Source organism: Mustela nivalis (genome assembly GCF_964662115.1).
Source record: "Mustela nivalis genome assembly, chromosome: 3".
NCBI lineage: Eukaryota > Metazoa > Chordata > Mammalia > Carnivora > Mustelidae > Mustela > Mustela nivalis.
In genome coordinates, this window is record NC_139022.1 from 107358332 (window position 1) to 107646689 (window position 288358).

Consider the following 288358-nt stretch of genomic DNA (forward strand, 5'->3'; position numbering starts at 1 on the left):
CTCTTGGCTGAATAGACTCAAAGGAGAGTACCTCTAAACAGCTCAGTACTCACAGTACCGGGGAGAACATATACAAATAGGCCATGACCCCATAATCCCCAGGATTATGGGGCAAAACATGGCAGGAGGTCTTATCTTCATGAAAGAGGTAGTTAGAGAGAGCTGCATGGGGTATGTAACTTAAGCTGAGGAGCAGTTTGGCAGGTGAAGGAAAAGATAAAGAAATGCGAAGCAAATAAAATGGCATATTCCAAGGCCCAGGGGGAGAGAAGCAGACTGGGTTTGGGAAACTAAAAAATATATAATCTGTGAGATTCTGAGATTGGTGGGCATTCAATAAAATCTTAGTTCATGGATTAAGAAAATTTATTTCCCCCCAATACCTATATACACTAAAGTTGTTTATGCTACAATGAGATGGAGTCTGTCTTTTTCAGAATGAAGGGATCATCTTGTAAACCTGTAGCTCAAAGCTGGGAAAGCAGTGACGAGCATCCAATAGCTGCTGGGGTTTGTGGGAAACAGAGACCCATTGGGCTGGGCTGGGCTGGGCTGGGCAGCTGGACTGCCATCACCATGCATTCACCACTCAATGAGAATGACTCCTGCAGGAAAAAGACAACACCCCCATTGATAAAGCCACCAAGAGACTCCATAGTGGATCGTCTGAGTAGAGGTGCAACTGAATTTCCACTGGGCATTCACTTAAATTCTCAAGTTCATGATAGCCAAAGGCAAGAATGCAAGCTACTATTAGTGGTCAGGTTTTGTTCATTCAGCCTAGGGTGTCAGTTTGCCTGGGACTTGGGTCCTCTGGAACATCGGGTTTTCCATGCTAAGTCCAGGAAAGTACCAGATGAACCAAGACAAACTGGTCACCCTAATTTAGCCCATTACAAGTATACTGACTGGATGTATACTGTGCTGGATGCCAGGTTAAGTGCTGAGGATATGGAAATAGATAAAACACAGTCTCAAGAACATTACAACACAATTATTGGAAAAGACAAACATGTAACCAGAATAAGTCCCAAGACCCCCACATACTCGGTCTTGATTAAGTAGTGAATTCAAAGAAATAAGTACAACTAAAAGTAATTAAATTGCACTTCTATGTTCTGTCTTTCAAAGAATATCAAAGGAAATCCAGTTCATCACCCACATTCTTCTTCTTTTTAATCCCCCCTCTCCCCTCTCATCTCCCAGTTTCTCTGAAGCTCAATGTACCTGAACCTCTGGGATCATTCTTGCACTCAGCTCCCTCCCAAGCCTTCCCCAGCACCCTACTTACAAGCAACTTTCTTCCCTCTCTCTTCCCTCAACATGCAACATTACTTCCCTACTGGAAATGGCTGCTATGACAAAGCCTCCTCCGGGCTGTCCCAGGAAGGCTGGAGACCCAGTGACTCCATATCCCCAGTTTTCTTCTCTACTCAGAAAGGAGAAGAACAGTTGTTTTCTCATGTGATTGTTTTTCTTGCAATAAATTCTCCACCTCAGTTCACTCAGATAAGCGTATCACTTCCAACTTCCCTGGTAAGTGCTGTGATGAGAATAATATGTATACATGGAGCTGTGTAGCCACAGAGGTGGGTACTTAGCTCAAAAACAAAGCAGACACTTGGTTGCTGGAACCAAAGCAGATTTTGTCCCATAGATTTGGGGTTTCTCACTATTCCAGACCCAAAGGAACTCTAATTATGGAGGAAGAGAAGCCCTTTAAAGCTGTATCTATCCGACCCACAAGCAAATCAGTTTGAACGCAAAGTGGAATGTACAAAGCAAGCCCATTGTGTTCTATTTACTGAATCACTTAAGAAAAATAGTACTTTTGGAGGGGGTGGGGCAAAGGAGAGAGAGATCTTGAAGCAGACTCCACACTCAAAGTGGAGTCTGACATGGGGCTCAATTTCACAACCTGCGATTATGACCTGAGCCAAGGTCAAGAGTCAGAAAATCAACCAACTAAGCCACCCAGGCACCCAAGAATAACTTCTTAAAGGGGTGACAGGGATAGAGACAGCCAGGTCTTCAGGAAATCATTTGGTCACTAGAAATGTGGATTTTTAAAAAAGTATTATTATTTATTTAAATTCAATTAGCCAACATATAGTACATCATTAGTTTCTGATATAGCGTTCGGTGATTCCTCAGTTGCAGATTATACCCAGTGCTCATCATATCACACCCAGTCACCCCATTCCCCCAACAACATCCCCTCCGGCAACCCTCAGTTTGTTTCCCAGAGTTAAGAGTCTCTCATGGTTTGCCTCCCTCTCTGATTTCTTCCCATTCAGTGTTTCCTCCGTTCCCCTATGTTCATCTGCACTATTCCTTGTGTTCCACATATGAGAGAAATCATATGATAATTGTCTTTCTCTGACTGACCCTTAGCATTATTCCCTCCAGTTCCATCCATGTTGATGTAAATGGTATTTTTTATTATGTTATATTGGTTACCATATAATATATCATTAGTTTTTGATGTAGTGTGCCATGACTCATTCTTTGTGTATAACACCCAGTGCTCCATGCAATATCTGCCCTCCTTAATACCTATCATGGGGCTCACTCATTCCCCAACCCCTCCTCTCTAAAACCCTCAGTTTGTTCCCCAGAAATGTGGATGAATTTTGTCCCTAAAGAAACACAGATCCTCACTACACTAAGTATTAGCAACATACTGGTTGGGGTGGAGGCATCTCCTGCATTCTAGTTCATATTTACATCTTCTTGGCCCTTCACCTTTATCCCCTGTGAATCATTATTAAAATTGTGAGGCTGTACAGACTGACACTGAGCCAGACTGCCATGGTCAGAACCAAGTGACTACCTGCATGACCTTGAACATTATTTCACCTCTCTGTGCCTCAGTCTCCACCTCTGGAAAACAAAGACAATCACATTATCTCCCACATAAAGTTGCTAAGAATGTTAAAGAAGAAAATCTCTCTGAAGTATTTAGAAAAGTGGTAGATAGAAAGTTATCACATAAGTATTTGTTAAATGACTCATTTTTAGCACCATTTAATTTGTACTTAATTTGTGCCAAGCACTATTCTCACAACAATTCCAAAAGACAGGTAGTTTTAAATTACCTCTGGTATATAGCCAGAGAAATCGAGGCTTAAGAAGTAACTTACCCACTTGGCATCAAGGAAATACAAATCAAAACCACAATGAGATATCACCTCATACTGGTCAGAATGGCTAAAATTAATAACTTAGGAAACAATAGATGTTGGTGAGGATATGGAAAAAGGGGAACACTCTTACACTGTTGGTGGGAAAGCAGACTGGTATAGCCACTCAAGAAAATAGGATGGAGGTTCCTCAAAAAGTTAAAAATAGAGCTACCCTATGACCCAGCAATTGCACTACTAGGTATTTATGCTGATTCAAAGGGGCACACACAGCCCAATATTTATAGCAGCAATGTCCACAACTGCCAAAATATGGGAAGAGTCCAGATGTCCATCAACAGATGAATGGATAAATAAGATGTGGTATATATATACAATGGAATATTATTCAACCATCAAAAGAATGAAACCTTGCCATTTGCAACAAAGTGGACAGAACTAGGGGTTATTATACTAAGCAAAATAAGCCAGAAAAAGACAAATAAAGGATTCCACTCAATGTAGAATTTATGAAACAAATCAGATGAATATAAGGATTCCACTCATATGTAGAAATAAAGCATTCCATTCATATGTAGAATTTATGAACCAAAACAGATGAATATAAGGAAGGGAAGAAAAAATTAAATAAGAGGAAAACATAGAGGGAGGCAAACCATAAAAGACTCTTAACTAGAGGAAATTAACTAGATGCAACTGATGAATCACTGAATTCTATCACTGAAACTAATACTATAGTATATGTTAATTAAATTGAATTTAAATTAAAAAATTGTTTAAAAAGAAGTAAACCACATGATTGATAAATGGCAAAGTCAGAAGCTAAATCCAGGTCTGTCTGGCAACAAAACCCATGCTCTGGGTTCTTTTGTCATCCTGACTCCCTAAATCAAGTTTTGGAGAACATTCCCTCCAAAAGTTTGTTGAAAACCTCCCTCCCCACCCAATTCCCTCAAAAATCCAGGGCTAGTCTTAGAAGAACCTCTGGGATCTGCAGTTTTAACAAGGAGAGACCTAGCCATGGGGTCAGCCAGCCTCTACCTGGTCCCTGGCAGGTGGAGTCTCAGGCCGGTCTCCATTACATGAGGATCAGCATACACCCTTATGCCCTTGCGGAAGCCACACCATCATTTCTACCCAAAAAACCTGTTCCTTTCCCCGCCTCCTGCTAGTTACACTCAGGAGAGTGCCTCTTTGAGAATGCACTCCCATTTTCATTGCCAAGGGACCCAAAGGAAATCTAAGGTCCCAGGAGCCTGTTCCCCTCCCTCCAGCCCTCCGTCCCCAGGGGAGGAGTGCACTTTTGACTCTGGAGGCAACTCGGGGGAGAAGCTCAGGCAGGGCAAAGGTCAAATGAATTCTCCCAACCTAATGCCACAGCTGTGTTTGCAGATCAGCAGTAAGAACAGTAGTGAAAACAACGATTATGGAAATAGGAGCTAACGTGAGTTGAAGGAGGAGTTGTGCGCAAGGAGCTATCCTGAGCAACTTATACTCCCCTTCCTATCTTCCTCACAACCACCTATGGAGGTATTAATGACCCAGACTTCAAATATAAGATGAGACCCAGAAATGGAAAGTTTACTTGACCAAGACCCCACAGCCAGCAAGCAGCAGAACAGGGCAGAGGGCGCAGGTCACCTGATTTCACAGAACATAAGTCTCTTTCTTCTGCTTGAGGAGACATGGGCTGAGGTCCCCATAAGGCCATTTCCCTCATGGTTCTGGTGCTCCATCTTCCAAGCAATAGGTTTTGTTTCTCTGCCCCACCCAGGCACCTGTCTGCTGCTTTACTGGCCAAGCTGCAACTGCCCAAGAATTCCCCAGAGCACATCTGACCAAGCCAAATAATGTTTCAGAGATAATCTACATATATAATGGAGTCTGTTCCAAGGTGAGAGACTGTACCAAAGCTTTCCCTGGGGAACATCAGGCTGGCTTTGCAAGCTTGGCAATCAGGCAGGATCCCGCCACTCCGTGCACTGCCTGCCTCCCTTGCTAAGCGATTTTGGCTATCACCCAAATGGGCCTCACCAGGGCATGTGTACCTTTCCATGGACCTCGGCTGAGAGAGCGTGCAGCTTCTGCTTTCTCCCACACAGCCTCAGCCTGGGCTGTAGATTCCCCTGCTCTTCCACCAGTGGCTCTACGCTGAGAGGTTTTTGCCCAGGGCTTTCCTGAGCATTCATGATAACTGCCCCCTATGCCTGTTTTTGTTGTTGTTTTGTTTTTCGGATTGGACAGTCCGGCTCAGTACCACAATCCATCCTCTGGGTGATGGCCACGAATAGCGGCCTGTGACAGGCCAGATCATCCCTCCAACAAAAGGAGGAATCCACTTGGGCATGGAAACAAACCTTCACAAATAGCTTCTCAGCTGATAGAACCATGCCAGGGCTGAGGCTTAGCTTCCTCCTCTCCCTGGAGCTGCTATCCCAGCTCTCTGGCTAACCCTCCAGGCTGGGTGGGGTTTATGGTTAAGAACAAGTTCTGATTCCGGTGAGGCTATGTGCTGGTTGTGGGACCTCAAACAAGTTGCTTAGCTTCTCTTAACCTTGGTTTCTTCACCCGAAAAACAGAAACGGTAGTAACGCCTACCTCTGAGAGTTAATGATTAAGTGATTTAATGCACACAAAATAATTGCCGCAAGGCAAAATGGAATTAGCATTCAGAAACTGGTAACTGGCCATTCCATGCTGGTTGGGTAACTGCTCAGGGCACTAACCCCCTCATGCAGGCGGGGGACCCCCGGGTCTGTATTTCCATTATTCACTGCCTCATGGGCCTCTACGTATGGAGTGTACAGATACTTCTGTCTCAATAAATCCACAAAAGAAACCTCCTCCTCTTCTCAAATTAGCCTTAATGCATAAGAACTTCACAACCTAGCCCACTCCCTTCTTAGACATACATAGCTTTAAGTCTCACTCCACAGGACTAGCTACACATTTCCAAAAAGAAAATGGTATATTTCATGCCTCTATATCTTTGCATGGCTTCTTCCTTTGTCTGGTATATCCTTGCCTACCTTCTCGGGCTAGCCCGCTCCTGTTTCTTTCCATCCAACCATCACCTTCTCTGAAAGCCTCCCCTGACATCCCCTCCCACACAAGCTGTCAGGTGACCACTCAGGAGTTTTCATAGGTCCTTGTCCTTCTCCCACCAATGCCAGTATCACACTGAATCAGAATGGCCAGTGTAGCAATTACAAGTATCTCAGCCTACAATCTAAAGTGTGCACAAAGAATACCTTCCCTTTGTTTCTCAAAAACTGAACTTAATTTCCATTGGAGCTTCCAAATCATAATCTCAGTCACTTCAGATAACATTAATGACCTTAAGACAGTACCAGCCAAACTGGCTACACCTTCAACACCCACATCTTCCCCAGTGTGACTATGGTCTCTGAGAGCCTCATTCAGTATTGAGGCATGGGTGGGGTGGGGACAGAGATGGATGGGGCACTGCTCTTCAGCTGCTGTCATTAATTCATGCTGGCATCTGCTGAGATGCAGCCCATGCCCATCACGTCCTCTGTTATTGATCTACAGAGGACTTAGCTCTGCTCCATGATCTGCCTCTCCAAGTCCAGCACTGTGTGCTTACTTCTGCATCTCTCTGGGCACATGCAAATCATGTTCCTATTCTCCATGCAACGCTGAGCTCTAAGAAGCCCTCTTGAGGCCACTATCCCTGCACACTCCACATGCTCCTCTCTACTGCCCATAGGTGTTTGAATAAATGAAGAACAACTCAGGAAGTCTTGCCACCCTTCTAGGCTCCCCTAAGAAAGTTAAGTGTAGATATCCTCCCTCCAGGTTGTCCCCAAAACTGCTGGATATACTGTCAATTGCTTCACCCAGCCTCCCTAAGAACTCATCCCTGAGAGTCATGGGACCCTTTTAAGGGAACAGCACCAATGCAAACTTCTTTTTTTCCCCAATGTACATTTCTGTTGCATTCCCTCCAATTCTCCTCCTTTAGCCTAGATAAGCTTTACCTTTTATGGAGCAGGGGAAAAAAATCCCAAACTCTGATTAGTCCTCTATTCTGTAGACCTTGAGTCTCTTCAAGGCAATGATTTTTGGAGCCTCAAATCCCTAAGCTTTAGAAGTCACAAGTCTTCCCTTTCAAACAATCATCTGTGTCTTGAGTTTTCAAACATATCTTGAAACTCCACCCCAAGATTTGACTCCTTCAGGCTCATAGCTTTCTCATACCTTTCTGTTCTGCTGTAAAAATTCTTCCCAAGGCAAAGAATGCCTTAAAGTGTGGTTTGACTAGGCAATGTACCACAGGACTCTCCCCAAAATGCTAATAACCAAATACAATAGTATATACATCAAAATAGTATCTCACTGCCTCTTAACTTGTCTCATTCTCCACCAGACTGAGCTAACTAAAAGCAATTATTTCATGTCTTTGACTAATACCATGTGCTCCATAAATTTCAATTGAATAAATAAATAAAACATTGATTTCTGTGCATAGTATTTAAGATTTTAAGCAATAAACTATATACTGGACTATTAATCAGGGTATAGATTAGCTCTACAAAGAAAGTAAAGTTCCTTGTATTAGAATGGTAGAGCCGGGCACCTGCATGGCTCAGTTGGTTGAGCCTTCAGCTCAGGTCATGATCCTGGGACTCCAGGATCAAGTCCTGCATCAGGCTCCCAGCTCCATGGGGAGTCTGCCTCTCTCTGACTTTCTCCTTGCTCATGCTCTCTCCCATTGTCTCTCTCTCAAATAGGTAAATATTTAAAAAAAAAAAAAAAAAAAGAATGGTAGAGCCAACAGAATGGCTAATCTTGATTCTTCCACTCAATATTTACTAAGTTGTTTTATGAGTCAGACACTTGTTTCATACACAATCTCCCTTAATTTCATCGTAGAAATGAGAATGTGCATCTTTTAGAGAATGAGACTCCAAGTTCTTGGGGCCCATTTTTTTCACAGAAAATGGGAAGGCTCTCTGTCCCCACAGAAGAGCCACCAAGTCCAAGCAGAGTGAGATGGAGAACACAGGAAGTTACAGAAAATGAGCATCTTTTGGGGCACTTATGGCTCTGACCTCATTAGATCTGCAAGTGAAAACCCAGGGAACATATTTATCATTTCATTTCATGTTTTATATTATCAGCTCTTGCACTGAGATAAATTCATGGAAGTTAATATGGGGAAACTGGTAATAAGCTCAGGAAGGCTCTTGGAAACCTCATATTGTATTTGCCCTGAGGCTCATAATTTGACTTTCAATCAACACAGCTGAAATACGTGGCATGAAAATTTTATCGCGAAAGGATACTGTGTGCCAGAAGGTAACCTCCTTTCTAAGCTAATTATTTACTGTTAAAGGGAAAATATTGTAATGTAAATCACAGGTGCATTGTTCCTTGGATTCTGGCTGGAGTATGAAGATGACTATTCTCTCTAAAATCCGATGGAGTCACTGACTCAGGTTCATCCCAAAGTGACTGCTGCCCAGCTATATTACCAAACTGGAAACCAGGAAGGAGGCAATTTAGTATAAGGGAATAACCATTAGACTTAGACAAAAGACTTGAAATCAAGCCTTCCTCCCTTGCTAAGTCACCAATGACCCTAACCCTGTTTTCTCATCTCTTTGCAGGGGATAATAATATGGACCCTCCAGATAGCACATGGTTGCTGGGAAGACCCAATCAGTTACTACATGTGAAAGAGATCTGTGCACTATAAAATGTTCTGCCCTGTGAAAGGACAGAGGCAACCTGGCTAACAGGCTAATGCTTCCTGTCCTTGTAGGAACTCAACAATAACAGCCCACACTCTCAGAGTGCTCACTTTGTACAAGCACCTTTCTAAGTGATTACAAATATTAACTCACGTAATCCTCAAACAACCCACTGTGGTAGGTTCTACTGTTACTCCTATTTATACATAAGGAGATGGAGTCAAGGAGAGGCTAAGTCACTTGCCACATGGCTCCAGAATCCCTGCTCTTCATACCCTGGGTAAGGATGTCTTCCTATCTCCCAGCCTCCCCTCAGACATCTTTATCTTTGATCCTACTGTAAAGCCCTCCTTCTTGGGCCATAAAATAGCTAAAAGAATCTAAATACGTCTCTCCAGAACACAGTCTGCATTGGGATCTGGTGTTCCTTCCCCACTTAGTACTATTTTTTATATATCCTGTAGAGATGTAACCTCTGCTTACTTGTCACCCTCTGGCCTTTGAGGTCAAACAGAGCAGTGAGCCACTTTTAAAGACTAAACATCTCAGCCTCTTCAACTCTTTATCCCATCAGACATTCCTAGGCCATTTCCAGATGCTCACTACCCAATTCTGTGTCCCTCTGATTTTGTCTCCTAGAAATGGGCTGTCCATGATTGGACATATAACCACAAGGGTGGTCTGTCCTGGACAAGGCCAGGATTACACAACCACACACTCAACACAGCTAAAAATCATGCTCAAAAGTCCCATACTGCCATATCCATCTGAGCTCAGTTTCCCTCCTGCCTGGAGTTTGAAGGCCCTAAGGTATAGAAGCTCTTTCCGATAGAGAACAATCTTCCTGACTGAGGAAGGCTCAGCCAACCCCATCATCCAGATACCAAAAACAATGATGTGTTTAGATTATCCTGTCCCCGCTCTTGCCACAATCTCCTGGATTTTTCTTCTCATTCTCCTTCCTTCAGGCCCCCTTTTTTTTTTTCAGCTTCTCTAACCATTTATTAATTAATTCATTTCAACAAATATGTATGAACACACCACAAAATAACTGGTACTCCAGAACCTGGCATCAAAAAATATTAGAGCTGTTCTGAAGAGGCTGGAGATTAAGTATATTTTTTGAAGTCTTCTGGGAATGTTCACTGATCTTTTTCAGACACTCTCTGCTTACCCAGGTATGGTTCTAGTTTTACGTACAGTAGGTGTTCAATAGTGCTTGCTGAATTTCATTACAAGCACATATCTGCATGATGTGCCTACGTATGATGATCTATGACGTCTCCAAGTGCCTGCTGCAAAGAAGGCAACTAAGAGATGTAGCCACCTTCCTCTGTGGGTTCTAATATCTCTTTTATCTTGCCACTGCATTAAAAGTAACAGGTCAGGGAATTTTCAAGGAAAAGTCCAAATAAAGAAAATCATTTGCTGATTTTGCCAAGGACATCCTTTATTCTGGCTTAGCCATTAACACTGGGGAGATGTTGGGCACCAAATGGTATTTCTTTTTTAAGATTTTATGTATTTATTCGAGAGACAGAAAGTGAGAGACAGAGCACAAGTGGAAGGGGAGGGGCAGAGGGAGAAGCAGGCTCCCTGCTGAGCAGAGAGCTCAATGCAGAGCTTGATCCCAGGACCCAGGATCATGATGAGCCAAAGGCAGACGCTTAACTGACTGCGCTACCTAGGCGCCCAAGGTTGAGCTCTTTAAACTGAGTGAATGGAAGAAGAAGGGTTGTTCCTTGGGAAGTGTCCTCACAACTGCTGCTAAGTCCAAAGGTCTGTGGGTTTTGCTATGAGGGTCCAGTGAGAATGCCCTTGCCTTCGAGGGGCTCATGTGTACAGTGACCAGAGAGCTCACTGCCCAGGCCTTAAGTGGGGGGGTCCAGCCCCGGTCAGTAACTTCACTGATGAGAAGCAGGAGATGGAGGGTGGACTCCAGAAAGAAGGGACAGGATGGAGGACATGAACATGCTCTCAGCAAGAACACGGTTAGTGTGTGAGAGAGCCTCACCTGGCAAATGGGACAGCTTTGCCAAAGATTCACCAAGTGACTGGGGTAAAAAGTCTCCTAAGCCCATAGAATAAGATCCTATTTCCCAAGCCTATAGTCAAGACACTCCACAATTTGGTTTCAACTTACTTTACCAGCACTATCTCCCAAAGCAGAATTACATGGAGTGGGTAACTAAAGAGCACATTCTTCACAGAGTAAGACGGTTAATACACATGTGACTCACAAATTAAAATACGTGGGGCAAACGCGACGATTGTTTTTCCCACCATGTACAGTACGACAGTTGTGCACTGCACAAAGTTGTTCAGTCTCTCCAAGCCATGTTCCCATGAGGTATGTCTGCCTGAGGGGGGCTACCTTCTCACTGCCCAAAACTCCTGCACAGGCTAGCAGAATCCTGATTGCTTCATAAGATTCTGCGAGAATTCACTTAGATTATGATTACTATGTGTTTAGCCCTATGTATGAAAAGAATTACGTGTTCAATAAATGTTCATTGCCATTGCTCTATCGTTCTTGTTGATGTATGATCTCCACTCAAAAGAATTTTTTTTCCTTCTCTGTCCAGTCAGTTTGCCCACTGCCTGTGCATTGCCCTCCAAGTTTCTCATCGGCCTGTTCAGTGTGCCTACCGATGGTTAAAGCCTTTCCATGCTCCAAGCCCCTCTTCAGTCCCCACATTCTCTGTAAATCATTCCGACAATTCTTGCCTTCCTCTTTTGAACCCCCAGAGCATCGACTGTCGGCATAATTCACTTGGCAATTAATCATTCCGTGCCTTGTCACAGCTCCCTATTGTAGTTAAGCCAATTATGCTGAACCGTCTTTGTACCTTCCTCAATGCCTGTGTCCTCACCCCATCCTCCCAACTTCTGGATGTCCTTAAAACACCCAACCCAGTACCGCACCCAGGAGGAACTAGGTGTATTCATCGGCAAAATCTCAGGAGACACGGTAGTGACTTGAAGAGTTAAGAGCAAAGTGCTTTATGAAGGTTTTTAGATGATTAAAAAGAAGACCACAAACAGGAAAATTAATCAGCACATCGATTTATCAAAATGTCCACTTTGGGATGTCTGCATGGACAGAGTCTGTGCAGGTGGTTCATGCCATGTGCTGCCCATTTTCCAGGCTCCTCCCAAATGAAACCCAGAGTTCCAATGAAACCCTGTAAATTCACAGTGAAATTCTGACAAACTGTTTATTAACCAAGAGAACATGGAAGCCTTGGGCATGACTTAATGTTCCTTTTGAAATTGGGAAGAGAGAACCTCTTGCTTCATATGCTATTACCCCTATACCTCACCTGGTGTCCTATTTAGTGAGTAAGCAGGTCCTGAGCATTGAGCAAACTACAGAAGAGAACATGAGACCAAGATAATTTACACATACCCCCACCCCATTCCTATCTCTTTCACCAACAACCCCTTCCCCACCTCTAAGACTCATTCCAGGCCTAACTACTTCCAGAGATTTTCCTGGATTCTGCAGCCACAGGAATCACTCTCCCGTTAGGATCCGTCAACCCTGCAAATTCCAAACCATCTCACCAAACATTCCACCTTGTGCTATCAAAATCCCACCAAGGTTTTGGTCTACTTTCATAAGATGCTGACGTGCATGTGAGCACAAAAGTACCACCATAATGTCCAATTTGAAATATTTCTGTTCATCAGAGCAGTTACATTGACTGACTATAGAAATGCATAAATGAATCATAAAACACAAAATCAATCTTTATTAATAAAAAGCTTTAACTGTTTTAAAATGTGTGAAATCTTGTTTGAAAATAGGTCCCACTGCAGACAACAAAACAAAACAAAACAAAAGCTTGAAAAAGACTGCTTCCCATGATGCATCTGGTAATTAATCCTTGATGTCCTAAAGATTCCCTGGCATTGTTACCATTTTCAGTATTTTCAGTATTTAAAGACCATGTATTAATTATTAATCATAGTGAACTTTTTAAATGTTCTGTAAACTGGGGTGTTCCAAGAGCAGCAGGGAGCCGAAGCTGGGGGTGGCATCATTCTGACAGAGAAGTTCGGGCTCACCTTGCCTCTCTCCAATTTAAGGAACTGGACCTGTTCACTTCAGAACATGCACAGAAGATGGGAAAGGTGTTGACATTATTTTTGAAGCTTTTACCGAGATAACACCATCTGCTGTGCTCCCCTAATCCATCCTAACAGTGATAAAATCAGTAATCCCAGAGGGGTCACCAATGTTTCACCTCCTCTGATGGAGCTAATTCTTCTTAATCAAACTGGTGTTCCAGACCTCCTTCTCCTAAGGAGCCTGCAGTCTGTTTCTGGGTTTGCAGACTCTCGTTTGAAGACTACTGGGGGCTGTGGGCTAGCCAGAGTTCTTTCCATGGCAGAGATCAAGCAGCACAGGCTGCCATGACATTTAACCAGGTATGTTCCAGATCATTTAACACCAGAAATACTTCAAATAAGAGTTAAAATACTGGAAGGCAATTTAGCATGGACAATACAAGCACATCTTAGAATCAGACTGATTTTTCATCCCTGGTTTCTTCACTGACTGGCTGTATGACCTTGGGAATGACTCTAACCTCTCTGAGCTTCAGTTCCCTCATTTTTTAAACAAAACAAAAAATAGTAATAATAATACCTGCCTCTCATACCTTTTGAGGATTACCTAGAACAATACATGGAAAGTGCTCGGAGAGCATCTGGCACTCAACAACTGTTAGCTATTATTTTTAATGAGTGAAGTTTATGAATTATGTGCTTTTCTGAAGCTAAATGCACGAGGCATCACTTTCATTGACCCACATTCTGAAACACTTTCTCGAATGACCAGGAAAGGCTGGAGGCGCAGTTAGGCTGTGGGAAATGGCTCACCATCTCAGGAATACCAAATAGAGCGCCTTGCACACATGAACACATCATTTGTCGCGACCTTGGGTGGGGAGGCTCAGACATGCCCCTCGGGGTACAGCCAGAGCATTTCTTTGCAAGTGGAATTCTCAAGGCTCGGTGGTGATTTGTCTTTCTTTTTAAAGTGTGAGAACTCGCAGATCATGTCTAAAACCCAAAGATATCCAGATGCTCAGCAGTAAGAAGACATAGCTTGAGGGACAGAGATACAGGTTCTGAGTCTAGCTTAAGCACAAATTGTGTGACCGTGGACAAGCTACTTAAATTCTATCAGTCTCATTTTTCTTTTTTGTAAAATGTAACAGGTAAAACATATCTTTGTGGACTGTTATAAAGATTAAGTCAAAATACATAAAGCGCCTAAGCTGGATTTTTTTTCCCTGTGTGACATTAAGCAAGATAACCCCTGAACATCAATCTCCTTACAGATATGAGGACGAAAATAATCTCTCGGGGTTGTTTGTTTTACACTATTATTGCATCGTAACTGACATGATAAACTGTCTATTTCAAGTGCACAATCTCATAAATTTTGACATATGTGTACACCGACAAAACCACTACCACAATCAAGTTAATGAACATACATCCATCAGCCGCAAATGCTGCCTCATATGTCTCCTGGACCCTTCCCAATACATCCCAACCTATGAATTCAGGCGACCAACAGTTGTCAAGTACAGTATGTGCTCTATTTCTGTATAATATGTTTTGCTCAGCATAATTATTTTGAGAGTAATAATAGTGTCTATCCACCATTCATTATTTTTATTGTCAGTAACATTCCTTTGTATGGATAGGACACAGTATGTTTGTCTTTTTGCTACTGATAGGCATTTGGGTTGTTTCTGGCTTGAGACCACTCCCAGTAAAGCCATGTTGAATATCTATATACAAGTCTCTGATACTTTTCAGGTAAATCCCACTCCTAAGAGCAACATGGCTGAGTCATAGGGTATACACAATGTCTGACTTTTGAAGAAACTAAAAAACTGTTTTCCAGAGTGCTTGTGCCATCTGCCATGTCTATCACCCATGCATGAGATTTCCAGTTTCTCTACATCCTCACCAGCATCTGATGTGACATTCCATTTAACATTAGCTGTTAGAATCAGTGTGTAGTAGTATCTCAGTGATCTTCATTTGCATTCTCTAATGATTAATTAAACTGATCAATTCTTTAAAGGCCCATTTGCTGTATTCTTCACTGGAGTGCATAATTAAATCTTTTGCCCATGTTTTTACTGGGCTGTTTTCCTCTTTTTGAGTTTTCAGAATTATCTTTATATTTTGTATACAAGCCCTTCATCAGATACAGGTTTTGCAAATAAATGTTTTCATATTCTAGGCTGTCCTTTCATTATCCTACGGTGCTTTTCAAAGAGCAAAGTTTTCATTTTGATGAAGTCCAACTTATCAATTTTTTGTCTTTTATGGATTACACTTTTGGTGGCATTCGTGAGACAGGTTGGCTTAGTTCAAGTTTACAAATGTTTCCTTCTATGTTCTCCTAGAAACTCTACAGCTTTAGGTTTTACTTTTAAGTTTATGGTCCATTTTGAATTAATCTCTGAATATATGTGACATAGGATCAAAACACTTTTGTTTGCTTGATTGGTATGTTCTGTTTTGCATATGGATGTCCAATTGTTCCAGCATCATTTAAAAAAAAAAGTACTATTTCTCCACTTGCTTATCTTTGTGCTTTTGTCAAAGATCAGTTCTCTGTATATGTCTTGGTCTACTTTTAGAGTCCCTATCACATTCCGTTTTGCTATATGTCCATCTTTGCTGTGATTTCATACGGTATTAAATATAGCAGTTTTGTAAGAAGTCTTAAAATTTAGTAATGTTAAGGGCACCTGGGTGGCTCAGTGGGTTAAAGCCTCTGCTGTCAGCAGAGGATCCCAGGATCCCAGGATCCTGGGATCGAGCCACACATTGAGCTCTCTGCTTGGCAGGGAGCCTGCTTCTCCCTCTCTCTCTCTGCCTGCCTCTCTGCCTACTTATGACCTCTCTCTCTGTCAAATAAATAAAATCTTCACCAAAAAAAAATTAGTAATGTTAGTTCACCAATTTCATTCTCTTTCAAAGTTGTTTTGGTTGTTGTATGTTCTCTGATTTTCCTTTAGGATCTTAGATTCAGTTTGTCAAAATCTTTAAGAAAAAAAGAAAGCCTCCCAGGATTTTCACTGGGATTGAACCTATGAAATAATTTGGGAGACCTGTGTTTCATCAACAATATCTGATGACCAGTAGTATTATCTTAACAGTGTTGAGTTGTCTAACCCATAAATAGAGTTTCTCTTTCCACTTTCTTAAATCTTCTTTAATTTTTCTTGGTGTATAGACCTACTTCTTCTGTCAGACTTCACCCTAAGTAATTTACATTTTTGGTGTCATTGTAAGTTGTATTTTTTATTTAAATTTCCAATTGTTTTCTGACAATACAGAAATATAATTTATTTTTATACTGTATATACTGTTTATACTGTATATATTTATAAAAATATAATTAAAAACAGCTTTTTGTCTTTGTTTCCAATATGGATGCCTTTTATTTCTTTTTCTTGCTCTTTGCCCTGGCTAAAACATCCAGGTTGAAAAGACTTGATAACAGCAGACATTCTTGTCTTGTTCCTATTATCAAAGGGAAAGCTTTCAGTCTATCACTGTTAAGTATTTATCTTCCATAGGGTTTTGTACATATCTTTTCAGTCAAAGAGGTTGTATTCTGTCGCTGCTTTGATGAAAGTTCTTATCAGGATTGGACTTTGAATCTTGTCAAATGCTTTTGCTCATATATTGAGGTGATCATATGGCTTTTTTGTTTTAATTGTTAATATGATGAATTACATTGACTGACTTTTTAGCATTAAACCAACTTTAAATTCTTAGGATGAAGACAACGTGGTCTCTTTGACAAACTGAATATAACTTGCTAAAATTCCGCTTAAGATGCTTATATGCATATTCACAAAGGATACTCATCTGTAGTTTTCCTTTTTTTTTAATTTAGTTTTTATTTATTTTCAGCATAACAGTATTCATTGTTTTTGCACCACACCCAGTGCTCCATGCAATCCATGCCCTCTATAATACCCACCACCTGGTACCCCAACCTCCCACCCCCCGCCCCTTCAAAAACCTCACTGTTGTTTTTTTTTTTTAAGATTTTATTTATTTGACAGACAGAGATCACAAGTAGACAGAGAGGCAGGAAGAGAGAGAGGGAAGCAGGCTTCCTGCTGAGCAGAGAGCCTGATGCGGGACTCGATCCCAGGACCCTGGAATCATGACCTGAGCCAAAGGCAGCGGCTTAACCCACTGAGCCACACAGGCACCCCAAACCTCTCATGGTTCACCTCCCCTTCCAATTTCCCTCAACTCCCTTCTCCTCTCTAACTCCCCATGTCCTCCATGCTATTTGTTATGCTCCACAAATAAGTGAAACCATATGATAATTGACTCTCTCTGCTTGACTTATTTCACTCAGCATAATCTCTTCCAGTCTCGTCAATGTTGCTACAAAAGTTGGGTATTCATCCTTTCTGATGGAGGCATAATACTCCATAGTGTATATGGACCATATCTTCTTTATCCATTTGTCCACTGAAGGGCATCTTGGTTCTTTCCACAGTCTGGTGACCGTGGCCATTGCTGCTATAAACACTAGGGTACAGATGGCCCTTCTTTTCACTACATCTGTATCTTTGGGGTAAATACCCAGTTGTGCAATTGCAGGGTCATAGGGAAGCTCTATTTTTAATTTCTTGAGGAATCTCCACACTGTTCTCCAAAGAGGCTGCACCAACTTGCATTCCCACCAACAGTGGAAGAGGGTTCCCCTTTCTCCACATCCCCTCCAACACATGTTGTTTCCTGTCTTGCTAATTTTGGCCATTCTAACTGGTGTGAGGTGGTATCTCAATGTGGTTTTAATTTGAATCTTCCTGAGGGCTAGTGATGATGAACATTTTTTCATGTGTCTGATAGCCATTTGTATGTCTTCATTGGAGAAGTGTCTGTTCATATCTTCTGCCCATTTTTTTTTAACTTTTTATTTTTTATAAACATATATTTTTATCCCCAGGGGCACAGGTCTGTGATTCACCAGGTTTACACACTTCACAGCACTCACCAAAGCACATACCCTCCCCAATGTCCATAATCCCACCCCCTTCTCCCAAACCCCCTCCCCCCAGCAACCCTCAGTTTGTTTTGTGAGATTAAGAGTCACTTATGGTTTGTCTCCCTCCCAATCCCATCTTGTTTCATTTATTCTTCTCCTACCCACTTAAGCCCCCATGTTGCATCACCACTTCCTCATATCAGGGAGATCATATGATAGTTGTCTTTCTCTGCATGATTATCTGTTTTGTGTGTGTTGAGTTTGAGGAGTTCTTTATAGATCCTGTATATCAACCTTTTGTCTGTACTGTCATTTGCAAATATTTAGTGCCATTCTGTGAGTTGCCTCTTTGTTTTATTGACTGTTTCCTTTGCTGTGCAAGGATGGTTCAACATTCGCAAATCAATCAATGTGATAGAACAAATCAATAAGAGAAGAGAGAAGAACCACATGGTCCTCTCAATTGATGCACAAAAAGTATTTAACAAAATCCAGCATCCATTCCTGATTAAAATGCTTCAAAGTATAGGGATAGAGGGAACATTCTTGAACTTCATAAATTCTATCTATGAAAGACCCACAGCAAATATCATCCTCAATGGGGAAAAGCTTGCAGCCTTCCGTTGAGATCAGGAACACGACAAGGATGCCCACTCTCACCACTTTTGTTCAACATAGTATTAGAAGTCCTAGCAACATAAATCAGACAACAAAGAGAAATAAAACGTATCCAAATTGACAATGAAGAAGTCAAATTCTCTCTTTGCAGATGACATGATTCTTTTTACGGAAAACCCAAAAGAATCCACCCCCAAACTATCAGAACTCATACAGCAATTCAGTAACATGGCAGGATACAAAGTCAATGTACAGAAATCAGTGGCTTTCTTATACACTAACAATAAAAATACAAAATGGGAAATTAGAGAATCGATTCCATTTACTATAGCACCAAGAACCATAAGATACCTGGGAATAAACCTAACCAAAGAGGTAAAGGAACTGTACTCGAGGAACTACAGAACACTCATGAGAAATTGAAGAAGACACAAAAAGATGGAAGACCATTCCATGCTCTTGGATTGGAAGAATAAACATTGTTAAAATGTCTACACTGCCTAGAGAAATCTATACTTTTAATGACATTCCAATCAAAATTCCACTGGTATTTTTCAAAGTACTGGAGCAAATAATCCAAAAATTTGTATGGAATCAGAAGAGACCCCAAATTGCTAAGGAAATGTTGAAAAACAAAAATAAAACTGGGGGCATCACGTTACTTGATTTTGAGCTTTACTACAAAGCTGTGATCACCAAGACAGCATGGTACTGGCATAAAAACTGACATATAGACCAGTGAAACAGAGTAGAGAGCCCAGATATGTACCCTCAACTCTATGAGCAAATAATCTTCGACAAAACAGGAAAAAATATAGAGTGGAAAAAAGACAGTCTCTTCAATAAATGGTGCTGGGAAAACTGGACAGCTATATGTAGAAGAATGAAACTCCATTCTCTTACACCATACACAAAGATAAACTCGAAAAGGATAAAAGACCTTAACATGAGACAGGAATCCATCAGAATCCTAGAGGAGAACAGAGGCAGTAACCTCTTCGATATCAGCCACAGCAACTTCTTTCAAGATATGTCTCCAAAGGCAAAAGAAACAAAAGCAAAAATGAACTTTTGGCCCTTCTTTTACTTTTGACCTGTGTGTTTTCATATTTCTTGTAAGGAGTATATTACTGGGTCTAGCTTTTTTATCCAATATCACAATCTCTGCTTTTTTAAAAAAACAAATTTTATTTGAGAGACACAACAGGAGCAGTGGGGAGGAGAGAAGGGAGGCAAAATCCATATCAGATTCCATGCTGAGGGCAGAGCCTGACACAGGGCTCGATCCCAGGACCCTGGGATCATGATCTGAACCAAAGGCAGACACTTAACTGACTAAGCCACTCAGGCACTCCACGATCTCTGCTTTCTAATTTGAGAAGTTATAGGTAATACGATAATTAATATATTAGGTTTAAGTCTTTCATCTTGCTATTTGTTTCCTATTTTTCTCCTTTATTTCTTGTTCCATTTTTCTTCTTTTTCTGCATTTATTTGCATTGGGTATTTTTTTTATGATTTCCTGTGTTGGTTTATAGCTTGCTTTGTTGTTTTTGTGGTTTCTTTACAGTTTACAGTATACACCTTCAACTTATCACAGTTTTTCTTTAAGTGAGTTTATATCACTTCATACAAAGTTTAAGAACCTAACGACAGCATTCTTCCATTTGTCACCTCTAGGTTTTATATTATTATTGTAAATTTGCATATGTATGTAAATATTATAAACTCCAAACACATTATTGTTATTTTTCTTTAAACGGTCAATTATCTTTTAAAAAGATTTAAATAATTTAAAAAATATTATATATTTACCTATGTAATTACAATTTCTTCCTGAGTATAGATTCTTATTTCCTTCTAGTATCATTGTCCTTCTGTCTGAAGGACTCCTCTCAATATTTCTTATAAAGTAGATAAGATGGTAATAAATTCTTTCAGCTTCTGAATGCTTGAAAATGTCTTTATTTTTTCTTCATTTTTGAATATTTTTACATAGACCAGTGGAACAAAGTGGAGAGCCCACAACTTTATAGTCAAATAATCTTCAACAAAGCAGGAAAGAATATACAGTGGAAAAAAGACAGTCTCTTCAATAAATGGTGCTGGGAAAATTGAACAGCTATGTATAGAAGAATGAAGCTTGACCATTCTCTTACACCATACACAAAGACAAACTCAAAATGGATAAAAGACCTCAACATGAGGCAGGAATCTATCAAAACCATACAGGAGAACATAGGCAGTAACCTCTTTGACATCGGCCACAGCAACTTCTTTCAAGACATGTCTCCAAAGGCAAGGGAAACAAAAGCAAAAATGAACTTTTGGGACTTCATCAAGATCAAAAATTTCTGCACAGCAAAGGAAACACTCAAGAAAACAAAGAGGCAACCCATGGAATGGGAGAAGATATTCGCAAATGACACTACAGACGAAGGGCTGATCTCCAAGATCTATAAAGAACTCCTCAAACTCAACACTCAAAAAACAGAAAATCACCTCAAAAAATGGGCAGAAGACATGAACAGACTTTTCTCCAAAGTAGACATACAAATGGCTATCAGACACATGAAAAAATGTTCATCATCACTAGCCATCAGGGAGATTCAAATTAAAACCATATGGAGAGGGGATGCCTGGGTGGCCCAGTGGGTTAAAGCCTCTGCCTTCGGCTCAGATCATGATCACAGGGTCCTGAGACCAAGCCCCGCATCGGGTTCTCTGCTCAGCAGGCAGCCTGCTTCTCCCTCTTTCTCTGTCTCCCTGCCTCTCTACCTACTTGTGATCTCTGTCAAATAAATATAATCTTAAAAAAAAAACAACACATGGAGATACCACCTTACACAAGTTAGAATGGCCAAAATTAACAAGACAGTAAACAAGATGTGTTGGAGAGGATGTGGAGAAAGGGGGACCTTCTTACACTGTTGGTGGGAATGCAAGTTGGTGCAGCCATGTTAGAAAACAGTATGGCGATTACTTAAGAAACTAAAAATAGAGATACCCTATGACCTGGCAATTGTACTCCTGGGTATTTACCCCAAAGATACAGATGCAGTGAAAAGACGGGCCATCTGTACCTCAATGTTCATAGCAGCAATGGCCACAGTCGCCAAACTATGGAAAGAGCCAAGAAGCCCTTCAACAGATGAATGGATAAAGAAGATATGGTCCATATATACTATGGGGTATTATGCCTCCATCAGAAGGATAAATACCCAACTTTTGTATCAACATGGACGGGACTGTAGGAGATTATACTGAGTGAAATAAGTCAAGCAGAGAGAGTCAATTATTATATGGTTTCACTTACTTGTGGAACATAAAGAACAACACAGAGGACACTGGGAGATGGAGAGGAGAAGTGAGCTAAGGGAAATTGGAGGGGGAAACAAACCATGAAAAACTGCTGACTCTGAGAAACAAACTGAGGGTTTGGGAGAGGAGGGTGGTGCGGGTTGGGTGAGCCTGGTGGTGGGCATTGCGGAGGGCATGTATTGCATGGAGCACTGGGTATGGTGCATAAATAGTGGATCTTGGAACACTGAAAAAATAAAATAAAATTTAAAAAAAAAAAGATATTTTTACAGAGTATAGAATTCTATGCTGACAAGATTTTTCTTTGAGTCCTTTAAAGATACTGTTCCATTCTCTTCTCACTTGCTTTGCTCCTGATGAGAAATTCTCCTGCATCTTTCTCTATACACAATGTTTCGTTTTCCTCCTTTTAAGTTTTTCTTTTTATTACTTATTTTGGGAAATGTGATTATGTACCTTACAGTAATTTTATACTTCTCATGCCTGCAGTTCATTTAGGTTCTTAGATTTGTGATTATCAGATGAGGAATACCTCCTCTGGAGGTTCAAATAACATAATTTTGCACAATCCAGAGGTACTAAATATAAGGTAATTTATAATTTTCCAACAGCCAATCTGAAAATTTTTCCTTTTTAGCTCTCTTGGATCAAAGGCTAGAATCAGGGATGGTACCAGGCCTCACAGAGAAAGTGTCTCAAACCTTTTCTGGGGATCATTCAAGTACCATAAGCATTTCTAAAAATGGGAGACATTTCAGGCAGATTCTTGTGTTCAAAAAAAAAAAAAAAAAACAGGTTGCAGAAAAAAACGAGAGACTAGGCATAGTGAGATGAGGGAGTTTTGGCAATTTGACAAACATCAAATGGAACTTACCCCATTGAAGAAGTCTCAAAATGCTTCCTTGGACTGGCTAACTTCACATACTTTTAAGGTACAGGTGTCTGTGGTCTAGCTGTTTCTAAAAATTTTAGAGTATACTATTAAATCCTAATGCAAAAAGGAAAAGGGGAGGAAAGGGTGAGAGGCGGGAAAGGCAAATATTTGCTCAAGCTTATGACTGCATTCTAAAATCTTGGTTTTGGGGGTGCCTGGGTGGCTCAGTGGGTTAAGCCTCTGCCTTTGGCTCAGGTCATGATCTTAGGGTCCTGGGATCGGGTCCCACATCTGGCTCTCTGCTCAGCAGGAAGCCAGCTTCCTCCTCTCTCTATCTGCCTGCCTCTCTGCCTACCTGTGATCTCTGTCTGTCAAATAAATAAATAAAATCTTTAAAAAATAAATAAATAAAATAAAATAAAATGCCTTTTTTCCTGGTAAATGATCACACAGACTGGTGTGGAAATTACAGAGCTAGGTCTAAAAGGGAGGGAAAATAATTATGTTTCCAAACTGTTGACTTCCTATCTTCTCAGTAAGAAAAACAAACTTATAAATAGGAGAACTCCACAAAGAGTTCATGAAGAACACATGTATTACTGTCTGCTAGCATGGACAAAAGCTGGACTTGGGCAAAGTAACATGTGAATCCTGGAGCAGGCAAAATCAATACAGATGTGAGGCACTGGCTGCTGACACTGCTGATGTGGAGAGGCCTATTTCTGCTGTAAACTCAGAGAAAAACTTGATAAAACATTCTTCACAAAACGTAAAAATCAAAGTTCATGTGAAAGAGGGAAAGAGAGAGGAAGGAAGGGAGGAAAGCAGAGAGGAAGGAAGGAGGGGTGGAAGGCGGGCAGGCAAAACGGAGGGAAAGCCCCATAGGTCAGAAATGAACAGGAAAGCAGCAAGGGGAAGCACTGCTGTGTGGAGTATGGACCAGAGATAGGCTTCAGGGCTTGGGAGCTTGGGCTTAAGATCACTCAGGAAGCCAGGATCACATGGGACACAGATCTATTGGATAAAGATTGGGTATCCCATGGCACATGGCTCTCACAGAGGCACAGAATCCCTGATGTCTAGTACTCCACTGTATAATTATACCAGAATTTATTTGTCCATTCTCCAATGGAAAGACATTTGGGCGATCTCTGGTCTTTATGAATACAGACACTGTTGCTATGAAGAGTCTTATAAAAGTCTCCTGGTACACAAAAACAAAAATTTCTTTAGGGCATATGCCTAGGAGTAATGCTGCTGAAACAGCAGGTATTATAAGTTGTTTACAAAATATGATATTTGCAAATGTTTTAGTTTTTACTAACTGGTGTGTATAAAATGGAATTTCATTGTACTTTTTAAATTGCAATTTTTGATTATTAATGGGATTGATCATCAGTTATATGTTTACTGGCAACTTAAGTTTCTTCTTCTGTAGCAGACCAGTTTATCTTTTGTCCATTTTTCTATTGTGTTTTTGAGAAATTATTTGTAAGCTCTAGGAATTAATTCTTTGTCAAGTACATGTGTTATAAATATCTCTCTCATTTTTCACTCTGTTCATGGCAAAATATTCAACTGTCATCAAATGTAACTATCTTTCCTTTGTAGTTTAGAATTTTTGCCACTATTTTATATCATTTCCTACTCCAAAGTAATACTATATTCTCCAATATTGTTCCCTAAAGTTTTATGATTTGAATTTCACCCTAATTTTTGTGGTATTTCAAGAAGGAATCCCATCACATATATTTAATATTTAAACAAACACAGTACCATTTATTAAAAAGCTCATCCCTTCCCCCACTGATTTGCAATTCTAATTTTGTCTGAAATCAAGTTTTCCATGTATGTGAAGTCTATTTCTGGATTTTTCTATATAGATTCACTGGTCTATTTCTCTATCCATATACTAATACCTCACTGAATTAGTTTTATAGTTTTAAAATGAATCTTGATATCAGTTAGACCAATCCCCTCCACCATATTTTTCTCCTTTGGGTAGTTTGTTTGTTTGTTTGTTTGTTTTTGTCAGAGAGAGTGAGCACAGGCAGACAGAGGGGCAGGCAGAGGCAGAAGGAGAAGCAGGCTTCCTGCTGAGCAAGGAGCCCAATGTGGGACTCGATCCCAGGACGCTGGGATCATGACCTGAGCCGAAGGCAGCCGCTTAACCAACTGAGCCACGCAGGAGTCCCCCCTTTGGGTAGTTTGACTATCATTACCCTTTTGCTATTCTGCATAAGCAAAACACCACCATCTCTCTCTCTCTCTCTCTCTCACAAACACACACACACACATACAGTAACAAACCTCTTTTTACACTATTTTTTAAAGTTTAGTAAAGAAAGATAAAGGAAAAAATATTAACAGAAAGGTAATATGATATTATCAAATTATACTAAGCAAAATGATCTTTAGGGATAAAATAGGGTCTTACTTAATGATGAAAAAAATTCATCAGAAAGGTACAAAAATATCAATCTGGTATAAATACAACCAGACAGTCTCACAATGTTATCCAAAAAAAAAAAAAAAGTAGACTTGAGAAGGGAAACTGATCTAAACTGATCTATCACCATGGGATATTTTAGCACATTTCTCTACAAAACTGTCACATCAAGCAGGCAAAATAAATAAATAAAATAAGAAAAGTTTGAACAAAAAAATAAACAGTATTGATCCTGGAGAATCCTACAAATAGAGTAAACACGTTCTTTTCAAGCACACATGCATAATTCACAAGAATTGACAAAGTTCTGCACCATAAAAGAAGTTTCCACCAAGGAATCAATACCAAACATTGAATTCTCTAAGTACAGGAAAATAGCATTTGAAATCCATAGCAAAATGGCAACCTTTCAAAGTCCCTATGTCCAACTCTCACAGGGATTTTCATAAATTGCCAACCTCTTAGAAAGGGACACAGCGAAGGGCCTCTTCCTTGTGAGTAAAGAAAAAGGACTTTAAAAGGTAGCCTGGGGAGTCAAGCAGAGTCCAGTGGGGATTCTCACTCATTATTTAATAGCCATGTGACCTTAAGGAAGTGACACAACCTTTGTGTGTCACAGTTTCCTCGAAGTCAGAATGGAAAGTGTCTTTTTCCCAAGGCTATGTGAGAATTAAATGAGATGATACACAGCACTTGGCATTAAGCAAGACCACATAGCTATAGCTAATGTTTGGGGTTTTTTTAGGTTTTCTTTACATTTGTTTCATTGTTGGTATTCTTATTATACTAAATCTGCTCTTCAACATAACAAATTGAATTCCTCTTAGGCTTTCCACCCAGTCATAAGGCACCCTTTTTCAAATCTGTACCATGGGTTTCAGGTTCAAACAGAGCATCACAGCAGAGGAGGCCAAGCAAAGCAACTAGCTTCTAATTTCTCATTCTTGGTTTCTCCAGGTGTTCACTGCTCCCAAGGAAGCTCCTTTTCCAGTTCCCTAGTTAAAACATCCAAAGGGGTCATTTTGATTTGACTATTTTTTACCAAACGTGTGGACTTCTTTCCCTTCTCTTTTCCTCTTTGAAATCCTTTAAACTCTGTGGATGAGTGTGGAGCTGTGGATACGTGAAAGGCTGATGAACTAGCAACAAAGTGACTTGGATTAGAAAACCTGCCCTGTCGGACTCTTAGCTCTAGGAAACAAACTGAGGGTTGCTGAAGCCAACCTATGGAGAGTCATGAATGCCAAGGTTAAATGCTGGAGTTGCCTGTAGTTCAGTTTCCCCACAGGGCCATGGACTCATGGTGGAGAAAGACTGTGCACAATTTGTCATTTTGTTCAAATACTTGGAATCTAGGCTTGCAGGTAATATCTGTCTAAGAGAAAGAAAGAATGGCTATTCTTTGGATTGAATGGATGTTCAATAAGGTTCATAAGAAAAAGTTTAATGAGAAGGTGCAAACAATACATGAGACAAGCTCAAAGAGTGGGATGTGACCAAAGTGCACTTTACTTTTTTCTCCCACTGTCCCTCTAACTTTTTCTTCCTTACTGAAGTATAATTGACATATCATTAACCACAAATATTTAATTGAACTATGTTACAATTTTGACACAGACACATCCCCCTTTAACCATCTGCAAAACCAACAACATGAACATCTCCATTGCTCCCAGAAGTTTCCTCCTCGTGCCTCTTTAATGGGCTCTGAAACAGAGGTCTGTATGCAGGCCTGGCCAGAGCGCTGTCAGCAATAGTACCCGTGTAGGAGTGAGGGCAGTAGGACTGAAGGCAAGAAGGGCTGGGGTTGAAATGTAATGAAGAGAGAACAGAGGCCCAGCCTGGCTGAGCCCATGTGGAGACAAGGCACCCCACACTGAGATAAGGGAGCCTATCCTGTGTACCCCATTTCTACCAGTCACTATATGTGTACTTCCCTGTAGGGGGAAGCCTAACCTTGGCAGCTCCCTTTGGCCCAAGGCAACTCCTGGGGAGAGACTCAGCTGCTAGCTTAGGGGGTAACATTCCCAGCAGAGGCAGGAATCAGGAACCCATATCCTGGAGGGGAAACTGTGGGGGGTGGGGGTACCCCAACATACACCTTCAATGGGGCAGGTAGGGGATATAAAGGTAGATGGCCTAGTCCCTGCCCTCAGTGGTCTCTACTTTATATGAAATCAATGAGGAAATAAGTGGTTTCTACTTTATATGAAAGAATCCACTTTAATGAACCCACAGTTTCTACATGCATTGTGCCACGCACGGCTCTGAGGGACGTTTATTACTGCATTACCACAAGCACCACTCTGATCCGGGACAGTAGAGCAGGTGCCTGAAGCACAGAGAGGCCAAGTAATCTCCCAGCGTGAATCACATGATTAGTAAGCTCAGAGCTAACAATCAAAACTCCAGGCTGTCTGGTCGACTCTACATTTCGAACTCCTACAATCTGCTGCCTCTCTGAACTAACACTTTTACTCATATTTTTTTTATTATATTTTATACTGCATATCTTATCTTGTAAAAGTAGCTGTTACCTATTATCCTCAAAACATGAAAAGTAGCAGTTTTGCACACACTGACTACATAAGTCATTCAAAGCCTGGATTAGAAATTACCAAAGTAACAACTGCAAAGTTATGTGATATTCTGTCACCACATTAGGAAAGGCTATCATTAGAACTTGTAATCGCTGATGGAGTCAAAACACCACCCTAGAATTAGTCTGATTCAAAGGAATTAGAAATAGGAAATACACACACACACACACACGAGAGAGAGAGAGAGAAGGCCCAGGCTTGAAGACCCAGGCACAGAGCCTTCTTTCTCACTCCCCAGGAAATGGTTATTTTTTACTGGAATTTTCCTAGTAACTAAGAGATATCAAGCTTGAGCTAAGCAGCTCTCTGATGAAACTCAGTACGGATTGTATCTGACAAGGCTCAATCACAAAAACTAAATCGCGAAGACAAATAAGATGCAGTAAAAGATGAATCATATATGCATTTGACTTTATACAATCAGCGGAGCAGGTTAAGGAGTCTCTGTGAAACTATTCCACCTGCTTCTGGTACTGGAGCCTGAATTTGCAGACAAGGGCATCAGGAAGAGCAGACAGATGGGCAATGGCAGAAGCAAGGAGAAACTGGAAACTATCAGAACTCATAGAAAGAACTAGTAGCCACTGCAGGCTCTTGCTGCCTCCAAGCTCCTGCTATGTTGATGGCGGTATCCTGCAGGGGAAGCTGGCACCCTTCATCACAGAACTAAACACAGGTCTGATCCAAGAATCAGAGAAACTTGGAGACAGAAAAGCAGCAGAAAGCTGGAGGTGAGCCAGCAGATCATCTAACACATGTGACAACCTGTAGGGGGCTGCAGCAACACCTCCGGCCCCTATGCTGACCTCCTGGGCATAGAGAATATGGCTGCTGCTTCAATTCTACCTGCCATGTCCCCTGCAAAAAAGGCCTTGTATGGTCTAAATGAATTCCCAGAAAGGAATTCTGGGAAATGTAGTTTTACCTAAGTTGACACAACATAAATTTACAACACCCATTTGTGAGGGCAGATCTAACACAAAAAGAAAGTACTCACATGCTCTACCTGAGAAAATGTTGCCTTAAATCTTCTCAAAGCAGCTCTTGATGTTAAATATGGCAAAACTTTGCATTTGTTTTTCTCCCCACAGAAAAAGTGATTAGTCACTAAATACTCGACACTGGATTTACAGCCAATACCGTAGTTAACGCTTATGGTTAGCACTATATTAATTACCTCTAGTTTGCAAACAAATGCACTGAAGCTTAGAGAAGTTAACAGACTTTTTCAAAGCTACACAGCAAATTGCAAATCTGGGACCACATTGCTCTGATTCCATAATTCCTGCCCATCAGCAATTCACTCTGTTACTCTTATGGCACTAGAGAAATCTTTCCAATCATCACCTCTTAAGAAATTCTGAAAAGAGCCAGACTCTTTAGTGCAGTGGTACAGTCCTACTTACTTCTTCCTGGGTGCACAATGAGAGAGACCCACAGAGAATCAGAACTGGAAGGGATCGAATAGATGTTTTCTCCCTAGAAACAAAGGAGAAGGGGGAAAGGAGGACTACAAATTCTGGAAGAAAGTGAGAGAGGGGAATCATGGATCTGTAAAGGGAACACTCAGCAGAACTAAGGTGAGGAGAAGAAAAGTATATGAGCAGAGGAGGGAAAGTACTCCTGTTTTCCAAAGGAAAAGAAGGATTTGTCTATAGTCATGAGCAGTTTAAGATCAAGTCAGGACTGAGGGCTGTCGTGGGACACCTAAGTTGCTTATCTCTCAGTAAGACCTCGGTAATCAACATCATAAACAAAATAGCCCTATCATTACCCTAACTTGACTAAATGTTAGACGTGCTTGCCTTTTCTGAGAGCATTTATTTTAGAAAACTTGTCACTGTAAATCCTTTCTCTCTGCTTCTGTGAGATGTAAATCTGTTAAAAAGCTTCTTACTCGTTTTATAATTCTGTAATGTCTTTCTCCTTGAGAAAGACATCCCTTTGAAATGTAATTATCAAGGTAGATAGCATCCCTATCTCCTAGTTTCTGTGGGAAGAGAAGAGACTAACATCCCAAAGACACCCTCCTCCATGTTGTAAAACTAGCTCCTGCCACAAGAATACAGAAAGTTTACTTTTCCTTTAGAGAAGACTAATTAGCAAATACACACACCCTATGATCCTCCTCACCCACCATCCTGGCTGCTAAAAATGTTCCAGCCTTACGTGTCACTAGAGTAGAACCGGATCAGGTTCCAGCCTCTCCTCTTACTGTAGTAGTCTGGAATAAAGACTTTGCTACCTGTTCAACTTCAGAACTTCATTCAGTGCAATTTTTGTTTGACTGTCATAAGCCTAATACAGAATGGGCAGAAGGGCAGAATTTAACTCTGGTCTACCTATGGAGAAAACATTTACTATGCAAAGGAAAATAAAATCACCAACCCCCCCCCCCAGAAAAAAGGAGGAATTCAAGCACCTGGGTAGCCAAACTGTAAGAAATAGAGGTTTAGAACACAGGCTGTAGAACTGATCACTGCCCTCCATCCACCTCTTACTGCTCTTACAACCCTTGCAACACCAGCAACATTATTTAACCTTACTTTTTTCCCATGGTAATAATAGTGCTGGCTGTATTAAGAATTAAATCAATGTGCCTGATGCTTCTATGATTCCTAGGGTCTAACTAGGAATCAAGAAAATTATCCTAATTATCTATCCAGAGGGAGCGTTTTTTTTTTTCTCCCAATTTGCTATTTTGAGATATTCCAAACCCAGAGAAATGCTAAAGAATAGAAAAATATCCCCATTCCATTTACCTAAATTCACCAGTTGTTCTCACTTTGCACCTCTCTCTCTCTCTGTCTCTTTCTGTCCGTCTCTCTGCCATTTGAAAATAAGTTGCAGACATCATCCCTAAATACTTCAACACTAAAAATACTTCAGCATCCATTTCCTGAAAATGACATTCTCTTACATAAGTGAGAGGCATTAACCACACCCGAAAATACTCAATAAAATGAGGTTATTCCATTCATATTTACATTTCTTCAAGTGTTCCCCAAATGTCTTTTATTGTTTTTGTTTTTTTTATTTCCTGATCCAAGATCCTTTCAAGGCTCACAAGCTTCTCTGTTCTGTTTCTGCCTCTTTAGGCAAAGTTGCACTAACATAACATAATAAAAATAAGTAAGTAAAATCTTTCTAATTCCATCCCTATATTCTTAATTTCCTCAGTTCTGCTTCATGCCACACACATACATAATAAATTTCTCACTGATCTAGATTATTTTCAAGAGAGATGATTGAGCTATAAGAAGATTGTGTTACAGTCTATATTTAAATCCATGTATACCTTTTAAAATTTACTTAGAGGAATTTGGCTACTGGAGTATTAATAAGTTACATGTTATCTTCTAGAAATTCATTGTAATGAAAAGATAAAGGATTTTTCTTAATTTTTGTAGAGGACTGAGTTGCCCCCTTTGTCCTCAGAGGAACTCTTTTTTTCTTTTTTCCAAGATTTCATTTATTTACATATTTGAGAAAGAAAGAAAGAGAGAGTGCATGGGAAGAACAGAGGGAGAGGGAGAAGCAGACTGCACTGAGCACGGAGACATACACAGGGCTTGATCTCAAAACCCTGAGATCATGACTTGAGCCAAAATCAAGAGTTGGATGCTCAACCACCTGAGCCACCTAGGAGCACCTATTCCCAGAGCAATTGTTGCTCCCTTCTATCTCTGTTCTATTCTGCAAGACAGTTATGCTCTATAGGGTGCCTGTCCCAGGCGCCCCAGTAATTGACTTTCATCTGGATTTGGCCGATAGGAACCATTGGTGGGAGACTGGAGGTCAGGAAGAAAGGAAGCATTTTTCTACCTCTTTCTATACTTAGGCAGCAAGTGCAGCTCCTAGAGGGCTTCAGATCTTATTGGACAGGACAGCCATGATTGCTGCATTTGCTGATGGCCCTAAACACTGGGCTTGAGGAACATTCCCTTCTCTCTTAGATATTTTAGCCCAGGGTTGATGGTGGTTTCCTGCGGTTGTCTGTCTCTGAGATTGTTTGTCTTCTCAGTCATCCACTACTCACAAAATGAATTCTGTGCCGCCCCCTGTTTTGGAAAATAAGGAGCTTTAAAAATAAATGGTTTGGGGACAACTGGATAGTCATTTGAGAAAAAAATTAGTTTCATATCTCATAAAAATTGCCAGATCAAATTCCAAGTGGATCAGAGATCTAAATGTAAAAAATGAACATGGCTGATTTATCTCTTGACCTGAGCATGAAGAAAGTTAGAGACTATAATCCAAAATCCAGAAACAATGAAAGAAAAGGTCTATAATATCAATCATATAAAAATAAAGTATTTTTTATATGGCAGAACACCATATGCAAAGTCAAAAGACCAGTAAAAAAATCAGGAGACTTATATAATGGTCAAAAGGCTAACATCTATAACAAATAAAGAATTTTTAAAAATAAAGAAAAAATTGCAAAATATTATATATAATGAAAAAAACTCTCAAACAGTTCACTAAAAAATATAAAAATGGCCTTTAAATACAAGAAAACATATTCAACTTTATCCGTAATAAGATGTCACTGAGAACATTATTGAGAGACCATTTCTCATCTATCAGATTGGTAGAAAGTCCAAAATCTAAATAACATTTTTGTCAAGGCTGTGAAAATTCAGTTATTTTTTATAAGTTTCTGCTAGAAATGCAAAATGATAACAATCCCTCTGGAGGGAATTTGATAATATTTATCAAAATTATATATGCATTTACTTTTTGAACTGAAAACTCCACTTCTAGAAATCTGCCCCAAGACACACCTCCACAAATACCAAAGAGCATAGGTACAAGGTTTTCATTCAGAAATAAGTAATAATAACAAAACTCTGCAGTCATTCTAAACAATGGCTCAAAGGAGAGTGGTTGACTTAAACAGACTGCTCCATAGGATGGTCTACATTGTAAACCGTCTACAATGTAGCTAAAAAGGAAAAATAAAGAGGTTCTCCATGAGTCCAGGATACAATGGTGTGCATATTTACCGATTATGTGAAAAAGAAGGGGAAATTGCTTTTCTTTGCAAAATGGAACAGGATATATCAATCAGAAATTAATGAAAATATTTACTACCAGGTATGTAGGGATAGTGTGGAAGGTATACTGAGGAAAGTGAGATTTCTTTTAGTGGACTATTTTTACGTACTTTTCATTTTGAACCATGTAAATATCTTAAATGTTAAAAAATATAATAAAAACACAAAAATACAGACATTAAATTTAAACGCAAACAGAAAAAAATAACCCAGCTGCATGCCAAATTGATAACAATCACACAGAGAAAAAAAAATTCAAGTAACTTTTGAGTACAGGGCTTTGACTATACACCCTAAAGAGAATATATTATAAGGGGAAAAAAAAGTGGCAAAGAACTATTAACATTTGCTTAGCAGCTTTGTTCTTGGTGGAGGTATGGGTGGTACAATTATGCAACTGTTTTGTGTGAATAATAGGATAAAACAAATGAGTAAATATGTTGATGTTTTCGGGAAGTAGGGTTTTTACATTCCTAGGTGAGGACAAAGGATATTAGGGTTGGATTTCAATGAGAGGTATCAATACAAGTTCATTATGTATGCATACATATTGATAGATACCATGAACACACATACACACTTCCTAGCTCTGTTCCCTGAAAGACCTTAAAGCAAATCCACTTCAATAGCGCTGAGTATATCTGTGCCCATATCTGGTTTCTAAACACTGATCACGACTAAAGTGCTTCCTAGAAAAATGGTTATTTCTAGGCCCGGGGCAGGGAATTTAAAAGGTAAGCCTGAAAAATCTCACGTCAAAAAGCTAGTAGGTGCACAAAGACTAATGGGTTCATTAAAAAGAAAAGTACAAAAGCTGGCTTGGTACAAGTGACACATTAAAAAGAATGATGATAATTGATTACAACATGTTGAATAAAAACTGAATTCATAAGTTCACAGTGATGAGATTGGTTGGGGGGGATAGGCATCAAGAGAGATCAAGACAGAGAAGAAAGCTCTTTTTATTAAAAGAATGGTGGCCAAAAAATGTAGACGCGGTAACACAATTAGAAAATCTGCATTTTACCTCATATAATCAGTTAAGTATCAATTATTTTTGTAAAGATTTATTCATGGGAGAGGGAGAGAGAGAAAGCACTTGCAAGTGAGAAGCAGGGCAGAGAGACAGAATCCTCAAGCAGACTCTTTGCTGAGAATGGAGCCTGATGTAGGGCTCGATCCCATGGCTCGAAGATCATGACCTGAGCTGAAATGCAAAGTCAGCCACTTATCGACGGAGCCACCCAGGTGCCCTATGTATCAATTATTAATTATCAATTTTCCCAGCTAGGATGATCAATGACGGCTAAAACCACTGGGTTAAAGATTATTGGGGGACAGGATACCTGCACAGTATCACCCCAGAAATTAGTGGAGGTAAAAGGAATATGTGTTTTTATAATGGACATGTCCGATGTTCTACACTTTAACCAGGAATCAAACCTGGCGTATCTCAGAGTGGGGTAATCTTATATCATGTGCCTCCTGGAGGAATGCAGTAGAAGTACAAAACATCATCTAGGTAGTATATTTGCCAAAAATATTCAGTGTAAATGTTAGGTCAGTTTTGGTAAGTTTTGTTTCTTGAGGCATTTGTCCATTTCATCTAAGTGGTCAAATCTGTTGGTGTAAACTCTTTATAATACTCCCTAATTATCCTTCTAATATCAGTAGCTATTTTTAGAAATGTCACCTCTTTTATTCATAATATTGGTAACTTGTATCCTCACTTATTTTTTTCTCATTATTGGTGTTTATCAATTCAATTATTACTTAGGGACATTTTCTCTCTTGCTTTTCTGGTTTCAGTTTTATTAATCTCTATGTTTATTATGTCCTTTCTGTTTACTCTGGGTTTGACTTGTACCTTAAGTCACTTACACTCTAATATAAGTATTCAGAGTTATAAAGTTGTCTAGATACAAAAACAAAACCTGAAGAGACAACTTTGCAAATATCTTCTCCCATTCCATGGGTTGCCTCTTTGTTTTGTTGACTGCTTCCTTTGCTGTGCAGAAGCCTTTTATATTAATAAAATCCCAAAAGTTCACTTTTGCTTTTGTTTCCCTTGCCTTTGGAGATGTGTCTTGAAAGAAGTTGCTGTGGCCGATGTCGAAGAGTTTACTGCTTATGTTGTTCTCTAAGATTTTGATGGATTCCTGTCTCACATTAAGGTCTTTCATCCATTATGAGTTTATCTTAGTGTATGGTGTAAGAGAATGGCCAAGTTTCATTCTTCCATATATAGCTGTTCAATTTTCCCAGCACCATTTATTGAAGATACTTTTTTCCATTGGATCCTTTTTTCTGCTTTTTCTAAGACTTGTCGACCATAGAGTTGAGGGTCCATATCTGGGCTCTCTATTTTGTTCCACTGGTCTATGTGTCTGTTTTTGTGCCAGTAACATGCTGTCTTGTTGATCACAGCTCTAAAATACAGCTTGAAATCAGGCAATGTGATGCTTCCAACTTTGTTTTTCTTTTTCAATATTTCCTTTTCAGGGCCTTTTCTGGTTCCATACAAATATTAGGATTATTTGTTCCAGAACTTTGAGAAATGCTATTGGTATTTTGGTCAGAATGGCAATGAAAGTATAGATTGCTTTGGACAGCACAAACATTTTAACAATGTTTATTCTTCTGATCCATAAGCATGAATGGTTTTCATCTTTTTGTGTCTTGTTCAATTTCTTTCATAAGTGTTCTGTAGTTTCTAGAATATAGATCCTTCACCTCTTTGGTTAGGTTTATTCCAAGGTATCTTGTGATTTTTGATGCTGTTATAAATGGACTCATTAACCATCAGGGAAATTCAAATCAAAACCACATTGAGATACCATCTTACACCAGGTAGAATGGTAAAAATTGACAAGCAAGAACAACAAATGTTAAAGAAGATGTGGAGAAAGGGGAACCCTCTTTACACTGTTGGTGGGAATGCAGTTGGTGCAGCCACTTTGGAGAACAGTGTGGAGTTTCCACAGAAAATTTAAAATAGAGCTACCCTATGACCTGGCAATTGCCCTATGGTATATTCCAAAGATACATATGTAGTGAAAAGAAGGGCCATGTGCACCTCAATGTTCATAGCAGTAATGTCCACAATAGCCAAACTGTGGAAAGATCCCAGATGCCCTTCAACAGACAAATGGATAAAGAAGATGTGGTCCATATATGCAATGGAATATTACTTAGGCATCAGAAGGGAAGAACAACCAACTTTTGCATCAACATGGATGGGACTGGAGGAGATTATGCTAAGTGAAGTAAGTCAAGCAGAGAAAGTCAGTTATCATATGGTTTCACTTCACTTATGGAACATAAGGAATAACATGGAGTACATTAGAAGAAGGAAGGGGAAAATGAAGGGGGGAATTCGGAGAGAGAGATGAACCATGAAAGACTATGGACTCCGGGAAACAAACAGGGTTTTGGGGGTGGGGGGGGCAGGCGTTAGCCCGGTGATGGGTACTAAGGAGGGCATGTATTGCATGGAGCACTGGGTGCTATATGCAAACAATGAATCACGGAACACTGCATCAAAAACTAATGATGTACTGTATGGAGACTAACATAATAATAAAAACAGAACAAATAATGCTTTAAAATTCAAACACTTGGATCCAAGGCATAAAGTTTATATTCAATAATCCTTTCACTTGAGGTGCTACATTTTAATGTAATGTTTTTAGAAATATGAACTTTAATAAATATAAAACTCCATTTTATACCTTAAGAAATCCATTACAATTATTATTTATATATCCTAATCTAGCAAAATCCAAATATAACCCTAGTTTTAAAGATTCAATATTTCCCATAAAACCAATGTTTTGATTTTTTTAAAGAAATAATTTATTTTCTGAATTAGTCAAATGAAACAAGATCATTTTCCCATACGTAAACCAATAATGCATCTCTCTTTCAGTTTCCTAGAAAATCAAGGGCTCAAAAATCAGACAACTTGGCTGACTTGTGATTCAGGTACTCAAGAAAAAATTATCCAGCCAGAAGACTCTCTAGGCCCTTCCTGTTCCACTTATTTCTTCTCCTTCTTCCCCCTTCTTTCTTCCCTTTAGCCTACTTGCCAGTGTCCTCTTCTGCACTGGGTAGCATCACCATTTGGGGGAAGAATCAAAAGGAAAAATAAATCAGCTCAAGCAAATATCCTGGTGCACAAGAGGATGAAATAAACAACAATAATGACCATTAGTCGTTGTGGTTCTGCATACTCCATCTCCAATTAAACCACCTTAACCAAACACCCTTGGATAATTGATCCAATGACTAATACATGCCCACTGATCCAGAGCCAGTGGATTGTGGATGACAAACAATAAACCTGCTTAGGAGAATGTGATTGATTGTAATTCCATTTGAAATAAATGTAACAAATGGCATTGTGCCATCCAGTTAACCAAGCAGCACAACTGTAATTGTTAAGGTTGTTCATTTCATTACACAGTGTCCTTTCTCAGAAAAAAAAAAAAAAAAAAATTCTCTGCTCTTAGGATGAGGAATTTTTGTCCTTCTCCTAAACACATGGTTTCTACTAGTTATTAGGCTTGTTTTTTACTTTACTCTGGCTTCTAGAAAATCTGGAGCTTCTCCAGGTCCTGCAGATAGAACTCAAAAGAAATACCTGCATAGTAGCTTAATTTAAGTAGTTTATGTCCCTATCTTTATTATTGTCCTATTATTTTTTGCCTATCTCTAAATCTGTTTTGTATTACATTCCTGTAAGTCACTGCCACAGGCTGACTTCCCCCAGAAACAGATCAGAGATAGAGTTTGGGTGGTGTAATACATTTATATGTCATCAACATTTTTGAAGGAAAGGAAGTAGGACTGGACAGAGGGAAAATGCAGGCCTGATCAAACCTCTGCCAACCTAGCAGGGTGCTCTGAAGTGAGCACGGTCCTCTGGCAACCCATACTGGCTGGTTTATTCACCTCCTCAATTAGTCACCAGACAAAAGCTTCTCCAACAAGGATGTGAGCTCAGGTAAAATTGTTCTCTAGAACTGATGTAGCCTCTGAAGAAGTTGAAATATGTCTGCTGATGGGAATACCCTCAGCTGGGCAAAAATTCCTTCCTTGATGGGAAGTTGAGTGGCCTATCCATCTCTTTTTCTACTTCAATCTCCTTCTCCATACTGGATGAGAAGCTCCTCCGGATGTCTGGTATACTTCTCTTCATGAAAGAAGCTTGGAAGAGAGATGTTAGTGAGATAACCACAGTGCCTAAAATGGAAGTGGGTTTGAGAGTCCCAACTCATACTCATTATTTTCTTCTTCCACTCTTCTTTTTAGATTCCATTAACCATTAGCTAGCACTACTGCTGGCCTGGCTACTTACTTGTTAGTGTTACCAGCCCAAGAGGATTTGAGCCTGGTGTCACCGTGCCTTTTGGCCAGTCACAAGCCCATTTACAGTCACAATTGTGTGAGAGAGTATTAAGATAGGCCCAAATGAATCAACTGAGTTCTACTACATTGCTTCCTTCCTCCATTAAGTCCTCCAAATGATCAACTACCTCACTGAGATAGTGACTCATCTTATTTTTGATTCCCAAACACAACAAGGTTGACAACTGAAGTGAAAATTGGCAAATGAAGCTTATAATTCATTGGGACTTTTCTGTGTCCCCTTGAGCCAATGTACCCCCATGGGGAGCAGGACCTATAACCCAGCGGAACCCATAAGTATGGGGAAAGGAAACACATAACTCCCAATGAGTCACTGAGAGTGATGGTAAGTAGAGTCATTACTATTTCCACCCCTTGATCCCTGTGTCTGTGTATTCTTCTTACTGAGGAAGGTCAATGATTCAGTGCATATAGAGTATTCTAGAAGATAGCATCCCATCTGTGTAGACCATTGCCTCTGAGCTTCCAATGATCTATCATGCTGGCAGTTTTTGAGTGGAATAGAATGTGATATGGTCAGTGAACCTCACCGTAGATTCACTCATGAACCTCTTTTGCAATGAAGTGGGTGCCCTGGTCTGATATAATGTTACACAGCTTTCTATGCCAATGAATCAAATGTACTATAAGCTCTTGGACAGTCCTGTTGGCAAAGACCATATGGACAAGAAAGGCAAACTCACCCAGAATACATGTCCATTCCTGTAAGACACAAGAAAATATAACCCTTCTGGGATGAAATGAGCCCAATGTAGTCCACCTGCCACCTACAGGCTATTTGGTCTTCTTGAGTAATGGTGTCATATTAACACTGTTCTCTGTTGCGGGCATATTGGATATTCAGTGGTGAGCATAGATAAATAAGTCTTCATAATGGGAGTCCAGTCTCTTGGGGTCTTGTATATCTTTAATCTTTGCCAACATCATCCATGTGCCTCCTGTGCCAGCACTATGTGGATGATGACAGAGACTGGCTGATATCAGCTGGAAAGTAATTTTGTTTACCTGGTTGTTAAGTATCAGTTTTATGGTGGATGCTACCTTGTGAACATAAACACATGGTAAAATTATCTTCACCATTCACATCACTCCCATATGTCCAGCCACGTCTCTAACCCAGACTTTCTTGTCAATAATCTTCCATTCTTTCTTTTTCCAGGCTCCTGATCAACTGGCCACAGCATTCATCATTGCCCATGAGTTTATATATATTTAACCCAGGTTAGTTCTCCTTCCATGCAAAAGGGAGAGCAAGGCCCACCAATCCTCTGAGTACTAACAGGAATTACCTTATCTTTCAAAGCCATCTTTTTTTTAAGATTTTATTTATTTATGTGAGAGAGAAAGACAGAATACATGAAGGAGTCAGGGGGAAGGAGCAGAGGGAAAAGCAGACTACCCAATGAGCAGGGAGCCCAATGTGTGGCTCAATCCCAAAACCCCGAGATCATGACCTAAGCCAAAGGCAGACTCTTAACTTCAATTTGAATGGTAAGATTTCATCCTTTCTAATGGCTGAGTAATATTCTATTACATATAATGGAATACTCTCTCTCTCTCTCTCTCTCTATATATATATATATATATATATACACACACACACCCCACAACATCTTTATCCATTCATCTGTCAATGGACATCTGGGTTCCTTCCATAGTTTGGCTATTGTGTATATTGCTATATAAACACTGGAATACAGGTGCCCAGTCAGATCACAATGTGTGCCTCCTTTGGGTAAAAACCTAGAATGCAATTTCTGGGTTGTAGGGTATTTTTAACCTCTTGAAAAACCTCCATACTGTTCTCCAGAGTGGCTGTACCAGCTTGTATTCCCACCAACAGTATAGGAGGGTTTCCCTTTCTCTTCATCCTTGCCCACATGTGCTGTTTACTAAATTATTAATTTTAGCCATTCTGACAGGTGTGAGGTGGTATCTCATTGTGGTTTTGATTTGTATTACCCTGATGCCAAGTGATATTGAACATTTTTTCATATGTCTGTTGGACATTTGTATGTCTTCTCTGGAGAAATGTCTGTTTATATTTTCTGCCAATTTCTTGACTGGATTCTTCGGGGGGGGGGGTTTAGGTATTGAGTTTGACAAGTTCTTTATAGAGCTTGGAAACTAATCCTTTATCTGATAAGACATTTGAATATCTTCTCCCATTCTGTAGGTTGTCTTTTGGTTTTGTCACCTGTTTCCTTCGCTGTGCAAAAAGTGTTGGTCTTAATGGGGTCCCAATAGTTCATTTTTGTCTCCCTTGTCTTTAGAGGCATGTTTAGCAAAAAGCTGCTATGGCCAAGGTCAAAGAGGTTGCTACCTGTATTATTCTCTAGGATTTTGATGGATTCCTGTCTCACATATAGGTCTGTCATCCATTTTGAGTTTATCTCTGTGTATGGTGTAAGAACATGGTTCAGTTTCATTCTTCTACATGTCACTGTCCAATTTTCTCAACATTGTTTGTTGAAGAGAGTGTGTCTTTTTTCCACTGGATAGTCTTCCCTGCTTTGTCAAAGATTAGCTGATTATACCCAAAGACACCTCCAGACTGAAAGTGAGGAGGTAGAGAGCCATTTATGAGGCTGATAGACATCAAAAGAAAGATGGGATAGCAATCCTTATATCAGACAAATTAGATTTTAAACCAAAGACTGTAATACAGGATGAAGAGGATACTATATCATATTTAAGGGTCTAATCAACAAGAATATCTAACAATTGTAAATATTTATGCCCCTAACTTAGGAGCAGCCAATTATGTAAACCAATTAATAACAAAATTAAAGAAACACATTGATAATAATACAATAATATTAGGGGACTGTAACACCCTACTCACAGCAATGGACAGATCATCTAAGCAGATCAACAATGAAACAAGGACTCTGAATAACACACTGGACCAGATGGACTTCACAGCTATTCAGAGTATTCCATCCTGAAGTAATAGAAGTAAAAGAATACACATTCTTCTCAAGTGCACATGGAACATTCCCAGAATAGATCACATACTGGGTCACTAATCAGCTCTCAACCAGTACCAAAAGTTGTTATCGAAAGGTATATAATTCTCCTCAGCAAATGGTTTAAGACCATACTCCAGAAAGCCAAAGGCCCACATTATGATGCTTTCACTGAGGCTTAACACAAATTATACATGACATCTTTTCCCACCAATGATAACCCCTAATACTCTTTGGTCTGCCAGACTGTGTGTCCCAAAAACAGGTCCACTTGCACTACAGATTGATCCCAGTGTAGACTTTTTTCCTCCTCGGGCTCCACTCAAAGCTGTCAAATTCCATACTTCCTGTAATACAGGTTAGAGCAGAACCCTTAGCTGTAGAATTTGCTGACTCCGGAACCATAACACATTTGTTTTCTGTTTTTTTTAATTTGTTTTTCTTTTCCATTTAAAATGCCCAATTTCCTTTTTAAACTAGATTGTGAAGTGCCACTGAAATAGGCAGTGCTGGCAAAACAGTGTCTGTTACAATAAAATACATCATATATTTAAGTAAACAACCTTAAAAACTACACAGGGGAACATGAACCCAGTTGACTGAATCTGGAACACTGTTTTCTGTGCAAGTGAGAACAGGCATACCTCTTGTTAAGACCGATGTAAAAAGATCCATAGGAACACTACAGGAGAAGTAGCTGGGCTGGGGGTGGAGGTGAGAGTGAATGAGAGCGGAAGGAATGAGGGGAACGGCAAATGAAAAAGTACAGACTAAGGCAGCTGTACCCCGCTCAGTGCAGAAAAACTGGCTAATGCATAAAAATTAGGCTATGATCTCAGATCAAATCCAGATGCAGAAGACACAAACTATACAAGACATCTTTTTACTTAGTTTTAGAAATAACACACACCTTTCTCGGGATAGGAGACTGCAAGACACAATTACTGGTCTTTCACTTAGGTGATGGACAAGCATGTTCTTAATTCCTGGGTGCCTAAAAAATTTGACAGCTATAAAAAAAAAGCATAAATCCTCACAGGTTTCATCTCATCTCATTCTGGAGTATATGTGTCTTACCAGAACCTCCAGTATGCTGACTACCTCATGACCACCATTGGGTCCAATCATCATAACATCATAATATCATCAACAACAACTTACATAAATTAATATGATGTTCTACAGTATGCTCAGGCAGTTCAGATCTCTTTATTCTATATTATTACAATAAGTAGGACAGTTAACATAAGTTTTTAAGCAAAACTATCTATTCCATGTGAATATCTGATCCTCATTTAATTTGCCATAGAAAATAACATATTCTCTAAAATAATTACAACATACCTGAGGCCTATTAATCTACTCCAAAAAGTACAGTGCCTGTGACTGGGGCTAATATTTGCTTCAACTTGCAGGAGTCTACACTTACCACCCTGCGGACACTGGCTTCTGCAAGCATAAACTGACCAATTAAAGAGAGATACCTAGAGACTATAACTTCTGTATCCTTTAAATCCTAAAGTGTACCATTAATCTTCACTATTTTCCTTCTCCAGGATGTCATACTGTTTTTTTACTTTACTTCCTTAATTGTGTAGGGAGTGTGGGGGAAAGTTTCAAAAGCCTTCCACTTTGTTTACCTTGCTATTATAGTTTTTACCCCAAATGACTGTGACCCAATGTGGAGTCTGTACCAACTGCCAAGTATGCCAAAGTCACTTAATATCCCAGGACCAGGGAAATGGCCATGAGATGGGTTCATGGACCCAGTGGACTTCCTGCAAGCTCAGTGTTGGCCAGCATTCCATTTATTGCCCAGTCATTCTATGCCACCACTCTAACAAGGGAACCATGATGAAGCACTGAGTCCCTGGATATTAATATCATCTCAGACCCTGACTCCAACAGACCTCAAAATGCCTGAGCATTCCCTTTTCCCTAGTGAAAAGTTATTTAAGTAAATGACTGCAGGATCCTTTGGAGAAGGGCTAGAGGAACCATTAACACATAAAGAACCTAGATATTCTTTCTCCTAGGAATTTGCCCACCACTTCAATAATGGCTTCCAGAGCTGAAAACTGGATCAGATCCCAAAACTGGACTAGGGATCATGACTTGTCTTATGAAGACTCTATTTTTAAAAGCAGTTTTAGGTTAACAGCAAGACCAAGCAGAAAGTACAGAGAGTTCCCATATATCCCCTGCCCCTACATATGCGCAGCCTTCCCTACTCTCAGCATCCTCCACCAGAATGGGATATTTGTCACAAATGATGAACCCACACTGACACATTATCACTCAAAGTCCACAGCTTATATAAGGGCTCACTCTTGGTGTTGTACATTCTATGGATTTTGACAAATTTATAATGACATGTATCCACCATTATAATATCATTAAGAAGAGCTTCACTGCCCTAAAAATCTTCTGTGCTCTGCCTATTCATCTCTCCCTCTCTGCCAACCCTTGGCAATCACTGACCCTTTTATTGTCTTCATAGTTTTGTCTTTTCAAAACTGTCATATAGTTAGAATCATACAGTATGCAGCCTTTTCAGAAAGCCTTCTTGGACTAAGTAATAAGCATTTAGGATCATGACTTTTTATTGAAGTACAACATCACAGACTGCTAGTTATCCTTTCTTGATTTTTCTATAGCCACAAACTGAATAATACCTTGGTCAGTTACCCATCTACTTCTTCCTTTGAGATGATATTTTTTTTCTTTTTTTTTTTTTTAAAGATTTCATCCACTTATCTGACAGATAGAGAGATCACAAGTAGGCAGAGAGGCAGAGACAGAGAGAGGAGGGAAGCAGGCTCCACACTGAACAGAGAGCCCAATGCGGGGCTTGATCCCAGGACCCCGAGATCATGACCCAAACCAAAGGCAGAGGCTTAACACACTGAGCCACTCAGGCACCCCTGAGATGATATTTTCTAATAACCATTTCCATTACTCTATAGGTTAGAGACTGCCCCATCATTCTTGCTGGTCATGACAATGCTACAACAGACTGGTTTAGGATGTTTAAGTACCACCAGCTGGCCTCCATCATTTCAGGGTTCTATTATATGCCCACTGCAGTCTAAACCAAGCCCTGTAACAGACTGTGCTACTGCCAACCCTGGCCTACAAAAAAGACCTACATTGTAAACTGTGGTAATGCTGGTGTTCTTCTAACCAGTGTATTTCTTATGCCTTTGCTAAAAGGTGTGTCCTCTAGGTCCCATGAACCTAATTGGCTCATGGGCCTTCCAGCCAAAAATATTCATTCCAGCATCCCCACATCTGCAAGCTATTTTTTTAAAATTTTATTTAAATTCAATTTAATTAACATATACTGTATTATTAGTTTTGGAGGTAGAATTCAATGATTCATCAGTTGCATACAACACCCAGTGCTCATTACTTCAAGTGCCCTCCTTAATGTCCATCACCCAGTTACCCCATCCCCACACCCATGACCCCTTCAGCAACCTTCAGGTTGTTTCCTAGAGCTCATAGTCAATAAATTCTTCAATATGCAAATTTTATTTCGGGCCTCCTTGTTCAAGCATTCTTAGAATTCAGGTCCACACTTATTCCCCTGACTCCTTCCAGCAAATATTGGCTGTTTCTTGTAGCTCCTTTGGAGCACTGTCCCTTTCTTACTCAGAACATCCTCTGCTCTATTACGGGTCTCAGATATTAATGTCCGTTCACAGCCCACGTACAACCTAACTTAGTTATAGGCCTTTGGCAGTAGGAAGGTAGTATGGGTCCTGAGACAGACACACAATTCTACATGGAAGAGAGGTCTTTATAAAGACTTCCAGTGTGAGATGGGTAGTATTAACTCTTGATAGAGATAAATGGACCATGTCTGCAGGTTCAAAGGTTCAAAGGTATATGGTAAGTCAAAATCTTGAGAGACATCCATGTAGATGTCCTCATCCCATCAGAACCTTGGACTTTCCCAACCAAAGTACTTGGCATAATAGACTTACTTTGGTTGGGCATTTAGTCATCGCTGAATTCAATCCTCTGAATATTAATTCCTAGGTTTAGACCTTGACCTTCTCTATCTTCCCCCTAGACTTTATAAGAGCTTCTTTATATGCAACCAAGAGGTCCTCTGGCTTTTACACCTGGAACCTTAGCTACTCATTATCTTTCTTTGGGTATCAGTGGCATTAAATAATAGCAATTCAATACCACTATGTTTAACATTATTATTTCTCCTCAAAGTTTCAAATGAATGATATATCACACCTGCTAATGTATTCTATCCATCAGTATAAATTCCCAGTTCAATACAGGTAAAAGTTTAGGAACTTGACCATCATCTTGTTTCAAGAGCTGTCTATGCTCCACATATGACCAATGATGTGATCTGCACTGCCATCTAGATAGTGATCCAGCATTAAACCCCATATTATCACCTACTTTCTCAAACCACAACTATACCAATTAATGAAGATTGAATTTCCTGGAAGCAGAAACTAAGACAGAATTTGAGGTTAAAGATACTTACTATCAACATTTATTAAAGGAAGAGAGAGGAAGCAGGATTGTACAGAGGAAGAAATCAAACTTTGATAACTGGACCAATGTGTCAATGAGCTCTGCAGTAAGTTTTCCTTATAAGAATGTCCCTAAAAATGGCTAAATTGTTCCCACCTGGCTCAGCCACCAGATAAAGGATGCCCAAGAAATGGTGTGATGTCAGCTAAGATGGCTCTCTGCAGCTGAGGCAAACCCCAAAGGATATGAAATCTGGAGTCTGTCAGGGACTGTCACCTCTGTGCAAGACCTTCCCTGAAAGGGAATCACCATGTATAAGTAATTATCTATGTCATTACTTCCTGCTTGCTTTTTAAAGAAAAATTTAATAGGTTACTAGCCAATTATAGTGGATTTAAGTGCTTTAAGGGCACAACCACTGAAATCTACAAGTTTACTGCCCAAAAAAGAAGATCAAAATTTTTCCATAAAATGAACAGCATTAAATTAGCTTTATTCTTATCATCACTTTAAGACACAATGCCATGTCAAGTCACTCCTCACCTGCTGAATTAAGACACAATTTTTCATGACCTGAGAACAGTGTAGAGTACAAGATTTTTATCAGATCTGTGTTCACTCTGGAGAAGTTTTGCAGTGACACCTCCGTCAACCAAGATGAGGTAGATCACCTATTCTTTTTGAGTATGAGTTTAACATGGTGGCTTCTGGCAATTTCAACTGGATTTCTTTTTCCTATGGGACTTATTTATATCACTTTTTTTTTACATCACTTTCTTAAATCACTATGTCTGAAACTAATAATACACTATATATTGGATAATTGAATTTAAATTAAAGAAAAGTATACGAAGAAGTCAGACTACTATACTGCTACTTCTATCTAGGAGAAAAAGCCAGGTCTGTCCAATAACCAAAGTAGCATGGGGTTCAGTCACTTGAAGTAGACTTTCACACTCATGGCTGCAGTTTCCAAAACAAATTACTCTTCCAATAGACAAGAACAGTGTTTCCTCACCCGTGTGATTTATGAATTTCCTGCAACAGAATAACCACAAGTTCTTTTTTAAAAAGTGCAAATTCCCCAGGGAAGAGCAAAAAATTGTATTTTTATATTTTCATATTTTATATTTTTTCATATATCAATTTTATATATTTTCATATATTTTTATATTTTATATTTTCAACAGGCTGATTAGGTGACAATAGAGCACACAAAGTCTGAGAACCACAGATCAATAGTGTGTTCACTGCTAAGTCACAGAGTGAGCTGTTAAGCACTAATGGAAATTGATGTATACTGAGCTCTATGTGCCTGGCATTGCTGTTAGCACTTCATGTGAGTTGTCTCATTTTATCCTCACTGTAACTCCACACATGAGAGATTGTTATTACTTACATTTTACAGGTGATAAAACTGAGGGACTGGAAGATTTGAACTTAAAATATAAGAAGTTTGACCAGAATGGTATGAACTCTACTGTGAGCCAAGGAGAAAACAAAGCTCAAGACCTTACACAGGAACCTTAGGCATCTATAGTCTTCTGAAATTTCACCATTGATAGGACCTATTATTTCTGTATTTTACATAATGAAAATATTTTGACATGTATGTAAATTTTTTAGATTATAAGTGTTAACCCATTGAATGAAAGTTGTATACAATATCTTCTAGAAGTTATAAAGCTCTCAAATAATGTGGATAATGAAGGATGGATTCCTCACAAATGTTGTCTTAACCAGTCACTTTTGAAGAGCTATCTAGCCCAATTCTGACCTGTTTCAGTTAATATAGCTATAAAATAATTAGCTCATTTCCTCTATATATGTAACTATTGCACTGTCATTGTCACACTTTTTAAAATATGACTTGTTTTCTAATGAGCTCATGATGAGTGGAAACAAGAACACAGTTCATGTCAGAATTTCATGAAAATATCCTTTTTGTTATTTATTAAAAACAATATAATAAGACTTCATCTCTAGGGGTGCCTGGGTGGCTCAGTGGGTTAAACCTCTGCCTTCTGCTCAGGTCATGATCTCAGGGTCCTGGGATTGTGCCCCACATCTGATCTCTGCCCAGCAGGGAGTCTTCTTCCCTCTCCCCCTCTGCCTGCCTCTCTGCCTACTTGTGATCTCTCTCTCTCTCTGTGTCAAATAAATAAATAAAATCTTAAAAAAAAAAAAAGACTTCACCTCTAGCATTATACTAACAGCCACAACTCAGTATCCTTAAGAAAGTATTTTATAATTAAGAATCTCTTATTCTATAAAACTTCACTAATCATGATGATGAGGATTCCAATCAAAAGAATATTTCCAGTGTCACAGCTAACCTGCTAACTTTGTGGCTGTGTAAGACACTTTTGTTGGCTTCACATATTCAGCTCTACACTTCAATGTGATATTAATGTGATAAATAGCTCTTAATTCATTAATATTCTATTCAAATGAGTTCAATGCATTCACTCCTGATTCTGATTAAAAATAAAATTCCCTTGTTCTTCAAGACTTAAATTTTTAAAAGAAAAAGTCTTAATTTTAAGACAATTTCATTTTAAAAAGGTATTTTATCCAATAAAGCACAATCATTTACATTGGAAATCTTATGAAGAGGCTTACAGGAATAAAATTAGTTTGTTGTCAAGCATTTTAGAGAGTTGAAACTAGAGAATTTAACTTCTCTGAGTAAAGAAAGGAAGAAAACACAAACGTTATGAACCCCTTATATGCTAACTGACTCTTCTGGGAGCTTTTTATATGTTATTTCAGCTAATTATCACCATGCATTTGGAAAAAGGCATTATTGGCCCCCATAATATTACCCACCATTTACATATAAGGAGACAGAGGTTCAATGAGGTTCAGTATTATGCCCCAAATCACACAGTCAATAAATGAATCAAAATTCCAGGGTCTTCCCCCCCACATACCATGTCACTTCCAGAGAAAAATGGTAGTGGCAGATTAATAAACTAATGCAATCTGATTTGCATATAAACACAGAATGGCATTGTGAAAAGTACATTATATTATAAACCAATTCTTTAAACCTAAGTATTCTAAGTCTTACATTTATACACAGACACAGTCTCTACAGACTGTGAGTTGTTAATCCATGAGTTGGTTTCAAAGAATAAGCATTCTGATTTATTGTTCAGTGACAAAGGTAGATCCTGGGAGTAATCCTGGTTTTTTGCACACAGGCAATATTTCAATTAAGAAGGTTTCTCTCTCATGAGGCCATCAAAATACTTTAGTGTGTAAGAATCACAGGCCATTTGTTAACAAGGCAATTGGTGAGAGTGGGGATTGTGGGGGAAATGGATTTCTGCATTAGGAATTACCTTACAAAAAATGGAAAGTTAGAAATAAAAGCTAATTCTTTTAAAGTCCTCTTATTAACATCAGACTTGATCTATACCACTGACTTTTTCCTGATCTTAGACAATGTTAAAAGGTCATGAAACAAAAGGGCAAAGTTAGAGGAGATGCATCATTCATAGATGACAAAGTGGGGTGTGACCTTAAAGCTTATTAAAAACAAAAACAAAAACAAAACTACTTCTGACATTCTTGAGGTTCTTCTGGTTTTAGTTTTCTTTTCAACTCCTTCCCTGTGTAACCACTCACAGACACAACAGGTAGGAGATCAATTCATTCCTCATTTTTCATTTATTTAAACAGATGAATATTCTGCCTCAGGAGCCAGAACCTGCTCCCTTACATAACTGAGGTGTGTGCATGCCTGTGTGTGTGTGTGTGGGTGTGTGTGTGTGTGTGGTGCACTGCTCTGGTATGTGAGAGGGGGCAGGTAGAAATCCTGAGGCTCTATGGTGGAAGGCAGAGTCGACACCTCCCTTTCAAAGCTACTGTCTGGGAGAAGGGGTGGGAACTATACCAACCCATCAGCACGCCACATGTCAGTCTCACACACAGATCCTTCTCCGTCATGTTCCCTGGGAAATTTCCCCCAGATTAGGAAAAGAACCATAAGGCAAGTCTGCCTCGGAAGGCGAGTTTTTACCATTGCAGCACAAAGGACAGAGAAGCGCGCTTTCACATCTTCGCAACTCCACTCACTTGACCAGCTCTACACTTCAGCACCACGGAGAGCAGCATCTCCTCAGCTACCACCCATGGGGAGCCAGATTCCCGGGACTCAACACCGGATTCCGGTCATCTAGAGAGGAGGGACCAGCCTGCTTATTTCTCCCTCAATGTAAGCAACTATGATGATTCTTTCATACTGATTTTTCCAACAGACGCTGTTTTCTTGCTGAAATAGGGAATTAAACTTTTATTTATTAGCTCTTTTCCTCCTGTGCATTGCTTGGATTTTTAGATGTAAATCTGGATCTGAAATCTTTCTTATTTGTTGGGTTGGCAGAGAAATTTTTTTTTCACTTTTCCTTGGAAGTCTAAGTTTAAAAATCCATTTAAAATAGACAACTCATCCTGGTAACCCAGTCTCTTTTTGTACTAGAGTGCAGTTTTTTCTTTTATTCCTGGAAGAGAGTATTTATGTGTTGTCTGTTCTCCTCCTACTTCACTACTGACAGCTTTTTAATTTGACATTTTTGTGACTATTTATCTTAACATAAATATGGGGATAGGAAGAGGAAGGCTGTTTTCTGATAAGTAGCCACCATGAAAGAACTACAGGTGGGAAGAAAGATGCTGTTGCTTTTTCTTTCCTTTTACTTGTGGAAAATATGTCCTTTAGAAGTCCATTTTGACATAATGAATATGCTCTTAATAAAAAAGATGTAATCTGGGCAGGGCTTTGACACAAGCTTTGAAACTCTTAACACAGAATCTCCTATACATGTGAAGTTGTAAATTCACTTAAGTGTGATTGAATAGACTTAATCAAGATGCTGTTGCCATTAATTGTAATTTAAAGGCTTAATGAATTCAGGGTAGATTTGAAAGAGGCAATAATGATTGACCCTGTCTGGTGGCACTCAGTGAATTTTTGCCTCAGAATGCCACCTGCTGGTGGGTCCTGTTTCTGAACCACTGGATACACATCAGATTTATGAATGAATACACATTAAATCCAGAATATCCATTATGAATATGATACAAATTCACTCTCTAAGATTTTTTAAACAATGGCATTGGCTTAATTATTTAACAACTTACCAAGATTCTACGTCACAATTACATTTCATAAAAATTTCCAAAAACACTTGCTCCTAAGCTTAGGGGCATACAGATTAGCTAACTCCTTCTGGCAGTAATTAACCCAGAAAAAATGAGAACTATGTGGAACCTCACTGAGGCTAATTTCAAATACATGTGGTATCCTGGATGAGAACTGCCAGGATTTCTTGCTCAAGGAAAGGCAATCAACATTTCTCCCCAGATAAATATTCAGCATGTTACTTTATTCAGTACTGTCATTTCACAATTTAAGAGCCTCTCTTATTTTCGCAGTAGTGGATGATCATTTCAGGCTTTCCTATTACAAAAGTTAATTTAACAGTTAAAAGGTTACACATATATATTTTACACCAAGACAAATCTTTGGGGAAAAAATATATAACAGTAAGAACTTGTCATTTCAGCTCTATCTGGAGATATACATAGTGAGATACAGACATTCAGGTTCATAACTCCTCAGTTCCAAATAAGACAAATAAGGATTAAAAAGAAAGAATAAATAAAAGAAGCACATACAAAGCACTAGTTATATTTGTATGGCTAATATATAATGTATTTTGAAAATATAGAGAATAACCTCTAAATGATATCATTTGTTGAAAAGTAAGTTGTTGATAAAATCATTTATTAGCATTCAGGAATCTAGATAATATTTTCAGTCCAAGATGTAATGGAAAAAATATAACACATTATTGTATTTGGAAAGCAGATCTCAAGCAGAATTGTTTGGAAAGTATATCTCAATATAATGTATTATAATGAGTAGCAAAAGGATATTTTTGCTATTCTCATAGGACCTGAATGGTAAGGTATATGAACTCATGTATATTCACGGGATAACCACGTGGATACTTTCCTTTTATTCGAGATGCATGTGTTGTACAAGCAAATCACTGCCACTAACTTAGGTAAGAATTTGAATGCTATAGATCCATAATTATTATGATTATATTAAACTAAGAGAGTTAATAGAATCCAATGTTACTAGCACACTTACTAGGCACTGTAACTCATAGGTACTATCTCACCTCAGCTTCAACAGAATAAGGAAGATGATACTTAAAAATTAACTGGATGCCTCTAGAAAATTTTTCAGAAGTATCCTGAAGAAGTGGAAATGCCCCAGTCACCCAAGGGACTTAATATACCCTCTGATATTAATGGTCTCCTTTAGCAACTTATAGACCATTATTTATAGTGAAGCTGGAAAATAATTTGGCCTTGGAACTTATACCTTATTTTAAAAGTTATCAGCACAAACAGGAAATAATAATTACAGGTTCATATGGCTCCAATATTTGTAAACATTAACACCTCCCGCTTTATTGACCTTCTTTAATGACCAACCCAAATAAGTATTTAAGAATTGATTACATTATTTGACCATGCACCAAGAGTATGGGGCGCCAGATACATATGCCATATAAACAAGTAATTCCCCTGCCCTCAAGGATCCTGCACTCTAATGAAAAAAATTTACAGTCTAAAGAAATTTAGAAAAAATGGAGGAAGAAGAGGATGGCATTGGCATATCAGCCCAAAGCATTGGCTTTGAAACCAAACAGATGAGACCCCTAATAGTGGATCTACCACTAACAAGTTATGTAGCTTTAACAAAAGTGGTTAATTTCTCTCAGCCTCATTTCATCACCTGTTAAATGGGAATGACAACAGCACCAGCAACATGTAGTAGTTTATGAGAATTTAAAATATTAATATATGTAAAGTATTCAGCATAGTGTCTGCAATGTGCTTAATGTGTACTAAATGTTAATCATTACGATTAGTCACTGAGGAAAACTGATAAGCTTATCCTATGATTTGTGTGAATTAAAACAATAATTCATATAAAGCACTTATCAGAGTGTCTGGCACATGGCAAATGTGTAATATTTGTTAGTTATTACTATTATACAGTCATTTAGAAAAATAGCTAAGCTGACTGTATCAGTGGAGAGTAAAACATAAGCCAATTTATAGTCATTTACTTAAGTGTACTAGTATATAAGATTTCGATTGTTACTGTCATGGACATTTGCATAATGCTCACAGTATCCAGGACATGTCATATACATGCATTTTCACTGTGACTGAAATGCAGGGAGGATGGATTTTACTATTCTCTTATTTTGGTAAGAGAACTGAGATTTAGTCTCCTAAATCTATATTACTTGAGTATTTATCACTGTTGCTCTGGACTAAAACTCAGACTGTGTACACTTGGGATAGAATGCACAGACCAGAGCTGGGTCTTTGTAGGTAACTAGACTAACTCCTGGATTTTGTTCAGTTCAACGTTCAGTTGTGGAATGTTACAGACTGAATTAGTTTCAGGCTTGGGTGATTTCCACAGAGACCTATGGTGCATGGAGCAATTTTATGAAAAAGACAACAAATGTCTCCAAAAAGACATTTTGATTAAGTGTCCTTTTCTTCATCAGTAATCAATCACAATCCCTGTCTCCAAAATGCTTAATGGTCATGCTTATTTGCAGCTGGATATAGGGTGCAGAATTTATACTTTTCATGGAACACTGACATCTGGCTTTCTTCAGACTGGCTGATGCATCTGTAAAAGCAGTTTGATAAAAATAGCAACCAAGGGATCAAGAGGGAGTTTAATAATCAGTCCTCCTCTCAAATATGGTTTTGTTTCCACTGAAACCCTTCTTCTCAATGACATCAAATGTCAATGTATGCATTTATGAAAGATGAAAAACACAGTACCTTAATGGAGATGTTTGATGAGTCTGATCACTCATTATCTCAATAATATATGCAAATAAAAAGGCATTTGCATTCAAAGTTCATTTTTAAGAAAAATATTAGAGTAAGGGCAATCAAATACTAATTGGATTTTAAGGAGACTCATTTTGCTTGTTATTGGTCCTTAAACTGGGACAATATCCCCACACTCCAGCAGAGCAACACAGCTGATTCATGAGTGTGAGTTGTGGCCATCAGCTATTGTGAGCCAAATGACTTTATCTTTTTGACATATCACCTTTTGTGGATTTTTCCCAACCCATCTGAAATGTATGGCTAAAGCCTGACTCTTCATAATGTCAAGATTATTAGTAAGGCTAAATATATTTGCAAGGATAAAAATGCTGAAATTAGGCAGCCAGGGAAAGGTTGGTAAAAGAGTACAAATTTTTAGCCATAAGATGAAGATCTAGTGTACAACACAGTGACTATAATGATTGACAATACTGTATTACATAAACAAAATTTTCTAAGAGAGAACTTAATGTTCTCACCAAATACATACATGTGAGGCGATGAATGTGTTAATTAACTAGATGGTGGGATCCCTTCCATGATGCGTGCTTACATCAAAACACCGCAATGCATATTTTAAATATTTCAGAATTTTGTCAATCTTACCTCTACAAAGCTGAAAAAATAAATGCTTAAAAAGCATAATTAGAGGGGCATCAGGATAAGAGGGGGGTCAGAGCAAATAAGAAGCCCCCAGTAAGGTAAAAGGCCCAAGCCAATGTCTGAAGGAACTCACGTGGCTCCACGGTCTGCTGTAAAGTGCTTTTTATGATGAAAGTGACCTCACAGCACAGGATGCCCCAGTATACCCTAGGATGTATACATGACTTGAGGGCCCAGAAGTTTTCATTAAGGCCAAATTCTCCTAGGGAAAGAGCAGAACTGACAATTCTGTAAGCATCCAAATGTATCTCAAAGCTGAGATTTTAAAAGCTGGGAGAAAATGGCTTGTTTGTTTCTTACTACATCTAGGTGTCTGCTTTCAAGGTCATTCAGAAAAATGCATGTCAAATGGGGAGGACATTTGACAAATCCTGACAAATACTAGGCATACACATGTACTTTTTCCTAAATAAAACATAATTATTATAGAAACATCAAGATTTATATGATACTCCACTCTTGTGCAGAAATTATTTGCCCTAAGGTTTAGTGTTTCTGTTTCGCTTAAAAAATAAGAATGCTAACCCCTTGCTTTCATGTTTGTTCATTGTCTAATGAGGGAAATTATCAAACAATGTTTTAACATCCCTTAAGGTTTTAAGCTACGATGTGTATGATATTCATACAGATTCTGAATTTAGATTGGGTACTTGCATGTTCCTGGTGAAATGTTCTCTGCTCTGACTTGGTTCAGTAGTTACTATATTTCCTTTGAATTAATATCTCCATGGATGGTTGCTATGTATTAGTTGTATGCCCTTGACCTTGGAGTTTGACCTATTCTCCCTCTTGAGCACACCTCTAATGGAAAAGTGACATGGAAACAAGCTGAAGCCCTGGCTCCTTCTAGGACAGCTGCCATCTCATTTCTGACACACCACTCAGGTACTCCTGAGTGGAAACCATCTTTTCTCAGGTTGAGTCGTAATGGCTAAATCCAGAGAGGTGCTCCAGAGAGGGGTGTCAGCCTCATCATAGGACACACTAAGTAATCCTATCAGAAAGACGATAAGTCTTCTATGGGCTCAATTCGCCCTCTGCGTGTGTGTGTACCCAGATGACAGACCTTGAAACTGACATCATAACATCCTCTGAAACAAGGCTCTTTGGGGATACAAATGAGGTGACTGCTTAGCTTTCAACTCAGTCTCTTTCTTCCCTCTGAAAAACCTGTAATAAAATGCCTGCACCCTATCTGTTGAGTCCCTCTCCTATAGAGGTCTCTAGTGGATTCCCAATCTACAGTCTGCTTTGGCATCAATAAGCAGCCTCTCTCCCTGGGAAGACAGCATTGTTGAGAGAAATGGGCTCAGAGAAGCTCATGGACTTGAATCCTGAGAACCTCTTCCCCAGAAATCGTTTATCCAAACGCACTTTAGAAAAGTGGATGGCAGTTTGGATCTCTTCCTAAAGGAGCGCAGAGCTCTCTGCTAGAATTTATCACCCACGGTTACATTTTGACAGAGTTATCCATAATTATTCCTTCTAATTTTCTGCAGATGAAGAAGTCATTCTGTTGAAGAGTTCAGCAGCTTCCCCCCAAAAGTGTGGGCCTCAGCCCTAGGCAAGATTAGAGCATAAGCTCTGAGCTCCAAGTCTTTTGGCTTATGCCAGACAGGGACCCCTAAAGGAGCTAAAACTATAAAGGTTTGAGCAGGTCAAAGGGTAAAACAAGCAGAAAAACCAAATAGAGCCCAGAATTTTAAAGATCACAAGATTGCCACTTTTTTTGAAATCTCAAAACAATAGATTTAGTTTAAAGTCCTTCTTCTGGGATTACTTTTATTTTTTTATAAATGGCTTAAGCAAAATAAGTATTTTTAATGCATGGAGATATAACCAATTAAAAAAAAGACTACTGGAAACCCAGAAAATAGTTCAAAATAAATCCCCAATGGGCGCCTGGGTGGCTCAGTGGGTTAAGCCGCTGCCTTCAGCTCAGGTCATGATCTCAGAGTCCTGGGATCGAGTCCCGCATCGGGCTCTCTGCTGAGAGCCTGCTTCCCTCTCTCTCTGCCTGCCTCTCCATCTACTTGTGATTTCTCTCTGTCAAATAAATAAATAAAATCTTTAAAAAAAAATAATAAATCCCCAAGTACTTACTCTTTAGAATATATACTGTCTTTAAAAAAAAAAAAAGAATATATACTGTCTTATCGAAACGTATGCCATTCTAATTTAATGCGAGTAGGGGTAGACTAGAAAGAAAAAAAAAGAATAGAAAATATGGGTAGGGCCACTGGAGAATCAGCTGTTCAAGTCTGTAGAGATTTAGGAAACAAGTGGTCAGAACTCTATATTATAATGAAAGCATCCCTGAGCCAGGGATCCATTCAAAGTCTCACTGCTAGCTGGAGATGGGGTGCCTGACTCAGTCCCAAATGACACAATACCTTTTATTTTCTCTAGTCTGACCTTTTTAAAACCCTGGCAAACTAAAGACTAGGTTACTTACCCAAAGTTACCAAGGTGGCCAAAGGTGGAAGAGGGACTCCTCCTCTAAGCCGTCCAACTTCAAAGCCTGTCTCTCAGTCCTACTTGTGTCAGCAATATAACCTGTAATAGGATCGATGCCAGAATTGCACAAGTAATATAGGTGAAATTATTAACTTCTCAGTATTGTGCCTGGCAGAGAATAGGTGCTTAATAGATGTTTAACCATTATTACCAAATATTAGTATTAACCTCTACCTGCCACAATAGCAAAGAACAAGTGAAAAATAAACCCAGCTTCTAAACTAACTTGCTCTTCCACCCATACAAAAATCCAGGTTTGATCTGAGGAAGCTAGGGCTGAATTTCCTCAGTGGTCATCAGTAAGTGGCACTGTGTCCAGGCCCACTTACTGCCACACCTTGCCCTTTCAGTGTTGCTCAGCCTTCAACAGGAACAAGAAAGCAAGCACGGTCCCCAAACAGGTTCCCCATACAGCACAGCCACCGGGGACAGGACCAGATGTGGAAACAGAGGCGTGTGGCCACACCTGTGTGTTGTGGGAGGGCTGTCACAGTGAGGGAGCTCAAGGGGACAATGCACCCGAAGCAGAGAGAGCGGTATCTGCAGTGGCCAGGTCTGCAGCAGAGCTCTGGGGGAACTGGGTGTGCCAACAGGCAGGAGAATACCAACATGCCTTTCTAATACATGTCACCTCACTTAACCCTCTGATGGACCCTATGACTAAAAATTACCCACATTGTACAGGTAAATTCACAGAGAAGCAAGGTATCAAAGCCCAGAGAAATTAAGTGAGGTGCTGAACTTGGCACACACTGAGAGAAAACTCATAGTCACTGGCCTGTTTGGACTGCATTCCTACCCCCACACACTCCCTATCTCCCATTACCCTCCACCTGAAGCCACATTTCAGTCTGTCACCATTCCTCCACCTGAGACGCACAGATGCTGGATAGCCTAATCAATATCCCTCTATATGAATAGGAATAGTTCAGGTTCACTAACCAGTCTTCATCTCAGCAAGCGGAGAATGGTTTCTAATAAGATTTCATAATTTCTCCTACGATCTTGCTTGTGAGATTCTTTTTCACCTTGACAACCTGGGTCTGCTCTGCCCCTGGACACCCTGCAGGCCCCTGGGAGAGTAACCAAGCATCTCTGCCTTGTACTCCCATAGGCTGGGGAGCGGCACCTTCAAAAACATGCAGCGCCGGCACACGACACTGAGGGAAAAGGGCCGCCGCCAGGCCATCCGGGGTCCCGCATACATGTTCAACGAGAAGGGCACCAGCCTGACGCCCGAGGAGGAGCGCTTCCTGGACTCGGCGGAGTATGGCAACATCCCTGTTGTCAGGAAGATGCTGGAGGAGTCTAAGACCCTCAACTTCAACTGCGTGGACTACATGGGGCAAAACGCACTGCAGCTGGCTGTGGGCAACGAGCACCTGGAGGTCACGGAGCTGCTGCTCAAAAAGGAGAACCTGGCGCGGGTGGGGGACGCGCTGCTGCTGGCCATCAGCAAGGGCTATGTGCGCATCGTGGAGGCCATCCTCAACCACCCGGCCTTCGCACAGGGCCAGCGACTGACCCTCAGCCCACTGGAGCAAGAGCTGCGCGACGACGACTTCTACGCCTACGACGAGGATGGCACACGCTTCTCCCACGACATCACACCCATCATCCTGGCAGCGCACTGCCAGGAGTATGAGATCGTGCACATCCTCCTGCTCAAGGGCGCCCGCATTGAGCGGCCACACGATTACTTCTGCAAGTGCAATGAGTGCACCGAGAAGCAGCGGAAGGACTCGTTCAGCCACTCGCGCTCCCGCATGAATGCCTACAAGGGACTGGCCAGCGCTGCCTACTTGTCTCTGTCCAGTGAAGACCCTGTCCTCACCGCGCTGGAGCTAAGCAACGAATTGGCCAGACTAGCCAACATTGAGACTGAATTCAAGGTAACTCTCCCACTCACCACTCTGCAGACAGAGGGCTCTTCCAGGTGTGTCCATTAGTCAAATGGGTTGTCTTCTGGTCTAACCCAAGGTGAGGGCCTTGGGGTCTCACCGGCCCATGGGAGGAAGGGGAGTTCCTCAACCTTGCCAGACGCAGGCCTGAAGGAAAAGCAGTCCATTAGATGAAATATTTGAAACCACCTAAATGTGAACAAGAGGTGACCTAAGCACAAATCTACACAGTAATAGACAAGCAGCACATAGGCAGGATAGTGTTGTGGTTTGGAGGTAAGCGCCTCACTGGGCTCTGCCCCACGGAGCTCAGTAGTGTCTAGGACACCTGTGAATTTTTCCTAGCCCAGGTCTGGGATTTCTTGATTGTCTCACCTGAATGGTTTTGATATATCTTATCCAGCTCTCTATCCTGTCCTGGACTGTGTTGCTCCTAGATCCAGTCTCCTACCCAATGCAAGAAAGGCTTGCTGGCAGCCTTTCTCGGTTTAGCAAGCTATTACTATTGTTCTGCCAGGGGAATAAGGGAAAGGTAAATGAAAATGAAACAAAATTGTTCTTGTGTCATTGGGCTTCTTAACTCTGCAGATGGGCCCAGGGCAAAAACCCTGTAATTCCACCCTCTGAGAACACCCAGACGACCAGACTAGCCTGGGGAATGGAGACCCATCTCCAAAGTCCACCATTCAATAATGGAGTGATCCTGTGCTTTTACTATCAACTGACACTATTTAAAGGAGGAGGTGTTTAGGAGGCCAGTGCCTTATCCATTAGGCCACTGGGGCTAAAGGAGGAGGTGTTTAAAAACAACCATTAATATGGGTACCATTATTATCCTCCTTTTCGATGAGGGCACAGAGGTAAAGAGATATCATATAGCTAAGAAGTAGCGAAATCATTAGGCACTCAGAGCCCAGAGCCAGCTCTTAGCCATTCTGGGAGAACTGTTCATGCACTGGGCTTCTCAGGTTCATTGGTCTTTATCTGAATGATGAAAGTATGGAATACCCCCATTGCAGAAGGTGCACCTGGAAGGGCAGAAACTACAACCAGCCTCAGCATTTCTCATCCTGCTATTCAACCAGAGCCTAGGATTCCTGGGAGCATTCAAAAATGTGTCACATGCAAGGCTGACAACAGAGCTGGGAAAAGATGTTAACTACAGGAGAGAAGTTCATTGTCCTAATAAGATGTTAGGGACAAAATTAGGTGGCCAAGGATGGTTACTGATTCAGCCGAAGGAGGTCCCATGAACCATGGTGTTCAGGGAGATCTCAAAAGAGGAAACAGAATGGGGCTGGGTCTTGCTGAGGCAGAGGAATTGGATCAGTGGGAAGAGAGAGGTGGGCATTTGGAGGAGGCAAATGAAGGTAAGGTCCGGAATGGCCCAGAGCAGGCAAGGGACAGCCAAGAAGCTGCATGGGACTAGAACAAAAGCTTCCTGTAGGGGCACACAGGAGGAATGCTGCAGAGACGGTTCAGGGGCAGATCTCAGGGGGCTCTGTGTATCAGGCTGAGCACTGTGGAAGCTATCCTGTAGGACATGAAGAGCCACTGAGATAGTGATTAGATTTGTGATTTGTGATTGTGATGAAAATGATAAAAGCTAGAGTGTTAGAAATTTACTTCACTGGTAGGTCAGCTGAATTAGAGGATTTGGCGTGTGAGGCACTGGGACACAAGGAGAGACAATTTAGATATGCATGCATGAGACCATGGAAGCCTCTCCAAAGGAAGGGATCGCCCATAGCCACAGACAGAAGGGACAAGCACACCAAAAGCTGTGTGGCACTACAGATGTGAATAGATGAAGAATCCTGGAATTAACTAATATTATTCCATCTGTTCCCCTTATCTTGGACCCATCTACTGAATTGGAACAACTTCCCCAATCCTGCATTGTTCATAGCCTCATCTAAAAAAAATTGGTGGATGTAGATGAGATTACCCAAAGAGGCCCCCAAAGAATGTAGCTATTGCCTGTTCTTTCATTGTCTCTGTATAATAAACTCCATCAACCAGCAATCAGGTCAGTGAAGCCCCAAGGAATGTTGGTAGAATTTTGTTTGTTCCCTCAGCTTCAGACTGAATCTTCACAGGCCATGTAAAAGTGGCTAATCCAGTATACTTAGCAATTTCTGGCCCAAGAGGGAGGGAAAAATTCCAGAAACTGGATTCAGTTTTCTGGATAATTGCCCAATTGCCCAATTCTCTACAATCTGTGAACAGTCCAGCCTTCCTGAAAAAACGATGCTTGACTAACATGTGGAATAATATCTGAGCCATTTGTTTCCTTTACTAAAACCAAATATCTGGCATATTTTAGTATATATAATATCTAAAACTGGAAGTTTGTGGAAAGCATGATATTTTGATTTAAAAAGTAAATTATGGCAATTAGAGACAATTAAGAGCACTCCTAACATGATGACAAATGTGTTCTACAAGGTACTGCCTTACTCAGAATAAGAGCTAGCATAAATACATTTGCTGGCTATTAACATCTCCTAGTTACCTTTGTTTGAAATAATGTCTTTCACATTGTCGACAAATGGCGCATTATAAATTAACACAAGCGTTCCTTTAGAACTTTATTACTTATTCAACTATCCTTGTATGTGCATTCCTGACATTATAAATTTTCTCAGAGAAGAGAGCAGCTTAGCAAAAGACAAGTCAATTTGTAATAAAAGAATGAAGAGCAAGTGTGTGTTCTAAAATGCACTATTTAGGAGTCTGCCCTACTTTAAAGGAACTGCGTGCTGCTGACTGTAGCCACATGTATGTGGGTGACCCATGACATCCGCTGTAAATAAAAGAGATCTGGTCCTGACTGGAGGTGTCCTATGTCATCCTCTAGATCCTCTAAGACACTCGCCCTGGGGACGGCTGCTCCTGACTAGAAAAGCTCACGCAGGGAAAGCTAGATTCAGTGGCCTAGTCTACTGTTTTTGAGTCACTATAATATATCACTAGAATAGAGTCTAGTCATTAGCAAGATCTACAGCCAATGTCCAGGCCTCCAGTAAATTGTGGCTGAAGTCAGATGCCTGCCAGCAAGCCAGTATTTTTGGTTTAGAAATGATGCATCTCCTCAAAGATTCCTCTTATGCCTCTCTCATCTTCTTGGGTCTAAAAAGATATGAAAAACTCATTGTGGCCCATAAGACCTTCCTAATGCCTTGACCAGTGCTCAGTAATCTAATAAGCATTCCATAAATCCTTGATGAAGGGAATGAATGAAATCCTGAAAGCATAATCCTTTCAACTGATGAAGCAAGAGATTACTTTTATCTATGATTTAAACTCTTCCTACATGTATGAATCTAATAGAGCTATTTGGTAGACATGGTGGGATAGGAAAGCTCTACAGAAGGTTAGGAGGCAGTTAAAGGGATCAAACAAACACAAGTTAAATAACAGAAGACCAACCATTTGCTGCATTGTACAGTGCCAGTGGCCACTAAACTCCTGGACAGCAGGACCTACGAGTGACATTTTGGTTAACTGGTTTATCTGAAGAGGAGGAGACAGGGACAAAGAAAGGGAAGATCAGCATGGAATGGGTTATTCAGAGGTGTTTCATCCTGACAGAGGCTCTCTCTATATAGAGAGGCACCTGAAGTAGCATGGAAAAAATAAGGTTGAGTTACAGCCCCTGCCACCAGGAACACAATAAGGTCTTTACATGTTTCTTGAATGAGTCCATTTGGTTTTCTTTACTGAACAGCCTTCTGATAAAACTGCTGAGGCTCCCCTCTATTTTGCTGGCATCTTGCCAAACTCCAGGGCATCCTGTCTACTGTGTTGCTTATCTATAGAGCGGTTGTTTCAAAGGGATTACAGGTGTTAATCTTTCTTCCTACTCAGTTACACTAGTGAGAGCAGGAATGGGTAGAGAAGCAAAGGACAATAGGAAAACAGGAAGTGAGATTTGGGGATTTGGAAAGAAAGAGAAAACAGGGCAGGGACTGGAGGTATCCCTCTTGCTTTCTCACCTTTTGCTTAAATTTAAAGTACCCCCTGTTCCCAAGTCAAGGGACTGTGGAAGCCCTAAAAACACTTCCCTTTAGTTACTAAGACTTGGTCATTCAGAGTAATAACAAAGCTCCAACTAAGAAGGCTTTTCATGTTGACACAACATCAGCATGGAGGCTGCTGACGGTGCAACTGATTCCAATAAACCAGAGAGGAGAAGAGTAAGGGCAAGAAAGCTAAAGCTGTAGCTTCATCCTGCTTAAAGTGCTGATGACTTTGCTGGTTGTTAATGGGTTGTGAACCCAGGTATTATGAAAAAAATAGATAATGAATTATGTATCAATGTTTGTGTTGCCATTTTAAGACCTGCAAAAAAAATTCTCTGGGCCTAAAATACCACAGATTAAAAATGCAAATAATGATAAATCAGACCAATTTGCCACCTGCTATGATCTCTAGTGAGATCCCATTGTGGAAGGTAAAGATGTTGAGATGACAGTTTGTAATCTGCTTGCAAACTTATCAAAATGGAAGAGGAGAGAGGAGGGGAAAAGGAGAAGGAATATCTTTGTATGGTGGTAGAGAGAGCTCAAAGCACATAGGAACTAGGCCATTTGGAGCCAGGGTGCTAGGAAGCCAGAAAGCTTGAGTAAAGGCCCACCCTGGGCCTGAGGAAGTACTGGAAGGCTGAATAAGCCTGCGCTCCCAGCATCCACTGGAATCTGTGTTTTGCACCTGTTTCTCATGCTTTAAATATTTTTAGGCTTTTCAAATTTTACAGACCAACACCGTCAGAAAATACATTTCCTTGAAGTTTGAAAGGCTGGCTGGTAGTATAAACAAATGCCTACTTAACATGCAAGAAATGACTTGAACATTGTTTTCTTTACCACTGGGAAAATATTTTTTAAGCTGTGAAGTCTGCAAGTCTTAAAAGCAAGTTGTTGGGTGTTTTGTTGTGTTTCGTTTTGTTTTTTTAAGAGAACTTGGCAGAAAATTCCTCAAACCACTCACTTATGTATCAATCAATCCCAGTACCTTCAGGGATCTGACTGTGTGCCTCCAGCCCTCTGCTTGAGCATCCAAAAAGATAGAATGGAAGCAGAGGATCACAGATATCAGGGGATGAGCTGCCATGGGATGCCCCCACCTCCGGAGCACGTGCAGGTCTGGTGCAGTGAGAGCATACCTGCCAGTCAGCAGGTCCACACTGTGGCCAGAATCACTGGCTTCCATGTCTGAGAGCAAGATGCAGGAACTGGCTTATCTCAGGACAAGGGACAGATATGACCTCTGCCCATACTAGCTCCATCTTTTTCTATTTTCCTCCCTAAGCATCTGGAGGAGCACTTTCACCAGGGCATTCATTAATGAGTCATCATAGGAAATGAGCTAATTAACCTATGCTTCAGTGACAATTTTTCATTGGGTTACAACTAATACCTAAAGTTATGTGACTGTCTTCTTCTATGGTTTATGCCAAGAGCATCAACCTCTGAAATACAGGAAGACAGTGTACATTGGGTGACAGGAATTCAGGTGGGATAAAGGAGGCCATTTGCTTTCTAAGGACAAGGGCAGGGGAGAGGTTCCAGTGAGCGCCCAGGGCAGCCGTGCTTCGTTTCCTCAAGGCTGTGGAATGGAGAGCCAAGAGTTTGGCTCTGCACTCAGACTGACCTGGCTTCTAGTCCATTGCCATCTCCTGGCAACCATGCAATCTTGGGCATTTACTGGAAATTAGCTTTCTTATTTGGAAACTGGGGTGTTAGAATTGTAACATGTCCAATATGGAATGCCTGTCTTTCCCACTCAAATCCTGGCTCTTACCCTAATCTTTGTAAATGACAACACAATTCACCCACTTGTTCAGATGCCTCATCCCATTGAACCTCCAGAAAATCCTGGCACATATTAGGTACAAAGCGAATATTAGCTCAGCAAAGAAATAAATGAGTCAGTGAGTGAATTAATAACAATGTCCTTGTGCAGGGTGCTGGTGAGGATTATATTCTTCATCTAATTTTATATTCTTCATCTAATCGAATCCTCAACAGCACCCTGATTAGATGAAGGATCTAAAAGTCTCTACAGAGAACTTGACCCAGAGTAAGTACATAATGTTCCCCCCGAGAGCTCAGTGGGAATGAGCCCACTGGATTTTCAACATCACGATGTTCCCTCCAATGAACACAACACCTCCTCTTTCAGCACCTCCTCTACTCAGTCTTCCTGATTTCTGCTAGGCTTCCCTAGCCCCTGCCCCACCCCCTATAATCTTTCTAGAACTAGAAAAACTAGAGGCTGTACTTGTGAGCTCCATGGTTAAAAAAGGCCAAGGGAATAGTTCCAGTTGGAAACATGCAGACCACTGACAGTGCATAAGCCTGGAGTGTTGCTAAAACACTGCTGTGAAAAGAAAAAGCATGGGCAGGAAAGACAGAGGAGCACAGGAGGAGGAGCAAGGAACTGGGCAGGCAGACCTCCTGACAAATACAGAAAGAGACTATTTTTTGAAAAACAGCTTCATGGAAAAGATTCATCACTAGACACAAAAAAATGGGGGAAAAATCATTTCCTCTACAAGTTCAACTATCAGCATGAAGTATCAGAGATATGGAGAAATTGGAGACCATTCTAGAGAACATTAGTCGATGAGTAGCAGCACAAATTATCTCAAATGGAAATGATGGAAATGAAGGATTTCTCTGAAAAAAAAGTTACAATGCTATATAAATTAGTCATCATAGGGTATCATTAATCAAGGAGCTGCACACCCCATCACCGTGCAGGCATGTATTTTCCTAGCAGCAAATTCACAGATTCAATGTGGAAAATATATGTCAGGAGAAGATCACAGGTGGGTGGGCCCTACTCACAGAGCTCTCTGAAAACCTGACATCCCTGTGACAAACACTTGTCAAGCCTCTAGTAAGAGCAGGGCTCCAGGCTGGGTGCTGGGATGAAATAATGAACCAGATTCAACAAGCTTCCTTCCTCGGGACCTGAGAGTCTAGAGGAGGGGACAGACATTATTCATACAATCATGCAAATAAATGTGGCTTTGCAAATCAGGCTGAGGGCTACGCAGTAAAAGGGCGGTTTTAACAGCTGACTTAGTGGGACATCTGATCCTCTGTGTGTGTGCGTGTGCATGTGTGTGTCTGTGTTTAAAGATTTCTCTAAGGAGGGGCACCTGGGAGGCTCAGGTGGGTTAAGCACCTGCCTTTGGCTCGGGTCATGATCTCAAGGTTCTGGGATGGAACCCCCGTGTCTGGCTCCCTGATCGTTGGGGAGTCTGCTTTTTCCTCTCCCTTTGCCCCTCCCCCCTGCTTGTGCATGCACACACTCAAGCTCTCTCTCCCTGATAAGTAAATAAAATCTTAAAATATATATATATATATTTCTTTAAGGAGACAATGTTCAAATGAAAGCTGAGAGTGTGGGAGAGAGAAACACCCAAAAGGGAATGGGAAGGATGGAGCGAGGCATAAAAAGTGCAGGGGAACTGTGCAGCGCAGATAGGGGAAGGAGGCCCATGGAGAGAGCGGTCAGTGGTGCCACAGGATAGGGAGAAGCAGGGGATAAGGGCATGAAAGCGCACCGCCTAGCTGTGGCCTTCCCATGTAAGAAGCTGGAGTTCATCTTCGGTAAATGAAGAGCCACCACAAGGTCTCAGCAGATAAGTGAGTGACTCATGTGTGCAGTCTAGAAACATCCGCTGCACCAGCGGAAGAAAGCACACTGGAGGGAACAAGAATTGAAGGAGCTGGAGAGCGGCTGTAGGAAGAGGAGGTCCTCCAAGTAAGGAGATGAATGGCACCCCAGTGCAGAAGAACCAGCAGATCTCAACCTGCAGGTGGCTCAGCCTGACTGGAGCAATCCCACAGCTCCTGGCTATTCCCAGGACAGCTTGTTCATCTGTGAGCTGCGGGGATTCTGCTTCTTCGGTCTCTGGGGCCCCCGCAGTGCTGCCCTGTGGAGCTCCCGCAATGAAGAGACACAGAGAAAGAGGCAGAAAAGAGCCAGCTCCTTCTCTTCCCCTCCACAGTAGAAGCCCTGTGGAGCCCCAGCACAGTGGGAGAGCAGTGAGGACTCCAAGGTCCCACCCCAGCATCTGCAGGTAGAGAGGGTGTGGTACAGCTCGAACTCTTCATTGCCAGCACAGATGCACTGCAAGGGGGCTTCAGAAGTGATAGCGCCAGAACAGAGAGAATTCCACTGGATTTTAATCTGTGCAGTACATCTTCCAGATTCTGAGCGAATCTTTCTCTGTTGGCTGCAGCGACCAAGTAAACAAACATTTCATTAGAGGAAAATGACTAAATCTTATCTCATATATTTTTTTTCAACCAGAGCTCATTTTAGCATCAACAAAGGCATGAAGTCGACCTCTCCCTCTTCTTCCTCTTCTTCTTCTAACATCCAAGGTTTTGGATGTTGAGAATACCAGAGGCAGAGGAAAGTGGGGGCACAGCTAGGCAGTGCGCTTTCATGCCCTTATCCCCTGCTTCTCCTGAAAATCCTCCATGGTGAAGGCCTGGTTGAGTACAGGGGGCTGTATTAGCCCAGGCACTGCTGTCACGTGATGACATAACACAGAGAACGTATGCTCTCACTCTGCTGGAGGCCAGAGGTCCCAAATCAAGATGTTAGCAGGCTCTGCTTTCTCTGAAGGCTCTAGGGTAAAATCCTTCCTTTCCGCCTGCCTGTTTCCTGGAAGATCTTTCACTTGTAGGCTTATCTCCTGTATCTCTGCCTCTGTTGTCATATAGTGTTCTGTGTTTCTGACTCTTCTGAGGACCAGTCATTTTGGATTAAGGGCCACTCTACTCCAATAGGATTTCATCTTTTTTTTTTTTTTTTAAGATTTATTTATTTGACACAGAGAGAGAGAGAGCACAAGTAGGCAGAGCAGCAGGCAGAGAGGCGGGGGGAAGAAGGCTCCCTGCTGAGCAGAGAGCCTAATGTGGGGCTCGATCCCAGGACCCTGAGATCGTGACCTGAGCCAAAGGCAGAGGCTTAACCCACTGAGCCATCCAGGTGCCCCAGGACTTCATCTTAATTCACTACACCTGCAGCACCCTATTTCCAATAAGGCCCCATTCCAGGGAGGATGTTAATTCAGGGGAAGACACCATTCAACCAATACAGTGAGGGAAAGCATCAGGCTGAGACAAACTGGGGAAGACTGAGACCAGGAACCCAAACCCTCACAGCAGGGCAGGAGAGAAGGCAGGAGGTCTGTTATTCTGGGAAACCAGACACAGCCCTAAAACTAGGAGATCAGTCTGGAAGAAAAAGGAGAGACTGCTGATGCTGCCTACTGACCAAGGCACAACCTAAGATAGCAAGACTGCAGTTCTGTAAATGTGTGTGTGTGGTGTTTGGGGGAAATGGGAGGTTGTTGACAGAAGCAATGGGGGTAACTTGGTACCTTAGCACTGCCCCTCTCAAAGACATTTTCAAGAGCTGGGTTTGGGAATAATAAAAATAAAACATACTTACAGAATTTTTAGAAAATATAGAAAAGTAGCAGGAACCAAAAGTTCATCCTTAATTTCCACCATCTAAGAATAATTCATATTTTGGTATGTTTTCTCCTAGTGCTCCCCCTATAGCCACATACAAAAATTTGAGTAAAACCGAGACTCGGATGGTGAAACCTTATCATATTTTCATTTCCCATCATACTTTATCCTCATTCCCACACTCCCTCACCCCAAAAAAGCTCCTACTTCAGTGTATTTAATGTACTTATACATAATATATTTCATATACTTACATTAAGTATGAATATGCATAGGTATATACTTGGTATTCATTCAGGAATGATATCTTTTGAACCTACCATGTGCAAAGTTCTAGAGGCTGGGAGTATTTAGAAACCATCAAAACCCAACAATCTCTGCCCTCTTCAAGCTTAGATTCCAATGGAAAAATAGAGTACTGAGTGTTTGTAAGTTACATAAAAGGGATCGTGGTACAAAATTATGACCTTCTACACTCTTTTGCTCGACACCATGTTCTTTTATGGTCTCTCCATGTCACTCTCACTCTATGTGAGCCTCCTTCATTGATTCTTTCCTGCTCAGTACCGCGTTCTGTGCATCTGCAGCCTTTCACTTTCTCATTCCCACGGTGATGGGCACCTACATTGCTCTAAATACAAATGATGCTACCAGACCCATCCCTGTCCCCGCCTGCAGGCCTATGTAAGTGCTCACAGTACAGGCTTGGGAAGGAACGCCTACAGTTAATTTCACTCAGCCCAGCTGCCTGCCCCCCCAGAAGGCCTGTCCCTGGGGGCTGTGCTTTGCCAATACTTCTAGGTATTATCCGGCATTCTCATGTTTGCTGGTATGAGAAATATGGTGATTTAAATTTGCATCCCTCTAATTGCTAATGAGGCTGAGTCTTTTTTCCTATATTGTGTCGCCCTGTGGGTTTCTCCCTTCTGTGAACTGCCTCTTTCTGTCATTCCTTCATCCTCTTTTTAACAGGATTTCCATTTGGAGTATTTTGAAATCTTCGTTCAGGAGTTCTTCATCTATTCTAACTATTAGACCCTTCTATTTCAGACATTGCAAGCATCTTCTCCCAGGCTATCACTCGTCTGTTACATTTGTCTGTGACACCTTGTTTTGAAGACAAACGTCTTTCTGTGACACCTTGTTTTGAAGACAAACGTCTTTTTGAGATGATTTGTGTATTTAGTCTTATTACAAAACCCTTCCCCACCAAGGTCAAAAGCGCATTCTCCTACATTCCATCTCTTTTTTTCTTCTTTTACCTTCATGGATCCACCATTCACGTCTAGGTCTGAGTCCAACTGGAGTTTGCTTTTGTGTGTAGGGTGGGTTTGCATCACTTGCTTGCCTTTCTCCGCATGGTAAGCTAGTTTCCCATCATCTAGTCAGGAATTGGACTTTTCCCCACTGATCTGTGTTGCAGCCCCAATCACACACCAATTTCCAAATACACACGTTTCTGCTTCAGGACCTTCTGTCCCACTCCAGGGTCTTACTTATCTGCCCGTTCCTCTACCCACTCCTCTACAGTTTCAATCTTCAGACGTTTTATGACCCATTTCCTGATATGGAGAGCCACTGATGTATTTCTCTGCTTTTATTTGTTTTGTGCAATGATGACAAGACTGTACACACAGTCTGGAATCCTGGTTTTCTTATTGAATATTGTAACTTTGTCATTGCCCCCATGTAATGTTAACACTTTATAAATAACACTTCCTGGAAATGTTTAGTGTCCTGTGTTGGGGATAAAACTTTTCCTCTATGGTGTTAGGCTGTAGGGGTCAGGGCCTGTGAATTAACTAACAAAAGACAGATCAGTAGGAGAAAAGGTGAGAGTTTATTCATATGCATACAGAAGTACAGAGAAGAATGGCCCCCTGAACAGTTAACATAGGAATTGACACACCAATTTAGTAAGGAAAAGGAGGGGAGAAAAGAGTTTCTAAGGAAAAAAAGGACTTTTAGGAAACATGTGAGCTTTCAGGGAAAAAATGGAAAGCATAAGAATTTGTGTTGTTTGTTCTCAACTGGGTGCAAGAGGACAGTCTCCTTTCTAGCTGCTACCCTCCCCCATGCTCGGGGGCCACAAAATTTATGGCAACTATATTTTGGGAACATGCTGCTAAAAAGTTTTAAAAGAAGTAAAAGAAGTTTAAGCTGCTCTTTGTTCGGATTTTCTTTTCTGCTTAAAATAATCTTCATGACATTCTGATCAATGAAACTCCATCTCTAACAATTCACTGAATCCCAACAATGGAATAACTCCTGAGGCCCAGTACAAGGCGAGGGTGGGCCCCAGGGGCTGCTGAAAGTTCCCATGACAAAGAGCCTCCAGCCCTGGCCAAGGAGACAGACAGGCCTTTGTAGGGGAGTAAGAACCATCTTCCCTCCACCCTGCTGACTTCATAGCTGAGAACCTTGTAATAAAAGGCGGATTAACGAGGGGAAAACAAAAGTTTAGCAACATGTTTATATCCTGTATACAAGGGAAACACCCAGGGAAAAATTAGTAACTCTCGGAGGTAGCTTAGAATTCAGAATTAAACACTTCCTGAAAGGGTAGGAGGAAGTCCACCTGCCAGAGGAGAGTGAATGATTTTTAGAAAAGATGAGTGTGTCCTTAGAAGAAGAGATGGAAAGTATGATAGCTTGTGACAGAGTCTGTCTGGGTATGGGGTCCTCTCCTGTGATAAGTCTATCTTCCCAGGTTAATGAGGCTCCCCTAGAGAGGATTTATGGCAATCACATTCCTTCTGGACAATCTATTTTCAGGCATAGAAGGGGCATACAGAGAAACCCTCTCCCTTCATTTGCTGTTCTTCAAATGCCTAATGCTCAAAATAATCAATATACCAAAAGGGCATATTTTGGGGTACCATGTCCTGAACTTCTACAATCATGTTTTAGGGTGGCATATTCTGCTATCCTTCACTGGCTACTTGGTAATATCTGCACCCAGACTTGGTTTCCACAGTGTCACCTTCAGCCACTCTCTCCAATGGTGACAATGGTGACAATCCATTTACAAGGGAAAAGGGGGGATCCTTGTTTTTTGAGAGGCTCCTTCTTATAAATACCCTGAGCAGCCCTGAGCAGAATCAGAAGACAAATCATTGAAACCCTTGATGCTCTGCAGATGGTCCCAGAGAACTGGCTTAGTGAGGAGGTTTGTGTGCTCACATCCAGCCAGTAGGGGACCTGAATTCAGGCTCTGGGGACCCAGGCTCTGGGGACCCAGGCAGCGTCACGGCTGGCTGCTAGGGGATCTTCCACCATTTTTGTTGAAGTTATATGAAAAAGACCGTTAGGAGGCCCCTGGAAGTTGCATTTAGGGATTTAGGGTTAAAGGACTAAGTGCTGGAGCACAACTGGGTGGGGAGCCTCAAGAATGTGAGTGAAAGGAATGTCAGGAAAGGAAGGTGAGGGCTGGTTTCTGTCATTTCCTAATGATCAACAAGAAGTTAAAATTCCAAATCACCACTAAGAAGACAAAGATCACAGTTTTGTTTTCCAAACGGTTCAGCAAGATGCCCCAGATAGGCTTAATCTATTTCCACTGAATTAAGCCACAATGAGGATCAGAACCAAACCATCCTCTTGCCTTGTTGCTGTATCCCAAACTGGCTGACAAGTTCCTGATGAGCACTGAGGGTTCTCTGTAAGTGATGAATGACTAAATTCTGCTCCTGAAACCAATACTACAGTATACGTTAACTACCTAGAGTTTAAATAAAAATCTGCAACAAAAAAGAAGAAGAAAGAAAAGGAAAGCTCCTTGGCAGATGTAGCAGCTCAGCCTGGAAGAGTCATGAATCTGGTTTCTTCTTGAGGTTCCCTTCACAGGACAAATAGAGAAATCACCCATTTTCTTCATAAATTTTTATCGAAGGATTACATGATGTAAAAAATAACTCAGAGGTGTCCTGTTCAGTGTTCAACTCTTGGTTTCAGCTTTGGTCATGATCCTGGGGTCCTGGGATCAAGTACTCTGTCAGGGTCCTGGCTCAGTGGGGAGTCTGCTTGGGATTCTCTTCCCCTCCCTGCACCCCTCCCAATGCTCACATTCTCTCTCACTCTCTAAAATAAATAAATCTTACCAAAAAAAAAAATTTTTTCAAATAGCACCCAACAGTATACAATGAGAAGTAAGTCTTCCCTTCCTTAATTCTCTCCCTTGCCCCAGTCTTGATTCCCAGACTCAGCCTTATTAAAAATTTCTTTTATATCTGGGCATATATCTTTTTGTTCATACACTGGTACACATTGACATATATATGTATTCATTCGCTTTTTGCTTTAAATGTACCAAGACATACTCCACATTCAGCTCCCAGCTTCCTTTTTTCACTTAATAATAAAATCTGCAGAGCAGTCTGTCCATATCAGCACCTCCAAGTCCCCTCATTCCTCCCCAAGAGCTAGAGAAGGGCTCCACAGAACAGACCCACTGTAATTCGTGTACCATTCCCTTATGGATGGGCCTCTAGGTTACTTCCAGCTTTTATTTTAATGAACAACACTGCAATGAATGGCCTTGCACTCCTTAAAGATTCAGTTCAATTCCATTTGCATAGCCCAAGACCCCTAGCTGAAAATATTAATGAAGGGAACTTCATGCAATTAAGCAGAAGGAAGGTGGCTGCCAGTGCACGTGACTACCCATTTGCTCATCAAATCCCAGATATACACATTTAAGCCATAAGTTTTATTTTTATTTTATTTTTTTAAGGTTTTTACTTATTTATATGACAGAGAGAGATCATAAGCAGGCAGAGAGGCAGGCAGAGAGACAGGAAGGAAAGCAGGCTCCCTGCTGAGCAGAGAGCCCAGATGCAGGGCTGGATCCCAGGACCCGAGATCATGACCTGAGCCAAAGGCAGAGGCTTTAATCCACTGAGCCACCCAGGTGCCCCTAAGCCGTAAGTTTTAAAAAGAAACAGCCAAAAGCCACATTCAAGTCATTTTTAAAGGCTTTTTTTCCCTCCAGCCTTTGGATTATTTTAGTGTTTGGATTTTAGGCTGTATAATGGTAAAAAGTCATGGTTCTTTTCTTTCTCCCTTCAGGTTGCCCACCTGGAGCCCTGTAAATGACACTGACAAAAGTCAGGTTGACAAGAAAAAAACAAACAAAAGTTTTACAAACGTGTATCCCACAAACAGATGAGTGAAGTCGGAAATGAGTCATTCAAAGGGGTGGGTAGGAGCTGGGCTGCGACAGGATCTTAACAAAGAAGATGACATTTTTAGAGAAGTGACAGAGCAAAGGAAAAGGACTTTGAGCTTCTGTGGACATTAAATCCCAGGAAGGTAAATTGATGGGGGCACGAATGCCGGAGGAGGGCTAGTTTCAGGAAGCTGTGTTACACAGATTGTTCTGGTGCTGTCTCTGGGCTGATGAGTGTCTAGGGCTGACTCCTGGGATGAACTTCTGCCCTTCTTGAAAGAGAGAGGAGAGGGGAAACCCTTTTCAAGTATGTCCTGCTTCTAGTCAAAGAGAGGGACACCTTCTTACCAAAGCTGCACATTTGGAGGTTGCATATTCTACTGCCCTTCAAGCCCGTGAATTATAAGCAGGTGACAAATGCCACTGCAGCTCCTGGATCCGAGGCAGAGCTCCATTTAACACCAATCAAGAAAATTGAGAGAACTGTATTTGATTGCAAAGTAGGAAAAAAATCTCTCTCATTCAGAAACCTCATTTGGCACTGGTAAACTAAGTGTCTCCTTTCCCATTTACAAACTATGTGATCAGTAGCTACTGTTTAGTGTTACATACTTAAACACAGTGTAGGGATAGGAAACTCTGCAATAAACACTCTTTGAAATCCTAGCGAAGGTTTCCTTTCAAAACATGTACCGCCTGAGCACATGGAGGAAATGCACTTTTCCATCAGCTGACAGTCAAACAAACCAAGTTGCATTCAAGCACATGCACATCTTTGCTGCCTGCAAGACATCTAGAGGATTTCGGGAGCACAGGCTCTGGTCATAGGAGGAGCAGGAGGGCATCAGACTCAGGAAAACAAGAAAGCTCAAGTTGTACACCTAGTCCTAAAATTACAGGGATGTAAGAATGAGGCTAAAATTTTCTCAATACTATCAATTGCCAAAAAGAAAAAACTCCCCAAATGCTTGGCAGCAAAATTATCTTTCATTTTATTATGATCACTTTGTCCCTCATACGTCCAGTGTGAGGTTAATAATAATGGCCTGGTTTTCTGGGCTCCAGAGCAGGCTTGCTAATTACAGATGGATCAACACTGAAAATTAAGAAGGGTCACAGTGAAATGCTAAATACAACTTCTCTCCCTCTCTCTCTCTCTCTCTCTCTGTCTCTCATACACACATGTATCCTGGGAATACAATACATTCCACATTTACTAATGATATAATTGCTTGGAAGCCAGGGTTCAGAGCTCAAGTTTGCATTCTTGGGAACAACAGCATGAACCTGTTGGCCTTTTGCATAAGAAAGACCAAGGCTTTGCCTGTTGAGTCAATAGCTCTCTCCAGCTTCTCCTCCACAGTCTTTGAAAACAGTGGCCCAATAACCTTTCTGATGACAGTTTCTCTTCCCTGGTGATTATTAATTTTGCTAAAAGTTCATACTCCAAAGAATCACCGAAAACCCTCCCACCACACACATCAGAAATTTGATGTTTTATATATTTAAAATGGATATTTTAACATAAACACAGAGATGAGCTCCAGGAAATATATAGGAAAAGGAAAAACACTTTAATCTGGCTGACAAAATTAGGTGCGAGAGTTTACTTCCTTAAGCAATAACTCCTCTAAGACTACAAATTCAGAAATCAGACTTCAAACACAAAGTTGGGTCTTTTCTTCACCTAAAGCAAATAGTTGAGGCATATTCTAAGGACAGTCAGGTTTTGGGACATTGCTCAAGGGAACCAAATAGCCTGGGAGACTTGTGGTCACATTTTCCCAGGACATGGCGTCTGTCAACAGATGATATGACATCCTAAAAGAAGATCCTTAGGGCTGGTGCTAGGATGGGGCCTTAACAGGTGCAACTCCAGTGCCACTCATCTTCCTCAGTTACAAAGCCAGGTGCTTATTACCCCTTAATGAAGCCATTTCTGTTTCTCCTTTCTACAGAGCATTTTCTTTACTTTTCTTTAAATTTTAGGTGGTGACTATACACTGTAATACTGGTTTCTGGAGTAGAAATCAGTGATTCATCACTTATATACAATACCCAGTGCTCATCACAACATTAGCCTTCTTAATGCCCATCCCCCAACTAGCCCACCCCCCCCCCCACTTCCCTCCAGCAACCTCCGTTTGTTCTCTATCGTTAAGAGTCTCTTTTGGCTTGTTTCTCTCTCTCCTTTTTTCTTTCCCTCTTTCCATATGTTCACCTGTTTTCTTTCTTAAATTCTGCATATGAATGAGATCATATATTATTTGTCTTTCTCTGACTGACTTATTTGGCTTAGTATAATACACTGTAGCTCCACCCATGTCTTGCAAATGGCAAGATTCCACTCTTTTGATGGCTGAGTAATATTCCATTGCGTGACTTTCCATTATATATATATTTATATATTATATATATATATATATATATGTGTGTGTGTGTGTGTGTATATATTTTTTTCCAAGATGTGGCATATGTATGTGTGTGTATGTGTGTGTGTGTGTATGTATGTATGTGTGTATATAATATATTGCTGCTATAAACATCATGGTGCATGTATCCCTTCCAATCTGTGTTATTTTCTTTTTTTTTATTATGTTATGTTAGTCCCCATACAGTACTTCATTAGTTTTTGATGGAGTGATCTGAAACAGCACATGCACCCCATTGTTCATAGCAGCAATGTCCACAATAGCCAAACTGTGAAAGGAGCCAAGATACCCTTCAAAGGTTGAATGGATAAAGAAGATGTGGTCCATATATACAATGGAGTATTACTCAGCCATCGGAAAGGAGGAATACCCACCATTTGCAGCAACATGGATGGAACTGGAAGGAATTATGCTGAACATGATGAGTCAAGCAGAGAAAGACAATTATTATATGGTTTCACTCATATGTGGAACATAAGTTAGAGCATGGAGGATATTCGAATCTGTATTTTTCAAAGAGCATCTAAGTTGAGATTTAACAAGATTGTTATTCCCATTTTACAGAAGAGTAAACAACTAAGAGTAGTTAAGTGATTTATCAACAAAGGGCAGTCTTCCTGCTTTGTGCCAGGTACTATAGTAGGTTCTAAGACTACAAGTGTGGATAAGACCCAGACTTGGTTCCCACTGCAAAAGGACAGCCTGGAGTAGTTAAGGGATAATCACAGTGTGGTAGAATAGGAGCAGAGTGTTGTGAGAACACACACACAGAGTGCAGAGAATGGCTTTGTAATGTGAGGCAAGGCTTCCCAGGAAGTTTGGCAAATGGAGACGAAAAAGAAAAGCATAAAGGCAGAGTAATGAGTGTGTGCAGGGGCATGGAAGGCCTAGTATGCTGCTTGGTGAACTGGTGTAGTTAGAAGAGAGTGGAATTACAGAATGGGTATAATGTTAGTGACGTATGTTGAGGTCTGATAATAAAAATGCTGGATTTTATCTTGTAGCTTTTTAGCCAAGGGCATAGCTGGCATTTGGGTAGAAGGAAATACCAGTAAATAGACCAATCAGGAAACTAGTTCAAAAGTCCAGACACTAAATTACAAGAACTTGAATGAAGATCATGAAAATGGATATAAGGAAATGAATATGGGGGTCAGACACAGATACTCTGGATCATAATCCATAGATCCTGGTAAGTGACTGGTAAAGACAAGATGAACCCAGGGTTTCTAGCTCAGGAAACTGAGTGGAGGGAGATTGTACTTCCTGAAGCAGAAAGCAGAAGATCAATTTTGCCTGTACAAGGAAGACCTGTATGTTCAGTTTGGGACATGCAGAGTTTGAAATACCTGCAAAACTTACCAGAGTAGATGACACCTGGCAGTTGAATATGTAAATCAGCTCCTTCAAATATAGGTTGGGGCTGCAGGTAAAAACCTGGGAATCATCAGAGGTGACAGCAACATCTGTGGAGATAAACGGAATCACATCAAAGCCTCAGTCTTCTTTTTTCATATTTACAAAATAGATATAGATCCTACTTCCGAGTGCAATTCAGTCATTCATTGGATAAATCAGTTTAAAGGAAAAAAAAAAAAAAAAAACCCAAACCTGGAATCTGATTTTCCTGATTAGATTTGAACTTATTTAAATGCAATCACTTACTCATCTTTTTCCCATGTCTTCTGGGATTTTTAGAAAGTCACCACAGATGTCTGTGCACAAGATAATGAGCCCCATAATAGTCAGCTTTGGCTCCAAGACCATCTCAAGAGCCAAGTATCCCCCCGTCGCTGCTCCTAGATCAATTCCCTGGTAGCCACACACCAGCCCTTTCTTGCTCCTCCAGTTCCTATAAATAAATTTTTCAAATTGGACATATGTATTAAGTCATTTTATACAGCATTTATTCATTCCTGTAATGCAGCATGCCCTAAGCTGAAATATACAAATGACTGAAGTTGGCATGTTAAGTATGAAACTGTCAAAACTAGAGAGTACTTGGTCAGGGCTGTTGGGCTCCAAGAAGAAAATGCAGCGGGGGCCCGAGTGTGAGGCAGTAGAACTCCCTAGGGATGTCAGGAAAACCACTCAGCAATCCCTGAGAGCCAGTCTCAAGAGGGGGATGGGGAATCTCAGAGGAATCAAAGAGGAGCCCAGTCCAGGTGTGGGAACACAAGGGACAGAGGCACCAAAGTGAAAAGAATGAAGTATGAGCCTCCACATGGAGAAGTCATAAGTACTAACTTAGCTAACTTGGTTTTTAGTTTTTGTTTCATAATTAGCAGGGCTCTGCAGTTTTTTAAATTGCTACTTTGCCATCTAATTACTAGCCTCTCTTAATCAATAGCATTTTCAGCAATCACAAGCAAATTTTTAAAAATTACTTCTATACATACACTGTGCTCTAATTACTCTTCAAAATGAGCCTTATGTATGTGTACTATTCTGAATCCAGAATCAGGTGAGTTATGACATAAGCTTCTGGAAGGTATGTTAATCTGATGATGCCACTTAGAAATTCGTGTTTCTCTGATATGTCTCCAAAATATCCAGTTAGTACAAATAAGAGGCACAGGTCATGTTTGCTCTGAACTTCTTTTTGGATCTTCTTTTACTCTGATACTAAACAAAGAAACAAAGCCATGAGTTATCAAGTACAGGGGACTGCAGGCCTAGCCAAGATAGCACCAGGCTTGGATACCCCAGACCCCTCTCCAACACTGAGGTTTAGGGACTTGTTTAAACTCCATAACACACTCAAACTTTCTTCTTTTTTTTTTTTTTCCTCCACCTAAGGATTTTATTTATTTATTTTTAGAGAGAGAGACAGAGAGAACACTCACGAGCTGGGAGACACACAGAGCAAACTCCAAGCAAACTCCATGCTGAGCATGGAGCCCAATGTGGGGCTTGATCTCATGACCCTGAGATCATGACCAGAGCCACCCAGGCAGCCCTCAACATTGTTTTTCTGATTATACTGGTAATACAAAATTAACATAAAAAATGAATTTGTGCATAAAAAGAACAAAAATCATCCATAATCCCACCAGACAGTAACATGTTAGAGAATTTCCTTGCAGTATTGGATGTCCCAAACATGCCACATAGTATCACCCTCATTTTCTCTCTGTCCCTTAAGTCCTATTGGTATTAAAATTTGAATGTTTCCCCAACTCACTTCCATCCTTGCACCTTTACCACCTCCACCTGACCAGCTCTAACCGTGACCCTACCTCCAGGCCCTAATACGCCCCAACACTGACGCTGTTCTTCACACAGGGTCCGAAGGATCCCACCCAGGTGCAAACCGGACCATGCCATTCCCCCACTTAAAAAAGTGTCTGTGGCTGCCCACTGCCTATGGAGGAAAGTCCAAACTCCTTATCAGGGGATACAAAACCCATCATGCTCCAGCTCCTGTCTCTTCCTCCAGATTCATGTCTCTGCCACCCTCTACCCCTACTTGAATAGCTCCCTGTATGTTTGTATAGCCGGGTTCGTTTCTCCTTGCCTTTCTTTTCCAACAGGGAATGCCTTTTCTCCACCTGCTGAACTGGGTAACTCTAATGTATCCTCTAAGATTCAGGTATGACTGCCTTCCTCCAGGGCAACTTCCCTCAATACCCAGACAGCGCTAACAGCCAGTCTCTGACGTTGACGTCCCAAAAGCAGTGAACCTGCATCTGTCCCTTTGTCCTTCCGTCACTGCCACAAGATGGTTGTGTAACAAGCCACCAAACCTCAGTGGTCTTCATGTCCATGTTTACTGTCCTATTTATAGGTCTGAGGATACGCGGAGGAGGCTGCTCTCCATATCTCATTCTGGGGCCCAGGGAAGATAGGGAGTGGCACATTCTTTTCTTGGCGTAATTCATATCTGCCACAGGGCCAAGGGAAAAAATGTGATGCCTCTTAAGACCTAGGTTTGGAGGTCACATACTGTGGATCCTGAGCTAAAGCAAGTCCTGTGAGGAAGAGGACATCCATGTAGGAAGAAGCACACTGGTCTATGGCAGGTGGGGAAAGAGGAGGAAATATCTGCTAAAAGATGAGCTTATCTCACACCATGCTCAGCTCAAATACCGTGACAACCCTTCGAGTTGCTCTGCAGCAACACCTCAGTCACCTTATCTCTCCTCTGTTTGTTTGTCTGGTTTTTCTTTCTTCATAGGCAACACCTCAATAAACCTTCTTGGCTCTCTCTTTCAAAGATATCCAGGATTCCATCGACACTTCCGGCCTGCTTGATCACAATGGGCCAGGCCACATTTTTCTCTCCCCTGAGCAACAACAGCAGCCTCTTCAGGGGTCTTCATGCTTCTGCTCTTGCCTCTTCAAATGCACCCCACCCCAGCAGCCAAAGTGATGCTCTCCTAGCATTCCTCAGACCACAAAAACTGCTTCTTGAAATCCTCCAGTGACTCCCCACCTCACCAGAGTACAAGCCACAGTCCTGATCAGTGCAGTCAGGACTTTGGCCATATGCGCCCTGCTATTCCTCTGGTTTCATCTCTTCCTGTTGTTCTGCTCACCCACTTTGCCTCAGGAACTGGCCTCAACCAGCTATGCCTCAAAAACACCAGATGCCCCCCTCTTCTGCCTCTGCACTCTCCTTCTTGGCACTGGTGAGCCCCTGTCCAGAATACTTCCCTTGTGTATCCACATAGCTCCCTCCTTCACCAACTTCAACTGTCTATCCCAGATGGCCTCCCCGGGATTCCACGAGGAGGCGATTTTGCGTAAGCCTCACACCATCTGTATAAAATAACAATCTACAGCTCCTCTGCCCCCCGTAAAACATCAGGTCCTCAGGGGCAGGGCTTCTGCTTTGCTTAGAGCTGTATCTCAATGATCTAGACCCATGTCTGGCACAGTGGGTATTCAGTGAAGAATTGTGGTGTGAAAGACTAGTACTGCAGCCTAATACTGAAACGACTGGGCTATGTGTTGTCCTTCCTATGGGTGGGCAGCCACTGCAACTCACTCCTTCTTGCATCTCCCGGGCTGGGCCCAGCTTCTAGAACAGAGAAGGCTCAGTAAGCACATGCTAAACTGGGTGGAACATCTTTGTGAGGATGAATCACTGCAAAGCACTCAAGCTTACGAGCTAATAGACTCATAGTGCTTCTACTGCTTACCAGCTGCATTTATTTGTAAGGAAGTATTTTCCAGGGAATTACTATGAGATCAGATGCACAGAAGCTCAGGTCTAGTTTGCACAAAAAGGTGAGCTCCTCACCACACTTCACTGTAGGGCCTTCACTGTCTCCCTTTTCCTCTGCTCTGCAGCTCCATGAAGGCAGCAACCATGCCTGCCTCGCTCTTCAAGCATCTCTGGGGCCCTAGTAGAGTGGTCTGCATGCAGGAGATCTCTGTTCATTTTTGTGGCATAAACAAATAAGCGAATGACTCTGCAAGTTCTCCCAGGAGCCAATCCACAAAGCAAAGTGACTCAGGTGCTCTTGAGGCTGAAAGCTTTGCACGGATCCGGGAACAGGAAGTTGTGAATTCAGCATCACTCCACAACGATATTGTACGCTTCAGCTCCAACAAGGCAAACAGACCCCAAAACTAAGCTCACCTCCATGAGCCGCAGTGCGCAGCCCCCTCTGGAATCCACCTAGCACAAGCGATGCCACCCCACCCTGCTGCACTGTTTTCCTGCTGATCTGAGGACTGAACGATGAGGTCCCCCAGCCGCTGCAGGGGGGAAACTTTGCAAACCCTCAGCTTCCCACTCATTCCCAGATCTTCTCACGGGGTCCACAGTGATCCTGGATGGGGCAGGGGACATGTTACAAAACAGAAGAGGACAACATCCCGCTGAGAGTCCTAACACCAGAAAGATGGGGGGGTGGGTGCTGTAGCTAGACGAGCACTCTGATGAGAGGCTGAGGGCCTTGGGAGCAATAGGAATTAGTGAGGACTACCACCCTGACTTCCTGTTTGCCAACGCACCTTCTGGTAACTTAGATTGTAGGCCAAACTCAGCTCCCTGACCTTCCTGGATGTGCTCACGTGGGATAATGCCTTACTCAGTTTCAGCACCTCTGCTTCGCACCTCTGCTTCTTCCCCAGCAGGCCCTCATTTCTTTCTTCCTCTTCACCAGGAAGGACCTTGAACCCTCCCCTTCAGGGTGGTGCTCAGGGTTTTAGCGCATGTGTCAGGGAAGTTAATATTTTTATCAGATTGATTCCCACCCAGGATGAGCATTATGGAATCTGGGGTCGGCCACATCCAGGTCCAAATCCCAGGTGCCAGAGAAGTCTCTGGGCCTCAGTTCCCCTGTCTATCAAAGAAGACTGATGACAGCGTCTACATCCTAGGTTTGTCATGAGAAGTCAGTGAGCTAAATAACGTAAAGCATTCAGCCTGAGGCCTGGTACACAGTAAGCACTCAATAAATGATAACTAACTGTAATAACTGTAGCTGCCATATGCTTTAATACTGTCTTCCATTCTATTACACACAAAGACCAACCAATCAGGCTTTGGCCAACCCCATGTGGGAAGGGCAAGAAGGCAGGGGAAAGGTGGGGCTGCTTCTGTATAAATGAACCCCCAGGGTCCCTCTTCCTCTTTCAACTCACACACCCTGACTACTGTCCTGATTCATAGCTTGGAGCAACCCCCCACCATGAAGCACTGACTGGATGGATGATGGAGTGATGTTCTCTCCCCTCCAGGCCTCTGCACTTGCCAGTCGCTCCCGCTGGGGTGTCCATTCCCTGTTACCTCTCCTCCCCCACCCACCTTGCCATTCAAAGCTTCACTCAGCCTCCGGTGTCAGTTTACACTCTGCCTCTTCTTCAGAGTCCTCCTTGTCTGCAGCAAGGCACTTAGCCCACCTTGTGGTCCATGCCTGCTTAGGTGTCATTCCTCAAAGGCAAGAACTGGGTTCCATTTAGCTATGTATCCGCAGTACCTGGCACACAGTGGGCGCTCAAATAGACTTGCTCAAATAGTGAATCAAATCCTGGAGTTACTCAGCAGCCACTGTTCTTCTTAAGCAAGCCTCTGAATCCATCAGAGGGGACTTGTTACAAGTCAACAAGAAGAGCTACCCGTGACTTCTGGGACTTCACAATGTCACAGTGATGGGTTAGGGAGCCCCTTGCAATGTCAGAATCTGCCAATTAAGTAACATAAAAATCAGGTTGGAAACCAAAGTAGCAACAGAGGTACTGCCAGCAGTGCCTGCCTCAGAAAGGCGTTGTGGTCACGGGAGGATTCAGGCTCAGCCCCCACTGTAAATTATCAAGGACTCTGCTCCAGCCCTGTGCTCAAAGCCCCTGTCCTACTGCCTGCACCTCCCACCTGAGGACTGACACAGGGTGCACCTGGGGCATTTAATCCAATGAAGGGCGTGTCAGCTTTATTCAAAAAGGCACCTGGGCACCTGGGTGGCTCAGTCAGTTAAGCCACTGCCTTTGGCTCGGGTCATGATCCTGGAGTCCCGGGATCGAGTCCCACGTCGGGCTCCCAGCTCCATGGGGAGTCTGCTTCTCCCTCTGACCTTCTCCCCTCTCACGCTCTCTCTCACTCCCTCTCTCACTCTCAAATAAATAAATAAAATCTTAAGAAAAGAAAAGAAAAGGCACCTGAAGATCAACACCCCAAAGAAGACAAATTTTTCATGCTCACTGCCAACCTACAAGGTGCAGGAATCATAATAATGGCTAATGCTTGTCACACATTGTGTTAAGCAACTTATATAAATTACCTTATTCAACCTACATCTTGCAGCAAAAAGTAAAGAGCATCATCATCTCCATTATACCAAATAAACTATAGCACACAGATATTAAGAATACACTCAAAATCATGCAGACAGTACTCAGCAGAGCTGGGAACAGACCCCAGATGCTCTGATTCAGGAGCACAAGTACTGACTGCCCAGGCAATCTCCTTATGCAAATACTGATCAGACCTGTGCTGAAAATTTCTGAGATCACCAGTGGCTCAGATATAAACCATCTTTCTCACAGCCTGAAACACTTAGCACATGAGACCCCACTGGGAAATGCAGGGATTAAGTCTGGGAGAGATAAAGGAAGGCCTCCTGCAAAGGCAAATGATAAATTCAAGGAGACAGTGGGTGACCAGTGGGAGAGTGACAGGATGGGGCCTTTGAGCAGGTCCCTGGGGTAGGGAGACAGCCCCTCTCCACCCCACCCAGCCCTCAGAGCACAACCCTGGATGTGAGGATCTAGGGGCTGTCTAAATGCTCCTGGGACAGTCAAGGTAAGGAAGGCTGGCTATCTGACTCATGTACGAAAATTAAACTACCTTCCTTGGCTCTGCATTCCTAAATGGAGATTAAATGCTGAAGAATATTGGTCTTTTATGATCCTTTGGAGCATGGGCTTATTGATATGGTAAAGGTTAATGAAACAATTAAGTACACGCATGAAAGCTAAAACATGGATTGAAGCTTTTCAATTTTCATCTGTAATAATGAGCACCAGGCTCAGGTTCTTACCTCGCATTTCACATCCATTAATTATTTCAGTGATTCCAGCTACAATTAATAAGGATTCAGCCATGTGTGTTAAATCTTAACGTTCAGTTTTCTCACCCATCAGCTAAGGGGGTGGTGGAGGTGGAGGGATGTGCAGGAGGGAGTGCTAGAGGCAGGAGGTGGCTTTGACTTCCTTCTCTGGCCAAAAGGTACTGAGTGTGACCTTCGTGCCTGGCTCCGTGCCAAGTGCTGGAGCTCGCCTCACTGAACCCTCAGCCTGTTGTAATCCTTCCTTACCTTATCACTGCCCCCAGGTCACTTCTCAGAACCTGTAGTTGATTCCGGGCAAGGCTCCTTCTATCCCCCGCCCGCCGCCGGACTCTGTCCTCAGACCCCATAGAACCTTCATCTCCAGACTGCCCCACTTCCCCCTCTGGAAGTGATAGCTCCTCCAGAACAAAACACCCCAGGTCACTGCCCCCCACCCCGCAGAGATGCATCACGATCTCACTCCTAGAAAAGACGGGCTCCCTAAGGACACACTTGCCCTGCAGCCCTTGCCAGCTCCTGCTCCCATAGTCCACACATCCCTGGGCCTGGAAAGGAGGGTGGGCGTCTCTGTCTTGCTGCTCCTTACCATTCCAGACCTTCCTCCTTCTCTCCTCCCTACAAACATTCACCTTTACTTCATACTTCATCGAATTAGATCACCCATTCTCCCTCATCACTGCCACCGGCAATAGCTGATCACTTTGTCATTTCTCCATGATTTTAGTTCCTAGACTTCAATTTCTAGCACTTTACTATATACACAGACGATCCTTTTCAGGCCCTGACTCAGTTTCTTGAACTCACCCCCTCCAGTTGTCTTATGGTAGGCAGCGTGAGCCCACCTGAGCCGACCCCTGTCACAACCAATAAATGCAAACTCTCCCTAGTCTCAGCATCACGTTCACACTCTGACTACTACTCACTCAAACATCTCCATCTGCCTCTCGTAGCCCAACTCTGTCTATCTTTTGCTTCCATCATGGCCTCCAACTCAGAAACCCAGCCATCTTTTTTTTTTTTTTTAATGTGACTTTATTTTTATGGCAGTTTCAGGTTCCCAGTGATACTGAGCAGACAGTATAGAGAGTTACCATATATCCCCACCCTTTCACATGCATAGCATCCCCATTACCTACATGCTCCACTGGGACACTGGTTACAAAGGATGAGCCTACACTGACACATTATTATCACCAAAAGTCTGTATCTTGTATTAGGGGTCACTCTTGCTGTTGTATGTCCTAAGAGCTTGGGCCAATGTACAATGACATGTATCTACCATTATAGTATCATATAAAGTGGCTTCACTGCCCTAGAAGTCCTCTGTGCTATACCTCTGCATCCCTCCCCACCACCCCATCCCAAACCTCTGACAACCACGATCTTTTTACTGTCTCCACAGTCTTGCCGTTTCCAGGATGTCATCTAGTTGGATTCATAGAGAGTGTACCTTTTTCAGATTGGCTTTTTTCACTTAGCAACATGCAGTCGAGGTTCTTCCATGTCTTTTTGTGGCTTGAGAGCTCATTTCTTTTAAGTGTTTGATAATATTCCATTGTCTGGATGTATCACCATTTATTTATCCATTCACCCACTGAAGGGCAGCATGGATAATTCTACATTTTGGCAATTATGCATAAAGCCTCTATAAACATCCATGTACAGCTTTTTGTGTGGACAGTTTTCAGCTCCCTTGGGTAAACACCAAGGAGCGCAACTGGTGGATCATACGGGAAGTTTATGTTTATTTTATAAGACACTGGCAACTTCATATTTAAAGCAGATCTCTTGTAGATGACATGTAGTTGTGTCTTGTTTTCCCAGCCTTTCCAAAGCTTTCCTTCTCCCCTGAAATCCCATGGACTGTAATTATAATTGCTCTCACACTCATGCCTCCAATCCTCTGCCCCTCTCCTGATCCACTGTAACATCTAATTCTGTATCTACTCCATGCGGGAACCTGAGGAGGTGAATGTGGCTAGAAAAAATCAACCACATTAGCTGGCCTCGTTTTGAATTTCTGACCATAAACCTCAAATGGACTCATTGTCCTCCAGCAATTATATCCTATATCCTGAATCCATTCACTCTGAAATTCTCCTAAAACTTATTTCTGACCGCTTCTCCTCAAACTTCCATTGTCACTGCCTTCTCTCCTGCCATGCTTATTCTCAGCTGATAATTTTTCCTTCCTATTTCACTAAAAAGAAAAAAAAGTGAAATAGCAGAAAGAAAATGTCTACAGATTCTCACCACCAATATGTCTACCTACTAGCATGCTTACCCACACACTTGACTTTCCCTCCTACTATAAATAAACAATATGTTATTCTATCTGAACCTATTCCTTCATTTATATATAAATATCTCATCTTCTGTCATATATGCTGTTGAACTACGGGATTAATACAATGATCAAATGTAATGATCCATATAATTATCTATGGAAAAATTCCCAAAAGTATACAAAATATCATAATATTTGTTTGTCCCACCAGAAGAGGGAAGGGAGAGAGGGAAGAGGGGAGAGAGGGAAGCAAGAGGGGGCAAAAAGAAAGCTTCTCTTGACCCTACTTCTCAGCTTCTTTGCCATTTCTCTGCCCTCCTTTGCAATAAAACTCCTCAAAAGAGCTGTCTATATTATTGGCTCAAATTCTCTCTCTTCCTACTCTTTAATCCTCACCAGCCACACCCTCTATTCTCCCAAAATTGCTCCCATCAAGGTGATCAGTGACCTCCAAGTTATTAAATCCAATGGTCAATTTTCAGTCCCCCTCTTATTTGGGAATAATATTACCACCAGCTTTAAAGGGTGTTACCACTTAATGAAATACTGAAATGTTTAGACCACTTTTACTATAAACTACTATTAAAATTATTTCTTAATCAAATTCTGCCTAAATATTAAAGGCAGAAATTATCCCAGCATGTACACAAATGGTGATTTATCTCCAACAGTATTTGAGCGGGAGATTTCAATGAACATTCCTGCCCAATAACTGTGTCCCCAAAGGGAGGAGAAGGGGGAGTAGTTTTGAGGCCCACACCCTTTTTAATCTAATTTCTAAGGTCTCCATTGAGGAGTAAGTGTTAATTATCCTGTACTGTGTGGGCGTCTCCACAACATCAGTCTGAGAAATTCATTTAACTTTTGACCGATCAGGGTAATGAGCTTCTCTCTCTCTCTCTCTCCTCATTTAAGTTTCTCAGTAGCTTGGAAAAAGTTTTAGAGTTGGATTTTTTAACTGAAGTCAAGCAATACATCTGTATTGTTGTGCAGTAGAAATTATGGTGCTGCCAAAACAATAGCTTCAGCACTAAAAATTCAAGGTATGAATATACCATGTTAGATGATTTGAGTTTGTATTCTATGTATTATGTGTTACAGACTGAGTGTCATCTCAGTAATAAGTCAGTTTGTGAAAACTGTGGACCAAATGAAAGGGAGGAAATTCTGGACCAGTTGAAAATCAAAGAATATACCTTAATATCCATGTTGAGGAGCATGCAAGAAAGAAATGATGGATGAATACTGTAAAAACTGTTCAATACATTTACCAAGTAACAACCTTTGAGCCAGTAATCTGGGGTTGAAAGCCAGCAAAACTTTGCTGCCAACATTTTGTTCTAAAACATAATACTTTAAAAATCTTTAAACCAATGTAAAAGCAGGTAACTGTTTTACTAGTCATATTAATAGACCAAGCTAAGTGTTCATTCAAGAGTAAACAATCCATATTTACAGGCAACATGCTTGTCTATATAGAAAACTACAGAGAATCTACAAAGCTCCAGTAAGTGCAGTCAGGGCACAGGATATAAGGTTAATACAGAAAAATCAATCATATCTCTATACACAGCGATGAACAATTAGAAACTAAACATTTAAAAAAAATATTTCCAATAGCTAAAAAAATACTTAGATAAAAGTCTTAGAAAACAAATTTGGACTCTATATGTCCAAAGCTATAAAGCACTAAGGAAAGAAGTGAAGGAAGTTCTAAATAATGGAGAAACAGAACACGTTCATAGTTCAAAGGACTCAATATAGTTAAATGTCAGTTTCCCCAAACTGATTCATAGACTTAACACAATTCCAGCAAAAATCCCAGCAGAACTTCTCATAGATAAGAAAAAGTTTATTTAAACATGTATATGAAAAGGAAAGGAAGGAGAAAAAGCTAACAACAATTTGGAAAAGAATGAAGAGCCCAAATGACTCAACATACCTCATTTTCAGATAATATTAAGCCAAAAATCAGAAATACTAAATACTAGTGAAATAATAGATATAAACTCCACGAAAGAGAACAGAGAGCACAGAAATAAACCCACGCAAATATGATCAATGATTTTTGACAGCTGTACAAAATCAACTCAATGGAGAAAGAGTGTTTCAACAGATGAAGCTAGAATGGGCAATAAAAGGAATCTTGACCTAAACCTTACACCTTATATAAAAGTTAACACAATATGGTTCACAGACTGGAATATAAAAACCTAAATAAAAAGCTTCTAGAGTAAGACAGAGGAAAACACATTTGTGACCTTGTGTTAAGATTGCTTAGTTGGGGCACCTAAGGTGGCTCATTTGGTTAAGTGTCTGCCTTTGGCACAAGCAGGTCATGATCTCAGGGTCCTGGGATTCAGACCCACATCAGGCTCCCTGCTCTGCTTCTCCCTCTCCCTCTGCCCCTCCCCACAACTTTCTCTCTCTCTCTCTCTTTCTCTCTCTCTCTCTCTCTCTCTTTCTCATAAATAAAACCTTAAAAAAAAATTCCTTAGTTTTAACACTAGAAGCATAGTCATAAAAGAAAAAAAAGACAAATTTAAAACTTCTGCTCTTTGAAAGATAATAGTAAGAGAATGAAACTATAAGTCATAGACTGTGAGAAAATATTTACAAACCTTCTTATAAAACAATTGTATCTAGAAAATATATAAGAATTTTTTAATGATATTATGTTAGTCACCACACAGTATGTCATTAGTTTTTGATGTAGTGTTCCATGATTCATTGTTTGCATATAACACCCAGCAGTCCACGGATTACATGTCCTCCTTAATACCCATCACAGTCCTAATCCATCCCCCTACCCACTCCCCTCTAAAACCCTCAATTTGTTTCCCAGAGTCCATAGTCTCCCATGGTATGTCTCCCCCTCTGATTTCCCCCCTTCATTTTTTCCCTTCCTTCTCCTAATGTCTTCTATGCTATTCCTTATGTTCCACAAGTAAGTGAAACCATATAATAATTGACATCCTCTGCTTAATTTACTTCACTTAGCATAATCTCCTCTAGTTCCATCCATGTTGATACAAAAGTTGGGTATTCATCCTTTCTGGTGACTGAGTAATATTCCATTGTATATATGGACCACATCTTTATCCATTCGTCTGTTGAAGGGCATTGCAGCTCTTTCCACAGTCTGGTTACTGAGGACATTGCTGCTATGAACACTGGGGTGCCTATGGTCCTCTGTATCTTTGGAGTAAATACCCAGTAGGGCAATTGCTGGGTTATAAGGTAGCTCTTTTTTTTAATCTTTTGAGGAACCTCCACATTGTTTTCCAAAGTGGCTGCACCAACTTGCATTCCCACCAACAGTGCAAGAGGGTTCCCCTTTCTGCACATCCCCTCTAACACTTGTTATTTCTTGCCTTGTCAATGTTTGCAATTCTAACTGATGTGAGATGGTATCTCCATGTGGTTTTGATTTGAATTTCCCTTATGGCTAATGATAATGAACATTTTTTCATACGTCTGTTAGCCATTTGTGTGTCTTCTTTGGAAAAGTGTCTGTGCATGTCTTCTGCCCATTTTTTGACTTGATTGTGTTTTTTGGATGTTGAGTTAGAGAAGTTCTTTATAGAACTTGGGTATCAGTCCTTTCTCTGTAGTGTCATTTGCAAAATATCTTTTCCCATTCTGTGGGTTGCTTCTTTTATTGACTGTTTCCTTTGCTGTGCAGAAGCTTTTTAAATTGATGAAGTCTCAAAAGTTCATTTTCACTATTGTTTCCTTTGCCTTTGGAGACATGTCTTGGAAGAAGTTGCTGTGGCTGATGTTAAGGTTACTGCCTGTGTTCTCCTCTAGGATTTTGAAGGATTCCTGTCTCATATTGAGGCTTTTTATCCATTTGAGTTTACCTTTGTGTATGGTGTAAGGGAATGGTCCAGTTTTGTTCTTCTGTATATAGCTCTGCCATTTTCCCAGAACCATTTATTGAAGAAACTGTCTTTTTTCCATTGGACATTCTTTCCTGCTTTTTTTGAAGATTATTTGATCATAGAATTGATGGTCCATACCTGGGCTCTCTATTTTGTTCCATTAGTCTATGTGTCTGTTTTTGTGCCAGTACCATGCTTTCTTGGTAAGCACAGCTTTGTAATATAGCTTAAAATCAGGCAACGTGATGTCTCCAGCTTTTTTTTTTTTTCAACATTTCCTTGGCGATTTGGGGTTTTTTCTGGTTCTATACAAATTTTAGAATTGTTCGTTCCAGCACTTTGAAAAATGTTGTTGGTATTTTGATTGGGATGGCACTGAAAAATAGATTCCTCCAGGCAGCATAGACATTTTAACAATGTTTATTCTTCTGATCCATGAACATGGAATATTCTTCCATCTTTTTAAGTCTTCTTCAATTTATTTTATGAGTGTTCTGTGGTTTCTCAAGTACAGATCCTTTACCTCTTTGGTTAGGTTTATTCCAAGGTATCTTATGGTTTTGGGTGCTATTGTAAATGGAATCAATTCTCTAATTTCTATTTCTCTTTCATGTAACAGTTACATGGTTAGTGTATAAGAAAACAACTGTCTTATGTGCATTGATTTTGTATCCTGTCACATTTGTATGAATTCTAGTAATTTGGGGATGGAATCTTTCGGGTTTTTCACATCAAGTATCATGTCCTCTGCAGAGGGAGAGTGAGAGTTTGACTTCTTCTTTGCCAATCCGAATAAGTTTTATTTATTTTTGTTGTCTGATGGCTGTTGCTAATACTTCTAGTACTATGTTGAACAACAGTAGCTGGAGTGGGCATCCTTGTCGTGTTCCTGATCTTAAGGGAAAGGTTCTCAGTTTTTCCCCATTGAGAAAGATATTCGTTATGTGTTTTTCATAGATGGAGTTTATGAAATTGAGAATCGTTCCCTCTATCCCTATATTCCAAAGAGTTTTTAATCAGAAAAGAATGCTATATTTTGTCAAATGCTTTTTCTGCATCAATTGACAAAACTCAGTAACAAGAAAATAAACTCAATTTTAAAAACGGACAAAAGATTTGAATAGACACTTCACCAAAAAGATAAAAGATGGCAAATAAGCACATAAAAAGATGTTCAACATCATTAGATATTAGGGGATGCAAATTAAAACTACAATGAGATACTACAACACAGAAAATAAATTGACCATACCAAGTTCTGGTAAGAATATGGATGAGCTGGAACTCCCATAATTCATTGGTGATAATGTAAAATAGTATCCATTCTAAAAACTGAGTAAATTATCCGAGTTACCACTTACCATATACCCAACAATCCCATTCCTAGATATCTATCTTTAAAAACTTAAAACTTACCTTCACACAAGAATTTGTATATGAATGTTTGTAGAAACATTATTCCTAACTGCTAAAAACTAGGAGCACTCACATGTCCTTCCCTGAGTGAATGTATAAACAAACTGACATGTACAGGCAGTGAATGTGGAAGAAAAATAAGTGGATTACTGATACATGCAACAACATGGATGAATCTCAAAGGAATCATACTGAGTAAGAGAAGCTAGTCTCAAAGGGTTACATAATATAGGATTCCCTTAATATGACATTCTGGAAAATGCAAAACCTTAGGGCCTCTTGGTTCCTGCCCAGCAGAGCCACAGCTCACGGTCCCAAAGAGCATTGTAACACAATGTAGCTTCCAAGAGCTGAAACTGGACAAACTGACTTGGATGCTTACTCTCTGTCCACTGATCAGTGCCCACAAGCCCCCTTGTTATTTTCCTTAAGGACGGACTTGAATGTGCCCTAATAGAACATAGAGAAGAGTTGCAGATAGCAGTTCACTGAGATGGACGGCAAGGTCCACACGGATATAAACCACATTGCTGATTTAATGGAAGTCACCAGCACTGACAAGGCTGGAGACAACCTTCATCTATGGCACCAAGAATTGCATTACTGTTCATGAGATTACTCCTGAAGAGCAAATGTAAGTTGTGCAAAATGAGAAAGATCTCTGCGGGCACACAAGAAATTTACTATCCGGTGATTCCTGATGCCGACACTATCCACAAACCCGGTCTCATCAAGAAAAACAAATTTATTCAGATTGATTTGGAACTGGCAAGATTATAGACTTAATCAAGTTCAAGAATGGTAACCTGTGAATAGTGCCTGGAGGTGCTAACCAGGACAGCATTGGTATGATCACTAGAGATAAAAGTGAATTCAGACCCAGAGATATTTTTGATATGTGCATTAGATTTGGAAGGAGACAGAGAAGAAATCACGGGTTTCTCCTGTATTTTATGTTTCCTTTCCCATGAGCCAGTCTTGTTCTCACTCCAGCAATTAACCACCACAATGAACAAAGGTCAAGAGTTTGAAATCAATGGTCAAAATAAAGTGATAATAAGAATAATTGCTTAACCACAGATGTGTTGAATCACTATGTTGTACACTTGAAACTAATGTAACATTGCATGCCAATTATAAAAAGATTTAAATCGCCATTTGTAGGATTAAATATAAATTTTTATTTATTTGGGTGTTTACTTATTTTGTTATTTGTGTCATTCTTTGTTAACTATACTAAGCATTTTACATCGCTTTGGTACTGATTCTTCCAATGATTATATGATGTGTATATTATTACAGATTTAAAACTGAGATGCAGGGGCACCTGGGTGGCTCAGTGGGTTAAAGCCTCTGCCTTGGGCTCAGATAATGATCTCAGGGGTGTCGGGCTCTCTGCTCAGCGGGGAGCCTGCTTCCCTTCCTCTCTCTCTCTGCCTGCCTCTCTGCCTACTCGTGATCTCTGTCAAATAAATAAAACCTTTAAAAAAAAAAAACTGAGATGCAGAAGAGGTACATGGTTTGTTCCATTTCCCACAACTAACAAGTAGTAAAATAGAAATTCAGACTCCAGGTCCTCCTGATTTTATTTTTCTTTACAATTTTTATTCAAAATCAATTTAGTTAACTAATAGCGTATTATTAATTTCAGAGGTAGAATTTAGTGATTCATCAGTTGTATGTAACACCAGTGATCATTAATTATATCAAGCGCCCTCCTTAATGCCCATCACCCAGTTACCCCATCTTCCCCCTCCCCGCCCTCCAGCCACCCTCAGTTTGTTTCCTATAATTAAGAGTCCCTTACAGTCTGTCTCCCTCTCTGTTTTTATCTTGTTTTATTTTTCCTTCCCTTCACCTAGATTCATCTGATTCTTAAAATCCACATATGAGTGAAACCATATGGTATTTGTTTTTGTGTGACTTATTTCACTTAGAATCCTAGAGGAGAACATAGGCAGTAACCTCTTCGATATCAGCCACAGCAACTTCTTTCAAGATACATCTCCAAAGGCAAGGGAAACAAAAGTGAGAATGAACTTTTGGGACTTCATCAAGATCAAAAGCTTCTGCACAGCAAAGGAAACAGACAACAAAACAAAGAGGCAACTCACTTAGAATGATACCCTGTAGGTCCTCCTGACTTGAAAACCTGTATACTCACTAACTACACTGGAGAATCTGTTAGGTGTTCAAATTTCCATATACCTGTCCATCCTTTATTTCCCCAAGTTAGATGACAGTCAGCCCCAGTTAAGCCTCTAGTTTTCACAGTGTGCTAAAGAGAAGGGAAGAGGCAACACAGTGAAAGGAAAGATAGCAGCATTTGGGCCAGATCTACATGTTTTGAATCTTGGCTCAACCACTTAGTAGCTATGATATCTTAGACAAGTAAACTGCTCCGACTGACTCAACATTCATGGAACATCTATCATGTTCCAAACCATGTTCTACACTCTTATTAATAAAACAGCAATGTTTCCTACCCTGAAGAAGCTTACATTCCAGGTTCAGGTAACCACTGTATAGCACATTATTAGTTTTTGATGTAGTGTTCAATGATTCATTAGTTGAATATAACACCCAGTGATCATCACAACATGTGCCCTCTTTAATACGCATCACCCTGTTACCCCCTCCCTCCACCTCCCTCCACCCCTCTGAAACCCTCAGTTTTTTTCCCAGGTCCAGAGTCTCTCATGGGTTACAAGTTTTTAAAGAGATAGTCAAGGAAGGCTTCTGAGAAAGTGACATGTGAGCAGACTTGAATGAGTTGTGGAAGTTATTCATTTAGAGTCTGGACAAAGAGCATTCCAAGCAAAGAAAATAGCCAGTACAAAGGTCTGGTCCATGCCGAATGTACAGCAAGGAAGCAAGGAAAAACAGCAAGGAAGTCAGAGTGGCTGGAGTAGACTGAGGGAAGGAGAGAACCAGAGGAAGTAAAATCAGGAGGAAAATGGAGGGGCTACACATGCATGTCCTCGCAGAATGACATAACAACCCCACTTTTACTTTGAGTGGATGGGACACTGTTGGCTGGTTTGAACAGGGCAGTGCCATGATCTGACTACTTCTTCTAAGTATCTCTCCAACTGATATATGGAGAATATGCTAGAGCAGACTGGGACAGATTTTTTTTTAGTTTTTAGTTTTTGGTCCTGAGCGAGTGAAAGGGTGGGGGAAACTAAGGTGGAGAAAACTAGATCCAGAGCTAGTTTTGTTAAGTGTGAAATGACAATTTGGCATTCAAATGGAGATATCAATTTGGTAAGTGGATATCTGAGTCAAGTTCAGGAGAAGGATGTGCTAAACATAACTTTTGGAGTCATCATCAAATGGATGGTATCTAATGCTCTTATATAAGATCACTAAGGCAGTGAGTATAAATAGATAAAAGGAGAATTCAAAGGACAGGGCACATCTTTGGGGCATTCCAAAATTAAGATATCAAAGAGAAAAGAGATCCAGAAAGAATATAAAAAGTAGTCATTCGGGAAGAAAAATACATAGAAGAGCATGTTAGGCTGGAAACCAAGTGAAAAATGTGTACCAGAGAGAAGGGAGTAATCATCTATATCCAAGCTCTTGATAGGTCGTGTAGTATGAGGCTGGATTTGGCAACATAAAAGTCACTTGTGACCCTAATGAAAACAGTCGCAGGGGAGAAAGTGGATGTGGGTGTGGAAGTATGAGGCTGGATTTGGCAACATAAAAGTCACTTGTGACCCTAATGAAAACAGTCGCAGGGGAGAAAGTGGATGTGGGTGTGGAAGCCTTATTGAATGGAATAAGAAAGAATGCCTGGAGGGCAACTGGAAACCATGAGTATAGACAACTCAGTTGAGGAGTTTTGCTATAAAAAGTAAGAGAAAATTGTAGTTGTAACTGGAGAGAAAAGTGGGGTCATGAGAAATTCTTTTTTAAGATGAGAGAATAGCAGCATGTTTGTATACTAAGCCAGTAGGAAAAGGGAGAGACTGACAACACAGGAGAAAGAAAGGAAGGTTGCAGGAACCCTGTGCTTGAGTAGGCGTAATGGGCTGATATCCAACACCAAAGTAGAGGAGGCGGCCTTACATAGGAGCAGGAGCACTTCCTCTGCAGCAGGAAGAGGGAGTAGTCCATGGGTGCAAATGCATGAAGACAGAAAGTGTGAGCACGTCAGCATGCGGTGCATCTCTTCTGATGATTCCTATTTTTCAAGCAAAATGGGAGACAAGGTCCTCATTTGAAAATCAGGAAGAAGGGGAGGTGTCAGAAGACTGAGAGGAGAAGGTACAGAATACTTGTCAGGAGAGAGGGAGGGTAAGCTCCCCAGAGACATCGAGGACCGCCGGAGGTGGGGGTGGTTGATGGCATGCCTGATCAGCACGGCTGTGTCTTGTGTAGCCACATTTTCTCTGCAGAGGCAGGAACAGGGCAGTGGAGAAGTAGACTCAACTAAGGTCAGAATTCTGTCTAGTAAGAAGGATGAAATAAGAGGAGAAGAGAGTTGATGATATAGACGGGGATGATTTATAAGGATTGTCCCTGATTATAAGCACTGCAGGGAGGGAGCCAGGCCCCTGAAAGGAAGGAAAACCAGTGAAAGGGAGGTATAATCAAAGCAGCCCTGTAGCTCTGGGAGAAGATTGCTGGGATTGGGGTCCCAGAGGGAGTGAGCTCAAAGGCGGTGGTCAGAGTGGGAAGAACTGAAGGTAGGGTCCCAAAGGAGCTATGGTTCGTAGGAACAAGTAAGAGAATGAATGGCTGAGTTAGGAGTTGAGAAAGTGGCTGTCAAGGAAATGAGAGGGCAGAGTAATGGGAGGGTCACCTTCCTGGATCCAGAAACCACCACGGATAATAACAGCAATGTTGGGAGGATGGCTGTGAGATGTGAGTAAGTTACAAATAGAAGGAAAAATGGATTCAACCTGTTTGTCTCTCTCTCTGGGTCTTAGTTTCCTCACGTTTAAGTTGGAAATGCTGACAGTCCTTCCATCATGAGATTTTTCTAAGGATTAAGTGAGATGCTGCAGGTAGAACATCTGTCACCCATTGGGACTGGCAGATTTTAATGCACAGAAAATGCAATTATTTTTAAAAGGGTCCTTGTGAACTCCTGGGTGTGTGTCTCATCTACCTCCAGCTAAAGTTGGGAGAGTGTGGCCCGGAAGGCTTACTGAGCTCAGGGTTGGCCCAATAAATCACAATCATCATAATTTCCCAGAGACATTTACCTGTGGTCCTCTCTAGTAAGCCTGGGCCTGGCCATGAGCACCCCCACCATCTGTAGCTGTCCTTATCCATGTCACCTCTGTCTTCCCGGCAGGCCTGAGTTTTCTCTGACTCTCCCAGCCATCTGCAGACACCAGGTTTGTTGTCTCCCAGTCTGTCTAATGCAGAAAGCAAAAGCAAACTACATTTTTGGCTACACTGTCTAGTGGGTCCCCCCAACTTTTTATGGCCAGGTTAGCTGAAAGAGCCCAGGGAAGCTAAAACCTTGGGGGGAAAATGATACCTTGTATTGTGAACTGTGCTGAGCGCAGAAACGTGCAGAGACTCTAGGGCAGTACAATCTCATGTCCCTAGCAGGTGGAGCTTGGGTCATGGGCTAGGTCAAGCCCTTTCCATTTCTTTTCTGTATCTAACCCTGCACTCAGCTCTAGGCAGGAGTTTCTACCAAGAGATGAGGTCATGTCTAACTAACAGGGAAGTGTCTGCCTTACCAAGAACAGGTGACAATATTAAGAAACTCCTCCTTCTCAAGACAGAGACAAGAAAGAGTAAGGGCCAGAAATGCTCAGGACACCTGAGCTGCAGCAGCAGGACAGCCAGAGTTGAACAGGTCCTTTTTGCTGAGCCCAGTCCCTTGAGTTTCCCACCCCTGGTTCATCAGGGCTCTCAGAATATCTTAGCCAGAATACATTCTGAGCAAGTTTTACCTAGCATTACTGTTACACAACCCAGAGAGTGGATGCCTCGCCTCTACCCCACACTAACTCAGAAACCACATCTGCCCTGCTCATTGCCAATTTTTCATGCTGAGTACATAACAGGCCCTCAGTAATGAGGGACAGAAGGAACACAGGGAGGGAAGGACGGAGGGAGAGATGTTCAGGATGGAGGAGCACAGAATACAGCTCTTCATCTCATCACCCAGCTCTATGCCAAAACCTAGAAGACTACAAGTATCCTTCCTGAATCCTTCTCCATAACAGTCTGCCCGAGCTGAGCAGTCTTCTATTTCTACCCAGAATTTTCCTTTTTCTTCTTAAATTATATAGGAAAATGAAGGCCATTCTTGTCAGAAAACATTTTCTTGATCCTCCTCCCAGCAAACAAACACTTACCGCCCTCCTTCTGTAATGCACAGTGATATTTTGATGTGGCAGTGCTAGAAGAAGACAAGAATCCTTAATTCAGAAAAATAGCTAAGCTTCTACAGTTTTCCAGGTTCCCACCTATTTACTCAGGAATCCAAATTCTGGAAAAGCAAACTTGCATTCCTATTTACCAACTACTACTTACCAGTCTGAAGGCTATTGACATTGATTAACATTAAAAGTGACATTTGGCTCTCATGTCCTTTCTGAATAGACTTGTTTCAACTAAGAAATAAACAAGGAAACCTCTAGAGGAAAATATTTCTGGGGAGTAGTGGTATGAGGGTGACATGAAACATTTTTTTGTCCAACATTTTGGATCATTATTTGGAATTGAAGCAATCTGCCTGGGGCGGGGTGGGGAGAGAAGCCAGCCTGTCACTCAGGAAGGAACCACAGACTCCCAAAGATAATTCTGAAAGGTATGCCTAGGGATAGGCTTTGTTATTAACAAAACAAAACAAAACAAAGGTCTAAAGATGTTTACCCAACTGGCAATTTAAGGAGCCACGATTTGCCATACAAAAGGATATGTGGTAAGAAAGGATCCCATTAGTTTTAAATTACATTTGATTTTTAAATTTATAATTTATAAGCAGATTTTCCAGCCCCTAAAAAGAAAGCACACCTATGTGCATTTTTTTCCAGTTTTAGCCTATCAGCCATATCTTCCAGTAAACTTTCTGTGTACAACAGTTAACCACTCTAAGTGGGTAGTAAATGAGTGAAGTGTTATTTCCAGCTTCCAAAGTTCATTTCTTTATCACCCCTCTCTCAGAACTGGGCACAAAGAAGTACTACTTTGAAAGAGCCAGGATGGGCATCAGCTGCCATCAGAATCCCTTAGAGAACAAGGTTAAAGGATAGATCCTGGGTGTCAGTGGCAGGAATTCTGACTCAGTCCATGAGGGGCCCTGGGAATCTGCAGTTCCAGCGTGCACCCCCCGTGACTCCGAAGCAGGTAGCCCTTGGAGCCCACCCTGTCCAATCCCAGCTTAGAGAAGAGGCCCCTCTAAGCTGCTGTGCCTTCTAGACACAGCCCAGCCCTGGTTCCAGCGCTCTCCATGAGCTCACACTTGGTGGACATTACTGATCCACGCTGCTCTGCTGTGCCGCTCTGTGGGGCTCCGTGTGACACACCCCTGATTTCTCTTTATTCTGTCAGAACGATTACAGGAAGTTATCTATGCAATGCAAGGATTTTGTGGTGGGTGTGCTGGACCTATGCCGAGACACGGAAGAGGTGGAAGCGATTTTAAATGGAGATGTGAACTTCCAAGTCTGGTCCGACCACCACCGTCCAAGCCTGAGCCGCATCAAACTCGCCATTAAATACGAAGTCAAGAAGGTAAGCTTCCCCACCTCTCTAGGCCTTCCCGCCTTGCGGGGCTGTTGGCCTAGTTTTGTGCCCAAGCGTATTTTACGTTCCCATGAGGAGACTGTGAAAACACCAATCTCCCGACTGTTCTCTAGACAGAGAATGGCCAGCCTTGCAGGACTGCTCAAAGCTCCTCTCAGTGACCCCCTTCCTTCACTCCCCAGCCCACCAAGGGAAAGGCAGCAGGACTGTAATTCCACGAGCAGGCTTTGGCCTGGAAAACAACAGAGGAGATTTTCAGCCTCCAAATGACTGGCAGGGACAATGTGACCTGACATCAGCTAGGACGCCAATTCCCCAGTTTTCCCAAGAAAATGAATCACGCTGGTCTGTCAATAGCACTGATTGAGATCTGTATGCCTAGGGGCTTGCTGAGTAGAAATGTTTAGCATGGAGGCTTTGTGGGAGCCAGGGTTCTAGGAGCCTTAGAGGAATTTCATTCCAAAGTCTTATGCAAGTACTTAGTAGGAAGCTCAAGGAGACTTTTCACAGGAGTAAGCTTGTCCACCTCCTCAGTCAACCTCAAGGTGTCTTTAATGGCCACAAGCACCCAGCAGCCCTCAGGCCCACAGTGGGTGGTCAGACTGAGTCCTAAGCAGCAAAAGTCAATTATGCCTCCACTCTGGATGGACTCTGGATTCTTTAGAATCTGCTCTGACATTAGATGATGTTATCCATCCTGATGAAAACTGCAGCGCTCCAAAGATCAATGTGTTTCATAATTATTGTGCTTTGTGAATATGCAAAATGGGTGCTCAGCCTTCAAGGGTTTTTATTTTTTCCCAGCTATTTCACAGGGTCAATACTGGGGTATTTTCAATGTCCCCAAACTGACCTCTGGGCACTTCTCTTGCTTACGTTAATTTGTATGGAGGGAACCATCTTTCCACAAACCACATGCATCTGTGCAAATCCTCTAGTTAGAGCTTCCAAGTTTGAAAAAATCTTCCTGTCCCTCTTACTTTTAATAATAATAATAATAAACCTAGGAAAAATAGCTTTGTTCAAAGACTCTGGGTCCCAAAGATAAAGTGGACAAATCATAGGAAATGTGGCCTTCAATTACCATTCAAAAACACAGGGCTATGAAAAGAGAAGAAGCAGGCTATAGCTTCAAGTACAACCTTATTTTCTGGGGTCAGGAAAATTCTCATTTTTTTCATCAATCCCAAGAGCTCAATGAGGCTTTTCATCAAAGCACAGGATTCTAATTCAGAAGCTGCTGAAGATACCCATGGCCTTGGAGTTCACACAAACCCTGCTATGGAAGCTATTAGTAGTGGTAACGATGAGCTTGAATTTCCAGAATTACAAGCATTTGCTTGCTTGCTTGCTTCCTTCCTTCCTTCCTTCCCTGCCTCCCAGCACAGGGGAGGAGCATAGGGTGGAAGTGAAGATGTCCCTGAAAACCCGAAGAACAGGAGATGCTTGGCATCTGCAGATTGATATTTGCCATTTGGCTATTTATGAGCAATTGCAACGACCCATTAAATGCAAGCGGTCACCATTTTTCTGAAACATAAATCCAAACCTCTAGCAACACCATCAGGGAGGGTAGATTAGTCAGCTAGTCCAGAAGTCTGGCCGCTACCTCAGAGCTACGTGGTCCCCTTGTTGTCAACTACTGAGTACAAAACTGCCCTGGTGATGAATGAGAAGAAAAAGAGAAGTATACCATGAACAGGACGGTTCAGGGCACAATAAAAAAGGCTTCATGAGGGAAATTATTTAGTGGTATTTGCCAATTAGGAGTCATAAATACCTCAGGAAATATGCATCATGAATGTCAAGTATCCGCAGCAGTTTGTGGGTGGGAAGATGATAAACCACCTGCCTAAAAAGTCAGCCTTGCTCATTTGAAACACCTCCAATGGATAAATTCTCTCAAACCGTGTGTACCATTATGTAACAGCAGACAGACACAGAGCTTCCCTTGACATTTATTCTATCATGAGTTATAGTGAAAATACCTAATATTAAAAAGATAAATTAATATTATAATGAGATTTAATTTTTAATTTATGAACTTTAGCATGCTTCCACGGGCACAATCTAACCCTAGGTCTTTGAGTTATGAAATGACTAGCATCAAAGCCTCTTTATAAATACATTCCCTTTGCACCTGAAAAATATAATAGCTTTAAGGCTAGAATACAGAACCATAAAAAATTCCTAAGCCTTTGCCCACATGATACCAAATCAAACCACTAATTCAGTCATTAAAGCAAACTAATTGTTCTTGGCAGTTTTATGGGCTGCTACTAAGTAGGATCTTTAAAAATGGTGTTGTGTTAATAAATTGGGAGATCCTGAGTTAAGTAGAGTCAAAAAGATTTCTTTGTTTAAAGACATTACAGAGCTTTAATATGCTTTGCTACTCTAATTAAAAGAAAAAGAGTACAATATGTATTACTTGACCACACAACTCTTTCTCATGGAACACTGATGAAACTCATTTTCCATGTAGATATATCCATGGAAACTCTAATGTCAAATCAGCCTCTTTGAGCTATGAAACGCACAGATCTAAATGCAGTGGGTGCTGCCCTGTGGCTGATAATGAGCCCTGAATTGTGTCCCTCACCTAAATGTCTGCCTCTTTTCACGCACCACACTAATGTCTGATCCTCCAGCTGGCTCAGTCATAATGTCAGCCTCTATGAGATCAAGACAATTTTCCCACCATTGCACAAGGGGCCACCTGGTAAACAGAAAAGAATCATGAAGTAGGTGTCACAAAACCAGATTTTTAGCATGATTCCTTCACTTACTAGCCACATGGTTTTGGACCAGTCTCTGAAGGTCTCTAAGTCTCATCCTTCCTTCCTTCCATTCCAAAATGGGCATATAAGCTTCTGCTCCCATTTCCTGTGAACCTTCAAATAGGATGATATGAGAGTAAATGCTCTGCAAACTGTAAAGTTCTCTGGAGTTCCATAGGGAAGCATCATTGTTGTCATTCAATGATGTCCTCCTTCCTTGGAACCAGGTGGGGGGTCCTTCTATTTCCAGAGATACTCCCTACCTTGTCCTTTGTCTTTTCCCTAGAAAATGCTAGAAACTTCCCCTTGGGTAAGGACATTATCATTATAGCCTAAAATTCTTCCAGAAAAGACAAAAGGTCTTGTGAGGATATGGTTTTTCTCCATGACTTTTAAGAAAGTAGCTCAGCCTCCCCAAAAACCCACATATATGTATTATATGAAATGTTAATCATTGTGTTTGGAAGACAGTTTTGGAAAAGTGGCTCAGAAGGTGCCCTTTGAGGTTAATCTTGACCCAACCATTATTAATGGAGTCACCTGAGCAAGACACTTAACCTCTCCATGTCTCACTTGGTTTATTAAGTATGGATAATAATACCTATTTCATAGGATTATGATAAGAATCAAATGGGATAAAGTAAGTGTGCCTCAAATAGCATTGGGCCCATCAGCCTGTGGGTATGAATGTATCCTATGTACATATATGTACACTATGTACACTACAATGGCTTAGAGCCCATGTTCATGTTACTTAACACATTTCTGTCACCCATCTCTCCATATCAGACTTAACAGGTTATGATCCCTTTGGAAGCCAGGCTTGCCTTATGAAGAAGCAAGGAGGCTTCTCTCCCCAGGCTGAGTCACACATAACCTCAGAAGTAACTCCACTTGGGCCTCATGGATAAAGAAACCAATCCCTCCAACTTTGGCTCACAGTCTGCCATATACAGGCCTTGGTCTTCTTCAGGGCCAATGGGACTGGCAGACATCTTGTTGTCTTCTCCACTTCTAGCTATCTCTGGCCCCACAGAATCATGCCTAATAACTTCTTAAAGGCACTCTTCTCCCTCTGCATATCAACTCTAAATAAATGCTTAGGGAACTTCCAGCTCCACCAACAGGAAAGACCCAACCAGTCTCAAAATCCATTTAGGCTCAGCCAGACCCAGGCTGCAGCCGTAAAAGGAGCCCAGTGTCTAGCACGTGCTCAGTGCTGACCAGCTGGTCACAGAGATCCAGACTCAATCATTGGTGCTCTCTTCAACTTGATTAACTGAAGACACACATCTGAACCCTTTACTCTCACCCCTCCCTTTCTCTCCTCTTGATCCCTTGATTCATCTCTAGGCTCACAGGGATATTATCTTCCTTTCCCCTGCATTATCCCTTGCTTCTTCCTGACTCCAGGTCTGCCTAGATGGGGACCATATAAACCTCCTATTCACTGAAAGAACTTTGTAGATATGTGTCATTCGAGTTCAAATGTCACAAGAGAATGGGACAAAAGGACCCTGAAGGTCCAATTTTGCACAACAGAAGCCTTACCTCTACCTAGAGAGGAAATGGAGGTTCTTTGGACATAACTAAGCAAAGATACATTATTTTTTAAAAAAGAAGAACACATGAATATTTTGTCCAAAATTACATTGGTCCCACTGTAGAGAGCATGTCTGTTACCAGGCAATATCACCAGTAAGGGGGTAGTTCAATCTGACATGTTGTTTCAGCCACTGCCTGTGAGCTCTGTAGACACTGACTGGTCTTCTGGGCATCCCAAGGTGGGTATGATAGTCCTGTTCTTAAAGAGCCATCAGGTGGTAGGTAAGGTGGCGACAGGGATGCTATGACTGTAGCAGCAGCAGCCTCTACATCTCACTAGCTGAGCAAAGTAGAGGTCACAGTAGTCACTTTCAGACTTGCAGGTGGCCCCCCGCTGTCTGGTGTCCTGGCGTGTGGCTTGGTTTGTGGAACCTAAGCAAGGCACTGGCCATCTTTCCTCCCAACTGATGAGACTCCCTACCCTCCTATGGGAGCAGTTTCACTTTGCTGAGTCTGCCAGACTCTGAGAGCTGCACTTTTCCTGACTCTGCCAAGTTCCTAGGTGATTCCTAGCTCAGAAAGCTAGTCTCACATAAAATAAAGCCCTGGGACAGAACAAAGAGAGGGACAAGGAGTTAAAGTGGGGGGGGGGGCTCACTAACCCTACTAAGACAGTTCCCTTTTTTCCATACCATTGTATTAAGGAAATAATATTCCCTATGATTTTCATTCACTTACTTAGGCATCATTTAATAAACATTCACTGTGTCCACCACACCACCAACTTTATGCTAAGCATGGGAGAGACTGAAGAGATCAAAACCCAGGCCTCACCCTTGAGGGGTTCATCTAGCAAAAGAGAGAGAACAGAGAACAAAGGAGAGAGAAGTGTGAACGACCATTACAATCTTGTCTGAGCAGGACAAACAGAAACAGGAACGGACAGCATGGAGGCCAGAGGAAGCAGTGACCAGCTCAGCCCACGAGACCCCAGGAAAAGTTTCCCAGAAGCCCAGAAATGCTTGAGACAGGGCTAAAAGGATGAGAGGTGTCAGATGGGATGTCAGTTTAGCAGAGAAGCAAGGGAGGACAATTTAGGCAGAGGGAGGTGAAAGCTGAGAGTCGCAGATACCTGAGGGAGAGTGGCATGGATGGAGCTATGTTTAGAGGGCGACAAGTGCTTCCCCATGGCCGTATCACTGTGGGAAAGGAGCAGACTGAAAAGCTGCTCAGAACACAATTCTTTTTTTTTTTTTTTTAAGATTTTATTTATTTATTTGACAGAGAGAGATCACAAGCAGGCAGAGAGGCAGGCAGAGAGAGAGGAGGAAGCAGGCTCCCTGCTAAGCAGAGAGCCTGATGCGGGGCTTGATCCCAGGACCCTGGGATCATGACCTGAGCCGAAGGCAGCGGCTTAACCCACTGAGCCACCCAGGTGCCCCACAGGACACAATTCTTGAGGGCATTTCATTACATAGCCACTTGGACTTTATCCTGGCAGCACTATCCCAGGGAATTTTCTGTGATGATGCAAATGTTCTATTTTCTGCTGTCTAACACAGTAGGTGCTAGCTTCTTATGCATGGCTAGCCAGCACTGGAAATGTGGCTAAGGTAATTATGGAACTGAATTCTTAGTATTTTTTAAATGAATTAGTTCAAATAGCAAAGCCGGTCATGGGCAGTGGGTACCACACTGGACAGTACGGACCTATATCCTCACTCATGCCTTCAACAATCTTTCAGTGAGTACCAACAAAGCATGCCATGCTAATTACTAGGGACATGGTGCTGAATAAAGGACAGGATATCAGTCATCAAGGGAGAGACAGATTATAATCAACATACCACACCAATAAATTGTGATGTTGGATTTGAAGTAAGTGTTATAAAAGAGAAGACCATGATATTATAACTTCTAAAGTCAGATGTCACCTAATCAGGGAAGTCAATGAAGGTTTCTCTGAGGAAGTCATACTTACTCTGAGAGCTAAAGAATAAAAGTTAACCAGATATGGGGAGGACATTTCTAAAGGATAGAACATGTTCAAAGCAAACTCAAAGGCCCTGTGGTAAGAGAAAACATAGCATATAAGAGAAACTGAAAGAAGGTGAATGTGGCTGAGTTGGAAGGCCTAGGGAAGAGTGGGGTGTGGGATGAATGTCAAGAAGCAGGCAGGGACCAGACCATGCAGAGGATCATTGAGCATGCTAAAGAATTTTGTTCTCATTCTTTTTTTCAAGAATAAAAGGAAGCCACTGGAAAACTTTAATGAGAAGCAGTTGTAAATATGAGGAGAAAGGCTAGAAGGCAAACAGGATGGGTATAGATGCAGCATAACTGTTGGGCAAGAGGAACATGATATTAATAAAGACAGGCATCATTAAGCTCCGTTGACAAGCAAAGCCAAAGTTATAGTGACTTTCAGTGAAAAAAGTCTTATTTATTGCTCATCCTATTTCTGTCTTGGAACAGAATTCACTCAGAAACTCAGGCTGATAGGACAGCTACTCTCTCCAGTGGCCCCACCCTGTCAAAGGGAACTCCAGCGATGGGGAGTCCCACACTAGCAAGGAAATGCTTCCACCTAGAAGTGACACACATTATTTCCACTCACGACTCACGGTCAACAATTAGTCACACCACCCACAATACCATGAGGGAACCCGGGATGTATAATCCTGCCATATGTTGAAAGGAGAGAAGAATGAAGCTATTGGGAAAATAGCTCTAATGACTTCCAAATGATAAAAGCTGAAAGAATTCATACTAACAGCCTCAAGCTTTCTATAAATAGGAAACAGGATCACCCTCGGAGGTAGAAGGCAGCCTGAAAAAAGTGAAAAAAATTGGGGAAAAATCCCATGGGAGATGAACAAACAACTGAACAGTAGATCCAACAGCCCAGCCAAGAGGGAAGGTGGTAAATTCTTTGTGAATAGTCAGTGTTCTTAATAAAAATAGAAAATCTCTACCAAAAAAAAAAAAAAAAAAAACACATTAAATCAATGTCCTCCATGAACCTCAATTCCAAGCTGTCAATTTCATTTTGAGATTTTTTTCATAGACATAGGGCCCAGAAATGCACAAAATACACTCTTAAGTTTCTCCCAGAGAATAATGCCAAGTAGGGTGGGGTGAGCTGGGGATGGGAACAATTCCACTCGCATCACCACTCTGTAAAGCTGGGCCAGGACCTCTAAACCCAACAGAAGTTCCTTTGCTTCTTTCTTCCAAAAATCACCACCTTGTGCACATTTTACAGCCATGCTGCAAATGGACCCACTTTTCTACCTGGAAAAATTCCCAGGAGAAGAAAACAGAACATGTTGGGTCTCAATACAGTGTTACAGTTAAGTGCCGGCCTGCTCAAATTCTCCAGTCACTAAGTATGTGGCTTTCATTAACCTGCTGAGCCTGCTGGCCTGGCCTGCAGCAGACTCCCAGATAAGGGGGACCCTGATGCCCAAGAGCCTGCTGGCTGAAATCTGTGTTAAAGGACACAATGAGACCCAGCAATAGATGCACATCTGCCTGAAACCCTTCACCCAAATGCAGTGACCACGGAGAGGGACACTAGAAGGATAGAGGGAAGATGACCTCTGCTGTGGTTCTGTTTCACTTCCTCTCTCTGCACAGAGCACAGGGACAGTGAGCAAAGGGGACCTAGGGACATCAGGGCTTTCTAGAGGACATCTGAGAGTCCATTCAGACACTCACATGCTCTAAGCAGACGTTCTCCCACTGTGTATTCCTGCTGAGGCATCGTTTTACCAGATGCTCTGAGTTAAGAAAATCAGAGTTGTCACAAACACAGCCTGGCCAGTCAGGCACTACCCAGAACTGTGCCCCAGGATACCCGGTAGCTGCCAAATGCTGTTGGAATCCATTGGTGTCATAAGCATCCATCAGCAACCTCTTTGGGGATTCCTCTCAGCACTTCGTAGCCCTAGCCTGACCACACAGCCCAATAATTATCAATGTCCACTACTCTCAGCTCAGATGGGCTATGTTTTGTGTAGGAAAAGGAAGTTTTGTTTTTCTCAAGCAGCAAATCTTAAGAAGGACCAATCCAAGTATGTACGGATCACTTAACTGCCTGGGGAAAAACTCTCAGAGGAAAAAGAAAACCTGTCAGGCAGCAGTATATTTCATCTAGAAGCCTGACTGTGCATGTTCAAGTCCTAAGCCCTTTTCCTACTAGATATGTGACTTCAGACAAATTAATTCATTCCTGGGCTTCAGTTTCCTTATCTCTATAATGAGCACAGATAATACCTAATAAGCAATAATCAGTGTTTCTTAACACACATAATGCAGCTAGAATATGGTATATGCATAATAAATATGAGCTAAAGGAAGCTGTTTGCCATGTTCACCTTAGAAGTAGACCTATCCTCAAGACTAAACAGGATTGAGGGAGGAGTTAAGATGGCAGACTAATAGCGGGACCCTGACCTTGCCTCATCCCTCAAACACAGCTAGATCAACATCAAATCATTTTGAACAAGCAGGAAATAGATCTGAGGATTAAGAAAACGATCTACACAATTGAAGGGAAATTACATTGTAGATCTGAGGTTCGGAGCCATGAACCAGGTTCAGAGCCACAGAACCACAAAGGGAAGGGAACCGTTTCCACAGAGTGAAGTCAGGGAGAGAGGGAGAGAGTCAGAGACAGAGCGGCGCACACAAGGCACTGCGGTGTGGGGTTCCTGGGTCGCACTGGAAGAGATCGTTCCCCTTCCTGGAGTACATTTAGAAGAGGATATTTTGCCTCTCCAAGAACAAAAGGCCCACCGGGAGCCAGCTAGCAGCCATTTAGCAGCAGGGGCCAGAAAGGCGCTCAGAGGGCAGATAACCTGGTCGCAGCTTTTCACTGTGTCAAAACAGACTCCAGCCACCATGCCTAGGCCCCACACCATGTGACTGATTTCCTGGGACAGAATGGGGTCAGGCACAGCACTTTGAGGCTCTTCTCTGGGGAAGGGGAGTGGGTCCACACCTTGCCAAGCCCTTTAAGATTTGGAGTTTTGAATCCCAGCCACCAGCCAGAGACAAACACAGAAGAACTGTGACACCAGGCATGTCAACATTCAGGTACAGACAGGGTTATGGCAGGGATCTGATGAAAGCCTGGAACACAGGAGAGGAGACTGTTTTTCTGTGAGGGCCTCCTGAACAGCAGTGGCTGTAAGATCCCCCTCCCTGGAGATAAGAGGATGGGGTGATGCCATCTTCTACCCCCACTACCACCATAATCAGAGTTCTGAAACACAGCACCTCCAGTGAAGGCTGGAGTCATTTAAACCAAACCCCACCCCTCTACCTGGCAGGGGCATCTTTACAAGGGCAGGTTTGACTGTGAGCCAATTCAGCAGGCCTCTTCCCCAGAAGACCTCTGCCCCAGAAGACACCACCCAACGCATGTACCAGGTCTGCTGATCAAAGAGTGCTCCAAAGAGTCAGCTTCAGTTCTGGTGGAATAAGACCAGTCTCTCTCTCTCTCTCTCTCTTTTCTTTTCTTTGGTATCAGGCTTATACTTTTTTGTTGGTTGGTTTGCTTGTTTCCTTTTCTTATTTTTTGGATTAGACTTCTTTTTCTTTTTCGTTCTTTCCTTTTTTCTTCTTTCTTTCTTAGTCTTTGGAATCAGGCTAATCATTTTTTGTTTGTTTGCTTGTTTTTTTGTTCCTTTCTTTTCCTTTTCTCTTTTCTTGGGTTAAAAAGTTTAAAAAGTTTTTTCAATCAGGCTTAGCTTAAACAAATCAAAGAACATCTAGTTTAAGTTCCAAACACTCCCCAGGGCAAGCAAGGAGGAACTATGCAGAGGGCTGACCTGTGGGAAAGAGCAACCAAAACACAACGGCAGAGTGCACAGAGCATACACTAGAAACACCTCCTGAAGCACCAAGCCCTGGTCAATGTAGGACCCCTTCTTAATATAGTATTACTCTCACAACCAGGAAACAGAACAAGCTTTCTTGATACACAAAAGTCAGAAACCTAGACATGATGACAAGAAGGAGGAATTCTCCCAGAAAGAAACATGGAGAATAAATCATAGCCAGGGATTTGCTCAAAATAGATATAAGCAATATATCTGAAGAGTAATTTAGAACAAGAGTCATAAGAATACTAACTGGACTTGAAAAAAGCATACAAGATACCAGAGAAACCCTGGCTTCAAAGATAAAAGACCTAAAAACTAGGCCAAAATAAAAAATGCTGTAATTGAGATGCAAAACCAAGTAGATGTAATCACAATGAGGTGGAAGAAGCAGAGGATCCAGTAGATGATATAGAAGACAAAATTATGGAACATAATGAAGGTGAAAAGGAAGAGGGAAAAACAGATCACGAATAAAGACTTAGGGAGTTTAGTGATTCCACAAAGAGCAATAATATCCATAACATAGGAGTCCCAGAAGAAGACAAGTGGGGGGGGGGGGTTATTTGAACAAATTATAGCTGAGAACTTCCCTAACCTGAGGAAAGAAATGAAAATTCAAGTCCAAGAGGCATTGAGAACTCCCTTCAAATTCAACAAAAATAGGTCAACACCAACTCTTACCACAGTGAAACTTGCAAAATACAAAGATAAAGAGTTTTGAGAACAGCTAGGGATAAAAGGTCCTTAACCTACAGGAGTGGGCACATAAGGTTGCAGCAGACCTGTTCAGAGAAATATGGCAGGCCAGAAGAGAGCGGCATGATATATTCAACATGCCGAATGTAAAAAGTATGCAGCCAAGAATACTTTATCCATCAAGGCTGTCATTCAAAATAGAAGGAGAGAGAAAGTTTCCAAGACAAGCAAAAACTAAATGAGTACATGAATACTAAACCAGCTCTGAAAGAAATACCAAAGGAAAATGAGAATCTCCTTTCTTTTAAGCAGGAAAGAGAGTCCAAAAGCAACAAAGACTAGACAGCAACAGAGACAAGAGCAACCTTACATGTAATACAATGGCAGTAAATTCATAGCTATCAATAATTATTCTGAATATAAATGCTACAATCAAATCAGGGTATCAGAATGGATAAAAAACCGAGGCCCATCAATATCCTGCTGACAAGAAACTCATTTTGGAGCCAAAAACACCTCCAGATTGAAAGTGAGGGGGTGGAGAACCATCTATCATGCTTATGGACATCGAAAGATAGTTGGAATAGCCACCCTTATATCAGACAAAGTAGATTTTAAACCAAAGATTAATAAGAGATGAAGAAGGGCACTATATCATAATAAAGAGTGGCTTATCCAACAAGATCTAACAATTGTAAATATGTCCCCAATATGGGAGTAGCCAATTCTATAAAGCAATTAACAACAAAGTTAAAAAACTCATTGATAATAATACAGTAATAGTAGGGGACTGTAACACTCCACTCACAACAATGGACAGATCATCTGATCAGAAGAGCAACAAGGAAACAATGACTTTGAATGACACACTGGACCAGACGGACTTAACAGATATATTCAGAGCATTTCATCCTAAAGCAGCAAAATACACATTCTTTCCAAATGCACATGGAACATTCACCAAAATAGATCACATACTGAGCCAAAAATCAGGTCTCAACCAGTACAAAAATATTGAGATCATAACCATGCATATTTTGAGGTCATGACACTATGAAATTTGAAGTCAACCATAAGAAAAAATTTGGAAAAACCATAAATACATGGAGGTTACAGAACATCCTACTAAAGAATGAATGGCTTAACCAGGAAATTAAAAAAAAAAAAATACATGGAAGCAAATGAGAATTAAAACACAACAGTCCAGTCCCAAACCTTTGGGATGCACTAAAGGTAGTCACAGAGGGAAGTATGGGGCAATACAAGTCTCCCTCAAGAAGCAAGAAAAGTCTCAAATACACAGTTTAACCTTAAGTCTAAAAGAACTAGAAAAAGAACAACAAAGCCTAAAATCAGCAGAAGAAGGGAAATAATTAAGATTTTTCAGAAATAAATGACATAGAAATCGAAAAAACTGTAGTACAAATCATGAAACTAGGAGATGGTTCTTTGAAAGAACTAACAAGATTGATAAACCTTTAGCCAGATTTCTCAAGAAGAAAATAGAAATGACTCAAATAAATAAAATCATAAATGAAAGAAAAGGGATCATCAACATCAGAGAAATACAATTATAAGAGAATATTATGAGTAATTACATGCCAACAAATTGGGCAATCTTGAAATAATGGATAAATTCCTAAAAACTAGAAACTGAAACAGGAAGAAGTAGAAAATTTAAACAGACCCACAAACAGAAAAGAAACTGAATCAGCAATCAAAATTCTTGCAACAAACAAGAGTCCAGGGCCACATGGCTTCCCAGCAGAATTCTACCAAACATTTAAAAAAGAATTAATACCTGTTCTTCTGAAACTTTCAAAAATTAAAAATTGAAGAAAACTTCCAAATGCATTTTATGAGACCACCATTACCTTGATTTCAAAACCAGACAAAGACCCCACTAAATGGAGAATTATTGACCAATATTCCTGATGAACATGAGTAAAAAAATTCTCAACAAGATATTAGCTAATTGAGTCAAACAGTACATTAAAAGGATTATTCACAGGGCGCCTGAGTGGCTCAGTGGGTTAAAGCCTCTGCTTTCAGCTCGGGTCATGATCCCAGGGTCCTGGGATCAAACCCTGCATCGGGCTCTCTGCTCCGCGGAGGGCCTGCTTCCTCCTCTCTCTCTGCCTGCCTCCCTGCCTACTTGTGATCTCTCTTTGTGTCAAATGAATGAATAAAATCTTTAAAAAAAAAAAAAAGGCTTATTCACCACAATTAAATGGAATTCATTCCTGGGCTGCAAGGGTGCTTCAATATCTGCAAATCAATCAACATGATACACCACATTAACAAAAGAAAGGATAAGAACCATATGAAACTTGCAATAGATACAAAAAAGCATCTGAGAAAATACAGCATCCTTTGTTGATGAAAACCCTCAAGAAAGTAGGGATAGAAGGAACTTACCTTAACATCATAAAGTCCATAAATAAAGGATCCACAGCTAGTATCATTCGCAATGGGGAAAAACTGAGAGCTTTTCCCTTGAGTGCAAGATCATGACAGGATGTCCACTCCCAACCATTGTTGTTCAACATAGTACTGGAATTCCTAGCCTAGCAATCAGACAATGGAAAAAAATAAAAGGCATCCAAAAAGGCAAGGAAGAAGTCAAACTTTCACTCTTTGTAGATGACATGGTACTCTATGTAGAAAACCAGAAAGACTCCACCAAAATTGCTAGAGTTGACACATGAATTCAGCAAAGTCAGAGGATATGAAACCAAAGTACAGAAATCTGTTGCATTTCTATATACCAACAATAAAAGGAAAAGAAAGACAAATATCAAGGCATCCATCCCATTTACAATGGCACCAAAAACACCTAAGATACCTAGGAATAAACCTAACCAGAGATAAAAGATCTGTAGACCGAAAACTATAATTTCTTATGAAAGAAAGTAGAGAAGACATAAAGAAATGGAAAAACAGTCCATGCTTATGAATTGGAAGAATAAATATTATTAAAATGTCTATACTACCCAAAGCTCTCTACACATCCAATGCAATCCCAATAAAAATAACACCAGCATTTTTCACAGAACCAGAAAAAACAATTCTAAAATTTGTATGGAGCCAAGAAAAACATGAATAGCAAAAATAATGTTGAAAAAGAAAATCAGAGTAGGAGTCATCACAATTCTGGATCCTTAAGCTGTCTTACAAAGCTGTAATCATCAATAAAGTATGATAATGGCAAAACAGACACACGGACCAATGAAACAGAATACAGAACCCAGAAATGGACCCACAACTGTATGGTCAACTATTTTTAACACAACAGGAAAGACTATCCAATGGAAAAAAGATAGTTTCTTCAACAAACAGCATTGGGAAAACTGGACAGCGACATGCAGAAGAATGAAACTGGACCACTTTCTTTCACCATACACAAAAATAAATTCAAAATGGATGAGAGACCTAACTGAGAGACGGAAACCTTCAAAATCCTAGAGGAGAATACAAGCAGCAACCTCTTTAACTTCAGCCTTAGCAACTTCTTTCTAGACACACCTCCAGAGGCAAGAGAAGAAACAAAAGCAAAAATGAACTATTAGGATTTCATCAAGATAAAAAAGCTTCTGCACAGCAAAGGAAACACTCAACAAAACTAAAAAGCAACCAAGAGAAGGGGAAAATGCACGTGAAAATGACATATTCAATAGGTTTAGCATCCAAAATCTATAAAGAACTTATCAAACTCAACCCTCCAAAACCAAATAATCCAGTTTAAGAAATGGGCAGAAAGCAGGTACAGACACTTTTCTAAAGAAGACACCCAAATGACTAACAGACACATGAGGAGATACACAGCATCACTAGCACCAGAGAAATAGAAATCAAAGCCACAATGGTACCACCTCACACCTGTCAGAATGGCTAAATTTAACAACTCAAGACATAACAGATGTTGATGAGTATGTGGAGAAAGGGAACCCTTTTCCACTTTTGGTGGGATTGCAAACTGGTGCACTTACTCTGGAGAACAGTATGGAGGTTCCTCAAAAAGTTAAAAGTAGAACTACCTTACAACCCAGCAATTGCACTACTAGGTATTTACCCAAAGGATACAAAAATGATGATTTGAAGGAGAACATGTACCCCAATGTTCACAGCAGCACTACCAACAATAGCCAAATTAGGGAAAGTGCCAAAATGTCCATCAACTAATGAATGGATAAAGAAGATATTATACACACACACACACACACACACAGATATTATGCAGTGATCAAAAAGAATGAAATCTTGCCATCTTCAATGACACGAATGGAACTAGAAAGTATTATGCTAAGCAAAATAAGTCAGAGAAACACAAATATATGATTTCACTCATACATGGAGCTTAAGAAACAAAACAGGTGAACATAGGGGAAGGGAAGGAAAATTAAAATAAGATAAAAACAGATGGAGGCAAACAATAAGACACTCTTAAATACAGAGAATGAACTGAGGGTTGCTGGAGGGGCAGTGGGTGGGGTGGATGGGCTAAATGGGGATGGGCATTAAGGAGGGCACTTGATGGAATGAGCACTGAAGATTATATGGAAGTGATGAATCACTAAATTCTATTCCCCAACCCAATACTACACTACATATTAATTATCTTGATTTTAAATTAAAAACAAAAGACTAAACCAAGATTTTTCAACTTCAGTACTACTGACATATTTAGTCAATATTTTGCTGGGGGCACCACCCTGTGCCTTATAGGATAGTTGTTTGCACCATCTCTGGCCTCTATCCACAAGATGCCAGTAGTACTCTCCTCCCATGCTGTATCAACCAAAAATGTCTCCAGATATTCTCTATTGCCCCTGGGGGAAGAGTGGGGACACAAGCATCCTGTGTTGGGAATCTCTGGGATAGTTTTCAGAATCTAGGCCATAACCCCTTACCTATAAACCCTAACGGCAGGGATTATAGTTCTCAAGGATGTATCCCATCTCTCTAGACCAAATTCAAGGTTAGATCTCTCTAAAACTAAATTCTGAAACTTAGCTTCATGGTGAAACTACTTGAGAGCTTTATTAGAAAACACCAATGTTGGTGCCCCACCCGGAGAGTTTCTAATCCAATTCTTCTGTGTGGGAGCCCAGGGAAGGTATCTTTTAAAGGCTCTCATGATTCTAGCTTTTGGAAAGACTGAGCTCCTGGAAGGTAGGACTCATCCTCATCCATCTTGGTCTCTGAAGACAGAAAACAGTACTCACCCTGCACATTACATGTACATACAGGGTATTACTCCCTGCTGAGCAAATGAATAGATAGGCTAAAAGTGCAGTCATAGGCTTTAATCCTTCTCCACTAACTATAATTCCCCTTGTGATTATAAATGCTCATAACAGAATTCAACTGCTATTCCATGCTGGCCTCAAAGTAAGAGGCCACCACCTCCATTTTTTTCTATTGCTGACCTGGCTCACTCTAGAGTTGGAACTCTGCAAGAGAACTCTTACTATCTTAAAAAACCCTAACACTGGTTCTGGCCTGGTAGTCTTAGGGATGGAGCAGAGAGATGGGTGGCTGCCAGGACACCCCGACAGTCAGAGAGAAAACCTGCAGCCCAAAAGGAAGCTCAGATCACTGACTGTTTCACAGTGAATCTCAGGATTGCTCCCTCCTCTTACTAGCCAGAGTTGATGGCCTGCCCCTACCCCCTGCCAGGCTCAGTTTTAAGAGAAAAAACAGAGTATGTGATACCTCCTCTCTGCCCTTCCTCAGGCCTGCTGTCAATCATCTGACACAACTTCCTCTAAAGAGCAGATACCACTATGCTTTTGCAAAAGAGATTTCAGATCCTCAAAGCATGGGCTGTCACAACAGGATAGAAAGCCACTGCCTTTTGGTTATTTTGCTGCATTTTGTTCAGCTCTTTCACTATATAAATATTTGCACAAAAGGATAATCTTTTAAAGCATTTTCTTCTTCTTGGTTATCATGTTTCCTAGGCTACCTGGCCTTAGCTTTTCTGACTATCCTGATATTCATCATGTGCTGCATTTGTTAAAATAGTCTGAGTGTGATTATTATTATGTCCACATTTGGAGGTTAACAAGAAGAGAGGAATCAGAGGAGCATTCAAGGGAGAAACATAAATCCCCAATGCCTCCAAGAAACAGATGCAAATCAGATGCATTTACTAGCCTGAAGTGGAAAGAACAGCAAGAGCCATTTTCAAATTGTCACTTTTATCCCAGAGTCAAACAGATCTTAGAAATTATAGTTCCCCCAAGGACCTGTGACTAACTCCAGTAATTAAGCTAAAGACCAACTCTCATTATTTCTGTACTAAATGCTCATATATGGATTCAGAGTCTTAATGAGCATTTGATCTTTTATATATTCCTTCCATTATGTACCATAATGCATTATTCTTTTATTAACATTCATCTGCCTAAGGTCACTTGCAAATTCCTTGATGGAAGGGGAGTTTTGTAAGTATAATTATGGATGAAAATCTTGGCCAAATAGAGATCGTTTCACTTAAATAAACCAAGCCATAGTCAAATTGTACCTAAAAGACTGGAGTAGCCTCCAACTGGTCTTCTTCCTCTGGTCTCTCTCTCTCTCCTCTTCCTGCACACAAACCACACAAGCAAACTAAAGTTACAGAATTTTTAAAGTAATCAGATCATGTTATGCTCCATTCACATCTTCCATCTAAAAGTGAACAAGACAGGTACAGCCCCTGCCCCAAGGGAACTCACAGTCTAATAATTAGCACTACGAGAAGCAGAGCCTGTGATAAGTGTTCTTGTGTAAGTGAGTGACCTCAGAAGAATCCTGCCATGAAGGGGCAGAAGTTGGTGAAGATGCTAAGAAGTGGCTTCAGTGAACCCTAACTTCAGCCACATCTCGTGGGGGAGCTCTGGAGTGTGAGTTGCACTACATTCATGCCCCATATTGAAGAAAGGGGCATCTGTATCAGTAAGTCATTACTTGCAGGCTCTCCCCAAGGGGGACATAACCTCCCAGGCATTTCTGGGCAAAGCAGCTCCCATTGGTGGAGGTAAAATTCTGAAGGATGTATCAGTGAGCTCTAAACAACCAACATACCCAGAAGCTGAGGTTGTGTATGCCTAACTTATAAAGGGATCTAGGCAGGCCACCAACAACATCCTCTTGCCCGTAAAGTGCTTAAAATCCAAACTACTAACCATGGCCTACAAGATGATGCATGGCCTGGCCTTTCTCTCTAAATTCACCTTGCACCAAGCTCACTCCTGCTCACTGATCTCCAACTACACTGCTTGGTTCCTGTTCCTTCAACATTCCACACTAGTTTCCAACCCAGAGAACTTATGGATCCCTCTCCCTCAAATATTTGCTGGCCAGATCTTCCTCATTGTTCAAAACTCAGATATAATTATAACAATTATCTCCTTCTCAGAGTGACCCTCCTGATCATCCTATATGAATGTGGTCACCATGTTGCTCCCTCCCTCACTGGCTACTCTCTATCCCAGTACCCTCCTTTATAGTAAATGTCTGTTTACTTGTTTACTGTTTATTTCCTCCAACACACTAGACTTTGCAGAAGCAGCTCACCACTGTATCCCTAGCCTACAGCAGACCCAAGCAAACAATAGATTCTCAAAATTATTTACTCATTAAATGACTGAATAAATTAATGAAACATGCCTGAGTTTTCTCCCAGCTTCATTTTTTCTGAAATACAATAAAATCACATGTTGTGGATGAAATGCATTCCTAAAAACTAAGGGTTCTCTTGAGTATCAAATGATATAAATAGAAAAGTAGCCCACAATGCGCTACTGGATATCAGTCATTATTTGTCTCATTCTTGAACTCTTATAACTATTTGCACTGAGTCTGTGGAAAAACTCAGATCATTACCGAAAGCCTTCTTTTATTAAAAGAGAAAGAAAGAAAGAAAGAAAGAAAGAAAGAAAGAAAGAAAGAAAGAAAGAAAACTTAAATATAAAATACCACTGTTCGACTGACAAAGTTAGTAATATTTTGGTCTCCAAAACTGAATCCTGAAGAAATTGCCAATTTTTTATTTAAAAAAAAAAACCTCATTTGATATATCATTTGACTATGTGCTTGCTTCCCTTCTGATAGGTATTAGCTATTTCTGAACAGGCAGAATTACAAGTTGAAGAAGGAGGAGACAAATCATGTGACACCTATTATCAGCCGAATCTGTGGACATTAGAAAGTAAGACCCAGTCCCTGCCATCAGGAGCTTACATCCTAAAGGGCTACAGAGACCTGTATCTAGTCCTTTGACCAACAAAGGAAGGAAAGATTAGCTCAGGCGAAAATGATGTGGGAAGCCTGTAAGGAAGAAGAGGAGGTAGCTTCTGAGTCAGACTGTAAAAGATATGTCAGAGCTCAAAATAAAAGGGGAATGAAGATCTTCCAGACAAGGAAATTGGGGGAAAGCACAAAGGTATGACAATGTTTGGAGAACTGCAGATGGTCAGGGTGAGGGCATCTGGGAAGGGAGGAGGCTAGGGAGGATGGGGCAAAATGGGGGTGGGGCTGGGGACCAGGAGCCTGGGATTGTAGGGCCAGATGCACTAGGCTATAGATATGTGCTGAAACATACAGGCTCCATTCCATAATGGAAATGGAATCCATGATGCTGTCTTCACAGTTTCTCTCTATACTCTTATTACACAAACAGCCTAACAATAGGAAAAATTTTAAAAAGGAAAAGAATAATCTACAATCATATGTTCATATGTCGGCTGTTTCCATTTGCTTACATTCCTCCAATTATTTCCCATACGGAGACTTGTATTTACATACTTGCAGCTATGTGGTAAATAATTCTGTGGTGTGATTCACCTAGCATTAGAAGGTAAATATTTTTCTGTTTTGTCAATAATTATTATTTTTATGCCAGGATTCATGTATCACCAGTTATAGATCATTTGCTGATAATAGACCACTACCCCAAGAAAACAGTGTTCTATGAGGGTGGGGGACACACATGGATACATATTCTATTGTAATTGGTTATTATAAGCATTGCACATATATGCACAACCATATAACACAGTTGTTAAAGCCTTCTTCCTGAAATAAATGAATCCTTCCCAGAAAATCAAAGAATGCACGTTTCTGCTAAAAACCAGGTCTTTCAACATGATGTGAATCATGCTGAATCTTTTCTGAGTGGAGTAGTGGTTCAAATCATGAGCGCTGGGGTGAGACAGCCTGGAGTCACTTTAGGCAAATCCCTTAACCTTGTTTTTCCTTCATCTCTTAAAGTGGGGGCAATAATACTTGCTTATAAAGTCCTGGGACATAGTAAGTACTGGATAAATGTGGGTGACGAGCACATTACAAATGCTACCTTCCAGGAATTATTCTGACCCGTAGCAGGTAGTAGTTAAGGGACTGGCTACATATTAACTGGTTGGCATCATAAATGTTCAGTGAATGTTGGCTCCTAACATTATTTTTTCTAAGCCATGTGAAATCTGACCCAGCATCTCCTACCCAGGCTGCCGGGAAATCCTATCTCAGTCACTCTGGGGCATCCTCATCTGTCCCACCACAGTCCTGAAAACTCATCCATGTACCCAAAGGAGAGCTCTTGGCCTGTTCACTTCTCCTTGGGGACACCTGCTGCCCCTAGTATACACTGATCACCATCTGTGCAAGCTGTAGCTCCATCTAATTCATTCAACAGTGTGGTTTTGAACCATACTGCTTGGTGGTTTTAGCACTTTCTCTGTCCCAAATAGTGTAACAGGTATTGGGAATACGATAAAACAAAACACACAAGATTGCCTTCCCTCAAGGAGCTTCCAATGAAGCAGGATCTGTGAACCAGGCTACTGCTGGGATCCTCCCCTTCCACAAAGAAGCCCCTTGGCATTGGGTCGATCGCCCCAGTATTTTAGAATGACCCCTATCTGGTGGTTCTTCTACCTCTGGGGCAGAGTTCAAATGCAGTCTGATGTTTACACCCCACAGGAAACTCATAGAGGCCACTTCCTTCTTCTCATCTCAGGAAGCATCTCTCCAGTACCAAGTACCCTCCTCCAGCCCCTCCCCTTCACTGGGCCTTGATCCCCCAAAAAAGCCATCTTTGAAACCTTTGGAACCATTGCAAAAACCCCAAGAAATTGTGTACTTCCTCCTGAGCCAGGACTACCTCGCTCACAGAACCCTCCTGTCCTCCTCCTCAGAAGGTAGAAGACAAAACACCACTCATTCTGCCGGGATGACCCTTCAGCTGAGAAAACATGATGGGCTCATCTTCAGGGCAGGTTATTCAAACATCTAGCAATGCAGAGGGGATCAAGGCAGGGGCATCTAAAGCTCAGTGGGCAGGAGGTGGCATCTGGGCTACAGAGCTGTCAGAAGGAAGGAAGACACAGAATGGACTCTTGGGTCTGATGAGCAAAGGAAATTAACATGATTTTGAGAGAGCAATTGCAGCAGAGTTCAGGGGCCAGATTTCAGATAGACCAATGGCAGGAGGGTAGGTCAAGAATGCAGGTGACAGTCAGCTGTGATTAGGAGGGACACTTCTTCCTCTGTGAAGAAGAGAGGAATAGCATCCCAGCAGAGAAGAGGTGAAAGCTGTGGAGGGAGCTCCTGCCCAACTACCCCAGGGAAAATGAGGCAAGACAGAGTACTGGGGCCTGAAAGTGAATAGACACGTGCAATTTATCTTCTGGTGCACAGAACTTACTGGCTCAAAAAAAACAACAAATCATTTTATCTGGTTATAATTCTGTGGGTCAGGAAATCTGGCATGGCTCAAGGGAGAAGTTCTTATGGCCACAGTGCCATCAGCTGGAGTCATTTGCTCAGTTGTATTCAATTGGTGGTTATGTTGCAGTGGAAGACTCCAGAAGGCTTCATTTAAATGTCTGACACCAAATGCCCTTTTATACAGTCTTGGCTGATTGGTTGGTTTGTCTCTCTCTCTCTTCCCCTCTTCTTCTCTTTCTGTCTCTCTCCCCATCCCCCTGCCCCCCCCCACGGGCTGTGTGGCACTCCCTAACAGTACAGTGATCTTAGGGAACTGGTCTCTTACAAGGCAGTTGCCTTTAAAGACGGAGCTTCCCCTGGAGTGAGGGGAGATGCTGAAGATCTCCAAGGTCCATTCTTGGAAAAATCTGTGGCTCACTTCTGCCACATTCTACTGATCCAAACAGATCACTGAGAACTAGCTCAACCCCAGCAGCAGTATTCACATTGCTGAATATGTGAGATGGAAGATATTGCTGCCACCATCTTTAAAAATGTCTTATTATACCCCAGGTGGAAAAAAGAGTTAGAGTTCCTATTTGTGGGGGGTACATGGTAGTTAAGGAGATGAGCTGGAAGATTCATTCATTCACTAACTCAACAAATATTGAGAGCCTACTATGTACTGGACCCTGTTCTGAGTATTATGGATACAATGCAATAAAAAAAATTCCTTTGCCCTAGGGAGCTGACATTCTAGGGCAGTAACAGACAATAAATGTATAGTATAAATTCTGGCGGCTGCTAAGTGATATAAAGCTAAATAAAGCCAGGTGAGAGAGAAGAAGGGACTGTTTGGTAGGCAGAGAGAAGACTTCTATTTTGACCAGGGCAGTCAAGTGAAGCCTTAGTATGTTTCAGGAAGGGTAAGGAGCCTAGTGGAGCTTCATCACGCTGAGAAAAAAGGAGTGTGTCAGGTTGGTAGTACTCAAGAACCAGATTATCAAAAATCTCAGAGACATGGGAAGAAATGTTCTTTTTCTCTATCCATAGCGGGTAGTCATTGATCTGGCCTCTTGTCCAGAGGAAAGTGGCTCAGTTCTCAGCAGAAACCCAGTTTCACTGGCCCCTTCTCTGTTCTTGGGGAGTTGAGGAGAGGGGAGATTAGAGAATCCACCATCATTCTCGTGCCCTCTGACTCATCCTCGGGTCACCAGGCTTCTCCTCAGGATTCTCAGAGCTTGGAGTACTGTCTTTACTATATGTTTGATATTATAGCAAGTAGAATCTATCAAATTTGGCCCGGAAAAAAATATTTAAAAAATTCTGTGAAGCTCCAGATGGCTTTATAAATTAAATTAAACTCACAACTGGCCCAGAAACTTTCCCCATTATAATTACATTATTGATCATTAACATTTAAAGGAGCTGCAAGCAGAACCCTGGATATCACAATAAATTATCATTGTCTGCTGAGCAGGTTCCACGAATCAGGTACCTCTGGAGCCTTTTGAGACTGTCTGATGCTGTAATTTCAATGATATTGTTCTGCTCTTTGGTAAGTGGGAGTGCAGCAGAGGGAGAAGCAGGGACAAGTGTTTGTGCACATACAATCTACATCATGGGCCTCTGGCCCATAAATCTACAAAAAAAAAGAAAGACTGTTACAACTCTTGCTAGCTCCTAAGGCATCCTGTTCCTCTGAGGCATGCTTAGTCTCCATCTTAGGGTGATGCTAGACTCCTGAGGGGCTCCTATCTTCCATTGCTCCCCAAAGGACATCCTACCTCATGAATGGCCAATCTATTAACACTGCATATTTCCCAGTGTTTAGGGCGTGATAAATCTGCACATTTCCCTGACATACCAGGTTCTGAATAACAATAACAATCTATTAAGTGCTTAATCTGTGCCCTTCACCATACCAAGTGTTTTGATTGCGCTCAAGTCACGGCACTTTCAATATCCGTCATTCCCCATTGTCCAATGAAAAAGATCTGATTGAGAGGCAGTTCAAGATTTAAAACAGGATCTATCTGATTCCAAAATCTTTGCAACTCCTTCTCTTTAGCATGACCTTCCTGACTCTCTTGACAGCCTGCTAATAGGCTATGCAGCTCAACTCAAGAAACCTTCCTCCTTAGGAAGCCTTCCCTCACTGTCCCTCCACGTCCCTTCTTGGGATGGGTGCTTCTTCTCTGCTCTTTCATGGCATCCTGATCTAACACCTGCGATAGCACTGACTGAGCTACAATGAATTTGCCTGCTGACCTGTCTCCCTGACTAGACTTTGAGGGTCATGAAAGCCAGAACACTATTTTTAACTTCTGTGTTCCTGGTATCTGGCTCAGTGGGTATTTTCCGGATGGATGGATGAATGATGGCTGGCCAGCTGGATGGATGGATGGACAGAAAGACAGATGTAAATACATGCATACACAGATGTGACCTTAAGCATACCACAATCATTTATAAGACTCAGTTTCTACTTCTGAAGAATATGAACATTCTGAAAGAAGGAAAAAATGTGACAGCCATGGGCTGATTAAAAACCAGCACTCAAAGTAAGAACAAAATTAACCCATCAAGAACTTTTATATATATACTTATATATATAAACTCATATATATATATAAACTTATATATATAAACTTCTGTGTATATAAAATATAAAAGTTCTTGTATATATATATATACAAGAACCTTTATATATATGTGTGTGTGTCCTGGGGGTTGACCCCTGAATGACAAGGAGGATTACTGCCTCTTCAAATTCTAAACAGAAGTGTCAAGAGGACCTTTGCATTGGTTGCTGAATATTCATACCCATCATTTGACATGTAAGAGTGACATCCGCAGTTACCTGCATGACCAGAACATGCCTTTGCCAGAAATAAACACTGCATGTTTCCCAGTGTTTAGGGCATGATAAATCTGCACATTTCCCAGAGAAGTGAAAGGAGCAACTGGGAGCCTGGGTGACAGAGAAGGCACCGATACTACGAGAAAAAGAAAGCAACCTGTACTAAGTAGCTGGCTAAGGTATGTGCCAGGATCTCTGTCAAGTAACAATGTCCCTTAAGGTATTAGATGACAGAAATGGGAAATGTGAAATCGAGAATTAGGAAACATCCCTTAAAAGTTGCCTGTGTGCTAGTAATTCTAGAGAATTATGGTAGTTACTGGGGAGGGTGTATTCATCATAGATACCCGCTATTGTTTGCATAAGGCCCAGAAGTCCGTGAGAAGGAACTTGAACACTGTCTACACTAGGGTTAACTTTGTTGACCAGGCTGGTGCTGGAACGAAGAAGAGCAGGAAATAAGGTTAATGTTATGGAAAGACAGAGAGAAAAACTCCCAGAAGTAAGGATATGTCTGGCCAAAACCTGAACATAGGGGTGAGCTGGAGTTCTGAGTTCAGTATGAGGCAGTCCTCAGACCCTCCCTGACCTCCCCACAAGCCAAGCTGAGCTAGCTGTATGTAGGGAACTGAGAGTACTGGCTCAGGATCTCACACCTCTGCTTTTGGGAGGCTAACTCACGTAGTCAAATAGAGATAAAATGAGTAAGATAAGTAATCCTCCACTTGGAGTCCTCAAAGCAGAATTACACAGAGAAACTGTGGAACAATGGAAGGCACTAATTCACCCTGGGCATCAGTTCCAGTGAGAGGAGTGCCCTGCAGAAAAGATGGTCATGAGAAGGTACAGGCATTTCTGGGGTAGACAGATGGAGATGTGGAGATAGGCATGATGGTGAGCAAGGGGTCCTGTGTGCTGAGAAAGTGGATGGCCCACACACCAGAGAGGCATTCAAGGTCCTGAAGAATTCAGCACCCACTACCATGTGAGAGCCCAAGAGACTAGCAGCAGAGCTGTGGGGAAAAAGCCCTTAAGAGCAGAGAAGAGGGCAGAGGACTAGACACACTCCACAGAGACATGGAGCATCCCAGAAGGCTTCAATGCAAGCAGAAGGGCAGAAGAGGGAGTGGATGGTAGGACAGCCAGCACAGGGGTACAGAGACGCACCAGGAGGTGTGCCTGTGCATTGGCTCAACCACCTGGGGACATTTCAGAAGACATTTAGTATCTGAATCAAGGAGAGGGGGAGACCATCATAAGAAAATTCTTGCCAATCAGCCTGAAAGGGCCTTGAAATATCAGGATTTGGGAATTCACAAGCTCCCCCAAGACAAAGGACTTGACCACCTTGCATACTGCTGTATTCTCTGTGCCTGAGGTGCTTGGCACCTGCAGCAATCAGCATTTACTATCTGTCTGGTGGGGAGATAGATGGATATGTGTCTACCCGTGGAACTGTCTGTGCTCATCAGCTGACAAGGCCCACAACATTCGGGTCACTTACCTGGTAGTATTTCAATGTTCAGGTCTCATACCCAGATACTGGTAATAGTCACATTTTATAAGTGTTGAAAACTCAGAAGTTAACATTTTAGAAAGTTTGAATTTTAAAAGAAACTAAATCCTGAGTATATTTTAAGTTTAAACTGTATATACGAATAAAAGCATCAAGTAAAAATAAAACATGGGCAAAATACACATTAAACATACATGAGCATTATAATATAAATTCATAAAAGATGAAGTCAACTTTAAAGTGTGATTTTAAAATAATTACATTAAGCGGGGCACCTGGGTGGCTCAGTCAGTTAAACTTTCAACTCTTGATTTCAGCTCAAGTCGTGATTTCAGCTCAAGCTCAGGGTCGTGAGGTTGAGCCCCACATTGGGCTCCACACTGGGTGTTAAGCCTGCTTAAGAGTCTGTCTCCCTCTGTACCCCACCCAACTCTAATGCAAGCATGCGCCCTCTCTCTCAAAAAACAAAAATATATAATAATTCCATAAAGATAAAATGTGAAGTATGATTTTAAAAAGGAAAGCATCACCAGAAAGCATATCTATACATTATTGCTGAATTATATGCATCCACACTTCTCTGAAACTCAAACTTGAAAGATTTGGTATCGTCAAGTCATAAGTCAACTCCAGATAACTCCCTCTGATTCATTCATCTGCAACTGGCTTAATATTTTAGTAGATAATTTGATAAAAAGCATTTTGAAAAATGTATGACCACCCGACTCTACCACCTACCACTAGTTCCATCAACCTAGGACTAGAATTTTTGCTTTGGTTAAAAGCTGTGTTTTCTTTTTTTTTTTTTAAAGGTTTTATTTATTTATTTGACAGAGAGAGAAAGAGATCACAAGTAAGCAGAGAGGCAGGCAGAGAGTGAAAGGGAAGCAGGCTCCCTACTGAGCAGAGAGCACGCAGAGCTTGATCCCAGGACCCTGAGATCATGACCTGAGCTGAAGGCAGAGGCTTAACCCACTGACCCACCCAGGCAACCCTAAAAGCTGTGTTTTCTATTTCAACAAAGAATGTCTAGTCTTTGTCTTCCTTTATTTAATTAAATATAGACACAAATTTCCTGTATCAGTATCAGTACCTTTAAATATATGTTCTCCTTGTTGATAAAGTCTTTGAACTAGAGTACGAATCATTTTTGCAAAAAAAAAAAGTTAAATCAAATTTCTTCCTCTTACCATGAAATCTGTAGATGAATATTCTGTAAGTGAGCATAACTTTAACTCATTAATAAAACTCTTTGGACAGGATTTAATATAGAGATAATTTATATTTCTGACTTTTATTACAGAAGTAAAATATTACACCAGTAAAAAAAAGAAAAAACAAGCAAAAAAAACCCAGTAATTCTGGCACTTAAAAATTGAACTGTATTTCCTGAACCTTGAAAATTCCTTTGAGTTATATATGATTACGGTCATTTTATAGATGGAGAAACTGAGACCTGAGAAGGTTAGCCTCTCTGTCCCTCACTTGTCAGTGGTAGAGCAAAGACTGGCATCAGATGGGCTGACCCAAAACCTGTGCACGTTCCATGACCCCCTGAATCTCTGTACCCAAGGGACAGCAAAGCCCCCAGGAAAGGTCTGCAGAGTTAGGGATTCAACTTGGGAACACTATTCAGTCAGAACTCGGGCTCAGAAAATTATCTGAAACTACAGCTCTTCTAATAAGATGTCAGTGACAGGTGGGACTTGGCAAGAGACCCAAGATACTAATGAGGTCCTCTGCAAAGTGGTTTTTCGACTGGAGTCTGTACTTTTCAAGGGTGTAAATCTGGATTTAGGTGTCCTTCACATTAACCTAGTTCTTGGCCAACTGGTGACCAGGCAGGGAGACACTGCTGAATCAGCCGCTGCTCCTGTGTGTAGGCAAGAGAGAGCGCCCAGGATTTTATCTTCTGTGTGATGACTTACTCCTTTTAGGAAGATAAAGTTGTCGAGGAAACTGGCTTCGAGCCTTTCCCTTGTGTGTTCTGGATTTTTATCTCCACTGGGAGTTGGCTGGCCCACTGACACCAGCAGAGAAAGATGAGAGCTCTAACAGCATCTTAAATCACAAGGCCCCTGGGGCCTCTGTGGGCTTGGAAAAATCACCATGCTCCCTCACGCTTTGGCACGCCTGCCTCATCAAAAATCTACCTTGTGGAAAGATAGGAGAACAGTACGAAACACCGTCTTTGGAGTCAGACTGGCCTGGCTTCAAGTCAAGATCATGTCACAGTCACCGTTGTTGCTACGGCCAAGTTACTGAATTTCTGTGTCTCATGCTTCCGTACTTAAAATAAGAATGTAACAGTAGGCATCTATCTCAAGGAAGTGAAGGGAGGGTTAAATAATATGGTGACTGTTAAGGACAAAGCCTGAAACAGAACAGATGCTCAGTAGACATCAACTGTTCTTTATTAAAATAATTATTATTATTTTGTGACTATTTCTTAGTTGGTGCCAGCTTACAGCGGTAATAGCATACCCAGAAATTAAACAATCCTCATCTGATCCAGAAGATAAGCCTCAAACCCTGCTTTAGTCTCATGTTTCAATCCTCTCCTGTGCAAGAAAACAGAAGCCTGGTTTAGTCTGCATCATCTCTCCCTGTTTGCCTTCTAGCAAAGATGTGCAGACAGTTAAATGTTCATCAGACCCTGAGTGATACAGAATTTGTTATATTTAGAAATTATGCTGAAATGATGAGTCACAGAGAAAATCATGGAGCAAACCTCACAGGCTCCAGAAGAGCATGCAATTTATCACTCAACAGATGTTACTATTATGAGCACCTATTGTGTGTAAAACTTAAGGTTGCACATCCTTGGGGATACAAAGACAGCTGCTTCCTTCAAAGAGCTTAAAAACAGCAGGAGAGAGAACATGTTAACACAGTACAATAGCTCTTCACAACTTGACCCTTCAGCCATCACTGCCAAGTGAGTGGGCCACGGAACAAGACCCAGGGGAGTCCAAAACCCCCTCAGGGGGCTGAGGGACTTGATAGGACACGGAAGTGGAAATCTGGGTCCCAAAGGCTGATTAGGAAGTGAATCACATCTTCCTTATCTTTGGGGTAAATACCCAGGAGTGCAATTGCAGGGTCATAGGGATGTTCTATTTTTAATTTCTTGAGGAATCGCCACACTGTTCTCCAAAGAGGCTGTACCAACTTGCATTCCCACCAACAGTGGAAGAGGGTTCCACTTTCTCCACATCCTCTCCAACACATGTTGTTTCCTGTTTTGTTAATTTTGGCCATTCTAACTAGTATAAGGTGATATCTCAATGTGGTTTTAATTTGAATCTCCCTGAGGGCTAGTGATGATGAACATTTTTTCATGTGTCTGATAGCCATTTGTATGTCTTCATTGGAGAAGTGTCTGTTCATATCTTCTGCCCATTTTTTGATATGTTTGCCTGTTTCATGTGTGTTGAGTTTGAGGAGTTCATTATAGACCCTGGATATCAACCTTTTGTCTGTACTGTCATTTGCAAATATCTTCTCCCATTCCGTGGGTTGCCTCTTTGTTTTCTTGAGTGTTCCCTTTGCTGTACAGAAGCTTTTGATTTTGATGAAGTCCCAAAAGTTTATTTTCGCTTTTGTTTCCTTTGCCTTTGGAGTCATATCTTGAAAGAAGTTGCTGTGGCTGGTATCAAAGAGATTACTGCCTATGTTCTCCTCTAGGATTCTGATGGATTCCTGTCTCACGTCGAGATCTTTTATCCATTTTGAGTTTATCTTTGTGTATGGTGTAAGAGAATGGCCGAGTTTCATTCTTCTACATATAGCTGTCCAGTTTTCCCAGCACCATTTATTGAGAGACTGTCTTTTTTTCCATTGTATATTTTTTCCTGTTTTGTCGAAGATTATTTGCCCATAGAGTTGAGGGTCCATATCTGGGCTCTCTACTCTGTTCCACTGGTCTATGTGTCTGTTTTTATGCCAGTATCATGCCATCTTGGTGATCACAGCTTTGTAGTAAAGCTTGAAATCAGGTAACGTGATGCCCCCAGTTTTATTTTTGTTTTTCAACATTTCCTTAGCGATTCGGGGTCTCTTCTGATTCCATACAAATTTTTGGATTATTTGCTCCAGCTCTTTGAAGAAAACCAGTGGAATTTTGATTGGAATGGCATTGAAAGTATAGCTTGCTCTAGACAGTATAGACATTTTAACAATGTTTATTCTTCCGATCCAAGAGCATGGAATGGTCTTCCATCTTTTTGTGACTTCTTCAATTTCTTTCATGAGTGTTCTGTAGTTCCTCGAGTACAGATCCTTTACCTTTTTGGTTAGGTTTATTCCCAGGTATCTTATGGTTCTTGGTGCTATAGTAAATGGAATCAATTCTCTAATTTCTCTTTCTGTGTTTTCATTGTTAGTGTATAAGAAAGCCACTGATTTCTGTACATTGACTTTGTATCCTGCCACGTTACTGAATTGCTGTATGAGTTCTAGTAGTTTGGGGGTGGAGTCTTTTGGGTTTTCCATATAAAGAATCATGTCATCTGTGAATAGAGAGTTTGACTTCTTCATTGCCAATTTGGATACCTTTTATTTCTCTTTGTTGTCTGATTGTGTTGCTAGGACTTCTGATACTATGTTGAACAAGAGTGGTGAGAGTGGACATCCTTGTCATGTTCTTGATCTCAACGGGAAGGCTGTCAGCTTTTTCCCATTGAAGATGATATTTGCTGTGGGTCTTTCAGAGATAGATTTTTATGAAGTTCAGGAATGTTCCCTCTATCCCTATACTTTGAAGTGTTTTAATCAGGAACAGATGCTGGATTTTGTCAAATGCTTTTTCTGCATCAATTGAGAGGACCATGTGGTTCTTCTCTCTTCTCATATTAATTTATTGTATCACATTGATTGATTTGCAAATGTTGAACCATCCTTGTAGCCCAGGGATGAATCCCACCTGATCATGGTGGATAATCTTTTTAATGTGCTGGAATCACAGAGGAGCAGGATGAACACAGGTGGGTAGGCTACACAGGCCATGTTTGGGAACAGTGTGTAGAGCAGCTTGGCTGGAGAGGAAGGCTCAAGAAGACAATCCAAGAAGGTCTGCTAGGCACTGCTTCCATTTCTCCTGGGGTTTCAGGCTAGGGCATAACCCTAAGTAGGGAGGCCAGAGTCGCCACCTGGGTTTGGAGTGCGGCGTCTGGCACGGTGAGAGCAGAGGCAGTCATCTGGAGCCCACAGTGGGACTCTGACCGTGAGTGTGAAGTCAGATTGGAAACCCAGTGACTTTTAGTCACCACCTGCGGGCTCGGTGCTGTGGGAGGACTCCTGGTGGGCACCGGCAAATCATGCACTTAGCACTCGCCTCCAGAAGGGCGGCCAAGGCCCTTGGCCTTGTACCTGCACTCGGGAAAAAGCTCACGCACAGCTCTGGGAAAGTCCAGCACCATTTGCTCAGGTTTCTGCCCCTATAGACTAAAGCACAGGCTGTTCCTGAACAGAAGTCTTCATGAGAAAACTATTCTGCCCCTAGTAAGAGATAGGCTGCTAAGTCTCAGGCACAGTGCTCAGAGTTCAGAGTATTCACCATTTATGTCATTCTAGTTGGTCTATAAAATTGGAGGACTGCTTATTTTGAGGCAGGGGAGAGTTTTTTACGTCCTGCTACCCCTAGAAAACTGGACCAGAGAACAATGGAGCAAGCTATTCAACTGAACAGATGATAACACATCTTCATGGGAGGGAAGAGCCTTCAGAAGTAGCCATCTCCTTTTGCCGCATGGTGGACTTGCAGGATGGCTTGGGGAGGAGCTGGCTGCCTGGCGGGACACCTGGCTGTAGGAATAAGGAATAAGCACGCCAGGGCTGGTTAAGCTTGTGGGAGCACAGTGGAGGAGGAGGAAGGGGGCCCAGAATCGAGTGCGAGACATCTGTACAGGCATCCAAATGGATTTTCCCAGATGTGAGGGGGAGGACTGAAAGACACTCGAGTAGCCAGAAAAAGGAGCATTTTCCAAGTGGTACTGCAAAAAGGTAAGGACAGGGAGGCAGCATGGCGAAGCGATGCATATGAAACAAAGAAGCATAAATCCCCTTTACCTGAGCTCCCATACCAATCTCCCTCGTTGGCTTATTTCCCAGGTAGCTCCCCTCCAGATGATGGTATGAATTTTTCCCTGATAAGGTCTTAAAATGCCCAGCTTGACTGCCTTTTGTAATGAAGCAAGTTGTTGTTGTCATTGTCTCCTGGCACTTGTACAGTGAAAACAAATTCACTCAAGACATGAATTCGGTCATTTAACTGCCTTGAAGAACAAGGAAACTTTCAGCCTTTTGTACCTATGTGCGCCTTCCAGATGTGGTGACATAGCTAGATGTGCTGAGAATCTGCCAAATGACAAGGACAATGAGTAAGGAAGGCCACTCTGGTCCTGTAGATGGTTCCCGATTTGCAGTCTGAACCCAACTTCTAGCTGTGCCATTTACTCATGCTAATGGCACCGCCTCTGTACCCATTAACTGACTACCACGCTAAAGGTCCATGGGAGGCATCCAGGAGGAGTTTTCTCTCTGGTAGAGGATCATCCAGGCATATCACTATGACAAAAGGGAGAGACCGAGAATTGGAGGAGAGGAGAGGAAGAGAGATTCTCACTAGGTGGGCTTTCAGGAAAGAGAGAGTGAGCTGAACAAAACCTGGACAATGGTGATAAGAGGGAAAGCACACCAGGGAGCAGAGACACCTTGAGCAAAGGCTCAATGAGGGTCAAGCTTGGGGCAGGCTCTGGAATAATGCTGCCAGAGTCAGGCCAGAGCCTAGGAATGCAAAGGAAAAGAGCTGGAGTCAAGTTGGAACAGCAGCTAGAAGTCAGGCTTGAAACTCACCCCCGACTCTCCTTTCCATTGCTCTCCTCTTCTCTGCTTCTCTTTTCTTCCTTTCATTCTCTTTTACTTGCTTCCTTTCTCCCCAATTAAAATCCCCTCCAGCTATGCCTCCTCCATGGCTCCATCCATCCCAAACAGTGCGAATGGAGCAGACGGGGGACTAGCACAGAACTTCTACTGCTCTGAAGAAGTCAGTCAGAGATCAACTGGCTGAAAAACTATACGCACATCTCTGGGGCACATACGCAATCTGGAGGCTCACACAGAGATGCCCTTCCACTCAGCAGATAGAATGAGACAGTGACCTGACCTAGAAAGAGATGCAGGAGATGTCCCCCAGCAGAGGCAATACAAGGAAATTGTTAAGAATGTTGACTCTGGAGTCAGACGTGAACAGTGATAGTACCATCAGCTTTATAATGAGCATAACAATTTCTACCTCACTGTGTTAAAAGGATTCAAGGAGAAAATGTTTGTAATGTGCTTACCACAAAGCCCAATCCCTATGAGTGCTCAATAAATGTTAGCTTTTTATTGTTTTATTTATGACAGAGAACTAAGACCAGAAAGAACTAAAGTTCAAGCTGACCAGATCCAGAGCATTCCAGAAGGAGCTTAGTGCACTACATAGACCTCAGGCTTTGGAGTCAGAAAGACCCAAGTTGGAACCAGTTTCTAGCAGTGTGGAACCAGTTTCTAGCAGTGGTACTGTGGGCAACTTGAGGTGACTCAGCCTCCGCTCCCTTACCTGCAAGATGGGGAGGAAAGCACATCTTCATTGGTATACGAGGATGTGTAAACATCCATTCTTTGGAGGGTTACTGTGAAGATTATAGCTAACAAAACTAAAATTCCTTCATGTAGTAGGTCCTTGATAATTAATAGCAAGAAACACTCAAGCCATGACTTCCAAATTTTTTACTTTGGTGGCGCTGCTGACAGGCTCCTTGAAATAGGTATAATTTTTTGGATCCCCCATCCAGAGTTCCAAGCCCCACACCTTTCTTTTCTCACTCCTACCACCATCCACAGACCTATCTTGGATTACCCTCTTATGGTGGCCACGAGGGAGCACCAAGGCTAAATAAACAGGTCCCATGAGCATGGTGACAATGTTGGTTCCATACCAGAACGCTCCACTGATTTAAAACTTAATACAACAATGGCAATTTCTGCTTTTTTTCATTACAGTTGAGCATACTAAATTCTTCAGGAATTTTTGAATCTAAAAACACCATGGCTACTCAGTCCTCTGCTGATGGCATAAACTCAGCAAGGAAAAGAGCCAAGAGAACTACTCAGACATCCCTGGGGTGGGGGTGGGGGGTGGGGAGTAGAAGTAGTAATAAAAACATCACCAGCAGTAATACCTTTTATTTTTTTAAAGATTTTATTTATTTATTTATTTATTTATTTGACAGAGAGAGAGAGATCACAAGTAGGCAGAGTCAGGCAGAGAGAGTGGGAAGCAGGCTCCCTGCTGAGCAGAGAGCCCGATGCAGAGCTCAATCCCAGGACCCTGGGATCATGACCTGAGCCCAAAGGCAAAGGCTTATTAACTGACTGAGCCACCCAAGTGCCCCTAGTAATACCTTGAATACTGAGTGCCAGGCCATATTTGGGGCACTCAACACCTCTCTTGGACTACGAAACTAGGAGCCAAGAAGTGGCTTGCCCAAAGTCACACAGCTAGGAAATGGCAGATCTGGGATTTGAACCTGCCTGGGCCAGCCTCAGAGCCTGTGAATGCAACCGATCTGCTAACTGCTGGCACAGAGAAAAGCAAGCTGAAAGTCATCAGTGGAGACAAAGCCAACTAGCTGTGCCAGAGCTGTGGGGCTCTCACTATTGGGTCTCACAGAGAAAGGCCACCAAGCACACCCACTTGTGGGATGATCGTTCAGTGTTATCCACTCACCCGTCAGGGAAGGCCTACTCCAGACCCAGCTGGGTATGTTACTCCAAAGCCCTGTTCCACTTCCAGAACCACAGGGCCGAGAGCTCTAGGTGGACAAGGAGTGCAAGCTCTCTCTGTACTTCCAGTGCTAGCCACAGTTCCCAGTGAGAGAGAGCACCAAGGACAAGTTTGCAAAGTGAATGAACAAACAAATGACCCACCAGTCAATGACTGACACTTCAATTTCTCTTCTTCCCTCCTCAACTTCCCAGACTTGAGAGCTTTCCCTAGACAGAATGGGAAAGAAAAACATTAGCACCACTGAACCCAATCCCACGAGATGCTCCAAACAAGAAATGGCACCACAGAATTATTCTAATTTCCATGGATGGTCCACACTAAGAAAAGCCACTTGGTGACTATAGCTTGAGACAGTGTCTTTCTCCCTTTGTGTACATAGACAGTTTCCAGGAAAAACAGGTTTCTATAAGCAAATGCCAGTGTTGAGCTAAGTGGAAAATCTTGAACACAGTCATATCGGCCATCACTGGGCCCTCTGATGGTTTATCTGTATAAAAGAAAGTCCTTTTATCTATAGGCACTGGATTTTATAAATTTTGTTCTAGCTAAGTTACTCTTCAGCTTATCAAACTATGCATTCCCACATCTCATCACTCTATAAATGAGACTTGGTGTCCGAGGGAAAACCCTGTGCTTAAAGGATATGGAAATCACACAGTCTCAAAGCCTCTGAGCTCAAATGTAGTCCCCTGTTCTTCCTTGTGAAAAGTGCAAAATGCAGGAAAAGCTTTTAAGGCAGTAGAGAGAAGGGGCACTAAGGCAGTAGAGAGGAGGGAGTGAGTGCCTTAGAGATGGAGAGCTCTACAACTGGTAGATGGGTATCAGGGTGCAGAATACACTTGATAGTGACCCTATCTACCCAGCAGAGACCAGCCCATTTGGAGCTAATTGCATGGACAAATCAAGCTGCGCTTTCAGTGGAGGGTGGGGCAGGAGGGATTGGCTAGAGAGGGAGTGGCCTCACCCATGTGAGAGGACATGGCTCTTTGCAGAGATACCAACACTTCAAGAATCTGTCTGCTCACACCAGGTGCAGACAAGAATAAAGAGAGGAGAGTGAGGGAGAACTGTAGAGAGTAGGAGAAAGGAAGAGAGAAACAGAGGAAGAGGGACAGAGAAAATGGGCAAGGAAAGCAGAGTCATGGGCTTACTTTTATTTATTGTATACTAATACAGCGCTTACTATTTACCAGGTACTATTCTAAGCACTTTACATATACTAACTTACTTAATCCTAATGATTATCTTCATTTCCAGAAGAGGGACGCTAAGGCAATGACTTGAGAGCATAGGGCCAGCAAGTGGAAAGACCGGGACTTGAACCCAGGAAGCCAGGTACCAGTCCATGCCCTTACCCAACCTACATGAGGAAAGTCTTCGACCCTCTTGTAATGGGCCTCTTGGTCCAAGGGCGCAAGCATGCCATGAGACAGCCCTAAAAATAGTTAGTTTAGTTAGTTAGTTAAGGAATGTTTGGATCTCTTAAACAACTATGTACTCTTACAACATGAGCTATTTCCTTGTGAGTGAATATAAAGCAGGGAGACAGTAAAGGGAATGGTTCTCCTTTGGGCTACAAAAGGAAAAGTACAGCCCATAGATCAAATAAAAGCAGAATAACAGCCAAGACTAAGCCAATATGCCAGCACTGTAGTCTCACTATGTCACCAGGGCTAGAAGGAACAAGACGCTTAAGAGAGATCTTAACAGAAAATTAGCTTTGGGTATAATTTGTTATATGAACCATGAATGCTGGTCAAATGAGCCACTAGGATAACTGGCATGAGATGGACTCAAAAACCGGCAGCCACATGATTGCTAGTCCCTCCTGACTCTAGGTTCCTGTTTTCCAGCCATCTCCTTGTCCATGGTAGGGATACTGGCTCAGAGCTCCCACTTAGTCTGCAGCTTTACTTGCCTCACCTTCCCTCTCCTGCCCCAGTTCTCTGCCCAGTCCACCAGGTGGCTGGATTTATTTTTTTCTACACATGTCTGATCGTGGACGTGGCTGAACTGATTTTCTCTGAAGAGGCCACTCAGCTTCACATAAACCCAACATAACAGATTCTCAGGCCCAGGCCATCAGGAACTCCCTGCCATGAAGAGTGGGAATCACACTGCTGAGAAAACTGAGGTGTTCTCATCAGTTCTTCCTGTGAAGAACCTCCATAAAAAGTGTACCACACTCAGACCATGATGGTTTGGGGTGAGAGTGGCCTGGGCAAAGCCCCTGGTGTCATCCGTCCTCTTGTGAGCCAGATGCCACGGAAAGCAAACTCAGGACAACACTGATTTACTGTGTTCCCATTCTAGTCTAGCTGTGGGCTTTTCTTTCGCTCATTCCTTTCTGACCCTACTTCTGAAAATCCTTCCCCTATTCACCTCCTCACCCCCCTCCTCACCCTGCAGGAATTGTTCCTGTCTTTGTTCCCTAGCTGCGTGTCCTTTTGGTTAGAATGTTGTGTCCTGATGGCATCCTCGTGGTGCTCTCGTCTTCCTGCGATCACAGATGATATCTCTGTGCTTCAAAAGCACAGTGGAAAAACTCCTTTGCTACACACTGAATTTCCAAAGCCTACCATGAGGATAGAAAAGTGCCCATATAAAGATAAATAATCTGAGTTTCAGCTGTTAGTTGCTGCCAGCTTTCTGGGATCCATACACTATAAAGTCTGTCTGTAAATTAATATCGTGTTTGAAGCTGGGTTATTTTATTATGGGGGAAGAACTACAGCTATAAAAATTAACACATGTCTAATTAGAAGAAGACTCAAGAGAGCCCCCTTGTTTTAGTTGTGACCACTGCCCTCCTCTGAGGTAGAGAAGAGAGAGAGGAAATGGCCCCCATTTTGTTCTGCCTCAGCATTTCTTCCCTTCCAGCCCCACTGCTGAATCTATTGTGCCGACTTATCTGTAGGAGACAGGAGTAAAAGCTTAGGCGGACTCTCTCCCAGGATACAGAGAGACCAATGGAGGGGCTCAGCCCTAGAGTCCTTCCAGAGCAGCTACAGCATAAGGAGCCACAGGGTGAGCCAAATGGTCTTGTGCTAGTTCAGGAGCAGACGTCCCCCCCTTCTAATCAGACTGTGAGTTTCTCCAGAGCAGATCTCTTCAGCACCCAGAGAAGGCTGGCTGTCAAAAACCAAAACTGACTGTCTCCCTTTCCCACACCCCATCCCTCTGATGGGCCTCGGCTCCCAGAAAGCTGGCCATTACTAAAACACCCACATGGGTTTCTGTAGCTTGCCCTACTCTGCTGTGAGTCAAAAAGGGCACAGCAAATCCTGTCACCTGCTGGCCTGGCGAGTCTCACCCTAGGCTGAGGAGGATCCACAGCACTCATCTTAGAAGGAAAGACCACAGTGCTTGCTATGGGTCCAATAATGCTACCAAAAAGGCTTCATTGTCACAAATGTCTGAGGACTGGTATCATCAGGGGTTGCCGCGTGGCCACATAAAACTTTGATAGTGTCTTCACACATGACCTGGCTGCTGCCTTGAGTTCCCAGAAACTGGAAATAAGAACATGCTACAGTTTGCACTGAGAATGTTTTAAAACGTGTTTTAAAAATAGTGTTTTACACTATTCTTATAATGAAAAGGAAATGGTTTTACATTTCCTCATAATCATTGCTCATGTCCCCTTAATGCCACTGCACATGTCCCCACAATACCAATGAGGCAAATGGGATGACAATTGGCATATTATGCTCCAGGGTAATCAGAGGAAAAGTCAGACCCTTTGAAGAATGCCCAGCGTGTCTGCTCCAGTCCGTGGATGCAGGGCCATCTTGAGCAGGGCCGAAGAGCAGGGCTACCAAAAACATTCAATGGCTTCCTCCCGTCTCAGGGGGAAAATAGAGTTTGAGTAAAAATGTCAACTTCATTCTCATAAATTTTACTTAAATATTGCCTAATACCCGTTTCCACTAACCAAGACTCAAAATCAACTAAACACGTGGCCAAATGGCAGCAAATATCTATCTGCAGGGAAAGGCTGTTCGGCTGCAGCAGCCCAAGCCAACTTGCCGGACAGAGCAGAACAAGGAAGACTCCCTGCATGAAGAGAAGTGTGTCTCACGTACCACGTACCACGTACCACGTCTGCGGAGTGGAGCCAGGCCCCAGGGAGGGCACATGCTATCTGAGACTCTTTCCTGCCCAATATCATTCTTCTTTCTTTTTACCTGGCTCGTTTTGCCACTTAGTCCACAGAGGAACATGGCCGCCCACCTCTCCCAAGATCTCTTGTTAACTCCTGGTAAATAAAGAAACTGCCTCCGTCCATCAGTCTCAAAGGCCCAGGTGAGGGGACTGATAGGCCAGTTTAAGTCAGGGTTCTCTGCCCAGCCCCATAAAGGATATCCAGAAGGGATGAGGTCACGCAATACCAAACGGCCAGCCGAGGTCTGTCTTGTAACCGAGACATCAGGACAGCGCAGTCTGAAGGGAGGAAGGCAGCAGGGAGAAGCTGCCGCACGAGGGACACGGCGTGTCAGTGCTCTAGCAGACCACAGGAGGTTCTATGCACCCAAGCCGACCCCACAGAAGCCCAGTGGGGAAATACTCAGTTTTAACGTGCCCTCTAGAAACACTGCAAGCCCCTTCCTTAGCCAGTACAGGAAAAGAGAGAGAAACACTTCTACAAACTCATTTAATCCTAAAGACAACAGGCTGTTTCACGAACGAGACCGAAGCTCACAGTAGTTGCGTATGTGGCCCAAGGTCACATGGCTAGGAAACAGAGGAGCAAATTTCAAACCCAAGTGGGACTCCAGAACCCCATTCCTGCTCTACTCATGACTCATGCTGCCTCGAAACTGAACTCTGCCCAAGATAAGTGCCGAGCACTGATGCAGCCAGTCCTGGGAGGCCTCTGAGCACAGTGCCACCACACCCAGCGTCCTCAGGCCAGAAGGGTCCCCCCCCCCACCCCCCCAGGGACCTAAGCGCTGCTCTGCCCTAGCATCAGGCCATGCCCCAGGTAAAACAGCGCGGCCCCCTAGCTACTTGGAGGTCCTCTACTGTTCAAGTGCTACCAATGCCATTTTCCTGTTTGCGTTTTGTTTTTGTTTTTGTTTTGTTTTTACAGTTCGTTGCTCATCCTAACTGTCAGCAGCAATTGCTTACCATGTGGTATGAAAATCTCTCAGGCTTACGTCAACAGTCTATCGCTGTGAAATTCCTGGCTGTCTTTGGAGTCTCCCTAGGCCTCCCTTTTCTCGCCATAGCCTATTGGATTGCTCCGTGCAGCAAGGTACAGACTGCTTAAGGTGCATGTCGTCTGCGGTGACTGCTTCTCTCTCCTTAGCATGACCTGGAGACCACTGGCTCAGAGCAATGGCTGAGCGTTTCCCGTGTCCAGAGAAAAGAGTTTTGAGATACTTAGCAAAAGTAGGAAACCACACAGACCTGCTTTTTACCATTATTTCTCTAGGACAGAGAGAAGTGATAATCTGGGACATTTAAGATACATGAGGCATAATCTGATCAGTAAAGGAAGAGAGAGGAAATACGGGCACTTTTGCTCCTCTAATTATGCCATATCCTAGACATGCCCTCTACACTCACAGTAATCACCACAATAATGATCACAGGAATAGGCGACATTATTGAGCACTTTCTTTTGGCTAACCCCTTTTCATGGAAGATCTGATTTCACTCCCCCAATTACATTAGGACACATATACTTTATGAAGTAGGTTCAGAAAAGAGAAATAGCTAATAGACTGAGAGTCAAATGCAGCTCACGCTGGGCTCTGCAGCCCCATCTCCACATCGTCCCAGTTTCCCTGGCTTCCTTGATTAGGCTCTGGCCCACATGGGCAGCTAATTGGGTCGCAAGAAGGAAAAGATAAAGGAAAGAGAGGGAGAGCTGGAAAGGTGCAGAGCTGGGCTCTTTTCTCACAGGGAAGGGGAGTGTCTGTTGCCTGCTGGTAACAGAGGGAACGGAACTTTCCCCACTTCCCACTCCACCATCCCTACAGCCCAGCCCACAATTCTGTGGCCACAGAAAGCCACAGCACTCTCTCCAGCTTCAGGCAAGAGTTAGCAACTACAGGACAAAATCATGGAGAAATAATTCCACAGGGAATCTGATCAGCTAATGTGGTTAACAAAAATAGAACCTCTTGCCAACTCCACTAAGAGGGAACTCATGCCAGGATGATGGGCCCAAGACCTGAGGGCTGCTGACGAGGCCACCTTACCAGATACGCAGTGAATTCACTGCCTTCAAGTAAGATGTGTACCATAGAGACAGATTAGGACTCAGACTCCTTCTGTAAAATGGGTCTTAAAAAGTCCTCAAACTGAGTATTTGTGGTGTTCAACTTTACATCTACTGAAGATTTTGTTTCTTTGACAGTCTGCCGTGCCATGGATTTCTAAATCAGAATTCCCCAAATGATACACATGTAAATGATGGCAATTTTTTCTGTCTTTCATTATGAGCTGAAGAAAGTACAGTGAGTAAAACAAGCCTAACCAGATTTAAAGCTGGGTTAGAGCAGGTCAATGGTTCTAGGCACAGGTTTTCACACTGAAAATACATCCTTGACTTCATCCAAAGTCTCAATGGATAGGGACACTCACCTCCATACTCTAGGAGCCCCAAACTACTTTTAGGACAATCACTCATTAAAATAATAGCCACTTGGTAGAGAAAACAATGACAATCCTCACTTTTGTTTTTAAAAACCAAATGTGACAGCTACCAGAAAAGTGGGACTAGCCAATACCAGCAAATTGGTTTACCTCCACCTGCCTGGTCGCCTAGGGAAATATTCAGGAAGAAATGATATTCCAGTTGTTGACTAAATTTTTTCAGATTTTCAGTAGATCTAAGAAGAATCATCTTGGCCACTATCATGCAGATGTGATGGCACCCCCCCAAAATTGCATGGGAGGGGGAGGGAGGACTTTCTTGGGGTCCAGTAAATTCAAGAGACTGATGCCACCATGAAACATAGGGGTTACACTGACAGTTGTCTTTTAGAACATTCTGGAAGAAATGTTTCAAGAAAATTTAGCCCAATGGCTGAGACTTCCTCTCCTCTGTTCAGATAGATGTCTTTTGACATTTGGTGCTCGCGGAGCTCCCAGTAAGACTAAAAAAAGAGCACTACAGATAAATATGGGCTGGCCATTAAGCCACTTGTGCCTTCTGGGTACTTTCTAGGCTGCAAGTCTGAGTTCAACACATTGGAGGGTGTGTCCACATTGGAATGACAAGTCTTAGTCTATGGCATGAGATCATTCTTGGTGGCACTGCTTATTCTGAGGGAAGATTCCCTCATTAAGGAGGGAAACTTTAGTTGTCAAAGTTGCTCTGAAGCAGTCACAGGACAGATAAAACAGCCAAGATATTTTTAGTCTTTCCTTTCACCACCACAAAAGAAATCTTTTCAAATTTGGCAAAGATATTATATACTGGGGATTATAAAGGGTCATATCTTCCATGTGAAGAAACTAGCCCTCTCCAAAGGCTCCTGAGGTCCAGAATACAAGGTCCTCCCAAGGAAAGGGGCACAGTGGAGAAATTTGTTAATGTGCTAGCCTCCCTTCTCCCAAGGGATCACTTTATACTTGTGTAATACATCTATGAAAAAGCCAGTGTCATCCCAGGAACTTCATATTCTAACCCCCTTATGACACCTGCCTCAAAGAAAGTAGAACTTTATATTCTTTTCTTAATGTTTTCATAAAAACATCATCAACCAGCTAACATCCAACAATGTCTAACAAATGTTGAAGTTTCTGTTTCCAACTTAATGGTCCACTTATTGAATAGTTGTTCTCCTGATTTAGGGACCCCTAGAAACACCAAAATTACTTGATTGGCCTGCCAAAATGATGTCATTTATTTCCATTGAATCCCCATAGCTGCCAATTCTATTTTTATTTAAATTTCTGAGGGTCCCTGAGAAAGACAGCTAAATAAGGAGAGGATAAGGTCAAGGATGTCAACAGAAGTTTACAGATTACTAATACAGTGGCTGAAGAGGGTAACCAAGTCATAGATGTGTACATAAGATAACAAAGGCTGGTCTGGCTCTTGGAACAGGCCTGTCAAGGTCAATAAAGTGAACAGTGATATTTTTCTATTATTTCTCAACATGGCTGAGGTCATGCAGCCCACTAGGAAGCTGGTGAGTTCTCTCCTCATGGCTGCTATCAGGTAGATCTTTACCCATGGAGCTCTTTATCCTCTCAAGGAGAGCTCTGATGTCAAAGGACCTTTATGGCTCAATGCCCTTTTGCACCCTTTGTTATTCCATTCTGATTCATACTTTAGGTAGTTTGCCTATTAAAATCTGAGACCTGAAAGAGTTAACAGCAATCCTTATGGGCTCAAATGGGGTCTCTACAGTGGGTTGGATCAAGGAGGAAGTCAGCATGGTAAACGTATTGAGCAACAACACAAACTCTAATTGTAAAGGTGTGAGAGGTGAAACTGATTTCCTCCATGGTGTTAACCCTGATGGCTCAATTATCCTTATAACTCAGTCCCAGGACTCAAGCAGGGAGAGCTCTAAATAGCTTCAGCCTACTACCTGGTATCTTTGCAGGGTACAAGCCCTCAGTCCATATACTGCCACATAACTCTCAGATGAAGAATGCCAAAGTGTCAGTTACCACACCCCAGCCCCTAAGCCCTGTGCCAAACAAAACACCTCATGAGGAGGTAGAGGAGCTCTGCAGCTTTGGAAGATCTCTGCTTTGCCTTGTCAGAGTTGAAATGGTTTGAAACAAGGGTCTTCATGCCATGCGATCCAAGGCTGACCGGGAGAAGACAATGCCTCCAAAGGCCTGTGTGTCCCCCTCATCTGCTTCTACCAGAGAGCACAAGATTAAATACAATCATGCTGTAATTTTTGAAGCATGGTCATGGAGGGGAAATTCATGCCAGGAAATAGAGCATATTTTGCTCTTATGTTAACAAAAGTATCTGCCCTCAAATCCAAAAGGAAAGTCCATCACCTGCCACCCTGCTGGGACAGCAGTTAAGGTACTAGAAGAGTGATTGCTTCTATCTGAGCCCAGTCTAAGCCCTGTGACATTCTCTCCCCAACTCTCCATCGATTTCCTAGCACAGGCGATGGCCGGCATCTCTCTCCACCAGAAAATCAGCAACTTTGAAAGGAAGGACCAACTCTGCTGGCTTATTTATTCTACCCCCTCCAGGGCCCAGGATCATGGTGCATACAGAGAGCACCCCAAAGGCTCACAGCAGAAGTGTATTAGGACTCTGTGAAGCTCCAACTTTCCAGAGTCTTGCCTATTAGCTTTAAAAGAGCCAGGTGGGTTTCTTTTATGTTCCCCCTTAGGAGTATTTCCTGAGGCTCTCTGGTGCCACATAGTAAGTGCTTCTTGTGTGCCAGGAGCTGCTCTGTTTTGTGCATATTATTCATTTCTTTCATCAACCCTACATGAAAAGTTATATTTTATCCCCATTTTACAGATGAAGAAACTAAGACATAAAGGGATTAAATGCCACAAACTATGGAGCTGTGATTTAAACCTAAGATCTCTAGCTCAAGAGACTGGACCTTAACCATTGTACAAGCATGTTTGCATGTGCACACGCATACATACACATGCATGCATGCACACCTGCTCTTCTACCCTTTCTAATCCATCAGCAGCATTATAACCTTCAATGCTGAATCTAAGCATCTTAACTGCTGACTACTTCACTTTGCAAAGGACTTGGTTCAGAAATTTAGAGGTGGCAGGACTTTTCCAGAAAGGAGGAGTCGAAAACAAGACTGACAAACTGTATTCTTTCCTGAGAAACCCTACCTTCAAGTGTTCACTATCACTTAGCACCTCTTCAGCCCATGGGACAAAGGATGGATTCCCATGGCAATGTGAGAACGCCCAGATTAGACACCCAAGGAACATCCTCCTGCCTTACCCAAAGAAAGGAATATCACTGAGCCCTGCATTAGACATTTCGAGTAAGAATTTTACAGAAAGCATACAGTGAAACCTACCCCTAATTTAACCAGGATCTCTAACATTTAAGAATCACTCTGGCCTTGATGATGTGCATGTTTTTTTCTTGGAGCACCTGATCCAAAGTTTGCCTCCGTTCCACTTTCCAACTTCTACACTGAGCCCTTCCTCGAGGCCACTGGCACCTGGTGGCAAGTGAGGGTGGCATCTAGGGATAAGAGACCGCGGAGACAGGGTGGAAACACTCTCTGGGTGCTCTCCTGCAGATAACAACCTACCTCGCAGGCATGCGGCCACCAGGTCCCCATTTAGAAGCTTACACTTGTGGTAAGGGCTAAGAGCCCAGCAGCAGGGAACACAGAGGTGTGCTAACCAGTGTAAGGTCACCTCTGATCTATTTGTTTGCAGCTAATTCAAGAGAACTACTTAGTTGCTCTCATATTCACATATTTCCCAGGAGGTTTGGGGTGAGCTAGACACTGAGGTACTATAAGCCTGCCTTTCTAGATAACCAGTTCTCTGCTCATATGGTCCAAGGAATGACGGAAGTGCTTTAGTCCATTGTCCAGACTCATCAGTTTTGCACTGGTGAGCAAAGAGCAGAGCAGGCCAAGGTCTACATCTCCCTAAGCTCTACTGTCTTTTTTTATACTGAACGTTATTCCTTGACCCAGCTTTAATGATTCCCCAGCTAAGAGCTGCTGGCATATATTGGCTGACTTTTCTCCTTTCTTTTACCTTACCTGGTAGCCTTGTAAAAGAAGGAAGTTTTCCCCAGGTGTAATTTGTTTCAAAAATTATTTTTGTGAGACAAAAAGGAAATATCAACCCCCATCCCAAAAAAAAGGAAAATAAAAGAAAGAAATCCATTGAAATGATTTGATCTCAAATGAACTTTGTCCAAGTTTGACCAGTTAAAAAGAAGTCTTGGAACACTACATCAAAAACTAATGACATACTGCATGGTGACTAACCTAACATAATAAAAAATAATGATTTAAAAAAAAAAAAAAAAGGAGTCTTCAAGCCCAGAAGAAGAGGAAGAAAGGTGCACTACTACCTAACCTCGCTTTCCTCCCTATGGCCCAGATCAAGTGGGAACTGAACCCAGGGTCACTTTCCACAGGACCATAGGGTCTTATCAGGGTTTTGTGGTACATTTGCAGTAGCTACAGTAATTTTTACAGACTCCACTTCTGCCAGACAATAAAAACTTGAAGGAAGTAACAAAGAGAACAGTAAATGCCTCAAACCACATCTTCTGGGGAATCCCAAGGCCAGCTCAGGTTCAACTGCGTGCAGCATCCTGCATCAGGAGCCTCCTGTGTGTGAGGAGGAGGAGCAGTGTCCCCGTATCCTCACCCAGGTTGTCATCAGAAGATACCACGTAGAGCCCACTGATAAAGGACAGGAAACCTGGCCACTAGTCCCTTAAGATTTGGGTCCATCTCCATGGTCCCCAGCTTTTTCTGACAATTGTGGGACTCTGCTGGGATACACAAGATCTGACATCCTTTTCCTTCTGCTCAGCCTTCCCCACTCCCCAACCCATGGTCAGTTCTACCTTCCCTCGCCTCTCACCACTACCCCAACTAGGACACAGTGACAAGACAGGAAGCAGGGACTATTTCAGGATGTCTCCTGGGTACACCAGCAACCTGGCTGGGAAATGGGGCTTCTAGATTCAAACGCAGTCATCTAAAATGTTGAAAAATTCAAACTAACAGTTTGATATATAAATCAAAATGAAACATGGTTGAATTCAGTTTTCTTACTTAATTTATGTGAGATGTTTTATTTGTCCTTACATTTGACCTGTGCATTCTGAATTTAATGTATCTAACTATGGCCAGAATTAATCTATGATCCAATTTTGTAGATAATGAAGTCAAACATCACAAAGAAGGGCCATTTGTAAAATGTCTGTAGGCTCCATGGTTTTAGGTAACTAGAATTTCAGGTTTTCGGGCACTAGCTTTAGTGTCATATGGCATCTAACAATGCAAATGAACTGAAACAAGTCTTTTCCAGCATAGTAGGGATTCCTAATGTCTAGACCTGAGATATTGGGTTTTTGGAAAAAAAAAAAAAATATATATATATATATATATAAATTATCACTTTTTTAATTTCAATAGGTTCTACGGTATTAGAATCATAATAAACCATGTTACACTAACAATCAGTATAATTAAAGTGGATGATTACCATGCCGAAGCATATTGAAAGAACATTATCAAGCCATTGGACTTATAAATATTACATTGAATACAGTCATAATTAGGGAACTTTTACCTGCAAAAATCCCTGTAAATTGATCACCTACTGAACCAATACTCTATCTCCCAGATGACATTTCACTCTAGGACTCCTGAATGAGGCCGAATGTGAACATCAATTAACCAGACAGTAGCTACAGGTGAACATCTGCTCTAGAGAAGGAAATTTTCTGGGCTTCAAAAAAGGTTTTCCTCTTTGCTCTCTTCTGATTAGTGTACCAGGGTGAGGGGTAGGATTTGGTGCCTAGGTGCAAGTGATAGCTGTGTCCTAGAAGGGACTCATATGAGCTCATTAACAGAGGTCAAAAGACTCACTGGATGGCCCACAGTTTAGTCCTCAAAGACCAAAGTAGCCTTGGGATGGCACACCAGGGCCAAAGAAGATATGGCCAATACTTGCTCCCTAATGGGGTATCTTCTGGATCATTTCAGGCTCACATGGAACAACCACACAACTCAATTATGCACCAGAGCCGCAAGGGAAACCTCTAAGTTTTAGAGTAGTATCAAAGAGGCTATGATCTATACACATGCAGCAATGAAAAAGGAATTTTTCAAAGTATGAGGAAAAAGTCCTCTACATCTGGACATTAACCTGTGATTTAAAAATGAAATCCAAAGGGAAGCTGTAAAATATTGATAACTGAATATCAATGAACATACCACCTGTCAAAATTTCTTGGAATATGGCTAAAGCAGAGGGAACTGTAAAGCTTTAATTTACCAACATATAAGAAATAGTGAAAAAAAATCATAGAAAAAACAAAACTCAGAAAAATGGACCAAAGAGCAATAGAACATAGTCAACATGTGTTTTTTTTTAATTCTGAACTCTACTGAGACTATTCTTTTTCCAGATGTGAATGGCCTAAGACACCTATCACATGGCTGGGAAAAGTCATGCAGGTCAAAGCACAGTAATACATCAGTGTATTCTACTCTTGTTTATACCACTCCCACGAAATTCCTAAATGGGAATAACTTAATTCAACAGGAGATGTATCTGGTTAAGGAGCCACTCAAATGAAAGGGCAAGAGAACAGGTTGTCTGAGTTCAGTTAGCAGCTTCTGTCCATGATGGAGGATTCTCTCGTTAAACTTTGGCAAAGCATTTTAAAGAGAGACCTGTCCCCACCTACAGATGCCAGTTTAATATGTTCTAAATATTTTGTTTCCAGCTAGGAAGAACCCTGAGGAGCCCCTTCATGAAATTTGTTGCCCATGCAGTTTCTTTTACAATCTTTTTGGGATTGCTAGTTGTGAATGCATCAGACCGCTTTGAAGGCGTTAAAAACCTGCCCAACGAAACCTTCACAGACCACCCGAAACAGATCTTCAGAGTGAAAACCACACAATTTTCCTGGACAGAAATGCTCATCATGAAGTGGGTCTTAGGTAAGCACTCTGTCCTTTATTCTCTCCTCCCCTACTAATAATAGGACATAATTAAACTCTGACTTCTGAACCTCTCCATCTCCTTTTGAGCGCACTCTGGCAGTCAAAACAGTGAGCAGATGACCAACAGAGAAGGCAGAGTCAGCTTCTATATATGCTGGTGTATCAGATGCACGAGCCTTTAACAGGAATCCCAATATTGGAAGGAGATGTTTGGAGGAAATTTGCTACGTGCTTTTCATTATACATGTACTGAAAAATGTTTGTAAGGCAGCCTTGCATGGGAAAACATATTTTGATCATTTAACTACAGTCTACCAGAGGCCTTAGGAAATCAAGGTCTACTTCCAGAAAAGAGTATAAAATTGCATAGCTTAAATGATATTTTTTATCACTGAATACTAATGTACAGGAGAATGTAGATGATAAACAGAAATCTAAGAAGCTAGGGGAGCTACACTTTCTCATTATTTGTGTTAATGAACACCATGAAGCTGTGACATTCCTTTTTGTGGTAATGCTCTGTGCTGCGAAGGTCTGCCACTAAAAGTGCCAAGGAAATTTTCCCAATTTCCCCACTGTCCAGCTAAGAAAGAACATCTCTCTTTTATCCACTTTATAAGAACTATTATGAAGAGGAACAAACAAGACAAACTAAAATGGTAAAAGCTAAAACTGTACAGGCAAAATGGGATACAGGCTTTTCTAAAACTAAAACCTGCAAAACTATTTGGTAGGGAAAAAATCAGACTTGGTGGGAAAAAAAATGAAAAACTGTGTAAGTTAACATTGGTGACACTGCACATAACTAAAACCTGATCAATAGATTATAACATGTACACCAAAAAGATATGAATGTGATGAGAATGTTTTAAACAAAGCAAAACTGAAAAGAGAACTGAAAAATGTTATCTCTGGAGTATCAAGATGTACGCTACTAATTAAACTGCCCTAATGGTACGTACCCCAGATTTTGCTTTCTTCACAAAAATTCAATAATGGTATAATTTTCACTAGGTTTATGTTAATAAACACTGAGCACTGAGTCAAAATGTACACAGGGTCACAGTGTCTGTGCCTTCAAGCAACAAATCACAAAAGAACAAGTACTTGAAAATGGCCCAACCCATGGCCCACTGCAGTTAAATGAGAGAGCCTAAGAGAGCCACAATGGTTGAACCATGTGAGAACATCCTAGATGCCCAAGCTGAGAACAAGGGGGCCTATGGTTTCTGAGGTGGGTCTCTAAATAGGAAGAGGGAGATGAGAAGAATGGTTTGATCCAAAGGAAAGAAGCAGGAGAGCATGCTTCCCAAAGGCTTTTCATCAACCAGCCAGTCTCTGACCAGAGGCTCACTTAGGAGAGTCACTGGCACTAAAGTTGTAAGGAGACATTAAAGCCTGTGGCGGAGTGACTTCTGGTGGCCTGACTTTCACAGTTCAGAATCTATCCTAATCCTAACACTGCAGGGGATGGAAAGTTTGTACAGCCCCAAATCCATATGTGAAAACGCTAACCCCAATGTGACGGTATTAGGAGGTAGGTCCTATGGGGTCATGAGGACAGAATGCTGATGAATGGGATACGTGCCCTTATATAAGAGCCTTGGGGAGAACTCATGCACACGCGCGTGCGCGCTCTTTCTCTCTCTCTCTTTCTCTTGGCCATGTGAGGGTACAACAAGCAGTCTGTAACCCACAAGAGGGCTCTCACCAGAACCCAAATACGCTGGCATCCTGATGTCAGACCTCCAACCTCCAAAACTGTGAGAAATAAATTTCTCTTGTCTACAAGCCACTCAGCCTGTGGTATTTTATTAGAGCAGCCCAAACTGACTACGACACAGATTAAAACAAAACAGAACAGAACACCCATAACTCACACATTAGGCTTATTGGATAAAAACATAAGAATATTTATGGCCCCATCACTCACCCACCGCATTTCCCCACCCAGCCCCCAGGAAGGAGACTGTGGTGAGTGCAACCACACTTGCCCTGAGTGAGAGAGCTATGCCATGTCCATGGCTCTTACTGAAGCAGACTTCCTCTTGACCCCTATTTCTCTTCCTGGATGTCAGGGCACTGTTCCAGGAGGAAACATTTCTCTCCAGCTGCAGAAGACCCAATGTCTATAGCCTAGTCCCAGTTCCCGCCCATCAAAACACAGCTGAGTTTTTAAGACCCTTACATGAAAAGTAGGGAGGAGGGAAGGGTTTCTCATTGACCTATTTCCTGGTATATTTCGGATGGAAGAAAGATTCTAATTAATTTTTCTTATTTAGGTAAATTTTCAAGCGTTTTATTATGAATCATTTCAAAAAATGTGAAAAAATCAAGAGAAGAGTACAATAAATCCCATGAACCAATCTCTCATGCTCAAAAATTAGCAAGTCATGGCTAATTTTTGTGTCATCTATGGTTTCCCCAGTTCCCTTCCCCCAACATGTAGCATTCTAAAGCTAATCTCAGATATCATATTTCACCCATAAACATTTTTATGTGTATCACTAAGATAAGTTATTTTTCTTTTTTCCAATTTTTTTTCTCTCTGTGCTTCAGGTTCATGGAGAATTCTTCTGCATTGTCTGTGATTTTAATCCCTAACCAGTGAATTTTTCCTTTCAGATATTATATTTTTCAATGCTTGAAATTCCATTTGGCCCTCTTTTTACCTTTCATTTCCTTCTTCATGAAGCTTGCATTTTCCTTTAAATCCATAAACATATGGTGCATACTTACAGTAACTGCTGTAAAATCCTTAACTCCTAATTCCATCATCTCTGTCATTTCTGGGTTACCTTTCTCTACCTAATCTCTCTCCTGACATGGATCACATGTGTCTCGGTGGGTTAGTCATTTCTGACTGAATGAAAGGCACTTCCTAGGTTATGTTGTTGAACATCCAGACTTTGTTGTCTTCCTTGGAAGAGCATTTGGCTTTACTCTGACAAGCTGTTAAATTAACTGCAGATTATTTCAGGGCTTTTCTTTCTTTCCTTTTTTTTTTTTTTTTTATCTGACAGAGAAAGAGAGAGACAGCAAGAGAGGGAACACAAGCAGGAGCAGTGGGAGAGGGATAAGCAGGCTCTCCGCTGAGCAGGGAGCCCCATGCTGAGCGGCTCCATCCCAGGACCCTGAGATCATGACCCCAGCCAAAGGCAGATGCTTAACCAACTGAGCCACCGAGGCGACCCAGCTCAGGGCTTTTCAAGTTTCTTAGAGTGAATCTGGAGAAATTTAACCATAAAGATTGGTTATTCTTGTGCTACAGAGACACACATCTGTGGTCTCTACTACATGCCCTGGATAATCAACAAAGAATTTCAATTCTGGATGGTGTGAGCTCAAATCTCTCCACTGTGGGTGAGCTCTGAGAATATTCAGCTTGGGGCTCTCTGGCTGCTGTTTGTGGAGTTTTACTCTGGGTACTTATAACTTAGTGTTTGGGAAATAACCAAAAAGACCCATACATAATTTTCTGGACTTCATTTGTGGTTCTGTTTTTGGTTTGCACAGTACCCTTCTCTCTGAAACTCGACCACACAACATCTGATCACCTCTGCCTTCCTGAACTCTAGTCTTTGTCTTTTTTTTTTTTTTAAGATTTTATTTATTTGACAGATAGAGGTCACAAGTGGGCAGAGAGGCAGGCGGGGGTGGGAGGCGGGGAGCAGGCTCCCTGCTGAGCAGAAAGCTGGGTGCAGGGCTCCATCCCAGGACCCTGAGATCACGGCCTGAGCCGAAAGCAAAGGCTTAACCCACTGAGGCACCCAGGCGCTCCCAGTCTCTGTCTCTTTAACTCTGTGGGACTGCCTTTCATGCTTCTGGGATTCCACTCCATGCACTACAGACTGGAATGTGTCTCCATAAAGAAAGACCTGATGTTCAAGTGGCTTATCTTGCTGAAGGAATATCTGTTTTCAGTGCCTGCGGATGGTTTCTTTTTTTCTTTTTCTCTTTTTCAGTTTATTACCCATCATGGCTGGTAATAGAAACCAGAACTTCTTTTCTAAAACAGAACCACAAACGTAAAAGAAAGTTAATGATTTTTTTCATACCCCCAAATTTCTAGTCAGTACCCCATTTCTCTGATTGAAGAGACTAGTTGGATAATGACCTGTGCAGCTTGCTTTCTCTCTTCCTTCAAAGTTTCCCTTCTCAAAAGAGCTCAACAGTAGGAACATGCATTCCCATCTCCCTACTCTGACAAGATGAAATCTGATCAGAGACCTAAAAGAAGAGAGGAAGAAAGCTTTGTACACATGTGGGTGAAAAGCATTCCAGACAGAAGGATCAGTATGTGATAAAGGCTTGGATTCAGGGAAACTGGTGAGACTGGAGTATAGTGAAAGAGGAGGAGAGAACAGAAATGAACTCAGAGGGACAGGCAGAGCTGGATCACACAAGGTCTTTAAGGCCATGGTACACAATTTTTATTTTATTCTGACTGTGATAAGAAACCACTGGAAGGGCGCCTGGGTGGCTCAGTGGGTTAAGCCGCTGCCTTTGGCTCAGGTCATGATCTCAGGGTCCTGGGATCGAGTCCCGCATCGGGCTCTCTGCTCAGCAGGGAGCCTGCTTCCTCCTCTCTCTCTCTGCCTGCCTCTCTGCCTACTTGTAATCTCTCTCTGTCAAATAAATAAATAAAATCTTTAAAAAAAAAAAAAAAAGAAAGAAACCACTGGAAGGTTCTGAGCACAGAAGTGACATCCTATGACTGAAGTTGTTAATGACTTGCTGGCTGCTATGTACAAGGCAGAGAAGTCAGGAACAAGAACAGAAGCAAGGAGAGCCGTCAGGAGGCCACTGCACTAATGTAGATAGGAAATGGTTTGCTTTGAGGAGGTGGTACATCGTGATTTACATTCTGTAAAATCAATAATATTTACTATCAGACTTGGTGTAGGGTGTGTGTGAGAGAGAGAGAGAGAGCAGTCAAGGAAAATTCCATGTGTTTTAGCTCAAGTGATGGTATGCTAGAGTCTTTCACAGCAACAGAAAAGACCAGGGGAGGAGCAGTTCAGAGAGGAAGGAGAGGAAATCAAGAGTTCTGTTTGACACCTATTAGATGTCCAAGTGGAAATGTCAAGCAGCACTTGGATATGCATGTCTGAAGTCCATAAGCACATAAGGAGAGGCTGGGGCTGAAGACAAGTATGAGAATGACAGCGTACTTAATGTAAATTAAGTGTGCAATCACCCCAACTGCGAATATGGTCAGACAAACTGAGGACCAAGTCCTGAAGCACAAGGATACTTAAGGATGGAAAGATGAGAAGTCTCCAGTGAAGATTAGGTAAGAGAAGAGCCAGGAGAGTGGTGTTGAAGGCAATCAAAGTAACTGGGTCGAGAACCAGGGAGTGACGACTTCCAACGAATGCTGACAGATCAGCTAACATGAGGCCTAAGACCTCACCACTGAATCTGGAAGCTAAGTTCCTGAGTAGCCACAGGGGATGAGATCCAGGACACTGGTGGAGGATCTGGACTTAGCAGGACTGTGGACTCTCACCCACTGTACCGGGAGGAAAGCTGGAGGGGAGGCCACAGAGCAGGGGGCTTGCCAGATACAGAGGGGGAGCAACGTGGAAGTTTTTGGATATTTCTTTTACTCTCTCAATTCTTTTCTCAACATATATTTTCTAGTTATTAGGCATTATACTAAACATCAGGCACTGTGCCAGATACTGGGGAAACAGCTGTAAAATACAATTAACATTATCTTATCCCTGAATACATTCTGGAGCTCTTTACTTACTACAGGGTAATACTAATCTTTGAGAGAAAGCTCTCAAACACTGTGTGCGCTACTGGCATGCCCTGAAGTCTACAGTCTGATCTACCCTCTGCTCAGACATGGAGGGGCTTTAAGTGGCATGAGGCCCCTACTGACAGAATTTTCAAATTCTACTCTGCCAGGCAGACCCTGATCAGCTGGATACAGAGTAGCACAATCTCTTCTCCCAGAATGTATCATACTCATAAATGAGGGACTATAGACAGATTGATTATAAGAACACTACTACTCCCTCTCTACCAGAAGCTGTCCTAGGGCTGAAAAGAACCTCAGGACCCTTGCACATCCAACCTGCTCCCTTCATGGATGAAGACCTTGGCCACAAAAAGGTGAACGGCCTTCTCTGGGTGGCCTGCTTCTGTCTTTCCCACCACCAGGCCTCAGTACATTCTCAGGCCAGGAGCTAGAGTGATCCATTTAAAAATTCAATCAGGTTTTGTCCCTCTTTGCCTCAAAACTCTTTTGTGGCTTCCCATCTCTCTCAGAGTGACACCGATGCCCTTATAATGGCCTACAATGCCCTCCACCTCTCCAAGCCATCTCTGTGACTTCAAGTCCCACCACTTCCCACCTCACAGCCCACTGGCTTTCTTGCTGCACACTGTTTCTACCTCAGGGCCTCTGCGGGGGCTGTCCCCTCTGCCTGAGTGTTCTTCCCACAGTGCATGGCTCATTTCCTCACCTCCTCAGGTCCCTGCTCAAAAAATCTTCAAAGTGAGGTCTTTTTAAACCAACCTATTTAAAGCCACAAGTTCCTCCACCCTGACTGTCCTATTCCCCAGGTTCCTTTTCTTCCTAACAGCTAACACTGCTAAGCAAACTATGTGCTTTCTTTTGTTACTTCCTGTCTCTATTAATATTAACATTTCTGTAATCATATAAATTTGTAGTTGACTCTTCATATTTTGTTATCCCTCTCTCCATCTAGCCATGTGGTTTTCCCAATGACCACTTCCAACAGCCACATCGTGTGACAATACTCTAACTTATTTCCCCAAGCCTCTCCTCATACTAGGCATGTAGGTTGTTTCTCTTCTACTGTACAGTTCTGTGTAAAGGTCAAACTCACTTAGAAATATATTCTTCCTTTACTCCAAATGCTTTAATTGATTACCTATAGAATTTATGGAAAATCCTAGATTGTCAATCCAAGAGATTCAAGGATGGGGGTAGCAGGGCACAAGGAGGTTGAGAAGACAAACCCAGAGACAGAAGAAAAGCCAGGACACAGTATTAAGGAAAGGAAAAGAATAGTACAAGAGGAAGGAGGGATAAATTTGCTAGTAGATTTGTTACGCTCTGTAAGTGCTGTCAAATGAGCTGCATTGGGAGGACTCTGGAAACCAGGGACCATCACTCCTTGCAGCCTAGAGAACCTCCAGGATCAGTTCATACCACAGGAACCTCTTTCTTGACTATATCAGCAGCAACTCTGGGGTAGTTTTAAGAGCTTATAATAGGGAGACTGTGGCCCCAGAGACACTCATCAGAGGATGATGTAACATGAGTAGTTCCCAGAAAGCCATCAGGCTTGGAGGGCGGGAAGTCTCTGCACAAAGCATGCCATTTCTCCATCTGAAGACACATTCTGTACCGCTCTTAGAACACGGCCGTGTTTTCTTAAACGGACTTCCCGGTATTGCCAGTGGAGTGGAGATGTGAATGCCCAGGGAATAGGAAAATACACTTAAAAGGCTACAGAGTACTTGTGACTGGGTGTCAGGAAACCCAGTCCTGGCTCCCTTGGTGGCCCTGCCTGCCTTTCAGTTTTTACATGTGTAAAATGTGAGGTTCAAGGTCTCCCTCACCCAACCCACCCAGGGTTATAAACTCTTCAAGGGAGGTGCTAAGTCTTAGCTCCAGGATCACACAGTGAAGTTTGGGAAGACTGAACTTATAAAAGCCTATGGGCTGGGTTCCTCACCTAATTCATTCTTTCGATTATTTCCTCACTTAGTCAGATCCATTTTCAAGCAGACGATTCCAGTCAACTTTCCAAAGTTTCTCCCTACAAGTGAGACTAGGCATCTGCTCTGCTTATCACCTTTAGGGACTGTCCAGCCACTCCAAGTAAAGCCCAGTCTCCCCCTCATGGCCTGTACGAAAGCTACTGAGGGTCTACTGGGCCTTTACTAACCTTCTCTGCTAACAATCTCCAGGCCCACACCCTGAATCTTGAGCCACACTCAACCTCTTCAAGTCCCCTGGAAGAGCCCATCCTCCCACACTTCCGCAGCCACTATCTGGAACACTTGGCCAGCCCCTCCGTCACCTGGCTAGCCCCTGCTACCTCACACCAAGTGTCCCCTCCTCCAAGAATTCACTCCGTCAGTGAACAAATACAAGTGGTTCCAGGAACTCTGCTGACGCTCATGATTATAACACTGACTGCTCTGATCGCTGCCTCTCCACAAACAATCCCCAGGCATTTTCATTACAGCATCTGTCACCCAGAAACATTCATGATGGCTTGTGATGCATCTGTCTCCAGAGATAGACTGATCTTGGTCGTGGTGTCCCCAGAACAGTGGCTGGCTCTGGGTCAGCACTCAACAGTGTCGATTAAGTGGGTGGATGATTTCCCAGCCAGGAAGAGTATGCTTGTGCCCAGCAGAGGGCATGGTAGGTGACAGCCCAGTGGAGAGCAAGGGCCCTGCAGTGCCTGTGTGCCTTTGAACAACGTACTTGCCATCTTGGTACACAAGCCTTTTCACCTGTAAGGCGGAGCTGATTACAGTTTAACCAGCTATCAGACCATGAGAAAGGTTTGCTGTTGCTCGAGTGCTCAGCACAGTGCCTTGCTAAGTACTAAAATGAAAGAAGAGAAAGAGGGAGAGCTTTGTTCAGAAATGCTTTAATCTATTAATATCATTTTCCTGCCTGGAAAACAACTGAATCCCAAATATGTATGAGGCCCAGAATTGTCACAAAGGACCTGCCACTGAGACAATATTTGGATGTCACAGCTTGAAGGCATATTCTCCCTCCTGTAAGTTCACAGAACACCTCCTTTTGGCCCAATAATGAGAGGCTGACCTGAAAGGACCCACAGGCCTCCCAGGAGGTGGTCTCTGAAGTCTGCTCTGCTGAGGACCTGGGGACAGAGCAGAGGATGCCTTGGGGTCAGGACCACTTACAGAATGTGCATAGTTAAGGCTCACAGGATTCTGACGAGAGATCCCTGCAGAACAGCATCTGAAGCTGGGATGGGCGTGAGCCACCTTTTGAGCTGACAAACTTCATCTCCGCAGCCCTTATTCAGAACCCGCCCAAAAGAAGCTACTCCTTTCCCCCAAGGCTTCCCAGCCCATTCCACTGTCAGCCACCCGCACTAATTATCAGTGACCTTGTCCTCTGGACTCCAGGGCATCCCAGAGTGAAGGGGATTTTGCCTGAAAGAGGCTCCAGTGCCAAGCATCCTTACACCTGAATCCCTGGGCTCTAAACACTCCTCTGACTGACAAGCTGGAGGCAAGAGACCATCATATTCAGCATGGATAGAAAAGGCTGAACCATCCTCACCCCGTTAGAAGCAAGGGGCCTAATTTCACTCACTAAAGTACTTAATTTCACGTTTCTTTTTTTCATTAAGCATTCCTGCTGTTCAAACCCTTGGGCCCATGCTACTTTTACTCACAGCCTTAGAATAATTTAAATTAGCTTGGTTGAGTTAATATTTAAATCTACTAAAACTGACAAGGGCATTTGACTATGGAGGAAATGATTTGCAATGCCCAATGAGGAGCTACTTATCCTGGTCAAAAAAGTCCGTTTTCTATAAACAATTTGCATTTCAGATTCATAGAGATTTTGGTACTTGAAATAACCCCAAAACTCCAAGAAAATCAAGGGATTTTTTTAAAGTCACACACCCAGGAAGTGGCCAAAGCCAGAACCTGAACCCAGGGCTTCCTGAATTCAGGCCAGTGACAGCCCTAAGTGATAGCCTGCAGCTGTGCTAGTACCCAGCTGAAAGCACTTCCACTGAGACATCAGGAATTTTAATTTGAGGGTAGCCAAGAGCAATAAACATTACTTCTTCCAGCCCATAATAGTTTTTCTAAAAACATTCCTAAAATATCTATTCGAACTGGCACAATTGAAAGTAATTTCAGTGTTAAGAAAATTATTACTTCACTGAATTACCATACAAATTTTAAAATGGTAAGCTTGAGAAGGGTGTTTTGTAAAGGAAAAAAAAAAAAAAAAAGCAAGGTGGGTACTGGGGGTGTCTTGTAAACAGACCTGCAATGTTTTGGGATATTTCCTACTGCGCAGCCTCTGATGTGATACAGACATGCAAATCTTAGAAGCTATTTCAAAAAAACAAAGCCACAACCCCTCTGAACAGACGCTCTCAAATTACTTTTCTCCTTAGAGACACATTTTGTTTCAATTCCTCCTATGTAACAAACTACTTTCACCAAAAAAAGGGAAAACTCTGATTCAAACTGTCCCAGGGCAGAGGAGACACAATCCAGTGTGGCCAAATGGGGGCCTGTGACCAAGTCAGCCATGCTTCTCTGCCCATGACCATTTGTCTGCTCCTAGTATCATCCTCGACTCCAGGCTTTGTAGGCAGTGAAGTCCTCAAAGGCCACTGTATTATAATGTGGTCAGTTGCCAGCGTGCTTGTGTTTGAAGTCTGGAAGAGCACCAGCAAATGGCTGGGGTGGAACTGTTGGGGGACTATTGGGGAGAGCTGCTCTGCTGAACTCCAGGACATACGGACACAGACAGAGATCACAGGAATATGTGACAGCCCAGCTCTGCAGTCTGGACTTTATCTTAGGGTTGAGGAGTATACTGCAGGGGGACGTGACCATGATCCAACGTGTGCTTGAGGAGTAAGGAGAAAAGAAGTGAAAACTGAGTGGACAGGATGGATCTGGGAGCCCACCAGAGGAGGATCTGCAGAATGGCAGTGATCCAATGGGGACAGTCTGAGGAGTCAGGACTGCAAGACGGGGTAGTGGGCCATGGGGGGACTAAGAGTTAGGGAGGGATGGGGAGGCCAACTTAGGGTATACTGTATTTCTGGTACTGGCAGGACATCCTCTTAGAGCAGTCTCTGTATAGTGGAAATTTAGTTTCCAAGCACTTAAGAAAAATCAGAATTTATTTCCCTGAAGGACATCTGCAAGGAAATGAAAGACAAAGATGCAACCGTGGACACCCTTACTCAAGGACAGAAGGGAAAACAAGAATGGTCAAAGCCTTGGAAAGCAGCAGCTTTTAAGGGATGGGGGGGGAGGGTGAAGGTTGAGGGTGGAGGATGAGTAACAAAGGAGGATGAGGAGGGCCAGTGAGGGAGGCAGAGGATGGGGAAAGGCAAGCCCTCATGTCTGATGCACAGGAGCCAAGGAAGTGCCCAAAGAGGCAGGCAGTGTTAACCTCTGGGGAGTGAGTAGTCACTTAGCCAACCTCTTACTACATTAACTTCCTAAGTATGCAGACACAGCATGGCTGGTTCTTCATCAAAACTTTCCCAGGTTTGAGTAGCTATAGAAACTGTTTACTATCGTTTACAAAATATTCAAGTTTTTTCTACACATCACTGGCCTTGAATCCAATTGTATTTCCTGAAGAGACAGAATAATAAGAGTGGTCAAGAGGACAGACTTCAGGGGCAGACCTTCCAGATTCAAAACTCCAGATCTGCCTTCTGCCTGGGCACAGTCCAGCTCTCTGTACCTAATGAAACAGTAAAACCATAAAACTGAGATAATAGATGTACTTCCTGTGTTTTCTGCCAAGATTCAGCTGAGTTAATACATTCATACACCAAAGAGTGCCTAGCACATAGGAAGGGCTCAAAATGCTATAGAGTTATTAAGTTTTAATAACCTAAATCATTTCATTTTTAATAATTAAGAGAATAGCAATATAGTGCAAATCTACATAAGCCACATATCTAACTTTCCAGCAGCCTTACAATAAAAATGGTGAAATTACTATTTTATTTAACCCAATTTATCTAAAATATTGTCACTTCAACATGTGATTGATATAAAAAAATCTGAGATATTTCACTTTTTTTTTTTTAAGTCCTTCATACCTAGTATTTGGTATGTTACACTTACACAGCACCTCTCATTCAAATGGCCACATTTAAGGGCTCCGTGTCCACATGTGACTAGTGGCCACCAAACTGGCAGTGCAAGTACAGATGGATACATACCCAACTGTCACTCTAGGTCACCTCTCACGGCGGGTTTAGAGGTGTGGTGGGGCAACGAGCAACATTTTGTTTACATGCCTCTACATTATTCAATAAGTAGCAATTAAGGCCCATCTAGAACTGGAGGTATCTAAAATCCAAGAAGTTACTTTAAAAACTAAAGAAACAACAACTCAAAATAAATGCTCACTGAAACAATCACAGAAACGTATCAAGTGCTCCAATGTGGGAGTTAGGAGAACGGGGTTCCAGGTCCTCAGTAGGACCTGCAGAAAGCCCTTTCCCACCGCCCCCACCCCCGGACCTCAGTTTCCTCGCCTTTCATTTAGAACGGGAGGAGTCCTTAAACCCTCTCAGTTCTTAAAATGCACAAATACGGGCCTCTGTTTCTCCTGTATTACCTCCAAGGACCTAAGAGAGGATGAGAACTCTCTCCTCACCTCTGGAGATGGTTTACCTGTAAGCAGAGGGCAGGTGACACGTATTCAGGCGGCCTGAGAACTGTCCGTTGTTAAATCTGCCCTTGAAGAAGACACGTGTGGGCGCGCGGCTGGCTACGAGCGCACTCAGTTCTCAGGAGCTCCCACGTCCATTCGTACCCTGGTTCCCTCCATGCCGCGCTATGGTCACAAACGCCCAGGGAACTGGAAAACGAGCCTGAGCTTCTCACTCTCCCGCAGGAATGATTTGGTCCGAATGCAAGGAAATCTGGGAGGAGGGGCCGCGCGAGTACGTGCTGCACCTGTGGAACCTGCTGGATTTCGGGATGCTGTCCATCTTCGTGGCGTCCTTCACCGCCAGGTTCATGGCCTTCCTGAAGGCCAGCGAGGCCCAGCTGTATGTGGACCAGCACGTGCAGGACGACACGCTGCACAATGTCTCACTTCCGCCGGAAGTGGCCTACTTCACTTACGGTGAGTCAAACGAAGGGCGCTGCTCCACCACGTCCCGCCCCGCCCTCCTGGGGCGTGGCCACGGGCCCGTGGTACCACTCCACCTGCAAATCCCTCTCCAAAGAGGTCTGGGCAGCACAGACAGCTTCATAAAGCGTGGAATTAAGGACTCTAAGAAATGAATTTTTTGTATGTGTTAAGAAGGATGGATTTGTTTTGGAAAGGTTCTTAGAACGTTTCTGGGAGGTTTTTTGTTTTTTAAATAAAGATCTCTTTTTCTAATAGATTTTATTTATTTATAAGAGAGAGAGAGGGCACAAGCAGGGGGGAATGGCAGGCAGAGGGTAAAATAGGCTCCCCGCTGAGCAAGGAGTCTGATGTGGGACTCGATCCCAGGACCCTGGGATCATGACCTGAGCCGAAGGCAGACGTTTAATTGACTGAGCCACCCAGGTATCCCCAAAGATCTCATTTCTGATGTGAATCCAGGAGCACTAGGAGGAAATGTAGAGATGAAAGAAATGTCCTTCTATACTGGATTCCTGCATTTTGTGCAAAGATGGGCCCTGATTCTCACACTCAAAAGTTCTTTTCTCATGGCCAAATTAGTTTTTTGGAGATACATTAATTCTTTCAAACCACAAGACCATACAGTATGAGGTAGTAGATTGAAATTTTAGGAAGAGTAAGAGTTGTAGCATCCATTTATTAAGGACTTACTAGATGCCAGGAACTGTATAGACATATACCATAAACTCCAGTCCTTACAAACAGCTCACAAAAAGGGGTCTTTTCTGTCCCTATTTTACAGATGATGAATGGGTTTCCATGGCAGCGCTCGCAATGTTCTCAGAAATATGGGAATGCCTTGGGTAGCAAGGGATCTTGGCCCAACATGAATTGAAAACCATGCAGAATGGCACAGTGCTTATGTCCCCAGGCTTTGGAGTCACACCTGGATTCAAACCCTACTTCTATAGCTTACTCTGAGTTTGCCTAACTTTTTGGAGCCTTTATTTTCTCGCACATAAAACCAGGATAATACCCAAGTCAAAAAGTTTCTTTTACAGATTAAATAAGATAGTGCATATGAATTTTGCACCGTGCTCTGAAAATATTAAGTGTTCACTAAATGGTAACATTTATCATCAATACTGCCTATTGGTTCATTTTCCTGCTCTAGCATTGTACTTTCTGTTCTAAAAGGGAAAGAGAAGTGGGAAGAAGATACAGATCTCTTTTATTGTTACCAGTAAACTAGCTGGACACTTACTAGGCATTTATTAACAACCGCTGCTCCATCGTGAAGGGTTTGAGTGTCAAAAGTCCCTGTTAGATGGCTCCAGGAGTCACGTGGCTCCTGTGACGTCAGAATGTTCATGGTCAGGTGAAGTCGTGAGCTGCCGAGGACTGGCCATTTAACACAGTAGTTGAGTGCTATCCATATTCTATATAGATCATGTCACATGTAAATGTGGTAGGGACACAGCTCCTGAGAAACGAGGAATCTTCTAGTATTACAAACCATTCACTCTTTTTTCATTGGTTTAGCAAATTCAGATTTGTTAAAGGCCAAATGGATTTGTGTATTTTCCCCTCTGAGCCGTTCAGGGTTCATTAATGAAGAAATGAGAAAATCTTGATACTAAATTGGATAATTTTCTTAATGCCCTGATTCGGCCTGCAGTATTGTCCACTTGTGACTTCTGTTCCTATTAAGGATTGTGTTAAAGTCTCCCCAACTGCAAAGTACTGCACATTGTTGCCCTTGCTTTGAGGTTCACCCTGTGCCCTTGGAAATCTTTTGGCTCAGAGCTGTGGCTTGTGTTGCAGTTGCGGGACAAGAGCGCCCCCTAGTGGTCATCCAGGCCGTGGTGCCTTCCAACCTCTATAGCTCCCAGGCAGATTCCAGTTTTCCAGGTATGGAAAAAGCGCCAAAAAGAAGAAAATCCCTTCGTCTGAATCATCATACTGCTCTTTGCTTTTACACCCATCGTAACTCTGACAAACCAGTCCAAGTAGAACAGTTTTTCACTAGAAGTCCTGGCCTGGCCACCAGGGTCCAAGAACAGCTAATCTATCTTACTAGATAATAGAAGTGGTTTTATTATGACAGCTGAGGTTTAACATGGTAAGTTATAGGAGGGGGGGGGGAAGAAATTCCTTTTTGGTGTCTCTTTGCAGAAGCCAATTCTTATTTCATATTACCCAAATGTGTTATTTATCTCCTGGGAGGGTGACAGATATATTGGAAAAACGTAATTTGTTCTCCTTACTTGTCTTTCCTAGACTTCTGAGTTATGATCCTGATGAGAACATAGAGTCTATAATTTTATTGTATTTCCAAATGTAATTTAGAACACACTACATGAAACCTTGTAGCAAAGAGAGGCCTGGCTTCCCTTACTAAAGGTTTCTTGCTGCTCTTTATTATTATAATTGTTTAACACAGTCTAGTCTTGAAAATAAAGGATAAAATCCCTCCTCCATCTCCCTAGGGGTGTCAAGAATTGCTATGTCATCTCCTTGCTATCTGCATTTACCTGGCTTTGAAAAGGACCCCATACCCCTAATCCAATCTTGAAAATGGCAATATTAAGATCTACTCTACAGGACTGTCGCTAGAATTACAGCTAATGTACGTGTAAGGGCTAATTTCAGTTTCTCGATGTTTCTCAATTTAAGTTTCACTTAGCATTTCTCAACAGGGAGACTCTTGGCTTTTTCACAGAGCAGTTTTCATGGTATGGGTCTGTCCGGAGCATTGCAGGGTATTAGCATCTCAGTAATATTCCTGCCCCGGCACTGTGACAACAGCAGATACCCACATACAGACCCCAAGGATAAAGATGGTGCCCTCACCAGAGAACCCCTATGTGTCCTGACACGTAGCAGGAGCCTTACTAGTGATGGATGCCATTCCTGGTGCCATAGGAACACTTACTTCACAGCTTTGTTCTGCTGCAGAAATACACTCCAGGCAGATCAGACCCTCCCCAGAGGTGCCAAGCAGAAACTCCACAGCCCAAGACAGGTCCCAAGACTCTTGCCATCTGGAACAGGGCTGGCAAACCTGGATGACTGGTCACCATATTGGAGACCTTCGCTCAAACCCAGAGCAACACTTCCAGACACTGCTGCCTGAGAAACAAAACCCTAGAGCATTTTCTCAGGGAAGACCCTTCAGATTCCTGGCCCCATGTGGGCTCGTGTGTTTTGATTTGTGGCCCATCCAAACCTGTGGTATTTCAGTCAGGCATGTAACAAACATTTAGCAACACCCGCTGTGTGCCAGAGCCTATGCTAAGCACCTTACGTACAAGGTCATATTTCATCCTCACGACAGCTCTGTGAGATTAATGATATTATCCCCAGTTTACAAATGGAGAAAATCCAGTTCTAAAAGGTTAATTGACTTGGTAATGTGATCATACAGCCTCTGAGTAAAAAGGCCACTGTCAAGCCCGGGTCTGCCCGACTCTGAGTCCCTGCTCCTCCCCACTGCTTCCCCATGATGCTTCCGCAGGGGATGGGGCAGCCTCTGCTGGTGGAGCCCAAACATGGGCAAGGAGGACAGAGTAGTGAGCAGCATGGAAAGTTCCATGACAAAGGGTGCACACAGGATACTGCAGGAGCAAAGAGAGGAATGGGGAGCCTGTCCCCAGTTGTGGGAGTCACAGAAGGCTTCCTAAGAGAGCTGACACCTGACCCAAGTCTTAAAGCATGAGTGGGAATGAAGTGGCCTTGAAGTGAGGGAAGGGTGTTCCCAGCAGACGGGCCAACATATTCGCAGAGGGAGGGTGATCCCAGTGTATTGGGATCAACTTAGAGACAAGGGCAGGAAAGGCCACAATGAGGTCAGACACCTCAAAAGATGTCTAACTGCTTTCTCTGCCAGAGACAAGTCAGCACAGCAGAACTGTCGCCCCAGTGAGTAACCCAGCTTGTTTTCTTTCAGCCAGGGACAAGTGGTGGCCTTCAGACCCTCAGATCATATCAGAAGGGCTGTATGCAATTGCTGTCGTGCTCAGCTTCTCTCGAATAGCGTACATCCTGCCAGCCAACGAAAGTTTCGGACCCCTGCAGATCTCCCTGGGGAGGACCGTGAAAGATATCTTCAAGTTCATGGTCATTTTCATCATGGTATTTGTGGCCTTCATGATTGGGATGTTCAATCTCTACTCCTACTACCGAGGTGCGAAGTACAACCCAGCCTTTACAACGTGAGTACCCCCAGGGCTCTCCTCAGAGGGTCTTCCTGGGCTCCCGAGAAATCCTTCGGAGTCTTTGGCAGGTGGCTTCTTATAGAGACTCATGTTTCCTTGGTATTTCTACAAGTTCAGGCAACTTTCTTTTTTTTTTTAAAGATTTTATTTATTTATCTGTCAGAGAGAGAGAGAGCGAGAGTGAGCACAGGCAGAGTCAGAGGGAGAAGCAGGCTCCCTGCGGAGCAAGGAGCCCGATGTGGGACTCGATCCCATGACGCTGGGATGATGACCTGAGCTGAAGGCAGCTGCTTAACCAACTGAGCCACCCAGGCGTCCCCTTCAGGCAACTTTCTTTAAGGGTGGCTTAGAGTTCAGGTGCTGGACTTGAAAGAATCCAACTTTTAAGCTGTATTAGATCTTCAATTCTTTTGCCACTGTGCAGCCATGAGCAAGTTCCTTAACTTCTCTGAGCTTTCATTTACTTATCTTTAAAATAGGGATAAAAATAATATCTGCTTAATGGGGATAGTATGAATATGCAGGGAATGATACAGTGGCCACATGGTATGCTTTCAATACACGGAAGGAATTATTATTAATTACTATTATCACTGCGTTCACCTGTGCTACCTAGAAAACGGAGCCCTGAGCAACTGTCACACACCGACACTTTACTGGAGAAAGGCAGCTGCAATCCAAATGCAGTAAGACTGAAGGAGAAAGGAAAGTGAAGTGGAGGAGGAGCGCGAGCAGATGAGGGTGCTGACCAGCCACCATCTATCAGGATGCACAACTTGGTCATGACACACTCTCTGGGGAGATTATACAGAAACACCGCATCTCCAAATAGCCCATCAGAATGAGAAATAGACGATTTATCAGCCAGAGCCTTCCCATCTGCTGTCTTCCATTAATCAGACTCGCTCCAGAGGACATGAACTCCCCTACCCCTCCAGGGCAGCCCTGGGGAAGCCAGAGCCACATAGCGTGAGAGGGAGGCATGCGGGTGTGCGCAGGTCAGCAGCTCTGTATGCCCAGCTGGGCAAGCCGGCTCCAGGGCGTGGGCACGGAGCAAGTCCGGCAGCGTCACGGCGTTCAGCGCAGAGGGGAAGGGTTGGGCAGGGAGACAAGAGGCACGTGCACAAGCCTGAAGCAAGGCACTGTCGAGCCAACGGACCTTAGGGTCCAGAAGTAGCTGCCGCACGCTGAGCAAGACAGGTGCCATAGCCTCCCACGTGGAGATGGTACTGAGTCCCCGGAGCCTGTGTCCATGCAGACCCAGGGCTCCTCCGAGGTGTGGGGGATGCCACGCGGTGTCCTAGAGGACCATCAGTGGCACTGAGCAGTGGTCTAGGAGCAGAGTCAGGCAGACCTGAGTTTCCATCCTGACACAGGTGTTTACTGGCTGATGACCTTATGCCAGGTCAGCTGATTTATCCGTGCCTCTCTGTCCTCACCTGTAAAATGGGAATGACTCCCTGCCTTGTTCATAAATGCCCTTAGGAATAAAGAAGGGGTTATGTAAGGGCTAGCGTGCTATTTCCAGCCTAGGTCCTTCCCCGGCCTGCCCAGGCTCAGAACTCCTCCCTGCCTTCTTCAAGGTGCCTCCCAGAATCTTGAGAGAAGGACAGTCACATCTCCAGACACGTGACTCCAGCTGGGACCTACGGGGTTAGCACTCCTGACCTGGGGCCCCAGGAGCCCTGAGGGGGCCTGGGATTTGTTTCTTAACAGGTATAAATGGCTGAGCCCAGCTACACAGGTTTCCTGAGCAATTCCCAGCTCACTAAATTCTTCAGGAATGTGAATGACAGAAGGAACAGGAGAAACAAAGCCAGGTTCAAGGTGGTAGGGTCAGCGTTGGACTGGGAATCTGACCATGTGAACTTGGGCTCCATCTCTCTTGGCCTGGGTGTTCTGTGCTCTCTCTCTCCCTGCTCCTCACAGGGAGCCTGCCCTACAGGCCCAGAGCTGCTCAGAACATCAGCGTCAGGACACAGGAGAAAATGAAAAGGGTCACGGTTTAAGGGCAGGGCTGACCTGGCCATAATTCTCAGCTGCATATAGCTGACCTATACAGTGTAGCTTTGGGATCAGGAAAAGCCATGGGGGGAGCACCTGGGTGGCTCAGTTAAGTATCTGCCTTATATATGAGTTAAGTATCAGTTGTTAAGTATCTGCCTTCAGCTCAGGTCATGATCCCAAGGTCCTGGGATCCAGCCCTGCATCAGCCTCCCTGCTCAGCGGGAAGCCTGCTTTTTCTTCTCCCACTCCCCCTGCTTATGTTCCCTCTCTCGTTGTCTCTCTCTGTCAGATAAATAAATAAAGTATTTAAATTAAAAAAAGAAAGAAAGAAAAAGAAAAAGCCAGGGGGAAAGAGGAAAGTGGAAGACAGGGGCAATACAGGTGGCTTGTCCCAAGTCCTGGGAACCACATGGAGACCTTCCAGACAGAAGGGACCCAACCAAAGAGGACCCAGGTGCCCCAGGATGGGGAAGGAATGAAAAGGTATGGGGGCAGTGAGTACGGTAGAGAAAGGATGAGATATTTATGGCCTTGGCAGTTCCTAAAATGGGACGTGCAGCAGCAAGATGGTGTGATTGAACAGGGAAACAGTCAATAGAGCAGTGAGGTGTGGAGGAAAGAATGGATTTTTGTAAATGTCATCTTTTACCTTTTGACTGCTCCCTGGAGCAGGTCCCCCTAAAAGATCTTTCATCAGCAGAAAGCCATGTTAGGGTAAATGAGATGTATGCTCTAGGGGACTCAGAACTATTCTGCATGCCAGCTACGCTGATGATAAAATCGAATGACCCCACCCCCACCCCCACCTCAGGAGAACATTTGCTTCAGAGTAACCCATCTCCAGGCTGCCCTGCCAAGCTTGGGATTTTCCCTCTGGCCTTCCTACAGGGGAAGGGGGCTTCTCTCCTGTGGAATTTTGAGCCTGTAGGGTAAGATGGGTACCCTGTCTGTTTCTACAGAGTCAGAAGACTCAGTCCTCCAGAAGGGAAATTTGGGCTAGAGCACATGGCAGGTATCTTCCCCTCAACCCCACACTTGTCATGTTGAAGGGCAGCTGGGGTCCTAAAGGCTGTTCCAGAGGACCCTTCGAAAGTCAGCTGTTAGGCTAAGAGACTGCTGTCCCTGATGACCCCTGCTCACCCAGGAGCAGTACAGTCTCCGTTCAGATTGCAGAAGCCAGTCCCACCTGAATCCCACCAAGTTACAGTGTTATCCCGAAAGAGAGGGGTGGGGACATTCTGGGACCAATGGAAAGAGAGGAAAAGTCTCTCTACCAACAGCAGACCCTTAGCCCTCAGCCCAGCCCAGCTCCGACCCCCAACATGTTCCAGTTCTTCCCTCCCTAACCCAAATTCCCATTCCCTCCATCCAACAGACCAGTGAGAGGATTAGAAGAAAATAGACAGATTGAACTAATTCTGCCCAGGTATAAACAAACACATGGATGAACAGCCTTAACTGAGATCAGGGGTTCTCCAATCACACCAGACTCATCTGGGAAAATGGCTAAACTGGGGACGTCCCAGGCCTGACCCTCTAGAGAGTCTAATTGCAATAATTAGGGTAGGGCCCGGAAGTCTGGATGAACAAGCCACTTGGGGAGCTCAGCGAAGAGCTAGACAGTGACCTAGACTGACGCTATCCAACCTCATCTTTACTCACACAGAGAGAAAGAGGCCACTCTCAGCTATGTGCATTTCAGAGACAAAGGGCTTGTTCACCCAAGGGAGTGTCTTCCTAGGAGACTTCTAGCTCTGCAGATGGGATTTGCCTTTGTAAGTTCAAGTCAGAACAGGTAGCCAGATCCAGCATCCAGCAAGCTCTGGACAGTCAGAGTCTGTGAACGGTTCCCAACTTGTCAGCCTCCGTCCACTTCAGAACCAAGGGCGCTCTTGAAGATCTGGGTTATTTTTCTCAGCCGCTGTGCCGGGGGCTGGCTGAAGGAGGGCAGGGACGTGAGTGCCTGGGTCATTGGCTGGTGAGCTGGGCCTGTCTGGGCATGACAGATTGTGCACCTGCTGGCAGCTCATTATCCCCAAGTAGCTTCTGTGAGAAACTGCAAATGTCCAAAGGGGAGGGAGAGACGGCGCTCAGACAAGTTTTATGCTCTCAGAGTACAAAATCAAAGTTTCCCACGACAGGGGTCAGGAAGCGGAGAGAAAGCTGAGCAAGGCACCAGCCAGACACTGCTCTTTCTTGAAAAAATTCTTTAAGTTTTTGATTCTGTTAGGAATTTTGTTCGCATTAGGAACGTATTTTTGACTTTATCGTGGAAGTCTGTAGACAAAGAGGATTTGCCTTTTGAGGGGGTCATTTGGGGATTTTCAGCCTAGAAACTTATGAAAACCATGGGGTCCCAGCACTGTGGTTATGGTGTTAGAAAAAGAGAGACAGGGTTGGCTCCATCGGCTGGGCGTTTGACTCTTGATCTCAGCTCAAGTCTTGATCTTAGAGTCGTGAGTTCAGGCCCCCCGGTGGGCTCTGTGCTGGGCATGGAGACTACTTTAGGGAAAAAAAAAAAAAAAAGAGAGAGAGAGAGAGAGAAAGAAAGAAAAAAAAAAATCCTCAGCTTGTGGATGAAATGCAGCTTGGGATGAATGTGTACAAAGTGGGTAGCCTTCCCTCTACTCTGAGGGTGACCATGGCAGGACAGGTGCACCGAGAACGGGAGGTACTGGGGCCAAGGAGGTGACCCAGAGCAGGGACGTGAAGGGCTTTCTGACACCACTCACGACTCACAATGGGCTCCTGGTCTCCCCCTTTGGGTGAACTTGGCCTCCCCTAGTTCATTCTGACTGGACAGTAAATGGGGGTTCTGCCTCCCCAAAAACAAGTCAGCTGGCCTTTTCTGCCAGGCTGTTGTGGAGTCAGCTTCACAGCACAGCTGGGTTGAGACTTTTCTAATCAAAAATAATACCTCTCCTAAGGTAATTATGTCTCCTTAGGAATCATTTTAATGGAAGGAGCTTCAGCAGTGCTAAGCAAAACTCGAAGCTTCCGTTTTCCATGACAGTTGTGGAAAATTTGCACGTTCTGTAAAGGGTGAGACTCATTTGGCCACCAGGAGCAGGAGGTGCTGATTCAGCTCCCCCAGCAGTGCAAAGCCACAGAAAAGCCAGCTCCTCCTTCCCATGAATCTGGGTGGAGGGGTGCACTGGGGCAGGGGGAGAAGCTCTGGCAAGCCTGCCCACACATGGCCCAGCAATGCTGTCTCACCCTGTTGTTGAACAACTCCTTGAACACACACATGATCTGCTCTCCCACTTCCTCCTCCAAACCATGGAATGACAGATATCCACCACCAGAAAGCTAAGACTCAGAGAGATCCTAGACTGGCCCAAATCCCAGAGCCAAGGAGGGGATTTGAACCCAGATCTGCATGACTCCTGTCCTCCACATTTTGACCTGCAATTTTCAAGAGTGGGATCCCCACTCCCACAGCAAAGCCTCTACTCTAAAATGGAGGGGGCGGGGGTCTCTTGAAAAGTTGGGTCACTTTCTTGCAACAGAAAATTCTAAAGAAGAGCATGCTGAATTCAGATGTGGTTATCACTGAGAACCTACGTACCTTGTCTCTAAATACGCAGCCTGAGCTTGTCCCCTGGGTAAAGTAGGTTTCTATCCCGAAGTGTGCTCATTTGATTGACAGCTACGCAAAGCCGCGTTCTGTGTTTGCCCTGGGATGACAGGGATTGACTGATAAGACAATCCTCTTCTCCCTGAGGAGCTCGTAGACAAGTAGAGGATTCGGAAACACATAGCCTCAGTTGTTATACCACGTGATCATCATCAGCGGGTACTGGGGCGGCGCCGTGACAGAGAAGCACTGAACGCCAACTGGCAGAGTCAGGGAAGGCTTCGTGGAGGAGGTGGCCATGGAGGGTCTTGGAGGATGACTTGGAGGGTATTCTAGCCTGCACAGGGGGTAAAAGAGCAGAGGATTTTTTGAGAATGGCCAGTAAGCAGGAGTTGGGGGAAAAGAGGGAAGATTATATAAGGTGATCCAGATTCTGAAGGGTGTTAGGGTCCTGAGAGGGAGTTAGAGTCTCTGCTAAGACCTTTTTAAAAGAAAGAAGATCTGCCTTTGGGGAGTATGCTGGGGCAACTGTGCAAAGGATGGGCTGGAAAGAGTGGGAGGGGAAGCCCCAGCTCAAGATTTTATCGTGACTGAAGCCAGTCACAGCTCCTCCCCTCATGGAACTAGCAGACTGGTTGGGAAGACAGATGTTAATCAAAAAAATCATAGAATGGGGGCATGTTTATAAACCAGGATGTTCTGAAAGAAGGGAACTTGAGAGAAAGGCAGCTCCCAAGAGTGGGGAATGTGGTCTGTTGGGTGGCTGGGAGAGGGAGCCACCTGAGAGAGGTCAGGACCCCAAGGAGTGGCAATGGCATGGAGAAGGGACACTGAGGAGGCTGGAGTGGAGATGTGGCGACTGACTGATGTGGGGAAGGAGGATGATTTCGGGCTTTTGACGTTGGGAAGGCCCCAGGAGGATCCGGGAGAGATAATCTGGAGGAGCACAGGATGGGAAGAAAGCCAAGGTCCTTGGTGATTCGGGGGAGAAAGTGGAGCTTTAACCTTCCGCGGGACCCCTAGGCAGCAGAGCTAGAGGCAAAGACTCAGATTCAGGTTCACACTTGGTGTCTTGGGTGAAGTTCGTGTCCTACAGGCTGAAGCAACCAGAGGGTCTTGAGAAGGACGGCCCCCTACTTAGCACCGGGGGCCATGCAGACACTTGCTAAAGGAACAACATAGGCTCTTCAACTAAAAATGCCATTCTGTGCTTTGCAAACAAAAGATTCTAAAATTTCCCTGGCCCGTGGAAGAGAAAAAAAAAGGAAATAAGTGAGACAGATGAGCCAGAAGAGCCCCAAGTTATCGCTAAGGGAGTGATGGACCAGTGGGGCATCCGGACAGCCAAGAGCCGTATTGCCAAGAAGGGTCTGGCTGCAGAGGAGGGCCCTGCAAGGGCTGCGGAGTCTGGATCCCATTGCCAGCCCTAGTAAAACTCATTATAACCAAGAGAAACCAAGGAAAGGTCACATTGTGGCATAGCAAGACCACGGCTGTCTACCATGTTCTTGGGGCAGAACACGCTGCCCGTGTCTGTCAGTGGGAACTGGGAGTGGAACCAGCCTACAGGGCTTCAAAGGGGACAGATTCTTCTGGGTCTGTGCTGAAATCTGAGCATCTCTGATACAGAAGGGTTACAACATAGTTTACCACATCTTGAAAGTTAGAATTTTGCCTTTCATCATTTAAATGCAAGCTAGGTATAAGGATTTGGGGGAATGGGGAGTTTACTACAGCTGCTGTCATGAGGAGACAGTAGCAGGAAAGTCCTTAGACGTGGTGGAGCAGGCAGCCGTAGTCACGGAAGGGGGTGCGGCTCGGGCTCAGAGAGCCCTGGCATCTGGAAATGACCACTGTCTGTCAAAAAAGGCGTTTGAATCCTCTTCTTGGCATAATTCTCTAAGAAGTGATAAAAATATAGCTCTTTTCCTGGACTAGTTCAGAAGAATGATTATGCCTGTTACAGCAGGCATTCCACTACCATATAATGTGTATTTATGTCCTTTCCTCATGTTATTCATGACATAAAATTTTAAAAGCCTGGTACCTTTAAGCTTCTGCAACAGGCCGAGAGCCCACAATTCATGAGGGAACGGCTTGATGGTACCCGGAAAATGTGCTCTCTTTGATGATGTCTTCACAGCACACTTTCAGGCCCTGCACCGCGTCCTCCATCTTGTTCTCAGATTGATTGTTGCTGCCTTCATGAGGAGAAAGCCCTACCTTTTTATCAATAACATTCCATTCTAGGATGGAAATGGGGTCAGACTGTCCTTCCTCAAAGTGACAGAATGAGGAGACCAGGCTGTGCAGGGTTAGCTCCAGAAATATTATCACAAGTATAGTTCTTGGGCAGGCCTGAAGCCAGCCGGCTAAGACCAAGTCACCTCGTGCCTCATTTCCTCAGGATTCAATCCTTCACTGACCAAAAATGTTGACTGAGTCCCTACTACCAGCAAGGCACTATCCATCACCGATGACAAAGCCGTGTGCCAGTCAGCAGGCCCAGCCCTCATGGAAGTCACACTCCTCTGTGAACAGTAAAAGAGAGACAAGAGGCTGAAGATAGTTTAAAGACTAAACAAAGAGACAGAGGTCATTATAGATTAAGTGCTGAGGGTTAGGAAAGATATTAAAACACTGAGCAGAAGAGTAACGAGGGAGGCCTCCTTCGGCCAAAATGTCAGACAGGAGCTACCTGAGCTGGTGACAGTCAAGTTTAGCCCCACTGCATGAGGAGGCTAAGGTAGGCGGCCACGCGGAGACAAAAGGGAAAGTGTCCTCCAGGCTGAAGAAGTGCTGAGATGTGGCAGTCTGGAGCCAGCAGGGCTATGTGAGTGGAGGCGGGGTGCCAGGAGTCTCACTAGGAGGGGCCTTGAGGCCTCCCAGATGACAGGAGAGACTGTCAGCCCTGGGAAAGCCACTCAAAGAGAGGGCCAAGGTCTAACTGCTTTTTTCAAAGGGTTATGCTGAGAACCTTTTAACCTGACCCGGGGGCCTCCTGCAATTCCGAAAGAAAGAAAAAACTAATGCTAATAATAAGTGTTATTATTATGCTAATAAAAACACTGATGGCACATGGGTTACCTGCCAGGCAGTCATCTTTCATGCACTTCCCAAGCAATCAGTTAACTCCTTGAATCGTCACAACACCCCTGTGAAGGAGAGATTGTAGTTTTCCCATGGTACAGCTAGATAAACAGAAGCCACGGAGAGGTTGGGACATGGCCTGAAGCCTACAGGCAAAGCCAGCTTTGCCTGACAGAGAAAGTGAGTTCTGAGGACCTCTCCAGAGCCCGCCCCCCCCCCCCCCGCCCCGAGCCTGGGATCAGCCCCCCCCCCCCATTCATTCATCAGAGTCTACTGAGCGCTTTCAGTGGTGCTCCATTCTGTACCAGGGTCTGGAGCTAATGGCAAAGAAAACACAGCCCTGCCCTCGGAGGAGCAAGCAGGTCCCCAGGCATCCCTGAAGGAATAAATCTGGGCTTCACAGGCTTTGTGCACCCCTGTTCCTTGGCACTGATCCGGGGGCAAGCCTCCTCTCCTTCTGGAGACATTGAATCCAACTCCTCATTTAGGAGCCGGGATAAGCCAAGAGAGGTCCTTCAGGGAACACAAGCTTGCGGGGCCCAAAGGCCAAGCCTCAGGCTTCCTCAGGCACTTGCCTCTGTCCAGCCTGGGTGCTCTGGATCTATGGGTGCAGGCATTAGGGAACCCCGGGGCTCTGGTGGGGTCTCCATATATTTCAAACACTGTTATTCATCATCCCAGCCTGGATGCTGGGATGCTAGCCTCCCTCTTAATTTTAGCCTGCTCTGTGCAGATCGGGGTAGGTAATCGAACTGAACTGTTTTATGGGGAAGTGGGGAGGCAGAGTTCCCACACCAGGGGGAGGGCATCATGGCATTCTGAAGCAGCAGCAATTTTCCTAACAATTGCCCCCAAACCCTCTCCTTGTTGATCAGTTTGTTCTCTGAGACCCATACACAACCGCCTCTTCGGGCAACATGTTATTAAAGCCCCATTATCCAGGCGAGACGGGCCTGGGAGAGCGCTGATTACCAGGCCCCCGCCTTCTGCCTGACAGATCAGCCCCAACCTTCTCCCCCGACACACCCCCGCACAGTGGGAGCAGTGTGAATCACAGCCCTATTCAACATCACTCACAGGAGCTCGCTCTCTCTCCCTTCACTAGGGCACTGCTTAGGCTAGGGCGGCCTACTGACTCCACTTTCCAGTCCCTTCCACGTACAAGCCAAGAGTCAAATGTCATAAGACAGCCTGAGCTGGAGAAATCAGAAAGAGGATTTGCGTGAAATCAAGGGTTTGTGATGATTTTTGCAGGTGGGAAGGAAGATGGTCTTGTTCAGTGAGGTCAATGGCATCTGAATGATTTAGCTCCATTCAGCCCTGCCTGGTGGGAGCATCGTGACCTCATGAAATATTGAGGCCAGCTCTATTGCCCAAGCTCTTGGAATTAGTAGCATACTATTTGGCTCCCTTCCAAGGCCAGCCTTCTCTCTGAGAATATATTATGGTAGGTTTCCAAGGTCAAAGTAACACAGCCTTTTCCCACTCAGGTCAATGAGGACAAGTTTCCTTTATTTCCTACCACATATTAAACCAGAGGATGCCACTAGCATGACACTTCAAGTTAATTATGGAGCTATTGTCACCCTAAAAAGCATCGTTTTCATAGAAGTTTCTTTCCCCCCTTTTTCCTCCTGCTAAGATGTCTGTCATTTTCATATTGATTAATAAGATCTCTTTATATAAGACCCCCAGTATCTGACACTGTCATGTGTATTAGAGATACAAATTCTTTTCTCACTTAGTCTTTTGCCCTACATTGTTAGTTATTACATTTTTGTTGTATATGAGTGAAGTTTTATGTTGTCAAATCCCTCCATCTTTCCCTCTCTGGTTTCTGAAATATCTTCCAGCCAAATATTATATAAATAGCAATATTTTAGTCTAGCCTTCTATTGTGTCATTTTTAAACATTGAGCTCTTCAATTCTACTCAGAATTTAGTTGTATAGGTGGAGCTATAAATAAAATTCTGTACTGCCTCCCATTTAGCCCAGCTAACTGTGCATAACTCAGCCCATGAGGTCCCATCTGAGAGACAATGACAACAAAATTAGTCTATTGGGTTAGTCCAGATCACATCAAGAGGGGGTGTTTACCCCAAAGATACAGATGTAGTGAAAAGAAGGGCCATCTGTACCCCAATGTTTATAGCAGCAATGGCCACGGTCACCAAACTATGGAAAGAACCAAGATGCCCTTCAACGGACGAATGGATAAGGAAGATGTGGTCCATATACACTATGGAGTATTATGCCTCCATCAGAAAGGACAAATACCCAACTTTTGTAGCAACATGGACGGGACTCGAAGAGATTATGCTGAGTGAAATAAGACAAGCAGAGAGAGTCAATTATCATATGGTTTCACTTATTTATGGAGCATAACAAATAGCATGGAGGACATGGGGAGTTAGAGAGGAGAAGGGAGTTGGGATAAATTGGAAGGGGAGGTGAATCATGAGAGACTATGGACTCTGAAAAACAATTTGAGGGGTTTGAAGTGGCAGGGGGGTGGGAGGTTGGGGTACCAAGTGGTGGGTATTAGAGAGGGCACGGATTGCATGGAGCACTGGGTGTGGTGAAAAAATAATGAATACTGTTATGCTGAAAATAAATAAATTTAATTTAAAAAAAGAAAGAGGGGTAAACAAAAGACCCAATCTTTGCTATGATGACCCATTTTGCCCCATAATAAGAGGACAGAGGGATATAGATAGTCCTGAAAGAGCTTACAAGAGATTAAAAATGCATACTTTGGCTAAAACCCCTTCCTGCCCAGTTGGGTGCATGTGTTACTGCTCTGGAGGGGGTCACTTTGACTCTGGAAATCCCAGGCTCAGAGTGAGTCTGAGCCTCTTATAATTAGTTACGCCTGTAGGTCATAGCCAAATTCAGGTCTGGAGGCTAATCCTTGATCTATAGAATAGAAATGAAACAGGTGTAAAGATTGTACAGAAGCCAGATAACAAACCTAAAGAATTCGTATTCCAAGTGGGGGTGGTGGTGGTTGTGGAGGGAGGGAACCAAAGGAGGGGGAGCTAAGCCATGCATTTAGAGATCTGTGAATGTTCTTTTATCACAACACACACTGCTTAGTGGGCTGTCTCTGCCTTCTTTAAATTATTCTGTTACACAAAATGCCCAAGTGAAGCCACCAAGGATAAAACAGAGCTTAGTGGCAAAATGAATAGCCAGAAGCAAATGAGAAAGAAAAAAAAAAATACACTCCAAATCTAGGCCATTTTCCCTAATCAAAATTCAGAGAATTTTCCCTGAAAGTTCTGTAATTGCTTGCTCCATTTGTGTCAGCCAAAGGTTTGTGGGGTTTTCCAAGAGAAGCAAGGGAAGATGAATTTCTGTAAAGCATCACTCAGTTGCATACGTGATCTGTTTCGTACAGCGTCCACGGTAAGAGCGTCACCTGGGACCAGGGCCTGCCTGCCCAGTCCCTTGCTCAGATCGTGTGCCCTCCAGTTTCCCGCTGATCCAGCTAGGAAGGGAACAACTGTCAGAGAGATCACATCCTGCTGTCCTGGATTGGGGCGGTTCTGGAGTCTCTCTGCCATTGTTCCCTTCCACTAGGATGATAACCAAAAGCTCCCTTCTTAACAGAAGCCAATACCTGTAGAGAATCGTGGCCAGTGATGGCCATTTCACACAAAATGGATCTTGCCCAAGAAGGCAGTGTGTTCCTCTGTTTCTCAGAATGGCATCCGGAGCTGGGGCTCTAGAGGAATGCTGGATACTCAGTCATGACTTCCAAACTCCCAAAGAAATTCCTCCTTATTGGGATGCCTGGGTGGCTCAGTTGCTTAAGCAGCTGCCTTCAGCTCAGGTCATGATCCCGGTGTTCTGGGATGGAGTCCCACATCGGGCTCCTTGCTCGGCAGGGAGCCTGCTTCTCCCTCTGTCTCTGCCTGCCATTCTATCTGCCTGTGCTCGCTCTCTCTCCCTCTCTCTCTCTGACAAATACATAAATAAAATCTTTAAAAAAAAAAAGAAAGAAAGAAATTCCTCCTTATTAAAAGTAAAATGAATCAAATATTCCAAATATTCCAAAGTTTTCAGAGACACTGGAAACACACAATAACAACAAAAACCCACTTCAGTTTTCAGACTCTGGGATGCATTGGGACTGAGTCAAACAGCTGGCTAGACACACACATACACATACGCCCACACGGACTCACACATAGGAGAGCCGAAGATTCAGGCAAGTTAGAGCTGGATTTTGTAGCCAAAGTGACAAGTGCTAGTATTTTTGTTACATCTTGTCAGATAAATACCAATCCTTAAGAAACGCTGGTATTTTTTTTTTTTTTTTTGAGATCTAGCTAAACCTGGCCACTTGTGGGTGAGTGCTGAAAACCTGAAATGTTAAAGAGGAAAAAAAGAAAGTGCTGTCTCATAATGTACCCCAAATTCGGATGCAAACCGAAAACACTGTATGTAACCATTCAAACATTAGCGGATGCCCGGGGGCGTTCTAAACCGCCCAACCCAAACCCAGCTTTCTGATTGGATTCTCTGTTGGAAACCTGATGTGAGGTCCTTGCCACAAAGTACAGATGGTCAAACATGCTTGGGTCTTCATCTTAAAGCTAGCGGATCCTGACAAGTTCACAGTCTCTAAAGAGTCAAAGAGCAGTGTCCGAAAAGTCAGATCTCCCCCCACACTCCCCTACCAGCACCACGCGCAGTAGCTACCTTGAGTGAGCTGCATGGCGAGTGTGGACAACTGCCGGCTGAATTTGAACAAGGTGGACACACCAAGGTCACAATTCATAATTCGAATTGCTCATAATTCGACTCTTCGTTGAGAGGATATGAGATGTGTGGCTGGCCTCACTCCCCAGAGCCAGGGAGGTGGGGAAGCGTAGTAGTTAGAAGCACCTGCTTTTGGAGATCCTAGACGTGCCTGGGTCTGCACCCCACTTTCCAGCCAGATGTGACTGGAGGGGATAAAGCTCTGAGTACCCATGCCTCTGTCTGTAAATGGAGGTAATAAGCAAGGCCGGCATGGAGATGGTCATGAGGCTTGAGGTCCTGCTTGTGACCAGCAATGCTGCTTCCATCCGGGGACACCATCCTCTCTCCACCGCCCATGGGGCTGGGTGGTCTGAGATACTCAAGAGACTATTTTAGGAAGGGCGTGGCTGATAACGTACAAGAACAAACATTTGACCTGCTGGTTCATTTTAAATGTTTAATTAATTATGAGATAAAAGTGACACCACAGCCAGGAGTCCCAATAAATGGACTGAAAGGAAAAGAAAGAGCCTTCCCTCTATGCTAGCTTTTTTTTTTTTTTTTAAGATTTTATTTATTTATTTGACAGAGAGAGATCACAAGCAGGCAGAAAGGCAGGCAGAGAGAGAGGAAGGGAAGCAGGTTCCCTGCTGAGCAGAGAGCCTGATGTGGGACTCAATCCCAGGACCCTGGGATCATGACCTTGGCTGAAGGCAGAGGCTTAACCCACTGAGCCACCCAGGTGCCCCTCTATGCTAGCTTTTTGAAGTCTTCCTAGAAATCTGAATATTATTTCAGAAGACAGACACTGCCAGCCAGCCCAGCCCCACCGCAGGGTAACCACCAAAGTCTGGGACTTCCCTGTGAAAAGCGTCAGCAGATGCAAACTGCCTGAAGGGACTGTCTCTCCTTACAGGGTTGAAGAAAGTTTTAAAACCTTATTCTGGTCCATCTTTGGCTTGTCTGAAGTGATCTCGGTGGTGCTGAAGTACGACCACAAGTTCATCGAGAACATCGGCTACGTCCTCTATGGCGTCTACAATGTCACCATGGTCGTAGTGCTGCTCAACATGCTCATAGCCATGATCAACAACTCGTATCAGGAGATTGAGGTAAGGCCAGCTCACTGAACTTGTCCTCCCTCCCTTGGTTTCTACATGGCTGTTTGAAGCAATGAGGGTAATGACATTAGCAGCTCCTGTGTTACTAAATGTGAAACCAGGGGGTGCCTTTGGGGCTCGCTGGGTTAAGCATCTGACTCTTGGCTCAGGTCATGATCTCAGGATGGTGAGATCGACCCCCGCTTCGGGCTCTACACTGGGCAGGGAGCCCACTCAGGATTCTCCCTATTGCTTTAAAAAAAAAAAAAAAAAAAAAAACGTGAAGTCAGAACAGCACACAACCAGCATGCTTATCACCCTGCCCCCAGGAGCCCTTTTCATCAACGTGCCACATGGCAGAGTGGCCCCCCACACCAAGTGGTCCAAGCTCAGCTGAGAGAATCAGGATGTTAAATCTTTTCTCTTCCACATGTTTCCTCCAGACAGCATACCAGTGGCCCATGGCCAATCAGAATGACTGTATCTTTCAACCAACATCCCCTTTGCCTCTTGCATGTTATTTATTAAATACCTACTGTATATAACGTCCATGCCTGGCACTGGTGACACAAAGATGACTAAGACAGTCCCTGCCCTGTAACAACTCAGTTCCTTGAGAAAAACAGATACATCGATGAACAAACTCCACTGCCCTGGGCCCAGCACAACTAGAGCAGTCCTACCAGGTACACAAGCCACAAAAGCAGAGAAGTTTCCAGAGGGGAGGCCTGAAGGCCATTCAAAGAGTGATACAACTTTGTCAAATAGCTCAGGGAGTTCAGGAGACAATTTATCAAAATCTGAAATGCATAAGCCATAAGCTGTTGATAACAGCCTTGCTTGGAAGAACAAGAAATTAAGAAAAAAACTAAATGAGCATCCATAGGAATCTAGTGAAACAGATTATGATGCATCTGAACAGGAGAACATTGCTCGACTTCAGGAAGGACAAAGATGTTCTTCATACACTGGACGAGAGACCTGCCAGTTAGCGTTTAAATGAAAAAAAAAAATCAAGTTGCAGAACAGTGTTCATAGTGTGCTCTCCCTTGTGTAACAAAGGAAGAAAAGGGCATACATGCTCACTTTTAATTGGTTAAGCTTTGAAAAGGAAGAAATCTCTGAAACGGTCCACAAGGAACACAGCAGGGCTACCTGTCCAGAGGCGGGGGAGTGGAGAGTGGAAGAGAAGGGGGGTGAGGGAATGGTGGGAGATGGGGGGAAGGGAGGGGCTGAATGCCTTTCTCCTTAGGCCTTTTCATGCTTTCTAAATCTTATTATTGTTTTACTTATTATAAGATAAAATAAATAAGCTAAGGATTAATAAAATGCACTGACCTATTTTGAATTGACTCAACAATTGCAATCCTAGGATAGACCTAGGCAGAAGTGTGGTTTTACATAGGTGCTCATTAAAGGAAAACGTGCAAATAGCCCATCGATTTCAGAGGGTTCCAATAAACTCTGACGGAGACTCGAGAACACTGCATCTACAATGAGGAAAAACTTGTTTGCGCTGATATCGCGCAATCTCTATGACATCGTTAAGTGGGAAAAAATGCAAGTTGTGGAAAAGCACACCTAGGAAAATCTTATTTACATAACAATACGAATGTGCATGTACAGAAAGAAAAAGCAGAGAAAGGCAGGGAAAAGCTACCACACCATTGATGGATTGACCCCGGGCATCCTCTGGGGAAGGGAGTTAAAGGAGAGAGCTTTGGAAGGGGGCTGTCACACCTTTGTACTTGGATCTTTTATAAGAAACAAGCACTAGTGTATTTCTCAATAAGAAGAAATTAAAGACCTCCCAGAATTGTTTTGCAGGGCTGTGGAAACAGAGCAGCACAGAGTGGGGTTTCCCCACAGTTCTGGAGTCTGGACGTCCCAGATCAGGGTGCTGGCAGAGCTGGTTTCTTCTGGGTGTTTCTCCTCGGCTGGCCGATGACTGCCTTCTGGTGGCATCCTCCTATGGCCTTTGCTCCCTGTGGGTGGGTCCCTGACATCTCTTCTGCTCGGTATAGGTTCATCCTTGATGTCAACCCAGGGCCCACTCTAACAGCGTTGTTTAACGTTACTTACCTCTTTAAAGGCTCCTATTTCCAAACACAGTCACATTCTAAGGTGCTGGGGTTTAGGGCTTCAACATATGAACTTTAGGGGACACATTTGGTTCATAACACACACCTCCCCAAAAAAACAACATGAGCCAAGGCAGGAGGAGTGAAATAATGTAGTATTCTTGGCCTGTAAGAAGGCAGACTGCACCAGGAAAAGCAACAAGAGGTGAGAGGGAGAGGTGAGTCAGCACGAAGCCTGAGCCTTGTCCCTACTTTCCCCCTTCCCCTCAAAGGAAAATGCAGCACTCTGTCCACAAATGAGCATATGTTTGCATGGAGTACATATTTACTCACTTATGCAGGTGAGCTGTTGCCAAGCAGCCCTCCCTGCCCTTCTGGGTCTCAGTTTCCCCAAATGTAAGAGGAACCAGATGGTGCCTGGATAGTACGCAGGTCTCCATACCATTCACCCAGGGTGCGGCCCCTTTCCAACAAGCACATTGTGCTTTGGTCCAAAGGAACGTGGCATGGAAACCATGGATTAGTGTGGAGAGATGCCCACTAGTTTGGGGAAGGTTGAGGCACGGCCATGACGTCACGTGGGCTTGTGAGGTCAAGCGACCCCAGCATGGCCTTGTGCCACAAGATGGAGAGCGCACACTGCAGCCCACACCTCCTCTCAGCACTCTGGGCTTCTCCTCAAGGGAGAGCAAATGTTCCCTCCCATCTCACCAACAATGCATGTGCGAGGATCCTGAGAAGCGGAACAAGGCCACTAGACAGTGCCAGGTAGTACCCCGGCTCACGCTGGACTTCGATGAAGTACACATTTGTGAAATCTTCCGCGAGAACACTCATTTCTTCAGTCAACAGATCTAGAGCACCTACTCTCCAAATCCAGGGACCCACCTGCCTCTACATGGGCCATGCCCCCATCTTGGGAGAGAGAGGCCTCCTCCACCTGAGCTGCCCTGCCCATGTGCTCCCGGTCCTCTTGCGTCCTTGGGAGCTGCCACTGCACATCATCCCTGCTCCACCCCTAGCTTCACCCTTCCTGTCAGCATTTAAATGAGATGCTGGATCTTTAAAAAAAAAAACAAAAAACAAAAAAAAGTAACTAAAAAAATCCTCCCTCCATCCCGCTTTCCAGCTCTTTCCCTCCTGCTCTTTCCTGCCAACTTTCTCAGAAAAGCTGTTTACACTTCTCACTGCCTCTTCTACTCATTACCTCCCACTCTTCTCCGCTCTCACCCCACCCACACTTGACCTGGCAGAGAACTACTCACCCCGGGGAGCTCAGCTCCAACATCAGCCATCAGTCAGCCTCCTCGGCCCTGCAGGCCAGGTCAGGAGCTCCACACCCAGAGGACCCCGTAGCCCTTAGCTTGACTCCAGGTGAAAGACGAGGCGATGAACAGTTTGCCATATTTGTGCCATGGGCCAGGCCGCGTGCTCCACGAGTCCACAGTCAACCCTGTGCCTACCCCCAGCCCAGGCCAGCCACAGAGTCGGTACTAGACACATGTCTGCTGAGTGACTACAGGTTGAACTCCAGGCACTGTGTTAAGTTATGGAGATGAAAATAATATTTCCCGAGGGCCTTCTAATGTCTGACACAAAGTGAATTCATGTCATTCTCATCATATGACCTATGCTAGTGTCTGTGAGGATCGGAACCCACCCCCTGCTGGAGCACAGACTCGGTGCCAATCTCAAGGCTACGAGAGGGAGGCGGCATCGTCTCCATCTCCCAGTGAGCGAGCCCAAAGCCCTTGCTGAAGTCAGGCAGCTAGTAAGGGGTCGTGTGAGCCCAGGTCTGTCTGATGCCCAGCCCCAGGCCTCTCTGCTGCTCTCAAACCACCCCACTAGGACAGACGCCTGAAGAGCCTGCCTATAAAAGCCACACACACCTGCTATCTCTTAGGGGGCACGGGATACCACATCAGAAGTAATGGATGTGGGGTTTAAATCTCGCACTGCTACAAGGGAAGAGAGCATGGCTGGACTGGCTGGGACTCACTACAGTCAGATCTGTTTCTCTCAAACGACACACGCAGAATCCCTTCACGTCCCCTGTGGTAGCACTCCGACCAATCAGAAATACGCTTGCTAATTAGAAATACGCAGCGATAAGATATACCACAGGAGCTGCTCGCCACGTGTACCTGCTACGTACGTGACATGTGTCAGGTCCACATGGGAATGTGCTGTAAGCATACAATACACACCGATTTCAGAGACTCAGTAGGGGAAAAAAAAGTGTGAGTTATCTCATTAAGAATTTTTATAATGATGACACACTGAAATGATTCACATTTTGGATCTCCTGCATTAAAAAAATAGGTATCACTGAGATTAATTTCACCTGTTCTGTGGGGTACCTGGCTGGCTCCGTCAGGAGGGCTGTGAGACTCTCGATCTCAGGGCTGTCAGTTTGAGCCCCACGTTAGGTGGAGACATTACTTTAAGTAAGTAAATAAATAACACTTTAAAATAATGTAAACTTTGATGAATCACTAACTTCTACTCCTGAAACGGTTACCCTATGCATTCGCTAACTAGAATTTAAATGAAAACCTGAAAACGAAAAAACAAAAACAAAAACCCGCACCTGTTCCTTTTTCCCTTTTATACTGTGACTACTAGAAAAATTAAATTTACTTACGTGATTCACCTTTGTGGCTTACTTGCTATTTCTACTGGGCAGCACTGCTCTGGAACATGAATCCCTTGATGCCGTGGTGGTGATTCGTGAACCGGCAGAGCTCTCGATGGCTGATGGGATTAAGTTCCAGTGAGCAGAGTTCTCGGGCTTGCGGCACGTGGAGAAATGTTTGTGAAAATACCCAGCGGAGAGTCAGGGAGGAGGAACAGGCTAAGCTTTTCCAAGAAATGAATCCCGTGGAGTCAGGCAGAGATCTCAGGGAGGACTAATTTCGTATGGTCTGAGCAAGAGAAACTCCTCATCCAGGGCCAATGTGAACAGCAAATAGCATCCCACAGCCTCTCAGCCGGTCCGGTTCCCAAGTCAGCCTGCATCCCGGCCCCTCACACCGAACTCCGCCGTTCAACTGTGGCCTTTGATGGTGTGTTTGTTTCCCTTTGTCCCCAGGAGGATGCAGATGTGGAGTGGAAATTTGCCCGAGCAAAGCTCTGGCTGTCTTACTTTGATGAAGGAAGAACTCTTCCTGCTCCTTTCAATCTAGTGCCAAGTCCTAAATCATTTTATTATCTCATAATGAGAATCAAGATGTGCCTCATCAAACTCTGTAAATCCAAGGCCAAAAGCTGTGAAAATGACCTTGAAATGGGCATGCTGAATTCCAAATTCAGGGTAGGTGGCATGGGGTTCATGGGACCAGAGAAGACAGTGGGAGGGGGATGTGCTTGATTCAGAGGGTGCCGCTGATGCGAGGGAGGTCAGCAAGGGGCCCCCGCTTTTCAGAATCCGTGGGCACATCAGCGTAAGCTGCAGCCCCAACAGAGGCAGCCTGGGGTAGCTGCCCTTCTCCCCACAGTTCCCTGCAGGGGTGGCCCTACTGGGGGCTGAGCCACACCCCCATGGAGGCAACCACTTCGTGGGCCCCCACAGAGGAATGGCTCTTCCCAGAAAGTGCCTGGAGAATGATCTCCGGGAAGAAAGGTTCCCTTACCCATCATCTCCCCCTCCCGAAGACTGTCAAGGTTTATTTAGTAGCATTTGAGAATCTCTGAGGCCCCTGGAAGAAAGATAGCCCCTATGAACTATAACTCAGGGCTTCCCAAAGTTGACCAAACTATATTCTATAACCTGTAGTCATCCTACAGAACTAAGGTCCTAAGAATGGTGTTCTAAGAAGCCTAGCAGCAGTGGGTATATAAGCTTCGTGCGGGGCCTCTTTTCAGGGACAGTCTCATCTGTGCTGTTCACAGATGGCTGTCATATGTGTTGTACGAACATGTGTGTGTGTGTGTGTGTGTGTGTGTAGTATTTATTATATATTTGGATGTTTTGTTTATGTTTTTGTTTTTCCAGAAGACTCGCTACCAGGCTGGGATGAGGAATTCTGAAAACCTGACAGCAAATAACAGTTTCAGCAAGCCCACCCGGTATCAGGTAACCACCCCTTCCCCAGGCATGGGCAGAAGGGGGCACTCTCCAGACATGGATTTAGTAACTGGGCTGTGTTGGGGCCCTCCAGCCCACAGCTCCATTCCTTCCTTCATTCAACAAACGTGCACTGAGTGCAAAGGATAGACTAGGCACCGCTACTCCCTGGGGATGGAGACGGGTTCCCGTCACAGCAGCACGTCCAGGCCTGTGAGGCATGGAGACAAGGAACAAGGAACACACAGGTAAACTCGTGACCTCAAATTGATAAAGGGAGAAAGAAGAAAACAACAGGGGGCAAACAATGTGGGTATCAGAGGAAGCCACTTCAAGGACAGGACACTTAGCTAAGACCTCAAAGAAGGAGGAAGCCCTGTGGGGCCTCCCAGGGATGGAAAGTGTATCCACAAAAGCGGGAGGGGAGAAGCCTGTCAGGGGGCAGTCATCCAGGTGCAAGGGAGCGAGACGTGGACTGGGGTGTGAGTAGAGGGAGGGAGAAAAGCAGACAGATTCAATATACATTCTGGACAGACAGGCAATGGAGTGTGATGCTTCTCCACAGGGACGGGGTGCCCAGCATGACTCCCAGGTGTCTGTCTGAAGCGACCAGGCGGACATGGGTGTCTTCACAGAGACCCTGACCTAAGATACCAGCCTGCCAAAGTCAGTTCTTGTACATAAACCTTAGAAGACGTTTTATGCTTACGGTCCTTTGCGTGGCTTTTGGAAATTAGTGCCACACCTCTGTATCCGTCTGAATCAGCCCATGAGCCAGTGATAAATGGCAACTTCAGGTTATTGATTATAAAAGTACAGGCCATGCGTTTCCTGCCTTCCCTTTCTCGATGATCAGCAGTTCTGCCCATGCTGATCAGGGCTTATCAGAGGTGAACTGCAAGCTGTCCTGAGCATGGCCGTCCCAGACGGAGCAATGAGACCTAGCATCTTCCAGGCGTAGGTCCCTCAAAGTATCTCCAGCCATATTTCAGAAGCCAGTTACGCAGGTAGGAGCATTTAAGCACACAATTAAGAAAAGGTTCATCCCTCCAAGTACTTAGAGTTTGATGAGAGGACACGGGCTAAAAACTAGAAACGGGCAAATCTTGTATTTAATCGTGTGCAAAATTGGGCCTGACCAGTTTGATCTGCTTTGAGTTATGTTACAGCACAAATCCTTCCGTCAGTGGAGAGATTTTTATCGCTCAGCTTCTCAGAGAAAAGTATAGATTATCTGTGTCACGAAAGAGATAGAAAGCCCTCATGGGTTAGGGTCAAGTCCCTGATGGGTTTCAAGAAGAATCAGCTGCCGAGATAAAGAAAGACTGATGATGTGGTGAATGTCCTCTACCCAGAATGGATCCTTTATGAACAAGACTGTTTTCAAAAGCAGCCTCAGGGTGATCCCATTTCTATCTTGCCTCACCACTGGCTGAGTCCCTGCTGCCATCAACATCCCCAAAAGCTTCCCACCGTGATTACAGAGATGGGTGGTAGTGGGCTTCGGGCTACTGATGACCTTGGGCAGCCTGCTCACCCCATATTTTGGGATTCCACCAAGAAAAGCCCCTGGGCTATTTATTCGAACAGTTGTCACAGAAAAGAAGGAAGGAAACAGGACCAGTACACATTAGAGGGGAAGGATTGAGAGGGAGCCAAGAAGGGAGAGCCCTTTTTGCATCTGCCCATATACTCTGGCTCAGCCCTGCAAGGTGAAGTCTGGGTATCTTCCTGAGCCATCATCTGCTCAGAAAGGAGTGAAATAAGAGATGGCATGAAGGATGGCGGGGTGCAGCCTAGACACTAGCCCAGGTGTGATCTCACCCAACGCCAGAGGGAGAAGCAGTAGCTTTAACCCCATTAAACAGAGAGAAAACTGGGGCTCAGCGGTAAAGGTCCACAGCTGGTTGAACTCTCTCTGACTCACAAGTATAGTCCTCTCTTACTACATCACCGTTCCTGGGCACCCAAGCCTTGCGGAGAACCTGTCCAGCCTGCCTGAGAACATCTGAGCCTGTGGAACATGAGGGGAGGGGGCAAGGTATAGAAGCAGCTTCTAGAATGAAGGACTGGGGCAAAGGTCTGGCAAAGCCTCTTGTTTTCTTGGGCCCCCTGGCAGCCTTCCAAGTTGCACTACTTTCTTCCCAAAGCAACTTCCAAATGTGCAGGAGGAGCCTGGCACACTTCCTCTTCCTTACGCGCCTGGCCGCACCCGGAGCCGTCACCTCCCCGAGGACAGACGGCTGGACGCATGTCCCTTACACTGTCAGCTTTCTGAGAAATGCTGTAGCATCCCAGCGTCGTCCACATGCATGGAGTTTTTAAGCCCGTTGCCTTTGTGTCTCTTCAGCAGATCTGTTCGGTTTCTCACACTCAGTGCATGGGGGTGTTTCAGCTTGTCCATGCTTTGCCGTCTAGGGGTTCTCTGGTGTAAGGGAAGGCCGTTTCCTCAGACCAGAGGCTCTCTGTGCTGTGCTTTAACTTAGGCCATGAGGGGTCTAATGGCTATTTTTACAAAACCGACCCCTTACTTTTGCAATGTCGTGGGGTTTTTTTTGTTTGTTTGATTTTTTTTTTCCCCCAATCTGGGTTCATGTGAAACTAAACGGTGAACCAAAACCAAGATACTGATGAAGGGGTCAAAGTATTCCCATCAAAGCTACTCTGTAACCTGCTCCAGAATCCAAGGTGCCTGTCTGCTGGGGTGCGTGCAGACTCATCCAGTCCCGCTTGGAGAGCTGCTTTTCCTTTTCAGGCAAAGCAAACAAGCTGCACCTCAAATGCACCAGAGAATCCAGGCACAGTCTGTTCAGGATCTAGGGTGTAATCCCTTCCCAAACCCAGTCCTCCTTTTCATGCTCTACGTGGCCTTTTCTGTAGAGACTGAAGCAAACAGGATAGACAACTCACTAACGGTGACTCCTTCTGTTTCTGGTGTCTGATAAACCCTAGTTGAACACATGGCATGTCCTGGGATCCATTTCGTACCCTCCCTTCCAAGCATCCCTCAATTTCTGTGTTCGTAGGCGGCAACACAGCTCCCTCTAGGTTCTGTTTTGTGGACCATCTTCAACATCCCATCTGTGTCCTCTTTGTTAACATCTTGAGCTCCCCTGGCTGCACAGAGAGAGGCCTCTCTTCCAGAGAAAGGCTTTCTATGCCTCCCCAGCACCACCAGCCTCCCTGGGAATGTGGGCAGGGGAACCACGAGGCTCCTTCCCTGGACCTTACTGTCATGACCATTCCGATCCCTTACGCCTCTCACCCTCATCCCCTCCAGTATTAGTTCTTTGGCCTGAGTGATGTCACTAGCTATGCTCATCTCCAGCACCTGCTAAGGGCAGGAGGGCAAGGTCAGTAGAATCGACACCAATGGGGACACATCCACTTGGGGAAAGTTTATTATCCTCTTGAAGTGAAAGAAAATATGAAAGATAGCAAGGGGACATCCCAAACCGATCACAAAGAAACATTCTCTCACCCTAAAGACAGTGAAGGGGGGTGGGGGGGATTTTGATGTCCATCTTTTCTGAAAACAGATATCCCCTCTAGCATCTGTGTTAAAGAGAACTTTGGGCCGTTTGGGCAGGTTCTAGCCACTTCCGCATTTCTGGGGACAAGACTGGCATCTTCTACTACATACCCCAGGTTGTCTAAAACATACACATTAGACGGGAACCTGGTGCCCATCAGGACACAAAGTCTCTAAGCAGATGCTAGGTAGTCACACAACTCTCCTTTAAGACATCTGTCACTTCTGGGAGTGAAGTGGAGGTGGGAGGAAGGGTAACCGGTCCCTGCCTATCTGCCGTCCTCATGAGGTTCTGCTTATTCCATATTAAGCCCCTATAATCTTGATGGACAGTGAGGGGCTTAATAACAAACATTTGTTCCTCTCCCCTTGGAGCCACAGATGTGCAAACCTTAGCTCAGATGAGGCATGCCAGCCTTCAAGAATGGACCGTGAGCACTCGTGACAGTGACAAGCCTGTGACCTTCTTCCCCAAGGAAGTTTTTTTAAACAGTATTTTTATTGAAATATTCCCAAGGGTTAATAACTGAACAAAGCCATCCATCCTCCAAAATCTAGCTGAGGCTTCTGCCTGCATAGAAAACTGTTTTTTCAAGAACAAGTAGGTACCTACGAGTGGCCTGAACCCCTCTGACCAATGGGAACCAGTTCCTATATCCCAACCCACAAAAGCATCTTGTGTATGACCTTTTCCTGAAGGTTGGAAGAAGCCCCAGCGTTGGTTTCCACTTTGGTTACATCTCAGATCTGCCACTTCCTGGCTATGTGACCTTGGATATGTCACCTCACAACACGAGCCTCAGGGTCCTCATCTATGAATGGAGACGACCTCCCCACGCTCACCAGGTTTCTGGAAGCATTCAATGAGATCATTTTGTCAAGGAGGCTAAGGGGACCCCGGTCTATAGGAAGTACTCAATACAAGTGTTTTCTTGTTTCTTTTCCACCCTTTCTCCCCACCTCCCAGAGAGCCACTCTGCACTAAGGGGGCTTATGAGCAGGGTCTCACCTATTCAAAACAAACGGAGTTTGAGGGGCACACTGTGTATTAGTAATAAATGTACCATGGAATCTTTTAAAATAAGGGGTTGAGTCATGTTGTGCTACAACACAGGGTAAGACAGTGATCACGGCCGTATCTGTAGAAAAACTTGACTCAGCACCATTGCGGAACAGTGAACTCACCATTGCAGAACAGTGAACCTCCAGCTTATACTTCTACCCCATATATTTAAAGAGTCTTCAACTGATGAATCCAGAAACTAAACAACCCTTAATTCTTGAGGTTTTCCTTCAAATGGCAACAAATGTTAACAAGATCTCCTTGACTTGCTTCAGCCTGAAAACTTGCAGAACACTTCTGAATGTTACCTTCAAGATGAATTCCAGATACCCGGTGGTCTGGGTTTTAGGGGTTTTGTGCTTCTTCCCTGAAAACTGGCTCAGGACAAAGTTGGTTTTGTATGGGTTTCGGAGTTCAAAGTGAAAAGAGCATTACGGAGTGCCAGGAAAGACATCGATTCTTACCACTTGGGTAACCTGCCTTAGGGACTAGGAGAACGTCCAGGAGAAATCTAGCAGTGCAGTTTAACCACTAACATGACAAGACCCAGGCCTCTCTGACAAAGGGCAGCATACAACTTGCTCTCTCACAGTTCAGCCAAAATAAGATCACGACTCAAAGCACAGAGCCAAGGAGACTAGCACCCGAGGACGGAGGGGGTGTTGGGCAGCAGCGGCCTAGAGGTGACACAGGGCTCCCCCCCAGATGGCCTTTGCCTAGTTTGGTTAGAGTCCTGGAGTCACACAGCCTGGAGACACCGGGCTGAGGGCTTTGCCATCAAAGGCACTGAGAGAACCCGCAGCTGATGACAAGAATGGGCTCAATCCTTCTCTTTGCCATCTAGCCATCCACTTCCTTTGGCTTACAAAAAGCTTTTCCTGAGCCCACGTAGTCGGAGAAAACTCAGTAACCTGCCTGACCACACACAGCACAGCCAGGGACAGAATGCATGTCCCTCCTATGTAGAAAGTGCTACCTCTGTCCCCTGAGTCCCCAGGTATGAGCAGGCAACAGGAAGGGGTCAGCAAGGAGCAGGGAATCCCTCCCTCTCTGCCAGCTGCTCGGCCCTGGTGAGATTCCGACATCTCAACTATCCAAGTATTTCTAAATCCTGTGACTGCCCAGGAACCTTCCAACGACCAGCTGGCAAAATCCAAAGTTCACCTCCTGCCGTCTTTCTCGCACTTGGCTCTATTCTTGGTGTCTCTGAAGTGTTTACTCCTACCTCCTCATTTGCTTCAAGAGTCTGTATCTGCATAATACACGGAAGCTGCAGGCCCAGCGCTTCCCCTCCGGCACGACAGGCACCCAGGCTTTCGGGGAAGTGGGATCCTGGCAAAACCTCCTGAGGTCCCCCCATAACTGTTTCTGCCTCTGGTAGGAATTTTCCAAGGTAGAGTGGACCTGTCCAGCCTGGTCCTGACTCTGTGCTAAGCCCCGAGGAGAGGCCATGACCAGCTAAGGTGACAAAAAAATGTCCGGGTGGAGTCAGGCATAGGGCCCTCAAGCAGCCCTCACTCTCCCTGGTTTGGCCTCTCCCCCTTGAGTGTCCTGGTCTCATGTCCCCAGGGTAGGGTCACTCTAGGGGAGTAGTTAAACAGACACAGGCCCAGGTCCCACCACAGGAGAAGCACCCTGAGAAGAGAGGCACCGGGCATGGGGGCACCCCTAACCACTGACCGGGCACTCCGCGGGAGTGGGGTGGCCATACATACACCATGCGGGTGCCTGCTTCTGTCCTTGGCCAGGCTTATCTGACCCTTTCCTTGTGCTCCCATTTCAGAAAATCATGAAGCGGCTCATAAAGAGATATGTCCTGAAAGCCCAGGTGGACAGAGAAAGTGACGAAGTCAATGAAGGTGAGCTATGGGTTCTTTTCATGCGGACGGGCAGTGGGCTCCCGGGGTTACCAAGCCCTGTTCCTATCCTGAGGCCCTGGGGGCACTTGCTTCCCTTGCTGGTTCGGTTGTGGGCAGAAGGAGGTGCCATGTGGCTGTGGGGGTGGGGCTCCTGTCCCCTCGCTGACTGTGGGCTGGGGCCACCACCACCATCCCCCCCGGCTGCCTACAGCTGCCTCATCTCAGAACCAGCCCCCCGGCCCGGAACCCTTCTCCAGCTGCCACGGTCCTTCCTGTTCTGTCCTTGTGTCCCTCTGACCCTCTCATGCCTTCCTCTTCTGCTTGTAAAGATTCACGATTAGACTGGATAATCCAAAATCATCTCCCTGTTCAAAACCGGCTGATGCGCAACCTTCATTCCATTTGTGCCGCTGGTTCCCAGTTGCCAAGTGACGTGACCGTACTCAGACCAGACCCCAGGGATCAGGACCTGGTTGTCCCTTTGGGGGCAGGGGCTGGTGATACTCCTGCCTAGCCCAGCGATGGCTGCCTTGATTCCCCCACCGTGTCCCACGGGTGCAGGGCGACCCAGAATTCCTCATTCCGCGGGTACACATACAGAGAGCCAGAGGCAGACTGGACCCCTCTTTCAGATCCTGCCACCATCCTGTCTCCCTTCTGGCTGTCAGAAACCTGACAGCCTGCAGTGTTTCTGGAAGCATTCCCCACCTTGGAATCACATGCTAAAAATGCCCATCCCAGACAGCACCCAGGCCCAAGGTGTCGGCATCTGCGGAGTGGCACCTGGAGGCTGTGCATTTTGATAAAAGCCCCAGGTCATTCTGATGCACACTGAGGTTTGCAGACAGCATCATTTTCACTGCCTGGGTGATTTTCCAGGCCATTTTAAGCAGTTACTCTTAAGCGAAAAGCAAATTACCTTATACCAGGTCATTAATCTTCATGAGACACACAGGACAAATATTTGCTACCTGGAAACAGCCTTCTCCATGAACGAAGGCACTCGGTGTCCCCCTTGCTCAGGCCACAGGGACCTACTGGAAGAGCCTGGTCAGTTAGTGACCCTCTGCTTCCTACTGGAGGTTCCAGGAGGAGCCTGATCCAGAAGATCACCAGCGGCAGAACTCACTCCTGGGCTGACACTGTCTGGGGGCTGAGTGGCAGTCGTCTAGTTGCCCCTGTTGTGGGGTCTGAAACGTAACACCGCCAGGTGGCCTGATAGCCACCTTGAGCAGTGCGTCCTTGTGATCAACAGGAATGTAGCTCATCACAGATGGTGGGGTTGCCAGGGGTCATTATACAATGCAACCGGGGTGCAGAAAAACACCCCATGAAAAGGAAACAGGGGGTGTATGTGTTTGTCCAAACTGACCGGCTAGTAGCTTTAAGATCTTTGCATTTTCTGTCCGCAACACATATGGAGAAAAGAGACAGGATAACGTGCTCCCAGACATCGGACTCCCATTTGAGGGCAAGTCCGATATCTATGATAACGGAAAAGAAAGTTTTTGAGTCCTCTTTGTAGCTCATGAAAAGATGGGCACTGCCGAAGCTTTTGACCCATGTGGTGGTTTTGACCCATGGGTGGATTCGACCCATGTGGTTCATGGTAGAAACCAGGGCAAGTTCCCTCCTGGAGGCTCCTTGCTAGAGAAGGAGGCAGTGGCCTGGGCGACACAGCGTGGGACAGGTGCTCGGGGTGGACCCCTGCTCTCATCAGGCTGCTGTGTGCCCCGTGCCCAGCCCATCCCTTCCCACTTGGGAGTTTCTCGTCTGCAGACGACGATCCCAGAGCACACCAGGGAGCGTCATGAGAACTGTTCCAGTTAATGACAGTGTTGCCCGGAGTCTTGAAATCTGCCTTTAGTGGCTCCGAGGCCAACATTCTACCATGGTATGAGATAGGCGCTAGGAAGGCACAACCCCGCTCCCGACTCCCTGTCTGTCTGAAACCCTTCCCAAACAGCCTGACCAGGAATGGGAGGAGGAGGAGGAGGGTTTTAAATGGATGGATGAGTCCTTCAGGGCTAGGAGTTAGGTGGGACTTAGGTCAAAACACAACCCTTGTCCCCTCACCTCTACCCTCCGTGGGCCGGCCCAGCCCTGACACTGTGCTAGAAAGAGGCACGCCCCAAACATATGTGGAAGGAGCCCCTTCTGCTGCCTGTGCTCACCACAAGCTCCTCTGTCCTTGCAGGTGAACTGAAGGAAATCAAGCAAGATATCTCCAGCCTGCGCTATGAGCTTCTGGAAGAGAAATCTCAAGCTACTGGGGAGCTGGCAGACCTGATCCAACAGCTCAGTGAGAAATTTGGAAAGAATTTAAACAAAGACCACCTGAGGGTGAACAAGGGCAAAGACATTTAGCAGCCCTCCTCGGCATCTGTGACTTCTACCAGCATTCCCAGGCCAGGATGGGTTTCCCAGCCACCAGGCCTGGCAGGGAAGGGGCCCGGCACCCCCTCCTCCAGGACACTAAGGGGACCCACTGGCTCCGTCCTGAGCAGACGAGCTGATGTGGGCAGCGTCATGGCCTGCCTTGACCCAGAACTGTTGTGAATCTAGGCTGTTGGGTAAGAAAGGCCAGCACAGGAGGAGGGGAGGAAATGTCCCTCTGACACATGTGAGACCTTTCGTCCAGTCATAGGGACACGTGTCCCTGTGGTCAGTGCAGGAAGAGGCCTTCTTGGATGCACACATGTGCCCTCCCACAGCACACGGACGGCATCCAACTCTGTGTCCCAGGAAGACAGACCACCTCACCCCACGCACCCCTTCTCACTCCCTCCCTTCCACCCACCCTCATCCCAACAGAACCGGGAGGTGACCTGTGATCTATTCTTAAGTGCCAGACGAGAACACAGACAGCCTAAGAGCAAAATAGTTCTATTTGTTTATAAAAAAAAAAAAAAAAAAAAAAAATTAAAAACGCTAAATCAAAAATTGTACTGTAGGTAGCACTGTTTAGAGAACAACAACAAAATCCAAATGATGTATTTTTACCTTTATTATGATTATCTTGTATTTACTATTTTTACCTAAAACGCAAAGAAATAAAATTACCTCATGAGAGCCTGGGGAGCCTCTTAGTGTGCTGTCCTCCTGCTGTCCCGTGGCCTGTCTGGAGGTGGCCTCGGAAGCCCACTGGCTCAGAACTTCTCTGGGAAGAGAATGGGGCAGGTGTGGGGTCGGGGGAGGGGGAAGGTACCAACCCTACCTCCCCCCGCCCCGAGATCCTGTAGCCAGGACCCCAACCTTCCAGCCCTCCTCTATCCCCACACCTTCAGAGTCCCACCTCACCAAGGTCAGGGAGGAAGTCCAGAAAAAGATGAGGGAAGCAAAGCATCTCCTGCCACCCACCCCTCCCCTCTCTCCCCTGTAGAAGGGGAACAGGTACTGGAGCTCAAGAAGGAACCTGCGGGTGAGTGAGTGAGGAGAGCGGCCACCAGAGGGAGCCCCAGGCCCAAACAACACCCATTCAGAGCAGGTTGGAGAAGATGCCATTGGATTCAGGGACAGGCCCCTGGCCCCAAGGGGGCACTTACTAGTAACACTAGCCAGACGTACTGAGTGAGCACTTGCTGGATACCAGGCACAGTGCTGAAATGTCTGCCGGCACCCGTCCACTGAGCCCTCACAGCAACCCTGGGAAGAGAAAGAGGCTCAGGGTCACAAATTCAGAAACCCTGCAGATACCTGGGAGGGCAAAACGGATGGACGTGTACGTGTGTGTGTGCGTGTGTCTTATACATGTGTATGCATGAGGGGGCTTGTGTTTCACCATACACACTGCATGCTCAGAGAGCAAACATTTGTACTTCTCGCTGCTCTAAGAGCAGGTGAGCTGGGGCCATGGATTGTAAAGCTGCTGTTGGCACGGAGGCAGGGGTGAGAGCCACGGCACACAGGGCAGCTGAGTCCTACCCAAAGTGCCCCACAGACCCTTGGCCCAGCCAACTGTTGCCGTAAAGAAGACAGGCCCAGCTTTACCAAATCCTCCCAATTTCCAGAGGGGGTGGGAAGAGCCCGTATCCATTGGGTCCCTGGCAGCCAAGAATTGTGGCTTCACACTGGGGCTGTCCTGGCACCACCGTCCAGAGCTCCAATAAGAGGGAACCAGAGCTGCCCAATGGGTGCCGGGGGCATACCGTGTGCTCACCAGCTGGGAGTTTTCCACCTGTCGTCCTTGTGAGGGACCATGGATGAATTGCAAAAATCCTGTAAATCCTCAGGTGCCCATCAGACCGTGTACTTGTCTTCATGATTTGACGGTCTTCTGGGTTGTCCCAAATTCTCATCCATGGCTCCCCAAAGCCTGCAGATGATGACAGCATTCATTCAGCAGGTATTTACCGAATCTCTTGCCAAGTGCTGGGCATGACACAGCTTGGTGGGGGGGCGGGGGTGGGGGGGAGCTCCTCTTTAAGCCCCAGACTCTGCATCAGAAAGCTGATGTGCTTTGTAGGAAGAGTGACTGATTGATCAGGGGACAAATTATCAGCACTTCCGGAAGATTTCTTCTCAGATCTCTCACTGGTCTTCACCGGAACGCTAATAAACACTGGGAAGATGCGTTACGCAATTTCCCGGTCTGCCTTCAGCCACAGGCAGGCAGCAACCCCAACTTCAAATCCTGGGGTGCCCTTTTCCTTTCAAACCTCAGCCTCAAATTTTCCCTCTAAGGAAGATAAAGGAAAACGAGTCCCCCTGGGTAATTAAAAACTGAAAAGGACACCAGGCACCGTCCCTTAGGCTTTGAACGCCGAGTCTAGGAGGTGAAGGACTGGACTCGTGGCCCAGGAGCGGACTCAGGGCCGCCAGAGAGGGACCCCTCTTCTGTGGAAAGCCATTACAAAGGCCTTGGAACTGAGGGTGGCAGAGCCTCCCCTGGAGCTGAGGCAAGAGCTTAGTGCTTTTCCAGGCACAGACAGTCTCCCTCCCTCGGCCCCATCTCCGTGGCTCCTGTTGAATTAACCAGGTGAGTAAAGCAACTCTTAGAGAAAACAAAGCAGGAGTGTGAAGAGGGGAGTTTGAGAGGGGCTCACAGACAGAAGGGGAGGAGAAAGAGCCCAGGTCTTCCCCGAAAAGTTCCCAGACCCACAGGCTTTCCCGCTTCCCCAAACACCCCATCTGTCCCCTTGGAACAGGTCCTCAACAGTTTGTATGTAGGTCTACAACACTCCTGTGTGCTTGTAACATCTGTCTTCACTGCTGGCAGGCCGGAAGCTCCACGAGGGGCTCTGGGTCTGTTTTATTACCACGGTGCACTGGCACCGGGCCCCAGAGTAACCACTGAGTGAACATGGTTGGGGCCCAGTTTTCTAGAATTCCTTCAGATGGCACCTCGGGCTCTGACAATCTGGTGAGATTACAGGAAACACACGTTTTGCCCCTGGCCATGGTGTGGAGGGAGCCCCTACTCTGGCCCCCTCTGTCACCATGAGGCTGCTTCGGACAAGGTCGGGAGCACAGAACTACAGGGCAGGCCCCCAAGGGGGTGGGGGGTGGTGACTCAGGCATGGTGGCCCTGGACATGGCTCCAGGGAACCAGCGGTTAAAGCAGCCGGTTCTCCCATGACTTGTCACCTTCTGGTGGCTCCTAAGAGGACTTGACAAATCCTAGTGACATTTCCTGGGCAAAACCCCCCAATTAGACCCCAGAGCTGTTCCTAAAGGACGTGTGCTCACACACTTGAGAAAGCACGGCCAGCCTCCTGTGCCCAGCAGTCACAGAGTATCTCCTTCCCTCCCACAGACACCAGAAGACAAAACAGGGACCAACCACCAAACCCCAAACCCTGGGCTCAGGGACATTCCCTCGTGCGAGGGCACCTGTGCGAAAGCTCCCCCAGGAGGGGCAGGCCGTGGGGGATGTCTTCAGGTCCGCTTGCCCCCAAGAGGCCAAGACACCTTGCCCTGCTCAGAGCACCCAGAGTCTGGTTAAAAATAAGCAGCCTTGGGCCGTCACTCCTCAAAGGGTTCATTATGGCTTATGTAAAGTGTGAGCTCCAGGCTCCCAGAGGCTGACAGGAATTAGGAGTTTGATCATCTGAGGCAGGGAGGCAACGCCCCCATGCTATGTTTATCCCATGTCTTTGCCTCATCCCTTGGAGAATGAGCATACTAGAGAGAAGGGCCTCCAGGAGAGACACAGGGAATGCACATCAGCTCAGGCAGCAAACCGCCTGCTGCCTATGGCCTGCAGACGGGGCAAGGACCCAGGATGATTCAGCCTCAGCCCAGCCCTGGGGAGCAGAGGCCACTGGGGCAGTCTCTTCCCGGAGGAAGTCCTACCATCTCTTTGTTGGGGATTTCTCCCTTTGCTTCAGGGAAGGAAGGACCAAGACACAGGAGAATTAAGGTATCCGGGGCTGGGGTCTTCTGAGGCCTGAGTCTTTAAGGAAAGGCAAGGACTGAGGGAAGAATCACAGAGTTAGAAAGAAATGGTGTTTGAGGAGCACAGGGCTCTCCCCTACCCAGAAATGTTTCCCTGCAACAGGAGGGCGGGACAGGAAAGGAGGCGGGAGCCTGAGAAACCAAAGTCAAGGCAGCCGGGCCCTGCCTGTGGAGGAAAAGCAATCTGTGCCCAGAGACACGGGGACCACGACTGGGAGGCCGCATCCTCGCCCAGCCCAGCTGCACCCCCATCCACACTCAGGGAGGCAGGAGGAGAAAACAGGACGGGCTCCCCCAGCCCAGGCAAGAGCCAGGTGCACTCTCAGGAAGAGAGTTTAAAAGTGTGGAGTCCACGTCCTCAGTGAGTCAGAAATAACTGGGTTCAACAGAGCCTGTTGTGTCTGGACAGGGACGCAACGTCAACTGCGCCGACTGAGCAAAGAGGCCCGTGGGTCCTGTGCTGTTGTCTCCACACACACCCAGGCCAATGGCCCACCTGCTCCAGCAACATACTTAGAAGTAGGAGGCAGAAAAAGGCAACTTATATAAATATAAGTTTATCACAAACTTCTGGGCATCCGAGCACAGATACGGACCCTGGCGGACTAGACATTTCCAACCTGGCCTCCTCTACCCCAGCCCCAGCTGTGTGTTTGCACTGATGAAGCGGAGGGGAAGCCAGGGGACAACAGGCTTTGTACTGTACCACCCCATGGCTGGAAACACCTCCCCACCACCTCCCAGGCACGGGCTGGCCCCTGACTCCAACTTAACCGACCAAAGTACCCAGCACCCCAGAAACCAACATGGCCCCAAGCAGGGCATTCACATTCCCACCTTGTAGACACTGGGAAAGAGAAGTCCTTTTTCCTCTGGGGGTCGCTGAACAAGAGAATGTGAACATCAGACAGCCAGAAACCCCCTCCTTGCTTTACAGACAGGGACTGTCCAGGAAGGAAGCCAGACAGAGGAGAGGAAGAAAGGAGAGGGGAGAAGCCAAGGCAGGCGGAAGGGGATAGGAGGAGAGAGGCAGAAGGACATGAGGAGAGGTGGGGGAAGGGATGAGGAGGGAGCGGTGTGCAGTCTCACTCCCGGGCCTTCTTCCTATAGCTCTTCCTTAGAGTGGGGATCTGCTCCAGGAGCCTTCTCAGCTTTGCAGGCAAACCCCGCTGTCGATGAAGCTAGTCTGCCCTGGGTTTCTAGGAGTCCTTTACATGCCCGGTGAGTGGAGTACATTCCCGGCATCCCGAGGGACACAGAAATGACACCAGGACTTCTTTGCCCCACGCTTCCCCAGGGGCTGTTTGCTCTTTCTGCGGAAAGAGGAGGTGAGAGGAACAGGGCCAAAAACTGAGGGTTCTGCCTTTCTGACTGAGACTCGGTGAGGTCCTGACAATGCGTGATGGCCTCGAGCTAGTGAAGCTGTTGGAGGGCAAATCTACAAGACACTGGACAGAAGAGCTCCTCCCTGCTCTGCCCAGGCTCCAGCTCTGAAGGCTCCAGAACCGGCTCCCTGGGCACCTGTGGGATGGACAGTGGTCCCCAGCGAGGCACCCCGCTGTCAACAGCAGGGCCAGCAGCAAGAAGTGGGGAGTCAGAGAGGTGGGATGAGGCAGCCAGCCAGTAACTAGACATATCATTCTTGTTGGGCGTGAGGTCACTACTCAGAGACTCTAGAAATAACCAGGAGACACGCTGAGGACGGCCAGTTTCTGCAGGTGAGGCTCCTACTACAAACAGAAGATAAAGAGCCTTACTTTGTAGGTACCCACAGCAAAGGAGTCTGTTCGAGTTACATAAATGAAACTCAATCTTGGATGTGAGGGGCTTCTTGTGCCTTCCAGGAGCACGGGGCACGGACCTGTGCATGAATCCCAGCAATGAAACCACTGACTCAGATGGTTTTGGGCTGGTGGTGCTGGGGAAGGGCCGGATAACAGACCTGCGCTGGGTCAGTCTGTCTGCGAGGGGAAATGACTCTTTGGATCATTTCAGGGACAGGACAGAACAGAGCCCCGGGGTTTCATGCTCAGCTCCAATCAATCACAGGAGAGACAACACGGCAGAACAGAGCCTCTGGTGCCTTCCCAGTCGGCAGAACTAAATTAGAAGCCCCCACAGCCTGTTGAGCCCGGCTGAAGGTGAACATTTCCGAGAACCGAGCTGTTTTTTTAGACACATCTTTACATAAGGACGCGCAGAAAATCATCACTGTCTGTCACCGACAGCGTGAACAGAATGTATATTTGGTGCTTCAGCAAAGGCCATGGGGGCTGGGGCCTGGCTGCTTCTCGTGACATTTCTCCTCCAAAGATACACAGCCCTGTTTGCTGAGGCCTGGGACTCCTCAACCCCGATGTCCCCAAGCACCGGCTCGGGGCGCCTGATTCCATCCTCCTGAGGATGCAGGGACAGGATGGTAGAGATCAGTATTCTAGTCACTATAGATAGATTTTCCGTTCTTCTCCCAGAGGGGACAAATGCCGTGTTCCTGATTCTTAAAGACCTCCTGGTCCGTCCTGCCCCACAGACACAGAGCAGGAAAGATTCAGCCTGAGGTGAAGCATAAGGGACCTCTTCAGGAAGACAGAACTGACATCCTGAGGCAGGAGCACAGGTGTGTGAGCAGGAACCACAGGGACTGTCCCTCCACATGCAGCCCAGGTGTGTGTCACCCGCAGGGTCACAGGGCAGGGGCCTGCAGAACAGTGAAGAGACCCAAGGTGTGCCAAGCCCGAGGGTGCTGCCGGTCACCCTTGGTGCCCACCACAGGGTCAGAGAGGAAGAGAGGGACTTAAAGGTGAGAACGGGACCCAGGAAGCCCCCAGACCCCTGGCATGAGGCAAGAGAAGGCAGAGCCATACACGCTGCCACACGAGCAGATGAGAATGACAACCCTGGCCGTGGCCATGTGCAGGGACTCCCCGGGGCTCTCTGGAGGCCACCCCCACAAAAAAGAGGCCAGAACTGATGTGTAGGAGGCAGGATCTACATGACACTTCAGGGCTGCAGAGAAAAATGAATAGAGAACCCGCTTACCTGCCAAGCCTTGGAGTCTCCTCCAACATCCAGGGGTAGAAACCTCCATCGGCACAGAGCAGAGGAGCAGGGGTCTGGGGAAGCTCCCCAAGTCCCACTGCAGGCCTTCCAGCCCAGGACCTGGCAGGGCCAGCGCACCAAGAGCAAGGGAGTACCAAGGCCAGGCACAGCCACTGTCCTGTACTATAAAGTGTTCCGGGGACCTCCTAAGAAAGAAAGAAAAATAAGTTTTCCATGAATTAACACATCAGCGTCACGAAGGAAACATGCCTCCTGGTTCTCCAGCTCTTGCTTATTCCCGGCTCACGTCCACACTGGCTTGGTCAGGTGACCAGCGTGAGCCAGGGGGTCATCAGCAAGCCCGGCACCAGAAGATGCTTGATAGGGATGCACGTGGTCCCTGGGTCTTGTCTTCTAGGAAGCCGAGGCTGTGTCCCGAAGGAAGCGGGGCTACTGAACATTTGAGGCCATGCAGGGAGGAACCTGGGAGCACGGGAAGCCTCTAGAATGTTGCAGACTCGCCCAGCTCCTAGCTGAGGGCAGCCACGGGAGCCTGTGGGAGAAGAGCCACCCAGCAGAAGCCTGTCAACCACAGAATCGTGGGAGGAAATGTTTGGGGGTGGTATATGACCCAAGCTGTAGAGTCACGGAGGGACTGAACGGTGGTCCAGGAACTTGGCACATGAAGTGCAGCCTGAACACAGGAGAGGACTCTCCTCCATTCGCCCCAGGAGTGGGACGAGTGCCTTAGCCATGCGACTCCGCTGGTGTTTATCAAGCCAGAGGCAGTGTTCCCAGGGACCTAGGCCAGCTTGGCTTTGTCCAGAGAGAAACCCCGTCTCTATGCACGAACAGAAACCCCCAAAACAGGGGCGCCAGCATGGCTCAGTCCCGTAAGCATCTGCCTTGGGCTCAGGTCATGATCTCAGCGTCCTGGGATCAAGCCCCTGTCCGGCTCTCTGCTCAGCAGGGAGTCTGCTTCTCTCTCTCCTTCTGTCTCTCCCCCTTCTCCTGCTCTCTCTCAAATAAATAAAATCTTAGAGGGGGGAAATGAAAGAAAGCCCCAAAGCACCACTAGCCTCTTGGGGGAAGGATGCTGCCGGTGGATGCAGCCATCGCCTCAGCACGTGTGTGGCTGAGCATGGAGCACGGAAAGGAGGCTGCGGACTCCGGTGCCCTGGCAGGCTGCGGGCTCACCGGAGAGAAAGGCGGCGAGCCCAGCAACAGTTAAGTGGATTGGTGAGGTTTTAATAAGACCAGTGGACGGCGTGGAGGTGATGTCACAAAGACGTCAGTGAATCACTGCCCCCACGGATAATGAGAACACAACCTTGGGTCCCCAAGCTTACAGGTGCAAGAGCGCTTTCGTGTCCCTGACCTCGTTGAGTTGAAACAACAACCCAGTGAAGCGAGCAGAGCAGCATTCATTACCAGTTTTGCAAAGAAAGAATTTAAGTAGCACTGGGGGCGGGGGGGAGTCCAGTAGAACCCCCATGAACCAGAAGTTCAAGCCCTGGGTCCGAGTCCCTTGAACAGGCTGAGGCCCAGGTGGGTGTGGTGAACACAGCTGAATGGGAAGACCGCCCTCCGGATGGATGCCGGTGTGGGAGCACTACCGTGGGAGGCAGCCTGCCAAGGATTTCTCACTGTGATCCTAGTACCTCCTGCCCGGGAGGGCACTTGTCCTCCTGCCCTGGGACGTTCAGTAATAATGCAGATCTACAGACTGGGACTGGGGCCACGGAATCAGTATTTAAGTAGCTCCCAGGTGACTCCCGTAGTCAACCATATTTGAACACTCTTGCCCCAGAGGTCCCTTGGCTACATGGTAGGGTTATCAGGTTACTTGACTGGTAAGAGCGGAAATGGGACTGGGGCTCCATGATCCAGGGGTCAAGCTAACTCTCTGGTCTTCACCCAGGAGGTGGGACTGTCCCACTTTGGGAAGGCTCTCTAAGATCCAGGCACGCATGGAAGATGGAGGGTGAAGCACTGGAGAAGAAAACGGTGGGAAAGTAATTCAGTCCCGCTCTACCCTGTACTGCGTATCCACTAGTAAATACCATCATTGTGAAGCAGATCCCAGTAAAGGGGCAGGAAACACGAACACGGGTCTGGGGTAATAATGTTCTCTAGAACATTGTCTCCTGTTTCCTGGAGGTGAGGCAATGTCATTCTTACACCGGACCATGGGCTCGGTCCCTGCCCACTCCATCCTGGGGTCTCAGGACTCACTGGAAGTCAGAGAGCAGAGCCATCAGGCGGACAGCCTGCCGGCGTGGGACAGCATGCTTCCTGGACATCCTGGCCTTAGACCTCCTGTGGGGGCCCGCTCATCCCCCATGTGGGCAGGTTCTGGCGATGGAGACAGAGATGCAGGAGGAAAGCTCCCAGCAGGCTGAGCAAGTGGGCACGGGCATCCTCTCCTCTTGCCATCACGACCAGGGTCCTCGTATTTGGGACCCCCCTCTTACTTCTGTCACCCATTCCTTCTCTTCGGTTTGGAACCGCAGCCACTTTGGATCTGTATGAGGAGGGCGTGTGCTCTTTAAGTGCGCTCCTAGCCAGAGCTAGAATTTGCTCCTTAATGATCACAGTGGTTCTTGCTCAGCTCACCAAGGCCCCTCCCGCCCCTGTTCTAATCTTGCCCTGGCCTTCTCAGGTGGGGACTCCAGAAAGGGGTCCGGCAGGTCTGCCATCTTTTCCCTTTCTTTCCGAATGGCCTTAACACACCCCAAGGTGGGCCTTGTCTTCCTCATGATTCAGACTGAGGCTCTGCTCAGGGGCTCAGAGGGGCCAGAGAAGCAGACTCCCAGAAAGGACACAATTTGGGGCACTTGGACAGTGGAAAGGCGCAGCCTACTCATTTTCCAGCTCAAGCAGAGCCCAGCCAGGACCCTTCTGCCTGTGGAGGAGAAGACATTCTCCCTGAAGCCAAAAATGGCTAGTGTCTCTCCCCTCCGGCTGTCTTCTTCAGTGGGTGCAGAAAGGATGGAAAAGTGTCTCTGGTGACATCATTGTCCATGTCATTGTGAATCTGAGCTTTGGAGGCCAGGAATCCCGGCGGAGCCCACTCCTTTCCTCTCTCTGGAACCCAACCCCACCTCCAGCCTGCCCCTGTAGGGCTGGGGAGAAAGGGGGCCTCTGAGGGGCTCAGGGAAGCATGCCAGATGAGGAGCCCAGAGAGGAGCAGAGAAATAAGAAAGCAAATTACTTTCACTGTTTTATGTTGTTTTTTAAAAAATATTATTCTCATTATAAAAGTAAATGGTAGTCACTAGAGAAATTTGCAAACACCTCAGCGCTCAGAAGCAAATGAAAATTATCTTTAATCCCACTGCACAGAGATCCCTCCTGGGGGTATCTGTGGTTTTCTTGGCATATTTATTTCAGTGTAAATCCACAAACTCAAGTAACTCAAGGATAGTGCCATTATTTTTCCATTAGCCAGTCTCCGTGAGGAGCGCCCCTACTACTCCCCTGCCCGCACCCACACTCCTGGCACTGTGCTAAATTCTGTGGGCTGCCAGTGGTCTTCCCTCTCTCTGCTGGCGTCCACCAAGCACCTGCCATCCTATCTGCTTCCTAGAGGTCAGTCCTGGAGGGTGCTGTTGCCTGGGTCCCAATTCCCAACCAAAAGACACCCACCGACACCTCCCCTCCACTTGCATGCTTGGAGCACTGGCTCAGAGGCTCTTCTTGATTCCAAAGCATTTCAGAGCTGCAGGAAGCTAGTTGTGGCCCTTCACACTTGCATGGGTGGGCTTGCAGGAATCACTCTGTCTTCTCACAACCGGTCCGGCTGGCAGAACCACCCATCTTCCCGAGGCTCCTGCCTGCATGGGGCTCTACGCAAGACTGGTATTGATTATCTCCCACACCCTGATCCCCAGAACTATCCATGTTTCTGCCAGCACTCTCATGGCAGAGCGATCTCCTTGCATCCCAGGCCACGTCCCACATCACTCTGCCCTGAGAGCAGGAAGGTCTCCTGGAATGTCAGGGATGGGAAGATTTGCCCCGACACAGGGCTATCATAGACCCTGCTGAGTGGGGAGGACACAACAAGCTAACACCAGCCCCGCCAAGGAGACAGCACTAATGCCCCAAAAGTGCTATATGTGTCAGTCACAGCCCTGCCCTTACTCAGGATGCCTTGTTCCACTCCTTACACCCAGACTTTGGAGACTCAAAAGCCAGTCATCTGATTCTTGTGTGAATCAGTCCTGCATGGCTGTCCCTTCCCAGAAGGAGTTAATGTGGGGCTTTACGACTGTTGTCTGTCTGTAAGGAAGCATCATGGGTACCCGGAGATGCCTGTATCTCTCGGTATCTCTCTCTCTCTCTCTCTCTCACACACACACACACACACACACACACACACACATGTGCACTCCCAGCTTCAAGGCTGGATTTGAATCTTTGGGTCTGGGGCCAGAAGGTAAATTTAAAAAGCTCTCTCAGGTGGGCCTGCAGGGGGTGGGGGAGAAGAGGTACCAAGAGGAGAAACTGAGAGCCAGTCCCTGGAGCACCCCTGCCCCACAGCCCTCAGCTCCCTTTGGGGCGGGGGCCTTCCTTGCCTAGGTGGGCGAATTCAGGGCCCAGCTGGGCGATGGTGGAGGTCCTGTCTCAGAATGCTCCCGACAACCCCCCAAGCCTCTCCTTTCTCCCCCTATTTGGTTCCAGCTGAGATGCTGAGAAAATCCTCACAACACCATTTCCGGAGGAGCAGCATCTTGAAGGCTTTCATAGAGAAGGACCAAACAATTCGAGTCATTCAGCCCACTTCTCCTACCCAGCAGAGCGAGCCCACGGACAGCCTCCTGCAGGGGGCGGGTGGCGCACAGTCCCTTCCCCAGCAGTGACAGGCGGCGGGGCCCACGCATGCCTCCCTAGAGGACACCTTCCAGGATGGAGACGCCCGAAATTCAGACCTGAAAACCCACCACAGTAGAAGAGCAGGTCGGATTTCTGTGGCCTCAGCACAAAATGGCAATGCGAATGTAGTTTCCAAGTTAGGTTTTAAAATGCCACTTAAAGGCCAATTTCAGTTCTCTCACTTAAAACTTTTTTTTTAAATAATCACATTTCCTCATGAATCAGGCCGTGGGCATATCTGTCCTTCCTTCCCTGTCAGGAACTGCCAGAGCAAAAAGGATATTTTCTCAGATTTTTTTTTTTCTCTCCCTAACCAGTTGCCACTTCTTTGGCTGGGAGGCCTTCCCTGCTCCTACCCCACATCCGTGGCCCCTCTGGATGCGCCAGGACCCAGCTGCTCCCCTGTGGGAGCAGACGGCACCCCCAGGAGCAGAGATGCTATAATGGCCATGGCGAGGGAAGAGAGAGCCATTCCCTAGACACTGGCCAAGGGGCAGTTTGGGAGCAGGGGTGGCTGGCTGTAGAGAGGACCCTACCCAAAATTAAAATAATCAGGACCCCTAACATTTCTGTAGGAAAAAAACCAAGTTGTTTAAAACAAACCAATCTTGGGGGGAAAAAAAGAAAACATTAATTCCAAATCCTGAAGGTACAGGATCCCAAATTTAGTAAATTTGGATTTTTCTCACTCCTTCTCCTCAAGGATGGAAACCCTTCCCTCTATTTTAAGTGTAGGTGGGGGGAGGGGCATGAAAATTTAATGTTGTTGGAAGGCTGTCTCTCCTAACCCACCTTCCTGTTAACTTAGAAAAGCGACTTGAGGATTTGTGCCCATGAAGACAGGGTCTGCGGAAAGCCCAGACCAGCTGCCAGGGACGGGGTTTGCAGGCTTAGCCTGGTCTTTGGGGAGGGAGGTGAGTAGGGAAGGGCCAGGACTAATCCCCTAAGATGGAAGTTGGGCTTCTAACTGTCCACCCAGGACTGGGCTCAGGAGGGAAATTTGGAGGTAGATCTCTAGCCTGTGCCTGCTGCAGCTCCCTGACCTGGCCCAGCTCCCCAAACCCAGACTGCTCAGTGTAGAGGCAGCTAAGAGAAGGATGCAGTGATGGCAGGAGCTGGTGACACCCTCTCTCTCTGGTAGGACCCCAGTCACAGAGCTTCCCCAATCCTCCCCATGGGTCAGGCTGCAGGCCACCTGGGCCATTCCCTGTTACTCCCCCAGCCCCACAGGTATAGGTCCAGCCACACCTGAACCCTCGGAATGCTGAGCCCAATGGCCCTTCCCAGTCCTTCCTTCAGGGCCCGCCCTCCACCTCTTCTAGTTGCCACACCCCAGACATCAGGCAGCCCTGACCCAGTTGGAAGCAGAAGCAGTCCCTGTCTGTCTGTTCTTGGGAATGCTCAGCCTCACGGATCTCCAACAACAAGCATGGAAACATTCCTTCCCAATGCCTCAAAACATGCTGGGGCCTGCGTCTCACTTATCAAGGCTTTTAAGGTATTGCCTCTACTGGCCAGGCCTTCATCTGAGCGCTAAAGGACTCTAGGTAGAAACAGTAATAGAGGCTGATAAACAGGACTGTTCTAGAAGGACCCACAAGGCCGAAGGGAGGAACCTAATGTGAGCCCAGATGCTGACGTCACACGTTCCGACCTTTCGGCCATCGGTGTCATGCCACATTTCCCAGCAGGGGATGGGAGAAGAGGAGAATTCTAAGCTGCTACTACTTGTGTCCAGGATGGCCTGTATTTCCTTCTTTACCCTTGTCTCCATTTTCCAGATAATGGCCAAATACTATTCTTAAAACCAGCGTAAAAAGAAGAGGAAATGAGTTTTACTTTAAGAAGGTGGATGGGAGCCACTGGCAATCGTTGACTCAGGCAGTGACCTGAAGGTGATCTGGGCTCATGCTGGCCAGGGAGCATACCCAGGAAGGATGGAGGGGGGTTGACTGCAAGGTCAACCAAGCTTGAGCTTCTGGGTCTCCGCTCATGCTGCCCTGGTCCGGCATTTTTGTATAATTTGCAAAGGTAAGGCATTTTATTGGGTGAAACTACTGTCTTCCCCCCAGGAAGGTCATTCGCAGGAACATGCCAGCACCCGCTCTCTGGGCTCCCTGGTTCCAGGACACGGAGGTACAGGGTCAGGGGTGGGGGACCCCCTGCTGAGGTGTTCCTGAACCCCTGGTAGCAGGCAATGTGGCTACTTGGAAGGGAACTGAGGAAGCATGAGGCACCAGAAGCCTGTCTGGACTGTTCTCCCATGTTTTGGATCTTTTGTCAGCTTTTTAAAATCTGTAATTTAGGGATGCCTGGGTGGCTCAGTTGGTTAAGCAGCTGCCTTCGGCTCAGGTCATGATCCCAGCGTCCTGGGATCGAGTCCCACATCGGGCTCCTTGCTCAGCAGGGAGCCTGCTTCTCCCTCTGCCTCTGCCTGCCATTCTGTCTGCCTGTGCTTGCTCTCTCCCCCTCCCTCTCTCTGATAAATAAATAAAATCTTTAAAAAAAATCTGTAATTTATTTTGATTCTGTTCTCTTTCTAGACAAATACTCCCTGGAAAACCTCATCTTGTAGTGTTATTCTCCAAGAGGGCCCCTAGGATGCACAAGGGTCGCACCAAACCTCGCTCTCCCCCGAAGGTGGGCTGCAGAGGGACGAGGAAGGGCAGGGGGCTGCTGTAACGTCAGAGTCTGGCAGTGGGGCTCTGCCCCTGGGGCAGAAGAAGTCGGGATGGAGGACATGCCAACAGGGAGAACAGAGAGAAGACCCAGACACAACACACAGCCCAGGGCCACAGACATAAGGCACTGGCCATTGCGGGGCGGGGAGGGGAGTGTTGGGCGTGGGAGACCCTGGGCTCTGACCTTGGCCCAGACTCATCTACTAAAACCCAAGGGTCTGACTCTCAGCCTTCTCAGCCTTGGGAGACACTGAACGTGAGGCATGCAGTCTAGACCAGCTGTCAACACTGGGAGGCCGCCTGGGTCACACCAACCCAGGAAAGAGGATGGGTAAGCCCTGGAGCCAAGACTAACAGAGGAGGCTTCTGAGGAGAGGTGAGTCTTGCTGGGACTCACAAAGCCCTGGCACCGCCCCTGCCTCCCGGCCCCCACAGCTCTCTGCAAAAGGCCTCCAGCCCAGCCCAGCCCAGGCTGTGGAAAAGGGACCCCACTCTTAGCCACCCACCAAGCCCGACCTGCCCGTGGCCACACACATCGTGCCTGGCAGGTGCCGCCTGGCCTGGCCGAGGCAGTTTGAGCTGGAGGGCTCTCCCTGTATCCGGAAGCCGTCCTGCCTGCCTCTCCTCCTGTACCTTTAGTCTTTAGTTCACAGGCATTTCCTCCAGTTCATCTCTGGCTTGTGCTTTGTGGTGGACCTGAACTGACACAGAGCCCAGCTGGGTTTTGTTTCATGCCATAAGCAGAATAATTAAAGGAGATTAGAAGCCAAGAATTCTTGCATCGTGGGATTCAGTGATGCTTCACGCTTTACCAGTAGGCTCTCTGAGATTTGACTGCATCTCACCTGAAAGTGTACTCAGTCCTAGGAAATACAGACCTAGGAGAGAATCTTCCCGAATGAGTTCTTGTGCCCTGGCATCACCACCAAGTTCCAGACCTTTCCATGAAGGAGTTCTCCCACAGTGCCGCACTTGGGACAGGTTAGAGGGGAGGTAGGGGGGCTCCAGACCGTCTGCCTCACTTTGCTTCCTGTCTCTACTTCTGGGCCTGAGACACCCCCTCTGGTCTCCCCACTGCCTGATCTCTCCCCAAGTGTAACCTCATGAGCCAGCCCCCCCACCCTTGGAAATACAAGGGCAAGACCAGAGGACCCAACCAGACTCCCAGGTGCCCCTGAGCCTGACTACTGACTCCCAACACTAGCCCTGTGCCAAGACTTGCTGTTCCTTTTGGCACATGTTGGCTCTGTCCCAGCTTTGGCCTCTTTCCCATTCTTGGCCAGAATGATGGCCTAATCCTTAGTATTAGGCGACCCCTCTCATGACTCCACACCACCCACAATGGTTGGGTCCAGGCAGCAGGGGGAGTGCAAGCTTCACCATCAGGCAAACCTCTGTCCTTTCCAGAAAAGGCTGGGTCATCCAGCTCAGGGGGTGGCAACCGCTCCCATCATTCTCAGCAGCCTTGGGAGTTTTGTGTCTCTAGAGCCTGCTTAGCTAGGGACTCAGAGAGGCAGCTGAGGTCACATGTTGTTGGAACCAAAGAGAAGTCTCGCTAAGCAGTGAGACTTTGTCCAAAAACTGATACACGCAGGCTCATCCCTGACTCTCACCAGAGTCAGAGCCACCCACCACCTGCAGACCACGTGTACGTACGCCTGCTTCCAGGTGTCTCCAGACCCAGCCTCTGCCAGGCCCGTGAGTCTTGTCACTGACTCTCTCCATCCCACCCTCTGATCCAGCAAGAGAAACCACAGGCCCGTGGCATCAGAGGACAGAGGGGGAGACACCCTTTCTGGGAGAAGGGTGCCCTGGAGCATTCTCCTTACTGCGGGCCTCACGCTCGCACCTCATCCTTTCCCCAGGTACCCCGCATCAGGGACCACGCTGCAGTCCCTCCCATGATCTGGCCTGACCACCCCCCAAGCCCACAGATGCCTGTTTCCCTCTTGGAAAAACACTGCATTTCAGAGCCGGGCTTAGCCTACTTGCCATTTAGTTCTTTAAAAATGGTCATTCTAAAATTCAACCTTAAGCCACCAGCCACTGGTGGCTGCTGAAACCATCTGTAAAAACAAACAAACAGACAACAACAAAAACAACAACCAACCACTAAACCACTGCCAGGGACCATGGTTAAAATGAAGAGGTCAGCAAGCCAGGGCAGCAACGGCATTCACAGAGGAGCCGGCCGCAGCAATCACAGCACACAACACACACGGAAAACCACTCCAGGGGCGGCGAACCCCCGGACCGCAACATTTCACCCTTGACCTGTCCCCGGCCTCCGGGAGCGGTTTAATAATAATTCCCCTTGCTTGCAGGAGAAACAGAAATAGCTTTACCCAGCTCCACAGGCCGCGCACAGCACAATTTATGGAATCCTGGGGCTCTAATGCTCCTAGTCTCCCCAGTTTCCATTAAGCAGCTGCCAAATGGCCTGAGTGTGGCAGGAGAGGCCCCCCTCGCCTGGCCTGCCTTCCCCTCCACAGACAGGCTGGGGGAGGGAGCAGGGCACGTGGCTCAGCAACCACGTAATGGGGAAGAGGGCGCTCTGGGGTCCCGGCCCTGTGACCCCTGTCTGTCAAAGCCAACTCAGAGCCCCTTTAGAATCTTTTCCAAGACTTAAGTGTACGAGTACACAAAGCTCCCTTAATGGAAGGTCGCTCTGGCTTGTGTAACAAGCTGTGTAAACTTCATCTCTGCATTCACTCAGCACTGGCCTTGTTTACTTTCCTCCCCGGGGACGTTTCGGGAACGTGACTGCCCTCCCAGAGCTCCGAACATCTTTCAGAAAAGAAACAGTGCCCTCCCCACTTTGAGACCAAAAGACCCCCAAAAAAGGGCAAGATACCTTCTCCAACTTGACCACAATGCCAGGCGGACAGCCCACACGCCATTTGCTGAGCTCCTCGTGAAAAGCAGCAGCTGGAGATGGAGTGGGCAAGTACAGGCTGCACAACCTTGGTTCCCTTGCATCCTGACCCAGCAGTGTGGGCCTTGGCAAGTGACATCACTTCAAGAAGCCGCAGCTTCCTCCTTGGGGAAAGGGAGGACACAGCAGGGCCTATCTCCCAGGCCCCTTCGAGGAGAAAGACCATGTGCTGAGGCTCAGGCTGGAGCTTGGCCCAGGGGAAGAGACCCGTGAGTGGCAGCTATCTGCGCTGTTCTGTCCCTGGAGGTTCATGGTCGTGGTGAAGGGCATGGCCTCTGGAGCCTTGGCTGCCTAAGTTGCAGCCTCAGCTCCGCCTCTCACAGGCTCTAAGCCCTTGCGTGGGTCACTCTGACACGGAAGAGCTCCAATGGCAGGGGAGGAATGAGAGTGCCGCAGACCCCAGGTTTAGAGAATTCCCCTCCCCTGTTCATGAGCAAGGGCACTACTGGGACCCTGTGTCCCCACCAAAACCTTTGCAGACTCCCCTGCTCTGTGCCTACTTCCTGGATGTTTCCAGAGCACGACAAGAAATCACTTACCATAATCCCTCATTTTATAGCCCAAGGGGCTGGAGCTCGCCCCAGACTGCATGGAGGACCTCCCAGCTGAGTTGTCCCGGCTTCCCGCCATCACCTAGGGTCTTGTCTCATCCCACGGGTCAGTCAGAGATGAAGAAGGGCGAGCAGGGCCATGTTATTCCCCACACTGAGCAAAGAGGAAATCCCAGGCAAAATCCCAAACCCAGCTACTCAAGCACTACCTTTCGAGCCTCACCAAGAGCCAGGGAACCAAAACAGCAAGGGCTTCACCTGGACAACATCTCTTCCAATCATTCCACGTGCTGACCCTCCCTCAGACTCCAGATGTCCCTGAGGAAGCCTGCTCTGATTTCACATCCTGGCCCCTGGGATCCTGCTGGCTGAGAAAAATGCTGTCCAAAATAGGTCAGGCCTTCAGGGAAAGGGACCACCTCCCCCCATTCGAGCGGCAGCCCCTCCGTCCACCCCTCCCCACCCCTGGCCATGGCTAGCACATCTCTCTTGTGTGCTGGCTGTTGGCTTAAGCATCAGCCAGGCCTCGGCACCCAGCAACCTATGCCCCAGGAGCACCTCGGGCAGCTCGCCAGAACCAAGGTGGGGAGATGAGCTGGCCATCCTGTCAGGTCCTGCTGTCCACACCACCCACACACAGCCATGTTCTTCCCAGGGAGGCCCCCCTCAGCCCATCTGTGTGACCAAGAGGAGAGACCCACTGAGGGCCTACAGAGCCAGAGGCCTCACTTGGCAAGCAGTCGAACACTGTGGAGAGTCAGGCCTTGGACCCTGACTTCAAAGTCAGGCAAAGGGGTTGCAGAGGTGTTTCTCCCAGGCTGAGATGGGGTCTGTGGGAACGAGCTCTGACTAGGATCGGTCTTCCCACCCTGGTTGTTCATGTTAGGCTTGTGGCCAAGTGTGGTGAGGGCAAGGGGAAGAACTAGCTTATATATCTCCCCCTGTTCACACAGCCAGGGCTCACCCAACCCTCCCCATGCGCTGCACCCCAGGATGGGATGAGAGACACAGCTACGAACGTGGCTGACCTGTGGGGATCTCGGGCAAGTGACCGGGCAACAGAACTGAGACAACAGTGAGGGGTGAGGTATCTAGGGTGCAAAGTGGAAGGAGGTACGTTCAGCACTGCTTACACATGTGCAGGACCTCAAAGGTAAGGGCCTCCATGGTTTCCTGCCCTGAGCTTCTCAGCTGCCACCTCCCCAGCTGGGGCCAGTCAGACAATGATGGGCGGTCAGTGCTTCTGGAGAGGTGCAGGGGCTATAGCAGACCAGGCAGCAGTTCCTAGTCTCGTTGTGGGAGCTTCCACAGTTTCTCCAGCGAAGGGAGGAATGCAGATCAGGAGAATCCCTTAGTTCCATTGACGGCTCACCCATGTTCTGGTCAACTAGCCTTTGTCAGGGCTGGCAAGGTCAGGCGGGCCATCACAACCCTTACACCCTCCTTCTGCTACCTGTGCCAGTGAGGACCAGGCAAGGGGAGCTAAGCAAGAGAGCTCACAGAGTGGGGGAGCACATGGGCCCTCAAGGCACAGCTACAGAAGGGCCTGGGCCCAGGGCACTGTCCCAGCTTGTCCAGGAGCGCCTCTGCCACTGGCCCAGCCTCCTCTAGAGGCCATGCGCCCTGCCTGCACTACCCAGCAGCCAGTGGGGCTCCTCGGCAACGGGGCTCCACCGGGAGGAAGACTATCAAGGAGAGGAATGGAAGCAGGTGTCCACGTCAGACTGAGCCTTGCCTCTGAGTCCGTCTGCTGTCCACTACTGTCTGTTTTGCCTGTGTCTCTGATCATAGGTCTGTAACCATTTCTTTGTCCGTCAGTCTTCTGTGACCCTGTTCTTCCTCCCTCCCACTCTCTCTGTGTCTCTCTGGCCCTAAGTGATGTGAGGCCAGGCCAGGGCAGTCGCAGCGTGTCCACTCTCGCCCCATTGGTTGGCAGCCGCTCCCCGGGGGCAGCAGCTGTCAGTCCCGCCCCCCGCCCCCCCTGCCGGGGACCTGAGCGCGCTCCGAGCCGCCTCTGAGCGCAGTCTCCTGCTCAAGACAGGAGCGCAGCAGGAAAAGAGAGCTCGCCGCACACTAGGCATCTGAACAGGGACTCGAGGCTGCAGGACTGCCCGCTCCGAGACGCAGCGGCCGCGGCGGCGCCGAAGAACTCCCGGCCGCCCGCCCTCGGTGAACCTGGCGTCCGGGCGCTGAGCAGGCACCCGAACTGCGGCCGCACTCGCCGGGCACCTCTCGCCGCCGCTGCAGCTAGGGAAGCCCCGAGCCCGGAACTGACCGGGGCGGGGGGCCGGAGCCCAGAGAGCGGCTCCAAACCCGCGAGCCGGGTGACTGGCAGCGCGGGGGGCGACGGCAAGACCCAGGGAAAGACCGAGGGTTAAGCGCGCGGGGCCGTCCAGCTCCGAGCCCCGGGGCCCGCCGCCCCGCAGGGACGGCAGCTGAGCGCGGGGACGAGGGAGCGACGCGGCCCGGGTTGACCCGAAGGCACCTGCTCCCGGTCAGGTGCGCGCAGCAGGGCGGGAGGGGCGCGCCATGGGGGCGCCCGGCGGCGCTGGTCGGCACGACAACCAGTGAGGCGGTCCGGCCGGGGTCGGCGGCCCCGCGGGCCATGTACGGAGACGCGTTCAACGCCACGGCCGGCCCCGAGGCGGCTGGAGGCGGCGCGCTGGCCCTGGCAGCCACGGTCAAGGCAGAGGGCGCTTTGCCGCTGGAGCTGGCCACAGCGCGCGGCATGCGGGACGGCGCGGCCACAAAGCCCGACCTGCCCACCTACCTGCTGCTCTTCTTCCTGCTGCTGCTGTCCGTGGCGCTCGTCGTCCTCTTCATCGGCTGCCAGCTGCGCCACTCGGCCTTCGCCGCCCTGCCCCACGACCGTTCGCTGCGCGACGCCCGCGCTCCCTGGAAGTCGCGGCCGGTGTAGCGGCGGGGGGAGCCAGGGCCGCCAGACGCAGTGTCCCCGTCTCACCGCCGGCCGCCGGGAGGAGCCTGGCCGCGCGAACCCGACGCCGGGGTCGCTGGCCCCTGGGAACGCCGCGCTCTGACCCAAAGACCTTTTACGACCTCGAGCGGCCACCCGGGCGTAAAGGGAGTCGGAGGCGCTCGCAGGCTGCGCGGGGGAGCGATTCTACCGGCCGCAGTCACCAGGGTTCCCATCCCCTGGCGGAGTCTTGCTTCCCCGCTCCCCGCTCCACCACTGGACAGCGGGTCTAGCAGGGGTGCCTTCCTGAAAAACAGAGAGCCAGCCGGGACGCCAAGCCTTCTCCGCCCCCGCCGCCTCCTTTGCTTTGGACAAGGAAGGGGCAGGCACGGCTCGGCTAGCGCGCAACTAGGCAGCAGCCGCCTCTCCGGACTCCCTGGCCCCGTGGCTGTCTTCCCGTGGCTGTGACTGCCTCTTCCTCGCTTGGGAACCTAGAATCTGAGCGTGAACTCAGCCGAACTAGGAAATGATCCCTTTGGGGGGCTGTATCCCCCGGGGGAAACGAGGGGATGCCGAGTTTCAGTAGGTCCCGCCTGGGTCCAAGGGCTCCATTTTCTCGGTGGGCACGGGCGGAGGGGAAGCTGGTCTAGAGGCAGGGGGTCGCACCTGCGGCACCCTGTGGTCGGGGATCCGCGTCCCGCACTCTCCAATAAAACCTCACGGAATTCGACCCAGTACTCAGAACGCTTTGGTCTTTGGTTGCGCCACTATGGAAAGGGGGATTAGGGCCGGGCTAGCGACACTCAAGGGCAATCTGCCTCCTACTTCAAAGTGACTCAGGTCAGTTTTAATGATACTTCCTCCTCCCCAGCTTTTCCCCAGCCTCAGCCAGTTCGTTGTTCTGGGAAGTGTTGTTCAAAGACGAACTGCTGCCTCATCTGCTAAAAAGAATTCCCTGTGAAGGCTCCATGGAGACCTTCCTACAGGCACTTCCTTCCACTTGGTCCTCTCCTTTGCTCTCAGAGACTCTTGGGCCTGAACCCTCCCAAGAGTCAGTTCCCGACCAGACCCATCTGGCTATGGAAGCATCTGAGGGTCCAGGCATGGGATCAGCCGCTGGGCACTTCTTCCCGAAGTTGGCAGAAGCCAGGTCTGGGGAGCACAGAGGAAGAAAGCAGAGCATGAATAAAGCCAGCTATGAGGGGATGATTATAGAGAACCTGAGAGGGAATAAATAGATTTGTGATAACCTTGACCATTTCCCAAGTTAACCTAACTCTAGCGACTGTACTTTACAGGGGTTTAAAATAGTTTCAGGAGTTACCTGGCTCAGCAGGGCACTAGAGCTCAGAGAATGTGTGACTAAAAAAAGATCTGGTAGATTATCTAATTTAGTAGTGCCCAACCATCTGTGGGGTCACTGGGGTTTTGAGAATCTGAAGAATGCTAGGATGTTGCATCAGGCACAAGGCAGACAGCCACACAATTCTGCAAACCTTTTGCAGAGAATGCCTAAGGACCCTTGCTGGGGTGGGTGGTGCAGGTATGAGTTGCTGGGGCTGGATGGAATCTTGAGCCAGGGCTCCCCACCTGTGTTTTGCCTCAGCCAGAGAGTGCCCAAGAATCCCTCCTGGGCCCTATCCCAGGAAGCAGGACAGATGAGCAGGAGACAAGGTCTCACATTGGGCTAGATTAACCAGGTCTTGGAAAGCTACCACCAGTGGTGTTCGTTCCATGCTAATGGTGCTAATTCTGTGACAACCTCTCAGACGTTTTAGTCGGGTCTTTGGAAACATAGCCAAACCTCTCCAGTTTATAGTAATGGTAACCCAGCTAATCTGCATGACCTTTGGTTGCAGAGAAGATTAAGTGAAATAAATGTAAGGAAATGTGAAGTCCCCTGGCTGGTGTAATGAGATAGCACTCTGCTGATAAGGGGGACCCTTTTCTGGCCTTGATCTGGGAGCTGAGAGGAGTAGGAGACTATAGAGACAGAGTCGTCCTTGCACACATCTGCCAGTGGGTAGATCTGAAGGCATAGGTGTGTGAAGTAGAGCGCAAGTTCTTGAGTCTGACAGGCTCTAAATCCCAGCAGCCCTGCTCACTGGCAGGGTGACAATCTAGGCACACTGTTTAGAGTCCAGGCTGCTTCCTTCTCTGAAATGGGAATTCCATCCCCCAGCTCTACAGGTTTTGACACGTGGTAACACATGGAACATGCTGGCTAGCCAGCTCCCGGGACGTGGTAACACATGGAACATGCTGGCTAGCCAGCCCCCGGGCATTAGCTCTTACTCCAATCGAGCCTTGGGCTGGAGGCAGCAGTGCAGAAAAGTGAAGCTGACCCCTAAACAAAATGTGCTGTCACAAGGGCTTTCCTATGACCCCAAACCAGTGCAAAGCCTGGTCCCTGCAGGGGAAATATGACTGGCTTAGAGGTCACCTGCAGTTCCTGGGCCAGAATCGGCTAGAGCCGGGGTGATCTAGGAGGCTCGTGGGATCCCTTGCTGCAATCCTGGCCCAAGGCCTCAAGAGCTGGAAGCAGAAAAGGGCTGAGATGGAGGCAGCCCGGGGAGCATCCCTCTGTGTGTCTGCAAGCTTGCAGCCATGTCAGCCAACTAAGCCAAAGGCTTGGCCACTTCAGATATGCAGATCCTTTTGAAATAAACTCTTACGTTATAGGGCCTATGCAGAGATGGAATCTAGGAACCAGGCGGGGTCCATGAGAAGAACTAGACCGGGGCTCTGCTTTTGCCAGCACTGTGACTCCACAAATACTTCCATTCCCTTCTCTCGGCCATCAGACTAGATGAGCAGTAACTAACGGGCCTTTCTTGTTGGACCTAGCCCCAGAGCCTTCCCTGGAAAGTGGGGATGTGGCTAAGTTCATGTCTACCCTCTACTGACAGGGAGGGTGAGTGGACTATAATGTGGCAACTGGATATGTAGATGGGTGTCAGGGAGGTAGGTCCATACGCACACGTCCTTCTTGCCCTTTGCTCTTCCAACAGTCCCACAAAACCTTGGAACCACCTCTGGAGGTGAGCTGGACAGGGCAAGCTAAAGATAGGAACGGGATCCATGACATAGGTGATGGGGAACCAGCCACTGGGAGAAGGCAAGAGGGCTGAGCACACCTCCCAGATGGGGATTTAGGGGGTGCTAGGGTGGAAATGAGGGAAGATGGTTGCAGATGCCAGGAACCAGGGAGAAGCAGCAGAGTGTAGGGACCGGGACCCTTAGTCCTGTCACTAGCTGGTGCCTTGACTGTGTTCCTGGATTTCTGGTAGCATCACTTTGCTTATCTATAACATAGAAATCATAACAGCACATGGCTCACAGGATTTTCAAAATGGCGCGAGACACTGCAGGTGAGGTGTTTGGCTCATGTGTGACACAAAGTGGGTACTCTGGATGTGAGCTACCCTTACTGTCAACCAGGATGAACGTGCAGGAGGCCTTCACAGCAGCATTAACAACACCGCTCTCCCTCAAGGACTTGCAGTCCCTAAGCCTGCCCCTTTCTGGCAGGCCTGCCCAGAGTCTGAGGGCAGCTGTGCTGGGTCCTTTCTCTCTCTGCATTCACAGCTTCAGGGGCTTTTCAAATGACTCGCTCCAGACCTTATCCCTGAGCCCAATTGCTATCTCCATTTGGACAGCTCAAGGGGAACCTGACTCTACATGTCCGAGAATCACTATCTTTTGATAAACACCGCATCTTCCTCCAATCTCTTCCAGCTCGGTGCCCCAGCATTCGGTGGCCCCAAGTGAAAGCCTTCTTGACCCCAAACTTTTCATCCTCCCACATGCAATCCATCAACTTCCGGATACCACTCCACTTCATCTACTCCCCTCCATTTCCACCACTGCATAAACTCCAGCTTATACTCCAATGGCTTCTCGCTGCCCTCAGGATTTAAAACAAAGACTTAGCCTTGGCCTTCAAGACCTAGCACTATGTGGCCCCCACCAACTGCTCCAGCCTCATCTCCTCCCACTCCTTTGTACTCCAGACTCTAGTCACAGGGGCCTTTCAAGCCTTAAGGTCTCCTGCGTGAGCTATTTGTCTCCCATCCCTCGTCTTGCTAGTGCCTTCTCATCCTTCAGGTGTGACTGACAGATCTCCTCCTCAAAAGGACTTGGCTGAGTCCTCAGAGAGCAGTTCTCTTTATTCATAGCCCCCAATCAGCTCGCTTATCAAAGCTATTAAACGACTGTGCAATTCGGAGCCTAATGCTACTCTCCCTACTACCACGTAAGTTGTATGAGGTCAGGGATGACATCTGCCCTGTTCACTGCTGCTTTCCTAGTGCCTAGCAAAGTGTTAAACACAAAAGAGACACTAACTCTTTGTTGAATGAAATAGAGTAGAAAGACAGAGCTAGAGGTTTAAGGTGAATTTGCCTGTGGGTTCTTCATCTAAGCTCTTTGCCTTTGATTTTCTGCCTTGAACTAAACTTGTATCAGATAAAATACTGAGCTGAACTCTCCTTACTGATTGGCCCTTCAAGTGGCCACTTTCCTGGAGGTGGTAATCCACAAAGTTGTTAGCAACTGACACTTCCTGTCTCCATCTAGGTAACACCTCAGTTATTATTGGGTCTCCTGCAGAGACTAAAGAACATGCAATTTAAGTTTGTACACTTAGCTGTTTCTGCTTGAATCACTCTTTTTCCTGCAGGGAAGCAGAGACCTTTGTAGCATCGTTCATGCTTTCTAGACTGTCTTGACTAAGAATCAGTTAAACCACTGCTTCACACATGGACTTCCTCACCTCTTCCTGAACCTGGATCAAAGATTTCCTTCTCAATGCGACCTTCTCTGGGACATTGATCTAAAACTTCAACCATTTTCTCCCCTTCCAACCTTCAGTGTTTCAAAACTCCCTTTCCTGCATTTTCTCCTTAAAACTTCCCACTACCTCTATGTTTTATTCTTGTTTTGTGTCTCCATCAACCAGAATCAAGATCCTTAAAGGAAAGAAGTTTTGTTTTATGCTATTTGCCCTAAGCCTGACATCTAATATTAGTTGAATGAATGAGCAAACTACCTGGATCCTCTTCCATACAAAAAACAAAACAAAACAAAACAAAAACATTCAAGAAAATAAGAGCAAAGTCTATTTCTGCGAGTCTCCTTCGTTCTTCATCTCTGCTTCTTCTCGACCTTCCAAACTAACTGGATAGCCCTAACTAGATAGGGGTCAAAAATACTCAACTGTTACAGCTTTGCCTTCCGCAAGGACAGCTGACGCTTGTGCTACAGCTCCAGTGCCTGCCTGGCATAAAGCTCGGCCTGTGATAAGCACTCACGGAAGATCTGGTTAGAGTTAAGTGAATGAGTCTGAAGTGTCCTCACAAAAAACACTCCCCACTCCGAGTTTCGTTTTCACCCAACCTTCCTGGTGTAACACAGCTTTGTCACCCTCATCCCTGGGCTTCCACATCCATTTCAAAGTAGCTACTCCAGTTCCTGCCGCCATATTTACATTCTAGTCATTGGGAAGGGGCAAGGGGCAAAAACATTTCCCTTTGGAGCCTTATGCCAAATGGCACATATTTATGTTCCTATCCTTAGTCACATGACCATTATCTAGCTGAAAGGGAGGCCAGGAGGTGTGTACAGCTGGACATAGGTGTTTTATAATTAAGGAAGGGGAGGATGGGTATTGTTCAAATTCTAGCAGTTTATTACATAGCCAATAAATGCTCTTCATTTCCAATTTTACCATCTGTATATAACTATTTTGTGTTTGCATTCGTCATCTTTACCCTCACCACTATCACTAAGTAGGCTGAAGCAAATTTTGTGAAACAAAGAATTTTATGTGAAAAGAAAGCAATCAGGGAATGTCGACTATTAATCTTAACAAATGTTGGGATAGCCCTTTGAACTCCTCTATGCTTTTTTTACCCACAACAATCCCATACACACTCTTCAGCAAAACTAATCTTGTATTTGGAAGTACAAATGCGGCCACTATGCTCTGTCTCTCCAAGGTGTTACTAGTGCGGCCCTACCTGAATGCAGTTAAAGTCTTGTCCCTCATGCACAACAACTGGGGATGCTGTTTGGAGATTGAAAACCAGGGTGCTGAAGTCAAACTGAATGCAGGGTTCTTCACCACTACCCCTGAAAGCACTCTTCAGTTATTTCTCTGGTCAAATTTGTCAAGAAAACTGTGGCCCTTCGAGTTTCTCTGAGAAAAATATTAAACATCAGTCAACAGGCTAAATCTCCAACTTGACTGTCAATTTTGTAGGTTCTCTGACCAACAATTCCAGGAACCTGATAACCTCAGGGCAAAGATCTCAAAGTTCAAAGAGAAAGAACAGATACTAATCTCCTAATTTCTTAGTTGAGTCTCCCATTCTTCTCTGATAAGACATGCAATAAGTAGATCTAATATTTAAAGGGCTGAGCTACAGACCATTCAACCAAGAACTACCATGTTATGTAATTCAAAAGAGGAATTCTAGTATTAAAAAAATCACATCTGACTCTGTGGCCTCATACATTCCACAAATACTGGCATGCTTACAATTTATCAAGAACTGCCCGAGCAGTGGGAACACGGGTCTGGCCTCAGAGACCTTACATCCCCACGAGACAAGACAGTCGGTAAACAGAGTAAAGAAATAAAATCTACAGTATGTCAGAGGGGGATAAATGCCATGAAGAATGAAAACCTTTTTTCTCCTTAATTTCCAATGTCTTTTCTTCTTTCTGAAAGCCTTCTCAGATTAATCCCCATTGGCTTTGTCACTCCAACAATCTCATAAAATATCTGGATAGCAAGGCTTGATGTTGTACATTTTGCAAAGTCTGCCATTCAACAAAAAAAGATCCTGAAGAGAGGACAGTGTTCTCTTGGGTATATAAAATTCAAGAAACACTTGGCACCAATTTCTCTGAGTGCTTTCAGAAAAGGAGCTAGAACTCTACTCCTCCTAATCAGCTAAATTGTTGTCAGAGAAAGGAAAAGGACTCATGTAGAGCAACTACACCACCAGGTTAGAAGGGAGGACGCTACACAGGGAAATGTTTAATGGTTAGCTATGGCTTGGGGGGGGGGTTTTGTTGTCTTGTTGTTTATCCTTTTCTGTACTGTTAGAATTCTCACCATTTAGCTCAGATAAAAGCATTATTTAAAATGTGCTAGGGGGGCACATGGGTGGCTCAGTGAGTTAAAGCCTCTGCTTTCGGCTCAGGTCATGATCCCAGGGTCCTGGAATTGAGTTCCGCATCAGGCTCTCTGCTTCCTCCTCTCTCTGCCTGCTTCTCTGACTACTTGTGATCTCTGTCAAATAAATAAATAAAATCTTTAAAAAATAAAAAAATATATTTTTTAATTTTAAATAAATAAATAAAAGGTGCTACGGTGAGTACTGTGAATTGTGTAAGACTGATGAATCACAGACCTGTATCCCTAAAATAAATCATATATGTTAATAAAAATAAATCATTTAAATTATAAAAATAAATAAATGCGAATTTAAAAATTAATTAAATAAAATGAAATAACACGCACGGTTTTTATCAGATAGGGAAGGGGTAAGAGATTAAAACAAAAGTATAAAGATACTTTCAAAATCCAACCCCAAACATCAAAACCCTGCCCCAGGAACTGCCTCGCACAGAATTTCTACACATACCCACTTGATATGATATGAATAATACAAGTCTAAAATGCCCCTTCCACCATTCATCCCACATACACAAGGATGTTTAAGGAAGCTACCAACAACTCTTCCTTAGACTTTCCTATAGTCTCATCTTCCTTTCTTTAAACTACAATCACAAAGTGATTTAGATTAGAAGAACATACAACCTTTTTTTTAAAAAATCAAGTCTTCATTAATGAAAGGCTTACAAATTCAACAAAGAAACAGTAATATTTAACATTTTAAATGGAGGAACTTTTTAAAAAATCCTTCCTTTTTTGAACCATATATACTACCCAGCTCTCAAGAAGTACCTTCTTAAAAGCCTGCCCCAGCCTCCCGACAGCCTTCTTATAAATATGTATAAAAACTGAGCTACATCAAAATTGCTGTGATGTGGAGGAGCGTTAGCTACTGAGTCTCTTGTCTGAAAGAAAACCAAAGCAGCTGTCACAGCTGATCCCTTCCTCGCCTGAACTGTTTGGGCTACAGCAATCTGAAAACTAATCACCTTAAATCAGAGAGAAGCCAACACCTCTGTTTACTAAAATCTTGTGCCAGAACAATTTTTTTTTTTTAAATATGCTTCGAAAACAGCCACTGAAGTCACTACTAAATACCCTACACTTAAAAAGCTGCAAGAAGGAGCTGATTTGCAGAAATGGATTCTCTGGATGACATCTTGTCTCCAAAAAGAACAGTAAGAGCTTTTATATTTATTCTTTTGGCTTAAAATGTTTAGTTTGGGTCTTCCTCCTTTCCTAAGGGGGGAGCACACAGATTTATACCATCCCTTCCTAATGAGGATGCGTTTGAACTTCTCTACACAGCATTCCTCTACTTCTACCACTCCTTCACACAGCGGTAGAAGTATGTACTTGGTGGAACTGTAAAACTAATCTGTGACTTAAGCAAAATTTTTTTTAAAGAAGAAGATAAAACTAACCAAGGGTGGACATCCTAAAGTCAAGCAGCATCAGAAATAATTCCTCTCAAAGCAGCAGAAGAAATGCAAGAGACAGTAAAAATAAATACAAGTTCTTGTGTGCCAGGCACTGCTGTTAAATACTTTATTTGTATGACTTTATTCAATCTTCCCCAAAATCCTATGAAGTAGACAGGAAACTGAGGTACAGAGGGGTTAAGCAACTTGCCATAGGGCACAGAGCTGAGAGAGCTATGAAGCCCAGGACCCCTGTGGAGGAAGGCAGAACCCAGAGCCACTTCCGCTAAGAGCTACTCTATCTCCTAATCATCAGGTCAACTTCACTCATTTACAGAAAGACAGAGAGAAGGGAAATTAGTATTTAAACAAAATTACCCCACACTAGATCTAAGTACTTCTTCAAAACACAACTAAATTAAACTCAATCAACAAAGAAAAATACATGGACTCCTTTACAAACAGAATGGAAAAACACTGATCATTCTGAGCAAATCTCCTGCTGAGTAGAAAGGCATGGTATCTCCACTTTCTATTGCACAAGCACACACAGATAACAGAGCCAGTAACAGCAACTGGGCATCTCATCCTTTTTATAACCCCACTCAGTGAAACATGTCAAGTCAAAAGAGAGTCAAAAAAACAAACAATAAAAACCCACACACACACACATTTATCAGCTTTTGAGATTTATTAAAATAAAGTATTAGCAAACAATATGCAAAAACAAAGTTCTTAAGAGTTATGGCTTTGAAAAGCACAATATAGTAAAAACCTAATACATTTTTATAAGTATCAAAAAGGCAACAGAATTGAAGCATGTTGCTAGAACTTCATTTTCTACAACATAAACAGAAGCAGAACAAGTACAAATAAGAAGCAGATCTATAGTGCAGCCACTGGTTTGGTCTTTATCATCTGCATATAAAGTATCTTTTTAAGAGAAGATGGGCAGGTGCATACAAACATCCATTTTTCTTGATTACAACCCTATCCAATTTTAAAATAAGTGATTTTCAAAATGCAATTTTAACCCACCAGATCAAGAAAATCACTTGCCCAACTATTTTCTTCCAGAGTCCCTACACATAAAATACTTCATGAATAAATCAAAGCAATATCATCTCCAATGACATGAGAAGGGAAAATCTGATTCTAAAAAATTCCTTATAAAAGTAAGGAATGTGGAACCATCTGGCCTCACTGTAGTTTTATTACAGTTAATACCAGCTCGTAGCAACAAGGCACTACTTACTAATTAGGGAAAAGAACCTACCTGTACTCAAAATTCTGAACTTTTTAAGAACACAATCTTCAAATGAATCCTTAAAGGACAACGGTTTACGGTGATTGCAAGAATTTTCAGAATTGAATTATTTGGACAAGAACCACACCAACCTTTTTCACTCTGCCATGAATGACAGAAGAATCCGGCTCTTGGATCTTTTCACCAAAACATCCCATCACCTGTTTTACAGCAAATGCTAACCAGCAAGTATTGTATCATAAGCTCTTCCTTAAAAAAACAAAACAAAACAAAAAAAAAAACTTTTTTGCTATGTAAAAATCCCTTTTACTGGTTTTTGTACACCATCCAATTTCAGGTTAACACTTCAGTTATAACACAGTTGTACTTTAGAAGGTAAGTTTCTATTATGAGTAATCCAATTAATAAAGGCTTGATAAATACTGTTACCTCTTGTAATTAGGAAATGCTAAACTGTAATCCAGTGATTCCAAAGAACTGTCCGGCAGACAAACTTCTTATACAGAAGAAATGACTTGAATCATCACTTTCCATACATGCATCTTCTATGAGCAAAAAACCTCCCCCAAATCCCACCTGTACCATCGAGGAAAATGGCTGCTGCTCCAGAGGAAACAGGCCTCAAACCTGAGATTACCCCCATAAAGCTGCCCTAGGTAGCATCCCAAGAGACCACCCAAAACCAATGTTCAGGAAAAGTCCCTTCCATGAAAATCACCAAACATGCCTGAAACCACCTTGCTTTTCTAGCTCACTGGCATAATGAGGACACATATTTATACTCCCAGCTGAGAGAGTGAGCGAGGATTTAATAAGACAGAGAAGGGCTCAGACCCTCTGAAAAGTTAACAGATCCAAACTGAAATCAGCACTGGAAGATGAGTTCAAAATGATCAGAAGAGCCTTCCTTCTTAAGCATGAAAGGTATTAATATATTTTAAGTGGGAAAGTGATAAGAATCTAAAGTAATACTGAAAAACAACTAAAAAGAGTATAAAGAAATGGGATCTTAGCTGACATACAGATGCTCTCTGTAACAGAAAGACAGTACTTAAACAGGTACTACCAGACTTTTTGGAGGTTCTCTGCTACTGGTAGGATTTTATTTTTTGTATAAACCTCCTCCTTCAACAGAGTACTATTACAGGAGGACTGTTTCCCACAGGTACCCTTGAGGATTTTATAATGTGAGCCCCAGTTCTTACCCTGACAAGAGATTTCAATCTGAAAACTTATTGATCATTTTACATCTAAAACGGATATCTCACTGTCAAATGTTATGAACAGCATAAAGTAGCTACACCCTCTTTCTGTACAATGAGATATACAACTCACTGAACTACCTAGTAATCTTACTGTGGATTTCAACTCAGAAACCCAGCCAATTCTATTACCACAGTTTCCTTATTTAACAATAAAATGTGAAAAATGATTTATATTCTGATGTACATAACTTGACATTTTGATTGATGTCTTCTTCAATCCCTAAAGAAAAAGTGTTAGCTTCAGTAGATCAATAACACGCCTACTAGTTGACATTCCATAACTTAAGCCAAGCATTACCAAAAAGACCATAACACTTTATTTTAAAGAGATGCTGATCAAATGCAACTTTTAATTTTTTTTCCCCCAACCATCTTTCCGTTGCAATAATTCATTACTCAGATTAATTTTGATTCTATGTCTCTTTCTGCATTTACCAAACCGGTTGTGATTTTATTATTTCCAGACTCCAGTCTTTCCAGTTCACATATGTTAATATGTTATACACTATAAAACATGATTGTTCCAGTGGTGTTGATGTTTCCATAAATTTGACTATAAACCATTCTAGAAATCAAATAAAATTTTAAAACTGCATTTTTCTGAAAAGGTTTCTTTCAGAAGTGTCTCCTTTTCATTGGTCACTAGCAATTTTTATTTCCCATCCATAGATTTTGGGCACCCTTGGGAATTAGAGAAGCAGTTACACTGAGTACAATTTTCACTTATAATCCAGGCATGTGGAGTTACTTTTAGGAAATACAACAAGCTTATACTTTTCCATGAAACTCTCAACAGTTAAGAGCTTCAGTACTGTCCTTCATGAGACAAAATTCCTTGGGGAAAACACAGAAAAGGCCAATCACATGAAACCTTGCCAACTCTAAAGGCTGTGGCATGAATAAAAACAAATTTCAATTAACTCAATTGAAAAAATCAATAAAACAATTCGACAGTTTCTACCAGTTCAAACCCACTGAAGTTGACTACATGTATCTGTCATTCAACCAGCGTGCTTTGTTTATTTTTTTTTCTTATAAATTTGTTCCAAAGATTGTGTCATATGCCTGGTAAGTAAAAGAATAATGTGGGTAGCTAGGTTCAAACTCGGAGCAAGTAATTCTCTTTCCTGAGGCTGACACAACTGGAAGATAAAGAATGCATGCCATGTAGAACTTACGTTTAAGGCACAGGTGAGGGTCAGAAAGGATCCTTTTACCCAACAAAGGACCATGAACTGAAACACATATGGCACCTCACCCAAAGGTGAGCCACCCACTAAAGCCACCCACTGGCCGCACTTTGTAAAAGCAATAAATAATGGCACAGAAAACAAAATGAACCGCATTCTCTTCTCCTCAAAAAATGCATTTTTTCTTCTCTTAAAAGCAGAAAGGGCAAAGTAGAAAGTCAAACCAAACTAACATTTTAAATAGAAGACTGCCATGGCTCCATATACTTTCAAAAGGCACCAGAAAATAGCTTTCTCCCATAGGTACATTAGGTCATTTCTTTTTTTTTTTAATAATGTCTCTGTTCTCATGCCATAACAAAGTGTCCATCTGACTGCTCTCTAGAAAATGAGGTTAAAAGTTCTTCACCCAAAGCCCTCCAGCATGACTGACTGAATGGCTATTTTAGAGTGTTCCTGTCTTTCCTCTCGAGGACTGTTCTGAGAGACTAGCATCCACAAAAGTACCAAAAAAGGGGGAAAAGAACCAGCACGCATGTTAACAGAGAGAACAGTCTGCAGTCTTTCATATGTGACTATTTTAAAGTCAACTATCTCCACAACCACTGCTTATTCATTCAAGCACCAGACCAGGAGCCTCAACTCAGGGCCAGATTGAAGAGGCTCTTCAGCTACAGTATACCGCTTGCTCAGGGCAACTGACGCCACTCAGAGCAATGGGATTAAGTGTGTGATTTTCCAAAATGAGTAACACCCATAAAGCAGTAGGGAATTAAAAAGGCCCCTTAAGTTGGAGCTACAGAATAACAGTCTTATAATCTAGGTTGAAAATACACCAAGAGCTAGAAAAAGTGTAACTTCCTACAACTGTTGTCTATAAACTGCAGTGTTTGTTAATACAAAAGGGGTACCAAGGAAGTAAGGGTGAGCATCCAAGTCCAAGTCACTTGAGTGTGTCTCACAAAAGGTTACACTAAAAACTGTCACCCATCAAAGTGCAAAATAAAAGATTAATGCATGTCAAAATTAGAGTTCTTGCAACATTGGCCAAAAGCAGCAAACTGAACAAGGCCGTGCGTGCACTGTCACTAGCTATAAAGTAGTACTTACGACAGATTCTGGGTAAATGACATATACTGGAGATCTGTTGTTTACAATTTTTTTTTTTAAAGGAAATGTTTTACAAAAGATATACTGAGTGAAGTCACAACAGACTGACAAACATTTAGCTGTATTAAATGTAAATTTTATGACATCACCTAGAAAACTATCATTTTGCTTCTACCGAACACTACCTGTTAAGAGCGGTGCATAGTGTTCCTTCAAATAAAACGGTGTTGTTTTTTTATAGTTTCTTTTCAGCCCTTACCATATGCTTTTATGAAACAATGAATTACACTTTCTTCACATTGGTAGGACAAAGAAACTGGTAAAAGTAGAGCTTCCGTAGGCTTAAGAGGAGGAGGGAAGACTTTTCATGGCATACCTTCTTACATTATTATAACTTGTCATAATGTGATGTATTACTTTAAAAAAAAAAAAGAACAAATAACAAGTCATTTGGGACAAGAAGGCAAAATTGTGTCCCAGTTTAAGCTCAATGCCAAACTTGTGAACTGGGGTATAACACTTACTTTGCATTTCTCACAACACTTTTGGGAGTTAATCACACGAACATGACTAACAAACAAATGTAGATTCATCACAAATACAAATGTATTGGTCACAATTATGTAGAAAAAAAAAAATAAGCTATAATATCTGTTTTCCATGTAAGCTCACAGTATCTGTACTGAAAGTTTCCCTAAAATTAAAACAAGTCCACTAATAATATAATTGAAAAGACTACTTCTACACTATGAGACAGAAGATATGGGGTTCAGAGGGGAGCCCATCTGAGTCAGGACTTTATCCAGCCATTGAAGAGGCCCATGAAGATGAATCTCAATCCAGCATGGGGTGCTGGTAACATCCTGCCGGTGGTATTCGGCGCCCCAGCCCTAAGAAAATGAAAAGATATCATAGCAAATCCCTCTTTAAACTGTCAACCAGCCTAAAACAATTTTAACATACTAACAAAGACAGTAAAGACCACAAAACCAATCTCAGAATTCACCATGGAGTTAAAAGCAACAGAGTTACAGTAGTGAAAGAGATAGGATCCACTTAATAGAAACCCTTAGAGCGAGGTATGTTTCAGAATTCTTCCTCTTTTTGAAGTTTGTAAAGTTTTGTACTTCAGAAAGTACATATTTCATAATTATAACACTATTATTTCTGCAGTGAGATACATTCTCACTTAATGGGATAAATAAAACCCACAAAGAGCCTCATATAAGGTCACATCAGATTTTGCTATGAAAAAGTTTTGGGTTTTCAGGTTTGGGATTTTTTTTTTTTTTTTTTTTAAGTATGAGGTAAGACACTATAGATCTGATCAATAGCATGCAACTGTAATTAAAGTAACTGGGATGAATTAAACTGGAACACTTTAGCTTAAAACTCTAAACAGAATTTTTTTCACATTTATGTGCCTGGATTCACCAAGCTCTCTGCTTTACAGCTTACGGTAGTGCTGGCCCAGAAAAATAAGGCTTGGGAAGGGGGAAATGGGCAAGTAGAGACTAAACATATAGAAGTTATGTTTCTGGGGCATCTGGGTGGCACACTTCGTAAGAGTCCTGGGATTGAGACTCGCATCCCTGCCCCACTTCTTTGCATAGTCATGCTCCCGGCTCAGTGAGGAATCAGCTTCTCATTCTCCCTCTGCTCCTCCCCAACCCTCATTCTCTCTCTCACTCTCAATCAAATAAATAAATAAATAAAATGGTTTTTTTAAGAAGCTATGCTTCTATGGAGGGGGAATGCCTTTGGGGCTACTGATGCATAAAAAAGACCTATAGCAAAGCAGCAAGGCAACACTGGACTATGGGTCTGAATGCCAAAAAGAAAAAGCCCACTCAGAGCATCATTTCACAGTTGTTCTTCTTTGGCTAAATCCTTAAGGACCAAATGGATAGAGTACAAGATGCTTATATGTGTCACTAAAATTCTTCCCTAATTTTACTCACAAACCATCATTTTGAGAAGGCCAGTAAAATCAGGCCAAGAGCAAATGATAAATTTGAAAAGTTCTTTCAACTCTGCAAATCCTTAATAACAGAGGTTAAATACAAGGAAGATAATTTTAGTCTTCTGAAGAATTTTTTAAGTCACCTCAGTGGGATCTAATAATAATTGAAACTGCTGAAGCTAAGGAACTTCAAAAGCAATTTTAATATTTCTAGCAATTCAGTCTTTAACCGAAGCTCTTTATAAACTCAGCCCCTACTCAATATCAAAATCAGTATCAGTATCATGGATTATATAATGTCTGGATTATAAAATTAAAACTTAGACCTACTGTGTGGTTTTAAAGCTTTAAATCAAAAGTATCATTTAAAAACCTATTAAGTCAGGTCAAAAGTAAATACTTTCACTTCACAAAAGCATTTTAAAATCATAACCTAGAGAAATATACATATTTACAGTGACTCTAATTAAGCTACAGGCTACCACTCACTCACCTTGACAAAACTCATTCGAATAGTACACATTTTGGTGAGCTCATACACTGCCTCAAATCCGTGGTTGACAGACTGAGCCAGAAGCTGAGCAAACTCTTGGTTGTTAAAAATTTTGAGGCTGCAACTGCTGGGAATCTTACAGACAGTGGTAGGATGAAAGCCGTGATGAAAGTTGCAGTTCCTACTCTGAACAAATATGCTGCTGTCACTGAGGCACTCTGCGTACACCTCTCCACCAACATAGTACAGGTGAACACCTTAAAAAGACAAGAATTACAAGATTCACCTTAATACAGCAGTATAATGAAACCAAAGAGGTAGTATAAGGTGCAACCAAGAATACCCACTAACCTACAGCAAATGCCCAGCAGTCTGTAGACAGAAGCTACCACTAGAGGGCCTTAAACTGCGCCAAAGAGAATCAAGAGCTCTACAATGGTCCTTAAATAACTAATAAGACTTAAGCCTCAGGTTTATCAGTTCTTAGGTTATTTTCTCTTTGCCAACAATCATTTAATATCTCTGTGAGACAAAGCGAATGCAAAAAGACCAAAAAGCACCTATGATCAGTCTTTTCAAAGGAGCACTTGGTGCTAAGTTAATTTAACTATCACAAAGAGTCAACTGACAAGATGCTCTGCTTTCTTTTTACTAGTGGAGTACAGGAGCATTAAAAAAGACCCTAAGTCATATATGTAATTTCAAGTCACAGGAAAAGACTTTAAATGGCAGATTTATTTTATCTCCCTCGAAAAGAGCGGTTTGGGTATTTTAGAAATATGTATGTAAATAATATGTGAACACAGTTTCAATATTAAAACTTCAAATCATACAGCTAAAGCTGAAGTTATTTCCAACTTTTCACCACTACAAACAGCGCTAAAAAGACGATCCCTGTACACTCATACCTCATACACATGTGAGTCAAAGACGTATATTAGACTATGGTACGAAAAACTGCTTTGTTTTTTGTTCTGAGCAAATAAAATGACCCATGGAGGAAGGGACCCTATAACTAGATACTAGGAAAGATGGGAAAACAGATTGTAGAATTTAATTATTCACCAGGTAGATTTCTCTAAGATCATTCTCCTGTAGTGGGAAAACCAATACAAAGAAGTGAGGCATTTCACCCACAAAATCAATGCCAAGTTAGCAACAGAGACAAAAAAGAACAGAAATTTCTTTTCAACTTATTTTTGGCCATAGTATTTTGCTGAATCTCTTCTCTAAGAAATCACATCACAATTATAACTGTACCTCCTGTAGGTAAAAATAAAGTTTACTGTTTGTAGGTAAAGGGTATAAGTGTACCTTTTGTTCTATCTAACCTGGACTAAGACTTTCTCAAATCTAGGAAACAAAATAGAGCTAGTGGCAAAAACTAAACTTACAAGACAGGCAATACGCTCTACCTGGGAAAGCGTTCCTTCCCGACCACTTGATACACGAGACTCACATTTCACAGAGGTGGGAAAAGTTCCCTGTTTGTTGTGGCAACTGTCTTGTGGAATGAAATGGAAATAAAACCTAGTTATCTGAATTTAAAAGGTAGGAGGGGTGGTGATGAAGCCACTGGAGACTTGCTATCATTCAAACTGGACTTCTTAACTATAACCCAGCTCCTCCAACATAACAGGGATTGTTACAAGGTACCTCAACTCAAAATACCATAATTAAAAAATTCTAATCCTTCATCAGCATTCATATATTTCACAAATATTTGTCTGTACTTACTATGAACCAGGCACTCTTCTAGCTGCTGAAAATAATGCTGTGAACAAAGCAAACTTCTGTAAAGCTTATATTCCAGTCAAGAAGCCACTCAAAAAATAAATATAGGAATAGTATGATTTCAGAGACTAAGTACTATGACAATAAGGATAAGGAAAAGAGGACTGATCAGGTCTTGACTTAATTCACTCTCTAGCACCTGACACTTGAGGGCAGAGCCCGTACCTCAGGCTCGTGGTATAGACAACTTTACACAACTCACGGTACACAGTGAGCACAACAAATGACTGATTTCAACTGAACACAGGGAAATGACAAAGTTACCTTTTCCAATATGTCGCCTAGTGTTTTCAATTGTTGAATTACGATTAACATTTGACAACAACCCCAAGCAGAATCTACTTTTGTTATTCGAAGGGTCTGTGAATCCATCTACCAACACACTAGTAGAAGATGCATGAAAAGCCTCCCCAACACGATTGTTTAATTCATAGTACACAATTGAACACCAATGTTTGGGCTCTTCATAGGCAACAGGCTGAACATCTGTAAACAAACCAGACAGAAAAAATGATTAGTGAGTGAATAAGAAATCCAGGATTCTTTGTGTTTCCCTTTAAGTGAACCCAAGCACTCTATGAAAAATCCTTTCACATATTTCACTTCAGTCTTGCTGTCCTTTCTGGAGGATGGTCTCTTCAGTAAGTGGTGTTGGGAAAAAAAGTTTGGATCTTTAAAAAAAAAAAAGAAAGGAAGAAAGAAAGAAAGAAAGAAAAAATCAGTAATGCCTTGAATACAATGATTTTAAAACTTATCTAAATACGCATGTAATGATGGATAATATCACATTTATTTTATTTTTTTTAATTTTTTATTATTGAAGTAGAGTTGACATACAATAGCATAATGGTTTCAAGTGTACAACAGTAATGACTAGATATTCCTATATCTTACTTAGTGCTCACCATGATAAACAGAGTTGCCATCTGTCACCGAACAACACTATACAATATTATTTTATTATTATTCCCTATGCTGTACTTTCCGTCTCCATAACTTACTTCATATGTTAACTGGAATTTTGTACCTTTTAATCCTCTTTTCCTATTTTGTACTCTACCCCCTCCAGTAACCACCAGTTTGTTCTATGTATTTATGAGTCTGTTTCTGATTTTTTATTTGTTCATTTGCTTGGTTTTCTAGATTCTACATATGTGTGAAATCACATGGTATTTGTCTTTCTTTGTCTGACTTCATTTAGCATAATACCCTCTAAGTCCAACCATCTTCTGCAAAATGGCAAGAGCTCATTCATTTTTATAGTTGAGTAATATTCCATTGTGTATATATCTCCTTTATTTGCTTATCTATTGAGGGACACTCAGGTTACTCCCGTATCTTGACTACTGTAAATGCTACAACAAAACAGGGGTACATTTATCTTTTCAAATTAGTGTTTTCAAAAAAAAAAAAATTAGTGTTTCGCTTTCTTTGGGTAAATACCTGGTAGTAGAATTACTGGATAATATGATATTTCTATTTTTAATTTTCTTAGGAATCTGCATACTGTTTTCCATGGTGGCTACACCAATATATACTCCCACAAACAGTGCACTAGGATTCTCTTCTCTCCATATCCTTGTCAGCACTTACTTAAGTCCTTTGATAGTAGCCATTCAGACTGGTGTGAGGTGGCATCTTACTGCGATTTGATTTGCATTTCCCTGATGATTAGTGATGCTGAACATCTTTTCATGTGTCTGTTGGCTCTCTGTACGTCTTCTTCAGAAAAATGGTCTATTCAGCTTCTGTACCCATTTTTCTAATCTAATTTTTGTTTGATTTTGGGTTTTTTTTTTTTTTTGGAGTTGTATAAGTTCTTTATTTATTCTGGATATTACCCCTTATCAGATATATCATTTATAAATATATACTCACATCCAGCAGACTGCGTTTTCCTTTTGTTGAAGGTTTCTGTAACTGTTACAAAGCTTTTTATTTTGGTGTAGTCCTAATAGTTAACTTTTGTCTTTATTTTGTTTGCCTGAGGAGACATATCCCATAAATATGTTGCTAAGGCTGATGTCTAAGTGATCACTGCCCTGTTTTTTTAAGAAGTTTCATGGTTTCAGGTCTCACATTTAGGTCCCTAGTCTGAGTTTATTTGGTGAATGGTTTAAGAAAGTAGTCCAGTTTCATTTTTCATATGTGGCTGACCAGTTTTCCCAACACCACTTACTGAAGAGACTGTCTTTTCCCTATTGTATATTCTTTCCTCTTTTGTCACAGATTAACTGACCATACAAGCATGAGTTTATTTCTAGGCTCTCTATCCTGTTCAAATGATCTAAAGTTGACCCTGCAACTTTACTGATTTCATTTCTTAGTTCTAGTAGTTTTTTTGGTGAAGTCTTCAGGATTTTATACAGACACACCCCCACATAATTTGCAAATGACAGTTTTACTTCTTCCATTCCAGTATGGGTGGCTTTTCTTTCTTTTTCTTGTCTGACTGCAGCAGTTAGGTCTTCCAGCACTATGCTGAATACAAGTAAGTGGCAAGAATGGATATCCTTATCTTGTTCCTCATCTTAAAACTTCCAGCTTTTCACCAATGAGAATGATGTTAGCTGTGGGTCTGTCATACATCATCTTTACTATATTGAGGTATGTTTCCTCTAAATCCACTTTGTTGCATTTCCATCATAAACAGATAATGATTTCTGTCAAATGCTTCTGCATCTACTGAGACGATTATATGGTTTTTATCCTTCATATGTTACTAAAGTATTATAACACATTGGTTGATTTAAAGCTTTGTTTCTTCTTTTAATAGATCTTTTAGGTGTAAGGTTAGACGGTTTATTTCAGATTTTGTTTCTTAAAGTAGGCCTGCACTACTATAAACTTCCCTCTTAGAACTGCTTATGCTGAGTCCCAAAGTTTTTCAACAGGTGTGTTTTAACATTTTAAATTGTTTTTCTAGCATAAGCTAATCAAGATTTATATTTATAAAACAAGCCTCCGTCTGCATCAGCAACCTGAAAGACATTTATGAGTATTTGTAAAATTACTCTAAAAAAAATATGAACTAAAAAAAACAAGTGAGACTCTTAGCAAGCTAGGAATAGAGGATAACTTCTACAATTTGATAAAGAACATTTATAGGAAACTTATACCTAACTTCATACTTAATGGTGAGGAACTAGAAGACTTCCTGCCAAGATCAGTAACAAGGATGTTCTTACCACTCCTTTTCCAACACTGCACTAGAAGTCCTAGCTATACAGTAAGAGAAAGGGTAATAAAAGGTATACAAATTGGAAAGGAATAAGTAAAATCATCTTTGTTCACAGATGATATGACTGTCTACCTAGAAAACCGGGGGGGGGGGGGACCAAAAAACCCCTCCTGGAACTAATTAAGCTATTACAGCAAGATCGCAAGATGTAAGGTTAATACACAAAAGTGAATCACTTTGCTATACATCAACAATGAACGTGTGAAATTTGAAATTAAAAATTCATCACCACTTATATTAGCATTCAAAAGAAGAAATACTTAGGTAAAAATCAAAATAGGTACAAGATCTAGATGAAGAAACTATAAAACCCCAAAATCAGACATCAAAGAGGAACTAAATAAATACATAGACAGCCCACATTCATGGAAAAGAAGCCTTAATATTGCCAAGAATTCAGTTCTTCCCAATATGATCTATAGATAACCAATGCAATCCCAATCAAAATCTCAGCAAATCATTTTGTGGATATCAACAAACCAATCCTAAAATTTATCTGGGGCAGCAAAAGATCCAGAACACCCAATATGACACTGAAGAAGAACAAAATCAGAAGCCTGATGCTATTTAACTTACCATAAAGCTACAGTTATCAAGACAGTATGGTAATGGCAAAAAGAATACACGAACAGATCAAAGGAACAGGAGAGAAAGCCCAGAAAAAGACCTATATGAATATAGTTAACTGGGGGCACCTGGGTGGCTCAGTGGGTTAAGCCTCTGCCTTCAGCTCAGGTCGTGATCCCAGGGTTCTGGGATCGAGTCCCACATCATCGGGCTCTCTGCTCAGCGGGGAGCCTGCTTCCCACCCCCCCACCTCTGTCTGTCTCTCTGCCTACTCGTGATTTCTCTCTCTCTGTCAGATAAAGAAATAAAATCTTAAAAAAAAAAAATACAGTTAACTGTTTTCTGATGAAGCAACAAAAAGCAATAATGGAGAAAAGACAGTCTTTTCAACAAATACAACAACAGATATTCACATGCAAAAAAATTAATCTACACACAGACATCACATCCTTCACAAAAATTGCCTAAAGGCTGGTCACAGACCTAAATGTACAATACAGAACTATAAGAGTTCTAGAAGGTAATGTAGCAGAAAATCTAGATGGCCTAGGAATATGGTAATGACAACACCAAGGCATGAACCATGACAGAACTGCTAGGCCAGATTTTACTAAAAATTAAAACTTCTGCTCTGGAAAAGGCACTATCAACAGAATAAGAAGACAAGCCATAGACTGGGAGAAAATATGTACGAAAGACATACCTGGTAAAGGACTATTATCCAAAATATACAAAGAACTCTTAAAATAATTCAAGAAAATAAGTAACTCAATTTAAAAAATGGGTCAAAGACATAACCAGCCACCTCATCAAAGAAGATATATGCATAAGAAATAAGCATATAAAAACATACTCCACATTATGTGTCATCAGTAAATGTAAATTAAGATAGCAATAAAGTACCATGATATACCCGTAAGAATGGCCAAAATCCCAAACAGTGACAACATCAAAAGCTGGGAAGGATGTGGAACAACAGGAATTTGCATTCACTGCTAGTGGAATATAAAATGGTAGAGCCACTCTAGAAGAGAGTTTGGTGGTTTCTTACGAAACTAAACACACTCTCACCATACAATCCACAAACATGCTCCTCAGTACTTACACAAAGGAGCTAAAAACTTATGTCCACATAAAAACCTACAAACAGATGTTAATAGCACTTTATCCATGATTGTCAAAACTTGGAAGCAACCAAGATGTCCTTTGGCAGGTGAATGGATAAACTGTGGTAATTTCCAGATGATGGGAATATTACTCGCTCTACAACAAAATGAGCTAGCAAGGCATGAAAAGGGATGAGGGAACTTAAAATGCATGTTACTAAGTGAAAGAAACCAATCTGACAGGCTACATACTGTCTGATTCTAAGGAAATGACATTCTGGAAAAGGCAAAACTATGGAGACAGTAAAAACACCAGCGGTTACAGGTCAGAGGAGTGAGGAATGAACAGGCAGAGCACAGAGGATTGTTACAGAAGTAAAACTATTCTGTATACTGTAGATATATTTCTGTATGTTACCAGTACGACAGTAGTACATTCCTCTCATTATTCATTTGTTACAATCCACAAAACATAAAACAGCAAAAACAAACCCTAATATAAACCATCGATTTCGGGTGATGTGTGAAGATAGCTAAGTCTGTAAACATGTACCACTCCAGGGGCGCCTGGTTGGCTCAGTGGGTTAAAGTCTCTGCCTTTGGCTCAGGTTGTGATCCCAAGGTCCTGGGATTGAGCCCCCACATCAGGCTCTCTACAGGGAACCTCTTCCCTTCCTCTCTCTGCCTGCCTCTGCCTACCTGTGATCTCTGTCAAATAAATAAATAAAATCTTTAAAAAAGCAAACAAACAAAAAATGTACCAGTCCAGTATAGGATTTTGGTAGCTGGCAAGGCTGTGCATGTGTGGAGACAGAGGGTGTGTGGGAACTCGCTCTACTTTCCACTCTTATTTGCTGTGAACCTAAAACTCATATGAAAAATAAAGTCTGTTTTATTTTTTTTTAAGATTTTATTTATTTATCTGGGGCGCCTGGGTGGCTCAGTGGGTTAAAGCCTCTGCCTTCGGCTCAGGTCATGATCCTAGGGTCCTGGGATCGAGCCCCACATCAGGCTCTCTGCTCAGCAGGGAGCCTGCTTTTTCCTCTCTCTCTGCTTGCCTCTCTGCCTACCTGTGATCTCTGTCTGTCAAATAAATAAATAAAATCTTTAAAAAAAAAAAAGATTTTATTTATTTATCACATAGAGATCACAAGTAGGCAGAGAGGCAGGAAGCGGGTGGGGGGAGCAGGCTCCCCGCTGAGGAGAGAGCCCAATGCGGGGCTCAATCCCAGGATATTGGGATCATGACCTGAGCCGAAGGCAGAGGCTTTAACCCACTGAGCCACCCAGGTGCCCCATGAAGTCTGTTTGAAAAAAAACTAAAAGTGGGGCGCCTGGGTGGCTCATTGGGTTAAGCCTCTGCCTTCGGCTCAGGTCGTGATCTCGGGGTCCTGAGATCGAGTCCCACATCAGGCTCTCTGCTCAGCAGGGAACCTGCTTCCTCCGCTCTCTCTGCCTGCCTCTCTGCCTACTTGTGATCTCTCTCTCTGTTAAATAAAGAAATTTTAAAAAAAAAATCTTAAAGAAAAAAAAAACACAACTAAGTGAGCATGAACTTTGGATAAAAGCTGGTATACAATCTAATGTTAAATGCCAGAACTGCCTATGGAGACAGATATATATACAAAATAAATTACCAGCCAAACTCTTATTACTGTAGAAGTCAACAATTCATAATGTATGTAACGCATGGGAGGGACACATGCAAATTTTTCACCCAGTGCTGGTGGATTATCTTTCTTGGGGCTGAAATCAGAAAGAGAAGTCAGGAACTTTCAAATTCCCTTTCAAAAAAGGCACAAATCAAAAATATCCAAAAAACTCTTAAGAGTGGCTAGGTGGACTAGATAGGCAATACAAAATAACTGGTTAACTTTTAAGACTCAGTTTTGATTACTGAATTGCAAAGAATTCAGATGAGGAGGAAGAGAAAAAAATAAACCAATGTGGACCCATAAAGAAAAGTCCTAAGCACTCAGAATATGAAGAAGTTTATATAAAAGATAGAACAGGGAGGGGCCCACAACCAAAGACACATACAAATGAGTTGTAAGCAGTTATAAGAATAATGTCAGGAAAGCTAGAGCCAAAAATGAACAGAAGCTTGCAAAGAAAAAATTGCTAAGCAAAACTAAAAAGACAACTTTGGTTCAGAGAAAAGAAAAAGAAGAGCTCTGCTCAAGGCAAAGGACATATTGTCAACTGGCAATTCAAGGCGCTGCAGTTTAACTCTGATGTCCCTTCTGTCGAAATAAAACAGAGAGAAAAAACCAGAAATAGGACTGAAATGACAGGAAACTTTGGTGAAAAAAAGACATCAACGAGGGCAAGATGCCTTGAGTGCCAGGTCCCCCTAAGGGGACTCAGCTGTTTGGCTGTGACAAATGATAGTGCAAGAATTATCCAACAGACAACACCACAGAGCTGCACGCTGATCTCTGGACAGCTAGGACAAAGAAGGGAAGGAAGATGACAATGGAGGTAAGTCCAGTCCAAAGTCTCAAAATAAGAGAATGAGAATGAGAACACCATTTACTGCTCATTCCCTGATGCACTATGTTATAGCCATTATACATAGTGTCTAACCCAATCAACAACTAATAATTCCTGCGTAAATATTCTGCGTAATGTACAAATGAGAAAGAGAAGTGGAGAGACTTTAAATGCTACCTGAGGCTAAAAAACGAGTAAGGAGCGGTACAGGAATTCACCTCCAGAGACATTCTGTTCTATGAGAAGGTAGACTGTATAAACTATAAGAAAATTAGTGTGATATAAGTCCTAGATAAATCCTACACCTTGAAAAAGCAAAGACAGTATTCACACATTAACAAGACTACTAGGGAGGGCTGAAATTTAACTATTCTTAGAAATGTGGGGTTCCCGGAAAAACAAAGTGTGACATACACTCAATCCTTCAGTATCATCACACACACATACAAAGCACACAAAAACATCATTCTTTTAAGAAATGTATGGGGCGCCTGGGTGGCTCAGTGGTTTAAGCCGCTGCCTTCGGCTCAGGTCATGATCTCAGGGTGCTGGGATCGAGTCCCGCATCGGGCTCTCTGCTCAGCGGGGAGCCTGCTTCCCTCTGTCTCTTTCTGTCTGCCTCTCCATCTACTTGTGATTTCTCTCTGTCAAATGAATAAATAAATAAAATCTTAAAAAAAAAAAAAAGAAATGTATAAAATGGCAGTACCAAACTTCTCCCAAACTTGTTATTAACTAAGAAGATTAAAGTCTCAAAACAAAGTGACTTCAAGGGCACCTGGGTGGCTCAGTTAAGCATCTGCCTTCCATGATCATGGGGTCCTGGGACTGGCCCCAAATCTGGTTCCCTTCTCAGTGGGGAGTCTGCCTCTCCCTCTCCTTCTGTCCCTCCCATCCCCACATGCTCTCATGGGCATGTGCTCTCTCTCTCAAATGAATAAAATCTTTTTAAAAAAGTGACTTTAGAACAATAAGATGCCATATTCACATCCATTAGGATGGCTACTGTATTAAAAAAAGATGGAAATTAACACGTATTGGCAAGAATGTAGAGAAAGAACTCTAAAGCACGGCTAGTATTAATGTGTAAATTGTATAGCTGCTGTGGAAAACTGTTTGGCAGTTCCTCAAAAAGTTAAACAGAATTACCATTAAATCCAGCAATTCTACTCCCAGGCATAGGATACCAAATGATTTAAAAAGCACAGTCCAGCAAATATCTGTACAATAATATTCATGATGGCGTTGTTCACTATTCTACCAAAAGGCAGAAACAACCCAAATGTCCACCAACTGATAAATGGGTTAACAAAATGTGGGATATGCATCCAAGGGAGCACATTCAATCTTGGAAAGAAATGAAATTCTGATACATGCTATAACATGAATAAACCTTGAAAAGGTTAAGCTAACTGAAAAAAGCTAGTCACAAAAGGACAAATATTGTAAGATTCCACTAGGCAAATTCATTGAGACAGAAAGTAGAATGGTGATTACCAAAGGGCTAAGGGGAGAGGGGTTACTGTTTAATGGGTATAGAGTTCTGTCTGAGATGATGAGAAGTTCTGGAAACGGACAGTGGTGATGCTTTGCATGTCTCTGTGAATATATGAAATGATACTGAGTTGTTTACTTTATCAACAGAGCCCCCAAAGCAATGAAGCAAAAACCAGCATGAATGAAAGCAGAAATAAATGATCCAATAATAACAGTTGGGGATATCCCAACCTGCAATCTCACACTCTCAACAACTAATACAACAATTAGAAAGAAAATATGCAAGGATACAGAAAACTTGAACAACAACACTATCAACCAACCTGATCTAAATAAAATGCACAGAATTTAGGACACCCTACAGTATCAAAATGTATAGGGTTTTTTGTTTTGTTTTCTTTTTTCAAATGCACATGGAATAGTCTCTAAAATAGACCACTGCTATGCCTGGGGTTGGCAAATCTTTCTTGTCCACCAAATCCAGGAACATATAAAAAGGATTAAATACATGACCAAGTGGGATGCAAATATTTTAGGTTTCGTAAGTCACATACTATCTTTGTCACATATTCTTTTTCTTTAACAACTCTTTAATAATCTAAAAACCATTCTTAGATCTCAAGCTACACAAAACATACATAAAACAATTCTCAATAAATTTTAAAAAGAACTGGAATCATACAAAGTATGTTCAATGCTTTGTAATCCCACATGGAATCAGATTAGGAATCAAAAGAAAAAATGGGAAAATACCAAAATATATGGAAACTGATTAATGTGTTACTAAATAATCCAAGGGTCAAAGTAAAACATCAAAAGGGAACTTGAAAAAAATTCTGAACTAAATAAGCATGAAAACAAAACATACCAAAATTATGGAATGCAACTAAAGGAGTGGTCTTGAACTTCTATGCTAAAAATGTAGAACCACTGAAGTCAATAACCAAAGATTTCATCTTAAGAAACTATTAAAAAAAAACGCAAACTAAAAGTAGAGTAAGCAGAATATAGAAAATAACAGCAAATGAATTTGGAAATCAATGAAAAAAAGAAAGCTGGTTCTTTCAAAAGATCAACAAATTTAACAATCCTTTGGCTAAACCAACCAAGACACAAAATACCAAAACCAGGAATGAAGACGTCACCACTAACCCCTAAGGAAATTATAACTATTATAAAATATACTATGAAAAACTTTATACCAACAAATTAGACAATTTAGACAAAATGCAAAAACTCCTAGCAAGACACAAATTATCAAAGCTGACTCAAGAAAAAACAGAGACTCTGAATAGACAGATCCAACTAAGGAAACTGAAACAGTAATTAAAAATTTCCCCATAAAGAAAAGTCTAAACCCAAATAGCTTCACTGGCAAATTCTATCAAATATTTAAAAAAGAAATAATACAAATAAGCCCTTCCAAAAACACAAGGGAACACTTCCCAACTCATTCCATGAGATCATTATTACCCTGACACCAATGCTAAATAAAGACGTCACAATCCCTGCCTCACGAATACACAAGCAAAAATATTCAACAAAATATCAGTAAATCTAATCTAGAAATGTATTAAAAAAGAATTATACACCAAGACCACATGAGAATATCCCAGGATTAAAAGCCTGGTTTCATATCAGAAAATAAGTTCATGTAATATACATTAAATAGAAAAAAGAAAAAAACCTCATCTGATAATCTCAACAGATGCAGAAAAAGCTTCTAACAAAATCCAACGTCCACTCATGGTAAAAATTCTCAGGAAACTAGGAACAGAACTAATAGTTATGGCTAGCCCCTCCAGAATGATAGTGAACAGAAGTAGTGAGAACAGGCATCCTTCTCTTGTTTCCAATCATAGGGGAATAGTAATTCAGTCTTTTACCATTAAGGATGATGATAGCTATAAGGTTTTTCATACATGCCCTCTAATAATGAGAGAGAGAAAAAAAAATTAAAGGCATCCAGATTGGATAGCAGGGAGAAAAATATGCTGTTTGTCACTGACACATTCTTATATTTAGAAGATCCTACGGAATCCAGATAGATAAGCACACACACACACAAAAAATCCCTATCAGAATTTATAAATGAATTCAGCAAGGTTGCAGGTTACAAGATTAATATATGAAAAACCAATTATATTTCAATATATTTAATTAAGAAGAAACCAAATTCCATTCACTTCAGAATATATCTATACAGAGACGCTAAAGTAAAAAAAAATTTATCTTGAACACTGGAAGATCTAAATAAATGACAAGACATACCAAATCTATGCACTGGAAGATGATGGAAAACCTCCCCCACTGATTTAGATTCAACATGATCTCTATCACAATGCAGGGAGGGGATTTTTGGGGAGGCAAAAATTAACAACCGGTACTAAAATAATAGGCAAATACAAAGAATGCAGAACTGCTAAACAATTTTGAAGAAGAACAAAGTTGGAGGATTAACACTTCTTGTTTTCAAAACTTACTATGAAGCTTTAGTATGTATTTTAAGACTATGAAGTACAGACATAAAAATCAATGAATAAATTGAGTCCTGTAATAAACTCTTACATTTATTCCACTGATTTTGGAAAAACATGCTAAGGCAATTCAGTGGAGAAATGGTAGATACTCTTTTCAACAAAACAGTGCTAGAACCAAATGGATGCCTACATGCACAAAGATGAATTTAGATCTCTACCATACAGAAAGCTTAACTCAATATAAATCACCTAAATGTAAAAGATAAGGCTACAGAACTTCTGTAAGACAAAACAAAATTTTCATGACTTTGGGATAGACAAAGATTTCCCAGATGCACACCAAAAACATGAACAAGGGAAGAAAAAAGTGATAAATTAGACTCTGTCAAAATTTAAAACTTTCAGCTCTTTCTGCCATCTTGCAGCCTACAGAGGCCTGCTGGGAACAGAACTCCTAAACTGACAAATATGTCTGGAAGGCTGTGGTCCAGAGACATTTTTGCTAGCTGTAAGTGAGGTCTTCTGAACTAGAAGGAGTGCACAGCTCTTCTTAAAACTGAATGTGTTTATGCTCAAAATGAAATTGAACTCTTATGGAGGCAAGAGATGTGCTTCTGTGTACAAATCTAAGAACAACACCGTGACTCCTGGTGGCAATCTGTACAAAATCAGAGTAATCTGGGGAAAAGTAACTCGTGCTCATGGAAACAGTAGCGTGGTTTGTGCCAAATTCCCAAGCAACCTTCCCGCTAAAGTCATTTGCCACAGAATCCATGTGATATTGTACCCCTCAAGGATTTCAACTTACTGAAGAGAAAATAAAGTTGTGCCAAAAAAAAAGTTGAAAACTTTTGTGTTTCAAAAGACATTAAGAAAATGCAACAACAATCCAGAGTAAACAAAAATATCTGCAAATCATACATCTAACGAAGGACTTCTAACCAGAATATATAAAGAACTCTCACAACTCAAAAGTAAAACAAACAACCCAATTAAAACTGGGCAAGAGATTTAAATATGTCATGAAAAAAAAAATACATGAACAGCTAATAAGTACATAAAAAATGCTCTGATTACAGAAATGGAAAATTAAATGCAAATTAAACAGAAGCACATATTAAAACCACAATGAGTCACTACCTCATACCCACTAAAATGGGTACATCCAAAATACTGACTGTAACAAGAATCAAGAGCATGTGGAGATGGGGTGGGGGGTGGGGGGCTAAGTTGGTTAAGCATCTGCCTTCAGCTGAGGTCATGACTCCAGGGTCCTGGGATGCAGCTCAGGTCAGGACTCCAGGGTCCTGGGATGGAGCACCTCATTGGACTCCTTCTCCCTCTGCTGCTCCCCCTGCTTGTGCTTTCTCTTTCTCAAATAAATAAATTAATCTTTAAAAAATAACTAAAAGCATGTGGAGAAACTGGAACCCTCATATGTTAGTGGTAAGAATATAAAACAGCACTGCTATTTTGGAGAAATTTGGCAGTTTTTCTTAAATAGTTAAATTCATCATATTGACTCAGAAATTCCAGTCTTAGGTATTTTCCCAAGAAAAATAAAAACACAAAACCCACACAAAAACTTATATGCAAATGTTCCTTAGAGTAGTAGTCATAGTAGCCAAAAACTAGAAATAATTCAAATGTCCACCAACTGGTGAATGGCTAAAAAAAATATGGTACATCCATACAATGGAAAACAGTTCAGCAATAAAAAGGAAAAAACTACCAATACATGTTTCAACATGAAAGAACCTTGAAAACATTACGCTAAGTGAAAGAAGCCAGATGCAAATAACTACACATTATGCAATTCTACTTCCATGAAATATTTAAAAAAGGTAAATCTATATATACACAAAACAGATTAGAGGCTGTCTGGAGCTGAGGACAAGAGCAGGGATAGACTGAAAAGGCGTACAAGATTATCTTTTTAAAGGATTATGAAAATATTCTAAAACTAGATTGTGGTGATGGTACAAAACGTTATAAATTTACTACACGTCACTGAATCATACACATGGATAAATGTTATGGTTTATAAACAATACTTCAATAAAGTTTTTTAAAAGTGGTAAGAAGTTAAAAACAAAATAGCAGTAACAACAAATTATGATGAAAATTTCTCTTACCTCTGCTGGATATACTGGGCATAATCTGAGGAATCATATTATTGCTTGTATCCATTGGCTGGGAATTATCTTGACCCATTTGATCATCTGGTGGCATATAGGCAGGAGGAGGAGTATCAGCTAAGAAGGAGAATATGAGAAAAGTTAAAAGTCCCAAAAGAATTAATACCTTCATCCTGCTTAAATGTATTCTAAAAGCATTAAAAATTTCCTAAAATTGGGGCATCTGGGTGGCTCAGTGGGCTAAAGCCTCTGCCTTCGGCTCAGGTCATGATCCGAGGGTCCTGGGATAGAGCCCTGCATCAGGCTCTCTGCTCAGCAAGGAGCCTGCTTCCCCCTCTCTCTCTGCCTGCCTCTCTGCCTACTGTGATCTCTGTCAAATAAATAAATAAAATCTTTAAAAAAAATTTTTTTCATAAGATTAACAACAGGGTTTGTCACTGAACATTATAGACAAACAAAAATGTAGGCTGCTACCTGAGGCAAGAGAAAAGGAGAAAAGACAGCACACTTATTAATTACTGAAAACCTGCTAAAGGACCATATATATTCGGTTCAATCCCAGATAGTAGACCAGTGCTGAAATTCACTAAAATAGAATTCAAGGTCAAGAATTTTGTCTTTATGTGCTTAGACCCATGCTGGGAGGAACTGCAACAACTACAGACCAATCTGAAGGACACAGATTAACCTAGTTTGAGTGTACCTCTACAGAGACACTTTGAAATTACCAAAATCACATGCTGAATGTTGTTAATTAATACCAAAAACTAAAACTATACTCTCCACCTGTATGATCGGACTACCAACATGAACAGCAGATAGACAGTTAATTCTTTTCAATATCCTGAAATGGCTGTCATGCCTTACTAAATGATTAGGTAATTCTCAGGACATCTGAATGTGAACTAGATAATCTGAATTCCAGCCCTCGTAGTTTAAAATCTCTGTAGAAGCTACAGCTCTATTTCTTTCACTCCAAGGTTTGTACAAAATATATTTTGACACAGAACTGTAATCAAACTGAATCTAGGGCAAAGTATGAAAATTAGTTCTAGTGCAAAAACCCAATAGCACATTAAACAGTTGATACTTAATTCTTCTTAAAAAAAATTTAAAAACACATCAACCAATGCAACAAAGAAACCAGAAACAACATACTTACCTATGACTCCACCTGCGACAGTAGGCATTCAAATATTTTTTGACAAAGTGACATAATGATGCATCCATATATGACAGGCCATTAACAAAATCTGGGCACTTTATAAAATCTACTTATGAAGTTTCCCCAGGCAAACCAGTTTATCAGTTACCTAATTAAGGATAACTGGGGTGTCTTTTTAACTTTCCAAAGTCTATAATCATATGACAACCAGTAAAGTTAAAAAAGCACACAGTTTAATTCACAGACCTGTACTCCTGAAGCGAGTAATACACTATATGTTTACCAAAAAAAAAAAAAAAAAGGCAAAAAACACAGACTTGAGAGCAGAGAAACCTAGGCCGCAAAGCTCAGGCAAGGTACTTAAACTCCTGAAGGGAATATCAGTTTCTTTCTTCACCTGTATAATCCAACTACTATCTCACATGGTTGCTCTGAAGATTAAATTTAATGCAGTATCTTCATCACAGTACCAATTATACAAAAGGCACTCAATAAATGGTACTTCATATTACAAATTACATGAAAATATTTAAGTCAAACAAGGTTACTTCTTTTGGGGGGGGGGTAGAACTTTAATTTTTAATGCCTGGAAATACATAATTTGGGTATTTGGGCAATAAATGATCCAATGATACTTAAAATACACTTTCAGTTTTCCAGAATACCTGCTCCACATCATAGTCATCAAACACATAGTCTTTTTCTATCTTCAGGTTTTTGATAACCTGTTAGAACACTGCTTCCACGTATATAGACTCCCTATGAAGCCTTTCAAGTTAGCACCATTTGGCTTCACTCTCAGGTTGCAGGGGTAGCCAGTCTGCATAGCTAGTTATAAATATATATATATTTCTGTAAGTTTACCCATTCATTTCACAAATATTATTGAAGGCCTGCTGTATACCAGGCTCTGATATAGGGACTGGGGATGTAGCAATTTAAAAAAAAAAAAAGGCTAAAATTCCCTTTTTCATGGAGTTTATAGTCAAGAAAGGGAGAAGAGGAAATGACAGAATATAAATACAGACAATCTGTTGGGTTGTAATATAGGCTATCAAGAAAAATCAAGCAGTGAGAGAAAGAAGACAGGATTAAAGGAGAATGTGAATTTTTTATTGTTCTTAAAGGATCATCTCTCCAAAACTCTGTTTGCTTTTTTTACAATGTTCAATTTATTTTTAAAAAAAAAAAAAAAAAAAAAAAAGCAGTTCATCCGTTTCTCCTACCTCTTTCCTCTGACAACTACCCACCTGTTCTCAATATCTATGATCGGGGTTTCTTGTTTTTGTTTTTTTTAGATTCGACATATAAGAAAAATTATATGGTATTTGTCTTTTCCTGACTTACTTTATTAGCTTAATAGCCTCAAGGTCCAGCCATGTTGTCACTAATGACAAGATTTCATTCTTCTTTATGGCTGAATATACCACAATTTTCTTTATCCATTCATCCATCAATGGACACTTAGGTTGCTTCTGTGTCCTATTATAAATCATGCTGCAATGAACCTGGGACTGCATATGTTCTCAAGTCAGCGTTTTTGTTTCCTTCAGATAAATAACGAAAAATGGAATTACTGGATTACATGGCATTTCTATTTTTAATTTTCTGAGGAAATGCCATACTGTTTTCTTTTGAATTTAAATTCAATTAATCAACATATATTATTGGTTCCAGAGGAAGATGTCAGTGATTCATCAGTCCTATATAATATCCAGTGCTCGTTACAGCATGATGCCTTCCTTAATGTCCATCACCCAGTTACCCCATTCCGCCAACCCCCTCCCCGCCAGCAACCCGCAGTTTGGGAGATTCCATACGGTTTTTCACAGTGGCTATACCAATCTGCATTCCCACCAACTTCATGAGGTTTTCTTCTTCTCCACATCCTTGCCAAGGCTTGTTACCTCTAATAACAGCTTCTCTAATAGGTATAAGGTGACAGATATATACTCACTGTGGTTTCAATTTGTACTTCCCTGATGATTCGTGATGCATAGCACCTTTTCCTGTACCTGTTGATCATGTGTATGTCTTCTTGGGAAGAAGGCCTATTCAGGTCCTCTGCCTGTTTTTCAGTTGGAATGTTTGTTTTTGTGCTAGTGAGCTGTAGGAGTTATGTCTTTCCCATGTTATCCCCTCATCAGATATATGATTTTCAAGTATTTTCTCCCATTCAGTAGGTTGCCTTTTCATTTTATTAATGGTTTCCTTTGCAGTACAAAAATTTTTTTGTTTCATGTAGTCCCATTTGTTTATTTTTTGCTTCTTTTGCTTCTGAAGTCAATTCAAAAAATCAGCACCAAGACCAATGTCAAGGAGCTGCCTCCCTGTTTTGTTCTAGGAGTTTTATGATTTTAGGTCTTTTATTCAAGTCTTTAATCTCTTATGACTTAATTTTGTGTATAGTGTCAGATAGTAGTCCAGCTTCATTCTTTTGCATGTGGCTGTCCAATTTTCCCAACATCATTTACTGAAGACTCTCCTTTCCCTGCTACAGATTCCCTGCTACAGATTCTTAGACATCTACAGATGTCATTAACTGTCCATCTAAGTGTGGGTTTATTTCTGGGCTCTCTCTTCTGCTCCACTGACCTACAGGTCTGTTTTAATGCTAATCCCACACTGTTTTAATCATAGTAACTTTGAAACAGTAAGTTAATTATACTTCAATTTTTTAAAAATTTCTTTGAAAAATTACTATAGCTTTGTAATATAGTTTGAAATCAGGCAATGTGATGCCTCCAGCTTGATTCTTCTTTCCTAAGACTGAATTGGCTATTCTTGAGTCTTTTATGGCTGTATATAAATTTTAAGATAGTTTTTTCTATTACTGTGAAAAATATGGCCACTTCCTTTTTAAAAAACATATGGTACACAGCAAAATAAAATCCAAAACTCTTCTGAAATCACATAATTACCAAAGAACACAGAGTCAAAAATAGCCATCTATTAGCATGTAACAATTCACCAGAGGGCCAGCAGTATAAGACAACCACTGATTCTCAAGGGCCATCGTTTTAATCAATAAAATAAATTCTTACCTGGGAGCTGAAATGGACTTCCTGGTCCAGAACTTGCTGGGGAATTGGGATATGTACTGCTAGCAGGGGAAGGGGGATAAGGGCTATTTGGAGATAAGGGGAAAGGAGTGTTGTTGGGCTGGTGGAAAGAATCTGGAAACGTTGCATTTTGTGGCATGTGCGGCTCGTTGTGGCTCAGGTTTCTAAACTGAACCAAAAGGCTGTGTTGTGGATTGAATTCATTATGACGAGGCACTAATACTGGAGGTAAGACTGAAAGACAAAAATCAAAAGTCATCTGTCAGCAAAGACTAAAGCAAATATCCCAAACATATTAAAGGATAGATAGAAAGGATTCGGTAGAATTGTAAACCTATTAAAACAATTTACTTTCAGGAATGGCTGCTTTGTAGAACCTTGAATGTGTATTTACATAATAACTAAACCAAAAGCACTCTAAGGATTTAGGCCTGCATAAAGAGCTCTGGAAAACGGAAAATCCAGGAAAGATACCACTCCTGTTATAGGAGAGAAGGCATATTTTAAAACAATCCTAACACAAAGAATTTAATGTAATGAGAGTTCAATAGAGTTGAGCACTTCCATCTAGCAATAATCAAAACGTTCTGGAAAAGATTACATCTGATTGGACCCTGAAGAACAGGGGGTGCCAGGTACAGGACAGCAGAGAAGGAAATGGGGAGCTCCAGAAGGGGGAATGAGAAAGCATATTAACAGTTGGCCTAAGCATTGAACTAGGAGTTGAGATTAGAGTGTGATGTTGAGGTCAGCTATTATGATGCCCTGAAAGCCTCAGTGTTTCCAATTTTGAATATCTCAACTTTCTTAGTTGGAGAGATTTCACATTTTATGTTCTTCAGTCAAGCCTTCCCTGGTGAAAATAGTAACATTTCCTAAGTAGAAGCCTTCCATTCAAAATCAGTTTTCTACACATGATCATAATGAAAACATAGCCAAGAAAGCCTAAATACTTTAAGAAACCTATTTTTTAAAAGCTTAATAACTTTATTCAAACACTCACTATCTCTGAAGACCCAAATGACCAATCACAAAGAAATGTCTGACTACCCACCCCGTAGGAAATCTAAACAAACATGATTTCTTTAAACTCTACGGTATGAGTTCATCTCTTATACAACTTTCCCATATCTGTCAAAGTAATTTTACTTCCAAAAATCTCACTTCAACTCTGACGTCATTCAGCAGTAACAAAATCAATCTGTCTTTAAGTTAACTAGATCATACTTCCCTTCCTGAAGTAGGGATGTACCTGAGGAATGAGAGGTTCTATAACTCAGTATTCATACTGTTTTTCGTCTCTTTTCTTTGTACTGAATCAGTGTTGTAATTATGTGGTTAACATCTGATTACGATTTTTTCATTCTACTGTGTATTACCAAATGCTGTTCCCTTTACAGAATGATGGGACAGCTGCCACTGGAGAGTAGGGCATTAGACAATAAGAATTTCTATGTTTAGCTGGCCAGCAAGCTGAAAGACTAAGTGAAATAACTAAAGAGGAATTCAACCCAGTAAGGATTCTTCTACTTTTTTTTTTTTTTTCAAGACAGAGCTAAAATCATGGACTTCTCTCTTGTCTATTATCTGTACACATCACTTTTTAAAGACTATTTTCCTCCAAAATACATAGTTTAAAAAGGCAGATGCTACAAGAGATAACAAACACAGCAATTTCTAAGTTTCCTCCCATACAGCTTCCAGAGACAACAAATTTAAACTCTTAACTACCTCTTCTAACATTTATTTTGTGCACTGCTAAACAATGTGCTTATATTGCTATTGTTAATTTGCCAAAACATCATCTGCTGGTTTGCTGTTGTGGCAAATGAAGTAGCTTTCTTACATTATTCTACCCCACTCCCATTCCCCTCAATAAAGTTACATTAAAAATGCTGGTTAAATCAACACTTGGTGTTTATTATCTGTACAAATATTATTCATTCCTGAGCCAAGTATGTACTATGATTATATTTGTTCTTGAACAGTGCTTTAAGTAAAGCTGATTATTGACTTGTTACTTCATTTGCTTAATCTTAATTACACACCACTAATATTTCCAGAAGTCCAGCAGATATGTTAAATTCCTATCAATACTATTTTCCAGATGCCACAAATATGTAATCTATTAACTCATTTTTCCCCTGGACTCTTCATCCTTCTACAATCTAGACTGCTAAATCCGTAAGTCTGCTGGAGATCTCAAGTCCTTCGACTTCCCTTCTCGTTTGTTGGAACCCATTTCCTGGACCTCATGCTCTATTAGTTTCCTAAGAAAGGTAAAAGGAAGGGGGCACCTGGGTGGCTCAGATCGTTAAGCATCTGCCTTTGGCTCTGGTCATGATCCCGAGGTCCTGGGATGCACCCCATCGGCTCTCTGCTCAATGGAGTCTGCTTCTCCCTCTCCATCTGCCTCTCCCCCTGCTCATTCTCTCACTCTCTCTCTCAAATAATTAAGAAATTTTTAGAAAGGTAAAAAGAAGATAAATTTTTAGTCCTGTCTTTTGTTTGTCTGCAGATTCCAGAATAAACAACTTTTTCTCTCTGAATTTTAGGGGCACTGCTTCACTATCTGCTGGAATCCATAACTGCTCTAAGAAACCCAACATTCTCACTTCCAATCCTTTCTATATGTCCCATCTTTTCTCTCTGGGAGTTTTCAGAATCTTCTTTTTTAACCATGATATACTAAAATTTCATATGTGGGTCTTTAACCCTAACAGCACTATCACTGCCATTCTTTTAGCTAATCTCCATATCCAGTGTTATTTCCATACCAGACTTTTATTATCTCCATGTGAAATCCAGCATGGAAGACAGACTCTAAGATGGCCACCATAAGTCCTGCCTCTCGGCAGGTATTCACTCTTGTAAAATCCTCTCCCTTTCAAGGTATTATCTCTGAATTGCTGCTCAGCAATAGAACATGGCAAAGGTGATAGGATGTTATGTGTGACACAATATAACGCGATAGAAAACCCTCTCTCTTCCCACTGTTTTTGAAGAAGTAAGCTGCCATGAATGCAAGCTACCTATGAAAAAGGTGGCAAACAAATGAAGGCAGCCTCTAGTCAACAACCAGCAAGAAGAGTCCAACAGCCCACAAGGAACTGAACCCCATCAACAATCACGTGAGCTGGGAAGCAGATCTTTCCCTAGCTGAGCCGTACATTGAGATCCAATACCTTCAATAGAGCCTAGCAAAGGACTCAAGGTAAACCATGTCTGGACTCCTGTCCTACAGAAACTGTGAGGTAATAAATGTGTATTAAGCCACTTAATCTGTGATGCAGCAAAAGATAATTAATGCACCCAACTAGTATCTCAGCTTATATAATTCATTCATTAAAAAATATATTTACTGTGTACCACCTACTAAGTGCCAGATACTACGACCATTCTAGGCACTGGTGATGCAGTACAGAATGAGACAGAGAAAATTCCTGCTTATATCAGTTGGTAAATAAAATAAATACCTAACACAGCATCAAGTAGTGATGGTGGTACATGAGTAAGGACTGAATGGAGGGAGAAAATGTATCATGAAAAGATCATGTTTTCTGAGAGTTAAGTAGGAAAAATAGAGAAGGGAAAAAAAGTCTAGATGCAGGAATAGGCCAAGTCCATGGAACAGAGGAAGTTTGAAGAGAGGTTACATAGGGTCTTGTAGAAATCTGTTCTACATGTGATAAAAGTCTTAATTGTTTTAAACATGCACAGATGTGATTTGGTATTTTTTTAAAAAAAACTGACTTAAGATACATATAGAGGGAATCTCAAGCAGACTCCCCATTGAGCATGGAGCCCAACACGGGGCTCAGTTTCACGACTCTGAGAGCTCATGACCTGAGCCAAAATCAAAAGTTGCACACAACAGACTGAGCCACCCAGGTGCCCCATGATTTGCTATTTTTTAAAGATCACTTTGGCTGCTGTGCAAAAAACAGAACAGGTTGGGGGAAAGAATAGAGGCAGAGACAACTAGGACACTGCTTAAGGTAGAAAATGATGATGGTCTGTCCTAGAGTAGTGGTGTTTAGAGATGGTATAAAAGGGGACATTATTAAGATATATTCTGAAGATACAGCAAATAGCATTTGTTCATAACTTAAATGAAGACTTCAGAGAAGAGAAAAAAAAATGACTTCTAGGTAGCAATTACATGAATGCTGGTACCATTTACTTCCACTGGGAAAACTAGAGGTAAAAAGGACTCGGTGGGGGAAAAAAATCAAAAGTCCCATTTAGACATATTAAATCTGACATGTTTAGAGACATTCAAGTGGAGATATCAAGTGGACAACTGAATACAGAAGTCTAAAACTCAAAGGAGAAGTTCACTCTGGAGTTCAAAACGTGAGAATGAGCTTATGATTTTATGACACGTGACCACGAGAGCCCACAGAGGAAAAATATGGACGTAGAAAAGGTCTAAGGACTGAGTCATGTGAAAATAGGAAAATAAGCCAATAATGCGACTAAGCAAAAAGAGCCAGTGAAGTAGAACTAAAAGAGTGTCATGTTTCAGAAGCCAATAAAGAAAAAGTTATGAGTGGGAGAGAAGGAAAGCAAGTGCCTCTGTTGAGGCACTTCTCAAATGATGCTGAAAAGGCAAGTGAGAGGAGGTCTGAGAAAGACCCCTCCAACCGGAAGGCAGTCACCAGTGATCTTGACAAGTCAAATGGTAAGGAAGACAGACTAAGCAGAGGGAGTGTCCAGAAAGAATGGGAAGAAAGTAACGTAGAGATTTAAAAAAAAAAAAAAAAAAAGGAGACTCCTATAAAAGGACTCAAAGAAACAGTACAGGAGACTAGGGGTAGGGGATGTGAATGAAGTTGGGACCAAAATTCTTTTTTAACTTCTGTCTATGATGGGCAGTAGCATTACATGCTTATGTGCATGTCATGAAATAGTATAACAGAGAGGGAAAATGTAATCCTGAGGAGAGGGGTGATAACTATATGAACAAAGTTCTTGAGTAGACAAGAAGGAATGGGATGTAGTACACATACGGACTTGGGTTTTAGATATAACAGAGACATGTTGGGGTGCCTGATGGCTCAGTGGGTTAAGCCTCTGCCTACAGCTCAGGTCATGATCTCAGGGTCCTGGGATGGAGCCCTGCATCGGGCTCTCTGCTTAGCAGGGAGCCTGCTTCCCCCTTTCTCTCTCTGCCTGCCTCTCTCCCTACTTGTGATCTCTGTCAGATAAATAAATAAAATCTTAAAAAAAAAAAAAAAAAGAGAGAGAGAGAGAGACATGTCATCCACAGGAAAGGCAGGGCATGCAAATAACTGACTCCAATTGATTCCTGTACATATGACCGACTGCTTACAGTGAACATGAATTAGAATTAACTACTTAGGAGCTATTTTATCCATACACAAAAAGCTAAATTCAAAATCCACCATTTCTTCCAAGATTAAAATCTTTAGGAAGGAAACACAAGGCTAATATGGCCTTTTAATTACTAAATCCATTGAACTATAAATTGGAAAGAGACAAGTTTTCGTAAATGTTCTCAAGGTAAAACCTACCTGGACTCTCCACTCTCTTATAGTGGTATGGGTTGATACAAACTTCTTTCTGCTTAGATCCAAAAGGAAACTCACAAATATCCAATGGCTTTAGCTCATGATGACTCTGCAAATCGGGCCAGCGCCAAACACGACAATATATAACATGGGGTAAGCCTTTTCTGTGGGAAACCTGCAGGCGTCCATCTAAAGATCTGGGAATAGTGACACATTTGCTTGGCTGTCCTGGACTGCTCAAGGCTTTCTCCAGTTCTTCCATGGCACCCTTTTTCTTTTTTAGCTTTTTCACCAAAGCATCAACTGCCTTTTCTGCCCATTTCTCCTCTTCATCACCTTGCTTCCAGCCCAACAATCGCTTTACTGCTGGACTAGTAAAGGAAAACAAGCTGGCCATTGACGTCATTTGATATAAATCTTCGGAGACCTTCCTGCAACTCAAAGTCAGTGGCTACTCAAAGAAGAGCTCACAGATGAAAAATCACATAAAGGTTCTAAGCAGAAGTTCCAATTAAAAAGGGAGGAGTGACATTTATCTTCATAAGTGCCATAAGATTCTTTCATTGGTTCAAGTCCTGAAAGAGAAAGAGGGAAAAGGATAAGATCCCTAACTTAAATGCATGTAATTAACATACACCTAAATCAATATAATTAGAAAGTATGTTATTTTTAAATATGAGCAGAAAAGCATTATTACAAAAAAACCCAAGTCTAGAAAGAGAAATTTTCCCTTAAGTCCTGTGACCACTCATTTCCTTTCTTCACAACATGAACAAATAACTCACTGGCAAGCCAGATAATAACCAAAAGCAAAACAGATTGCTCTACCTTCTCTCCTATATATTTTCCAAACAAGTAAACTCTAGACTTTCAGTTCCTTTCCTCAGGCCAATAAGCCCCCAAATACCTTTCTAAGGTCTGATTCTAAAGTACTTCCCTTCACTAAAACCCATGTCATGCCATGTCAATTTTGAACACATCATGTCCTAATGTCTACAAGTCTTCAGAGAAATCTCTTTCCTAAGGTCATTATTGTTCGTAAAGTGTTTCATAGACTTATATAAGGTTTGGGCAAAAGCTATAGTCCTATTTAAGTCACATTATTAAATGGAAATTTTATCAAATTCTAAAATTAGTTTTGTCATAAGAGATAACAAATCCTCAGATAAATCGTAACACACATAACTGTTCAGAAAAATGTGAAGTATCTATTTTTAAAACTAAAAATGCTGAAGAGATATAAAGAGAATAAATTCAAAGTTTAACCCAGAAGAGGACAGTTTACAATTATGTGATTCCTATTGCCTTCTGTGATATTTTAGGCATGCTAAGTTAAAGAACCTGCTCTAGGCAGACTGCCCCGCTGTACCTTTACAAAGCTCTTGGAGATGATGACAAGAGGAAGTGATGTGCAACAGCACTGCACTGATAAGAATGGGTACAATTCCCTGTGGTCACTACACAGCCAACTACAGACAATGAGTAGCTAGTGAAACAGCAGGAGTAATGTTTGGAAAAAGGATGTCAGTAACAAATTGGATGCCAAGAGGCTCCTTTTCTTGTGCCTAAAATTGGAAATAATGCTGCAGCTCTTTGACAATATCTACCAAACTCTGGCATCAAGACCATTCTGGATTGGGACCCATCTTCCCAGAAAAGAATACATGTGTTCAGTTAAAACCCAGGCAAACATAAATTAAAATAAAACTGAGTTGAATTCAACAAATAATATCTAATTGCTTGCTATGTGCCATAAACTGTGAACTGCCATGATGGTACTTAAAAAAGAAAAAAAAAAAAAGACACACCAAATTATGTTTCATCTTAAGAGCCAACTGATTCATTCATTCAACATACACTTACTGAGATGTAGTAAGTGCCAAGATGATCAACCAGCACTGGCTATCCGAACTGTCATGAACCATGATCAGAACCTAGAACAATGGGTGCAAAGGTGCACAAAGGTAAAGTAAATACTCCTCCTGTGTGGATGGACTTCCCAACCCTACATGGGGTAATTTTTGCCAGGGAGGCAAAACTGACCATATTAAACTAAAGAAATAGAAGGAAAGACAAAAAGTATCAGTAACAGGTCACAGACTGTGAAGTGTTATGTGCTAAAAGAGCTGAGCTCAGCTGTAGCTACATCAAGAATACAGGATAAAAGCCATCTGGACCAGAGAGTAAAGGTAACAGAGCAAGCCAAAGCATCATTGGCTTGTCTAAGACAAGAGAAACTTCAAAGGCATAAGGACACAAACAACAACAACAAAAAAATCTGTGGGCAAACATGAATAGAGCATTTCCTAAAGTAGATAATAGATAGGTCTGGCTAAATGAGATCTTACCCAGTAACACCAGAACATAATGGAGACCAGACGGGGTAGTGCACACGTGTGGGGAGAGAATATATTAACGATGTAGAGATTAAGTTGATGAAAGGGACAAGAGGAGAAAAGCTTGAAGACCAGATAACATATTGTAGTTAGGGACGCCTGGGTGGCTCAGTTGGTTAAGCAGCTGCCTTCGGCTCAGGTCATGATCCCAGCGTCCTGGGATCGAGTCCCATATCGGGCTCCTTGCTCCGCAGGGAGCCTGCTTCTCCGTCTGACTCTGCCTTCCACTCTGTCTGCCTGTGCCCGCTCTCGCTCACTCTCTCTGACAAATAAATAAAATCTTTAAAAAAAAAAAAAAAAAAACATATTGTAGTTAACCACTAGAAGGTGCTTAATAAATCTGAACTACTAATCTTACTATCATCATCATCATCAAATACTAAACATATTATGTATTAACTAAAAAAAAAAAAAAGGAAAAGTTACTTCTGTGTGTACACACAGAACAAGGACTAGAAAGCTACATACTAAATTCATCATTGCAGTTACCTTTGGGTAATGGGGTAATGGGGAATGGGGGAAAGGCAAGAGAAAGGGGTCCTTGTGATTCGTTTTATGTATTTCTGTATCGTTTAAAGCTTTACACAAAGCGAATCTATTAACACATTACTTGCATAATACTAAAATAAAAATAGTAAATGATCTAAAACAAATTGTTGTGAAGAAAACAGAGTTACAAGTGCCAGTACAATGAGGAGGTATAACTAATGCACGCTTTATTAGAGGTCAGGCAGGTGGTTTCCCTTTGAAAGGAAGGGTATTAACTAGAAGAAAATCTGAATTTCGGCCATCCTGGTGAAGTTCTGGTTCTCCTATGGGTGATTATATGGGAGAGCTCAGTTTGTGAGAATCCAGCTAGTGAGATACTTAAGATATGTATACACTTCTGTATGATTTTTTTAAATTTTCTGGACATACAAAAAAGTATAGAGTACTCAGTTTCCTTCTCATTTTTCTCCCCATCATCAATCAATTTCCCTTCTTACAGGTAATCCTTTTGTATCTGACTTTCATGCCCTTACAGAGAAATTTAACACAAATACAAACAAATACAAATATATACAGAAAATCTTTTTTTACATAGTGGTAGTCTAAAAAGAAACAGGTACAGAGAAACATATGAACAATATATGTTCAAGATCTTCCCATTCCAATATAGAAAGTGCTTCCACATTCTTTTCTACTACACAGAACTGTAGTATAAAAGTAATCTTATAAGTATGTCAAACTATGTCATTTCTCTGCTCAAAGATTATTCAGTGGCTTGCCATTACACTTGGTATCCAAACTCCTTAACATCACTTTATAGGGCCTACATGATCTGGCCTTTAGCCTTTCCTCCAAAGTCATTTTGTACATTCTCCTACCTAACTTTTTTTTTTTTTTAAAGATTTTATTTATTTATTTGACAGAGAGAGAGATCACAAGTAGGCAGAGAGGCAGGCAGAGAGAGAGAGGAGGAAGCAGGCTCCCTGCTGAGCAGAGAGCCTGATGCGGGACTCGATCCCAGGACCCTGAGATCATGACCTGAGCTGAAGGCAGCGGCTTAACCCACTGAGCCACCCAGGCGCCCCTCTCCTACCTAACTTTGCACTTTACCATTCCTTTCCATTTCTCAAGTGCTACAAAGTTATTTCTACCTTAAGGCCTTTGCTCTTGATGTTTCCTTCCCTGGAATTCTCCCTGATCTTATTTAACATGCTTACTCTTTCAATTAATTCAGCTGTTCAAATGTCACTTCTTGAAAAAGGACTTCCCTGGCCACTTTTTCTAAAATAGCATATATTACACTCCCACATCATTCTCTTACTTCCTGACCCTGCTCACTTTTCATGGTATTTATGCTAACCTAATCAACATATTAATTTTGTTTACTTATTATATGTCATCCTCACTGAAATGTTAGTAGGCAGGTAGCTTCATCTTCCTTATCCATCATCAAATTCTCCTAGACTGAGAATAGTGCCTATTTATTAAATGAATGAGCAAGCAGTGAGTGAGTGAGCTGAAGAAAAGCAACTTGGAAAAATATACATTTCTTTACCAGAGCAACTGTGTGAAGGTTAAAACACGGTATTTATGGATATAGAAAGATATGGTAAGAGAAAAAAAGCATGGATAAAAATGATACACAGCAGTCTCAGGACAATGAGTACTGGTTGCCACTGCTAAAAGGAAAAAAGGACAAAGAATGGAAAAGCTTCAGCTGTTTTAAAACCAGATTAAAAAACAGTTTAGCAAATCATGAGATGTTACATTCTCTCTTCTTCTCTGTTAAAATATTTCATAACTCAAAATATTCACAATTTTTAAATTTTTATAAAGTAGTGTAATAAAAAACAGAAAATTATCAGATTCTGTCCCAGACAAGATATTAAGACCATGACCGGGTATAACTCTTTCTAATTCTACTAATTCTTCTGTAAAATGGGATGATGGTTCCTAAATGACTGAAATGTTCAAGTAATAAAATATGTAGGGTCACCTGCTTTCACAGCTCAGGTCATGATCTCAGGGTCATGGGATGGAGACCGATGTCGGGCTCCACACTGAGCATGGAGCCCACTTAAGATCCTCTCTCCCTCTGCCCCACCAACATTGCACACATGCACATCCTCTCTAAAATAAATAAAATCTTTTTAAAAAATAATAAAATATGTGGTACATATGTATAAACACAAACACAACAGATGCACTAAAAGCTGCCCTTCAAACATGAATTATGATCATGAGTTTTCAAAGGAAGAATCAAGACTCCAAAAAATGGTTGGATCTGGGGCACCTGGGTGGGTTAAGCGTCCAACTCTTATTTTTGGCTCAAGTCCTCATCTCAGGATTATGCAATCAAGCCCCGTGTTGGGCTCCGTGTTGGGCTCCATGCTAGGCATGGAGCTGGTTTAACATTTTCTCTTTCTCTCCCACTCCCTGACCCTCCTCACTCCCTCTCTTTAAAAAAATAAAAATAAAAAAATAAAAGGCTGGATCTAGTACCAACCTAACATACCCACCACTTTATAAACCAGCCCAAATCCTATACTTTTGTCCATCTGGGTTTTCCAAGAGAAATCTCAGTCATCCTTAATTATGAGCCTAGGGCCACCCCCTTTGGTGAAAAATTCCTTTACCACCCAATTCTAAAGAGGCTATTGAATATCATAAAATTAATAGGACAGTGATAAGAACAGATCTTAACTTTCCAGATGGAATACAAAATCCTTCCAGGAGGAAGTCTTCAGCACCTGGCACTATTCCATGCATCATACCACATATTAAAGGAATATTTAATGAACGGTCATTGATTTTTCTATCAACTGTACCTTGAAATTAATGAAAACTTCAAATTTTAACTCAGGTGACTAAGATAATGAGAACTCCATTAGCAGAATTAAGGACACTCAGAAAGTAGTTTAGTCAGTAGAGAAAATGGTTAACTCTACTGGAAAAGGGTCATGAGTAGACATACAGGTTTGGCAAGGAAAAGATGAGAAAGAGATTTAAGATTTTGCATTTACAAACATCTGAAAACAGTAATAAAAAACAGGTTTTCAACAGAAAGAAAAGAGCGGCATGTTAACACCTGCATATTAGAGAACACTGACTGGTAGGGAAGAGAAAAAAGTTACCAATGAAGTATCATTAAATGGAGGAGCTTAGAATTAGATAAAATGGTATTGCAGAATATCATCCACAAGGCAGAGTTTAAAAAAAAAAAAATGAGAACAAGAGGAGAAAAGCTTGAAGACCAGATAACATATTGTAGTTAACCACTAGAAGGTGCTTAATAAATTTAAACTACTAATCTTACTATCATTGTCATCATCATCATCAAATACTAACCATATTATGTATTAACTGAAAAAAAATAAAAAAAGAAAAGTTACTTCTGTGTGTACACACAGAACAAGGACTAGAAGGCTACATACTAAATTCATCATTGCAGTTACCTTTGGGGAGAGGCATGGAATGGGGGAAGGGTAAGAGAGAGAATGACTGGTAAATGAGGATGTCATTAGCTCAACTTCAAGACCGGTTTCAGAAAACCAAATGGGTGTCAGATTCCAAAAACCCAAGACTCAATATTAGTGTTTTCTTAAATCTAAGACTGGGAAAGGAGTAGGTGCAAACCAGGTACTCAAATCTTTAAATATTAAATGATTAAAAATTTTGGAAACGTCTCACACAGTGTTCTTTCCAAAAAGATTTTGTAGCTTGGAAACTATGTGAGTGGTATGACCAAGTAATCCAAGTACTCATTATCTAAGTCTCACAAAGTTAAAAAGAGGGGGCAACTGGGTGGCTCAGTGGGTTAAAGCCTCTGCCTTCTGCTCAGGTCATGATCGCAGGCTCCAGGGTCCTGCGATTGAGTCCCACACTGGGCTCTCTGCTCAGTGAGGAGCCTGCTTCCTCCTCTCTCTGCCTGCCTCTCCGCCTACTTGTGATCTCTGTCTGTCAAATAAATAAAATCTTTTAAAAAAAAAGAGAGAGAAACAAAATTCATCATAAAAATTTACTGATGAATAAGCAAAAGAACTGATCAGGCATTTCATGTAAGAAAATATTAGTGGCCCTTAGACGGTAAAATGGGCTAAACATTATTAGTTATCAGAAAAAAAATTTTTTTAAGAAAAATATTTTAAAGAAAACAGTGAAATATCACTCTATGTTACACATAAATCTCTATGACCCAGTAATTCCATCCCTAGGTATATATCCAACAAAAACAGGTACTATTGTCATCAAAAGACAAGTACATGCTCAAAGCAACTTTATTTTTACTTTATTTGCCCAAATTGGAAATAACCCAAATATCCATCAACAGTGGAGTGGGATAATAAATCATAGTAATAACTTCAAGGAATAGACTACTTCACAGCAATGTCAAAGAACAAACTAACATAGGAGAAACACGGATGAATTGCACAGACATGCTATAGAGAGATATAATTATACAGAAATCAGATATATAAGATTACACAGTATGTCATTTCTACTCAAAAACAGGCAAAACTAACCTATGTCATCGATGACAAGAAGGTTACTAAGTGGGGACAAGAAAGCCTTATAGGGAGAAAGAAATATTCTACAACTTGATCTGGGTGATGATGACACAGATGTACACCTAAGTAAAAGTTCACTGAGCTTTATACACCTTAAGATTTATAAAAAAAAAAGTCTTCAAAAAACTTGTTAGTGAACTGATCACTTAAAAACTGGTTCCCATTCACTACCATCTCCTTCACCATAATGACTTAAAAACTACCAGTGAAAGTGCAAAGTTTGCAAAATACAGTAAGATTTCACAAAGTTTATTCAAATAGTGCCCAACAATGTAGGATCTGGGATTTAATTTTGCCCTACCAGCCCCCCAAGCAAGTAAGTTAATTTGTTAACTGTTTCGTGGATGCTCCTAAGCCAGAGACAAAGGACTTTCTCACTCATGGCACAGCAAGCAGCATAAGCCTCATATTTGCAGTTCCCTTTGCCTCCAAGAGACCCACAGGCATGGGAGTGATGAAATACAGCCAAGATGGACGGTACTCCTACAGTGACTTTGCACTGATGAGGAACAATGAACATGGGGAATTCAACCCTTTTACAGTTACATTAAGCAGGCCTCTCTGTGGAAAGAGAGTACCTTCAATCTCAAAGGATTAACCTTGATCCTCAGTAAAATCAAGGTTTATTTTTTATGGATATATTTGTAAAAAAATAAAAATGCTCTTTATGTTAGTAGCACAAATGACAAACACAAAGGATGCCCTATCATGCTATTAAATTATTGTGAGAAAAATTACATTTATTAGGGGCGCCTGGGTGGTTCAGAAAGTTCGGCTCAGGTCATGATCTCAGGGTCCTGAGATCAATCCTGTGTCAGCATCCGCACAGTGCGTGAAGCCTGCCTGCTTAGGACTGACTCTCTCCCTCTGTCCACTGCCCCCCTACTGCCTCCACCTCATGCACTCTCTGTTAAAAAAAAATTTAAAAATAAGCCTATCCATCAAACTTGATTCATTCTTTGTTCATTTTAAGAATACATGTTTACAATTATAACCTAATATTTTTCTAAAATTTTAATTTTAGAAGATAAAGTCCCAATCAGACCTGTAATTTATAATTTAGTTTAAAATACGGATCAAATTTTAAATGGTTTCCTTTTTTAAAAGATTTTATTTATTTATTGAGAAAGAGAGGAGAGTGAGCATATGAGAGAGAGACAGAAAGAACCAGTAGGAGGAGAGGCAGGGGGAGAGGGAGAAGCAGGCTCCAATGAACAGAGAGCCCGACAAGGGACTTGATCCCAGAATCCTGTGATCATGACCTTAGCCAAAGGCATCTGCTTACCCAAGTCACTCAGATGCCCCTAAATGGTTTCTTTCTTTTTTTTTTTTTTAAGATTTTATTTATTTATTTGAGAGAGAGCATGCGAGAGAAAGAGAGCACAAGCAGGGAGAGAGGCAGAGAGAGAAGGAGAAGCAGACTCCCCACCGAGCCCCACATCCGGCTCAATCCCAGGACCCTGGGATCATGACCTGAGCCGAAGGCAGACACTTAACTGACTGAGCCACCCAGGTGCCCCATAAATGGTTTCATTTTAAAAAGGCTTTTTAAGAACCAATTATTCAGGAAAATCTACATGTGGCATGAGCTGCTCTTGATGAATTAAATTACCCTTATGAACCTCTCCTCCACTGTGGTATGCTGGAACAGGGAACATGGTCTGTATTGTTACCAACTAAACAGACAAAACCACATCAATGATCTTGAAAAGTTACTTACAAAGACAGACTTTTGGACATCCAGCTTTCTTAAAAGAATGTAGCTATTTCAAGGAATCCAACAGCTTCCTTTCTAGAAAATCAGTTCCTTCAATGATGATGACGATAATGATGGTAATTGTAATAAACTACTAACATTTACTGAACAGCACATCAAGCACAGTTAAGGACCTTACACTGAGAGACCAAAAATGATTAAAATCTCAAGACAGACACATCAGGTAAATTACATTATTCTTATTTTACAGATGAGAGAACAGGCAAAGGGAAATTAAATGTGACTTGCTTATTTCAATAGATAAGAAACAGAGCCAGGAACTGAACCCTGGCAGTCCAGCTCCACCCACACTCTGAAACACTGTACATACTTCCTCCCAAAAAGAAAGCCTCCCATCAAGGAATGTTCTTCCCTTAAAGATCTCTTCCATTATTCTCCATATCTCTGACTTCTCCAAAATATTCCAATCATTATATTATCACAAGATCATACAGCTTCAGAGACCAGGGATAATCCTGTTCAATATGCTCATTTTTAAACTGATTTTTTCTGCCACTTAACATATCTTATTAACTTCATCTATTTTTAACCCGCTCTTCTCTCAACTGAGCTAAGTCAAGTCAATAGGTATGAAAGACTAAGGGTTTACTACTACTGTAAAAAAAAAAATTACATTTATTATGGCAGCCTTACTCAGCTTCAAAGCTTTTTAAATTTTCATTAGGACATTTCTGCCACACTAAACACTAGAACACAGTATGTGTGTGTATGTCTGTGTGTGTGTGTGTGTACATGTATGTATACACCAGTACACACGATTTTAACCAACCTCTCTATTTCATGCATCCACTTCCTTAATAATTAACATTTAGATTTCTAAATAAAATTGTTATATTGGGATTAAAACTGTTTTATTATACCCATATGACAGACAGATCAATTTTCTCTTGTAAACTTTGCTGTAAAATGTATCAGATTCAAAATCACACCTTGATCCACATTGAAATGAAAGCATCAGAGTGCTTGGGATACAGCAATAGATTCATTTCACTATCTTCACTTTAGTCCTTGTATGGAAGAATTTCTCATCACATACACAAAAAAAGAGAGTAAGATACTATACTTTTTCCCGTTCACATATATTAGTGTATGTTCTGTGAATTCAGAGAAAACATGCAATACCTTTGAAAACGGGTTTTCTAGTGACTGAAGGTTTCATTTTGAATCTCTTATCAAAAAATTGGTTCAATTTTTCATGCCCCTTTTGCCTTTCGCTATATAAAATGAATACCCATTCTCAGTTCAGTCAGCTGTGTACATAACCATTCATATGATTCTTTCCATAGTATCTATGAACTTATCCTAGTAATAAAGAAAAGTCCCAAAAGCTATATTAAGTAACTTCAGTCTTTAGAGATTACATATCGCTGGGCAGTTAAATGTGGTCCACCTCCTCTGTGCTCCCTTTCTACAATGCTTTCAGAGTCTGCTGAGGCACACATATACTGTGTTAAACTTCATCTTGGACTCACAGTCATACAACACACATTTATTGGGTGCATCCAAAAAGGGTAAACCACTAAGCCAGAAGCTGAAAGGTTGAAAAAAAAAAGTCAATCAGGTCCAGACTCAAACTTAAAAGAATTACAAATTGATAATTAAAACATGCCATTCGCATTTGCAATACACAGTGGAGAATGGCAGAGGCCTTAAGGGTGTCTATGTGCTAAAAGAAATTCAGGGGATGGCTCTTTGGGGAAGGGAGGAGGGGGAAAGACAAGATGGATGAAGTAGCTTTATCACAGGCATAAAAGCTAAGGTGGATAAAGACACAAAATCTGAGTTTTTAATCACCAGAATGAGAAAATACTAAATTCAGTTTGCTAAAACATAGGCAGTAGAATTAAAGAACTGTCTAGAAACATACAATAAGGCTAATCTATACAGGGATAATAATATATGCATTGTAACACATAAAAACACCAGATTTGAAGTCTAATCACATTTTGGATCTAACATTTACACCTAAACTTCTATTTTTTTCTATTTTATATAATAAATATCAGTTCTGAAAATTAAATGAGATAAACACTTAACTTAGTGTTTGGCATGGTGTGGTTACTATTTTGTAATAATCATGAACATCTTGATATTAGGTCAAGGATTTTAAAAATATAGCTGAGCTACTTTATTTCAACAAATACACAAAGCCATCTATTTAAATGGTATTCTATTCTATTAACCTTGAAGGAAGAACAAGCTGCAAATTATACTATCACACAGTGCTTTCTTATCACTTAAAATTTTTCTTCACGTTATCATCCTTCTGGCCTCAAGACTGTAGGTCTGAAGAGTGCTCCAATATTACTCCAGGATTGTCACTCAAGGAAAACACCCAGGGAATTTCTATTTCTATCTTGAAAACCAGAGAATCCCCCCAAATCTAAAATCCCATTAGGAAATATACAAGACATCCTGTGTAAGGTGAACCAGTTAATTCTCATCAATATTACAGTTTGAGTGAATATAATTAAATCTAGTGATCAAACACTTTCAAACTGAGATTTAGGGGATCATAAATAGAAAAGAAGAGGAATTATCCCAAAGACTCTGGAAAATAGGGAGTAAAAGGGGAAAGGTGAAAAAATTACACTCTTGTGAATAAGACTGCTGAGGAAAAAAAATAACTGGGCTGTAAAAGGCTAGAGACAGACAAAGTAGAAGGCTTAGCCAGTGTACAAAAAAACAGAGCTTGGCCTAGCTCACAGTTTCTCCCCTGCAACCACAGGCACTGCACTAAGGTAAAGAAAAGCTTTAAGGATGAGCACAAACTTTGGGAACAATTATCACAAGCTCAAAATAGGAATTTGACAATTTATAATTCGCAATACAGTTGTAATATAGGGCAAGAATAAGGAAAAGCAAGGATCATTAAGCCAAATGAGGCAAGAAGACACTTAGCCAGTTTGCGAAACAAAAGGGAAAGGCACCACCACAGAATGGATGCAGAACAGGGAAGAATGAACATGAGGCTACAGTCAGGCTGCCAGAAGAAACGCTATGTGCAGTGCAGACTTCTAAGCAGAAAGAAACGTTCCAAGAGGAATTTCAAAAAGTGGAAGAGACTTAACTCAGGGAGTGGAGAAGGTAGAGGGAAAACACAGTAGAAATCCAACTATGATGGGAAGACACACCAGCTGAGGGGTATGAAGACCATGACAGCGATGGCAGGAGAGACAAAAAGTGAAGAGCTGTGACGGGCATTACAAATAATCAACAGGACTTAGTGACCACCTACATGAGAAACAAGGGCAACCAAGAAAGGTCAAAGTTTAAAAGCTAAAAAGTAAAGACATCACTTACCTAAAAAGGGCAATTCTAGGTATAGCCAAGACAAGGCAAGAAAGGGCTAGTGAAGGGCTGGCTTTAAGGGAGTAAAAGCACTGACACACTGCCAAGGAGATGTGAAATTAAAGCTCAAGAGAGACAGAACATGTAGATTTGGAGGATCATATGAATAGAAGTGAGGTGAATCTTGACAGTAGATGTTTCATTTATTCACAATTTACTGGGTCTTTTCAGACCAGGAACTCGGGCTGAAATCACACATCTGTAATCTCAAAGATCTTAATAATGGGAAAAGAGAAGGAGCTACAAAGAACATCATATGCTAGTTAGCATACCACTTAATTTAGATTTGTTTCCATATGATAACCAACAAAGAAGGGGCATTAAAATAGTGAGGGAAAAAAGGGGTGCCTGGGTGGCTCAGTCGGTTAAGTGTCCAACTCTTGATTTCGGCTCAGGTCATGATCTCAGAGTTATGAGATCGAACCCCATGTTGGGCTCCATGCTGGAACCTGCTTCAGATTCTCTCTCCCTTTGCGCCCCACCCCCCACTAGCTCATGCGTGCTCTCTCTCAAAATAAAAAATAAAATAATTAATTTAAATAGAGTAAAATATATATACAGTAAGCACGGAAGGCCAGTAATTGAGCAGGCAGAAATGTGGGCTACTTCTTATGTCAGAACCTGGAGGTACTTAAGAATATAGCTACGAACCTATTATCTGCTATCCCCTTGGCCTTTTATAGTCTACCTCTGGTTTATGAAGACATGACTGTATAACCCTCTCAATTAAAGTACTTTGTCTTTTCTTAGGGAAATGACCTCAGAGCTAGAGAGAAAACCAGGATAACAATAAGACCAAGAAATTCTTGTGTGTTAAATTCCCTGAAATTCTTCCAAGAGACTGCAAACTATCAATTAGACAATAATGCAGAGTACCTAATAAATACAAAGAAAAGCAGCAGAATTAAAACAGTGTAAAACTAAGAAACATCAAGCATTACAAAACACACACACACATATTAATTCTATTTCAGCTCAAGTGTCCATTCTTCAGGGAAGCCTTCCCAGAGGCTGCTGTGTAGATAAAATCTCCCCTATTATATACTTTTAATACATGCATCACATACCTCTGTTTTGTAGCACTTAACACACCTGTATTTTTACATCTAACTGTCCAATTCTGAAAGAGTACAAATTCTGCAAGACTATAAATGAGAGGAACCATACCTATTTTCACTTACCACCGTAAGTCCTGGGATATATATGCTCAAGAAATATTTATTTTAATGAACGAAAGAGAAGGTGCTAAAAAGCTTCTGGAAAGACCTTAGCTGAAGGGTTGGGGTATTTCTCACTTTCTGCTTCATACAACTCTGTACTCCTTTTTTTAAGATTTTATTTATTTGACAGACAGAGATCACAAGTAGGCAGAGAGGCAGGCAGAGAGAGAGGGAGGAAGGAGGCTCCCTGCCAAGCAGAGAGCCTGATGCGAGGCTCGATCCCAGGACCCTGCGATCATGACCTGAGCTGAAGGCAGAGGCTTTAACCCACTGAGCCACCCAGGCGCCCCAATTCTGTACTTCTTAAAGTAAATGTACTTCTTGTACAGTCAGGGGGAAAAAACAAATTTCAAACCAAAGTCCAGCTGTACTTCAGCCATATTAAATTCTTACTAAAGAGGGGATTTACAGGGGCACCTGAGTGGCTCAGTGGGTTAAAGCCTCTGCCTTCAGCTCAGGTCATGATCCGAGGGTCCTAGGATGGAGTTCCACATGGGGTTCTCTGCTCAGCAGGGAGCCTGCTTCCTCCTCTCTCTGCCTGCTTCTCTGCCTACTTGTGATCTCTCTCTGTCAAATAAATAAATAAACTGTTAAAAAAAAAAAAAGAGGGATTTACATTTACATTTCAAGAGACATTCGTATTTCAAAAGAATTCTCTCCACCATATCTAGAATTATACAAATTTGGAGGCTGAAATTTAATAAAAATCAATGAGAAACTAGGGCAAACAACTTGTGCTCCCAATTCATCTTTCAAAAGCACTTATCTTCCTATACCGAAATGTCTTTTGTACCTCAGAGATTTTACAAATGCCATTCTCTGCTTTCCTCAAGCCTCAGTCACTAATTTCCAAGCTCTCTCTTCATTCAGGCTTCAGCTTCAGCTGTCATCCCATAGACCGTCCCCTGACATCAACCCCATAATCCTATATAAAGTCAGTTTCCCCCAATCCCAATACTGTGTTCATTTCCTTCACTCTACATATGTAATTATTTGTTGACTTACCTGATTTTCTTCCTCTCCCACTAGAATGTAATCTTTAAGAAACAATACTAAGCATATTCAGAGAACTTGCTAAATGTATTCAAGTAATTCATTCAAAAGTATATCTTGGGGCGCCTGGGTGGCTCAGTGCGATAAAGCCTCTGCCCTCTGCTCAGGTCATGGTCTCAGGGTCCTGGGATGGAGCCCCGACGTGGGCTTTCTACTCGGCAGGGAGCCTGCTTCCTCCTCTCTCTCCGCCTGCCTCTCTGCCTACTTGTGATCTCTCTCCCTCTGTGAAATAAATAAATAAAATCTTAAAAAAAAAAAAATAAAGTATTTTGAGGTAGCATTCTAGGAGCTGGGAATACACATGTGAATAAAGGGGACCAAAACCTCTGTCCTCATGTAGTGTTACACTCTAGTGGAGGAAGACACACAAAAGACAATAAACAAGTGATTATTATAGTTTGTTAGGTAAAAAGTGCCATGGAGAAAAATAAAGCAGAAGAAGGTAAATGGGAAATGGTGTATGGGAGAGGTGTGATTTTAAATGTGATGGCTGAGCTGGGCCTCACTGTAGTGGGCACCAACAGAGTCAAAACTTGAAGGAAATAGGAATAAGCCAGGCAAGTATTTGTGGAAAATCACTTCAGGCAAAGGCAGCAGGCAATGTAAAAGTTCCAAGGCAGAAGCATGTCTGGCAGGCTTGGGGAACTGCAAGACCAGTGCAGCCTGAGAATAAAGTGAACAAGGAGTGGGAAATAAGAAATGGGGTTAAATAGGTAAGAGACTTGCATTTAAGGGCACTGGTTGTTAAGTCAAATGCGAACACATTTGCGAGCACTCTGATGGAGACATGACAGTTTCTGACCAACATTATTAAAGAGTTACTCTGGCTGATGTGTTGAGAATAAATAGCAGGGGTAAAAGCTGGAGACCAGCTCGGAGTTGCAGTCAGCTATGTGAGAGATGATAATGGCTTAGACCGGAGTGATGGCAGTTGGGTGGTGAGAAGTAGGTAACTTCACATACATTTTAGGGAACAGTAAGTTTCCTGATGGAAGAGATACTGGGAATGTGAGAACAGAAGAGTCAACAATGATTCCAAGGTGTCAGTACTGACTACTGGAAGAACAGGATTTGCAATCAACTGATCTGGGGGAAGGCTGATAGCAGAGCTAAAAGAAGATCAGGAGTTACCTTTTACATACATTAAATGTATGAATGAAATGTTATTAAGCTTTACCAAGCTTCCATTTCCAATGAAATCATACTAACATCAAACACCCAAAGATCCTGTTCTTACCTCAAGCTACTTGAGTGGGACCTCTTAACCAACTCCCATAAAGATATATACAAACCACCTTCCACACTCATCCCCAGACACACATACACACACAGGGCTCATGCCCCGACTTGATAAAACAATTCATAGAAACAGCTCCCTCACTTTCTGCTCCAACACCTAACTGCTTCAATCTAAAATAAAAGGCAAGCAACCAATCCAAAAATTTCACCCAACACTGTTAGCCAAAACAGAAACCTGCTGAGCACATCAACCCACACAAATAAATGCCCATATGGGACACAACCTGCCATAATCTCAGCCAAACCTGTAGAAAAGAATTACAAATGGGGATTCTAAAGAAAGAAATTTCTCATAACCATTCCACAAAATTCAGATTCATGAGGTCTGAGATTAGGGGCCTACCTCCCACTATTTTAACAAGAGTCCCAGATTTGCAGGAGGTTTGAAAACCAAGGCCCTCAGGATCATCTGTGACAGAAGAAAGTCACTTTGTTCCAAAGGTAACTTTTTTGTGGCTGGTGGAGGTAAAGTTTAAAAAATATCCTTCCCTATGGTTCTAATACCAATAGCAGTCACCAAGTATCAGCACCACTAGCATCAAACCAAGCCCAGATCCAGTCACACAATTACTAAAACATGTAAGCCACATCCATGGCAGCAGGCAGAGAAGAGAAACCAAGAGCAAGCTTGCCTACAAGCTTTCCTAGATTCAGAAATCCCATTCTTTATGGGAACATCTCTAAGAAAGTGGGGCTACAATCACATGGGCACTGAAATAACTTTTGGCAGAGAAACACTTCGATCTCCACTTTTCCCAACCGTGGTTCTCAATTTCCAAGATATCAAAGTTCTGATAGTGGATTTCAAGGCCATTCAGGAGCTGAACTCATGTTCTCTGACACTTCTCACAGAATAATCTTACATAGTCTCTCTTTGTGCCCACACAAGTCTCTATTTCTTTTTATCTCCCAGTTTTTAATCACTCTTTAAACTTCACCTGCTCCTCTGAGTCCTCTAATTAAGCAGAGCCTGATCTAGATGTATACTCAGCCCCACAGAGCCTGCAAGATTTCCTATATTACTACCAGATGTGTTGGAGTCTACTAGTACAGGCTTGTAGACACAGGAATAGACACAGAGCTGGTCAATCATTATAGTGCTTTCCTTTAAATTATAAAATCGTCAAAGGCAGACACCAAATCATTATACTCTAAAATGTGTCTCAGGAGCACAAAGCACTAACCTGTGTACACAATGCTTTAGGAAGATGTTCTCCAGATACCTCATGTGCACCCCAGAGTTCAAGTCACATAGAAGAAAAGGGAGCAAATATGGCTCTGGGTACCTTTTCGGCTCCTGTCATCTTTCATTTAATTTACACTTCCACCTCCAAAGAGTGGAAATGGTCAGTGAGTTAAGCAGGCACTCACTTAAGTGGGCACAGAGATGTAAATAAAGGGAAAGAAAAACAGAAGACTAGCTTTGAAGTATCTCTGCAGTACCCCTTTCCTAGGAACATACAAACCAGAATAACGAGATCTGAAGTTATACAGCCTACCAGATAGGATGCAAGACAGATCCTAACACATCATGAAAACAGAACTGAACAAAACAAAACTTGCCTTGAAAGCACCAGCTGTATTGAGATCACAGTTAAATTTGAAAAGTGTAAGACACTTCTCAGAACTCCAGGTGCTATGCTCAGAGAAAGGAGGGATGGTGACACCACTTTCTTTCTCACTGTTATTTTCAGCAATAACAAAACATACACAGAAGTCAAAAGGAAAAATCTAGTTAGACTCTCACAACACATCAGACCATTGCCAAATTTTCAGAGTATACTAGTCTGTAAATTGTATATACCTTTTAGACAGAGACTGGTACACCACAGAACTCAAGAGCAAAACCTGTTTACAAAATGTACTTTAACACCAGCTTCCAAAGTCAATTATAATTATGGTACTATCCATTCAGAATGGTCTAATAAGGAATTCTTTCTTCTAAAATATTATCACAACCAAGTTTGGGAATACTACAATAAAAGCAGAAAGAAAACTCACTGAAACCACCTCTCTACTATGACAGGGCCAAAATTTTCTCCACTTAGCTGCCCAAAGCAAAACAAAAGCAAAAAAAAAAAAACAAAAAAAAACAAAAAAAACCACCAAAACTAAAAAGCTAGGAACTAGATGACTATTTCTGAAAAACCTACTATGTAATTATCCCATCTTTTCAAACTTTTAAAAAAATAAAATTTAGAATATGAAAGTGACATATGAAAATGGGAGATGTTGTCCTAACAACAATGTAAATTTTAACAATTCTTCCAAAAGAACTGTATATCTTCAACTTCCAACTAGTAAACAAACCTCTCAGATTCACAGTTCTAGACAAAGGCAATAAACTGGATAATATAGCACTAAAAATTCCAGTTCTATTATTCTGTTAGCTTTGGAAGTACACAAACAAGGTGTGAGAAACATGGACAGCCTTCCTGGGGTTGTGATCACCTTTTTTGGTGGGAAAGCACCCTATCTCTGTGCAGCCTTCTTGAGTCCTATTCTTCCAGATAACTCTCTTGTCCAGAATATTCAGACTGGTAGAGACAAAAATCATCTCTCAGACTGCGACTGTCCTTTATAAGAAGAAAATTTCTTCAACATCTTTGACCTTATGAGTAGACAGGCAAACCTACTGGATGGAAGGCAGTGGTAACATCTAAAGAAATAAACTATTTTGGCTTCTTCTTTGTGGTTAGTATGAAACACACACACATACACACACACAAGACGGGAACACTGACAGTCCCGAAGAAAACACTGAAGAATGATAAACCAAAGGAATAAAGGTGGCTATATCTTAAAATATACTCAAGGAGGCTGTTAAATTCACCCAAATGCGTGCATGGCTCAGTGCCTAAACCAACATATACATCTGGTAATAATAAACACTGATAAGTCATAAACAAAAAGGGCTTTCTTAATTCAAAAACTCTAGAAGCTACAGGTAATATTAAAATTTACATAAAATACTATCAAACAGTATGTGTGAAACTGATTTTTTAAAGATAGTATTAGTATTTCAATTTAAATTACTAAGATGAAAAACTGATATTTTACTGCCTAGTCTTCAAAACACTAAGAAGCCAGTATCTTTGATTTGACCAAGTTACAAATCTGTTTTCAGTAAACAGAGAAAACATACTGCCTCTGTTTAATGCAAAGGACAAAAAAGATCATCACTGCAAATCATAATGTTTGGGTTCATGATGAAAACAGGAAACAGACAGGCTGCCCAGGTATAATTATGGTTATAGTGTAATGTGCCCTCAGGTTCAGCCAAGAATTAAAACCCAGTGAAGAGTAAGCAGAATTTACTTGCCTCTACCTTGCTACAGAAGGAAACTTTTAATAATACTTCCAGCAACATGTTACATAATCAACAGTAAACAACAATCTGATTCAAACCTCATTAGTAACAACATTCTGCCACTGTCTCCCACTGAAATTAATAGCTGACTTTGCCAGAGGGGGAAGAAATGCAACACATATCAATCTACCCATTTCTGTGGCGCCTACCTATGTGAACCAGAGAAGTAGATAATACCACCAAATCTGCACAGAATCTACAAAAATATTTTATTCTTCTCTTTTCCCGCAGTTCACCACTGTCTTTCCTCCTTCTTATCAGACTGCATCATATGGATGCATATAAAATCTAAGAGGAAGTGAGCTGAGGAGGTTCACCTAACTTTTCCTGCCTATTTGAGCTCTTTCAGATCTCAAAAATGGAAGGATAAATGAGTAAATCTTTGTAACAAAGAGACACAGAAACATTTATGCAATAAAAACAGCTATGTGAAAAAGAAAGACACACTGACTGAGGGATCTGCAATATAGAGGGAAAGAAAGGAGGATGTAATCATGCAAACAATCAAAACAAAAATTAAATTTAAAAATCTATAACATATTATGTATCACCTTTGTGAAGGTAACTTTCGTTCAATTGTCTCAGTTGTTCTGTATTCTTGTAACCTCAGGGTTCACGGCAGAGGGAAAGAAATAGCCACCAAAGGAGTAAAAGGGGGAAAAAAAAAGGAATTTGTACAAATGTGTAAATAATCCATTACTTACTAAATTTGGAACACACTAATTTCCTAACAGTATTCTGATCAATACATGTGAAACTGTCACATTTTGTCTAAGTACTGTTTTCCTTACAACACCCACTATAGCATTGACATCTAGCAGAAATTGTACCCTACGTGCAATGTCACTAAATCTACTGGGACTAGGGTTTTTGAGCCTTTCAGATTTCAAATTAAATCCGAAAACTCACTCTGGGCAATTTGGGTACTCTATGGAAATTCAAATACTCTAGTTTTTGATAACTTAAATCTAATTTTTTTTTTTTACAGCAACTCAAGAACACTTTCCTCTCAATTTCTGTGAAGCCAAGCCACAACCTCCACCTATCCAGCCTTTGTTGCTAGATAAGAACACTTTTGGAAGTGCTAGGCAACACGCATGATGTGACAAACCCAACCAGACTTCAAAACTTTTTCCACAGAAAGATAAGGTAAACAAGATATACTTAGCACCACACCCACTGAAACGCACAAGCAGCCAGGAATGTTTCCCCCAACCCCCCTTCTAGACCTCCAGCTGGTCAGGAAACAATGTCTCTGCAATCAAGATAGTGATCTGGCCCAGGGTGTTCAGGCATTCCTCACCTCCAGGATGGCCTACAGCTCCATTCTCCAATGCCATCAAAAAACCAGAATTGGAACATTTTGTTAGAAATCGGGCACACGTCCAAATACCCAGGCTATCCTCGCCCCAGTTCTTTTTGCAACCAAAATCTGTTTGGGGCTACTGAGCATGCTCCGACTTAAGACGGGCGCCACATGGGAGTTTTCAAAAGCTAGCCTCCAAACTCCACGTAATAACAGCAGCTGAAAGGGGAAGAGAGGGGAAAAGGAGGGGGAGGGAGAGAGGCCAGAGTATGGATTTGACTACTGATAACTAAAGTGAAAGACCGGGCAGAGACCGAGTATGATGAAGGCAAACAGGTAGCCCGGCTAGGCATTCTCCTTGCACTAATGCGAAAGTTTACAAGAAAAGACAAGAACTCTTTGCAGTGCTGAAAACGGGCACGGCGAGTGGCAGAAACCAGGTCTAACTACCAGCTGAGTGCAGTAGCAGGTCACAAGTGCCCAGAGTGTAATTCCCACCGATAAGCGTGGATCCTTATCTCTGAAACACAAAGCGACGGCGGCACAGATTCATCAAGCCACTGGACAGCTTTGCAGGGTAGCAGATCAGACGGCTCAACCGAGCTCGGCGATCCTACCAGGGGTGTGACTGAGGGTGGTGCTTAGAAGAGGTACAACAAACCGCTCCTCCGGACCCAAGCGCGGCCTGGGATACCCCCCCGGGGGCGTCCGGAGCGCCTCGCTCCACAGTCCCCGCGGCAAAGGCGACGCGGGGACCAAGGCCAGCCTACCAGCCCAGGGACCCCCCACCCCGGCCGCAAGAAGGCCTCCGCAGCTGGACGGGCCGCCCCATCCTCGGCCGCTCGAACCTCTGCAGGCCGGGAGTCGGCCTACCTCCCGCCCCGCAGGCCCGGGCGGCTTCCGTTCCGCCCGCGGCCCAACACCCCCTCCTCGGCCTGACTCCAGCCCTGAGGGCGAGCCGCGTTCCGGAAGAAGCGGCAGTCCCCGGCCCCGCTCGCCCGCCCGCCCCGGGGCCCCGCACTCACTCACCCGCCGGCTGGACGCACTCCCCCGACGCCGTCGCCGCGCTTCCCCTCAGTGCAACTTTATTAGCAGCTCGGCCGCGGGACACGCGCACGGCGCCCGCTCGCCCAGGACCCGGATGAGGGAGGGAAGGAGCCGGGGAGGACGCCGCTGGGGTCCGCGCATGCGCGCGAGAGCCCGAGTGACCGCTGCGAGGCCAGAGAGAAGGAAGCCTCTGCTCTTGGCTCCGTGCGGCCAAGCTTGGCTTCAGATCCGCCCGAGGCTCTTGTGGCTATGGCCAGGCCCAGGCGTGGGAGTCGGTGAGTTCCCACCGCCACAATGGCCGCTAGTAGTCTCCACTAACCAAAGCAACCCACACTGTAAGAAAATAACACTATTGCCCTGGATAGGGACAATTGCAGATTTTCTCAGTCATATAAAAACTAGAAAAATCTTAAGACACAAGTTTGCTACTTTTATTGATTTTTTTAAGTAACTATATAAATCTAAGTGAAGAGAATCCTCTTTCTATAAAAACTAGCTTCAAAATAAACTTCTGAGCAGCAGCCCTAGAACCCCTCCCATAGAGAAATCCTGGAACCTCTGCTGTCCCCCAACCCCTCTAGCAGGGACTGAACTTGGGAGTTCCCCAAATTAGGACTGTCCACGTATTGGGAGATCAGCCCCAATAGTTCAAGATATACACACTCTTCTGGACAGGTGAGGCCACTGAGGTGCCCAAAGGTCACCTGTAGGCTGGCATCCCTCCACTCCGCCTCCTGGGGCAAGAACCTAAGTCTCTCCCTTAGTAATTGGGCTCTTTTCTTTGCTCTTTTCCTCAAAATTCTGCCAAAGCGTCAGCCTTTCCCAGAATATGATAGTGGCACCACCTAGGGTGTCCAGTTTGAAGAGTACTGGTGAAGGAAAACTTTTAAATAATTTTGTTCTTATTTTAAAAGTTCAACCCGGGTTTTCCTGTACTCCGCCGTAGGTTTCCTTTTTCAGGCAATTAATCTAAGTGAAAATCAAAATTGGAGTCATTTCCAAATCTTCTCCCTCATAGCCTAATTCTATCCATCATGAAATCTTATTAATTCTACCTTCAAAATGTATGCCAAATCTGATTTCTCACTGCTTTCTATTATCAACTCCATGGACTGAGCCAGCGCCCTCTTGCACAAATGGGCAGCTGCTATTTTGACCAGGGCTTCCGCAGTTTGTTCCCATGGTGAAAAGACTAAGTAAATGTTGCAAAAGTCTCTGCAAGAGAAGTGGCCATCTTGAATGGGACAGGGTCCTGGTGAGGAAGTGCAGTGGGCCAGGGTGGGGGGACCCAACAGTGCACATTCTGATTAAAGGGGCAGCTGCTGTTCCAGTCCAGCCAACTGCCACCATGGGGAAATGGAATAAGGGCCCGTGTTGGCAGATCTTCTGATTTTTCAAAAACAGCTGGAAATCTGGATGTTAATGCAAAAAAATCTCACTTTTATATGCTTAGCCACTTCTTTCATTCTTTCTCACTTTTTCTCCCTTTCTCAGACATTCAGGAGGCTGATCCTCTACAAGCCAAGCCAGAAAAAGCCATGGTCCCGATTTACCCTACTGACCATTGGTGTGCAGTCTCAGGTCTACGTCTTAAACCTCTTTACTACATCATAAATTTGGTGTAAGTAAAGTCTGTGTACTTTAACTCTTTGTCAGGCTCACTGATTATTTGTTGGTAATTCAGAAGTTTCCAGTCCTTGGAAGGCACATATTTCTGGAGCCTGCATGAGTTTACAGCTCCCAGAAGTGCCCATAACCCTGCCTTGGAGGGTGCCTTTTATTTTTTTTCTTCCAGAACTAATGTTTGCAGAGTGTTTTGTTGAACATTGTAAGACATAACAATTTGGTTTAAATATTTTGTGTACTAGAGCCATTCCACACTTCAAACAGCCAATAAAATCCTCCCCAAAACCATTTGCTGTCTCACAGTCACCGCATATTATGCAAGGAACAATTTGTGATTGCAGGATTCCTATGAACGCTCACATCGGTAATCTCAAAGCCAACAGTTTTGTTTCCTGCACTATGTGTTCACGTACTGATCACAGCAAGAAGAGACTCCAACCTCTCCAAGTGGCTATGTGGGCTCAACTTAGGTCTGAAGTTGGAAGAGATAACATAGAAGGAGGAATAGAAACTTTAAGAGCCCAAAAGATGCCTCCCCAAGAGTGAAGAAATTACCCAGACTCATAGGATATAGAAAATCAGACAGATCACTAAAGGTCTAGATAGTCAAAAAAGATTATCAAACAGTCAATGAGATGGCATGCTGAAGCCCTAGGAATGGAATAAGGAAGTTCCTGTTTTTAACAATCGAATGATTTCTAAAAACAAATGTAGAATGGGCTAATCTGAGCAAGTAGATATAGTCTCTGTGGGACATCAAAATAGATAAACTGATTTTTTAGTTTCGCATTCTCCCATGAGGATCAGATAAAAGGAGCTTCAATCCTCGCTCTTAACTTTATTTGTAAAGAAATCCATTTCTGGATAATATAGGCCAGTGCTTCTCAACCAGGGGTGACTGTGCCCTCCTCCCATGGGGAATATTTGGCAATGTTTGAAAACAGTCATGACTGTCGCATCTAGGAGAGTGGTGCTAACAGCCTCTACCAGGTAGAGGTCCAAGAAGCTGCTAAGTCCTGCGCAATATACAGGACAGCCCCGTTCTACCAAGAGTTATCTACCTAAAATGTCAATCGTGCTGAGGATGAGAAACCCTGTTTGAAGTCCCAAATAGGTTTTCTTTAATTGAATTGATTTTTAGGGGGAAAATGAGCCTTTTCTTTTTATTTCTAAAATTAAATAAAAATAATTGTTTTAGCTGTTCATTGGGTGGAACAAATCAGTCTTAATGTTTAGCCCATGACCTACTCCCACCTTGAATTTTCCAGAACCAAAAAGAAGGTAATTTTCAGGAAAGATGAAACCATCTACAGATCACAAAGAATTGGAATAGTTAACTCAGTCTTTCCATATTCTTAACTTTGAATTTAAGATTTAGGGTAATTGAGGCAAATTGATTTTGGTGTCAGTATCCTTAATAAATATGACAATTCCATCCTTTGCTCTAGCTCTGAAGATTCTCCCTTAACAACCAGTGCACACCCAGTAAAATTGGAAGAATGCAGTGATGTCTGGAGAAGTCACCCAGTATAGACGCATCGGTGACCACAGAGATCTATAAAGGGTCCTATCTAGTAGGCACCTCAAAAACTCCCACTTCCTGAAACCGTGAGGGCAATTGGACATGAGAGGAAGAAATGTCTGAGTTGGAGTGACTCCTCTGGACAGTGTCCTGGAAACAAAAAAGATAACTTCCCAAGTTCTAAACATTCTGATTTGTTCTCAAACTTGACAGACTAGCTCCGCCTCCAATCTTAATATTAGAAACAGTGCAGGAGGCAGAGCTAAATGCAGAAAAGTGTGAGAAGAGTGAGCTTCCAAAGAAATGGTATACAAAAAAATCCAAGAAAGGGGCACCTGGGTGGCTCAGTCTGTTAAGCGCCCATTTTTTATTTCAGCTCAGTTCATGATCTCATGGGTTGTGGGATTGAGCCCTGCGTCAGGCTCTTCACCCAGTGTGGAGTGTCCTTATCCTTTTCCTCCTGCCCCTCCTCTGCTCATGCTCCTTCTCTCTCTCAAATAAATAAAATCTTTAAAAAAAAATGAGAGAAAAAAAATCATTATGTTAAAATTCTCCAAAGAAAATTCACGTTACTATTTAACAGAACAAGCCTGGCGGTTCTGTGCAAACCAGAGTACACTAAACTGATTTTATGCAACATTTGAAAGGTTGTCCGCCCTCCCCCCTCCTGTAAAATCCAAGTGTTCTGGTACAAAATTATCCCTTAATAGTCCACAGACCCTTTATTTTCATAACTCAGATGTAGAGAATCTTAACGTATTCAAAAAGAAAGAAAGAAAGAAACATAAGATAAAAGAATGACAGCTGCCTCTCCTGGAGGCTCAGGACTATCCAGGCCATGCACCCCTTGAAGCTCAAGGGAAAGATATGAGAGACCTTGTGACCCCCTCATTCCCTAGAATGAATATGCACATTTTTTGGTATATATCTATGTACACACTTTCTGCAACAACAACAACAAAAAAATCCAAACCTTTCATCAGCTGCTCAAAGGTTTGCCTGACCCCCCAAATGTTTGCAGATGCTTAAAGCAGTGGTAACTTTCCCTGTGGTGTAAATTTAATGTGTCCATTTTAAGTCCTCTTCTCTTCTCTTTCAGAGCAACATAATTGGGAGATTCCTCTCAAGGGAGGGCTGCTGGATGCAGAATTCAGGAACCTGGCTTGCCTGCCTGCAGCCATCTGCTACATTAAAGAAGGCCTCCTATGGCTGGAATCCAAAACACAAAATTAAAAGGGTCGCTTGCACCCAGAGTCATAAAACAAAGAGGCTTTCTAAAGCAGGGCTTGGAGTGAACGCTCATTTCTTCCTGACTTAAACAGCATCTGTTCCTCCTGACAGCAAACACCCTCCGAGTTAATTCAACTGAGCTCCCCAGTTCTACATTCTCACTTTTCATCCTCAGAGATGTGGTCTCAGATGAGCCAGACCACATGTGCCCCCTGCCCCAAATCCAGAGCAGCAGGTAAAAATCTGGGAATGCTATAGAATTGGGGAGAGGGGGAGGAGACAGAAGTTCACATTCTCTAGAATGCCTTTTAAGTGCCTAAAATCTTGGTCACCTGAACTCTGAAGCCAGACTTCCTGGTTTGAATACCGACGGTCTCCCTTACTCCCTGTGTGACCTTGCACAAGTTCCATAGCCAATCTGTCCCTTAGTTTCCTCATCTGCAAAATGGGGATAAGAGTAGGATCCAAATAACAGAACTGTTAGGAGGATTAAATGAATAGAAACTTGATAGACACTTAGAACCAAACCTGGCACACAATAAGCACAATAGAAGGCATGTGTTTTCACCGCTACACCAGCAACCTCTCCAACACTCTTAGCAAACTCGTTTGTTGCATAAAATCCACATGCATTTTATCCAACAGTAGACCCTCTTCCCTTCTTACTTGAATAGGTGATTTCATTCCCCCACCAGCCTACGGTACTATCTATTGCAGACAATTCCCAAATTTCCATTTCTGTCTTGCACTTGGCTAATGAACCCTAGGTCCTTGAACTCCCCTCTAATGTCTCTGCTGGACTATACTAGTTGTGGATTTTGGCTGCCTGCCATACTCTCAAAACCGCTTTCTCCTGTTTCCTTTGTGGTACCATTCCTCTTTGGTATTAAGCGTGGTCCCAGATACCCGACCCCAGAGATGGGCACATGACCCAGGAAGGTTATCATAGTTCCCCCCCTACCCAGGCCACCATGATTGGTTCATAGACAGTCATATAATCCAAGGAAATAACATGTATTATCCCTTAGACTGATGTATGGATGTTGAGAGGGAAATCCTTTACCGTACTGTTGCTGCTAAGCTACATGCTAGCCACCATGTAGAGGGAGTATGCTTGGCAATGAAGCCAAGAGAGTGAAGCAGAGCTGAGACACAGAGGAGAAGCCATGACAAAAATCCAGCAGTCGGGCTGTGCCTAGGGCTCTAAAGATCTTCCTTAGAGTCCCAATGACACGAGCCTATACATTCTGCTTTTATTTAAGCTAGTTATGCTTCCATTACTTGTAACCTCTGCCTTTGGTAGTCTTACTGGATTTATCAGGTGCAAATGTGAACTCTTGATACTTGTCATTCTTCCTTCCCAGACAGGTCCGCTTCTAATCTCCCCCACATTAATACATAGCAGCTTCATCTACATAGTTGCCCATACCAGGCAGTCATCTGTGGTGGATTGGATTATTGCCCTAATTGTTTTTTCCTTCCCTTTTGTGGAATTATACATCTGCACACTTTGCCACGTGACTTTGCACTAACATTCTCTAGAGAAGGTGGGATATACTTACTTCTTTGTCCCTTTGATGTTGGCTTTGGCCAGTAGATATGACATGGACATCATCTTAGGACGTGTTTGGTAGTGACTTGCTTTTCTGTGCTTTTGCCATCGATCATTGAAAAAATAGACCGCAGGTGGCTGTTGGTCCAAGGGGGATGAAAATACAGACAGAGCAGAGCTGATCCCAACCCATAGCCTCGAGCCTAGCTCAGCAGGCCTGCAGCCTGGTGCATAGCCACCCAAGCAGATTCACAGACCCATGAGTGAAAAATTAATGTTTGCTCTTTTATAACACTGAGATCCTGGTGTTGTTTGTTATGCAGCAATAGACAGCTGAAACATTCTTCACTTACCCCTACTTCTCACCCTCATTTATTTATTCATTTATTCATTGCCTTATTCAATAATGTGGCAAATATTTATGGAGCACTAACTACATATCAAGCATATTTTGGCACTAGGAAAAGGCATAAAAAAAAAACAGGCAAAAACCCCAGCTTTAACACAATATTAAAGGAATTTTTTTTTAATAGGAAAAGTAAAATATGGTATGTCACCTTGTAATAACTGGTAAAAAATAAAATAAAATCATAAAATAAAAAAATAAAATCATTTAAAAAATCAAATAAAAAATAAAATAAAATCATAAATGGGGCACAGAGAGGGTACCAGGAGAAGGAGGGGTGATGACTGCTGTGTTGATGGCATATTCAGGGTTAAATAGATAGGGCTGCACTTCCACTTCCAATCCAGTCTAAAGTCTTACCATTTCTACCTTCAAACTGTCTCCAAAAACTCCCCAATTCTCTCCATGTCTAGTATCTACAGACTGTCAGATCCAGTCACTACCATCTCTCCCAAACTTCCATCAGCCTTGCTCCAGCTCCTTGACCACCCAACAGGTATTACACAGTAAAACTGCAAATCAGGTTCTGGTCACTCTTGAACTTAAGCTCTTCAAGGTCTTCAAAGTGTCCCCATGGCATTTAGCATAAAATTCAAACTCTCTATCTCGGCCCTGCCCTGACCAACACAATCCCTGCCATCACCAACATTCTCACACGTGCCTTGCATACACTGGCCTCCTTTCTGTTCCTCACATGTCACAAGTTCTTCCTAACTTCTGGTTTTGTACATGTAGGTCCTGCTTCTGGTTTTGTACATTAGGTCCAGTTTATTTTCAGTCTTCACCTTGAAGAAATCTGAAATGCTTGCCTACTGCTCCCCATCAACCTTGGGTCTCAGCTTGAAGGTCAATTTCTTACAAAAGCCTTCCCTGGCCACCTCTGCTCCACTGAACCCCACTACCCTATCTAGATTGGTTTTCCCCACTATACACCCAGCATCCAGCTCTCACCCTCTTCTCATATATCATGATTTGATCAAATTCTATCTACCCCCTGGAGTGACCCTGCCCTTCACAACAGAATCCTCAACACTTACATCAGTACCTGGACTGCTGTAGACCTCAACAGAGGGTCACTGAATTTTCTGCTTCCATTTTGGTTTTATGCATGCTTCTAATACAAGCACGTTGTTTCCACTTAATTTTTTTGAAGTTCTTAATGAAACATTATTGTGTAATAGGGTGTCACTCCCCTTGTCTCCCAAACAGAAACTTAGCCCTTAGATTTAACATTTGTTAATTCGCTTATATATTCAACTCAAATATTTATGTAGTACCTACTATGTGCCTGACAGTAGGCCCGCTACTGGATTTCAGAAATGACTGCCCTGTTGAAGCTCACAGTCTTCTGCGGAATGTTTGCTTCTTTTCTGTCTCCAAGGTCCTTGAACACTTGATAGAAGAGTCAGGAACTAGAAAATCAAAATCTGTCATTTCAAAGGTGTAAGCCCAAGTATTCTCAGGAAAGGTCACTCTTTTGACCCTGGAAGAGCCCCTCATTTTATAAAAAATCTCCCACATGTAATAGGCCAATTATGCCAATGTCAAACAAAGATTACGTTCTGAACAGGAGTACTTAGCACTAAAGTTTAAACGATTTGGTACTCTCATTGGAAAGCTTATTACAGGAAGAGCTACATCCCTTTAAACTGTATTTCCTGAGATGTTTCATTCCTAAGTATGATTTAAAAAAAAATAGCTTACAGTTTTAAAAAATAATGCATGCTTATTGGCAAAATTCAAATTATAGAGAAAAAGCAAAAAAAAAATGTAAAAATTACTTGAAATCACACCTTTAACATCTTGCCAGATATCTTTCCATGTGTATAACAATAGCTATTATTGATTAAGGATATATTTTGTGCTAAGTACAGTGTGCTTTACGTATTTTATTAACTGCCACACAAACTATACAATGGAGTTCCTATTGCTAACTGGATGATGCTCTTTTTTGTAAATGAAGAAACTAAAGGTGGAAACACGTCTTTCTACAGCCTCCTTGGGCTTATGACACCCAGAAATATCTCTAACCTTGGAGGACACCTTTTTTTTTTTTAATAACTGGTGTTTGTCACTGCTTTGCTGGTCATGGAAGGATATCACAGAACGTGTATAGCGTACACTAAGCTTATTCCTCTTTTCACGTATTCTGTGAAATCTCGCATTCTCTGCTTCCCACAACCCAGTCTCCTCCATCTTCTCCCACCACCCCCTCTTCCCCTTTCCCCTGTCAGTGAACTGGCTTCTTTGCTGTCCCCCATCCTCCCAATCTGCCACCACACTCCCATCAATACACCTCTGCTTTCAACGAACCTCTGTACAAGTGTCCCTTCCTGCAGCCAGGCTGGACCTGGAGGATCGTTCCTGGAGCATGGCATCATGGGAGGGGCTAAGAAGGAAAAGAGATACACCATGTACAGGTGGTGAAGGATAAGGGGCCTCACGGGGAATTTGGCAGATAAGGAAGGAGAGGCTCAAAAGAAGTGAAATCACTTCCAGAGTATATACAGACAGTCAGTGTGGAACTAGAATTCAAACCCAGTGAATCTGATGCCCAAACTCCCACTCTAACCACTATGCACACTGCCTGCTCTCTCGAGACCATTCATTGAGTCGTCTAACCTCCTGTGCCCCAACCAAATGGTTCTTACGAATCCTCTGCTAACAGTCAAGGAACCGTAGCTCCATGAACGAGCTGGAAAAACAATAGATTACTGACCAAGAGAAAGGATGAGGGAACGAGCTTGTTAAAGCACACAAACGCCATTTCTAAAGCGAATGTGTACCATTCGGCGGTGATGGTGAAGTCACCCAGAGCAAGCACACCGTAAAACTTGGTATTTATTCTAACAGTCAGGTAAGGACCCTGAGCAAGCTCCAAAGGGATGAATGGAGGTACTGTTCCAACATGTTTATCTTGAAGTGTAGTGAAACCTATTGGTTCTATTTGTGTAATGACTAATACCTCTGTGGCTGTATCATTTACAATATGATGGCATCACTAATGCACCATATTAAAGGTGATTTGAACTGATGAATCAAATCCGTTAAGTTCCTCTAAGTCAACACGGGCTCCCCAAGTCACATGTTGTAACATTCCCATTGCAGAGACCATCACTGAGAGCAAACCTGATTTTCCAAGAGCACGTTCACACAGTGCCTAACGTTCAAAACCTAGCGTTCAAACATCTCAAAAATGAAGTAAGAAGTCAACACAGAGTCGCCTGCCCTGAACTTGTCACAGATGGGGAAGGAGGAGCCCCCTGTCAGATCCTGCTGCCAGAAATGAGAATTTATATGAGGTCTGAGCTCCAGTGTTCTGGCTGTGATGTCTCAGAGGTCTTAGCAAAAACCATTTGGGGACTGCTACTGGTTTTCAGGACCACAGGAAAG

General features: G+C 43.2%; 3 protein-coding genes, 2 long non-coding RNA genes and 1 pseudogene across 10 annotated transcripts; 4 read left to right on the top strand and 2 right to left on the bottom strand.

The window, feature by feature from the left end:
* The first annotated feature begins 49710 nt into the window (after nt 1-49710).
* TRPC7 (transient receptor potential cation channel subfamily C member 7) lies at nt 49711-195452 on the top strand. 4 transcript variants are annotated; one of them, XM_082724627.1, is made up of 12 exons: nt 49711-49964; nt 57987-58764; nt 99515-99697; nt 139621-139785; nt 147946-148162; nt 160824-161057; nt 164995-165259; nt 179603-179798; nt 184959-185180; nt 185862-185942; nt 192312-192387; nt 194585-195452. In XM_082724627.1, coding segments are annotated over exons 1-12 (2589 nt in total). In that variant the 5' UTR covers nt 49711-49962; the 3' UTR covers nt 194755-195452. The 4 variants fall into 4 exon arrangements, with proteins under 4 accessions (XP_082580753.1, XP_082580754.1, XP_082580756.1 ...); XM_082724628.1 differs by having other exon boundaries at nt 185865-185942; XM_082724630.1 differs by lacking the exon at nt 184959-185180.
* LOC309861599 lies at nt 58786-202015 on the bottom strand. Its single transcript, XR_014310041.1, has 5 exons — nt 201823-202015; nt 196536-196702; nt 195451-195531; nt 77241-77344; nt 58786-58920 (listed from the first exon to the last, which is right to left on the bottom strand). It is a non-coding gene; the product is annotated as an uncharacterized lncRNA (long non-coding RNA).
* Nucleotides 202016-214829: 12814 nt separating this feature from the next.
* Nucleotides 214830-216511, top strand: SMIM32 (small integral membrane protein 32). The gene has a single exon (XM_082724855.1). The coding sequence runs from the start codon at nt 215473-215475 to the stop codon at nt 215782-215784; it is 312 nt and encodes a 103-aa protein (XP_082580981.1). The 5' UTR covers nt 214830-215472; the 3' UTR covers nt 215785-216511.
* Nucleotides 216512-225060: 8549 nt separating this feature from the next.
* Nucleotides 225061-278783, bottom strand: SMAD5 (SMAD family member 5). 2 transcript variants are annotated; one of them, XM_082725614.1, is made up of 7 exons: nt 278612-278783; nt 256757-257328; nt 251202-251453; nt 246990-247109; nt 233735-233956; nt 231677-231933; nt 225061-230110 (listed from the first exon to the last, which is right to left on the bottom strand). In XM_082725614.1, the coding sequence occupies exons 2-7, from the start codon at nt 257157-257159 to the stop codon at nt 229967-229969; spliced, it is 1398 nt and encodes a 465-aa protein (XP_082581740.1). In that variant the 5' UTR covers nt 257160-257328; nt 278612-278783; the 3' UTR covers nt 225061-229966. The 2 variants fall into 2 exon arrangements, with proteins under 2 accessions (XP_082581740.1, XP_082581741.1); XM_082725615.1 differs by lacking the exon at nt 278612-278783 and adding an exon at nt 276828-276876.
* Nucleotides 245323-245665, top strand: LOC309861934 (large ribosomal subunit protein eL33 pseudogene; annotated as a pseudogene). Its single transcript has one exon. The product of its transcript is annotated as a large ribosomal subunit protein eL33 pseudogene (transcript).
* Nucleotides 278784-278814: 31 nt separating the features above from the next.
* Nucleotides 278815-283028, top strand: LOC309862126. Its single transcript, XR_014310312.1, has 3 exons — nt 278815-278904; nt 280124-280250; nt 282877-283028. It is a non-coding gene; the product is annotated as an uncharacterized lncRNA (long non-coding RNA).
* Nucleotides 283029-288358: the final 5330 nt, after the last annotated feature.

Coding starts and splice junctions, on each gene's coding strand:
- TRPC7 (XM_082724627.1), top strand. Junction 99,698..139,620: donor TTAAATACGAAGTCAAGAAG/GTAAGCTTCCCC, acceptor TTGTTTTTACAG/TTCGTTGCTCATCCTAACTG. Junction 161,058..164,994: donor AGTGGCCTACTTCACTTACG/GTGAGTCAAACG, acceptor GTTTTCTTTCAG/CCAGGGACAAGTGGTGGCCT.
- SMIM32 (XM_082724855.1), top strand. CDS start 215,473: ATGTACGGAGACGCGTTCAACGCCACGGCCGGCCCCGAGGCGGCTGGA.
- SMAD5 (XM_082725614.1), bottom strand. CDS start 257,159: ATGACGTCAATGGCCAGCTTGTTTTCCTTTACTAGTCCAGCAGTAAAG. Junction 231,934..233,734: donor TAGGCGACATATTGGAAAAG/GTAACTTTGTCA, acceptor TGTCTTTTTAAG/GTGTTCACCTGTACTATGTT. Junction 230,111..231,676: donor TTCGAATGAGTTTTGTCAAG/GTGAGTGAGTGG, acceptor TCATTTTCTTAG/GGCTGGGGCGCCGAATACCA.